The 288,358-nt window shown below is 40.8% G+C and overlaps 5 protein-coding genes and 2 long non-coding RNA genes across 18 annotated transcripts; 2 read left to right on the plus strand and 5 right to left on the minus strand.

Moving 5' to 3' along the window:
- Window positions 1-1,090: 1,090 nt before the first annotated feature.
- On the minus strand, window positions 1,091-39,637 carry CCDC138 (coiled-coil domain containing 138). Of its 2 annotated transcripts, XR_010071572.1 has the most exons (16): window positions 39,542-39,637; window positions 37,639-37,699; window positions 36,851-36,989; window positions 36,012-36,127; window positions 33,877-34,058; window positions 32,696-32,854; window positions 28,430-28,549; window positions 26,899-26,976; window positions 26,709-26,819; window positions 24,369-24,527; window positions 23,473-23,589; window positions 22,247-22,439; window positions 18,013-18,189; window positions 2,919-3,057; window positions 2,554-2,616; window positions 1,649-1,770 (listed from the first exon to the last, which is right to left on the minus strand). XR_010071572.1 is itself a non-coding variant. In XM_063338557.1 (15 exons), exons 1-15 carry the CDS (start codon window positions 39,629-39,631, stop codon window positions 1,599-1,601), a joined length of 2,013 nt encoding a protein of 670 aa, XP_063194627.1. In that variant the 5' UTR covers window positions 39,632-39,637; the 3' UTR covers window positions 1,091-1,598. The 2 variants fall into 2 exon arrangements, 1 of the variants encoding a protein (XP_063194627.1); XM_063338557.1 differs by lacking the exon at window positions 2,554-2,616 and having other exon boundaries at window positions 1,091-1,770.
- A 1,071-nt stretch (window positions 39,638-40,708) lies between these two features.
- Window positions 40,709-73,958, minus strand: RGPD4 (RANBP2 like and GRIP domain containing 4). Of its 3 annotated transcripts, none has more exons than XM_063338586.1 (30): window positions 73,678-73,958; window positions 71,125-71,192; window positions 70,537-70,648; window positions 70,212-70,364; window positions 69,265-69,495; window positions 68,688-68,833; window positions 67,011-67,203; window positions 66,213-66,303; window positions 65,243-65,452; window positions 64,573-64,751; window positions 64,306-64,481; window positions 63,882-64,005; window positions 63,358-63,519; window positions 62,868-63,005; window positions 62,640-62,786; window positions 61,990-62,172; window positions 61,821-61,904; window positions 61,168-61,306; window positions 60,897-60,994; window positions 55,759-60,349; window positions 54,693-54,770; window positions 49,684-49,851; window positions 48,193-48,285; window positions 47,097-47,290; window positions 46,348-46,576; window positions 45,680-45,778; window positions 45,367-45,509; window positions 43,523-43,796; window positions 43,020-43,354; window positions 40,709-41,202 (listed from the first exon to the last, which is right to left on the minus strand). In XM_063338586.1, the coding sequence occupies exons 1-30, from the start codon at window positions 73,750-73,752 to the stop codon at window positions 40,897-40,899; spliced, it is 9,219 nt and encodes a 3,072-aa protein (XP_063194656.1). In that variant the 5' UTR covers window positions 73,753-73,958; the 3' UTR covers window positions 40,709-40,896. The 3 variants fall into 3 exon arrangements, with proteins under 3 accessions (XP_063194656.1, XP_063194647.1, XP_063194665.1); XM_063338577.1 differs by having other exon boundaries at window positions 47,097-47,293; XM_063338595.1 differs by lacking the exon at window positions 54,693-54,770 and having other exon boundaries at window positions 47,097-47,293; window positions 73,678-73,957.
- Window positions 73,959-74,001: 43 nt separating this feature from the next.
- On the plus strand, window positions 74,002-89,781 carry LOC134517290 (uncharacterized). Its single transcript, XR_010071596.1, has 5 exons — window positions 74,002-74,181; window positions 77,341-77,465; window positions 84,255-84,439; window positions 85,678-86,588; window positions 87,761-89,781. It is a non-coding gene; the product is annotated as an uncharacterized LOC134517290 (long non-coding RNA).
- On the minus strand, window positions 76,277-153,281 carry LIMS1 (LIM zinc finger domain containing 1). Of its 7 annotated transcripts, none has more exons than XM_063338634.1 (11): window positions 153,100-153,281; window positions 93,260-93,419; window positions 87,297-87,363; window positions 85,155-85,275; window positions 84,267-84,416; window positions 82,909-83,059; window positions 82,006-82,098; window positions 80,557-80,605; window positions 78,627-78,702; window positions 78,179-78,370; window positions 76,277-77,790 (listed from the first exon to the last, which is right to left on the minus strand). In XM_063338634.1, exons 1-10 carry the CDS (start codon window positions 153,150-153,152, stop codon window positions 78,223-78,225), a joined length of 1,068 nt encoding a protein of 355 aa, XP_063194704.1. In that variant the 5' UTR covers window positions 153,153-153,281; the 3' UTR covers window positions 76,277-77,790; window positions 78,179-78,222. The 7 variants fall into 7 exon arrangements, with proteins under 7 accessions (XP_063194704.1, XP_063194723.1, XP_063194712.1 ...); XM_063338653.1 differs by lacking the exon at window positions 153,100-153,281 and adding an exon at window positions 150,265-150,382; XM_063338642.1 differs by lacking the exon at window positions 153,100-153,281 and adding an exon at window positions 119,800-119,908.
- Window positions 96,093-110,379, plus strand: LOC134517297 (uncharacterized). The gene is made up of 3 exons (XR_010071597.1): window positions 96,093-96,307; window positions 109,437-109,524; window positions 109,617-110,379. It is a non-coding gene; the product is annotated as an uncharacterized LOC134517297 (long non-coding RNA).
- Window positions 153,282-159,973: 6,692 nt separating the features above from the next.
- GCC2 (GRIP and coiled-coil domain containing 2) lies at window positions 159,974-191,600 on the minus strand. 2 transcript variants are annotated; one of them, XM_063338687.1, is made up of 23 exons: window positions 191,479-191,600; window positions 188,962-189,024; window positions 188,200-188,284; window positions 187,083-187,150; window positions 186,154-186,258; window positions 182,871-185,360; window positions 182,130-182,199; window positions 181,364-181,464; window positions 181,185-181,283; window positions 178,803-178,922; window positions 177,277-177,441; window positions 176,787-176,891; window positions 176,036-176,198; window positions 175,307-175,407; window positions 175,103-175,180; window positions 174,270-174,407; window positions 172,114-172,235; window positions 170,130-170,306; window positions 168,425-168,642; window positions 166,867-166,977; window positions 165,974-166,113; window positions 164,910-165,111; window positions 159,974-163,772 (listed from the first exon to the last, which is right to left on the minus strand). In XM_063338687.1, exons 1-23 carry the CDS (start codon window positions 191,587-191,589, stop codon window positions 163,702-163,704), a joined length of 5,103 nt encoding a protein of 1,700 aa, XP_063194757.1. In that variant the 5' UTR covers window positions 191,590-191,600; the 3' UTR covers window positions 159,974-163,701. The 2 variants fall into 2 exon arrangements, with proteins under 2 accessions (XP_063194757.1, XP_063194749.1); XM_063338679.1 differs by having other exon boundaries at window positions 166,867-167,061.
- Window positions 191,601-200,105: 8,505 nt separating this feature from the next.
- Window positions 200,106-209,984, minus strand: SULT1C4 (sulfotransferase family 1C member 4). Of its 2 annotated transcripts, none has more exons than XM_063338705.1 (8): window positions 209,890-209,984; window positions 208,726-208,903; window positions 206,953-207,090; window positions 205,560-205,657; window positions 202,153-202,279; window positions 200,810-200,904; window positions 200,413-200,593; window positions 200,106-200,253 (listed from the first exon to the last, which is right to left on the minus strand). In XM_063338705.1, exons 2-8 carry the CDS (start codon window positions 208,895-208,897, stop codon window positions 200,141-200,143), a joined length of 924 nt encoding a protein of 307 aa, XP_063194775.1. In that variant the 5' UTR covers window positions 208,898-208,903; window positions 209,890-209,984; the 3' UTR covers window positions 200,106-200,140. The 2 variants fall into 2 exon arrangements, with proteins under 2 accessions (XP_063194775.1, XP_063194768.1); XM_063338698.1 differs by lacking the exon at window positions 209,890-209,984 and adding an exon at window positions 209,388-209,456.
- Window positions 209,985-288,358: the final 78,374 nt, after the last annotated feature.

The following is a 288,358-nucleotide window of genomic DNA, read 5'->3' on the forward strand; positions in this document are numbered from 1 at the left end:
ATTATTAGAATTTTGTGTTAAATCACATTGTGTTAAATTGGTACCACAAGGAAGATTGTTAACCTACCAAACAAGAGGGGTGAAGGCCGAAAGCCAAGAGCACAATCAACTTTCCTGTGGAAAGTTTTTCCTAAAAACTTTCTGCAGCTTGTTTTGGTCATTAATTTTCTAGTATTTTTAATGACCAAGCAGAGGGAGCAGCACGTGAGGACTGTGAACACACTTCCTAAATAAGAGGATTTTGTCTCCAGCCAAAGGTATATGCAAGCTTTTGCACTGATGGTAAATATGACAGAAAAACGAAACTACGGATGAAGAAATACTTATTCCAAAACACAATCCATTGTCAGCAAAAGCTTTTAGCTATGATTAGTGTTATTTAAAAATTACCTAGAACTGGTTTCCTGCCCAAAGAGTACAGACTGCTTGCTCTCTCTTCCAGACATACTTGGTGCCAAAGTTGGTGTAGACTCCTTTCATATAGGAAAGCTTGTCAGAAATATAAGTCAAATTGCTAGAAAAATATTTGCAGTTAGAATTCGACTTCAAAGACTCAGTTCAAAGACTTCTGGTAAAAAATACAATGGAAAACTAAGAAAAAAAAGGGGAAGTAAACCTCTCCAAAGTTTTATACTGACTGCCAGTGTTAGTCAGAGACTAACAGCAGATCTTTAAATTTTAACTGCAGTTTCAATTTTACAATTAGAGAGTTTCAGTACTTAGAGTACAAACCAGAAACGGAAGTTTAAGTTGAATTTTTAAAAAGAATCCTATTTGCTATGTGTAAGAACTTCTGAACGCTGAACTGTGGGCAGACAAAAAAAGATATTCATCATACTCAGAAAAGAAACGTGGGTACTAAGAGACCAAATGAGGATTGTATTGCAAATTAATATAAAACACAGCAGAAACAATAAAATATAATAATTTTACATTAGGGATTACTATTGGCAGGGATTTTAAGAAATGTTTTTATTTACTTTTCTAGAGATGATACAACCCAAAGTTACACTAGAAGTTCATACAAAGCAGGATAAAATACAAAATGTTACATAAATACAGGAAAAGATCAAATAAACATTAAGACATTCTGAAATCAAAACAACAAAAAAAATTTCTCATTCAACACAGTTACGTTAAATCAAAATCTGGTTTTAATCATTAAAACTAATTATCTCAAAAGATAATTTGATAAGATACCTGTCTGTTACTTATCAACCATAAAATAAATAAATGAATTTATAAAACTCTCTGAAGAATGAAAGGTAACTAAGATCCATACCTATTAGGAAAAGCTGGCATTTCTGCTTACTCAAGGGATCCAATTCCTTAGATTGCATGAGTCATTTAGAACAGCAGCATTATTTCACTTCTTTTAAAAGTATTGAAGAAAGCCATTTAGCATATTACACAATTTTTCATTTTCCTGTTTATGAATGAAGATCAATGAGATTCCACATGATACAGAGTAACTTATACAGTACTGAGGTTCTGCTTAATTTATTTATAGAAAACAGTAAAAGAAAATATCCAAAATTCAAGTAACATAGGCAGCTGGTGTAAATTATACAGAACAATAATTAGATTGAAAGATAGTGCTAGTGACTTGTGCTTAGACTGGAAGTAACAGAGTTACTCCTTGACAATCCCAAATTCAACAGAATTGAATTGAGGTTTATACAGAGGAAAGCATGATCTGGATTTGTAGTCCTATGTAGTTCCTGGATCATTTGGTGAAGAGCAAACAATTCAAACATCTTCTTATTGCTTCTGCAAAAGATTTTACATAAAATAACTGTCAATTGAAAATTGAGAGTTTTCATCTAAACACTAAAGATTCCACAGAATTTTTTTTTTTAATGAAGAAAAACATGCATTATATTGGGAGTTTCATATAATTCTTCTTTGTTGCATCTAACATCTCTAAGCAGAAGGTTATCAATGCATGGTGAGAAAAATCTTGGCAAAAATCACCAAAAACTATCATTTGACTTGAGTAAGTGGTATTTACATGTAGTATAATGAAAGCTCAAGGAAAGGCTATAGCAGGGTTTCAGTAATGTGAAACAGGATTCCAGAACCAATAAATAAAAAATTTTAAATAATTAGGATTTCTGAGCAAATTTTACTTTTAGTATATTTCCAATGTAAGTTATGATTTGTATTAGATTATTTTACAGGAACACTTCTTTTTTTCCCCTAGAGTTCAATTTTATTCCTAATAAAGTCAAATGAAAACCTCGGTTTCATCAACAACTTTAATGTACAAAATGGTTCAGTTTAGATACCTGCTTATATAAATGAAACAATCCCATGAAGTAATGCACCAATGGAGCTCATCAGCACATTACCACTGATACGATGAAGACCTTTGTTACAATAAACTAACAGCCAATAAGCAAGAAGAACATATTTTATAAAGATTAACATTCACAAAAGGGCTTAAATGGCTCAAGACTTAAAATTTTGGTTTTGAAGGAAATGAAAACTAATGAAACTTGAATGCAAGTCACAGATGAGGCTCCGTTTTCAAAGGAGATTATTACCATGTACCTGAGTAAAAGTGAAGGTCGAGAGGAAAGAAAAGAAGGGTTCTCTTCTAAGGATTCTTGTCATCTGCATACATAAGGAATAATTGCTCTTTAGCCTAGGTTTTTTGGTGTGGGGTTTTTTTTTTTTTTTAGTTTGCATTCTGTAAATTGAACTACATTTATAAGCAAATTGAGAGTCTTGTCTCACGCATACGTGAGACAAACAGTTTAAATTTAATTGCTAACAGAGTCCAGCATTGTCTATGGTAGAGCAAATAAACAGCAACATAGAGATGAGTTTTTGAAAAAGGAGAAGGAAAAAGGAGAAGGATCTCCAAGTTTGCTGATCTAATAATAACTAACAGAGTAATGGTAGTAAAGGATTACTTTATTCTGGAGAGTTTTTGCAGTATAGCACAGAGCTTTTCCAAAATCTGAATATCTAGCTTAGAACTTCGAAGCAATACAGAGCAAGTACGGAAGAAGGATTCGTTACTGCAGGCTTCCAGGAAAGGCTGTAAGGAATCTGTAAAAGAAAATAATTAAAAAACTGTATCAGAGTGCTCTGTGCAGTGAAAAGTAAAATAGCTATTCATACCTTTAGAGGGCTTTAAGTGTCTCGTGTTGTGCAACTATTAGAAAAATGAAATAATTCAGTTCATGCTGGGCATATGATGCAAAACTTGGGTAAAACCAGGAACTGAAAAAATGCAAGTTCCTAAGAGTTCTGACATTACCAACCCATGTATTAAATCAAGGCCTATGCCCTTGAGAACAAAGGAAAACAGAAAACAGAACAATTTTAAACTCAAATAAAAATTCTTATCTTGAACCTGTTTATTCAATGCTCACTTATCATGGTTCCTTCCTTTTGATCATGTGAGGGGAAGAGTAAGCCATGTAAAAAGACTCACAAGGAAATCGCTGCAAATCACATGGACAGGGATAGTACACGTAGAAGCTAATGTGATGCCTGACAGCCTTTCATTATCAGAATATCATCACTGTACTCTGTTTCAAGCCAAGCAAAAGAATAATTGAGAGGTAACAGTAAGAGCTGAGTAAGAACGCTTTAATACCAACAAAACTCCCTTAGAAGAGTGGATGAATTTTTAAGTCACATTGTATAACATTTCCCTCTATCCCTTTCCCCAAAATCTAACCACTTCAGAATAAAGTTAAATCTATTCCCTTGTTATCTCTTTCTTTGTTCTTCTTTTTTTTTTTATTTTTAATAATTACAGATTAATTTATAGCAAAACCAAGGAAAATAAGTAACAATTGATTTTTTAAAAAAATGAATAGTCTTTCATATAGCATAGGGCATTTGCATTAGAAGAATACAGATGTGAGGAAAATATTCTAATGTTTACATAATGTTAAAAATATTTATTCTGCTTAACAAGAAACTACAATATGCAAATTACACCACAAACTAATAAGCACAGACATTAAAAAAATTCTTCACATACTATAATTTATAAACAGGATGTCAAGATGCTTTTATCGGTTCAAAGAGAACTAGATATATCTTCTGGTCAAAATTTTCCCTTTCCTTGTCCAAGGACACACAGTTTATTAAATATAACAAGTAGCCTTGGAGTGAATTCAAGGTTTTAATTTATTTCAGGAGGCTTACTGATACAAAGTCAGAAGAAATGCTATAGAAAACTGTTTGGAATAGGGCTTAAAAAAAAAAAAATCGACTAAAACCAGCTTGAGAGCCTAAGTAACTAATTTTCTCAGAGCTGGGCATTTATACTGAATATTCAACAAGGACCCCGTAATTCCTACACCTTACTGTTAGGACGATGATCTTTCAAAAACTGTATTTTTTGCAAAACAGTGGCATATCATTTGGCTACACCAACAAATGACCCAGTGTCGCCTGTCCTGTCCCCCCTCCCTCCCCGGTGCTGAGAACATCTTACCACGCATTATACTATACAGTGAAGTCAACAAGATTTGTGGGCCTTTACTGGTTTACACCGTCAGATGAAGAGATGGAGAAACAGCAAATGCCTTTAGCACAGATCAGAGAAGCTATGGCTACATGATATCTTTCCGCTCTTTTCAGTGGAGGTGCTTTCGGCAGAATTGAGTTGAAAGGCTGGATTCAACAGCCAGAATCCCCAAAATATGCAACAGAATGTGCGGATGGAAACTATACAGATGCAGGATGATGGACTTCAGTAGCAAGGGGACAGCCTTGCAGCAATAAAAAGCAAGATGACAACTGATATACTATGAAGTTTGGAAAGGGAGGCAAATGTTTTGTGGTTTGCACACAGCTGAAGCGTCCTCTGTTCTTTACCCAAAGCAACACAAAGCAATAATTATTCCAGGAGACATACATTATCCAGCAGTAAATGGTTATAAATTAACTTCTTTTTATGTGTACTTCTACTTCCATGTTTCTTGCATTCTGTCTACCATATTCAATCCACCTACAGTTTTATGCATATTCTCCTCTCACTTGTACTACTATTTCCAGTTACAATTTGCTGTCTCCAAACTGTAACAGCAATAAATATAAAACTAGAATGAAAGTAAAGTAGAAATGCAAGCAGTAATCAGTAAAAACTATAGTAAAAAATAAGTACATATATATTTTTATTGTCTGTCAGTAAAGATACTATTTCTCATTTTATTTTAGCTTATGGTCTTCAATTAAGGATAGAATACTATAATTGAAGCGATGTATTAAGTACCATTGACAGCTTCTAAGACAGGAAAAACGTCATGGATACTGGAAGAGTTAACTATGGCTGCATTTCTATAGACCAGCAGATACCACAACACATTAAAAGCAATTGAACTGAAGATTAGAAGCTACAAGACAATTCCTAAAAGGAACAAAGAAAAGGGCACAGCCTCCTTAAGATGAAAAATAAGGTTCACGCTGAAGAAATACATTTTGTATGCGTGCATAAATATATATTTATATAAAATAGATACATATAAAGAAACCATTTACCAGATATGCTTGATTGACCTGAAAGTGCTATTTTTGTCACATATCACAAGGGACCAGTAGAATGCTGATTTCACTAAAAGAAAAAATAAAAGAAAAAATAAAAGAAAAAGATGAGAAGAATACATTCTCTAAGGAAAATTAGAGATTATTCTAGTCTGGGATTATTCTAACGTACAACTCAACAGGTAACAGAACTGAACAAATTTGTCAGAATCCAACAAGAGAAGTCACTATTGACTGCATTCTGCCCTTGGCGTCTTTTAATATTCTTTTAATATTTCTCTACTTTTGTTGTAGAAGGTAATATTTTTCAGAAATTGTGACGTCAAAAACTCAGGGCTATCTGTCAATTATAGCAAGCAGAAATTCCTTAGATGTGTTCATAGTATGTACTAAATTTAGGGATACGTGACTGACAAACACTCAAGATTCATCACTCTCTATTGAGACGCTGTTCTCTACGACAGAACTTTGAAGTTATTAGATACACACAGCAGTGTATTAAACCCGGAAAAAATAATTAACTCAAAATTCACTTCCACTACGATGGTATCATGCTCTAATGAGTCTAACTTGTTAAAACCCATGAGAAGAGGTAACAAAACTACAAACAGAAACAGCAAATAAGCAAAGCCCAATGAATACAATCCTACCATCTTAAGAGCACTTTCTATCAAAAGATTTCTATCCATTGAGTGTTTGAAGCAAAAATTGCTATACAGATAGCAAAAAGAGATAGCCTTCTGTAAAGCAAGAAAAATCTAAGACTAAAAATTATGTTATCACTTATAAACTACAACTTCATAGAGATTCTTCTACAATTTGCTAGAGTTCCTACAAATGACTGCCTATTCCCAAGAAACAGAAACAGTCCTATCAATCTGCACAGCACCACTGATGAAGTCTGTTTTAACAACAAAAACTCGATCAGTATCTCTTACTTACCGAAGATGTTTATGAGAAAGGTAAGAAGAGAAAAGTGTAAATAAATGTGCGAGAACAGTGACAATCAAGAAGTAAATTGAGAAGAAGAGTTTTTCTTCTTTTCTATTGCCTGTTGAAACAACAAATAGCTTTAGAAACCTCTCATTTAACATGACTTCAGGCTCAGCTGAACTCTGATTCATAAGAGATCTGAAGGTAACAAGACTGATGAGATAAAGAGGGCGGTCCTACAATTTATTCCTATAAATATCCTTAAGTAGCCATAAAATGCTTTACATTCCTTTTCTGCAGGGGTAAACAAGTACCATATTCAACTGACCTGGACATTTCTTTGCTGCCTTGTTCTTACTGGTTCCTTTAAAATAGTTAATTAAAAAAAAACAACAACAAATGCACACACACATATATGTACTGTAAGAATGTTTTGACTGTGAAGTTTACAAACCAACATAAAAGATATGCATTACTTTTAAGACAGAAAGATTTTTATTATAAAACAGAAGCACCAAAGTGGAAAAAACTTCTAAAGTTTCGCAAAGTTCAACTTCGTGAAAGCAAACTGATAAAGGCACACATTTAAATAGACTTTTTGTACGCTGCTTCAGATAAGCTTTTGCAGAATATATTCTAAGTAATCAGAAAGTGTACAAAACAAGCATAAAATTTAAATGCATGTCTAGATGATGAACTAAAAAAATATAAGCTTCACATTTTAAAATATGTTGGTAGTTTAGATTTACACAGGTTTTGTTTTTATTAACTATTTTGGAAAAAACTAAATTGCAATCAATTCTGACAGGACTTTGGCACAATTTAAAATGATCTGCAGAAGCCTCCACTGGTATTCTTTAAAATTGCAGCATGTTGTAGTTGCATTAGCTTAACTTGATTGGTAGAGTGCAATGAACAATGAGCAATTTATCATTGTTGACAGAATTCATCTGAAATTTACCCTCAAAGTAATCAGTCACTCACAGCATAAAGTCTCACCAGCTATAGTTATCCAGAAAATTCTGTTTTACACCTAAAGCTATGCCATCTCAGAAAATGAAGACTGTCAGGAATGCCAACTTTAAGTTCATGTTTTAACAAATTAACTATTAGTTTTGCCTCATTTCTAATTGCATGAGGATCTGCCGGGAGAACAGAGAACAGGTGAAAGCAATGCAAGTGAGTGACACAGCACTGTCTACTAGTGTGGAAAAGCTGACGAACGCAAAAATTAACTAACTATGCACCAGAGCAGGAACACTTAAAATGAAACAGTAATATCACTTACATGTTACTAATAGCCAATTGTGTGTAATACAGTCACCTGTAAGACTTGAACCATTTGCTGAATTTAACTTTTTCTCCTGTAATCGACAGCCAGGGCTGTTAAGTGCCAGTGGTTAAAGCACAGTGGAGGCAGGGCAAGATTCCAGTCAACATAAGGCACCTCAAGCGTTGATGCCTACACAGGTGACCCTGAGCGAAGAGAGCCCAAGTGGCAAATTCAGCTGGTCACCCAATGTGACCCAAATTGCTCTTCAGTTTCCTAGGATGCACGAGACATTCAGACAGACATGAGACAAGACGTATGGGAGACCAATGTCATTCTCAAATGTCAAGTGAATGTTACACCCACCAAAAAAAATTTATAATAGAAAAGGTTAAAAAATTAGCAGGAATACTTATGTCACAAGAGATGCTTGGAAGAGATGCTACAAAGAAAAGAAAAAAGATTAGAAAAGAAAGCCTTGGCGGTCAGAAACTATTTTTATAATAGAAAGGATAGTATGAAAAGTCACGTTAAGTCAGATCTTGTTAAGAAAAAAAAGTTCTCCCAGCCATTTAAGTAAAAAATAGGACAAAAAAAGAGGTATTGAGGTCATCTGTGGTCAGCACAAGAAAGATGGGATAGAAGCTAATGGTATTTTAGTCTTTTGGGTGCACCCCTTGGTTAATATGCTGGTTTTCATGACAGAACTCTAACTTGATTAAAGGGACACAAAAAAAATCCCCCAAACTTGTAATTCCAAAAGACTCCTTTAGTCAGGGACACCAGAACAGACTTCAGGATTCTGAAAGAAATGTTGCCTCAATTTTACGATGGAAGAGTTAAACAATTGTTGAAAAATTAAATCAAGTGTACTATAGTTTTATCTGTAAGTATGTGTACAGGAACTGCAGGTATGTTGTGTCAGAGCAGTCAGATACTTTTGTTTGGTAAAGGAATGCCACAGCAGTTATAACTCAGCTAGACTTCAACAGCATTTAGTAAAACAATATGTGATACTATACTGGAGAAGATGGGGGTTAGTAGAAGGACTGGAAGGTATATAGTGTAAGGAACTGGTTAAAAGCAAAGCAAAACATTTTGCCTTGAAAAGTGAACTTTAGTTTTAAATACTGATTTTTGCAACCGTGCTTATTTAGTGTATTTATTAATGACTGTGGCATGAAAACAGGAGCAGTCTAATAAAATTCCATGCTGGAACTGCCCATTTAGAAGGCAACAGGTATAAAATACATGAAAAACAGAATTACCTTCCTTACTAGAATAGCAGAAGCGTAAAGACAATACGCTAACAAACAACAAAAATTTTTCCTGGAAAACCACTGATTAGAAACATCAGAGGATGAAAACTTTTGGTGTGCTAATTGAACTCAGTATGTCTATGAGCAACCAACATGGTTAACCATTAAAGACTGATTCTAATGAGGCCTGAGAGAGAGAAAAACACCATTTTACAAATAACCTAGACAGCACTGCAAATTGAAGCTATGTATTATTATGGGAAACGTTCTTCAAGAAACCAGAAAAAGCCAAATGAACTACCAGAATCATGAAGGAATCACAACTCTCTCTTACAGAGGACACCTAAAGGCACTTTGTTCCAACACTTTCTGTTGGAGCTTGCCTGCCTTGTTTCCCCTGCTCCCATATCTCCACTCCTGTAATAACCAGCTCAGAACTAAGCACAGTATTTCAAACACAATGTCAAACCCAAATAAGGAAGCCTTTAGATAAATGAACTAACCTGGCATGACCTGTAATTCTGTAACTTCAGATTGCATGTACGCAAGTAAATAATGTCTGAACTCTGACAATTCATACACGTTACTCAAACTGCAGAAATTGTATTATCTACTTCCAAAGAAAGCCCTTCTTTATGAAATTATTTTGATTATGGCATTGCTCTAAATTCACCTTGAAAGTTACAGAAAAAAGCCAGCTAATACATACAGTAGTTCTGCTAGTCAAATGCAAAATTTAAAAAATATGCATTAGAAGATATTTTTTCTACTTAAATCATACTTTAATTGCTTGAAATGAAATAGTTTTATGGAAAATTACAAAACTGTAAACTGTTGATAAAAAAATGCAAGTTTAGTAACTATGAGCAAACAAGATCCTACTTGAATAAACTTTAATGTTCTAAAGATTTGATAAATTAAATTGACTTGAAAAGGGATGTGTATATCCAAGTACTGATATAAACAACTGCTTTTTACATCAAATACTTTAAAAAAGTTAGCATTCACATGTACCTTCAAAGTGGTATGCTGCTTACAAAGTACAGTATTACCCTGAATTAACAAAGTGGCTACTTGGCTCTACTTGAGTTTATATTTAATAGTCCCTTTTATTTCTTACTTTAGAGCGGATGAGACAGGGCTCCAAAATTCAGAATGGCTAAGCATTACACAACTGTTACTAGAATAAGAAGAAAACAATGACAAGAACATTTTTTCTTATTAGAGAGAAGGCTAATGTTACTTCGTAGAAATCAAATGACATTATTCCATTTACTGCATTCATTTTTAAATCCTGTAAACATGTATTTCATCAAAATCAAAGTACTCAAACTAAGCTTGCAATTAATTATCAAAAAGTGTGCAAACTTTTGGTGTACTTGCTTGCTTTCAGCAAGTATACAGGTTGGTCCTAACATTATCATAGGCTGCATTTAACAGAGTTAGAGATACTTATCTGTGGTTAAAATATTAAACTAAAACATCTATTAATCCAGCATAATTATTCACTGTTTTCAGAAGAATGAATAAAAAAATTACAAAGGTAAGAAAGAATAATAGAGGAAGGATTTCCTTTTAAATGACTTGTATTTCAATGTTTATCCCACATAAGCTGTAAATCATTCCTTTCGCTATAGCTTCAAACACAGTTCCTCAGGATAATTTCATATCTGCCTTTCACACAGGTGAGTGGGAATCCTACCTTAGGATGGTATTTGCAGACTTGACATTTTTACCCTTTCAGTACTGCAGAATAAGCTCATTTGAAAACTTTCAATCCTGCGAACGGCTACCAGGTAAAGATAATATGCTGCTTGTAGTCTTTAAAGTCTCGAAATGCTAAGACTCAAGAGAAAAATAAAGGAGCGGGTTTGGGTTTCCTTGACAGATTCTAACAATCAACTTTTAGAAGTACCTGTAGAACAGTGTGAATTGTGGAATGCCCAGCATTGGCTATGGAAACATTCCAACTCCAAGGAAGAGACGGAGTGTGTGTATAGGCAGCCCAGATAAAAAGATTGTCTCCACAGTAAGAAGTTGTGATTATTTACTTGTAAACTGAATCTTTTTATCTTCACAGGCATGATTAACTTCCCATGTGAGATGAGTAAATCTGGACACAAAAAAAACCAAATCAGAAGTAAGGTTCAGTGAACCTGTAAACACAGCTCACTTTTGCAGTTACTAAAAATCTTAAGTGATGTTAATATGGTTAAGAAATCATACTTAGGCCTGACCAGAATGTGCCTTAACTTACAGTAAGCATAAGAGTCATTTAGAGCTTTTTTTTTTTTCAATATGCACTCATTTCAATTTGTGAACAGGCACACACTAATGCAAAATAGTCTCTCCGTAAAACAGAAATAAGCTTGAAGACAAAGTAAATGTAAGCTTTATTTAAAGCAAAGCCCAGTGCTTTGTAATGTCTAATGCGCAAGTAAGTTTTGATTTCCTTGAATGAACATAAGGTTGGGAAAGGGGAACCTACTAATCTATGTGACAGAAGTCAGCTATCACTGCGGGAGGAATTTAAGATGTATGCTGTCTTTGTGTAAAAGTGCAAAGGGTGAAACTGAGACAGGCAGCTCTCTGCTAATAGCAGATCTCAAATCAAGCATGAATCAAGACTACAGTTCAACAATAGTATTTTTGATAGGTGACTGTAAAATCACCACATCCTTTGGAACCCTTTTAACTGATTCACAGGTAAAAAAACACAGTAAGCTCCGTAAGAAGTGAGAAGACAGGAACAACGGTATTTAACAAGATTGTATATGACAAGTATTCAGCTACAGCGTGATTTAATACTAATGATGTGATGTCCTTCAACACCCACAGAACAAATTTTCTTGCTGAGGTCATGCTACTTATTACTAGATTGTTTCCAGAAAACATTTCATATCTGGCATCCAGGAATTCTCTTGAACGGTGTGTTGCAACTACTGTCCTAGAAACACGATCTGTTGTGAAAATAAATTTGTCATCATAGGGAAAGAACTTTGGGGTATGAAGATGCCCTGGAAGCCACTGGTGTTATTCTATAACAATCTGGATGATAAAAAGTAACTTTTACTTCAATTATTAAACATTCATTTTAATAGTAATTTAAATGGGAATTTGTAAGAGCTTTGTTAAGGAATAAATACATTATAAGCTATTCAACTAAACTGAAACATAACAGTATCTAGCAGTTAATACATTTTGGTCTCAAAATTTCAAAGATGGTCAGAGCATTGCATTTGTGGAAATTTCTCACTGAGCACATTCAGAGTTTATCGAGATATTAAATCTATTTTTTGTGATAATACTACCAGAGAAGGATTTGTTCTATCTTCAGACAGGTTCATAGTTTAGACATGGGACTAAAAACCAAACATCATGGCTCAGTAGCCTGCTTTCCTTAACTAAGGTAAGGAAACCTTGGTACTGAAATCTTTCTTCCCTGTCAAATCATCAGGAATATCTCTCTTCCCCTTTTACTCAAGGGGAAGCGAGAAAGATGACTTTATAGACCACTCACTAGTTTCAAAGACCAAAAGAAGGATCAAACTGAATTTTATGGCACCCATCTGAAGCCCCGGATTCAAGCAAAGCACCACCACCATTAAAAAAAGACTGCGGGACTTTCTCCCTTGATTCTGCTTTTATCAGTCAATCTCTGCAGCAAAGGAAAGATGGGCATCTTCCAGAAAACAAACATGGATTGAAAATCTGGTAATGGTTACGGAGAGCCAAATGAAAGACTGAAAAGCATACACCTGATCTGGCACTCATCCCATCTAGCCATGACAGAAAACCAGCATTGATGAGATAGCTATGTTGAAAGTATAGCTAAACCACTGCTTTGGTGCTGCGTTCACACATATCAGGTATTGGAAAGTACATTTAAAACAGAAGACTGAACAGGTTGAAATGTAGCAATTTATGCACCATTACAGACATCATTAGACAAAAATATTAGCAGAATGTAGTAAAAGAAAAGGGGCAAAATACTTTGTTGAGTTAATTTTCTACCGTCGGGTTCATAACAAGCTGTTAACTCTCCCAACTGTGGAATTTAGAAGCAAACAATTTAGAAGTAATAACTTCCAGTGAAGACAGCAGACTAAATCGACTAGACTTACCCTTACAAATACTTACACCTTAATTTCAGGTACTTATCAAGTTTCTAGCGTAGGTTAAATGAAGCGAGCATTTGCAAAGAGAAAGCAAATGGTTAGATAAGGATTTCACTTAGTTGCAAAGTTTCTTTCCTCAAATGTAGTAACAGTAAAAGTAGTGAAAAGAATCCACATAAGCACTGGAGGATGAGGGAAAAAAAAACTATTACAGCTTGAAAGTAAGCTGAAACTGAAGTTCTCTTGACACAAAGCAAACTCTCAGAAATTACTGCATAACATCTGTAGCAGCTCCTCTCACTCTTACGCCCTGAGGAGCTGGCCGAAACTAACCTCAACTTTTTTCACCCCTGACATTCAGAAGTCAGCATTTGTTCCAACTATGAATGTTTTTGTATATTACAAGAACAGTAATCAGTATAACATTTTACCCTCCTTCCTAGGCTTTAACATTTTTATAAAAGAGGTGAGGCAAACAAGATTGGCATGCATATATATATATTTATTTTTTTTTTCTGTATCTGTGACATACTGTTACAATTCCAAAAACATTTAATGATTGGGACAAAATGGTGAGATTATTTTTGGCTGGTACCATAATTCAGAATTATACAATGGCATGAAAACTCACTGATGTCTGGGAAATGCTGTGCAGCTGGAATAGTATCCAAGCTCTGATACCTAAAACATAATGTAGTCTGATGCCATGTATGCAATTTGAGATCCCAATTTGATAAACACACATAAACCTGAATCCTTCCAAGAAATAATGCGACTGTGTCGTGTACTATAATGTGGGCTCTGGAGCTTTGTATGCTATGATGATGTACCTAGGTTTCAAGAAACATACACAAATAAACTTACCAAGGGTACCGAAAGTCTTAATCATTTCTTCACAGAATTCCTGTGGTGTTAAGACCACTGTGCTTCTATGGCCTAGCTGGACAGGTACACTGGTGTTATCAACTCTTGTACAGAACACAGATCAACTCAGACAAACTTTTCATAAAGTTGTGGACTTCAGGCATAATTTTATTTATAGTTTATACTATATATATACTACTTGCAGCTAGTATATGAGATCTACTAGACCGGCATCATTCCTGTGGAGTATGGTAAGCTCTCCCTAACTTGGAATCAAAAAGATTAAAGAGTAAACCCTGATCCTATTAGTGACTGAAAATGTTCCAACCTGGAATCTGAAGTAATACTAAGAGATGAACCAGAAAGAACACTTCGAAGGTTGATAGCCCATCTTGTGGCTCTAATGAGAAAATGATGACAAATGGTTTTACCACTAAGAATGCAAACGTATAGACCTCTTGACACAAAGGGGGTCAAAATAAGCCTTTTGTCTTTGGAGTAGGAATGAAATGCCTAATCCCTGATTACTAAGGTTACATTTTCTGCTCTTCTGTCATCTAAGTGAACATCCAGATGTTGATTTTACAGTACCTTGTCATGATGGTATGGATGGAAAAGGTAATGTAAGAGCACAAGTTCAGTGAAACTATCTGTAATATCCACTGCTCACACCTTCTTGCTCTCATTAGACCTGGGGATTCTAAGTCAGGTTTCCTGAAAGAAAGTCTGTCACTAGAAGTTGGGTAGGGGTCATTTGGTCTAGTAACCTATGCTTCTTCCTTTGTACCTCACAAAACTGAGTTGTGCAGTGCAAAAAAACATCATCTGCTTCTTCCTTCAGACTGGAATGCATAAGCTCACTGAAAACAGAAGCTCCAACTTCTTAATGAGCGAAGAGTTTCATTAGCCTTTGAACTAATGTTTAAATTAAGTATTTTTAATGGCTTGAACTCCAACCCTGATAGTTATCTTCATCAGCCACAGTCTTAAGGGCATGGATGTGCCCAAACATCTAAAAACATGTGCAGGCACATTGCATACAAGGATTTTGGCTACCAGCCGCGTCTCACCATATAGATTTTACTTCTTCCCACCACTCTGTGGGAGTCTTTTTATAAATAGACAACCTGTTATAATAGACAACCTTAATAAAGTTAGTCTTGCCTTGCCAGAAACACATGGTGAGTGTCAACAGACATTTACAAAATGACAGCAGATCTCACCAAACAAATCCTGATTTACTGTCCTTTTTCATGCATTTTTTCAGGTTTTGAAATGCCCTGAAGCCATCCTCTGGACCACGTTATGATCTAGCAAGCTTTCTCAGACAACTAAATCACTCTAGAATTAATTATTCCTCCACCTCTGCCTGCTGATCCTTCTTTTCCTTGTGAAAAAAAGATCTAACAAGCAACAATCAGAACAGTAGAAGATACTGCGTACAAATGCATATCCTCAGCTGGCCAGGACTGACAAGCATATAATAATGACATCATAGGTGGACAAATAAAGAAAATACTGAAGAATGTTACCTTTCAGTCCCCCACCATTTCGCATTGAAATGGTGGTGTCAAGACTCTCCTATATTTTTGGTGTGAAACTCCTGAATAGAAATGGAGAGAGAGTGCTTGAAAGGCTGTGTGCCAGTAAGATGCACAGCAGTAAGACTATTAATTTTAATTTAGGTCTTGTACACAGATAGAAAACAGATGATACCAATGCCTCAACTGTTGTATTTGACATCATGTCTTCAATAACTGAATGCCGTATCAGTGCTGTCAACGTTGTATGAACTTGCCATGGCAACTTGGATCCTGGACCCATTGAACAAGGTATACTATGAAGCCAAAAGCAATGATACTGATCTAAAATATGAGAACATGCACACCAAAATCAGTCAAGGGGCTTAAGCCGTACTGCCGACTCTCTTGCTATAATTTCTATCAAAGCACAGAAATATCCATCTTAGAACAGCAGGTACTTTCTTCATATACAGCTTAATATATGAGGGAAATCTAGGTTTCATTTCTGGAACATGAGGATGATAATTTCTTCCCCAGAAGGGAACCTACATGAAGACCTCAGACAGATTTGGACCGTACAGAACCATTAGAATTTATTTCTTACTATAACAAAAGGTACATGCAGTGACAGGGAATAGTGCAACATAGTAGTTATTTCATATCTGATTCACATTTCTCAGTCCAGACAACTAAAATCTGAATCTGTAAAAATACTTCACCAAAAATTTAAAACTTAGAAAAATTAAATTTTTTCTAAGGTGCTTAGAATAAGAATATCTGCAAAAAAATAAAGCACTGGCTTTTTTTCCAACTTAATTTCTAATCACTTCATCTCTAAAGGTAATATTTTTAAACAAAAATATTCAAATACTCCTACAGAGCCAGAAAATTATTGCAGGTCGTTGAAAGAATACCTAGGATTGCATATCTTACAGGAAAAAAAAAAAGCCTACACTTTGCCTACTGTTGCTCAAATGCTGTCTTTTTGTGCAATGTAATTCCATATTTTACCATATGGCCTATGACTTCCTATTTAAGGCTGCACATCAATATAGCTTTAAAATCAAACATAAATTCCTGTTTTAATCTAACACAGAGAGACCTGAATATCCATTGCTGCCTTCCAGTTTATCTTTTAATGGCTTTTTAATAGGAAACTTACAAAGGAATGAAAATACCATTTACCATCAACAATACTACCTCTCATTGTTAATATTTTCTTGCAAAACACTAACTATATATTAGAAAAGAGCAGAACATGTTTATAACTTGTGTATTGGCAATTTATTCTACCAAAAAGAAAGGCTCTGCAAAAAGATTTATATCCAGTTGCCAAGAAAGAAATTCTCAATTAAATGTCAATTCAATTAAAGATAGCTTCTCCTTCCCTGATTTCACAAATACACATCTTCTCTGAGAAGCAACAAAGCAAAACGAGTCTCTCACAACATACCTCCATTATTCTTCAAACTGTGGGCATTTAGCGTATCAGAACGACTACTGCTAGATAACAGATGATGTACCGTTACTGGCACCACTCAAAGTAATACCAGAAACCATCCACCTTGCTTAGGTTACTTTTGTATGTACAACTATCTCTCTCATAATCACTTTACCAATCATAGTTATGACTATTAGGAAGAACGCTTTCCTGTAAGATTACACTAACTACATGGTCAGAAAAAGAGTCTGTAAGGAAGAATAAAACTTCAGTTAAATCTTTCTGACACCTCGCTACAAAATGGCTTTTAACTCAATGCTGTTCCATCCCGAGTCAAATATGCTTTCTATTTTTACTACTACAATGCATGGTAAGAAAATACTCCCCAAAAAACAATATAACTTTCAAAAATAGCAGCAGCCCCTTCCCCTTTTCTATTCTAAAGGGCAGTGAGTGATTCTTTTCTTTTACAAAAAACAGTCACAAGGTTTATTCAACATGGCACTGGAATGCCTTACTACTTTCATGTTCATCCAGTTGGTTATCAACTGATTCTTAGCCTGTATCACTCGGAAAAGTGCGGCGACAGATGAGATTATTAACCCTTTTACAGGGCCACAGCACAGTAAAAGTCAGCAAAATATGACCATCTCACCACAGTAAAATCCAGTAAAACCACCATCTCTTCTAGAAATGTCATTTCCAATTATTAGAAAGTGAAAAATGACTGGGGATGAGCTGTTCATTCAAACTAGAAAAAGAATTTTGATAAAGCCTGTTTTTTATCTCCACCTGCTGGCAGTTTTTTCATGATATGGCTTCCTAGGCACAGCCTGACTTCAAAGAAAAACATCAACAGAAAAATTCACGCCAATAAATAAGAAAGTAACAAGAAAAGATAACTCAAAGAGACAGACAATTCAGAAATACATTTTATGTCTCTAATGAACCTACATGACACAAACGAATGCTAATACTAGATTAGATTATTTATACAGAAGAATCATGTTATTTTTATGTTGTATTTGTGCATACCTCACCTGTTTTCAACATGATTTTATGTTTTTATTTTTTTTTAATTATATAAATTTACCAGATTCTGTGGTCATCTGAAGTAATCCATCAAGAGCACTGGGAAGCAGACCTCTACTGGATATTTTTAAGTGACTTAATACAACAGGTACGCTTTGGTATTCCACAAATAAGGCCTTCCCTTCATCTGTCTTCAAGTCTACGCGAAGGGAATCAAACGCTTGAGCCAGGTAATCCACTGAAAGATATCAGAATACAGGCAATAAAACTTCTACAATCATAGCTCCATTAACCAATATGTTAATAGCTATCCTGAGAGTTACTGTTGCAGATGTATACTTAAAAGTTAAATGGCTGAATATATTAAATTTTATTTTTATTTAAAGACAGCCTCTGCCTGTTTTTATTCCTTAACAAATTGTTGTGAGTGGAGAAAAGGTCTAACTACAACTCGTATGTTGAAGAAAAATACACTTACAGATATAAAGCCCTTTAACATTTTGCTTAAGAGGAAAGAAATTAAAAGCTTGTATAGTTTGAGACAGTGTTGGTTTCAACATCTGGGAAACCTCTATTAAAGGAGCTAAGGGCTGATTTGTCTGAATAAGAGAAATTACTTTCATGAGAGCAACTACTCCCATTCCTTTCTATAAAAAGCTGTACTTAAGTTTCAGTGCATACATTTTATGTACTCCTTCATTATGGGGCGCACTAAATTATACAAAGAATGTAGATTAAGTGGAACAACCTAATTTTCTTAATTTCCTGATGTCATATCTTTCTCAGTATCTTGGCATTGCATTGATCAGCTGGAGCACAGAAAAGAAGTGTAAGCAAACAATTTATCCTGTAGCATACATTTAACTACAGTGCCCTCTGCTGGATACTGGCAGTTTGAATGAAACAGGATATCTGTTCAAACCAAACGTGCTACCTTATCACTACATCATCGGTGCCATGTGGTCAGAGCGATCAAAATTCACACAAGGTGACATTTGAGATATGTTTAACAACAGGGTGTATGTTCCATGTTATAGAAGTCAGCAGTAAAAAACTACCATGAGAAGCTAACCTGATTCATTCTAATTAACAGCATACATGCAATAACTCTGCAATAACTGATTTTTGTATTGCAATTCTTTTGCCTCGTTTTCATCAAACATTTCTAGAAATGTGCGCCTCAATTTTAGAGGAATTATCACACCTCATCAAAATATCTTGACTGAAATAGTTTCCTCCAACAGCTAAAATACTATATATGTTCATTAATGATGTCAGGGTGGTCTTCCACCATGTTTAAATCCTGTGTTTACTGTAAATAGTTACAATATAAATACTGCACAGGTCAGTTAAGCATAAAGACATACTAATCTGCTTAACCATTTAATCCAGAAGGATGAATTCCATTAACAAGAACATTGTTCATTATGTATGGACTTAAAATCTTTGCCATCCCTGATTAGCATCAATCAGAATGCCGGAGACTGCAGGAATTTTGTGATGTGGATTTCTGCTTCCTAAGAAATGGCCCCAAATTCATAACGTATTTCATGCAAGAGACAGAAAAAAATCAGGTGCCATCTAATTCTGACACTCTGGCATGGTTTTTCAGGATTACCTTGAAAATTAACATCTCTGTAAACTGTCTCTATCTCTTTGTGTTACTAGCAGAGGAGATGTGTTACTGGTAAAGACATTTTAACACCAACCATTCTGAGAACAATAGATAGCAAAAATAGAATCATGGAATAATACAGGCTGCAACCTCCTGCACAAGGCAGGACCACTTCTGAAGTTAAATCAGATTGCTCGTAGTTGTAACCCCACTGAACAATTATTTGCTATCAAAATAATCTGTGCTTTTAAAATGTCTTTGAAAATGGAAAAACAATTGGTTAGTATCACAAAGAGTTGGAAAAGGGTTATGGATATATTTATTCTTATGATACCCTTGCAAAATTTATTCTTGCAGAAAATCCCAGTTACGTGGCACCACACTACTCCTAAGTTGCTGCAAGTAGGCAGTAATCACCTCTTATGCCTGCTCTTAGTGGTATATAATTAGTGTTTTCTGCCTGACTTCCATAAAAAGGATCTGCAACACCTCTTGTTCCCTATTTCCCTTGAAAAGAGAAAAGGCTTCATAACCAAAGGCAGCAGTTAACAAATCAGCCTACAGAATGGTTATTGTATTCTTTGAAATATATTTTCCACAGGTTTTTTTCTCATCCTGTCCAGACACAATCTGATTCTTGTTAACTTGTAGTGTCTACTTTGAAACCTTTATCTTCTCCCTCTCCCATGAGGCAGACCCAACTTCCCCTATTTCTTTGCCAACACAAAATCATATAAGTTTTAAGTAGAGGATTCTACTTTACACTACTATTATACATGATCTGCTAATGTGAAAGGTGGGAAGATCCTGTGAACAAAGTGGAAACGGGAAAAAAAAACTCAACAGTGAAAGCAAAGAGTCACTTATCCTACGATGTCCCCTTACACACACCCCAGATTCTTTTTGGTTAATAAAAGGCAAAAGCATGAGCTGAAAATGATACAGTAACCCCCTAACAGGCAGTGAAGGCTGTCTGGACTATATTGTTTAAGAGGATGTTTGAATTTTTCTTTTCCTAAGCTCAATTTTTTTCAAAGAAATAAATACATGAAAAATCACATCTTTATATAGTCAGTAGTTCAACTTGATAATACGTGACAATTATATTGCATTTAGGATTCAGAGAGGACCTATCAACTCTGCTGCTTTTATGCTGTTGGACTCCTTTTGCATAGGTGAACAAAATTGCTTCACAGCAATCATTGAAACCATTATTGAATTAAAACAATTAAGTCAAAAGAGAAAGCTAATAACAGAAGTCAAAATAAGACATTCTTTTGAATTACTCATCAAATCTGCAGATTTACGAATTAAGAACCTTCAAGCATAATTCAGATTAAATACTAATGTAGAAGTTTTCAAAAAACTCATATGTAAATTAGAATTTGTTTAAATAACCAAAGTTAATTTTAAAATAAAATATCTCTATAAATCAGATTGATTTAAGGTTTTTCTTCTCTGGGTTCTGACAGAAAAGTGTACACCAATCTCTATGTCGAAAGGATAAGGAAGGAAAAGTATTATAAATCTGGGTTTGCGCCTCTTCTCATAACGTGCTCAACACTCATGAGCTCACAAGAAACAGTCCATCTTTGTCATCACTTTAAAGAAAATGTTTCACTCTTCAGATCGTATCTGTATTCAAAGAAGGTCCCACTGAGAAAATTTGCCACAGCATCTTGAAAACTGCACAAGTGGAGTAACCTGTCATAACCTGAAGCAGAAGTCACTATTTTCAGAGCTGTGTTATCTCCTGATATGACCTTGTACGTTACTATACTACATCAACATAGGAATTTTGGAAGATTTTGGATAAAAAGGCCGCTTTTCATGCTAGAGAGGTGGCTTAGAAGTCTAAAACATTTTTACGTGAACAGAACCTGGTGCCTTTGTAAATGAGTCTATTTAACAGTGAAATCTGAATGGACAATCATATAAAGAACTGACAACTTCACAGAGTAGCGCTTTTCAGTGTTGCTAATACGGGTAGCCATTTGCAGACTTGGTAGGAGAAGGGGGGAGCAGCAGACATTAAGAGCTGAAGCATGAACTGTATACTAAACTTAGACCAAAGGACAGAGCAATTGCAGGACATATATCACAATTAACTCTAACAATAATAATCCACTACACAGCTGGCTTTCTCTATGTGACTATAGATACATCAGAAATACCTATGAACATCAGATTTATCTATAGAGATAAATGCAGCAAAGTTGTAACTATGTCAGAAAAGAAACACTTGACGCTGCAGCTGATTAGCCTTTCAGGGGATAGGTAAACAACCTACTAGCTCAAACAGGACAGTGAAATTCTAGAACTGTTCAAAATCTGCTACTTATTTCAGTTTATAAAAGAGTAACTAGCTGTGCCATTCCATGCAGTAAAGATCTTGGCAATCCAATCACTGCTATAGTGACAGTTAGACAGAATTACCATCTCTTTTCCCCTTCTTTAGAAATGTTGATTTCTGACAAGAAGTCATCATACCAAAAGAAACACATAAATTCCAATATGAAATGAATAATAGCGAGATTCATGCTTGTTTCCAATATATTTTTCTTCACAAGGTAGCAAAACCACTTTTCACTGATAAAGATGCTACAGTATCACTGAAATGTTTTTTGTCCAGCCACATGACTGAAATAAATAAATACATTTTTAAAAAATCAGAACTTACCTTGTGTCACTGTTTTAAGCACAATTAAAGTTGACAGAAACCTCAAAGGCATACAGGAACTCTTAAAGAAAGCTGCCGATTTTGATTTACTCTCTGTAGCCTGTTCAGAAGAACTGTGTGGGTTTCCCTTACTTACTATGCCTTTGAAAATATCTTCGCCAAGTCTCCTTATCGTTGATGTCATTGTTGCATGCTGTTTCAAACACCGCATACAGTTAGTGTAAAGATTACAATGCATTAAAATCCTGCATACTATACAGAGACATAAATGTTCCCCTAGTGATTAAATATTAAATAGCAAATGGTTTGACCATGTATTGGATCCTTATCTGTATAGGATCCTTTGTGTTCCAAAAGCAGTTGAACAACATTACCGTGCCTTGTCAACACCAGTCAACATCAGTCAACTCTATTTTGTAAGGTTGCCTGAAGTTATATCCTGTAAAAGCATTCATAGAATCAAGGTCTAAACATGAACCTTAAGAGCACTGTACAGGCAAGATCTATTAGATTTTTCATCATAAGCTATACAGAAAAATTACTTCAGAATCGAACTTCACAATAGGCTCATTTAAAATATGGTTCCTTATTAGCACTAAAACTGACAGCTTACTATTCTACTGAATTTAAACAAGATATTTACAAGTTTCCTCCTTTTTGCTTTAGCAAAAGCACTACTGACAGCGCTCTGCACTATACTGAGTCTTTACAATACAGCTACTGTCTTTTTTCTTAAATATACTGCTATATATTTTCTTATAGCATTCTAGTCCAAGAAAAGTAGAGAAATGTCTTGTGGTTAGACAACTGAGCAGAGAACAGAAAAATCAAAATTCCTTCACTGCTTTGCCACACATCTCCATCAATTTCAACAAGTCTCATGCATAAAGTGAACCTAAAAATATCGCCTTTTCTAGTGCATATGTAAAAACACAATTTCTGAGATGCTTTGACACCACAATAGAGATCACATAGTTATGAAAACTATGTTTAGATACACAATACAAAATTTAAAATTAACTTGAAAAAGAATTTATTTTTTTCATTTGCCATCAGTCTGTGGTAAACACTATGATTTTAGGTTTTGCAAAGACAGCAGAATTTCTTTTATACATTCTAGCTGAAAACACCCACTTTTCATATGCATTTAAAACACAAAATACACTGATGTATTCTGGGAATTTAGTTTTAAAAGAACCATACAGCAAGAGGACTGCTTGTTTTACCTGAATACCACTGTCTAGCTGTCTTATAGTCCAGTAAATAAACTTAATTACAGGCATGTGTAGTTTAGGATTCACAAATGGCATCCACTGGAGTTGTTCAGCAGCTATAGGCAAAAGCTGTAAAAATAAACAAAAGTACAAGTACATGCAGTATATGAAACTACTGTATAAGCTAAATGTAAGTGAAAACCAAACAAAACTCCCAGCTTTCTCTTGGCATTTAACAGATTACATATGCAAATACTCACTGGGCAGATCCAGTACAGGTTTTATATGCAGTACAGGAATTACATGCATAAACAGATTTAAATTTTATAGAGGCTTACATGCAAAAGTGGAGATACATCTCCACTCAATCTCAGTAAATCCAATCCCAATGGCTATAAATCTTTAATAATAATGAAGAAAAACAGTAAGAGAAGATTTTCTGAACACCTCACTGATTTCCAAACCTTGGTATCCCCAAGAAGAAAACAATAAAAGTGGAGTAGAAACTTTCATCAATCATAAATTGGAACTTTAATACCTAATATAGGCATCAAAATATTTTTAAATTAGACATGTTCATCTCCTTAAAAAAAAAGGAATTATACATAAAACATAAGACAAATTATGAACTGACAGAAGTGACTTGAAAAAAAACGCTGAAACTCTCAAGGTGAGACTGAACACCACACTTTACCTTAAAAATGATTTGTATGCTTTACAAATGACAAATTGTCTACTATATTTCACTGCTGGAATTAATACTGACTTACTAACAGTGGTTTTGTTTAAATTACTGTATCCAAAGCATGTATCAAACAGGCTGACCTGCAATATTCTCAAAATCATTTAAAAAAACCCCAAAATCCAGAAAACATATTAACACAAGCAAACAATCCAAACCCCTTTACCTTTGTACACTTTTCCTGCGTGTGGGTTTTTTTGGAGGTCTGGGTAAGTTTATGACTGTCCTCTCTTTCTTCTTGTATTTTTATTTTGCTGAGGTGCTGGTCTGAGATCCAATCCATAAGAAAAGTTAAGAGCTCATAAACTTGAGAATTCAATGGTAGCTGTAATACATCCACATCAGATATTTCAGCTTTCAAGTTAACCATTTTTCTAAGCCAAAACAGTAACAGACTGAAATATATGAGAGTACATTAGTTCTGAAATATTATGCATAATTTAAAGGATGATGAGTAATGCCTGATAAAATCTGGGAGGTAAGTTACTGTATTGGGAGCCTGTGAAAAATGTTGTATTTGATGAAACAGTGATCTTGAACAGGCCATGTCTACTCTGTTGGGTCTTGTACCCAGGGTTTGAGAAGCCTGTATGTTATTAATATAACATGTAACTTATAATATCTTTGGGAAAGGTAAACTGTATGTGGATCAAAGGGTGATATGTGGTGATCCTGACCCTGAGACCACTGTACACTGAGGAGTCAGAGATGCACATCACAGTTAACCTGGGTAGGCACAGCCTATGCTGTGCTGCGCAGATCCCTTGGCTGCAGGATAAAATCAGCCTGCAGACACCTCCCACTTGGTACCAGTAATCACACCTCCTGCCTGGCCATACCTTTGTCCAAAAGGGCAACAAGAAGTTCTCCCGTGAATGGCCTTCGTGAATAGAGTTTGTTTTCTTATAAGAGAACTATATAATAGCTTGAATGACCAAAAAGGAGGAGCTTGTCTCCACGGACAGGACCTGCTCAGCGTGCCCTGGGAAAAATCCTTCTGGGCTCCATCTGATGCTGCACAAACGCAAGGTTCCCAACATCTGAAGTGACATTAATATTTACTTGCTATCTACATTCCTCCTCTTATTCTGTCTTATTAATTCAGCTATTTCATTAAGCTATTTGTTGTCAGGCTTTCTTATAGAGATACAGAAAGAACCCTGCAATGTTTCTCTCTCTCACACCTCACTCCCCTCCCCACTGCAGAACAGGTACTATCTGTGATGGCTTCTGGGTATGAAAAAATACGCGTATAATTTATTTTGTACTCAGACAAATGGATATAAAAGGCCTGGAAAAAGATTTTCACACACAGAATCACTCCATTTTATAATTTTGGCCAAATGACTTACAGGAGAAAGCAAATCTTTAATGTCCTTTGCATGTGAAAATTCTCATTTCAGTGCACTAGACCTCTACACTAGACCATACAATCCACTGTTGTTAAAATTTAACTGCGTAACTAGCACCGTTAGAAAAATAACAAAGACTTCATGAAATGGTCATTCTATCATTCACTACATTGCAGTGAAATACTCTATGAAGGATATCCAGAGATACCTGAAGACAGGCTGCACGGACAGTTCTCTAAAGACTTCAAAAATTTTCTTGCACCTACCTTCAAATAACAGTTTTCCTCTTCACTTGGAGCTATAACTACTCATACTGTTTATATTTCACTTGCAACCAAATTACACTAAAACCTATGTAAACAGAGAAATACGTTGCCTATATATAGACAGCACAGTTTTAAGGCATCTGATATAGAATAATTAAACCAGGATGGTGTAAATATCTCTTTCCCATTTCACAGTTTGGCCTCTAGCTGGAGAAAATCATTACTAGTTGGGAGATGTTGGCAGAATACTACCAGAGGACTTGCTACTAAATGGAACAACATGGAGACAGAAAGAATTTCATTACGTGATGTAAGAAGATATTTTAAGGAAAACAAGGTGATTGGTTTGGAATTGCATATGAACACTGTCTTCATTCTCTTTCCCTCATTAAAGATGATTTCTCAAAAAAATAAAAGTAGTACCATCACCTCTGGCTTACAAAATTAAAATTCTTTATCTGATACCTCTGACTGACTACTGTTTAGCTGGTGTTATTCATAAAAAGTGCTGTACTGTAGCAGCAACCAGAATGAATTTAAGATTTGCTCCGACACAGCAAAAGAAACCAGTAACAGGTTACAATTTTATTTGACAGATGAAAGTTGATGTGACAGGAAGAGGAAAACATACCATATAAACAAAAATATATATGTACACTATACACATAGACAATATGAAATCCAACAGATGTTTTTAGCAACAAGCTTAATTCTTTGTTAACTGCCTGTTTTCCCCCAATAAAATCTGTATATTTTCTTACTGTAACTAATTCACTCATTAAATAAATAAAATTGGTAGTTACGTTTTCTAATTTCTAGCAGATATACAGAGAATATTCCACTGCCTAATGTCTTTAGAATGAATCTTTCATTTTGCCCAATTCTTACCTTAGCAATTTTCGATGTTACCATCATTTTTTCCTGCTTGACGGGTTTATTTTGTTGCACCACTTGATATATATCCTTAGACTTCTGTACCATTAAAAATTCATGCTTCCTCTACAACAAAATGTAACAATGAATTATAATTCACTTGTTACCTATAAAGGAAGCAAGTACATGTAAAAACAAACCTTACTTGTAGATTCTCTAAACGAGCTTGTACTTTTCTTGCTTGACCTTCCAACTTCTTGTTCAGCTCAGTTACATCACTTAACTGAAAGAATCAGAAAATATCAAAGTATCTGTAAATTCAAAAATCACTTCTCAATTATCACACTGAAATAATCTCATGTGGTTGCTGAGCCGTGATTATTTAAGTTCAAGTTTTTTCTTTTCAGTATGTAAAGTGATAGAAACAAAATCATCATCCACCTCCTCAACAAATCACAGAATCACAGAATGGTTGAGGCTGGCAGGCACCTCTGGAGGTCATCTGGTCCAACCTCCCAGCTCAAGCAGAGCCACCTAGAGCTGGCTGCCCAGGACCATGTCCAGACAGCTTTTGAATATCTTCAAGGTGGGACACTCCAACACCTCTCTAGACAACCTGTTCCAGGATAACTAAGACAGCAGCTCTTAGTTGACTTGCAGCCCAACCTTTCAGTTTGCAGGGGAAGAATAAGCAGTACAATGCTTCTCTAGATATACAGGCATGACACGTTTGATTACTTTTCACAAGAAGTGACATAAAAATGGAGCGCGCATTTCAAGAATGGTCCAATAGTCTTGTCAGTGGGGACGGTGAAAGTTTTCCTCTCTGCAGAATCAAACAGTTACTGACCATGCTACAAAAACAGTTTACTCTGTGAGAAAAGGTGAGGGAAACTGTAACCTCCATTGAAACATATGAAACATGCTCTAGGGGTACAACAATGAACACCATGATTATTGCAGAAGCCCTCGGTTTCCACAGACATGCAAAGATTTTCTAGTGATGCGAAATAAAGAGACAGATGGGTTGCACCAGAACCATCAATATTCTAGGAGTTAGGTCTGAACTTCTCTAAGGGAAAGAATAAGGCTCTGATGTAGATTTTTATTGTACTCAGACTATCAGAACTGTAATTAATTCAATGAATAAACAGTGGTCAAATAGTTTAGATAGCAATTTGTGCGTCAGCATTTTAGGTCAGACAACAGTCAAGTGAGATGAAAATTCTTACTCTCGGTATTACTATGAACCACTGTCTCAGTTTAAGAACTGAGAAAATACTGCCTTCATTAACGTTTGTAAAAATAACTGAAAATACTGACCGAACATGAAGTTAGAAATACACATTCTACTTTTTATTTAATAGAATCAACGCAGCGATTCAGCACAGGGTGAGATTGTTATAAATATTTTGTTATAAAACTATGTTATAAAATACTTTCTCTCCATCCACTCTCAATTTGCTTCAGAGGACACATGGATTTGTACTTCCTAACAATTAGCTGTTGCTAGTGGGTCAGAAAAATAAGTGCAACTTTTTTTATGCCATAAAAGATCAGAGAGGCTAAATTTCAAGTACTAGAAAAAGTTGAGGAAAGTACTTTCAGACATTCATACAATTCTTGTCTTACCAAAACAAAAAATTACCAATTTTGCAAACTTAAGCTGTTCAAGTATTTAAAATTGTTGACTGTAACTTGTAAAATTATTGATAACAAGAAATAACTAATTTTACCTGTTTTCTTAAAGAGTCATTCATTTCCTTCAGGGTGTCGAATGATGACTTCAGCCTCCTATTTTCTTTAGTTATTTCTCTCAAGGCTTCTGTCAGCTGTTTAACTTCTGCCTCATGTTGCTATAGGAATATCAAATTTAAAACCATGATTTACAAGAGACCATTTTAGAAACAATTCTAAGCTAAGTTACATTTCAGTGTTAGAATAATAAGACAAACTTCAAAGATCAAGTTGGTAATTCTGCATTGCCAAATTTGCACGTTCAACCAGTGGCAAGAAAAACAACCTCCACACCACATATTCATGTTCAGTATATTCATTAATGACTTGGATGATGGGACAGAGTGTATCCTCAGCAAGTTCGCTGATGATACCAAACCGGGAGGGGTGGTCGACACTCCAGAGGGCCGTGCTGCCATCCAGCGTGACCTGGACAGGCTGGAGAGCTGGGCAGAGAAGAACCTAATGAGGTTCAACAAAAGCAAGTGTAGGGTCCTCCACCTGGGAAGGAAGAATGCTAAGCACCAGTATAGGTTAGGGGTGGACATGCTGGGAAGTAGTTCTGAGGAGAAGGATCTGGGGGTCCTGGTAGACAGTAAATTATCCATGAGCCAACAATGTGCCCTTGTTGCCAAAAAGGCCAATGGAATCCTGGGCTGCATAGGGAAGACTGTGGCCAGTAGGTCAAGGGAGGTCATTCTCCCCCTCTACTCTGCACTGGTGAGGCCACAACTGGAATACTGCATCCAGTTTTGGGCTCCCCAGTTCAAGAGGGACAGGGAACTGCTGGAGCGGGTCCAGCGTAGGGCAACTAAGATGACTGAGGGACTGGAGCATCTCCCTTATGAGGAAAGGCTGAGAGAGCTGTGACTCTTTAGCCTGGAGAAGAGAAGGCTGAGGGGAGACCTTATTATGGCATACAAGTATCTAAAGGGTGGGTTGAAGGAGGATGGTGCCAGACTCTTTTCAATGGTTCCCAGTGACAGGACAAGGGGTAATGGGCACAAGTTAGAACATAGGAAGTTCCGTTCAAATACACGGACAAACTTCTTTACAGTGAGGGTGACAGAGCACTGGAACAGGCTGCCCAGGGAGGCTGTGGAGTCCCCTTCTCTGGAGACTTTCAAGACCCGCCTGGATGCAGCCCCGAGGGATGTGCTTTAGGCAATCCTGCTTTAGCAGGGGAGTTGGACTAGATGATCTCTAGAGGTCCCTTCCAACTCTGAAGTTTCTGTGATTCTGTGATATTAAGAAGAATCTATTAAGAACATGAGAGCAACATGCACCGCCAATTGCTCTTATCCTTTCCAGATTCTACCCAAACCAGATGATATCGATACATACACTTCTTAGACAAGTCACACGTGGGAAAGGTTTGTGAACTAAAATCATTGACAAAGCTTTTATTTATAGCTTATTCTTCCATATAATGACAAAAAACGGTGATTCTGTTTTGTAGCAACTTTTGAGGTTTCAACTAGTTTTTCTGGTGTTGCTCTCTGAATCATGCAGAGCAAGAAATTAATCCTATGCCTCCTAGACTAGCGCTCTGGTTTACAGCATGAGCATATGAATTGCTAACTACAACCTGCATATCCACTGCCATTGTTCTCATTCCAGTGAATCTTATTTTAGTTTTAATCTTCTCTGGACACCAGCGCATCTGGTATACCTCAGATTTGATAAAAAAAAGCAAAGTTTTATTTTACTGAAAATATTCCAGCTATATATACTTACTATCTTTCATTTCTCCCCCTTCCATGAATTCACTATTCTTCACACATTTACACACTCATTCTCTATTTTTCCATTTCCAGTCATATCCTCTCTTCCTACATGTGCAAATCACAAAAGCAAATCTCTGCAGAAGTTTAAAGGAGGCAGGCCCTGAAGAGATCCTTCTCTGTATTTCTGCTTAGAAGCACAGTAACTTCCATTCCAGCTATACAGGAAAACCATATACAACACCTTTTCTCTCAACTGATGCTCTTCTTGAGTCAATAGGATCAGACCAGCTGTGGGCAGGACATTCTTGTCTAAAGCACCTACCCACACTTGGCTAAGACAGCATGAAATGACAGATCCCCTTTTCATATCAATGAACATGCAGATGCTGCCAACATATAATGAGTGCACCCTATCACATCACATGGAATGTTTCACTTTCATTTTCTACATACACAGTTAATATGCTTATTTGAAGCTCAACAGCTGGCCTAGGAAGAATCAGTAAATAATTATTAACGTGAAAAGTAAGTAGCACCAGTGTGTTAAGCCATGGGGTTGTAGGTGATGCCAGGATCTCAAAGCCATCCACTTCCATAAGTAAGTAAGATGGTACCATTCGTAACATAACCAGCTATACTATTTCACTCCTTACAGATGTTTGCCTAGTCTGTTCTTAAGTACTGGAAACACTGCAGCCCTACCAATCTACCTGTCCCTATGCTTAACTATTTTTGCTTAGATCTAGTTTTTCCTACCATGTAACCTAATTTTTCCTTACTACTACTACTACTCCTCCTATCACAGACATGAAAAAAGTATTAGTTTCTGCCTCTTTGTTGCAGTCTTTTATGTAGCTGCAGCTTGTCACATTCACCCTCAATTCATCCTGTATGTTGAATGCATGCATCCGCTCATCATCCTCTATTTCTGCAGCTGATACTTCTATTCCAAAACAATACTGTACACTCACACCTTCTGAATAGTTTAATGGCTTTTTTCAGACCTACTATATCTTCAATTTGTCATGATCGATTTTAATCCTAATGTTTTTTCAGTGTGCTTGAAATTCCCCCTCACTTGCTATTTTCTTCAAATTTAATAAATGTGCTTTTTAGAATCTTCATGGTTGGAAAGGACCTTTGAGATCATCGAGTCCACGGTGAGTTTTCTCACCATCAAACTTCTTATTGGAAATACTGAATAACACTGGACTGAAAAGATATTCCAGAATCCACTATGTACATTCCTTCAACTTTACTGCGAACTACTGTTGCACTACAGCTTTACACAAACTGCATTATGTCTATGTTATACTTTCCTAATATGATTATGAAAATGCCACGGAAACCTGTATAACAATTTCTAATTAAATCGAGACATATATGTAATTACCACTTCTCTATTAGCAATGCCCATTACCTTACTGTAGTGGAAACGAGACAGATTTGACAATTTATGATTAACATATGCTAGTAGTTATTTATTGCATTGTTTTCTGCATTGTGCTTCCCATGGCTTGTTCATAGCTTGCTTCAGGATTTATTTATTTATTTATTTGGACAACTGGCATTAAGCTGATGGCTGTAGAACTCCTTCCCTTTTGAAAAGAAAGGCACCACATTTTTTTAGTCTTCTAATACTCCATTTGACCTCCACAAATTTTCACAGATAACCACTAATTTCTCCTGGGTTTTCATCAGGCAGTTCTCTAACTGGTGTAACATTCTTAAAGCACAGAAGATTTGAAACATTTAAATTAACATCTTAACCTATTCCTTCCTTCTTCAGAAGTTGAGGTCCTGCTGCTCTGACACTCTTCTCCCCTTTTTAACATGTCCTCCCTCAACAGCTTGTGGGAAAGGTTTATCCGCACACTTCAAAGAAATTTAATTTCTCAGCTTATGTTTTTGACAGTAAGTACATATATTTAAGGACTTCTCTAGGTGATCTTCTGGATAATACCCAAAAGTTTTCACAAGACCTACAATAAATACCAAACACCCACAAGAACAGTGTTGTTGAATACATTTTTCCATTGTTGAAATCATATCATTTCATTTCCTCCAACGCCCCCAGTTAGGTTGATTTTTTCTTTCTTCAAACTTTCTGAGTGTTTTTGTGCTAATACTCTCTGCAATAGTTGTTATGTCATAAGATCTCATTGTGTCTTAAAGCCTTCCCAAGGAAATCTACTTCAACTACAGCTAATGAAAAGATACTCATTTAGGTTACACACAACTACAGATAGACCACAATTGTTTCTCTAATAACGATCTTAGAAATATGTTACCTTTCTTTTCCAAACTGTAACAGTAAAATGTACCTACGTATCAGACAACTAAATGCATCATTCTGAAATAGAACCATATAAAAACCCTATCAATACTGTTTCTTATTTTTTATGTAAACCTTTCATTTGGGGATTTCAAACACTTTAAAGAAATAAGTATTATATCCAGCAAACATGTGATGACTTAAGATAACTACATACAAAATAGCATGTAGAGCAATAAACATCATTCAACACATTACTACACCTCTTTTATAATTCCAAATTTCGTGTGAACTTCTTCCTCAACACCTCTTATTTTAGCCAAAGCAGCTTCATGTCTAAAAATCAATGCTTCTCGCTCAGTGAGAAAATGCTCTCGTTTCTGGAGTTCCAGAGCATACTCCTGCTGTGCTGAACTTTCTCTCTGTATCAAGAAAGCAAAATGTTGAAACAGCTTTAAAATCCATTAAATTATCACAATTTATACTGAATTTGAATTTTGTCTCCCAGAGATACGCTTAGCTTTTTGTACAATTACAGTGTTACATAACAGCTTACTAATTAAAAGTATCCTGATGGACATCTATGTTTAGATTCCCCACGCATTAACCCACATGACTTTGATGTGTGTTGAGATGGCTCTGCCTCACGAAATACAAAATTCAACTCTACATGGTTGTTCAAGTATAAACCTAGACAATTAAACATAGACTTTTGCTTCCAAAAGTATTGGATAATGGTATTAACTGTAAGACAAAACAGAGTCTGATGCAACTATCTATCCTGAATGCTAGATTACTGTATTATTTCTTCACTAGTGGGAAGCATCCCTGAAAAGCGGTAAGAAAAAAAGAGATACAAAATTGGTTTTGAAAAACACAGACCTGGCAGGGAATCTAGCAGAAGCACGGGAGCTATTACAGAATAAAACCATAAAGGAGGTTCTTCTGTTAGTGGCCTAGCCCTGCCAGGGGATAAACTGTTGGGATTCCCCAGCAGCAGCAAAGTAAAGATAAGGCAGAATACAGAGTTTTCACAGGAGGCCATGAAGGCAAGCGCTCTTGAATGCCTAGAGCCAGGAGAATCGTTTCAGATGCTCTCAGGAGAAGCAATGGTTGCGGGTGCTTCCCTCCACGCCCACAGCATGTCACAAGACGCTCCTCTTGGATGTAGCAGCACTGTGTTCAAACTCCCTCAAGCTGTATTTTATCTGATCTACCCACTATGCAAGTCAAAGCACCACTACCAAATCAGTGAATTAATTTAGGGGAAGAGGTGGATGATGACACAGTTTTAGTATATAAGTGATTGCGATTAGTATAAGTAATAGTTTTAGTATGTTAGTAATTAAGTTCTAGTATATAAGTAATTTCTGGATTCTCTGTCAAAAGTAAGAATCTTCATAACATTGCTCAACAAAATTTTTAAGACAATTCCAGTTCTTACCTGGAGCTTCTGATGTATGACAAATAATTCATCGTAAATTTGCCTGATGTGAGGTGGTATTAAGCCTTGACTATAGCATGCTTGAGCATCAGTTCCACTCACAATTTTCCTTATCAAACCATTGATATTTTGGTCACTATTTTCTCGTGTATTTGCAGCCAAACAGGATGGTAAGGTGCTGCCTATGGAAACAAAAAACCCATTTTACATTAAAAAATTAGTCCTACATAAATAACAACATGATTGTTGTTCCAAAGCATTGAAAACTTATTTTAGGAATTTAGAGCGACAAGTATAGAGCAAGAGGTATCAAAATGAGAAAATAATCTCCTGAAGAACCAGGGAGAATTGTTCAAAGCTGTGTTCCATGACTTGTTTGAACAATCAGTGACCAATGAAGTTTTATAAGTAAAACTATATCCTCCTCTTCAATACAGAAATCCCATAGATGTTTGCATGAAATCCATGCACAGACTGAATCATAACATACCCAAAATTTCTTATTATTTTTGTACGGGCTTTAGGCAAGCGATTCGCTGCTGACTACACCTTAGCCTGACATCTAAGTTAACAGAACAAGACTGAAGACTAACTACCAGACATGACACGAGAAACTGCTAGACGTGACAGGTTACAGTGTAAGAAGCTGAAGAAAGTTGCAACTAGCACACTGAGGAAAGGCTGGATTTCACAAATAGGCCTGCCGACGGGAAGCAGGGAATTAATTCCTTATTTTGCTGTGCTTGCACATACAGATTTTCCTTTACCTATTAAAGTGTCCTTATCTCAGTCCAGGAGGTTTCTCACTTTTACCTTTCTGATTCTCTCCTATCCTACTGCACGGGGAGAGTGAGCAAGCAGCTGTCGGGGGCTGAGCTGCCTGTGGTGGTTAAACACAACAGGTACAGCTGTAGCAAAACTCAGGCTAATGAAGAAAAATTAATTAGGGATAAGTTGTTTATTTAGCAGGTAACCAGGGAAAAGAAAAGGAGGATAATGAGAAGAAGCATCAGGAAACAGGAAAAAGGTTACTAGGTAAGCAAATGATGTAATCAGGGCTAATTGGTGGTATGCATCAGGCAGCCTTGTGGTTGACCACCCATCACAGCTGGAGCAGCACAATAAACCAAACCTGTTGTTCTGCCACAGTGTGTCTGCTTCAGATGTGAGGAAGGACAGTATAACTAGTACAATGCCACATAAATCATAACAGAAAAAAAAGGAAAAAGAAATCAGAAAAAAGTAGTTATATCTGAAACAAGTGTGTGTGGTATTTATCAAACTTTTGTATTTATTTTGCCTTTGATCCCAAATACTGTAAACTATGTATTTTTCCTGGTGCAATTTAATTATTTTTTTTGCTTTTCAGAAAGAATGTGCTTTCAGGAAGCTGTTTGTATACTCTCCCCACCCATTTAATACAACTCTTGGTGACAGTCTATTACAGTTCCATTGATCTGTTCTGCCTGGCTTCTGAGATTCCCTCTAGCTTCTTCCCGGGGTTGGTTGGCTGGCTGTCTCCACATTTCCAGATACACTTTCAAAAGAATGCAGCAATGTTCTTCTCAAACTAAAAATCTCCGTAACAGACAGAGCTACACTGATTCACAAATTCCTCCAATTGTGGCAGCATTTTCAAACATTTGCAGTGAATTAATGCCATCTGGTCCCCGCTACAGTCTTACAGTTAGAATTTCCTGAGTTAACAACAGACAACACTCTCTTCCTATCCATTGCCAGTTTTCAATCCTTAAACTGACACAAGACAGCTGATTTAACAGAGTATTTGTTAATGCAGCTAGCTACTTAAAACAAAAGAAAACAAAACAAAACCACCAGAACCCACCGTTTCTTCATTTCTATTATAAAGTCACATGGCAACCAGTCTCATAAAAGGTTGATTTTTCTTTTTAAAATGTTGTTAGTATTGCATCGAGTATGTCTGGACTTCCTAAACTAGTTCTAAAGGAGTTACTTATACTTACATGAAAAGTTAAATCCCCAAATTAAAATACATTTTAGCTGATCATTGTATTTCTGAACTGAGCAGAAACACATTTCCTAGAAAGTTTTTTAAATTACATGTTATACTTCACATAGAGTTGTAAAAATATTTAAAATTCAATATTTATTACCTGTTTCCACATCTATAGCTGTATTTGGAACTGCATCAGTTTCAGAGCAACTAATGGTATTTTCTTCTATTTCTAGACCACTTGAATCACAAAAAGAATCTTGCTCACCATCAGCACTAAAAAAATGCAAAAGAGGAATAATTTGAAATTACTCAGTCCCTTTCTAACAGATCATTGAGAGAAGTTTGTATAAAAATGTAAACATTGCTAAATCTAAGATTTTTATATTTGACTGAAAACAACCAGCAGAATTAAATCATTTGGATGGAAGGTATTATTACTTACATGATTTTAACCACAACAATTAGTAATGTTGCTGACTTAAAAATGATAACAATAACTAGAATTTTCATGCTATAAGCACGTGTATGCAACAGGTAAAACCAACACTCTTCTCTCACCGCCAACCACCAAATTCCAGGAAAGCCAAAAATACAACCCCACTTTTTTTCCATTATTTCTTCATATTTGGTGTAGAGTAGCTCTGAAAAGCGATTTCTTGGCTTTTGAAATCAAATTATCTCTGAATAAACTTAAAGTTCTTGATCAGTTTGAGCTACTTGTTCTACTCCTATTTCAGTTTGTACTATCCCTGTACTCAGTTTATATCATCCTTGTATCCCAACAGCAATTCCAACATAGATTAGATTAGAAAGTGTGCGAGACAATACTCCTCATCAAAATCAGCATTCACATTATCTCATACATCATCCACAAACATTTCTTTACTTAACAAGATTCTTAAAACAACTTCTGGATCTGTGCAATCTGAACGTATTGTTTACTCATGGTTTATGAGAGATAATAAATGGGAAAGGAGAGCTGAAAACACCTCTTACCAATCCCAGTCTTTAACACTTTGTACGAAATCACTAGAAGATCTGATGCTGTTCTCTCTTCCACTTTCAGTAAATTCTGACTCTAAAGAACATTTGGATAAAGAAGTAGCTGTATTTTCCAGTGAGCTGTCCATGTCACCTGGAATATATAAAATAAGAATAAATTTATTTTGTATTTGAGAAGGTAACATTAAGAAATCAACAAGGGCTTATTAGAAACGTTTGCCATGTAATCACATAGGTTTAAGAACCAAAAAACCCCACTGACCCAGCCTGACAAATGAATGAAGAATTGTAATAGCTTAAACTATAGGAAGAATTATTTAGTTTTCAAAACAGATTTGTCTTTCTGAAGTTTTACAGCTAGCCTTCATATACTAATTTTTCTATAACCGAAGTCTGATAAATACATTTTTTTACCGTGCTGTCTGCATGCACCAGCAACATTTGTTTCTCAAGAAGCCCAAAGACATTCTAAATATTAAACATATACGCATCTTTAAATTAAAGCCAAATGTATGCATTATGAGGTGGGCTCCTACCAACTACTTCAAGCAGGACTTAAACACAAACAGGTTGGGACACATTGTTGTAAAGCATCCTTTGTGCTCTTTATGTGAATGTCAACATTCCCAGGATGGCTCCCAGGTATCACAAACCCCTGATCAAGAATGTCCACCTATTTAAAATGGGAAAATACAAAACTACTTAAAATAAATTCAGGAATGATACAGTTTTAGCATATATTTTCCCTGAAAAACACACCAAAGCACCATGTTTGGTATTACCTTTGTATATTGGGGAGCTTCTGCTGTTATATTCGGTATGTAATGCTCCTGAAAGGCAATCCTACAAGAAAGCGCAAAATCACTGTAATTTTCAGGGAAAGTGTATGTTACAGCTTACTTGTTTATAAATTACAATGGCTTGTGACAGAACTCTTACTACAAATTACTGACTTTGAAAAAAGTGTGCTTTTTCCAATACATAAATGTAAATGGCCCTCATATTAATATAAAGAGGCAAACATATTCCCCGCAGTCTAATAATGAAATATACATAGCGTTATATGTTAAAATATTTGAGAGACAAGACGACATTATGAAGACAGTGACATAAAATAAGGGCATAAAGGTAGGATTAGGTAATCACGGAAACAGCGCCATCTATCTTTACACCTAGGTTTTCTATGTCAATGTTTCCTGCTCTACTTTTTCCTACTAACTTGTAACTAACTACATGCTAAAAAACGAGTGACAGGAGTATTAGACTACAAGCAAAATCAATTAAGTGTACATTAGAAAATATCAGACTCAAAGCAGGTCTCATGATCTCAGTTGTGTTTCACTGCATCTCTCTGCTATGCTCTAAATGAAGTGATTAACTGCTGTATTTTCTTGTACTTAAATACTGCTTTTTAATGAAGTAACAAAAAGCACTAACAAATCTAACATTTCCTTCCTTGCAAGCATTACACTTTCAATTCTCGGTGATAGTTTTTTAAAGGTAACTTTGGAAAATTATTTTTCTTTACAGAACAGTTCAGAGCAGAATATTCCCTAAGAGGAACACAGCATCTAGAGCACCACAAAACGCTATCCAAGTGGCAAATCCCTCTGGAGGAACTAAAGGCAGATACATCCAGATTTTATCTGCTAAAGAACTCAAATCTTCACCTCAATTTTAGGACGGTTCCTAACCCCAAAATGGCAAGTCACACTTTGTTGGAAAAAAAGCCTGGTTTCTGTAGTCATTTGATGGTTCACAGGAACAACTTGATCTCCCAGTCCAACTATGTGTCTAGCCCAAATCCAGCTTTCAGTCTCTCTCAATCCTTGGCTGCTTACAGGAATTTTTACAACGTATTACTTCCCTTGCTGCATGAGTCTGAACACTTAAGATCTATTATGCCCTAGGCACACTATACAAGCATTTGACCCATAGAATACAGATGGAAGAAAATACATTCTCTAGTATAAAATAGCATTGCTTTACCTTAGCAAGGGAATCCCACCATACTTTACTGTCTAGTCACTGTAGCACTCTTATGAACTATGAGTTTGATTCTCCGCTGGTTGACTAGATATGGAACAATTTCCTGCTCCTTGAAAACAGAGCTAATCACTAGGCTTTGCAAAACACCACTAGCCCTCCTAACACATTCTAAATAAGGCTAGCAATTGCTGTAACAAAAGAAGATATAAAAGAAATGGGTTATCCTATTACAGATATTTTATATGTGCCTAGTATACTACTTCTAAGAGGATTCACATATTATCTTTCCCAGCTGGCAGGCACCAAAAGGTTTTTTGGGCAAAAACTAAGTGCCAAGCTGCTCTGGGAATGCATGAAATGTGGAATTGCAATTTCCAGGGAAATTTCAAGTTCAGACAAGGATGACACTTCAGCACCGCCACTGTAACGCATTCAGAGCAGGGGGGGCACGGGTAGGACTAGAAAAGAACACATTTTACACGTAAGCTCCTGAAACCTGTGTAAATCCCATTTTCGTCTCGCAGGCTGTACGGGTGTGTAATACTACGGTATTCACAAAGAACCCCAAGGGAGGGGACGGGGACACAGACACACCCCACCCACACCTCCGGGACCGGGCGAGGAGGAACGGCTTTCCCCCTTCTCACACACGGCCCACCTCCCTCGGACGCGCACCCCCCGGTCCTTCAGTCTCACCGCCGCCGCGCCTCGCCGCTGCAGACGCTGGGCGGAGCGGCTCAGGCCCAGGCCCAGGCCCAGGCCCGGGCGCCGTCCGCGCCCCGCCATGGCGCACGTCCGCGCCGCTCGCGCTCGAAGTAACCGCCACCAGCCGCCGGAGGGCGGGCGCAGGCGCGGCGGGCGGCGCGCGCGCACGCGCACGAGCCCCCAACCGGCCGTTGTGGCGTCCCTTTCCCCGGGCCGGCGGCGGGAAGCGGCGGCTGCTGACAGGGACAGCCCCCACGGGGCCAGCGGACGGGCGGAGGAGACTCCCCGCCCCAGCCGGCTTCGTGGGACAATCGCTGCTGCGGCCTCCCGCTGCTGCCTGAGGCGGCGGCCGAGGCCCCGGCCTCGCCCTGCCAGCCAAAGCGGTGGTGTTTTACAGGCTAACGCTTTGGGAGAAGTACTCCTACTAGCCTTTAAAATAAATTAAAAAAAAAAAATTCCCAAAGAACCTTTAAAGCTGTATATAAATTACGTATTTCCAATTTAGAGATCATCATACCCCATTGGTTACCTTGAAAAAAATCCTTGATAATGCCAGCTCCGAGCTGGAGAGGGGAATTTTAAATCCCACATTAGTTCATGGATATTCACTGCTGAGAGACAAAAGGATTTAAAAGAGAAAACGACGATGTCGTACATAAGCTGCAGTGAGGTCAGAGAAGTCTGCCATAGGAAACGAAGCAGTAGCAGTGGGCTATCCTACAGCATTTCAGCAGACATCCCAATGTCAAGTAGGTGGCTTTCACTGAACTAATTTAGACATATGTACCAAAAAAAAAAAGTTGGTACAGTTCTCTAGCAAAAAACTAAAATATTTAAGAACTATTCTTTAAGCTTTCAAATGCAGAAGTGCAGTTCCTAGACTTCAGACACCACAAACCAGCATCTACCTGGTAGCTGGCTCAGCTTGCTTTCTGCAAGAAGTTTGAAAGGCCTTCGGTTTACTGACCAGCGATTAGCACCTACAATTTGCACATTCAAAACAGAGTTATGAAAGCAAGGAAGCCAAATTATGCAAGTTTTTCTTTTTCAAACAAACCAGAGTGAAGACAAGACATTTATTTTAACAAGACTAAGATTTAATTTTTAAAATTTGACATTTAATACAAATATGTCAGGATAACACAAATACACCTGAAATATGCCAGTGTCTGAACTTTTATTTAACATGCAAAAATCAATTAGAACACATAAAAAATCCAACTATAAGCTGTAATTTTACATTTATACATCAGAAGTGTCCATTTTAAGAAGTCAAAATAATTAGTCAATAACATCTAAATACTGATTTATACTGCTAGAACATCTGTATACTCAAAGCAATAAGTCTATATTTGCCCACAGTCTGTAATGACAATTCTTCCATTTACTAGCCCTTTAGGAGAACCAAAGGATTCAATCTTTTTCACAACATCCATTCCATCTTTCACAAACCCAAATACCACATGCTTGAAGTCCAAGTGTTCTGCTTTTTTAAGTGTTATGAAGAACTGAGAATTATTCGTATCCCTGCCCTTATTTGCCATTGACAGCAATCCAGGACCAGTGTGCTTCACTTCAAAGTTCTCATCTTCAAATGCTGTTCCGTAAATTGACCGGCCGCCTGTTCCATCATGGTTAGTTATATCACCTCCCTTTAAAAAAAAAAAAAAAAGAAAAAAAAAAAAGAGGCATAGCATTAACTTACAAGTCCCCAAACATCAACCAACAGCAAAATTATATTCCCTTTCAACAGTGAAGACTCTGCTTTGGAAGAACTCATAATTTTCACAAGTAGTGTATTTGATTAGATATAAGGCATCCCAGCTTCAGCAGCTTTGTTTATGGCAATGGAAGCAGTAGCGGAAAGTATTTATTCCTCATTTATTCTGAGCACAGCATTTTATCTTCCTGCTCCACATGGCGGTCACTCCTCTGGGCCTGTCTTTCCCACTGCCTGCTTCCTGCATCACTTGGCCCTGACAGCAGAGACCTGCATTATCTCCTTGCAGGCCTGTCCTTGCTTAGTCTCTGCAGGCACAGACCTGATCATCTTAAAAAGGTTAAGGTACCAATGATCAGCAGTTTCTTGATTCTGTGTAGGCAGCAGTTTTTGCCATGTTACTGCTTGTTTAGGAGAGCAGCTACTGTTAGCAAGCAGCGTCTTTTGTCTTTCTGCAAGGCAGCGAGCTTCCGGCTCCTAACTATTTGGCTACACACATAAAAGTAACAGTATGGGTTATCATATCTTTGAAGGAAAGCCTTAATTCTCATTGCAAAGCTTCTCACTGAGTACCTGGAAAAAGTTCAGGCAAAGCAGAGCAAACTTAGAATACACTATTTTCATGTGATAAAAGCTCACTTTTTGTCAGGTTACGTACACATGGTGCGGTTAACTTGTTTTAAGAAAGTCTGCTCCTTATAGGACATGGAATACCCCGAAAAAAGTTTAAACAGTAAATAAGCAACACTGTGTTCCTTATCAGAAAGGCACAGTTTTAACAAAAGAGCCATAAAGGGTGTACTTCAGAGACAGGTGATACCTCATCAGGAGACTGGGTAATTTTTTATTCCAGTAGCAAGCCTGTTAGCTTGTTATAAGAAGTATTACTGTCTACTTCTGAGTTCGTAGAGCGCTGTGCCCTGTCTTCAGGGATGTTGTGACATGCAGGAACATTAGCATAGCGTGTAAGGAAGTTGGTTCATTCTGTCTGTTACAAGTCACTAAACCTCACTGAATTACTGATGAGAATTTTAGGAAAGGGAAGGTCTCTCTCAGCTATGATCAATCTCTTAAGCCTTTAGCATTTATGAAGAACTTGCTAGTGCTACCAAATGCACACAGAGGTTTAAAACCAACACTATCTACACAGGGGTTCAGATGCACTGCAGGCTGATATTCTTGGCGGACAATTTGAGTACTTTAAGGAACAGGCTTCTGCATGATAATGAGATCTAGAAGACTTCTTTTTAGATGGAAACTTGAGCATGTACAGTATTTGTAATGTCAGTTTTAAAGTGCACAATATCTGAAATACAAAGCGTACTTTAAAATGTAACAGAAGCCTGGAAAGTAAGTATTCTTAGGAGGTGAGGATACGTAAGTTCCTCCCTGTAGAGAGAGAATGAGAGAAGGCTGAATGGTAATTTTGGGAACCCCTACTTTCCTTGGTGTTCCTGTTCAGCATCAGGCTCCGTTTTTCCTTCCACACTAACATGGCAGCACTAGGTAACACTAGAGCATCAGGCAGCTGGCAGACACAGGTAAAAAGCATTTGGCTTCGGGCAGCACATGCTGCTTGCACCATTTCTCACCTTGTAGGGAGAAGACAGATGAGAGTATCTTGCACACTAGATTCATGCTGCCAGCAAGAATGTGCTATCCTGGTTAAGTGATTTTTTTTTTTTAAATGTCATTGTTAGCAAAGATGCATCTCATTCTCTTAATTAAGAGTCTTCCTGTTATGCTTACCTGACACACAAAGTCAGTCACTATTCGGTGAAACCTGGAGTTCTTGAATCCAAATCCTTTCTCTCCTGTGCACAGGGCCCTGAAATTTTCAGCAGTTCGAGGGACAATATTTGAGAACAGCTCCATGGTTATGTGTCCTAAAGGTTCATCATCAGCAGAAACTTCAAAATACACAACGGGGTTGGTGTCCTTTGACAGTCCTGCTGCCAGAGATAAGTGTCCCTTCTGTAGTTCTGACAAGCTTAGCTGGCATTCTTCAAACCTCCTCTTGAAAGAATTAGCCATTTCTTGGCTTTTAAATCTGACTGCAAGTTGTTCTACTTTTACTTCACCATCTGAAAATAAATCCGAGAACAGGTTTCTTTAGTTCCATTCAGTATAGTCAGAAACAAAATGTTTTTGCTTTTGTCTTATATAATCTCCACGAAAAACAAAGCCACAGAAACTACAGACCACCTAAAAAAAAAAAAAACCAAAACCCACCCAAAAACCCCCAAACTTACCAGCATAATCTGTGGCTGTCCAAATTAAAGCATTGTTTGACGTATCAGAGGGCACTAAGTTCATTTCTTTGGTGATGACGTGGTTTGCACAGACTTTAAGAACTTGGTCCCTTCTCATGAGGACTCTATAGTATTTCTTCTGTGTATGGAAGAGGATCTTTATCTCTCCAACACCACGCTCCTTCCACTGAGTAGCATCTCTGTCCCATCTGTAAAGTTTTGCCCTCTCTTTGAAGAGAATTTCTTCATCTTCTTCTCCAGATTTTACCTCCACCTAAAAAACAGCATAGTGATTTCCAAGATTTGATGCAATTTCCAAGAGCTGCGTCACCAATGATATTAATAGTATTTATGATGATTCTGACATATTAATGGAAAATTAGTCAATGTGTTCTCCTTTCTCAAACATCATATTCATCACACACCAAAATGATTAGAACATCTAGCATTTTTTGAATTTAACAGCCCAACAAATTGCAGTTTGAGATTAATTATAGCACTGCAATACTACTTTGCTGTGCTGCATTGGGTTTTGGTGGGTGTTTGTTGGTTTTTGCTTTGGGGGTGGTTTTTTTGTTTGTTGGAGGATTTTTTTTGTGGATTTTTCTTTCTTTAAGAAAACCACTACCAAGTGTTCTGGCAAGTTTCCCAGGAAAGTTTCAGGTTTGCTGAATGACGTGCACATTGAGAAGTGAAGACACAGTACTACTGTCATTCCAGGTATTACCTTTTGAACATTGTTAATGAACTTGATCTTCGCATTTGAACAGAATAAACACCAACCGAGCATAACAGACTGAAGCCTGACAGCCATATCTCCTCCTCACTTTATGTATGCATATTACTGGCCTCTAACCTCCTTTGGTTAAAAAAAAAAAAAAATCTTCCAAAGGTAAGGAACACTTGAGAGAACTGGAGAAATACATGACAAACAACTATTCGTGGAGGGCGAAATGCGACTGAAGAAGAGAAGCAGCAAGTAAGGGAAGAAAGAAAACCACAGAAGTCATAATATGACACAGATGAACAAAGGCCTGCAAATTTTGAAGAACGTGGTTGAAAGCGTGTTATGAACTACATCAGATTTGCTGTTCAAAAAAAGGACACTGCATACTGTTTATTTGTGCTCTATTTGTCTTGCTTAATAATTATACTAATCTATAATTGAATTTATGAGTATTATCTCTAGGCAAGCCAGATGATATAACATTGGAGAAGTTTGAAATGGTTACAAGGCACACTAAGGCTCAATACCAAATCAAGACATGAGCAACGTGTGAAGCCTCACTCAGTAAGTTATAAGGCTACCTTCAAAGTTGAAGGTTCTCCTGCTTCCTGAAAAACAATTTATTTTCCAACTAACATAGTTCCCTTTGCCTTCAGGTGAGGTTAATTGTACTACATCTTTATTGCTTAGTGATTCTAGAACTCTCTTTTACCCTAAGTTGGGATGGCTTTCACAGAACTGAATCTACAAGTCATGGATACAAAGCCACAGCTGAGTTGTATTAGCAGGTCACTCCACTTGGTTTTCAAGAGTGCTATAATGAATCAGTTTTAGCCTTTATGAATTATGCTTACAAATTTGCATACTGATTAACATTCAGACAAGGTATAACGAAGTAAACTTTGAAGATTTTAACTGATGCACCAGACACCTCCCCAGTGCTAAGCTGCACTAGGATTTAAAACAGCAGGTGTTTCTACATTGGCAGTGAGAGAAATACAGAACAAAGCACACAACACAGAAAGCAAAATTAGTTAAGCAAAGCATTTTTAAAAACTTGCTGTGTTAGCAGACATGCTTATCTTACTGTTGGTTTATATCCCAGAAGTCCCCTTACCTCTGGTAAGGACACGATTGGCTCAAAGTGGATATCATCACTATGTACCACCTCATCATCACTACCACCTTCATCTTCGTCTGCTTTACGGGCTGTCTGTCCAAACACAGCTGCTCCTGTATTTGCCCATTTGAAGTTTTTATCTATAATTAACAGAGTTACATTTTAAACTTTATGTAGTTTTTAGTTCCAGACAAAAACTTGCAAAAAACCAGTTGTTAACTGATTGATCAGTAGAAATTTGGTGCACAAAAGGTATATTGTATGAAGCAGAAGTCCACCTGAGTGTCTGTCTCAGACTAGTTTAACTCACCTTTTGAGCCAAAAGCAAAGTCTCCAGAGTTTTTAGAAGCCAAATCTGCAAATGACAAGCCTGCAGTATTGCCAAAACCAAATCCCATGATTCTGTTTTCTGTCAAATAAGAGGAGAAAATCCAAGGTTTTTCTCTGCCATTCTTAAAGAAAATGTGTTTAATGCTATGTAGTCACAAAAAAAAAAAGGGAAAGTCTCTACGGCATTTTTCCCTTCCAATAAATTTTAGAAGTTTGCATGCCACTTATCATAATGACAGTTATTTATTATGGTTTTAAAAAAGGGCTCAAGACTGTGTGTGATAGTTTCAGCATGTTGCTTTCCTGAAGATCCACAGAGCTCCAGTAAGTATATATGCAGTATTTAACAGTAAACTACTGAGACATTAGTTCAGTAGTTAGACATTAGTACGTTATAGAAATTATACAACAGACTAGCATTGCTCTGTAGTAGTGCCGTGCCATCTGAACACACCAGAATTTGATGCATATAATTATTTTAATCCCCAGGCACATTTTTACCAGACTGGTACTCATGCTTCTAATTTAGTATTGGTACCACTTCCCTGCAAGGCAGTAGCTATGTTAGATAAACTAATATAGAGAAAAGCACAGTTAAGTTCCTTCAAAAGAAAAAAAAAAAAAAAAAGGACATACCCCTGACCTTACCTTGTGTTGACTCCGAACAGTCCGAATCAGTTTTTTTAGTTGACAAGTCTACGGGTTTGTCATCAGCTCCTGATAAAGTCTGTGATACATGCACGGTTTCCGTAGTGGAATCTGGTTCTTCACTGCTGGTGGTTGACTGGACCGATACTGTCACCTCACTGGTTGTTGAAGTAGGTACTTCTTCCTTACTGGTACAGAGGAAGTCAGTTGAGCTTGTAACCTCATTGTCCTGAGATTAATAAAAAAGTAAGGTAATAAGCAAATAACCTAGAAGAGCCTACTATTCAAACTACCTCCTCAGGACACTAACAATAGTCATTTTATTAAAAAAAAAACACCAAGAAAAGTTGTTGTTATAAGATTTCTGAAGATTTCCATTACACTTAACACACATTGGACATTAACAGGACAAGAGACTGAAGTATCTTTGTAGTAGAATGCTTTTTAAAAAAATTACTATTACTTTCTGAAATCAATTCATCCTTATACACACGCATTAGGACCAATTTTACTAGCCAAAGCAGTTTATACTTTATGAAAACAGCGACACCTCCTTTCTGTTCCCAAGGAACTTAAGATCTAAGCTTCCATTTTAGCAAAGACTCCAGGCCCAGCAACAAGAGTCAAATAGTTTTTCACCACTAGATATTTTTGTTCTCACAAGGTGAAAACTATGTAACACCTCACATGTGTATGAAGTGATTGTACAAGTTTAATGACAAAAAGTTTAGTAAAGATTTAGTTCTTACTTTCGTTTCTTCAATTTTAACTTCTGTCTGAAAATCTTCTGGACTGTCATTCTCAGTATCACTGCTGACACCACAAACAGATGTGGAAGGAACCTGCAGAGTTTCTGCCTTAGTCTTCTCCTCAGGAGTTGGTTTCTTTTCCCAAGCAGTAACACATTCTCCTTCATTATTGAATTCACTTTTTCCTGTGGTACCTACTGCAAAGAATAAAAATTAGTGGAAAATAGCTGGGAAGGCAGCTAAATACTGCAGTATTTTTTGGCACCCACGTTATAAAATAACCTCAAGATAACCAGAGCAACTTGAAGTAGGACTTCATCAGTTTTTCTAATAGCATTACTGTTTAAAAAGTGGAAGCAAGAACTAACAACTGCACTTGGGGTAACTAGAACTGGAAATTCACCATACTTGGTTTTCTATTGGCATCAGAAATTTCCATGCAACGATGAAGAGTTCAATCTTGCAGCTGCCACTACTAGTAGCTTCCTTCAACATTTGCTCATATTTCAGATGGCTCAATATATATGACTCCTTTCTAGCACATATCTCAAAAAAATACCAAACTTTACTTCTACAAGTATCTACCCAGATTTTCATTTATGCAACACCAAAGTCTGAGGCACAGCCAAAGCAGACACAAACAGAAGCAGCAAATCCAATTTTCTATACCTGTATTTTTAGTATAAAGACTAAATATCTTTTTATTTAATTGAACAATATCAACTCATAAGCTTAATTTTACTATCTGCAGAAGTAGCAAGTATTCACAGATGTAGACAACTTTTGTCTTGTACAGTACTGTCCCAAGCTGAATTCTTCAGAAGAAGGAGCTCAAAGTAGGAAGACACTTTGATGTTCTTATTTAGAGGCCACATGAAATGTACATTTGTCATTCAGGTAACACTTTACTGCTAACTAACAGTTCAACATACTGAGCTTAAAGCTGTATTTTGAGATGCTCTTCTGCTTCCAGCAGCACCATTTCTGAAAACCATCTCAGGAAATATAAAAATAATCTCAATGCCCAAGTGTCCATCAGATTTAGAGCTTGTGTTTCAGTATATAAGAAATTTAAGTATTGTGTTTTAAGACATACCTTTTAGAGGATCTTGCAATTTCTTTTTCTCTTCTGAATCGCTGGGATACAGTCTTCCATTAAGTTTCTTAACAGCTGTTTCATAGTCTTCATCTTAAATACAGGAAACAAGCGTAAGTTCTCAGGCATCCTTTAAGCACAGAAAAGTCTGCTAAGCCCTTTTGACTCACAAGCCTACCAAGTATGCACAATATTTGCTTATGTTTTAAGAGTTCCACAGATCAACAAGTAAGCTTTTGCTTCCTATTTTGCATACATGTGCTTCCGTGTGCTATTGACACTTTTCTCAGCATAGATTGTTATGGATGTGTGGCACAAGTTTTGTTTTCAGAAAACACATTTCTTACTGAGTGATTTTATTAAAAATACTACTAAACAGAACTGGGAAGGAGGACTGAAAATCTTTTATATAAAAACTAGCAAGCTCAGATATTTGTGGGAGGGGGCTTGTCTTCTCCCAATGCTTCAGAACTTCCATTTAACATATCTGCTCCTTAATAAATTAGTAATTTAGTTGCATGTAATTAAGATTTGATATAAAACCTTTCCAGTCTTAGTGTTAGGAATTTGCTTTAGAAGAAAAATAAGCGTTAGTCTGGCACTTAGGGAATGTGAGCATGTTCCTTTTTGATAAAGGCTGCCTTGTATTTGTCTCTAAAATTAAGTTACAGAAGTAAGCCTCTTGCTCACATGAGACTAGGCTCAGACGTCTAATTATTTAGTCTTACCTAACCAACTACATTGGTAATACGAGTGTCAACACCCATAAGACACCAATACAAATTTCCTTTAGTCATTCCTGGGCCTCCATAGTACTATTCTGTTGTGAAGACCTAAGCGTACATCTTTGGCTGTAAGAAAGATGACAGGATTATTTCCCATCAGTCCAAACAAAAATATTTGAGCATCTAATGGTACTGATAGTTCACAGAATCACAGAATAGCTCAAGTTGGACCCATAACGGCCATCAAGTCCAACTCCCTGCTCCTCACAGGGCTACCTAAAACTAAACCATATGACGAAGTGTTGTCCAGACACTCCTTGAACTCTGATCAGCTTGGTGCCACAACCAGCCTGGGGAACGAGACCATCCTCTCCATGAAGAGCCTTTTCCCAGTGTCCAATCTGACCTCCCCCTGACAGCTTCATTCCATTTCCTCATGTCCTGTCGCTGGTCACCAGAGAGAGGAGCTCAGCACCTCCCCCTCTGCTGCCCCCCTTGAGGAAGTTGTAGACTGTGATAAGGTCACCCCTCAGCCTTCTCTTCGCCAAGCTCAAAAAACCTCAGCTGCTCCTCCTAACTCTAGCCCTTGAGGCTTTTCACCATCTCGGTCATCCTCCTCCGGACACACTCTAATAGTCTGATATCCCTCTTATATCAAGGCACCCAAAACTGTACACCATGCTTGAGGTGGGGCTGTACCAGTGTAGTGTATTACACCCTTTCCCCACAAAAAGGCAACACAAAGATCAACTTTGGCATTCCTTACCATCATCCTCGTCACTCACATATCCAGGCTTATTCTTGTAACAGAAGAATGTTGAAGGCAGCTTGAGAAAGCCAGCGAGAGCTCTCTGTTCAGGGGTAGGTGTTAACTCATAAACTATTATAACCTCATCAGATGGAAGATCATCTTCTGACGCTGTTGTCTTCTCAGCTTTTTACAGAAAAAACCCAAACCATTAGAACTTAATTATTTCAGAACAGGGAATAACATTAACCCCACATTGCTGTTATTACAGAACTGAGTTCTAAGGGAGTTAGAAATACATTTGGAGCCTACATATTTTCCTGTTGAGCAACAGGAAACAAAAATTAACGTTACAGAATGCTAGGACAGACCATCCTGTTAAAACTTAAGAAATTCTAACCTGCATACCCAACTACATCCTGTTCTGTTGCCTTTGGAATTTAACTATCAGAACAGAAACAAGCCTGCATCTTTATACTGTTACAAGGATTAAGTCCTCATGTCAAATAAAATATGACTACGAAGAAGAGGGATGTAGGTGTTATCTAGAGGTAGAGGGGCAAACTTCAGGCTGAAAAAAGTGAAGTTGTCTACAACATGTCCTACCACATTGCTTAAAAGTTCTTGTTGTGGTTTAACCTCAGCTGGCAACTAAGATCACATACCTGTTCACTCCCCGTCATGGGGCAGAGAAAAGAGGGAGAAAAAAGGAAAAAAAAAAACCCAAACCTCATGGGTTGAGATAAAGACAGTTTCATAGAACAGTAATGAAAGAGATAATAATAATAATAATAAATATAAAAAAGAAGTAACACAATGCAATTGCTCTCACTATTGCACGATAGCTGGTGGCCCAGCCCATCCCAAGCACAGATCATGGATCCCTGGCCAACCCCCATTTATACACTGAGCATGATGTCTATGATATGGAATATTCCTTTGGCCAGCTTGTCCTGTCTGTGCTTCCTCTCAGCTTCTACGGGAAGCTGAAAGAGTCCTTGACTTAATATAAGCATTACTTAGCAACAACTAAGCCAATCTGTGTTATCAGCATTATTCTCATACTAAATTCAGAACACAGCAGCTACTAGGAAGAAAATTAACTCTATCCCAACTGAAACCAGGACAGTGTTTTAGATTCTAGAAATTATTAAACAGCAACTGAATAGAACTTATTGCAGGTTACCTATATGAAATCTGAGCTTTTTATTAGCTAATCTCTTTTATCATAATAGCTGTTGCTGACACTTTTTTCCAAAAGTAAAGTAATTTTTAGTTCCACAAAAAATATTCTTTTAGCCTATTTAACTAGCATTTCCAGCAAGAATAAATACCACTATCAATCTCTCATTATATAGGTTTTTCTCCCGCCTCTTTCAAGTGGTCCATTCCACTTGTATTGAAAAAATAGTGCATAATCAAAGGTTAAAGCTGAAAGCACAGCCTACAGCAAACTGCAGAAAAAAAAAAAATAAGGCTATAAGAACAGCTTTGGAAACAAAGATTTGCATTTATTATGAGAAAATGGAAGGAAAGAGGGAGAATATACCAGCTTAAGCATCATGTATTGTTTGGTTGGGCTTTAGTTTGTTTGTGTTGGGGTTTAGTTTTGTTTTGAGAGGGGGAGGTTGGGGGTAAAGGTGAGAGAAACAAATTTATGAGCTATTTATAAAAGTTACTCCATAAGCACATCAATATCCATGCATCAGCTGTTTCTAAGATCAATTTCATTTCTTTCTAAAGTCAACCTATTTGCTAACATTCTTCAAGTTTGAGTTAAACTAGTCACCAGATTTTGAAGGATACTCTTAAAAGCTCAATGTTCTTTTCGTTAGAAAATATCTGTTAAGTTTGTGGCACAGAGTGGTCAGTGGCAACCTAAATCTTCATCTAGGAACCAGACTACTACTCAGTTCTTGAGGAACAGCGGTTTTCCTGCTCATGCAGTTTGATATCCGTCATTGCAAAAGGAGACAAGGACAGAAAAGAAGTGTGATGTTTATAGACATGCCCCTTGATCATCTGACACAACTGACACTAAAATAAATCTGCTTTTTAAAAGTAGTTTTCCCACTAGTCCCTTCCATTAGATTAAGAGCAATATAAAGAATAGTAGAATTAAGAGCAAAATCCAAAGCAATAGTTGACATTTAAGTCTTTTTTCAAAGTGTTCTCACCCTAACCCCTGCCCTAGTTGACCCTCCCTTCAATTACAAGTTAATAATTTCAGGCATTTAAATATCCAAGTATAGCTCAAACCCATTACCAGCACATAGTTATGTAAAGTAATCCTTTTTGCTCACTTTTTTTTTTTAGATCTCAATAGCTTTTCTGAGCCTGTAAAAAGTAAATGTAGGATAAAATTCTCAAACAGCAAATTTCATATCATGACAGCAGGCTATAGATGTTTTCATATATTTTCCCAGAACCATATGCAAAAAACTCACTAACCCTATCTAATTTAAGAATTAGGAGTACATCTTGTACCATGTTATGAAGATATGCAGGTATCCTGCACATTGGCATGTGTTTATTCACTCAGATTAGTTAAACAAGTGTCTCAGCTGGATTGAGTAAATTTGCACCAAGTTCACCACAGAGGTTTAAGCGTGGAATATTTCGTCTTACAACCATTAAAGGTTACAGCAAAAACCAGCTTTTCTTAGGATTAGAAAGTTTTCAAAAATATATCTTCAACAAAAAAATATTTCTTCCAAAGTCACTCAGGTACATAGTAAAAGCGTGAACTTCCTTTAATGAGAACAGTATAAAGCTAGCTAGAAGACGCTAGCAGCAGAGGATATAGTCCATCATATTTGACAGGCAGCATTCCTAAAGAATTATTATACAGCCTCCTTCAGTAGCCTTTATGCAAAGTAGCTGAATAAAAGCAATACATTAAAAAGCCACTTCAGATTAATCCATAGGTAAAAGTTCTCCATGAAGCTGATCTATCAAACACTGGACTAAGATTCTACTGTTCCAAACACCCACACAAAGCGACAAAAGGGTTCAACAACAAAGATTAAGGTTACAACATGTATTTGCCCTCAGAATATTAAGACTGAGCAAGATGTTCACTGGTTCAGTTAAGTCAATTTCATCTCACCCTCCCCACAAGAGAGTTAGTTTTTCGTATTCAAAAATGCTGCAGACAGCTTAAATATATCTTCACAGGCAGCCATGCATACATACAACATATTCTTAAAAGACTGTCGGTTTTGTAATAATAAAACTTTCTACTCAGAGGAAAAAATCCACACAAAACATTGTTAGTATATGGAAGGAAGAAAATAAAGAACAATACCATGCACAACAGTTCTTTCCACTGGTGTATTGTATTTTGCTTTTGTTTCAACTGACATAAAGACCAGGTAGGCCTAAATATCTAGCTAGTCACAATAGTGATATTTTTTTCTTGTGCATATACCAGTAAATGTCTTCTGAATATAAGAGAAAAGCACCAAAGTTTAAACCATAACACATGCAACTGATAGAGTAACATGCAATTGACACAACTTTGATTCAAACTTGTGAAGCCCTTATAAAAAGCTCACGACCTGACCTGAGAAAAACTTAAGTAACTTTTGCATGGAGCTGCAGAACTACTATGAGGTTAAATTTCTTTTGAATGTTTCACTAGCACAACTCAGAAGCCACCCCCCAAAAGATGTTCCCCATGAGAAAGCCTCAGATTATATTTGCATTGGGTAGGCTTGAAAGTCTAATTTAGAAAGGATTTCTCAAAGTAATTTGCTATCAAAGCTCAAAACAAAGCCACCAAAAAGCTACACTGAAGACAATTATCAACCATAAATAAATCACTAAGTATATAATCATATCCTAGGTACCAGAAAAGTAGACATGAAGAACAGTCTGAGGTACCAGAAAGGCATGTTTTGTTTGGTTTTGTTAAACTATACACACCCCTGCCCTCACACACCCCTAATATAAAAACAGGATCAATTTGAGGTAGCAAGAGTTCTTCATGTATGCATTGGCACAGAATGCCTAATCACTTGACATTATGGACATCAAATGATGAAAATAAAACAGAGTTGTTAATAAACTCCATGCACAGGGATGCCTAAAAACACAAAACAGTTGATCATACATACAGAACAAGAGTTCAGTGTTTAAACAAGAACAGCTTCTCTAGAAATACAATATTGTGAAAACGGTGTTTTGACATTTTAAACAATGTAAGACACTAACATTAGAAGACTAGTACAGACTAGAATAAAAATTTGCTTTTTTAATTTTAAAAAGCTGTTGAACTATGTAAGTTGAGTATGCTTACATCAAGCATACTTGCAAGAAGCACCATTCGTAGTATCTTATAATGACATATAATCAAACTATAAGCTGTAACAGTTTTGGTTCCTGGTTCTGAATGTAAACAAATTGGTTGCTCAATAAAAGTTTCCTGACCAGCAAAGGCTGACTTCATATTATACATGAAGTATATACGCCTAAGCAGTAGCTGAGGAGTTGGCTTCCTCATTTCTGTGTGCTCCTTGTTTTTAGAAGTGCAGTAGTTAACGTATTGATAATGGGGAAATTGAATTAAACGTTTCCAACAGAGAGGCTAAATACATTCAAGTGTTTTACTGGATAACCTGTCTTGACATCTTCAAGCATATTTCATTGAAGTGAAAGACCTCAGGCACTAAGAGATGTATTCTCTAAAAATAACAGGAGAATTCAATTTCTTTAGAGCTCCAGTGTGCATGTTCAGTAAAACTGTGATGGAGAAGCGCAAGGCAGATACCCTCAGAAAATAAGGCAAACGGAAGCCAAAAGCTTAAACAGGGTCATCCATTGTGCTAGCTCGTATGAACACACTAAGGGCTAGAGACATTCTCCAATATGACAAATACAGCAGTCAGACACATAATTTTAAGTACTCTTCTTCAGCATGCATGTTAATTATAAGCATTACTGAGCCAACTGCTTTGCCACAGTTGGGTTACTGTCCATGCCTGCTACAGTGTTTTTATCACACATTCAGTGCAGTATGTAAATACCTTTACTATCGGGTTGCATGGAAGATGTGCTTGTCCAAAAGGCCATTGGATTAGATTTAAAAAGGCTAAAATTAAATCCTAAAAAAATAAATTGTTCAGACATAAGTGTTTACCTGGAATTTTAAAAGGGTAAAACAGACTTATCTATGTTCTGGAAGCATTCCATAGTCATATTTCACAGTAGGAAATCTGTTAATTCTACACAAGCTTATCCAACCCATGTGAACGGACTACCACTATCATCTTCAGCCACGTCACTTTATTATACTTTAGTTAATAAACAGACAGTATGTCTTCATAATTCTGACACTAGTATGTAAATTAAAAACTATCATCTGATTAAACAGCTTTGCACTGATGGGAAGCAGCATATGAAGCCGTCAAAGAGAAGTGCTCTACCATTAAAATGCTTAAGAGACACCAGCACATTATAGTGGTCATGTGGCAGCGACAACTTCTGCAACCACATTTTTTTCAGACAGTGTCAGAAACTGTATGACTGAGGATGTAATCACACATCTCTCTTCAGTAAGGAAAGAGGCTAACATCTGGTGTTAATTAAGGTACACATCTGACATTGCAGAGGCAAATAATTAAACAAATGCATAGAGTAGTTTTAGAATAACCATCTGTTCAATCATGGGGATGATTCAAATTTGCTGTTCTCACACTCTACCACTCAGAGCAAATGCCCAGGTACATACGCTGCCAATCCAACTACCTATTTAAGTCTCAAAAAGTGAAACCGCAGCTCCTTCATTAAGCACTTAAGCCTGAGATTCAGGTATAGCACTTCAGAGTTATAGCTCCTACCTGAAATCCCCTTTCTCACTTATCTCACAAAACTCCATCCTGCATCACACACTCATTTTTTCTATAAAAATAATTATAACTTCAAATTCCTTCCTTTAGCTGAAACTCTTGAGAACTTGTGAAGACTGGGTACCCACATTAGAACTGAAAGCGATTACATATTAATGAGACAACAAAGAGTATTGAATAGCATAGAGACGACTGCTTAATAAGTTGCATAGTTGAATAAATTACTAGTTCAGTTGACACTCACCTTTTTCCAGAATTCTAAATGAGAAGTTAGAAGGTCCATCTTGTGTTGAAGCAGGCAAGTTGTCTACCTTGCTGTCTAGAGGCTTCTGAGGAACACTAGAGCTTTTTGGTGGTTCAGATGCTTCCAGTTCTTTCTCTGCCGTGTTCTGAGATGCTGGAATATGGTCTTCACTCTTTCTTGGAGGATTAAAGCTGAAGCCAAAGAGAGAACCAGTGGCTGAAGTATTTCCAAATGTGAATGTCTTTGACTTCTCATTACTGAAAATGCTCTTGACAGATTCAGATCCAAATACAAACTTTGGCGGAGAAACCACTGTTTTTGTTGGTGTTTCAGAAGTGTTTGACACTTCTGTGACCTCTACAGTTACATCAGAAGCATCCTCACCATGGCTGAGGTCAGTTCTTTCTCTGGTAGTTTCTTCTAGTACAGCAACAGCATTTTTACCACACGGAGACTCCTTTGGCGTATTGGCACGAGAAGAAAGAGGCGTTATCAGTGTGTCTCTCTCTTGGGCATGCTTAGCTTCATCAAAAATTTGCTTAAATGAGTCTGCAACGTCTTGCAGCTTGAATCGCACAGCTAGAAGTTCTACTTTCCTTTCCCCATCTGCAAAGTCACATGCAGTCCATACCCATGCTCTATCAGATCCTTTCATTTGTTGCATATTCATATCTGGTGTTATTCTGTGATTGGCACACAGTTTTAGTACCTGGTCTCTTCTCATTACTATACGCACTTGTTTGTTGTCATAGTTCTGTAATATCTTGATATCTCCAATACCTCTCTCTTTCCACTGATTAGCATCTTTGTCATATCTGTAGAGCTTAGCTCGGTGACTGAAGACAACTTGCTCATTTTCCTCACCACTGGTCACTTCCACAAGGTCAGGCAGAGGTACCACAGGTTCAAAGTACTGCCCATCTCTCTCTTCTTCCTGAGTAACATCAGAATCTTCATCTGTGCCTACTGATGTTCTGCTCTGGTTCTGTTTGGCAGGAGATTTGGATGGGCTCAAGGCAGATTTAAAGCTGAAACTAAAGCCTGTGGTAGACTCTCCAAATCTAAACAGATTTTTCCTTACAGGGCTACTTGCAAGAGGTGATGCATATACAGAACTACTTACACTATCATCCAGTGCTTCTTCACGCAAATCATAGTTATCCCATTCCAGAGTAGGCCCAGTACTTTCAGCATGTGGCTTTATAACCAGGTCAGAAGTACTGCTGACACCAACAGAGTTTACATTTTCCTCTTCTGACAATTTAGTTTTGTCATCTGTCAAAAATGTTTTTAGATCTTTCAAGCCACACTTCATTTCTTCTGCTTTCTGTATAAGTTGAGCTGTCCTACCTGTATCAACAAGTTTATGAGGTGTCTGCAGTGGTATATCTAGAAGTAGCCTCTGACATTCCTCAAACTTCTGTTTGAACTCCTCAGCCTGCTCTGGTGTCTTAAATTTTGCTGCCAGTTGTTCCAGCTTTGCATCACCATCAGAGAAGTCACTGGCCATCCACATCCATGCTTTGTCTGAGCCAGACAGCTGTTTCAAGTTCATTGTTGTTGTTATCCAGTGATTTGCACACACCTTCAATACCTGCTCACGCCGCATTAATATTCTTACTTTGCCATTAACTTCATTTTTAAGAATCTTCAGGTTGCCCACCCCACGTTCTTTCCACTGGCTTGTTTCTGGATCAAACCTGAACAGCTTTACTCTTTGGGAGTACAACACTTTTTCATCTTCCTCTCCTGTAAATGGTTCTACTTTTTCAGGCATCTGAACTATAGGTTCAAAATGGATATCATCACTGTCCTCTGTCTTATACACATCATCATCCTTCTCGCCAAGGTCAGCAGATGTGTTTGCTTTGTGATCCGTTTTAGAATCCTGCGAAGAGAACACCTTTTCACCCTCACGTGAAAAGCCTTTGAAGTTAGGGTCTTTTTTGCCAAACTGAAAGCCTTCCTTAGGAGCACTTTTTGCAAGCTCAGCAAAAGTGAAAGTGTTGCTATTTTGCCCAAAAACAAAGTCACCTTTCTCCTTGTTTGCTGTTTCTTTAAATTGGAATGTAGTTTCACTATCTGAAGACAGTTCCTTTTTGTCTTTTCCATCAGTGCTTTTTAAGAAGCCAGTTGTACACTCTTTGGATGGCTCATCTTTCTTAGTGGTATTTTTACTAGTCTCCTGTATCCCAAATTTAAATCCGTCTGCAGGCGCTGGCATTGAAAATCTAAATCCTTCCTTTGAAGGCTTAGCTTCAGTATCAGAAGGAATCTGAAATGTAAATGATGGTGTCTTGCCTTGCTCAGCATGACCAAACTTAAAGCCCTTTTCTAAGAAATCACACTTAAAGCCTGTTCCCAACTGTCCTCCATCAGATTCAGATAATTTACTTTTCAAGCCAAAAGTAGGAGTCGATGAAGCATCTCCAGCAGGCTTAGCAGACGGATTTGGTGTTTGGCAGGCTACGCAAGCTGGTGAAGAACCTTCATTCCTCACAAAGCAAGTACTACAATCCCACTGCCCTTCCTTTTTAGTAAAAAGCCCTTCAAATCCATTTTTCTGAGGCTTACTTGCATCAGCAATGGAATCAAACCTGGGAGCTAGGGATGCCTGAATAGTAGGTATAGGCACATTGGGTTGACTTTGTGGGTTAGGATTCTGACAAGAACGACAGTTCACATCTTTTGCTTCATTTTGTACTAGGCATACAGAGCAGTCCCACTGACCTTCTTTTTTAAGAGAAGCAGTTCCTGAGTCATTTTGAACTGCCTTTGGAGCAATTGCTTGGCCAAATTTAAAGGAAGTCTGTTGACCAGATACTGCTGTATTAGTATTGTTTGGATTTTGACAGGCAACACACTTGGAGGCAGTGGGTTCGTTTCTTACTAAGCAGACACTGCAGTCCCATTGACCTTCCTTTTTAGCAAAAGCAGATCCAAATTTGTCCTGGACAGTGTTAACACTGGCTTTGAAACTTGCAGCAGATTCAGTTAATGGGGCACAATGCGTTTCCCACACATCTGGATTTGGACTTTGACATGATACACAGTTCTTTGCAGTTGCTTCATTTGGAACTGAACATACTTTACACTCCCATTGATCCTTCTTCAACAGATGCTGTCCAAACCCCCCAGAAGAATAGGTCTGCGGGGCTTCCTTTCCAAATGAAAAAGTGGTAGGGTCAGATGCAGCTGATGTAGCTGTAAGGCTGCCTTTGTTATCAGATTCACTGCTCACTCCATCTTTCGGGAGCTGAAAGCCGAAGTTCAGGTTCCCAGAAATGGATCTGCTAGGCTCCTTGATGTCCTGATTTGTTGTTTCTCTTGGAGTCCCACTGCTCTGAGTCACAGATGTATCAACATTTGATCCCATGGTTTTTAAAATATTCTGTGACTCCTCAAATTTACTTTTGAAAAGCATTGCTTCCTCAGGTGTTTTAAATCTAATTGCAAGCTGTTCTGGTTTTGGCAACTCATCTGCATAATCTAAAGCATGCCACACAAATGACTTATCTGATCCAGCATTTGGAGTTAATTTCATATCAGTATTTATGTAGTGATTTGCACAGATTTTCAGCACTTGGTCCCGCCTCATTAAGAGACGAAATTTGCCAGATACTTTATGTTTCAGTATTTTCACATTTCCAACACCCCTTTCTTTCCATTCTTTAGATTCTGCATCAAAACGAAATAGCTTGGCTCTGTTGCAGAAGAATTCTTCTTCATCTTCCTCACCTGTCTTTACTTCAATCTTGTCAGGGAGTGGCACCACAGGATCAAAATGAGGACCATCATCATCCTCATCTCCACCATGGGTGCTTCCTCCCTCTGTTTCATGACTTCTATTGGCCAAATCCGAATTTGAAGTCATAAATACAGGCTTGCTTGGTTCTTGGACGCTAAGCATATCACTCTTCTCAAAAGCCAGGTTTTTGTGTGTATTCTGTCCTATGCTTTCTCTAAAAGAGATGCCTGGAACATGTTTATTGCTAAAATTGAAGACATTTCTTTGACTATTTATGTGATCGTTAACTGGTTTTTGTTCTGCATATCTATCATCCTGTAAAGGTTTATCAGATTTCAGAAGACACAAGAGGCTATCGCTGCTATTAAAAGCTGCATTAGGAGGCTGTGCTTGAAGAGAGGAAAAGGTAAAGTCTCCATCATTAGACTTGAAGTTAGTGTTGAATTTAAAAGTTGGCTGACTTGACTGTGGTGGTGTTGACAGAGATGTTTTTGATCTTTCTGCTGTTCCTGGCTGTCCAAATTTGACAGATTTTGTAAATTCTAGCCCTTTTGGTTCTGTAGGCTTTACAATCGGTGGTGCGACTGAAGGCTTTGTGAAATAGCCTGGTTCAGGCAATGGTGGATTTGTGCTTGCCTGTGGAACACTGTAATTGTAGTAATCATCACCTCCACGAGGAGAAATGAGTCCAGTACCAGGAGAATCGAAACGCAGAGGTGTGCCATAGATTTCTTGGGAAAACATACAAGCAGGAGGGTTTTGCAGAGGTGGTGTATGCATCGGTTGTTGATAAGCATATATATGTTGCTGAGGTGTAAGTCGGTTCATGCCATAGACAGGAGCCTAAAGAAAATGCAGAAAACAATTGCTTTGCTTATTACAGCAACATAGAGAACAAAGTCTTACTGTGGTGAAGCTCACATAATAGGTATAATACATACAAGTTTACATCTAAATTAATTTTAACTTAGTTTAAACTGATTCGTTTAAATATTGCAGGGCATCTGAAAATGAGCATTGAAAAAGGGGCACAAGATGAGTGCGGTTTTTTGTTTGTTTGTTTTTAAATCAAAAAAGCCTTGAAAACCCCATTCTCTTTTGCCATACTACTGGGAGGGGGGCGGGGAGCAGGGAGAACGAAGTACTATCACACATAACCTGTAGGGGACATGTACTAACACATTACAAACACATTTTGCTGGCTTTCCCTCCCAAATTCCCACATCCCCAAAATTAGGCAGAAAGATAAATTATCAGTTTAGCCCTAGCAGTCCAAGTTTACTAAATACTATTTAAGGAACTGTAATTACATCCAACAACGTGTAGAATCAAAAGCAATAACTTTCAGTAGATCATTGGAAGTATCTTAAATGGATAGATCTGTTCTCACCTTTGTTGGCGTTACATTGGTTGCAGCAGTTCTGAGAAGATACTGAGAGTTATAGGCAGGTGACTGGCTGTAGTATACAGATGGACCAGTGGTAGCAACTAAAAAGAAACATCAGAAAAACTGTTTATACTTGATTTTTCAGTTGTTTTTGTTTTGAATGGACTCTCCCAGCAATCAGTTTTCAATTGTGAAACACTAACACATTTCTGTAATATTTTCAAAAGTCTTACTTTGTTTAGCTAAGCATTTAGAAAAAAATTCAGCAACTTACCCGTTAATGGAGCTTCATGAAGATTTTGTGCTCTCTGATAACCCTCTGACATTGTATCTGTTCCATAGCTTTCAGCAGGCCACCGATGAGATGACGCATTTGAGTTAGAATTATTAAGTTTCATTTCTTGCATTTCATTCTGTCAAGATCGTGTGCCAATCAAGAGTGTAAGTATATATTACATAAGTATTTGTAGATGAAAACATAAGTAATGATCCTGACCCTTTTTCTATTAAAAAGCATGTCCAAGCCCAGGAAATAAATAAATAAATAAAATCAAGAGGTACCTGACCTGCCAGAATCATCCAAGATCTGCCCATGCAGTACAAAGTACTAAGACTGTGTTCTAAAGGCAGAAGTTAAAAAGAAAAACAGAGCCAAGCAGATGAGAACCAAGCTGGTAAAAGCAGAACTCTTTCTGCATAAGGTCATTATAAGGGTTGCATCTGCACCCCCTGCCCAAGTCCCAAATAAGAGTTTTTAAGCAAAATATTTACTCTTGCACTCAATTTAGGTAGATGTTTACAGAAGCTAAATCCACTGATTAAGTAATAGTCTAGGAACTGTAAGTTAGCCCATTCTAGCCCACTAAGTCTTTACCGTAACTAGAAGGTCAGCTGTTCTTCACTGAATATGCTGACAAAATTGTTTACCTTTAAAGCTTCCACTTGCTGACAGATCATTTGAAGTATAGATCTGTGATCTTCTGCCCACTGAGGAGGAGTTTTAGGAGAAAACTAGGGGGAAAAAAAAAGCTAATTGAGTCTTGTGAATTTTTATTCAAACATTGAAATTCCCTGAAATAATAGCTGGCTGATATACCTTGTAACTCTTAGCTGGTGAGAGAGAGAACTTAGTTGGGGATGGAGTGGAATATTTCATCTCTGAATCTACAGCTCGTGACAGACCATTTCGGAAGGCTGGACTCCCCTCTTCACCATTCTCGCCAAGTTCCTGGATCACTGTATCTAGCATTTCCCTCACAGTTTCAATAGACACCGGCAGCTAGAAAGTTATTTGAAATATGAGTCACAATTGCAATTCCCCCTCAGAGCAAGACAGATTACATTCAGAATTCCGGCTGAACAATTCACAAGGCTTTCATTAGACAAATAACTGATTTTCAGCAAAGCTCTAAATCTGCTAAGACCAATGTAAGAAAACAACATTAATTCTATTTTTTCCAAGTATCAACCTCTATAAAAAGATAGTGGCAAAAGCTATTTGTTTACATTAAAGCTTTCATCACAGAGTAGTCAGAATACTGCATGATCTGGAAAGTTACAGAAGCTACTTGGAGTTTATCAACCCACTGGTGTTAAGCAGGTTATTTGTCTTGAGCGAAGAAATAAGCTGAACTTGCCTTAATGCAAAGCCTGGTCTAAAAAAAGCTAACATCAATGCAAACAATTTCATTTTGTAATGGTAACCAAAGGCACTTGAAACAAGTTTTTAAAGCAAGAATTACTTACTTCCTCAGTTACTGACGTATCTGAGGAGCTTTCCTCAATGATCTTCATTAGATAATGCTTGCTTTTAAGAAGGTAAGTTTTGTGTTCTTCTTGTTCTTCTGGCAACGTGGTATCATTTTCAATCTCTTCTGCCTTTCTTTGGAAGATCTAAAGAACAGGATGCAGATTAATTAGGATGTCAACTGAATAAAGCAAAGCATTTCAGGGTAATGCAATTTATGAACTTACCATGGCAAGATTCCAGTATGAAACCACATTCTTAATAGCTTCAAATGCTAATAAAGCGTCATCAGTTTTGCCATCAACTGCATCCAACATTGCAAACGCTATACGTGCCTCCTCTTCATACGCTGCAACCTGAGAGACCTATGAAGAAAGCGAAAGACAAACCTCGTACCTTGCAATGGAATTACACACTCACTATTATTTTTCTTCCTATAATACAGGGAAAATACTTTTCAAAGAAAGTTGATACTAAGGGTGTTCAGTGCCTTCCAATCATCTACATAGTTTTAAAGGTAAGAATAAAGTGTTAAGGACAGATTTTGTGTCGTGTGTCCCCCTCCCCCCCTTATCAGACACTGATACTACCAAATCTCATCAATAACAGTTTTATACTAATAACATGAGTTGTACAATGCAGAGAAACATGCCACGACTATATACATTTCTGACACAGACCTTCTCTTACTTCAACTGCAGCTTAATCAATCTGTACCTGAATGTCTACGCTATGGAAGTGTCTGAAGAGAGGATCAGTAGGTTCAGGAATACTCCTCCTCTTTTTAATAATCTCCATCATAGGCAAAACTTTCTTCCAGTAGTAGACACTTCGTCCAATGTATTCTTTCTGGTCATAGAAGGAATTAAGGCTAATGCCCTGGTGAAGAAAAGGGAATGTTATTTCAACAAATTCAAGTCAAAATGCTATTCATATTCGTCCTTCTCCTGCTTTTATGAAAAGTTCCAAGAGTGCTTGTCTGACACTTGACATAAACCTCGAGGAGTTTCTCTCAAGAGCTATATAAAGTGACATACACGTAGCAAATAACACCACAGTTTAAGACAGAGTACTTTATAGAGTGACTAGAGCAACTAATTTGCCTGACAAAATAAACAACAGTTCTCAATAATACATTCGCCTCTGATTTCTCCCCCCCGCCCCCCCCAGTCTGCTTATAGTTTGGAAAATAAGAGAAAAACACCTCAGCTTCCACATATTTAAAAATAATCTCAGCTTACTGTTTTTTGCAGGCTTTTTGCCCAGTGGATAATTACGGCAGGTTGAAGGCCATGCTTCCCCAGTGTTCGCAGAGTACTTATTCCATGCTGTACAATAAGTCTCAGTTTTGCTGCTGTTCCTGGTCTGAATATCAGAAGAAACAGTCCTTGATTAGTATTCTATTTTTCACCTGTTCACATCTCATTTGCTTGATGAATATAGCCCGCAGTTACAGTCCTAACATGCCTCTAGTTTAGAAATGCATTGTTAGAAATTAAAATTCCATTTTTAGAAATCTTTCAAGTGTATCAAGTCCCTACTACAACAAAACTTTAATGTGTAAAATATGTCAAAAAAGACATTAAATTTTACAAGAATCTATTCTGCTGTAGCAGAAGCTGCCTAAAGGCATAGTTAAACATTTTGAAACTAAGAAAACCTTACGTTGTTTTTCTCTGAATAAGAGTACGAACAGCATCCCACCAGGATCTTTGCTTTTCAGTATAGAGCTGTTTGCACACTGGCAATGGTAAGAATTGTGGCTGATGCGCGCTGTAGTGAGAATTAAACTTCTCTTGCAATTGTAAGTTGCTAGTGAATACCACCCCAAGTAGAAATACCTGTTTTTGTAAAGATAAATAAATAAAAGGTATTAAATACCAAAAACCTTAAGTTGTATTGTACATTTAAGGACTTGGAAAGTTCACTTACTTCAAGGTCCAACAGGCAAATGGATTCAGGAGCATCTGTCTCAAGTCTTGATGTTTCCTGGGGCAAGTGAAAAAGCTGTTTTAACCATTTGCGCATTGGGGGTAAGATGGACATAGAGTTCCACTGCAAGCCGAGCCACACAAGGTGCTGGAGACTGCCATTGTACATTCGAACAGCACCTATACAAAAACAAAATTGGATGCAGATGTCAGCTTCCTACAAGGCAGCAAGACTTGTATCTGATCAAAGCTGGGTTTCACATTTCACTGTCAGAGCAGCCAAAGATACTTTGCAGACCAACGAGCATCAAGATTGCAACTTCCACTTACGAAAGATTACAAACTTCAAATTAGCCAAACGTATCAAGTAGACAGTTCATCTGAGTCCTCAAGCCATCAACCCCTTAAGCTTCTGAGGGGGTGACTGTCAGATTTCCTTTCACTTCCATCCTTACCATATTCAGGATACCTACTTAACTTCTCCAAAATCTTTAAGGAATTATTCAAGAAGCACTTCTTTACTTTGCAATAAAGTCCAAAGTCTTGCCTAGGACATTAGGGCAACTTTGTGCAGCTATTCCACGTATTTGTCTTTTGATGCAATATGAAGTATTTGTAGAAGAGCTTCTGGTACAGAAAGTTGTGTTGAGTTTCAGAAAGCAGCCTCTTACCAGTATCATATTTATTAAGTTCCACTTGCACTGGTGCTTGTGTACTGACATTTCCAATATCATCTGTGCCAATAAAAGATCTCTCTCTAGAAGCTCCACTCTCAAACAGGCTATCAAACAATGTAAATGAACCACTCTTGTTTGCAAAAGATTCCACAATCTCTTTAAAGAAGTCTTGCTTGCCATGGCTTAAGTTCAGCAGCATATGACCTAGAAAACAAAAATATCACTTCACATAAATAAAGCAGTGAACATAAGGAAAGTAATATTTGATACGCTGCACTGTTCTTGTTACCAAAGGCTGAGTGGGAATCAGGATTTCCCCTTATGAAACCTACAGATTGTTAAGCTATGTTCTCCCCGTAATTAGGTCAGTGTTTCAGCACATAGGCTTTCCAAGCTTTTAGTGACTACAATCCCAAGGCATTTGTAAATACAGTCCTTTGGGAAAACAAAGCCATCTTATTATTATTATTATTATAGTGGCATTGAACTTTCCTTAAAATAAGTAGCTGTAATATAAGTAGAAGTCTCTTTATCAAAATCCGTTCTGAAACAATTGAACCTGATATCTAGTGTGTTCGTTTGTTTTCATCTAGGCTCTGCAAGAGATTGTAGACTGGAAAACTGTCCATACGTAGCAGCAAAAAGAGCAAAGCTGATGAACAAGTAAGAGGATAGAAGGACAGGGAAACAGTCATATTTTCTTTTCTTCTTGGGGCTAACAACATTTGCAGAATAGTATCAGCAGGCAGAAGGCATTTCCAGTAGAAAAAACCACTTTAGGTGTCAGGATCAAACTACTGGTTTGTTTTACAGATGTGGTCAAAATATAGAAAGTTTTATTGCATATTGAAGTGTTAACATTACATTTCAAGATAATGCACGTGTTCTTTGACAAACCAATTAGCTTTTAAAGTAACTATCCATAGCACTACAATGGAACTATGCAGCTATTTTTATTAATTACCAGACTGGCTTTTTCGGTCACAGGCCAACATTTCTAGCACATCTTGTCCAGTTTGATCTCCCTTTATTAGTTTTGACTTTGGTTTAGGAACCTGGTGAAGTAAGGAGAGAATTGTTACAGCTTTTTCACAGTAAGAGCAGATCATTTAAATTAGTCTTAGGAAACAAGCTTCTTTTTAGTATTAGAAAACCATAGAAAAAAATTCACAATTAATCTTGAAGGTACACTAAGACATATATCACAGGGGTTTTGGGGGATGGGGTGGGGAACCCACCCAAAACCCTGAGGTGGACAATTATAGCTATTGTAAGTAACATTAAGGGCGCACAAGAGCAAGTAATACCCGAAATGCAAGCAGTGACATAAAAAGGACAATCAATTTTATTTCATAAGGCAAAGAATTAGGCTTGATTTTTTAGTTCTGCTGTCTACACAAGTATATGGGAACTATTCAGTTCATCCCCTTCCCTTCCTTTAGGAATAAGCCTAATACTTAACATTATGTGTTCAGCCGTATTACAGAAAAGGGAATATACTGTAGGGAATAAACTCACTAGCCTTTAAGAATCAGGCTAATCAGACAAGGGGAAAAGCTGAACATACACTTTTACCCTATTCATGTCATTTGAAGCTTTTTAAAGAATTGTGAAAGTGTAGGGTTTGGTGACTGAGGAGGAAGTCTTGCCTTACGCACACAAACACTAGTTCGTCTCAGGAATGCAGGAGTTCAACACAGGTACGGCAAGAACATTTCAAGAACTGCATCAACTAAAGGCATAAACTGAAAAAGTTACTTACCTGGAAACTTATCAGGTAACACAATGCTGCTAGTTCACACACAACTCGCCACTGTGCCTCATTGTGTTGGGCCATTTTCAGTAGCAAAGTTCCAGCATGCATGTATAGCTGTCCTTTCATTTCCACAAAGGTACGAGACAACTCATCAGCCCCATTCACATATGGTTTCACCAACTGAAGCACACGATCGAAACTGAAACGTAGAGAAGACTCATTCTAAACAGAGTCCTGGCAAAAGCTATAGCAGATGGTTTTGGCTGATGCTATTTAACTCTGAATCAAGTAACGTAACAAGTCAATGGTTAGTACTGTCTGTTGCTTAAGGCCTGAGTTGCACCAGAAAGTACAATAATGGTTTCAAACTCCCAAAGCTCTCAACTTAGTTTATTGAAATATAACCTATTAAATATTACCTAGATATTTACAGTCTTTTTCAGCACATCTTTGCACAGCTGCTTTCAAAACTATTCTCCCAAACCACATGGAAAAACCTGTTCACTGCTGCAGACTGAGAGACATACAGGAGGCACTAATCACTCTGCTCTTCCCTTTCCTTCATTTACCAGAAAGGTCCAAAATACAGCTAGACAGGCTCTTCAAAAATAAAAGATACTGTAGAAATCTGAGTAGCTGTAGGCTAGTACACAACCCCCACTCGGGGGGGGGCCTTCCAGAAAACAGTTAAAACACTCTTTCAATTACCTGACAAAACTATTATGGCTGTTAGCATTGCCATGATCTGGAAGTGCTTCATATATAATCACCTTGAAAGACTCTAGTAAAATGGCAGGAGAAAACCCAAGATGGTTTTGGTCAAGATTAGAGGAGAAAAAGAAAATAAAACATACTTGGGCACTAAGTATTCCTCATCCACTGTCTGTATTGCTTCAAATACTCACCCATGATTAACAGACTGAAGAATATTGTTTTACAAAAGACAATATAACAGCCATTGCAAAATTGAGAAATAAAGGTAAGTCAATAAAAGTCAGTAAGAAAGGGAAGATACTGGAAAGAAAGGAACACAGATCTTAATACATTGACTACAAACATTATTTTGTACTACTCTAGGTGTGCCACAGATGATACCCCTTGAAGTCAGCTGGCCCAGCTGACCCTGTAACACCATCAGTGTTCCCTGAAGGAGAGTGTTCTTACTGCAAGTGGCTTCCTCCATCCCAATTATACTTACACCTGAAGTTCCTAATTATTCAAGTATTTCCAGTAATTTAGAACAAAACAATCAGGACAAAGCTGATAAAAAAACCAAACCCACCCCTTGCATTGGGTTTTTTTGTTGGGTGGGGTTTTTTTAAGTTGTCTGGGAAATCTGGATTAGTCAATTGATGAAGTACAGAACATTCCCTTACTGAAGGGGAAGAAGGTGCAAAGTTAATTGACTCGGGATATCAATGATATCTCCATGGGTGTGTGCTGACTATTCAAACAAGGCTTGCACCTCAGTCAAAAGACAGCTTGGTGTTAAAACCCAGCAAGAACCATTCTTGGGGGCTAGTACAGAGAATCTCCTCACCCATTCACAAAGTTAAGCAGTGAAAGCTTGATAGGTGTTCTGTGGCCCAGAAAAAAAAAAAACCCACCACCTGAGAAAACCACCAAAACACAATTCTTAAAGAAAGCTGGGGTTTTTTTACTAAAGGAAAGTTAAAACAGTACCTTTCAAGTGTCTCTCTGCATTCCTGAACATCTCTAGAAGAAAGTGTCATTTTGACAAAGCTGGAATAGGCCAGCAGATGATCTTTCTTGATAGCTCTCCAGTTATTTTTATCAGACTCCAAGTCTTGCAAAGATTCCAGATATTCCTAAAGAAGAGATTTCATCACAAGATAAGGAACAGTCATTCTTCCATGAAGGCAAGGGCAGTACTTCTCCAAAACATATTAGTAGCATTTACTGCACAATCCAGTTTCACAGGTAAGACCTTAACATATTCTTCAGCAGCAAAGTTCCAGGGAACTATTTGTCTGAGCAATTTTATCCCCAATGGAACTGCTGTATCTAACTCAGCTTTTGAAGTTAGAAACTCAATGGCTCTATAAGGCTTAATTTTAGGGAGAAAATTCCAGTTAAAAAAAACCCAAGAAATATTTTGTAATTCCACTGGTTTCAGTAGACTTGCATTTGAAGGAGTTAAATCACTTGAGAAATAGCTGACAGAGTAATGACACTAAGAGAAACAGACCAGTTAAAAAGATACAGAAGACTATCACAGGATCAAAATATGACTAAACACCTCAAATGTCTCTACAACACAGGAACACCATTCCAGGCTTGACTGCAAAGGTATTTTCTTCTGTGCCTCCTGACAATGGAGCACAGCATCTCTTAATCTATTATTTGAACGGTAGAGCGCAACTAGTCTGATGTTTATGTAGACATCGTCTGGTCTTGCATAAAGTTCTGCTTGAATCAAGTCAAAAAGCTGATTCCATCCATCTTCACCTTTACAGTCCAATAACCGCTCCTGTTAAACATGAAGGCAACACATTAGTATCTCATTTCCCACGTGAGTCTTTTCAGCAACTACAGTACCAGACAGTTTTCTTTCCTCCACTGTGCAGACTACATTATTTAAACTACACTACTCTTAATAGCCTTCAGGTATTACATACAGTCCATAAAGCCATAGACGCCCTTGCTTAAAAAAACCAGGCATCTTAAGGCTTCAAGGTGGTTGCTGCCTAGTTACGCAAAATTAATGTACCTGTGCAAAAGGGAAATTGCATGACTGAAAGCATTTACACAGTATTTGGGAATTACAGCACTTCTCACATTCTGCACAGTTGATCATAATACAGATTTTAAAAAACAAAAAAGCATAAGAGAACAAGAAAGCCTGAGTTCACAGGCCTGCTACCTTCCTGTCAGTCACACAATAGAAAGATCAAGTAGTGCCTCTCTTAACTTCTCGGATGTGATAACTAACACCGTTTCTCATCATTTTTGAAGAGAATCAACCTTGAAACATTAAAAAGGCTATCAAAGCCTGTAGCTACAGCTTTCTTGAAAGCTAGCCAAAAACGTCAGACAGCAAGGAAGTAACGTCTGGCAAATTCAATACTAAAGATTCTAAAATAATTTAGACAGGAACAGTTTTGGGCGAGGCGACAGGCAAAAAGCACTCCAGTCAGATGCTGAAAGTTTCTTTAAGCCACAGAACAGAGGTAATTTGGAATTTACCTTCAACCTGTAAACAGTAGGACTCCCAGGGAAGAGCTTTGCAGCTCTCTCAACCCAGTATTTTGCTCTTCCATCAGTAATGTTGTTATTGCATAGTAACTCCGCAATCTTCAACACAAGATCTTTCTGTGTTGGGTTCAAATCCACAGAACGCTAGTTTTCCCCATGCACACACAGGAAGAAAAGTAAAAAAAAAAACAAAACAATAGTAACTTGATCTTATGATCCATATAGAACAGGAAAGTGTTATACCCCCACAAACAGACCCAGCTATTCAAACTAGTTAGGAATAAAGCAGGACATTAGGGGTCAGTGTAGTACTTACCTTATAACACCCAAAAGCTTTTTCTATGTTATCCTCAGCTTCGTAAATTTGTCCAAGAAATCTGTGTGCTTTGGGATCTCTCTCTTGTACGTTGAGGTATGTAGATATATACCTATGGAGGGGAAAAAAATTCAGTTACATGACAAGTATTTTTCAATAATACTTCTGCTCCCAGCTACGATGATAACTTTATCTGCCATACAGGAAGTACAGACATATTTTGTTCTAGATACCTTGTCTGGACCTTAAAGTAAGAAGCAACGCTGTTTTACATGTACAGATGCTACCTACTTGCCAGCAAGTATTTGTTAAAAAAAGCAGTAGTTCGCAGAAGTGGTAAGAACTACTTAATGCATTGGGAAAAAAATAGCCATCTCAACCATATAATGTTTTCAGTATCACATAACTCATCTTCTTTTACATTGTTGTTTTATAAACATTTAAATGGCACTCAATACTCACATTTATTGCTACCTTAAAACAGCATGATATTGGTCTTGGTTTCTCTGGTCTACTACATATTCATTTAACTTTTCTCTTACACTTTGGAGAACAGAAGAAGACCAAACATACATCAACACATGTTACCTTTTAGCAAGTTCATACTCTTTTATTTCAAAATACAGCTTAGCAAAGAGGAATCCTTTCATCGATTTCTGAAGGAGAAAAAAACATGACAGACATACTTTAGATGTACAGTACTTTTAAAATAATTCAATAGAGTGCCCCTTCTTTTCAGCAATGCATAATACTTTTAAATGACTGATCAGCTCAAATCCACTCCTCATATTTAAGGGATTATTTTTGAAAGATGCAGGATTAAAAATGAAAAGAGTAAGAGTTCTTGCTATAACTGCCAAAGGCTACTAGGCAAAATAGAGATTACCAGTGAAGCAAGCAGCAAGCCCTTGTATATCCAGCATTTCATAAACACTTCTGATTAAAGAGAGTATAAGAATGGGGTCAGCTACATATGATCTATTTTGCTGCAACATAGCAAAGAAAAAAAATTCCTAGAAACAAAGAGAGATCTGACATTTAGCCCTGCTGTAGTATACTGTCATCAGACACCATTGTTTGAATATACTTGGGGAAAAAGCAATTTCTACCTAAGTCATTCTCAGTTTGGTTAAGAAAAGTGCAACAGTTTATTTCTGATGTCATCAGCCTAAGATACCTTGAATACTCTAGGCAAAAGGTGAAACATCTCCAGGTAGAACAAGGAAGCAATAAAGGCAAAACAAAAAGGAACACAGAGAGAGCAGGCAGAAGGCAAGATGGCAGTAGCACAGAGAAGAGGAAAAGAGTGAAAGGAATGAGCTAAAGAACCAAGTCACAAGCGAAACCTCAAGGCAGAAGTAAACCAGACAGAAATTAAGGGTTGAGCACTGAGTATCACTTTGAAAGTAGATTTTGCTTATGAACCAAAAAATACTGGAACTAGTTACATCTGCGATTCCAAACAAGTGTGTACATTTTGAATACATCTGAATGACTAGTCTCCTTCCCTCTGACAACCCTGCTATTCATGCAAAATTTTAAGAAGTGGTTTAGAATGAAACCGGGCCTCCTAAGATAACTTCAAGTTTTCAGTCTTTATTTTTGAATTATGTTATAAAAAGGAAACACTGAAATATGTCAGAGTGGAATCACACTTGGCATCTCCTTTTTAAACATGGATGAAAAGAAACCTCAAAATAAATGCTCTGCAGCCTTATAAGTGCTCCCCCCCCAATTAACACAAGAAAACCAGCAACTATATCCACCATTGACTGTGCTGTACAATTAGTTGTAAGCATTACTTAATTAAAAAAAACCCAATAACGACAAACAAAACAAAACTAAATATGCACCAGCTGGCCTTAAGCACAACAGAAGGAGACTAATTTTTATTTTTTTTTTTAGTTCGACAGGACTATCAAAGCAATTAAAGGGCATCTCTGATTCTGGCAAGGATGTACTAGACATTGTCTGGTCTAAAGAGCACCCAAGTCAATTAAAGTCACAGGACAACTTTGTTGCTATTGGAAAAGGTACAAATAATGATGATGTACACAGGCCCTGCATAAAAATCCTACTGCGTAGTGGTGAACGTGGATGCATTCATGCTATACAACACACTGCTGAATATTCTACCTCTGCAATAAAATCAATTCAGAGCAGCAGAACAGGATCTTTCAGGATTAAATAGCTCCTATGAATTGCAACAGACTGCTTACTGTGACCTGTTTACCATTTTCCAGATATAATACAAAATAGTAACCAATCATGCAGAGATCCTCGTCCTTCTGTCCAGTTAATAAAACACAGCAGGAAAATTATTTTCTCCCAGTTCTCCTTCTCTTAATACTGTTATTTCGCAAAGCGGTCATACAGACAAGAATATTAATCATATGGCACATAAAAGAAAACTGAAAGCGTCTCGCATGTTCCCTACTTGGGTTCCCTGTATTTTCTAGAAAAGAGAAACTCTGGAAACTTCAGAACTATAGTCTCACAAAACTGAAGAATTGTGTACTTCTACGTTGAGAGTTGGTGGGGTCTTTAAAGCCCAAAACTGAACAATTGTATACTTGTACTTTGAGAGTCGGTGGGCTCTTCAAAAGCTACACTAGGGCTTACCAGGTGTAAAAGGTAGGTGCACAGGTCTGGTAAACCACTCCCCCTGGTCAGGCAAAGCACTTCCAGTAAACGAAACCCCACACCCTTCCTCACAGCAGCTCCCCCCACTTCACTCGACTTAAAGAAACACTGAGTAAATACGGACTCAGGAACACTCCTAGAGACGCTATAACCCCCTTTTCCTCGTCCCGCCGTGGACGAGGAAGGGCCGGGCAGGTTCAGCCCCGGCACGGCAGGGCCCGACAGGGCGCAGGGATCAGCAGCACCCCGCCCCGGCAGAGCAAGGAGCAGCCAGGCCTCCCCCTCCGAAAGCGAGGGAGGACACGCCGCTGCCGCCCCACACCAGCCGCCCCTCGCCAGCCGCCCCTCAGGCCTAGCGCCACGGGCCGCACCGGGCCAGGCGGCCGCCAGCGGCCATAACACCCCCCCCTCCCCCGGGACCGGCGCAGGAGGGTGGTGGAAGGCCGTGGAAGGCCCACCGGCAGCCCCTCGCCGGAGCCCGCCACCGGCAGCGCTCACCTCTCTGGGGGAAGGCGCGGCGGCCTGCACGGAGGCGACGTACCGCTCCACCTCGGGCTTCGTGCGCCTCATCATGGCGCCGCGGCGGGGGAAGGGGGGGGCCGCGCCCGGCCTCCCTCCAGGCAGAACGCCTTTCCCCGCCGGTCTTCGCCCGGCGCCTGCGGAGGGGGAGGAGGAAGGAAAGGAAGAAGGGAAGGAGGAAGCGACGGCGTGAGGCGGCGGCGGCCGCGCGTTACGCAAGTTCCCGCGCAACCGTACAAGGCCGCCACCAACGGCCGCGGGGGAGGGCGGGGCCGCGCTCCGCGCGTGCGCCGGGCCCGCGCATGCGCCCCCCCCGGGGCGGGGGAGCGGGAGCGCGCAGCCGCCGCGGAGTCAACCTGGGAGGCGGAGGCCGCTCTCCTCCCCTGGCTGAGGGGCCCGGACCGGGCCGGTGGGGTGGGGTTAAGTGCGCTCCTCGTCCCCCCGCCCCGTCCCTGTGAGGCCGTCGGCTGGAGGCAGCCCCAGGTGAGGCGGCTGGGGTTCGGGTACCGGGCTGCCCTCGCTTTGTGTCCCCCTGAATTTTGAGGGGCAGCTGATCATTGCTCCTTTTTTACTCGACCAGCTTCCCTTCGTGCGTGGGCCTTCACCGTGACAGTAAAGCTTCACGTGCGTGGAGCCATGCTTTAGTATTGTCTCACCTAAAACTGTATCTTCTGGCAAACCACAACCATAAATTCGAATTTAATCCACAACCACGGGCCTTATCACTGAGATCCAGGGCTCTAGAAAATGAGTTTCCAAATATTCCAGCAGTTGTGGTGAGGAAACTTTATTTTCCACGTACTCTGAATAGAGTAATTATGCTCTTTATTATGATCCTGAAGCATAACTGGTGACATGGATCAGAAGATAACGAGATCAGCAGCCCTCAAGACAAGAGAAATTTGCAAGTTGCAGCTGTCAGGGTTTGGTGGTGCTGGGCACCAGTGGTGGCCCCACCTGGGTGTAATTCCCAGCTGATAGCCTTGGATTCTCCCTGCTGGAATTGCCCATCTCATCTCTCCTCTGACAGTTCAGGCACTTTGGTCAAAATAAGGCCACTGGGCTCTCTCTCTCTGGAGAAGCGTCGCTAAAAATTTATCCCGTTCTCAGTCTGAAGCAACCCATTGACAGCCATACGATTCCTGCTACACCTGAAAAATACTGACGTCACCAAAGCTCTGCCTCTTTCAGTAAAGTATGTCCAGCTATGCAAAATATTTGTAATACTGACAGCCTAGGAAGTGAGCTTCAATACCAGATCTGTAATTGTCCAGGCTGCTTAATGGCTAGCTTGCTCCGTGGCTGTTTTGCAACTGCTTTTAATTAATCCTCTTCATAGCTATGTCCAGGGGTATTATTTCAATGACAGTTCACTCCAAACACAGCTCCCAAGAGAGCAGTGATTTGTGGAAACCACCGCTCGACACAGGACTCCAATAATAAATTCACCATGAGGGTGACTAAACACTGGAACATACTGTCCACAAGGGTCTGTGAAATCTCATTCTGTGGAGATACTCACAGCTTGGCTGAGCAAGACCTTCAGTACTGATCCAACTTTGAATTGAGACCTGCTTTGAGCGGATGGTTGGGCTAGCTGACCTCTAGCAGTCCCTTCCAACCAACATTTTTCCATGATTCATCAGGCTTTGAACCCTCAAGTACCCTCAGATGCTCTCAGAGCTGCATCGCGGGGTCTAAGATACGCTCATGTTCATGAAACAGAAACTGCTGCCTTGGTGAACTGTAGACAGCGTTCATCATCAGGAACTTTCCCGTTGTTAGGGCCACAGGGCTACCACAGAGTCGAGAGGGGACTGGTAGCTGCACAGCGCAACAGAGGCCACTCTGTTGTGGATGGATGTAACCCCAAGCATGTGGATGTGAGCCAAGTCTTGTCATTTGGCCTCAGGGTTAGGGACCCTTCGAGCAGCAAGTGCATACATAGACTGAAGGAAAGGATGTAGAGTCAGTAAAAAACCTAGAACAAGAAGTGTTACAAGAAGGTACAATTTCAAGGAAGCATTGGTGAGTTTGGTCTACGGAATCCATGGCACAGTCCAAAATCCCAACAGTGCTAACATGGTAGTTATGTAAACTTTTCTGTGGGACATTTTAAGCTTTTCTAGTCTTTAACACAGTCAGGACTGCATTCAGTTACTGAACTGTTATGGCATTCAATAACTACGTAGGATAAAATAGTAAAAAAAACCCCTACTTAGCACTAAACTGGAAGTTTAGGGTGGCAGTTTCATTACAGTGAAAGGAGGAGAGGAAAAACTGATAGGAAGGTGTACATTTTAAACTCAGACAAGATATTTTCTCTAGGAAAACCTAGCAACTGTGCCAATTCAGACAAAATCCAGAAGAATAAAGCTGTTCTTTATGAAACAACGGTGGTTTCTTTCACGAACCTAAGAACGACAGTGGGATATTTAGGAAAGGTGTATGTCTCCTTTAAATCAGGATAATAAGGAAGTATTTACATACAGTCACAGGTAAAAGCATAAGGAAAAAAAATAGCCCAGTTGCTTTCTTACCCTTCGCAGCACTCATTTAAGAGAGGTGATACAAGGTTTAATACCATAGCCTTTATTGATGACACTGTAAAGCAGACGTTTTAAAGCAACTAATTTTTCATAAACAGGAAAGAAAATTTTACTTCCTATGAGGTAATTACATAAAATCCATTTAAGTCACTAATTTAAAAAAAATTAAAAAATGTTTGCGTACTTCGTAATGTAGTACCATCAAGAAGCTCTAAGTAGCTGTATTTTCTATAAGAAAGGGACAAATAAAACAGATTTGCATGGTCAGAAGTCAACAGTATAAAACAATTAAATGGATGTTGTAAGGAATTCTGATGATTTGTGAGCTCAATTCTTGAGGATGGTTAAAGAAATAGATCCTAGCAGGATCAAACCTTGTATATTTACACTCATAGGTGTAAAAATAATATTGCCAGTTAATTGAAATACGCATTTTCAGTGTTCTGAAAATTAAGGAAGTCTAGAAGCTAAATTTTAAGCTCAGGTGTTCACATTTGAAATAAAATACTTCTCACATCCTGTATAATTAAGGCAAAGTTACGTTATATTTTGAAAATACCTTGTATATAGTTTCTGCATAAAAAATATGAAATAAAAAATAAAACTATATATATATATTTTTAATGGAACACTGTTATGTATGGTCCAGCAGAATAAGGCACAAAAAGTAAATAGAATGCAAAAGCATATAAAAGTTAATGTGTTATTTTGAGTGGAATATATAGCAAAATTCAAGTAGTTCTGAGTACGCTCATTTCTTGCAATAGGAATATACATTTTATATAGGTATGTCATGCTAGGCCTGATGTACAAAGATTCATCATGTAGGCATAATCTATCAGAAGCAGGTCATTTGCATGGTGACTGTATTTAGAAATCTGATATTTTTCAAACCATCTGAAATAAGGCTCCTTTAACGAGACAACTTGGCCTGAAATCCAAGGGTGAATTTTTCCATGAGGCAAAGTATGTTGGTTTCTTCCCCAAGTCACGTCACTTGGGCAAGTTTTGTGTGCATGCTTAATTTGAAGGTTAATAATTTCATTAATATAAATGACAATACATGCCCCTAAAGTTGGACACATTTGCACAGTTTGTTTTCACAGGTATTCGTTCACAAGCAAATTTTCTGTCTCCGTAAATTTCCGCAGAGATCACTGTGCCGAATGCACCACGTGCATCAATTCAACTGCGTTATCAGGGTCAGAAACCTTTCAAGTGAGCTAGTATTTAATTTACTTTGGAAGTACGGTCTGTTTATAAACAAATAAGCATACATGTACACGTATAGAGAGCAGAGAATCTTAAGATTTGATCCCCTTCTGGCATACTCATCATTTGTTGTCTAATCGCAGCCTCAGAACAGCCCCCCTCCCCAAGAAATATATGTAAGATTTTCACAAAGGAAGGGGAGAGCAGATGAAGTCTTTACTTCCTTCCCAAAGTTTCAGCTAGTTTCTTCAGTCTTTTCTTCAGCTCTAAAGGAAACTTCTCATAACACTTTTTGCAGACAGGCTTCATATCAAACTCAACGAATTTATTCCTAAAACGACAAAGCAAAAACCAGACAAAGTTTTAGCAGCAGCGAGAGTGAAAAACATTTTTAAAAGTATCATATTAAACATGCACAGGCAAAAAATTAGAACAGCAATTTATACATACATATGGAGTTACTTTCACAAGGTTATACGTTGTAGACGGTAATTACAATACCCTGTTGAGTGTTACACAGTTTTTACCCAAATGTCGATTTTTATTAACCTTGTCATTCCAAAAGCCTTTCAAACCTAATTGTAGAGCTAAACAGACTAAGCATAAGATAATGGAATAACAAGTTAATATTTCAAGTTGCAGTAGTGTGAAAAATATTTTGGCTTTGATTGCCATAAATTCATGCAAAAACTTAAAAAAAAAGCATCCTTAGCACTGACCAAAGAAGAACGGATCAGAGGTGGTGGTGAGAAGGAAAAAAAGTTTACAAACAGATTGGCTTTTTCTTTTTCTGCTTCTCTTTATCCTTTGCTTCACGTTCCCGTTTGGCAAGTCGTCGCTTAAATTCATCTGGCATTTTCTCATAACAGTGTTTGCAGACAGGTTTTAGATCAATTTCAACAAACTTATCCCTTTAGAGTTAAACACAGAAAAAATAAAGGACAGAAAAGGAGAAGAGTTAAGAAGACTAACTGAAGGAAGACCTGAACAGAGAGCTAAAAGAGATGTAAATTAGTAAGTGGAGCAAGACGAAGAAAGATGCATGTATTTTCTCAGTGCTCCTTGTATGTTTTTCATACTGTAACAGCTGCACGATAGCAATATCTACACTTTGAAGATAACCACTGGTATGTTTTGAAGGCATCACACACTTATTGATAAACTTACTTGAGTGTTAACTTAGTGTTGCAAGTTGAACAAGCGAAACAGTTCACACACCATGCCTTATTCAGAGCAGACACAACTAGGGCGACAGGAAAAAAGAACCAAACCATTAGCATTACAGAAAAGACAAAAAAAAAAAGATTATAAAAATTTTCAGCTCACACATTCCTGAGGCATGAAGAACAGTCATTTGATTTTTGTATCAAGTATTAAGGACGTAGCAAGAACGTGGCACAGCTAGGAAGGCACACGTGAGTGAAGCATTGCTAAAGCTGTCTCTGAGGGTACATACAACTCTGTGCTCACCAGCAAGACCAGTTTAGCTTATTTCTGCCTCCTGTTGCCTGCTTCCACCTCATCTTATAGCATGCTGACCTCAGGCAACTGTTTTATGAGGCTGGGTGTCCAATGTAATCAGGAGACTTTTTCAGCTGAAAAGCAATCCAGCAAGGAGGTGCTTATGTTTTTCATTCAGTTTCATTTCCCAGCACCCGTTCAGACCTCAGTGCCATCAACAGTAGCACCTGCCTGGCCAAAAAAAAAATAACCTGACGCCAACAGTCAGGACCCTGCTGCTAAATCAGCACTACCAAGGTAAAAAAAATTACGGACTTGTGGGATAAATTACTTGATCAAGACAAAGTTGGATATATTTTTATTTTTTGCTTTGGAGAGAAAGTAACTATTTTCTCTGTGTTCTGTATCTCAGTCCATTTTCTGTTGTTCCTCTCTTTCAATGTACCTTTACACTTTTCCCTGCCAAAATTTGCTTCTCAATCTAAGTTAGAAGACGCAGGACAATGGTTTTCTCGTAAAATACAGCATTTTCTCAACAACAAACAGAACCAGAGCATTGTCACGCAGAGCTTTTTTTCCTCCACGATGGGGCAAACACATCCACGGAAGCATAGTTATTCCACTGCTTGCCAAAATAATACTAGTCAGACTAAAGTCTTTGCTCCCAAGCAACCTCTGTCATAGTCATAGACACCTTCCTGAAAAACTGCTGCCACAGATGTTTGTTTCACCAGAGAGAGAACAATACCGGACACCCATCATTTGTGACAACAGTGGCAAATTTGTGTGCAGAAATGAAAGAGAAAATGTAAAATAATTGAAGATGTACTTTGAAAATAAAGAAATTACTGCATTACACCACATTCTCTTCAGTTCAGAGACCGAAACACACAATATGCGTGTCAGATTATGGGGTGTAACATTAGAAACATACAGAAATGTAGTTATCAGATATGGCTGAAGATCCGGTTCTGTTCATTCTAGAAGGACTTTAATGAAAAGGAGGACACCGTTTCCTCCAAGGCGTTCTGGATTGTTGTTCTGCAGGTATAGTCCAGTCCAGAAAATGTGGGGAAAGCACATCTCTGGAATGTATGTCCCACCCTATATTTACATGACTGTAAACTACCTTATGTCTCTTTTTACATGCTACAGGTTTCCTCCCACTTCGCTAATGGCTTTCGCTTACGTGAGGCTAACACTGGTATTATAGTATTTAGTTCAGGCAGGGGTAAAAAGGCACATAATAATGTTATTTCAGGTAGAATAATTTGCTTTTTGGCATTTTATCATAGCTGGTTGTCCAAAAAAAACCCTTCAAAATACCTTCCCCCCAAAAATTAAAATCCCAAACTTAAGACACTTGCATCTGGTTCTGCCTTTACGGGACACATCTTTCCAAACACCATCGTTTCTGTTTTTTGTAGTCACTGGGTGGTCTTCCACACCACCATGAAACACTATTTGGTCTCTGACCAATCAGCTCTAAACTAATTTCTGATCAAAAGAATGGCTGTTTTTGTTTTAATGAGAACAATCACGGATTCAACAGGGAGCTGCTTTCCCCTTACTTCCACTTTTAAAGAGAACTTCCATCAGAAAGGAACATTAAGGGAACAGCTAGAAAAGTGCTTACCATCTCCTTCAATCACACGGTTGCAATGGAAACAAACATCACCGAATAGCTGAAGAGGAAAGAGAAGTAATGAATTTTTAATGTAATGATTTTATCGAGGGTACCTTCTCAAACTAACAGAATAACTATATTTCAGCTGACGAGCACAATAGCAGTAAAATAAAGAGAATGCTGGCAAGTCTGGTTTGGTTTCCCAAGTACGTTTTGCATCACCGCAGCACAAAAAGTCTTTACAATATTAAAGATGAAAACATTTGTTTACATCTGTTTGCTCCTCTGTAAAGATGATTTGGTTTTGTTTTAACATTTCTCTAATCCTGAACATTTGAAGTACAGCAGTCAGTGTCACATACTCATCATTACTAATCAGCCAATTTAACATTTGGACTTACATGCACGGCTAGAACAACATACTGCTGTTTCTGGAAAAGACTGTAAATTAATTTTTATTTTAAAAACCCAGAAATTTAGGCCGAAAAATATTCATTCTATTTCTAGGCTTAACATTGGCCCACAATGTAACAATTAAGAAGTTCCCAAAATTTAATGTATTTTTTCTAACTGTAGCAGTTAACCTAGTAAAAGACATCCACTCTACATACAGCTCTTGTCTGGTATATGTACTTGCTCCATGACGGCTGCAACACTATTACTGCTAATGTCATGGCATTTACTGTCTACAAGTATGCCAGCAACATTTCAATCATCTGCCCTGCATCACCGACAAATTCAGAATCCACCTGTAATTAGCAGATGCCTTACAACTCCCAGAAGTAACCCATAGTCCACCCACCGAAGAGGTGGACATGACACAACGCAGATGGCTTCCAAATAAAAAGGTCTATACGTCGTGGTGCTGGACTACACAATCAAGGGAGTGTGGAGAGAAATGGTATCATGGTATATAACTCCTATAGAAATGCAAGTGGTCACTAGGTGGTGTCCTCTGACAAATGTAGTCTTCGCAGTCTTCAGCAACCTAATGAAGGAGCTGGGTGATGCAGTGTATGGTAACACACAGTCAGCTTAGAGAAGCCGCTGTAGGGAAAACCACACAACTCACTAGGGCCTTGTCTTAAACCGCAGCTACCGAGTGGCAGATCTTCTTTAGCTTCTTGGGGAAGACTGGGTGTCGTTAGCTGCTCTGATCTCACAGACATGTAAAAGCTCATAACAGCTCTCCTTAAGTACAACTAAGCTTGAAGAACAACTCCATACTGATTGTCTTGGCTAGCCTTTGTGAAATACCTGCAGTTTTCTTTCTCAATACCAGGGAGATGGACAGAGAAACCTGTATAAATTAACTGCAACAGAACATCTAGTGATTGGCATTACACCCACAGGTGCCCAGAAGAGAACAGAGAATGTCCATGGTTTTCCATGTCTATCTAATAAAACCAATTCACAAGTTTACCAATTAACACCATTTTTAAAAATATGCAACCTTACCTGATTGTAGTGGGTTTCACAATATGCCAAGCCTTTTCTCTCGTAATGACGATGACCCAGGAATGGCTTTTCACATTTTGCACACACAAAATGCTACAAAGAAAATGACATACATTTTGATTATTTGGAAGTAATGGTATTTTTTCTGGAAAGCAAACCAATCAAGACAAGTACTGAACATGACTGAAGTCTACTGAGATGACTGTGTCATCTTGAAAATGAAAATTAAAACTTTGTTCATTTTAGACCACAGAAATAATGCTCCTTTTAATGTATTCAACATTTCAACCCAAAAGTTACCAAAAAAAAAAAGTCAAGTAAAGGGATGTTATCAATGAACAAAATGAAGAGATTTTAAATAATTTGCACCAACATTACAGTCTCGTGAAGAATGTGTTTGTGGGAGGAGATTTTCAAAACAACAAAAGGAATAGACTGTTTATCTTCCTAATGTAAATGGAAGATGTGGAACTAAATCCTGTACATGGCCTTGAAATACAGACTCTCACATAAAGTGCTTTAGAGATGTTTACGTGACAGGTGACCGTGGAAGACATAAGGGTATTACGATGCACAGTAACATTATGGTTGCCACAGAATTTACCGCCTTTCCACATGTACTGCTTTGCACTCTGAAATTTTCTTTTGTAAGGACCTCACAGCGCTTCCTTTGATTACTGGTTTTAGTTTCACGGTCAAGGCTCTCTGTAAGGTAGGAAATAACGCCTATTTCACAGCGGAAGACCAGCCACAGGAAGGCTGAAGATGGGATTAGGAGAAGGCATTTACTAACCACTGCTGCGTACTTTGCTAATCCTTTCATTGAAATTGATCAGCAAAATCCCAGATAAGTATGTTAATGTTTACATTTGTAAAAGACAATATATATCATCTGATGTTTACCTCCACGTGCCATTGTTTGCCCATAGCATTCACCACACGGCCTTCAATTGGTCTCCTACATGCCCCACAGATGGGGACCCCCATTTTGTCGTGGCAGGGTAAGCAGTATAATTCTCCCTTCAACTCACGAGCATCAGCAGTAAGCTCCTTCCTGTTCAAAAGTTAATGAATTGAGAGCATGAATAAAGGCACTGAACGATGTCAACTCTTGAGAGTTTCTGAAAAGAAAAAAAATAATTTTTAGCATTTGTTTTAGAAATTGTATTTGTACTACAGTAATGCAGCAGCACATATGACATAGCTGAACATAGTTCAAGACTGATCAAGTCCACAGTAAACCAAGAACAGGCTGCTAAGCGAGATGCACTAAGTCTCTGAAAACAGCTGCTGAGCTATCGCCATTCTGCATTCTGGTTACGTAGCACAAATGCGTGCATGTGCAAGCTGTAGACTGTTTGGTTTATATTCTGGCACTCATCACCAGTTTATTTTAGATTTGCGTAACTGTAACTGAAAGTAAAACATAGTCCTCTACATCTAGCTACATTTTCCCTGTTGTATCAAACTTCAGAGAAAGAAAACTACAGAGCCACATAAGCTAGTTATGTTTATTCATTACCAATTGCAGAATCTCATACACTGTACTTTTTAGTAATTTGCATGGTTAGAATACTGAGAACAGCTAAACTTTAAACGTGACTGTACTCACTAATGCTCTCAACTGCTTGCCACTGACACACCTCCACGTTGTTATTCAAATCAGCCTTTGCTATGGCGCTGAAATGATAGCTTCCTTTGCACCAGAAATAAACAACAAATAATTTGTGCTATATCCTACAATACCCCCTGATCTCTGCATCAGTGCAGGATGTAGAAATGTGCAGCTTCATGCACTGCAGTTGCAGAAGCTGATAAAATGAGGTGGGAAGAAGCTTCTAAGAAAAAGAGGCCTTAGAAGGAGAGAACAAAGTTTGCATGCCACTCAGCTAAAAAGAAATAATATAGGCAAGATGGTAACGGAAGCAGCCAGAGGACCACTTTTCTTCCTCTCAGAGCAGAATAACATGCTCTCATTTCGCTGCTACAGAAACTGTTATCTGCGTCTGTATTTTGTATTTTGTAAGGTACTACCTTGTCCTGGAGAGTCCAACTTTCTTTACTCCCTGACAGGTCACCTGTTGTTTGAACTAAAGGCCCAACCCCACCATCCCAAAAGCAGTCACACACATTTGGCCGCAAGGCACCCAAACCCCACCCCTCTTGCTGGCTGTACAGGACAGGTTTTCACTTTAAGATGCAAACCGAGGAAGCAAATAAACACAGCATTTTCCTGTTTTCTTTTGCAGAACTCATGTTACCCGCAGTTTGCACAGTTGAAATGATCAGGGTGATAAGGATCATTTTTGAATATGAGAGGCTGTTCGTCAATAATGGCATGACACTTCTGGCAAATGTACTTTCCCAGGCCTCTGGCTTTCTCCCTGTTGTGGCAAGGACGGCAGAGATGTCTGAAACGGGACAAAAAAGAGAGGTAAGTCCTGGTACCACGTACAACAGTACAAAATATAAACAAAAAATCTATTAGAATCTCATTTCAATCAGCCCTTTTTGGAGGGAAAACAGTCTTTAAAACAATTTCCTTGTTAAGCAAACCAAGTTCAGGAGAGCAAGGGCTATCGTTTTATTTTCTTTCACCTCAGGGACAGATTTTCTTCAGCTCATTTGAGTTTAAGACGTGTTGAAACACATAAAACAATGTTTATGATAGATTCTCATACCTGAATGTTTTACTTTCAAAATCTTAAAAATCACAGCTGGTAAAAATATCCTACTCTGTGAAGTGTCCCACTGAACTTAAAGCAATTATTAATATTGGAATTGTTAATATTGGAAACCCAAGTTGGAAAAAGAAAGTAAAAACTGGTACTAAAAAAAATAAAGACAATGCTTCTTTATCTGAATGCTTTCTCTCTTATTATGTATCACAACGGCCCCAAAATGTTACCAGGTAGAGAACATGTTTGCGAGAAATCTGGTGTTGAAGTAGGTAGACTGTTAATATTTTAAGTGTATATTTTAAGATACCCGTTCTTAGTTTTGCGATGCACTACTAGACCTATTCCCCACAAAAGATGCTTCAGTTGCTCCACCTCAGCTGGAAAGCTTCAGGAACCAAAACCTCTCAGTCCCCCTCTCTTAGTTCATTTTATTTATGATCAGTAACAGAAGGAAGGGTGAAGACTTACCTGCCAGCGTTCTTGACAAATCCAATGTCAGCCAATACTTGTTGGCAGATATCACAGCAGAAGCACTCTGGATGCCAGCTATTGTTCATAGCTTTAATAACACGACCAATAATGAACTCACCTGTAAGAAACACAACACCAGGATGTAAAAAAACCATGCTAGACAAAGTTAAAAGCAACCCACAACCAAATTGTTACAATGCCATCATCCTCTTCCTCCCCCCCAAATCTGGTAGGATACACTGCTTTCAGTATCCCAGTTCTGGTTCTACACTCTGAAATTTGGGTTTGTTTGTTTTTTTCCTACAGGTCAGAAGAAAATGTCCTTGCTGACGGAGGACCTTCTGTTCTTTACATACAAGCCCTTCTACACACACACTCCACCTTCTCTTTGCAATCATCCTTTTTCGGTCCCTTGCCTGTTTTTACTTATCTGTTCTCAAGCTGTTAAGAAATATATGTAGTTCTTTATATAACATGGCTTTCTTGTGTCCTAATCATCTTTCTCCTTCTTTTATTTTAGAAGACAACAGTTTTAACTTGGCAAGCACATAGTACTGGTTTCTACTCCACTAGGACCAAGCCTTGAAGGGGCTCTATACTCAAAGCACAACAGAACTGATCTTGGGTGGCTGTGGACGTCCTGCAGAAAAAAACCCACAGAGTCAAAATGCAAAGCTGCAGTGAAGCTTCAGAACAGCCAATCCAACATATGCGAATTATGGCTTACCACAAGGAGTCCTGTCCTGTGAGACATTAAAAAAATAGTGTGAGAACTACTGTTTTGCATGTACTTCAGAGGCAGTGGAGCCATGTCCACCACACGTGTGATTTAGTTCTCTATGCGGACGTTGCAGGCAAGGCCCTTGAGATGTGCAAAAACTCTGCCTGAAATGTGTTGGGAGCTCAGCTTCCCAGTGCTGTGGGAAGCCGAGTCCTGATTTTGGAGAACGTACAACTCAAACAGCTGCCAAAGGCCAGCAATTGGGCAGGTAACCGATGCAGATGATGACATCCAGCATGCAACCCTCTGGTTGGTGCTCCCATGAAGTTGTAGCTTTTCAAGAACAAAACCCAATGGACTACAGAAATGTCAGGAATGCTGGAGGCCTCATCGCTAACAACAGCCCCGCCTATTTTGGCTGTGCTTACTAAATCCAAGCAGTTGCAAAGCCCAGCTCTGCACAGGACCTTGAGGAGGTTTTAAGGGAGCTGGTGCTGAGGAGCCAGGGCAGGAGCAGTGGGAGCCGTGCCAGCTGGGCAGGAGAAATCCTGGAGATAGGCAGCATAGCTCCCCAGAAATCACCACCGACCCTTTTCTTCCTCTTCCCCAGCTTGTTCACATCCGCAGCTTTAAATTCAAAGGTCCATAACATCTGCTTCCCCCTCCCTTGGTGTTCACCCTCTCCCTCCACTTGGGAAAGCCTCACTGAGGTAAGTGAAAGCCATAGCACCTTGCCAAGGCACCACAGAAACACAAGAGCTTCCAGACCAGTTTAAGCAATAGTCAAGTAATGACTTCCTAGCCCTGCCTGAGCACAATGTGTCACACACAGGAGGAAAAAAACCCGTGCAAATGATTACAGTGCAGCAGATATGCAAGCATTTACATCAACAGTGGCAAATAAAATGCAGCCCTCAGTGTTACATAGGGTTGATATTGTAGGGTTGACATCACACGTTGAAGCCTTAAAGGTATTTACTTCAAAAGTACAAAAGGGGACCAGCTGGCTCATAAGTTGATTATAACACTAGATGATAAAGACTGTCCCCGTTTCTGTGGAGTAGGACAGCATGGGTGGGTTACAATAGTCAAAGCAGATGACAAAGACTTTTTGCAGGGTTTCAGCTGCAGGAACACATGTATGTAGATGTATATAACCAGGAGTCATGGATCACTGGATCAACAGCTAAACTACTCACTCAAATAATGCAAACTATTTTTTTTTTAAATCCCATTGTTTATGAACTTTAGGGAGAGCAACTCCCCACATTCTCTGAAGTCTAGTTCATTCTGGAAATTCAGATACTCTGCCACACAGGGCCACCTCTCAGAGAAGGTACACAAGGGTTACACATCTTCCCTAGTGATGTTCCCTTTTGGGATCAGTGTGAAGTGTTTCACCTTGATGTAAAACTTACCACATTGATGGCAGCAAGGGGCAAAAAGCATTTGAAAATCATGTTCGCAGTACTTCCTCCCTTCAAACTGCAAATGGAAAAAAATTTGAGCGTTAGACGGATGAGGAGCATGCCCTTAACATAAATCCTGTAATATACCAGTTTGTTTCCAGATGCAATTAGGCAGCAAAACATGAGGGGCTGCACAAAAAACCACACCACGTGCTAGGCATTAAATCCTTAATTCAGCTACTAGTTAGCATGTAGCGTTAATAGCACACCATTCCTCTAATGCCACTGAGAGTGTAAGGCATTTTTTATCACCCATTTACATCACAAGAGACGCCTGAATTTTTACAGACTGCTGACACTCTGATGCAACCGAGCAAATTCTGGGCAGGAAATGAGCTTACAAAAACCTTTCCTGGGGGGAAGCATTTTCTCTGAACCCATTTGATCTCTTCCCCACTCTACATTTCCTGCAGGAATGGCCCAGCATGTTGGAGGAAGCAAGTACGGGGGAGGAAGAACACCCAGGGACAGAAATCTTTGCAATTTATGGAGCAATACAGCCAAAACATGAAGGGAAATAAGACTTTTCTTTCATTATGCTTATTTCATAGAATTATAAAATCATTTAGGTTGGAAAAGACCCTTAAGCTCATCGAGTCCAGATTTTAAGGATCAAAGTTCACTACACTGACCAGATGAAACAGGGAACCAATCTTATGGGATTTGGATCTGAATCTTCTCACAGCTTAAAGAAGTTCAGCTGCAGTTCAAGCTCACATAGAAAAAAACCCATATGGCAACAAAAAAGTACTACAGCACTGCATTAGCAACTTAGCTGGAGAATATGTAAAAACACGTAGGCAAGTACATCCTGAAATGAAGAGAAATGTTTAGATACCTTCAGGCACATCATTACTAGACACACATGCCAACTAGCATGTCAAAACCAGACAGACAATATTAGGTATGCTATGGGATGTTTGGATTTGAATGTCTCAGTTTAAAACACTGGAAAAAGGGGGATAGCAGGAAGCCCCACTCCTTTCTTTTTACTGGGTCTAACACAAAACAAAGCAGATAGCATAAAATAACTACCCACAAATAAAGTTTTGGTGCACAGACAGAAAATACAGCGATGTCCTTCAAGATAGCCTGCTTTATACTATGAAATTCCAAGGATCGAACACAATATAAACATAGTAATTAGTTGTGCAATATACAGAGCCACTGGCAGGGATGGGAATCTAATGAAACACTCTAGAAGTCACTGGATACTTGAGATCAGAAAATTTAATTCCTGTGCCCAACCTGAATTGCACCTACTAGGAACAGAAAGACCTGTGCTTGATATAGACTCTTCCAGAAGTCTCTGCTAGCAATTTATCAAGTGTTTTTCCAGTGTAATACTCTAAACCAGACAACTTTCTAAATTGGAGAATTATCTATTTAATTATTTATTTATTACAGAGGGCTATTACTTTCTCAAAGTGTAATGGAAATTACTGGTTCATTGAGAATTGTGCTTGCTTCCTGCTGGATAAAATCCTTTTTAAACTGAAAAAAATCCAAAAGCTTCCTGTTTTGTGTAAACAGGTGGTCCAATGGGAGATACTTGGGTTTGCTTGGGTTTCAGAGTGACCACATGTTGATTGGGGCAGACCAAACAGGTTTTCTTCCCCTCTGGTTTGCATCAGGCAGGTTGGTTGCCTTTCAGTCTCAGTCTTGTTTATATTGTCAGTGTTCTCGGCTCATTTGTGCTGCCTTTTGCGGATGACCCAGCAGCTCATCCGTCAAAAAAGCCTTGAGCTTCTATAACAAATCCCACAGCACATACTTTAAAAGCAAGGTCATTTGACTGTTGTATGCTGTAGGTCCATGAGTTAAATGCATAGAATATTTCACCACAACATAACCTGTAGACAATCTCCATGGTTTTAGCTAACCTACTGGAAAGACACGCTCAAAAACTGAGTCTTTAAAGACTCCTCCTCTAAGGCAGTTTCTGGTAAAGCTCATTTTAAGAAAACACTCCAGGTGCAACTGGAATAGAAACAAATCTGACAAGCGCATTGCAGCTGCACCTTCCTTTAATCTTCCTATAGGTTATTACAAGCATCTTAGAAAAAACCCAAAACTAAAAGAAACTCCATCTCATTCAGGAGACAAAAGTCACGTGCCATTCCGTTTATTTCATTTTATGATATATTGATAACAACAACAACAATAATAGCGATACGGATTCTCCAATTATAGCTCTTATGAGTACTCCATAAGGATTTTGCTGTATTTCTTCTATTGTGGGATGCACATCTCTAGGCTCTTCCATCTCCCTCACCCCAGCACAGCGCAGACAAGAGCAGGTTGGGCTTCTTCCAAATACACCCAGCAAGAGGCTCTTAACTAACAGCTGGATGAGGGGTAGGAGTCATCTCTCTTAACCTCCCCTGTCTGAAGGTGAGGTGCCTGCAGTCCGCAGTGGGAGAGAGAGGCAACCTCTAGTAGGGAGGAGCCACTCTTGGACCCAAGAGTGCCGTGGGTTGGAGGAAATGCCCGCTGCCTGATTACAGTGGGGCCAACCTGTCCCTCTGGGCCCGCTGCTGCTAAAGCTCTCCATTTAAGCCAGCTGTTCTGCTGCTATTAGTACAGGACTGTGTGCTGCTACCTGTTGTAAGACTGCAACAGCAGGTCTAGGGGATAGACGGCTTCCAGGTGATGGAGTAAAAGCAGACCAGAATTGCCATCACTTCACATCTGATAGCAAGGCATGGTGAGTTCAGAGACTCTGCTGGCATGTGCTTGTGCTAACTGCTATTTAGGCTGAGTGCATAAGAAAACGTGCTAAATTCACGATACCGGGCAAACTGGAACACAAATAAACCCTAGCAGGTCCCATGCAACATGAGGCACACAGCACTTGCTTACACCCTTATGCAACAAGGCCAACACTGGCTGGTTACGAATCTGTATTACCATTTCTAACACAGGCTTATGAGGACACCTCCAAAATTCCTGCTATGGTGTGCAAACCCCCAGCTGCGGAGGAGCGCTGCTCCAGTATGGCGCTGCTTGTGCCTGCAAGCAGCTTGGCTCCGATGCCAGACCACGGGGACCTGTGCTGATGGGGGTCCCTGCAAGCAGCCTGGAGACACATCCCGTGCTGCAGGAGACCTGCATTGGGATTTCTTCCTGAGTAGCCTGACCAGTTCAGCCCCTACCCATGGAACAGAGCGTGAAAGCTTATCACAGCAGTGTTTGACAGCAAATGTTGATAAGCAGCTTAATGACTAACTGGGGGAATTCGGCAAGGCTTGCGATAGGCGGAGGAAGAACATTTGACTCCCTGATTGCTAAGAGCTGGAAATCATTTCCAACAAGCGCTAGCTTAGCTAAACCAGACACAGAATAAACACAAAGTCATGCTGACCGACCAACAATGCCTGTGTTTACCCATGGGGAACCTGCTCAGAAAAACATTTTACCTGGCCACACCTCCAAACACGTCCATCTTCTCAAAGAGTGTGTTAAGCCAGTCAGAGGAAGATATCCTTTCTGACAGTCTTTTCCAGTCACTTTTTCTTGACAGTGATACAGACCATCTCAAGTCCTCAAGTCCTGAGCCCATCCTCTACCTGCTTAGGGCTGTCCCTCTCCCCTAAACGCTGACACCCAGTATATTCCCAACGCTCATGCCAAGGTGCCGAATGAAAGAAGAGCAAGCTGTGCCCTTGTCACCCTTTCTCCCTGAGCAGTACCACCAGGAAACATGCTGGGGTTTCCACTGCAATCATCTCACTGACCACTTCAGTGCTAAGCGAGAGCCATTCTGGCAGCATGGGATGTGCGTGGACACCCTAAAGGGCACAGAGGAGAATGCCCTGTTGCAGATTTCCTAGCTGAAAGCCCCAAAGGCATGAGGGCTGGGACAGCACGGATATCCACTGACCTCTCCAATCTCTAGAAGATGCCCGGGACAGGCCAGTATAGATGGGGGAGAAAGGCTGGGTAAGATTTATGAGCCATCACCTGAAGGCTGTCAGAGGGCTTAAATAGACCAAAAAGTACCTCTCCAACATCAGCAGACAGACTTGCTGGTGCAGAGAGAAACTGAAAGATCTTGTGGTGGACATTACAAAGCATAGAGGCAGAAGGGTGATATGAATTCAAGCCACACACAAGTCTTTACGTATTTATTTAATCCTCATCACATTATTTTACCTCTGTAACAGCTGTGGCAAAGTTGTCTATTCTTAACTGAAACTTTCCACTTTCTATGTAACATTTCTCAAGAACAAAGCACCTACCCAGCCTGAAAAAAAACCACCCTAGCAACATTAACCAAAACCATGTTTAGCACACGAGGCTATTTTCATTCCCAGGACAATCACTTCTGACTTACTGTCTTTAATAGGGAGCATCACTTTGCAGTAAGAGGGTGCTCAAAGACCATTATGAATGTGAATGTTAACAAGGTAGCAGTAGGAAACAAAATGCCTACGTCCAATATATCTACACACCACCAGTCCCCTGACAAGGACATTCAGATATGGCCATCATGAGCAACAGAGACATTGTAATATTCCTGGATTAGGTGCAAAAATAAGACTTTATTTCCATTGTGGTCCTCCTCCATCCTCTAGAAGATACAGGCTGCCTAGAGCAGGATTTCTCAAACTTTTATCTCAAACAAAGGATCATTCAACTTTCTGAAAGACGTACCTGGATTGTCCCACTGTTTTTTGAGTCAGAAGAAGGCTGAATAAAGTACTCATTATGTAGAGAAAATATATTTTATTGTTTTAAGACAATTTTATTAACACAGTTACAAATATTTTAGTTCTACAACATTTATATCACTTTATGTTTGCCTCGGGTCTTAACATGTCAGGACTCCTCACCATGCCTGCCAGCAGGCAGCAGCGCAGTATATACTAACAATTGTAACGTAATGTATAAGTATCTAGAGGGTGTTTTGTTTTGTTGTCTTTTTAATTGCTACTGCCTTGCAGCTCACCTTTTGATGTCTTATGGAACACTAGTGGCTCATTTACCACAATTTGTGCAACACTATCCCTACAGCATTGAAAAGCCTTTTGATCCTCAAACAAGGTGAGAGAAAGCAAACTTCAGGAATCCCCTTTGCCAGTCTCTTTTCCAATCCACACTCCTCGCTCAGCCTCTCCTCGTCAACGTGGTCCTTTAAAATTAGAAATACTACCGTGGAAGACAAACTGTTGTGCTCTTGCCACAAGGATGGCACGCTATATGTGAGAGCACAGCATTGTGCTTTTAACACACCGCTTACTTTCCTTTTCAGACCACAGTATGACATAAATCCTGTACGTACGTTGGAGTATGAGCTACTTGAGCAGGACCTTATCTCTCAGACAATAATTCCCTGTCTCACATCATCTACCCTTCCTTATACCAGTCACTTCATATTTTATGAGCTACTATAAAGTCTTCACTATAGTTACTTTGTGTTTGAGATAGCTGAGGGGTTTGGGCTGTCTGCACACCCCAAGCTCAGCATGCTGACTTACAGGTCATCTCTACGAGCAACTTTTCACATGCCATACTGGCCTTACTCAACACATCAATAAACCTCCTACGGACCGCAGGATGCTGGGGTTTCCTTCTATATGACTGTTCTTTAAGAAGTATGCTTTCTCTGTACTGCTGGTCGATTGTCTGCACAGATTTCAGAGCAAGAAGTCTGCATCGAGAGAGAAATCTCCAGCAGTTCTTTTCTCAGCTCTAATAACACGAGGCTATACATTTAAATAAGGTTATACACACTGATCTCCTCCAAATTGGCATAGAAACATTTCTTCTTTTTTCACCCTCTATTGGGTATATCGTTTCAGATACCCATTCTTACCACAGAACTTTCTAAGCTACCGATCTGCCTGTAGTTGCTTCTTCTAAGAGAAGGACAGCACAAGGCAAAGGCTCGGAGTGAGATGGGGGCTTACCTCGTAGAAGAGCCCTTCGGGGAACTGCTGAAAGCACTGGGCGCAGACAAAGCACTGCTCGTGGTACAGCTCACCATTGCTGTTGACAATTTTCTCAGCAGGGGCAAAGCCACCTCTGCAGCGCTCACAGATGGCATTTGCAAGTGCGTTTGCCATGTTGCTGTTGTAAAAAAAAAAAAGAAAGAAAATTAGCCCAAATAGACAACACTACTGCTTGTGGGTCTCTTTTTTTTTCCCAAAGCCGACTGCATCAGCCTAACAGTAGGCCGCCCAACACAAGTTTTTCAACGGACTTAATGACCTGTGGTATCCCCTCAGAAACAAAACCGCCATTTCCCCCTGCTTCCAAACTCTTTACAAACAAAAACCCCACAACACACTCTAATAACTATTAGTTCAAAAACCCAAACAGAAATGTCATTGCTACGGATACATTTACAGGCTTTTTATGATAAGAAAAGGCAGGCAATTCAAAGAAGTACTATAACAATGATGAAATACATTAGAATTACATAAAACAGGGGCAAATGTTAACAACAATTGAGGACTGGCATCACATGGGAAAACATAAATGGTAATTTCAAAATAATTCCTAATTCTAAAATACATATAACAGTATTGGTTCAAAAGCTCTAGATAAGCAATGTGGAAGAGTGTATGGTATCTAATCTGGCAGATAGTACTGAAAAGCAGAGCAGGTAAACAATTAACAATTATTCCTTATATAAGCTTCACATGGCTTGAAGTAATTTTACAAATGAGATTTTTGGTTGGTTTGTTAGGGTTCATCTCAGGGAGGTCAGCTCACAGCGTGCCAGTGTTGGTCCAGGGCCAAGGGGGAGGGTGGGAACGCTCTGGCTGCCCCACCGTGACCCACATGCAGGCCAAGACAAGCTGGCGACCCCATGCCAGGAATGCAAAAATTACTCAAATTGCAACCTTGGTTGCTTCTCAAAGGCTCGTGACCATAAAATGACAGTGCAGTAGCTGCAAAATATCAGAGGAGTTAGCTACTTCACTAGGATCATGTCTACATCTGCAACAGACAGTACAGCCATGTTTCAGTTAATGAAAGCTCCCGTGACAGAAAAGGGCTCACTTGATTTTTCCTTTGCAAGCATTTCCTTACTCATATCTAAACTCTCAAAGCTATGCCTTTCAGGATCACCTCTATGACCTGCTGCAGAGAGCAAATACGGGGCAATAGCCTAGTTTCATTACAATCTGACCACAGCTGACAAAACCACTGACTCAAATGTCTATCTGGAAGCTTATTAAACAACTGACATTATTTTAAACACATCTGCACACACGCACACATTTCGATACAGAAAAGAGCCATCATGCAGAGCCCTCAGTCCTCTGCAAGATGCCAAGCCCTTCCCACCAAGGGGTAAGGCCTCTTGGCTCCCACCAGGTTGAATAGGAACTGAATTCCTTCCTTGCACAGCATCCAAGGGAGCAAGCAAACACCTAGCATGTGGTTAAAAAGGAATGCACTTTATCTATTTCTTACACTGTCTCACAGAAGAGCCCTACGCAAGGTCACATTTGACCAGTTATTATTAGCTGGGTTTTTTTTCCCCTCTCTCTCTCTCGAGATCTCTGCAGAAGAGGAAAACAGTAACTGCTATCCTGTTATGTCTATCCCATACTATTCCAACAGACAAGCCTACAGACAAACTGCAGTGAATATATATATAAACTGTGATTAAGTATAAAGCTCGCTGATGGTCTCAATGCATTGTGTATGTTTTCTGTGGGGAGGAAAAAAACCCCTCAGACACTTCACCCATCCTCCTTATCAATCTAAGTGAAGAACAGTTACAACAAAATCTTGAATCTTTCATCATCACTTCAACAGTTCTCGAGCACTAAGGGTGTTAAAATTAAAATTAATGATGTTAAGTGCTGTCAGACACTAAGTGTCATCCAAGCAAAAAAACATGAAACAAAGTGCAAAAACAAATGAAATCATAAAGCTTTCCTCTTTAGTATGCAAAAGTACTTCACTTCGATCTGAAACACATCATATATGCAAAAACAGCAATGTACATAATGCTTCTGCATTAGTGAAGCAGTTTATCCATTTGCCCAAAACAACAAGCAAACAGCCTAAACTCGGAGAGACTTGATGAATTCCAACCCTGTTTCAACTGGTGATGAAAATTTCTGACGCAATTAATGATGAAGTTTAAAGCAACAGCTCAAATTTTAGCTGCCGATTACAACTGGCAAAGTATCAAGCCAAACAGTGGCAAAGGCTGCATTAGAGAATGGCTTGCACAGCCTGCCCAGTGCTCAGATAATAAAATAAACATGTACATTATGCCAATACTGCCACCGTAGTTACACCCCGAAGCCGAACAGAACGAACTTACAATTTTGCATAAAAGTCACAAAACTCTTTGTAGAGTTTTATGTCACTGTGCCTACGTTGCAATTTTGACACCGGTTTCTCGCCTTCATTTCCTGCGGAGTTGTGGGCATCAGGAACGACCTTGTGCGCAACCTCTTCATCCTCTGGGATGGGGTAAGGGTGAGCTCTGCGCTGGAAGTCCATCTCTCTCTAATTGCTTTCCCGGGTGGATATATTCTACACTTATACTGCAAAGAAACTGTAGGCAAAGGCTGCAAAACAATATGCTGGACTTCCCCTTGTTCCCAGCAAAGCGATTTACTTTCACAGCTCTGTGTCATGCAGCCGGAGCTACCCAGTGCCCTGCTAGAGCTTCAAGTTAAAAGTTCAGCGTCGGGGCGGTGAGCCCGTCACGCTGTGATTTACTGATGCTGGCTGCGAGCGGAGGAGCACATTCCCCTGCCAGGCCCTCATGCAAACTCGGATGCTAGAAAGGGGCTTCACTGACGGCTGCTGACAGAAGCCGCCCAGGAGAGCTGTGGTGTGAGGTACCTATGTGAGCAAACGAGTCCACCACCAAACTTGTCCACAGCTACTTTCTGCTGAGGGGGGACGGAGGTGGATTCCAACAATATTTTATTGTGGGAAACCAGCAGTGGAAAGGATGAAGAGAAGACTTCCATCATTAGGTAAATATTGCTTTAATGCTACAGTGTATTAATTACATTGTAAAAATGGCCTTTAATGTTCCACTTGTGCCTTATAAGTCAAATGTGCTGAATTTATCTATAGGCATCTTCTTGTCAGCACTTCAGAGAAGGGGTAGGTACAGACGGATAGTTTGGTTTCTGTTGTGCTTCACAGGCCATTAACTGAACTGCCAGGTACGCTATAATAGGCAATATACGAAGGAGGAAAAACAAAGCTTGATTTCCAGCAATGTGCTGAGTTTAGAACAATTATCTAATGTAAGAACACTTACTGAAGTAATTTACTGGGGATATTAGGGAACTGAGAGAGAAAGACCAGGAAGAAAGAATAAAATTAATCATTCTCTCACCACAAAATGCCTTCCTAATGTTGCAATTATTTCATGGTTATATTCTATTTAAAAAGCCTGTTGTGCACCACTTACTGGGGAAGGCAGGGTCGATTAGCTGCAGATCTGCAGCTAATAATTACACTCCTGCAAGCTCTCCCTGCTGGAAGTGCAGCACTTGCAGCAGACAAGGGCTACTCAGCTTCCAGCAACTCGTAACTGCAGACGAAGCAGGGTGTTGGGAAGCTGTCCCCAGCAACTATCTCTTGCGTTGAACTGAGTCAGCCTTGGTAGCAATTGACTGAACTGCAAAACCACATGAACTCTGCGCTCATGACATGCGGCGTCTTGGTATCTGAAGAATCTGCTAGTCTGTGAGGGAGCATGAGAAGGCAGAGGAGGACAGGAAGACGATGACTGGAGGGAACAAGCAGAGAAATTAGGACCAGAAAATGACAAAGGGTATGACAGAAAGACCAGTCAAGGCTACTTCTTAATATGCCTTCGCCTTCCTAGGACCTACTGCAGAGGGTCTGGTTTGTGCCAGTTTTGGGCCAAATCTCTCATCACAAGCTGAGATCGCTTGCTCGGTAGGCGTACAGCAGCACACACGTCACTCTCCGCACAGGCCTGGGCTCGCACGTCTTCCCACAGCCTGGCCAACACAGCACTGCATGTCTGCTGCTGCACAGCAAAACCAAACCGGCCAAATCTCTGGGATGGGTTTGGTCAGGTTTCCTTCACCTCCCCCTCAGCAGGAAGCAACCTCTGGGCAAGCTGTTCCCCTGCACCACAGGACATCATGGTAGGTGGGACCCAGGCAGCATGACCCTGTTAATTTACCTGTCCGTAGGTGTCATTATCCATCTTCCACCAGAGCTACCGGGAGTCACAAGCTGTAACAGGCTAAGGAGGCTGCACCCTCACCACTGACACGGCTTGGCTGGAGCTCAAGACCTATTTTTACCTGTCACAGAGCAAGCTCTACATCAAGCAATTCTCATGTTGTAGCCCTAGGCCATGATGGCTCTTGCCAGAGCACCATTGCAGGAAACAGCACTAGAAGAAAAGGTTTCTGCATCTGCTGGAGCACCAGTGATGAAACTAAGTGCTGTTTGCTAAAGGAGATGCAGGCATGGTGCTGCCGGCTCCTCCTTCTCCATCCTTCTTCTCAACATCTCCTGCACAGGTCAATGCTGGGCTTCTGCGGGTATGGAAAACTCCAGGGAGACTGACTGCAACAGACTAACCATACTGATTCATCCAGGACTAATACAGGTGCACCAAGCCACTGAGACAAGAAACAGCAAGCCAGTCTGCCTCTTCCCCTTAACACTGATGTCTCCTCAGTTGTTTTCTTGTATTTTGTCCCAGACCACAGGCAATTCTCCTGGGAGGCTGCTGCTGCAAATCAGAGCGCCCTTAAGTGTTTCTTTCTCCCAGTGGACTACTTCAGTCCTTGCAGTAACCCTGAAATCCAGAGGCTACCAAGGTGGCTGGAAACCATCTCTGCTGCCTTGTGTCTTCTGTGGTCAACAGAAAAATATCCACCCAGGTGCTTGTTTTACTGGCTTGCTACTGTGCAGTCTTTTGCATGGCTGTAACAAAGCAAGTAGTACAGCAAGTCAGTGGAATAAGATGTCCATCCAAAAGGCCTGTTTTAATCTTCTTAACTTTTTTGAAGAAGCAGTCCTACAAAGTAATAGGGCTCCATATGTGCAATAAGTAGAAGCTGCCTGGTTCACGAGGCCTATTGCCATTGCTGCTGGTGGCATTACTCCCAATTTGTTTTCCATTAAGCAAGAAAGGAGCTTGTCAGGGGTTTAAAAAGGGCCTTTCTGCTACTGAAGCAAAACATAGTGTCCACTGTGAAGGTTTGGTAGTCCACAAATCCAGAGCAGCTGGCTATCTTTCTCTTTTTTGTCATTTTGCTGGAGGCGTGCTGCCAAGATCTGAAATACGCTGTTAAAAATACATGGCATTTTCATTAGGGAATTCTAGGTTACTCCGAGGTGAAGCTGTCCACAAGGAGCAAGAAGCATGTAGGGAGCTGTTGATTTGCAGCAGCAGCTTCCCAAGGGCATTCCCTGGGACTGAGGACAAAAACCTACCAGCCTGCTGTTAAGGAAGCAGTGATAAGGAGAAGAGAAAAGGGAGAAGTTGAGTATTTAACTGGAAAAGGTATGTAGGAAGGAAGAAGACAGAGAGGCTCCTCCAGGCACACTGAGGGTCTTATCAGAAGTCAAAGGTGATGGCGGGGAAGGTGCTAAAGGAAGGGGCAGAAGAGGGAAGGAAAAGCGGCTCAGTGCAGCTATGGATAAGGGCTTTGGAAAACAACAGCAAAAATAGCTGTCATTCCTTTATCATCCCTGACGGACAGCTGCCTCCCTGCTCACATGTGGCTTTCTCTGGAGAGCTTTCAAACCCGGCTGCCCGCACCGGTGGCTGCCAGAGGCAGACGGGGACTCTTACAGAGAAGGCTCCGTGGCTGGCCAGCCCCACTGAGAGCTTCGCTCCATACCACAAATAGACGCGCCGAGCAGTCACGGCTCCAAACAAGGTGCTTGGCAAAAGCAGCTGCTGCTTGGCAAACTACTCATGCCACCGTGAAATATCACTGCGTCACCCGCGCTGCCAGGAGACCACGTGCCCCATCGGATTATGCGGGGACGGGGGGGAGGATAAGTAATCACAGTGCATCCTTCCCCTTCCCACATAGGTAAGGGTGATTTCATTTTAATTATATTTAACACAGATTCTATGCAAGGGCCCTCACACGCAAAATATAGAACAATTAGAACAGAAGTTTTGCTGCAAAATATGCGTGAACTTGCAGTGCCTTGCGCTGATTTCTGCACCAACCTTTTAAAGGCTAATTGACCTTTTGCATCTTTTTTTATTGAAATTAAAAACACTCTTGGGATCTGGTTGCTGCAGTTGTTTATCTCTTAAGCAATAAAATACTTTGTGCGTTAAGCTGGTCTCCTAAGGCAATCTGAAAGAAGGTATAAACCTTTTCCATAATAAAGATGCACATTACGGGTAGGATTTTCACATGTGCCCAGCACTGTTCTGTTTCTGTTAAAAAGGATGGAAAACCATCTTGAAACCACTGCAGTAAAGACCAGGTGAATTCTGAGCGCTCCTAAAAGTTTCGTCCTTTAGTCTTCGCCATAAAAAGCATGATTAAGCTTATGCAGTGGGAGTTTAAACAGGGCAAACAAAAAGGCAACTCTAGCTGTTTCATATACTTGAATATAAATTTATTCTAGTATAAACATGTCCAAAAAATGCTTTGGTCTCCGCAAACAGAGAAGGCTCACATTCCATCTCTCCATAAGGAAATGAATATAACTAGAATAAACAGGTAAGCAGCACTTCCCCACACAACATTTTATCAGCCATAGAAGCACAGTGAAAAATCAGCCTCTGAAAGAATTCATAGAAAGGGAGAGCAATATTTAACTACAGCACTTTCCTATTGTTAGTAATATTTCAAAAAACTATTGTATTTTCTTCCTGCTGGTTACAAACATTACCAAACAAAGCCATACTTTCTGTAAAACAAGAAATTACTTCTTCTGTGTACAGATATTTGATCCTCTTTACAACGGTCATCTCTTCCTCCCCCACTACTATTTTTTGAATCCTATACAGACAGAAAAAAAAACCCAAACAAAAAGATGCAGTATCACATATGAGAAACTCACAAGAGCTCCAGTAAATTTGTGTTACAAGGGATACAGCATACTATTGGTTATTTTTCACATGTGCACCCTGTGTAGTTGACTGCATATATACTTCACTATGGTAAATGCATCGTATCCAAACTCTTACAACTCAATACATTTTAAAGATGCATTTGCACTAATGTATGTCATATAACAGCATTTATATTCCCATTTCTAATTTAGGTATATTAAAAAAAAGGTCAGTTACTCAATACTAGGAGCTACACACATATTGTCTCTGAAAAGAACCATCTTGTCAAGACTGATGGGCCAATATCAGGCCACCAAGATCAAAAATCTCCTTCTATTTGGACATATGCACGGTGAACTTCACAACACCAAAGTCATTCAGTTCTAAAATATGAAAGTGTTGGGGCAGAATAATATTTATACTGGTGGAAATCAAACCACTGGACAGTCAAGGGATGCACAATAGAGTGCAATCAGGCAATTGCAAGCAAGTTACAACTAAGTCAACATGCGTTCCTCATCCATTGCTTAAGGAACAGATTTAAAGTTCAAATACGTAAAAAATGTATAAGGTTGATCTTTGTTTTTTCTGACATTTCAGGAAATTAGCAGCCTGGCCTGTATGAGCGATAGTGTGGCCATCAGGATTAGGGAAGAGATCGCACCCCTGTACTTGGCACTGGTGAAGCCCCACCTCGAGTACTGTGTTGATTTTTGGGCCCCTCACTGCAAGAAAGACATTGAGGTCCTGAAGCGTGTCCAGAGAAGGGCAATGAGACTGGTGAGGGGTCTAGAACACAAGCCCTATGAGGAGCGGCTGAGGGAGCTGGGGTTGTTTATCCTGGAGAAAAGGCAGCTGAGGGGAGACCTTATCGCTCCCTACAACTACATGAAAGGAGCTTGTAGCGAGGTGGGGGTCGGTCTCTTCTCCCAAGTAACAAGTGACAGGATGAGAGAAAATGGCCTCAAGTTGCACCAGGGGAGGTTTAGATTGGGTATTAGGAAAAATTTCTTCACTGAGAAGGTTGTTAAGCATTGGAACAGGCTGCCCAGGGAAGCGGTTGAATCAACATCCCTGAAGGTATTTAAAAGACGTGTAGATGTAGCATTTAGGGACACGGTTTGGTGGTGGACTTGGCAGTGATAGGTTTACGGTTGGACTTGATCATCATAAAGGTCTTTTCCAACCTAAATGATTCTGAATCTAAAATGCTACATTACCATATGTCTCTTCAGAGTAACAGTTTCCTAGCACCAATATTCAGTTCATGTCATCTGTCACCGAAATCCACCAAAAATCCCTCACAGAATCCTTGTCTAAAGGCAAACGCCAGCCTTTGCTTCTGCCTTAGCCATCTGCTCACACTAGCTGGAGACAAGGTTTTCACAAGCTGAACACCATGACCTGAGTGGCTCATCCAGCAGCTATAATTAACACCATGATTCAACATAACATCCCAACTACCAGGAGAGACTTACAGTATGTCCACGCAGTACCTTGTAGGGCAGAGGTAACTGCAACACCAGGCTTCCCAGCTCACAGACGCATCCTTATTACAGTAACATCTCCGCTGGAGATACCACACTGAGGACTGACCTTCAGCTTTACTAACCAGCATGTCACTTCCACTCCTGTCTCCTCTTGAATATTGCTACTAACCTACACCTCCAGCAACCTCTAGAACCATTTCTCACCTTCATTAAGTTTGGTTTTCTATTCTATATGAGAAAGTGCAAAGTCTTTCATTGCCTGAATTCGTTTGTTTTGTGCAGAAGTAGAATGTGGTAAAGAAAACACCTCCTCAGCTGTTGCACTTCTCTCACACACATATTAAATTGTACTTATTAGTCACTCTAGGTTTTGGTTTCACATTTTTCTCTTCCCACATTCACTGCAGCATCACCAAGCTTTAAAACCAGCAGAGGATAGCAGACGGCTCAGACATCTGCAGTTAACATTGCGGAATTAAATAATGGCCCTAATACCCAACAGCTGAAAGAGAATAACCAGAAGCAGTTTATGTTCCTAAGAGTCGAGCATGAGTAATCTATCGACAAATAAAGCTAATACAAAATAGCATTGCTTTCATATTTCATTATGATGTTCTTAACATTTTGGGTTACACAAACTGAAGGTCTGAAACTTGTATTTTACATTTATTAGCTATTCAATACTAGTAGCAGATCTGTCAAGTAAGCAAGAATTAATTTCAGTAGCATTTCATGCAAAGCAAGACTTACATGCATTTTCCAAACCAAAGGCTTTGGTAACTATTGCAAATTTTCTCTGAAGTAACCGTTTCCATCCCAACAACTGACTAATCCCGAACACGTGCAGCAGGAGTGGATGGCTATAATATATATTATAAGACTTGCGAGGGAAGATGTAGAAGCTAACCCCTTGCAACAGCGTACTGCTGGGATTAGGTGAAGGAGCGGTGCGGGGCAGAGAGTCTGGATTATTTGCTTGACAGAACAGAAGCAAAAGTGAAAGGGAAGATGATGGGGTTTTTTATGCTTTGGATCAGAGCATTGCCAAACCTCCTTCCCCTTTGTTATGTATCATGGAGAAGTGGGTATAATTTGAGAATTAGCTTTAGAAAGGAATGCAGTTTAAAACTAAGCAATTAATGGTACGCTTTGGGCAAAATTCAAGACCTTCAACCCGGTAACTCATGGAGCTATCCTATCCCGAAGCCGCACTGCTGCTATGCCCTTAAAAATATAAATATATATATATATAAGGAGCAACTTTTTTAATATATCAGAAATATATTGTATACTTCAGTTTCTGAAGTCAGCAAGGAGAAATGAACAAAACAGTAACTGAAAAGGCAGATATCAAGTGAGACAAACAGCTTTCAATGCAAACTTTCCAACCCGGAACAAGAAGGGGACTAGCCAGGGCAGTTTTGAGTCATGACTCTGAGTGGGTAACATTTTTCCAATAGCTGCATAGAAACAGAGTTCAAAAGGTAGACCTAACTTGGAATCAAGAACTTTATGGTCTATGAAGAGCGTGGCAGGCACAGATTTAACATGCTGGAAAAGACAAACACCATTTCACATCCGCTTCACCTTTGTCCATTCATTCCTTGATGAAACACCTTGAATCTTTCGAATCTTTCAAATCTTTAATTTAAAAAGGCACAGCTGAGAAATGCTGCCATGTATTGCTAGCTGTGTCTGACAATATGTTACTTCCTTTGAGGCTAATAGTTAATAGTTTTTAACTAATTTTCTTCTAGCTCCATCATGGCTGTTAGAGGAGATAGAAAAAGCAGAAAAGTTACAGGGAAATATGTCACAAAAGTCATAAACCAAACCTTTCTTCTTGGAAAAAGACTCCGTAAGATCACCAAGCTTCATCTTGATATATAAAGACACATCACAGGATAACTTAAAACCTGCTCAAAAGCTGAGCAGTATCATCCTAAACAACTGCTCACAGAGCATTGTATTTGAAACCATCCTTTCAGAATGCTACCGGGAAGGGAACTAGTTAAAATCAGAAGTTTCTACAAAGCTGTAAGATAGAAAGATGAAAACTGAACAGTGCCTAAAGCTCCCACGACAAATCAAGCAAAGAAAAAAATGACCACACAACCATGTGCACTATGGCATCAGGTAATACACATGAAAACTCAAAAGCATCACTCGTGTTTGGGAAATGCCCTGAGATTCCTGGGTACAAGGTGAGACTGAAGGAGTTAACTGAAGGGAAAAACACTGAATGTCACAAACTCTGTAGGAAGTCCCTGAGGCACAGCTGGTGGCAAGCTGGGATTACTACCAAGGGAAATCCCATAAAAGGCTCGCTCCTTCCTTACGCCTCCCTCCATAGGCATCAGCTTTTGGCCACTGTCAGAGGCAACATACTTGGCAAGCTGGACCTGTTCCCAAGTCTGGAGAGCATCATGTAAAAGGCTTATGGTCCTCTCAAGGACACCGTGTCTATTAGCTTTGCATTTCCTAGAACAGCTCAGAGACCACAGGAAAACAAAATAAACAGAAAGGGAACCCAAACTTAAAGCCTTTAAGCTTGTTCTCCCCAAGCCTGCAAGTTGGTAATTTTTATTAAGTGGTGACATCATTGACATAATTTTGTGGAGACCAGCGATGAGTGGTGCTTCTCAGGGGTCAGTATTGGGACTGGTGCTGCTTAACATCTTTATCAGTGACATGGACGGTGGAATCACATGCACCCTCAGCAAGTTTGCTGATGACACAAAGCTGTGTGGTGCGGTCCACACACTGGAGGGAAGGGATACCATCCAGAGGGACCTGCACAGGCTTGAGAGGTGTGCCCGTGTGAACCTCATGAAGTTCAACAAGGCCAAGTGCACGGTCCTGCACCTGGGTCATGGCAATCCCAGGCACAAATACAGGCTGGGCAATGAATGGATTGAGAGCAGCCCTGAGGAGAAGGACTTGGGGGTGTTGGTGGATGAGAAGCTCAACATGAGCTGGCAATGCATGCTTGCAGCCCAGAAAGCCAACTGCACCCTGGGCTGCATCAAAAGAAGCGTGGCCAGCAGGTAAAGGGAGGTGATTCTCCCCCTCTACTCTGCTCTCATGAGACCCCACCTGGAGTACTGCGTCCAGCTCTAGGACCCCCAACATAAGAAGGACATGGACCTGTTGGAGCAAGTCCAGTGGAGGGCCACGAAAATGATCAGAGTGCTGGAGAACCTCTTCTATGAGGACAGGCTGAGAGAGTTGGGGTTGTTCAGCTTGGAGAAGGCTCCAGGGAGACCTTATAGCAGTCTTTCAGTACTTAAAGGGGGTCTACAGAAAAGATGAGGAAGGACTCTTTATCAGGGGGTGTAGCGATAGGACGAGGGGTAACAGTTTCAAACTGAAAGAGGGCAGATTTAGATTAGACATTAGGAAGAAATTCTTTCCTGTGAGGGTGGTGAGAGACTGGAACAGGTTGCCCAGGGAAGCTGTGGATGCCCCATCCCTGGAAGTGTTCAAGGCCAGGCTGGATGGGGCTTTAAGCAGCCTGGTCTAGTGGGAGGTGTCCCTGCCCATGGCAGGGGGTTGGAACTAGATGATCTTTAAGGTCCTTTCCAACCCAAATCATTCTATGATTCTGTGATAATTTAGTCTTTCTCTCCTTTGCAGAATCCTTAATTGTCAGTGTGACAGACTGCATTGAAAGGAGAACTTAATTATAATGAGAAATCACAGTACATTTTCTGTAGAGAACACCTCTGATGAGGTGCTATCAAAACACATGAAAACAAAAGCAAAAAAAAAGAAACATACAACTTATCTTTAGCCAGCTAATCTTGTAAGAAAGAGCAATGAAAATGCTAAGTGCTACAATCATTGAAGCTTTGAAGGTTACCAATTTACTGAAATAGAATATTACAATGAGAAAAGTGTAAGAGGAACAGTAGTAATTGCTTGGGTTTCTGTTACGCAAGGAGCTACCTCCGGCCATTTGGAGTCACAGGAGGTAATAGTCAGGGTGAGTAAGTCAAACAAAATCACTTATGAGTTATGCAATGCAGAAGACAAGGGGTGAGAGAGAAGGCACGAAAAATAAAAGGGTGTGTTCCTCCTATTATTTTAACCCCTAGAGCAATGAAAAGTACAGCAGAAATGAAAAGTAAAGCTGACAGTCATTTGGATACCTCAAACTAAGCCTCAACACAAATTCTAAGTATTGCAATATTAAAATATAACTGCAAAGCCTATTTTTGCTTGCTGGAAGTTACTATAATTAATAATAATAATTCAGTGTTACATTTACATGGACAAATCCTCTTTTCAATTAGAGTACCTACCAGATGAGCCAAAGTGTTTTTAATCAAGAGTTCCCAAGCATCTGATTCAAGAGAGTATTTCTAGGTCCCAACTCACTACTATTCCAGCAGAGTTTCTAACCACAACAAATGAAGACGTGTAATTTTTTTGTGGCTTAACATTTATTTTCAAGCCCTTCCTGGTTTAATAAATTAGTCTCTTTTTTTACCAACGTATTGAATAATTACTGCTTTACCTGCTGACACTGGCACTGTGAGCAAGCAGCTATATAAACATTAGCATTTGTGATGCTATTAAGAAATGTTACCGGTGGAAACCAAATTTAAGAATCCTTCGAGGTGCAGACAGATCTTTTCTTTTTGCCTTCCCCTGCCCTCAGTACCCTAAGGTGTCTGAAAGCCCAGCAGGGTCCCTAGTTCCTCAGACAGTCCCTGATCAACGTCTTCTTCTCTCCCTCCCAGGAAGAGCAGGAGGTCTTCAGGGAGGACATGCGGATGGAAACAGCTGCACACCTTGGCTGGCTGCTACACATGGGTTTTTGATGGCAGGCTGAGGAGATATGTGACCTCACACAACTCCCAAATGCCGTATCTCATAAAGAAAGAGAGACACTCGTCCCTACCACATCGCCAGTGTTGTGGGGATTTTATTCATTTTGTTCTTTTTATACTCCCCTACCAGCTTTGCTGTGCAGAGCCTATCCCCCCAAGGCTCAGTGGGACGTAAGAATGTGCTTATGTCTCCTATTTCATCTGCGAGGAAGTCTTTGTGCATGAAATTTTGGGGCACATCCGCATGCCTTCCAGCCTGGAGTCAGTGTGTAGAGACAGGCGGGAGCCTGATCAGACCCAGCAGAAGACTGCCTGCACCTACTCACCCAGATGTACCCATCAGCTTTAGCAGCAGAGCGAAGCTTGACAATGATTATTTGTTGCAAACGCTGAAATTTACTGTTTGGTAAAAACTTGAGATGAAGCTCTTCAAAAACTGTTAATTTTTTTAATTGCATTTGAACCCATATGAACTTAAAAAGAGAGATATGGACAACGCTGATCAAATTCACTCTAAGTGTAATTGTCAAAAAAAAAAAAAAAAGATAATTGCCCCTGCCAGTACCTTGTATTGAGCTTTGAAAACTAATAGCATCAAATTTTTAGATGAATCATTCTATTTTTACAAAGGCCAAGGGATGAGAAGGAGAAAGCAAAAATAGCAAGCATACTACTACTGTTAAGTGACTCCTAATGATTAATCAGAAATGTATGCATACAATTTCCTTTGCATCCTGTTTGCTGAAAAAGCAAGAAAGAATAGCTAAGCATACAGTCAGAATTTTTTACATGCCATGTCTAAAGACAAAGCAAGACAAGATTTATCAGAGATGTAATTTTTTTTCCACCAAAGCAATATAGCCAGAAAAGAACAAGTCTTCCTCTCCATTCTGAAAAGCGGGTTTCTCAGGTTGCATTTAGTTCAATGACTGTTGCACCTATTGCAGACAGGGGAGATGAAGGCGCCAGACAGCCCCCTGCACTTTGAACTCTGCACCTGGGTAGCACCCTGCGTAGTTAAGGTCTATGCACTGGTGAGCCTAGGTTAAGCAGGGGAAGAGAGGACTGCATTCAGCATCCCAACCCCAGCAGAGGTCAAAATTCAGCACATTCTTGTACTGTGCAAGTTCAAGAAAAGGATGAGCTATCCAGACCATCTTTCATGTAGGGCGGGCAGGCTCCAGCTCCCTAGAATGTCAGTAAAGCAGCAGTAACATCTATAGCAGCAGACTAAAAAGCTCTCAGAGAGGGAGCTTTTTATGAGGTTTTTGAAGTGATACATGGAGAGGGAGAGGTAGAAAGAGAAGCTGAATTTCCCATCCTCATCAATGTGATGTGCTATCAGGACAAGGGCTGGGATTCTTTTCTCCTCACCACAGCTGATGGGATAACCTGGGCATGGGTTACCCCAGGAGAAGGTGGGGTGGAAGTGACGAGACAGGCTCCCTGGGAGGGCAACCCACTCATCCTAGGATAGGTTTCTAAAACAAGGGGATGGATCCTACCCTCCCATCCCCGTCCCCATGTCAATTGAGATTAGGACTTGCTATTTATGTTTGTGTAGGCTGTGGGTGGCTTCCCTTGAAATGCTCTCACTCTCCTCAACTGGAAGGACTCTGGCAGTCCCCCTCAGCCCTCTCAGGTCCTTATCGCTGCTGGTGGGACAGCTCAGCTGCTCTGCCACACCGTGCCACCTGCAACACCGAGGTGGCTGGGACAGATTTTGAGCTTGTGATGAGCACCAGGTTGTAAACTGATGCAGAGCAGTGGCTGCAATGCAAGGTGTTGAACGCAGTCTGCAGCAGGATTAGGACTCACAGAAACTGGATGGGCAAAATGAGCAAAATCATGCACTAAAGTAAGCTCTGCTGCGTGCACATTGGGCCCTGTTGATGGCCACAGCTGCGTGAGATGAGTTCCCCACAAGACAACCTGGCACCTAGTTGCTAGAGCAAGAGGTGTTCGGAGAGACTCTGTTAAATTTAAACATTTATATAGGAGCGTCTACTGTAAACGGAAATCTGACAAGCTGCAAAACTTAACGTAAAGAGCCAAACTATATTCCTACAGTCTTTCCTGCAAAAGACTGAGTAAAATGTGTAGTCAGTAGAGACTGACTCATCCTAAACTGAATAGCAGATGTGAAAGACAATGCTGGGGGTCAAACCTCTGGGTTAAGTGACATCAGTGGACACAGATGCAGAAGCTAAAGCTCACCTTCCTGTTGTGGAGCTCAGAGTCCCACAAGGTATCATGAAGTTATGACAACTTAGAAAAACACTTTTATACTGTAAAGCTAATTGTTTCAAGTAATTTTGGTTCCTGGAAATTAAAATGTATGCGATATATTATATGATAAACATATGGTCTCTACACGTTTAGGAGTTCCAGTACACTGCTTTATAGTGCCCTAATTATTAGTAATCTCAGGTATTTTAGGTACAAATGACACTGACTTTCCCAGGAAAGAGCAAAGGCAGAATTTTGGCCCCCTCTCCCAGCCCCGTGAGCTGCTTTGCAGCACTGGCTCTGCCAACACTTGTCTAGGTCTCCACCGCAGTTTGTGGGCACACAAGCCCCCGTTCTACCGAGCAGTGTCCAGCTCCTGCTGCGATGGCTGGACTCAGGAGCCACATTTACAGCGGTGCTTGCAGCAGCAGAGCGGAAGCAGCCCAGGACACCCTGCAGCCAAGGCGAAGGGGTGTGAAGGGCTGTCCGCTGTGTTACTCACTACTGTTTTGTGTCTTACCAGAGGAACACCTCAGCCTGGATCCCAGGAAACTGCTATCAAAGGAGACACAGACCTCATGAAGGGCAGGAGAGAGAAATGCCATACTGGAGTAAGATGCAAAAGGCTGTAAAATGAAATCTGACAGATATCATGTATGACTTTAACAAAGGGTGATTTTAATTTTTATTTTTTTAAATACAGGAATTCTCACAGGATACCCTGAGGACATTGGCATCTTGAGTATGTTTTGGCCCAGGATTAGAAAAATACAGTACTTGAACCAAGAAGGCAGCTTTTAGTGAACTGTTCCTCGAGGGCTCATATTATTTAACACATGTGGATTAATATGTATGTAAAACAAAATGCAAAGGCACTAGAACAAAGAACCAGAGAGAGAAACTGCGGGGCGGCATTGTAAAGCCACGGAGGATGGCAAGCTATATTTAGCAGACATGAAAGAAACCTCTTGTCTTTCTTGTGGACTCTAGATACTCTGAAAGTATTTGCTAAGGACAGGCATCTAAGTGTCACTGGGGAGAGCACATGAAAAAAGCTAGAGGTTTCCAGTCTTAGAAAACTAAAGAACTTTTTCCTTTGTTCCTGACTGCTCTTTGCCCTGTTGTTATGTCGTTATTTTGTATTTACAATGCCATAGCCTTTTGTCACACAGAATGCAGTAAAAATTACAAATAAGGCTGCCTGGCAACACACTGAAATATCACAAAATGGGTTAGGAAGGAGCAAGGTTTAGTTTGAATAAGAACCTGCTTAAGCTATTAGCAAATATAAGGGAAGCTCTGTCTCTAACTACGGGCTGTCCCCCTGCTCTAGGAGCATCATCTGACCATGCTCTATTCACCTTTTTTTTATCACCAATACCCTGAGCTGATTCCTGAGTCCCCTGATCTGCTATTTCCTCTACTCACATTTTATTTCTCAAGACCCATCCCTGTTCCACGTATTTCTCAACTTTAACAGGAAGAGGCTCAGGAAAGGATCAAAACACCTAGACTTACCCTGGTACAGACAACCCCTTCCCCCCACCCAGCCCACAAAGGGCCTCATTCCCATCTTGAATGTGCATATAAATAAGAGAAACAATGACACAATCCTAGAGAGCCAGCACTCTTTTTTACGCATATGCTTTGAAAACCATCTTTCTCTTCCCTAACAAGATCCATTCTTCCTCATTGCTAGTTTTGTATAAAAGCAGCTAAACACAAAAAAGTCAAGAATCTCCGCACATCTCTACTAAGTCTGATTATTCTTCCATCTATAGTCATATGAGTATAATAGATACTGCTAATGCTATTAGAAATCCATCTATGAAATCAATTAAGAATTAATACTATAAATATACCAAGCACACATAGCACACCTGCAAGTTAACACATTCCTAGAACTGATCTGATACTTCTGACATCTCATAGCAAATAATCTCACATTTTGCCACAATAATTTTTAATTAAGGTGCTTGGTTATAACAAAAGGATAAGTCCCCCAAAGCTGAATACCCGTCCTCCTGAAATTGCTAACTCTGGTCATGAAAGCGCAGCAACAAAAACCCTTTCAATTGCACAGCACTCCAGCCCGATGCACAACCACCACCAACAAAAAAGAATCTAAAAATACAACCAGAGAACAGGCGTTAGGAGATAGGAAGTACTTCCTCTCCACCGAGGCTTTTGTCAGCGTTTACACAAGGATCCTTTTCTGAGGAGCTTGAAGCGGGAACAGATTGCTTTCACGCCGAGCACACTTCGAAAAAAACCTTTGCTTTTTTTTTTTTTTGTGGTGTCTGAATTTACTCAGGTTACGAACAATTCTTTAATCTCCCTGCTCCAAACAGAGGCTTTTTGAAAATTCGCTGTTACTCTTTCAAAAGGCACGTAGCATCAAGAAGACAACCTGGGACATTAAATGGCTTTCCGATTTTTGGTCGACCTCCTGGGTAAGGTCAGGCTAAGTAGTCTTGCTGCATTCTTTTGTCTAAAGCCCTTTCCACAACAAAGAACCCCCCCTGAAGAAAGCCAGAGCCCAGGAGCCGCAAGGAAACCAACCCAGCAGAGGGGCTGCCCCAAGACCCCCTGAGAAGCAGCACAACCCACAGCGCCCGGGTGACCCAAAACTGACTTCAAACCAGACCAAGCAAAACTGTCAGGCTGGGGAGAGTTATTTACTGGCAAGTGCTGGCTATCAGAAGGGATCCAGAAGCAACCCACCAGCTAACATTTGCCCTTCCCAGAGCTGGGGAAGGGAGTCACACCATCACCAAAACCCACAAAGTCACCGTACGGTTCCTGTTATCCCTCTGTTGGGGTTCTTTCCATAGTGCTTTGGGACTGCTTCTCGATGCGTGCGTTGTGCAAAGACTTTCCAGAGCCCTGTTTGCAGTTTGTCTGCTGAAACCACCAAAGCAAGCAGGCTGCCGAGAAGGGCTCGGCACCCCAGTGATACCCGTCCATTCGCACTCACCTCAGCTTCTCTTCGTGCGACCCGGGCAGTCCCACGCTATCAGGGCGATCCCGTCTCCTCCTGTACAGACCTGAATGTGACAACTCTTTCAGCTGCAAGGCCGTCATATTTCTCTACCTGGAGGGTTGTTTTTTTTAAGGGGGAAAGGAAGAGGGGGGGGGTGTTTTGGCTTTGGGTTGGGTTTCTTTCTCCCCCTGCCTCTTCCAGATGTTGCTGCCAAGATGCCTGGAGAGAAGAGGCTGGGTGGTGTGTCGGCACACCTGCGCCCGCCCGGGCTACCAACCTCTGCAGGCAGGGCAGGCAGGCGGCTGCTGCTCGGCTTCCTGTTTCTCAAAGGTACACACCCTCCCGAAGGGCACCACATTTCCTTTATCACTCGGTCACACCTAAAGGGATGTCTGTGACAAGCTCACCGGCTTTCCCTCCGGCTTTCTGCAAACTCCCGCTGCCCCGACGGGAGCAACTCTGTGGCGTGAGCTGGGCTGCAACCAGCTAAAAATCTCCAGGGCTGCAAGGGGCTGTTAACTCTTTCCCACTATCATTTATGACAAAAAGAAAGTCATCAGCGCTCTGAAAATTCAGAGTTACTCAAGAATGTGAGCAAACCCCGATAGGGAGATGAATGCAGCAAGGTAACTTCAGTTAAAATACCCTTTTGGAAATGGTGCTTGTCAGAAATTGCTCTTTTCCACGCACCTTTAGAATCAGAAGAAAACACCAATGTTTTTTTCTTCCTACTCTCAGCTATCAAAACATAACCACCGTAACTATTTGTCACATTTTGCAGTGATGGAGTGTTCTGTGTAATTGTAAAACAGGAATGAAAGCGCTTAAGGTTTCCTGTAAGACAGGAAGGTGACTAGCAGGGATTTGCAAACTCTGCACCTCATCTCATTTAATAATTTTTTAGTAATAAACCTCTTAATTGCAACTCAAAAGGAGGCTTCAAAAAAGCTTACCACTTTTTGAAATCTTTTTACAACTTCTTTGACGTTATCCTTGGCACATATAAACAAAAACTTAATTCAGAATTTTTACTTCTATGTTGAGAGATTGGGGGGGAGGTTCTTTAAATGAACTTGCATTTAACAAAAGACAAGAAATCTAACAATCTGCAAGGACTGTTTTGACTAGCATAGGAAACAAGTTCTATGTGGTATGAATTTCATAGTTCATTATTAAAGTGTTTATTTTGTAGAGGAATACATACAAGGGAGCATTTGTGGATGCCTGTAGCAGAGAAAAGTGTAACGTGTAATACTGGTTGTGTCGCTTGACACCAATTTTGTCAGGATTACCAGACTGAAGACAAGCACGGTATTTTATATAAGACTCTCAATGTGCTTCAGCCTGGAATGTCATCAACACACAATATAAAACATCACATAATGGAAAAATAACAGAAATTATTTTGGAAAAGGAATCACATAACATGCCAAATAGATAATGGCTGGAGAAATTCGAAGTGATTTATGTGGTGTTAGAAGGTTGCACACACTGAAACATCAACAAGAGCTATACATCCGAGCTCCTGTCCTCAGAAAATAAAAGAGAGAACAGTCACGATATTTGCCTAAACACGCTGCATTCCAGTTTCAAACGAAGTATTTTAAATTGTTTCTCAATATGCAGTAGGATAAGCTTAAACATAATTAAATGCCAATTCCCTGCAGTCAGTCAATCAGCGATTCAATGAAAAGTTAATGCTGTTAGGAGCAGAGGTAAAGGACTGCAGACAGATGCCCATGGCACAGCAGCTTTTATACATTACCAACCGTGCTTTAAATATCAGTGTACCAATGATTTATCTTTGCCTAAACATTCCATTTTAGATAATAATAATAATAACCATCTAAAAAGTGAAGACAGAATAGATTTTTTGCTGTGAAAAAGCTCTTTGTAAACTAATGAATTTGAACTATTACCTACAAAATTGTTCATAAATTTTTACTCACTACAGCAGCAGTCTCTTTGTTGTACACTGAATACTTCTGTATTAATCATGACACAAGTTTATAAAAAATTAAAGGACAATGCTTCACCCACTTTGCTGCAAGTTGCATTAGTACAAAGTACACAGCATTAAGATTCATGTTTATCTTCATAAACAGCTGCTGTGCTTGGACAGCCTATGGGGCAACGGCTTTTACTAAAATGTACTTGGAAGCCACAGCTGCACCAAACCAGTGTAATTACAATTTACAATCAATGTCCCCAGACAGAACACGTAAATGTAAGGAATACAAGAAGGCCAGACACAAAAATGCATTGTTTGTTGTAGAGATCAAATCCACCTCAATATAAAGGAGCTAATTTTTTTTTAAATAGACCTGGGAGTGAGCTCCACAACATCAATTTTTCACTGGCTTCTTCAGCAAACTCCAACAGGGGTCTAAGCTGAGTTAGAAAATACTTTCTTGGAGGACTTGAGAACAAGCTAAAAGCTTTCTACACGAAGAAATCCAAACCGGACTCCTTTTCTGCCCTGTGGGATCCTCCACCAATCCTCGCGAGAGATGAGGTTTCAAATCTGAAATTCCTCAAACAGCTGAACCTTAAGTTCTGAGTATCAAATGCATGTTGCAGGGACATTTTCTGGAGAGATGCTGGAGAATACAAATGATATTTCCCCACTAACCCGCTTAAAGGTTGCCAGAAAGCACCTTGGATGGACCTCGCTCTGCAGGAAGAACTTCCCCAGCGAGTGCCTCCTGCTCCCCACACCCCCTTTTACCTTCCAGCCCCTATCTGCTGTTTATAATTCCTTTTTTAAGAGATTACATTCTTCTTGCGTGGGACGGGGCTGCTTGGACCTTTCACATTCCATCAGAATTTTTGAGGACCGGCCAAGTTACCACAGCTTTTCTTATTACTGGTAACACGCAGCCTTCTTTTATGTCCTGTACTTTGAAGGTTCGCTCTTCATTTTGTAGTGCGTGCCTCTTCATTCATGCAACCGACCTTCCTCCTGCCCCCAGATAAAGCTAACATTGCAACAGCAATACAATGGATAAGCATGGTATTATCAGTATTTCATTAGAGGAAAATATTCACCTATGTCTAAGCAGCAAAAGGTGGAACCTAGACAGAAACTATGCAGTCCTTCATTCATCCCAAGCAATAAATAACTTTTTACTATGTGGGACAAGGCTTATGCTTGAGTTTTCACTGCAGTCCTACAAATTGATTATCTTCATACACCAGGTCTGAAGTACTCTCTCTTAAATTTCCGTGAAAATACTGTGGTTCTGGTGACTGTAGGTATTCAGCAGAATTTTGCTATTTAAACATCTTTTAAGACAGACAGGTTATGTCTGCTTACTTTTCACTATGTTCAAAGGGATGTGAACAGTAATCCGTGATGCTGGAAACCATGTCAATGAATTTAGGAATAACAAAAACCACCAAGTACTCCCAATTTAGTAGATTTCTTCATGAGTCTGTATTTACACAGAATGCATGCTAACTACAGAATCCAGAAAAGACGAAACTTTAGCACTCTCATTCCACACAGAGAAGCCTTTATCAATTTCATTGATCTTTTTTCCACTCCAGTGGCACGTTCTTGTTTTGGTTTGTTTTTTTAAACTTTGAAGAACCCAGCAAATTTCAATTACATTTACTTGAAGATTTTCAAAGCAATAGAAAAAGTTATAGGGCATCATAAACAGTCAAAAAAGTAATCAGAAGAGCGTTATAAGAGTAGTATAAGAGTGCTCATAGCATGCACACAGTTAAAAAGTGTCTGCGGTGGGGGAGCACATTTCTCCATCCCTCATTGCTCACCCAGCTTATCACCGGGATGAGTCTCCAGAGGAACATACCCAAAAGCGTTGGTTTTCTACCATTTTTTGCAAGGTCTGGAAGAAAAACACTCTTTACAGCCAAGGAAAAGTCTTGTATATCAGCTGGAATGCATGGGACTCACTGGAGCAAGTGAAGGAAGGTGGAAATAACCTGACCAGCAGTTTTGCAAGAATCCCTGAAGCATCCAACTGATGTCCTGAAATGAAGCAAATGAAGCTTTACACCTCTCTGAATTAGAGGCTGCTGAGGTGAGTCCCCACAGATGGGTTTGGGTGTCAAGGAATAGCGAACTGCACCTTGGGTCCCTGCTAGAGCAGGTGGTGACAAAAGGAAACAAACAGAGAGAAATCAAGCCACAAATCTAAGCAAACCTTGAAAAAAAAAATCCAAAGCTTCACAGGGAGCTTTGTTGATTCAAGGAGTTAAATAATTAACTAATTAAATGCTTCCTTCCTTGTCTAATGTGACACCAACATCTGTTTTGATGTTTCTTGCCCTGTTCCACTTAGCGATCAATCAGTCCTGAAGCATGCATATTTTACCTGTGGATTAGGATAAGTACTAAGGCACTTGCACTATCCGCATGGATGCTGCAAAGCATCGCTATGGATTTATGTCCATGCTCCAGCTGACCAAGCACATTTGCTGCAATTTAATGGTAGTTGCTGGGTTTGTTTTAAACCTCTTCTATAGATGCATGTCCCTGCCATACAATGTAAAGTAAAAAAATCTACATGATGGTGTGCTTGACGCCGTTCAGAGTAGCACTGTACTCAACCCGCCAAAGTCCTTTGGATTTGAGGGGATAGAGGGAAGGCAAGGGGGCTTCTGCAGTGAGCATGGAGAGTCCCTCCTCGCCCTGGCAGCACCAAAGGCATCTCTACCTCCACCACAGGTGGCCTGTGAGGTTTTGGTGAGACAAGGCAGAGGTCCCTGCTCTCTTTACAATTGTTCTATTCCAATAATAATAAAAAAATATAAAAGCAAGCATGGGAAAATCTTCTGTCTACCGAAACATGGAGCAAGGTCTTTTGGCTGCCTCCTCCAAGCTCTCTGCACACACTGCCCCATGAATTCCTAAAATTCAGAAAAAAAAAAACCCAAAACGCAAAAGGCGCATTTTTCTCCAGCAAGTGGAATCCTACTTGGGCTGAGCTCTACAATACCTCCCTCTACTGGGAAAATGCTGCCTTCTTTCTCAGTGCCAGTATTTCTCTCTACAGCCAGAGGGAGGCATGGATTAACCCACACATGCTTTAATAATTCAGACCGGAGCCAAGGTGAATGACAGACCAGCATCTGAAGATGCAGTTTAGCATTATAGCTAGAAATTTATGCTGTTAATCGGTTCAGGATCAATGCATGAGTAGGTGTGCAAAGAAGAAACCAGGCAACACAGCATGAATCAGTTTTGTCCTGCTGTTTGTACATAAGCCCCTTTTAAAAAAGAGTGATAAGCAAGTTGGCAAGCAGCTGAAGCTTTAAGATGGGTACAGTTACTCGTATGGACCATGAACTCCATGGGATAAACACCTTAAAAAAAAGAAAAAAAAAACCACACCAAAAAGATGGGGAAAGGGAGGGTTTAAAGCCAGCAAACTCAGAGTTTAGATTAATCTTCATAGCCTAGAACATGTGGAAAAACACAAGTAATTACTGATCTGCATTTCTAGATATGGGACCTTCTCTTCAGAATAATTTTTACTGTCTTGGAATTAAAAGCCTCTTCTCAAAAGAGATTTTCAAACCCAGTCATAAATATACTTTTTACATTTAAGCACTTTGTGATGCATAAAGAACCTGAGTCTGAAAAAGACAACTGAAAAGTCTTATCTTTAAACAAGTACACTTCTACTTGCACCCTACTACTGTAGATATATCCAGAATATTTACTTTACTCTACTGTAATGGAATAAAATGCCTTTGGAATTGGGGGTAAAAAGCCCCTGGTGCCAGCTGGCATACTGGATGATTAAAAGTTCACCAGTAGATGCTACAAAACGCTGAGGAAGTCTCCAAGAAAAAAACAAAGACAGAAGCAGAACCTGAAAATGGGTGGCAAGTGAAGGAAACTGCCCAAAGGGCTGCTGCCCCAGATACTCTGGGGAATTACCTGCTCTGACGGTCGGGTTTGTGCCCCGAAAGCCAGTGAGCCCTTCCAGGGCTGCAGAAAGGCCTACCGAGCCATTCCAGATGGGCAACTGCTGAGACCTGGTTTTGCTGGAGAGCTAGTGGGAGATCTCAAAACAGGCCCCAGACTGACTTTGCCCTTTCACTGAAGGAATGGGAGTATTAGGAAGTCTACATTTTTCTCCAAAACAGCACTCATCAGGGTTAAATAAATGCAAACAAAACCACAGCACCCCATAAACTGCTTCCTCTGTTGACTGCCCAGCAATTATTCTCCTGGCCCCTTTGTCTTCCAGCTCACAAATACTTTTCAGATGACTAACGCTACATTGCAAGTAGAGAAAGAACAGCCTCTCATCAAGGTTTTGTGTTCTTTACACTGAAATGAAATTAATCTGCCAAGGACAGAAGACGGTACGCTCTCCTTGTGAAAAATTAAAGAGGTGCCAGTGACCCTGACAATATGCACATGCTTGAAAGCCCCACCATGTCATGGCACACAACCAAAAATGACCGCCAAAGCAGCAGGTGATGCTACTTTATGGGTGCAAGTCCTGGAGTTTTAGAAGGACGACCCACCCCTGGGGTCCCGAGAGGATACCGGAGCCTTTGAATGCTGCTGGTTGTAAGAAGAACAATGAGCTGAATGGTGAGGGGTGGTCAATTTAGCAGCCCAAAAGAAGCCTCGATCCTGGCTGTATGTCTGTGAACACACCATACAGCCACCTCATGCAGTCCCTACTGGCCAAAAAACAAGGCAGGAGAAACGCATTACAAAGGAAAGGCATGGCGGAAGTCGGGGCACCTCTTGAGAGAGCACAGGAGACCAGATATACGGAAAAGTGGTCCTGTACTCTGACCAGCATTTCCAAGAAAGGTAGAACACAGTGGCTGCCTAGAGTTGATCACCTGTAAAAGGTCAGAGACTAGCACTATGATGGTTTCTGGTGTTAAGAATGTACTCTCTAAATCAGTATATACAAAGGTAGCTCATGTGTCTGAATACATGCAAACGCTTAAGAAACACAGGCAAAGTACAACTTTCAGCCACTCAAAAAATATTAATTTTTAAGTATATACATTTTGGTTTCAAAGTTATTAAAACTGGTAATCCATATCCATGCAGAAAAATCCATACTTGGAAATAAATTCACAGTGTGGAAGAAATGAAAGTTCATCCTGAAAATTCAGAATAATGTAAAACAGAAACATCCCCAACCACCCCCATAACTTTGCAAAAATTACATTTGGATTCAGCACAAAAAATAAAAATTCTATCTCACATGGATTTTTCATAATATTTTAAAGCACATGAAAAACACACTTAAGATTCTTAAATTAGAGCAAAAGCCTTAAACCAAAAAAGCACAGCTGCCCTAACATAAAAGGTTTGCTTTGCTGGAAAAGTGACTGACTTCTCAACATAAAGACTCCCTCAAATTGAATCAGAAGCAATACAATCTCTGTAACAGGTGGGAAAAAACTATTCCTTCCACTGGAAATACACTTTAAGGTTCAGTTACTCCATCACAGTGTTCTGTGCCTCAGCCACTGACAATTATCATATTGCTCAAAAAAAACTGGCAGTGATGGGGTATCTTCAAACCGATCACGAATCCTCTGTTCTAGGTGGATAAAAACACTGCAGATGAGCAACAGATAAAAAACTACTGGGAATACCAGGATACCTCGCCACATTTCAAGAACGACGAAAGACTTAGCTCAAAGCTCTGTTACCCATGCCGCTTGCTTTTAGTAGTAAACTCCAGCAAGCAAATCTATTACCCAGCCTCTTCCTAACTCCATTTATCACCGTTCCCATGCATGGCTCCTGTTTGTAAGAATTTCCCCGCAAAGGACTAAAAGACCATACAATTCGTCACCAGGCTGTCAGCTGGGAAAGCTGGGTAACGTGCACCCAGGCAGACGCGACAGTCAGACCCTCAGCGCAAGTGACCGGGTGCATACTTACCGGCACCATGTAGCCTCGCTGGCAGCAGGTTCGCAATGAGCAGCCTTTCCCATATATAGCTTTACATTGAATACTCACTGTTTGCACGTTTTCCCTGTGGTTATTACTGGTAGTTGTGATAAAATTAAAAAAAAAAAAAAAAAAAAGTGACTTAGCAAACCACTTCCTTCTTTCACTCTGTAGAAATTTCATGCTGTAAAGAGGACAAATTCATCACAGTTTGGCTCCACAAATTGTCACGCCAATTCTCCATCCCAAAACCACCACGGAGACAGAAGGAAGCAAATTCTCCACCCCACAGGAAAAGGTATAGCTTTACATATACCATTGGTATTTTTAAAACGACAAAAGTACAGAAACTTGGAGAGGAAACAGCCAACAGCCGTAGATCCACTTCTCTGGATCATTCAGGGGTTTTCATCTTACAAATTTTCTGATAGTCCAGGGACTGAAGATAACTGTGACAACTTCATCATCAGTCCCTCCAGAGCTATACCTTAACTTGTGGCTTTTTACACTGTTATTCTGGGAACAAGTAGAGAAGGAACAGTCAACAACTCTGTGAACATAACCCCAGACATCTTGATGAGCATGACATGCCCGGGAAGAGCAACCCCTGGCTGGAGTCACCAGTGATCACTGACCAGCTGTGCAGGGCCATTCTATCCCACCACAAGGACCTCTGCCAATGCCAAGGGGAGAGGGAAGACCCTCTCTCCTCACCCTCCCACCTGCTGAGAAAGGAGGAATATCCTCTGATTTTCTCCTAGATGAAGGCAGCCAGTTTCACTCTCCATCTGCTGGAAGGCCACTGCTGTTTCTGGCAACCTCAATACAGGGCAAGGACTAACAGGGAACAGAAAACAACCATCACCTCCTAGAGCCGGTTACAGTGATCAACCTGCGTGACCAAACAAGAGTTGAGCTGCATCTCTCTTCTCTGGATAGAGGCCCAAACTGTCTTCCTAAAGCAATCTGAACCCCTTGCATGCCTCTTCGAAGGCCCCAGGCAATCCTTTGCAAGTTAAAGCAGCAATATCCTCAAGACCAACAATGCCGATTGTTGGACTGGATGATCTGAAAAGGTCCCTTCCAACCTAGGCAATTCTATGATTCTATGTTCCCCTGCCACTTGCTACACAATCAGAGATGTATCAAGCGGAGTCTAAAACCTTGCTCACTGCCAGTGATGGGGACAGAGAAATGGTGCAAATATGCCCAAAAGCATTTTCCATTGTACACTCTTAGTAACGTTCCTTTTGGCCTGCTACTGGTTACAGAGAAAAAAATTATGAAGATGCAACTTTCAGTTATTGTGCAGTCCATTTAGAGGTAACTTTCTTCCACTGAAGTAGTAGCTTGGACAGAGCCAAATGATTTTTAAAGGTTTAATATTTTCAAAACACAAATATCTAACCCTCCTAACACTATTTTACCACTCATTGACAAGAACGGTTACAAAGTATGCTTGTAGAGTTATAAAGGAATTCAAGAAAATGGGTGTTTTTTCGTTGGTCACTCAGAAGGGTATTTATTAATTTGTCTGTTTATGGACAGATATATCTTAAAAACAAATACATCATGTGAAAACATGATTACTTGCCCTCCAAGGTCCCAAGCTGTGAAACTGAGTAGGGCCAGCCCCAGATCCCCATCAGCATTTAATGCAGAAACTGATGTGCTGCTTTCAGACATGGCATTTGTGCTGGCATTTGACACTGACCCTAAAGGCAATGCAGAAATCTTCTCTATTCAGAAATTTAAAACTGTACTTAGTGCACTGTAGTGTTTTTATCTGCAATATTCAGTTGTTCTTGGTGAAGTCTGGTGCACAATACCTTGCTTTCTTACAAGATTTTTGTCAGACAATGCACATGCGTCTTGATAATCCTTCTTAGCTGCTTCCACCATACGCTATACTGTATGGTGAAATAATAACAAATAATGCTATACTGTACCAACAGAGCCTCATTTTGCTTTCCCTTCTCCACCACGTCTCTCTACATCCTGCTTCTTGCTCCTTCTATTTCTGTCTTCAGGACACTTAACATTATCACTAACACTCTTTTGTGGACAAATTAACAATGCAAGTTATCTTTCCAAGCTGCTGTTTCCCATGCTGCCACATAGTGCTTCCTCATTTGAACTTCATATCTCTTCCTGAGAAGGCCCTTCAAGTACAAAAACAGCAGCAAAGTTTTATTAAACTTATCACTGGACAGTTACTAACTTGGGGGAAAAAGTGCACTACAGCTTGGTCTCTCAAAATAATGTGGCAAATGTCAAGGTAAGAGCAGTTTGTTCTCGAGGATGAAGAAAATCACAATAAACCAGTTGCTGTACAGAATGAAAAGAGGCCTCGCTTGGGATTGCAATGTATGTTATTTCATATATTGCTCATATGCCAGCAGTTCCACTTTTATAGGAAGGAAGGACAGTTTGTTGATTCATGATGACTGTGAAAGCTGCAAGACTTCAAGGAGAATACCAATAAGCATCTGTTAAAAGGGAACTAAGAAAACAAGCATTAACTCTTCAATTAATACTTTTTAAAGCCTGTTTGAGTCATTCATTAAGCAGTTTGGCCTGGCTAAACTATTTTTCAGTTTTGTTCACTTCGCAGTAGTTGGACCTGTTGTCAACCCATTTTCCAAAAGAGCTGTGCTCGAAGAAAACATGTGAACAAAATTACAGCTGAGGAGAGCAGGACAAGGCCAATCGCACAGTGACCATGCTCATAAGCACTGCCAGATCACTGCAGTCTGCAGCTGCCTGGACCAGGTATTAGGGGAAGTGCACGGCCGAGCCACATAAACAGCTCTAGACAAAGTCATACAGTCCAACCAAGCCCATAAGTTTGGTCCTGGCACCAGGGTTTCCAGCACCAGCAGAAAATGGGATCAGCAGCCATGGCTCTGTGGTGATGATGAAGCTCCCGAGGTAGAGAAGGGGATGGACCTGGGTTAGGCATGAAATTAAACCAGTGATGTCAAGCAAAGGTTGACTACAGGAGGGAACCATTGCTCCAGACCCACATTTCCCATAGTATTTTTCTTTGCTCCTCTATCAGGCCACCAGAAACCAGAACAGCAGCACATGGGTGGAGACGGATCCTCAGGGCTGTTCCAGAATGCTCAGAGCCCTGCAGTTCCTGGCCAGGTCTGTGTCCTTCTCCCTGCTTCAGGCAGCTTGGGTCACCCTCCCCAAGGAGATCTTTGAGATGCCCGCATTGCCAGGAGCTGGCGGAGAAGCCAGACAGTCACACCCTGCAGCTGTCTGCCCCGCCACCCCCTGAGATCACCATTCCCGGAGCAAAATAAGCAGAAGGAAACACGTACTCATGCCTCAGCCATTCTAGTTTGCTGAGGGTGTACACACACCGGGTGACCGAGCTGACGGAGGAGCTCACCGCCACCGAAAGGGCAAAGTCTAGTTCCTTTTTTCTCCTTCCACTGCTCTTCCTTCCCCTACCACCACACTCCTTCCTCCTCTCACCTCCACCCCAGCTGCAAAGAGCTGCACCCTCCTTCAGGCCACCACTTGCTCTCACCAGAGCCCTCTCCCAGCCGGCACCGACTCCCCCACCCGCAGAAGACAGGTTTTTGGGGGAGTGGGTTAGGGAATTCAGCTGGTGCAGAGCAAGGGACCAGTGAGCGCCATACCCAGCCCAAGGGAGCAAGATGCAAGAAGCACCTCTTGATTTCAGCAAAAAGGGAGATGTTCCTTCAGCGTGGACATCCCGCGCTGGGACCAGGGGCACAGGGCCGGCAGGTGCATCCCATCCACCATGTTCGCAGCAGGAGGTGACACGGCAGGCTGGGGAACAGGAGCGGGCCATGGCCATGGGCGCACTGGAACGGAGGGGAACTTTGTGAAAGCTGCATTTATCACCTTTTCGGGACCCTGTGATCCCAGCCCTCTCAAGGCTGGCAACCATCTCTCCCAATTAATCGGAATCCATAAAGCACCTGCAATTAGGCTTTCATACATTTCAGAAGTCATCTACGTGCGAACCGCGTGCTTCCCCCTGCAGACACGGAGTTAATGAAAACCCTTGACTCAGGCTGTGGTGCAGAGTGACCGGCCACCGACCAGAGCCACCACTTCTCACCGCCCTCACTTCCCTTCTTCACAACAAACGCTCCCAAACAGCTTTTGCAGCCGCCGTCCCCAAAGTGATCCCCGCCCGACGGCCCGGCAGCACGCACCCGCCGGGGCAGGCCCCTGTCCGGCCGGGAAGCCGGCCTCGCCTCGGCCCGGCCGCGCCGCCCTCCCGCCGGCAGGTGGAGCCGGAGAGCCGCCATTTCCCCCCTCGCCGCCAGCGAGCGCCCCTTCACAACGCCCCTCCCCAAACGGAGGGGCGGCTGCTGCCTGCCCGGCAGAGGCCTGCCCGGCAGAGGCCTGCCCGCCGCTCTCCCCACAAATCCCCCCAGGCTGTGAAGGCGCTGCCTGTCCAGAAGAAGTAAAGGAGGGGTGGAAAAGTCCCTGGGGTTTTCCTTGCGGTCCTTCCTTTCAGTGTCATCAAAGCAGCTAACGCCAGGTCACCAAAGGCTAGCGGCAAATTCACAGACATCCACGCTGGAACTCCCAACCAGCCTGACCCAGGCTCAGCCAAGAAATCAAAATCCCAGCCGTTCAAGTAAGAAATTTTTTAGGATGAGGGTGGTTAGACACTGGCACTGGTTGCCCAGAGAGGTGGTAGATGCCCCATCCCTGGAAACATTCCAGGTCAGGTTGGACGGGGCTCTGAGCAACCTGATCTGATTGAAGACATCCCTGCTCATTGCAGGGGCTTGGACTAGCTGACCTTTAAAGGTCCTTCCAACCCAAACCTTCTGTGATTCTATGAAATGGCACCAATTAAAAAGATCTGCTCCCAACTGACAAGAGGGCCGTCATTGCTCTTCTCTTGAACTCACTGCAATATTTAAACACAACTTTTTAAACAGTGTTATTGCTACACCTGAAACAGGCGCAGGGGGATGCCCTGGGATAAACTGTGCTGCTTGACTGAGGGCCCTGCGCAAAGAAGTGATGGGAAACACCAGTTCCATGGCCAGACTGGCTCTCCTTGCCCAGCGTCCTCTCCTGGGCCCAGTGGCACCCGCAGGCTGAGCAGAGCAGGAGCAGGGACTCGGGGGCCAGGCGGGAGCAGATGGCACAGCTACTGTGATGTGGGACTGGAGTCACAGCAGCTGATCAGAGGAAGTATTTGATGTAGGAAGCGGTCAAAAGCTTCCTCTCTAACATGCTTAGGAATAACAGCAGAAAGGCTTGACCTTTCTGCCAACATACTCTTGGAAGAAGCGAAGGCGATGTTTCACAGTTAAACAATGGACCTCTGGGACCCCCAACATAAGAAGGACTTGGACCTGTTGGAGTGAGTCCAGAGGAGGGCCACGAAGATGATGAGAGGGCTGGAGCACCTCTCCTATGAGGACAGGCTGAGAGTTGGGTTTGTTCAGCCTGGAGAAGAGAAGGCTCCGGGGAGATCTTATAGCAGCCTGCCAGTACCTGAAGGGGGTCTACAAAAAAGATGGGGAGGGACTCTTTATCGGCGGTGTAGTGATAGGATGAGGGGAAACGGTTTTGAACTGAAAATCAGTTTTTTGTATCAGGAATAGTGTGGTGAGCCGGACTAGGGAAGTGATCATCCCCCTGTACTCGGCACTGGTGAGGCCCCACCTCGAGTACTGCGTTCAGTTTTGGGCCCCTCGCTACAGGAGGGACATTGAGGTGTTGGAGCGTGTCCAGAGAAGGGCTACAAAGCTGGTGAGGGGCCTGGAGGACAAACCTTATGAGGAACGACTGAGGGAACTGGGGTTGTTTAGCCTGGAGAAGAGGAGGCTGAGGGGAGACCTTATCACCCTCTACAACTACCTGAAAGGAGGTTGTAGAGAGATGGGGGCTGACCTCTTCTCCCTGGTGACAAGTGATAGGACGAGGGGAAACGGGTTCAAGTTACGTCAGGGGAGGTTTAGATTAGATATTAGGAGACATTTTTACACTGAAAGGGTTATTAAACATTGGAATAGGCTGCCCAGGGAGGTGGTGGATTCACCATCTCTGGAGGTGTTTAAAAAAAGGGTAGATGGGGCACTTAGGGACATGGTTTAGAAGTGGCTCTTGTCAGGGTAGGTTAAAGGTTGGACTCGATGATCTTAAAGGTCCCTTCCAACCTCAACAATTCTATGATTCTATGATTCTAATTCTATGAAAGAGGGGAGGTTTAGATTAGATATTAGGAAGAAATTCTTTCCTGTGAGGGTGGTGAGGCACTGGAACAGGTTGCCCAGGGAAGCTGTGGATGCCCCATCCCTGGAAGTGTTCAAGACCAGGCTGGATGGGGCTTTGAGTAACCTGGTCTAGTGGGAGGTGTCCCTGCCCATGGCAGGGGGGTTGGAACTAGATGATCTTTAAGGTCCCTTCCAACTCTAACCATTCTATGATTCTATGAATTTGCTCCCAAAACAGTAAATGCTACTCACCAGTTACTTTTTGAATCCCCAGGGCATTAATGTTCATCACGCTACCTACTTTGAATCTGCCTGTGGTCCTGGTTACTGTTATAATTTCATCTGCAGAGTCCAAAGCCGCATTGACCAGATCCTAGCCCCAGGATCCTCATGGCCAGAAAGGGAAGAAATCATCCCTGCCGTTCTCCCTGTCCTCCTCCTCTGCAGTTCCCATGAAGGGGGGAAGACAAACAGGAGGGCTACATATTGCCCAGCATGGCTGGATGGTTCCCTGCAGTCTGCATCCTGACACGTGGGGAGATGTGCATACCCCATCACATGCAGACAGCACAGCCGTGCGCGGGCAGTTCTCACCCCAAACTAAAGCACACTCATCGAGGATATGCCAGGGCAAGAGTCCCATTTTGGGACCTCTGACTTCACCCACCAACCCCGCTGGCAGAAAAGCATATGGAAAGAGGAAATGCTGTTTTGGAAAGAAAAGCGATCCTAATTCCCTAGCTATCATGTTCCTCCTCTTTCACTTACAGAGACTGCAGACACATTAACTCACAACCAAAATAGATTTGCCATCCACAGACACAACCCTGCTCCTAGATTTCAGTAAAGTAGCATGCATTAGTTTGCGGTCGCTGCACTCTTTCCAGTCTTCTTCTAGGCCTTCTAACAAGGCCTCTCTGTTATCTTCCTCGGGCAGGACAATGGCTCTCAGGCTTTTTCACTAATGACTACACAGGCTCTTCAAAAAAAATCTAGGTCGACCCTCCTTTATATTTTACATATAACGTTTCCATAACAAGAGCTGGTTTTCTGTGCAAGCACATGATAAGACATGCTATGTCTTTGCAATACATCCTCCAAGTAGCCCAGCCCATGGCCATTTGAATTCTCCTTCATGAGTACAACTCTTAGCACTTCACTTTTTGAAATTTCAGTTTCTTCACTGTGGACCCTCTCTCCAGCCTGCCAAGATAATTTTGAATGCATCTTCTGTGCCCACCAAGGTTTCTCCAAGTGAAGGAGGACCCCCACAAACTTCATAAGCCAACTTTCAGCTCCAGCATCCAGGTCACTGATCAAGTTCTTCTGGAGTCCCTACTACAAGAAAGATGTGGACGTGCTGGAACGTGTCCAGAGAAGGGCCACGAGGATGATCAGACGCCTGGAGCACCTCTCCTGTGAGGACAGACTGAGAGAGTTGGGGTTGTTCAGTCTGGAGAAAAGAAGGCTCCGAGGAGATCTCATAGTGGCCTACCAGTATCTTAAGGGGGCCTACAGAAAAGCTGGTGAGGGACTTTTTAGGATGTCGGGTCATGGATTAAAACTAGAGATGGGACGATTCAGACTGGACGTTAGGAAGTTGTTCTTCACCATGAGGGTGGTGAGACACTGGAACAGGTTGCCCAGAGAGCTGGTGGAAGCCCCATCCCTGGAAGTTTTTAAGGCCAGGCTGGATGGGGCTCTGAGCAACCTGATCTAGTGGGAGATGTCCCTGCCCATGGCAGGGGGGTTGGAACTAGGCGATCTTTAAGGTCCCTTCCAACCCTAACAATTCTATGATTCTAAGTTATTAAATGCAAGTGGGAAAGGAGAAAGTCCTGCAAGGGACTGTCAGGAAGGTCCTGGTAGGGGGAGGTCCTGCTGGTGGCTCAGTATCAAAAGAAGAATTCCTGCCCAAATGCTTCTTTCCAAGCAGCTGCACACCTCCCTTCTGGCAATTTCACCTAGACTGGTATTTCCAAACTGCCACGTGCTTCTCTACTAAACAAGGCCAATAGCAGTGAAACCTAGCACTGAGTCCAAACTAACACATCTTGCAAGGGGAAGATGAAGAAATGGGAGGAGGTAGCAGCAGCACTTCTGTGAGTGGTCTAGGACAGCCACAAACCAGTGGCAACAGCGGAGGGGTGGATACATAGAGGAAGAGAAGCCCTGTGCTCCAGCAAAGTTGATCACTGTGGCTCTAGCTCTAGAGCCTCTTTCTCTTGTTTGCTTATGAAATTTTGTATGAGACAACATCAGCAGACACACCTCGTTTATTCCCTCATTTATTCATGTAAGGCATGCTCATTTGTCAGAGTTGGAAAATTGGCTGCTTTGAAACGTTCTGTTCATAGAAATCCACATCGCTTTTTTAATGTTGTACTACTCAGTAAGTGCTTATATTGACTATTAGTTGCATTCATGCCTTGCAAGGGATCAAAGTTAGGCAGACTGAGCTTTAATTCTCCAGCAGCCTATTTTTGCCACAAATACATATAATATAAATACTGCGTTCACTCTTCTGCATGTCTTCTGGGGCCTCTTACATGAGCTCTGAAAAAGCATCCCTAATGAGCATTACAGCAGTCTCTAAACCATTCAGCGCTACTGCTGACACCATGTACATAGTATTAAGCCAAAATATTACAGAAATTGTATCACACTATGTGACATTAACGTTAAGAAGAGCATTCTTCCTCACCATTATTACTGCATATTATTATCTTAAAGGATTAAACAGGAACAGTGACAGCCAGAGCAAAATAAACAACATGCAAACTGAAAGGTTATGCCTGTGGAATGGTACAAAAGGACCAAAAGATAAATCTCCTGTGAGAAATTATTTACACATTTCAGCCTGCTTCTGGCTCCATTCACTGCCGGGGTTTCATTAATGGTCTCCTTCGTCCCTGGGGTTATGTGAAAGGGGAAATGAGATAACGCCCAACCCGTCATTCTTACAGCACGCCAGCCCTTTGAACAGCACCCAGCAGTCACACTCTGACTAACACCATCGGTAGCCGCTTTCCTCCCAAACTCACTGGCAGCGGACCAGGGATCTCCCTCCCAGGCATGCTGCTGCAGACCTGGGGCCAGCTAGCTGCCGCTGGCCACCATGCCTCTCTCCGAGCCCCTGCCTCCCTCTGAGCCCTGCTGCAAGTCGACGCTCACTCATCCGAGTCAAGAAACACTTCCACTTCTAATAGGACCCCTTTTGCTCCCCACTGTCTCACCCAGAAAGAGTCAGGGATATAAGTTATTCCTTTCCCTCTCTCCTCTCAGTGATACCAAATAACTTTGGATTGCTTGCCAGTGTCTCACCAGGGCACTGCAAGGGCTTGCCCTACTCCCCAGCCTTTGCAAGATGATGATGGAGGTTCGGCTTGTGAAGAAAGCCAGAGCACCCATGGCATCAGGGGGCATGTACTTTGTCTTTGAATCTCACAGCCACCTCAGGGTTCTCTGGCTCAAGGGTCAGCTGAGATAACGCCTGTCGGGACTTGCCCACCTGGTCAGGGCTGGACTATGGAGCATAAACGCCTGCCCCAACCTGAGTGAAAATTCAGACAAACCTACTCACTGCAAAGACTGGATTTGTTTCAAGAGCAATTTGCTCAGTGCCCAGATAAAGAAACTGCACAGAATTTTCTTATTTGTAGCAATCTTCCATGCAGCTATGAACTTCTGGGTTACTGATCGACTGTAGCATTAAAAAAAATAAAATCAGTAAAAAGGTTCACATTTAACAACACTAGAGGAATAAATTTAGGCAGCAGCAGAGGGAAAAACAAGTTATTACATATCAGACCAGTGAAGATGAGCTGAGTGAAACAGCTTAATTGTTTGGTGGGGAAAATACAGTGAGTCACCCTTTAAGATTTCGAGTGTTCTCAATATAATCTCTCACAAGACTGCAAAGTACTTTAAAGACTCAGAAAGATACTACAGGCTCTCTGATTCAAATATCCCACCTATGACTAAATGTTTTGATTATTTGACTTCAATCACACTATCGGCTGGGTCCCCAGTTTGAATAAATCTGTGTTACAACGTGAAACTGCCTTGAAGTTTTTTATTACATACTGGTTGGCATATTTGCATACTGCACAAGCAACAGAAATTATTACCACGTATGTGTAGCACTGATGACTTCTGTGCTCACCATTCACCCTCCCACCTCACCCACCATGCTGCTTTCCTCTCCTGCCCTTCTCCCACCCTATTTTAAGAGACAGAGAAAATGAAGAGTGCAAAGGCTTTTATCTTCTCCAAGCAGAGCGACTTTCTAAGCAGCTGGAAATACATGGAACATTGCTTTCTGTTCATAGCCTGAAGTACTTCTATTCACGGGACAGCCCTTTCTAGTCCACGTATCTGCCTTTGCATGTCAGCGCAGTAACCCTCAAGAACTCCTCCAGCCTTTTTTCAGGTCAACATCACTGGGATCATGCATCTGCAGAAACCATCCCAGCATTTCACCCAGTTCCCCTTCCGTCACCTAGGCAGATTGCCAGGCCCTGCCCACCCTCCCCTCCTTCCTCAGCATCTTCCTCCTCTCACCCACTGGCTTATCCAGGGACTTATTTTCCTTATCAGTGCTCTTGCAGTAGTGCAGTGGGAAAGAGCAGCAAGGGAGAGGGAGGAGTGTGTGTAGAATGTTTAAGCCGGTAAGAAGCAAAAGGATATCCTTCAGAAGATAAACCCCCAAAAAACTTATGTGTAATCACTCACCATTAAAGTCTTGTGTTTGACCTTACAAGCATAAAGCTCTGGCGTAATTGCTACCGGCAATCACTAAGAGTGCTAGTTTGTAGAAAGTCGGTACACATATTGCCCATATTTTAAAGCTCTTGCAATTTATACCGCTTTATGTGACAGCAGCTATGCGGTAACTTTCCAAGCTGGCGCTATCATTTGACTCATTTATTTTTTTCCCCGGAAAAATAGGGACACCTTACAGCAAAGCAGAGCAGTCATATCTGCTGGGTAACCTACTGCTACATTGTGCTGGCTGTAACAAAAGTCATCATTAAGGGGAAACAAAACCACTTTCATTATAAATCAAGTTCAGTCACCCTACTGCTTAGCACTGAATAATAAAATGAATGAATTTAGTAAATTTGTATCAACACTTTTTTTTTTTGCAATTCCACCTGTGGGATATTAAACACACTGTTAACGCCAGAATTGTATTCCTGTGACAGTATTACCTGATTTTGCTTATTTTAGGTAAGAAGAAGGGAATGTCAAGGCAGGGCTGTCAAGGCAGGGACCCATTCCCCAGATGACAAACCTCTTTACATACCACAGCTCTCCACTGGCTGCTTCCCTCTACTGTGTACTGACTCTAGTGTTTGAGCATCTCATGGTCCTTAAACTATTTTCCCTGGAGCACTCCTGCAAGACAGGGCGGTACCGTGAGGCTCGGCTGGCAGCCTGGGACCTGAGACACTTACCAAAGGCAAAGGAGCGGGAGAGGTGCAGTGCAGGGGACCAGATCCCACTCTGGGTTTGCATCCTCACCTCAGACCCCATGTAACCTCGGCATACGCTCTAGCAGAAAGGCTGTTCAGTTAAAAAGAAAGGGAGAAAAAAAACCCCACAAACCAAAACCCAGAATAGCTTAACTTGAGCAAAAGGGAAGGACTTTAGGGCTCTCAAGCTTGTGAGCAAAGCACTCATGAGCAGCGCAGTCCCACCTCAGCTGGATTTGCAGCCTGTCTGCCAGCCGGGCTGGGTTCTCTGGTATTTAAGAGCTGTCTCTGAAAGCTAGGGACACAGCTAGACAGGGGGTGTCCATCTATCCCACTCCTTTTCCCTACTCCTTTAGAATCATAGAATTGCCTAAGTTGGAAGGGGCCTTTCAGATCATCGAGCCCAATCATCAACCTAATACTGACAAAAACCATCACTAAACCATATTGCCAAGCACTATGTCTACCCATCTTTTAAAAACCTCCAGGCATGGTGCCTCAACCCCTTCCCTGGGCATCCTGTTCCAATGCTTAACAACCCCTTCAGCGTAAAAATTTTTCCTAATATCTAACCTAAGCCTCCCCTGGCGCAACTTGAGGCCGTTTCCTCTTGTCATATCACCTGTTACTTGGGAGAAGAGGCCGACCCCACCTCACTACAACCTCCTTTCAGGTAGTTGTAAAGAGCAATAAGGTCTCCCCTCAGCCTCCTTTTCTCCAGGCTAAACAACCCCAGCTCCCTCAGATGCTCCTCTGCCTGAGTGTTTATACCAGGCGGTGCAAAGAGAAGTGAATCACACCCAGGTGGGGATCATTAGCACAAACCCAGGTGAGCAGGATCCCCAGCAAAGGCCATCTTCCAAAGTGCCTTGGCGGGCTCCCACTTTTTTATTTTCGGAGAGGGCAGGCAAGCACTGCTCCAAGAGAAAAGGTGTGGTGGGACAGAAGGAATCTGGGCTGGAAGGCACAGTGGGCCAGATCAGTAGGGATGCCGCCCAAGTCACCTCGCCTCCGCGTTTGCTGCTTCCCAACAGCCCTGCAAGTTTTGGCACACACTTGCTCCCTAACCTCACTGCCTGGCTGTGCCCCTCCACCTTTCCTCCCCTTAACCGGCCTCAATAAATAGAGCATTGGATATCAGGCATTTCACTTTAGGAGAAGAAAACAGCTCTTTTGCCTGCAATGGGAAACCAACGAGTTCCCATTCAAATCAAAAGGAAAAGATCACATGGATGCATTTCAATTAATTGCATTGGAGAGGCAGCCTGCAAGCATGCTTCCCTTTCAGACAGACCCCTTCATTTACATCTTCTCTTGGAGAAGGGGTGGTTTTCAGCTGAGTTACCTGGGGGTTCATTTCATTACACAGCGTCTATAAGCTGGAAGGAGGCTGTATGTGCAGAGGGCTCAATTTAGCTGAGCCATAATCAGGGGGCAAATAAGGGGAAAGAAGAAAGAACTGTTTTTCCATCTGTTAGAGCAGTGGTCTCCAAACTATTTTCATCATGTACACCTACAAGTAAAAACTTCTGAGCATGCATCCTCAATATATGTATATTTATTTGTTTATAAATTATGTGTGTGTACTACTGAAGTCCCAATATTTTCTTCTCGCACCCCAATGCATCGTCCTGTGCACGCATCCCCTTTGGAGAGTGCTGTGCCAGATAACATGGTGACAGTGGCCACTTGGTGCCAGAAGCAGGACACAGATGGACAACCAGCAGACAACTGCTGAAACCCAAGTGTCAGCTGAAGAAATTCACAGACAAATGATGAAGCAGACAGGAAATGAGGTCTAGAGCAGGAGGTTGTACCTTCACATGCCCTCTGTTCCCTTTTTTGTTTCACCCAGTCTTCTCTGAAATGCTTGTCCAAGGAAAGTTGTCCCCACAGAGCCCCCTCCACAGCCTGCTCTCCTTGGCAGGGACTAAAATAAGGACCACATCAAGTTCTACCCTTCTGTAGTTCTGTCTCCTCAGGAAGCCATCACAAGAAAAACAGTGCTTGTGGGCTCTGCTGGGGGAAGGTTCATGGCAAAAATGAAGGGCACATGAACAGCCAGAGAGCAAGTACATTTGTTCACGCGTGAAGACTGCAGTGATTTAAGAGACGTTTCAAATTGACTTGGATAAACTGGGGTAACCATCCTTGTTTGGATTTAAAGGAGGTGATTTTTTAGGTTTAACTTTAAGGATGACCCCATGCACAGCTCACCAATGATTTAATAGGAACATGAACACATCAACTGCCATCTGCCCCCTGGTACCGACCCATCATGTGGGCCCTTATGCCAGTACCACCATCAAATACTCCAGGGCAACCTTCAGATAGCATGAAGCAAAAAAAAACTAACCAAAAGAAAAACAGCATAAGGCTTTTTTGGAGTAAGAGGGTGTGGTATTTCTCAGAAATTTTTTCCCTTAAAAGTAATTTTTAAAGCCTCTTGGGACACACACCCTTCATGAAAGAATGTGAAGAAGGAGCATTCACAGAGATCATAGAAGCAATCTAAATATGGGCCACACAGGAGGTGTGTTATGCATATAAATGATCATGTTCGGATAAAGAATTACTGTCACGGCATACCCTCAACAAGCAGTTAAAAACTGAGGTCTAAAATCAGTACTAATCTGCAGTGGGGTTTTGGCACATCATTTGTGCTTCCTCTGACAACAGGCATTTCCGTTTTCACTTCCATTTACTTCTAACTGCTATAAAATAGCAAGTCTTGAAGTTCAGTAGTACATCAATTATTCAGTATATAAATAAATATAAATATTAACTTAACATCAGATGTGAGGTAAGGTACAGGTCAATTTTATGTGTGGAAAATAGGGCAAATGTAGAAGAATAAGGGCAATACCAGAACTCATGTTAGAATCCTATACTTATTTTTTCCCTTAATTCCTTCCCCTATCATAAGTTATACGTTTGTAATAATGATAGGAATAGATGAAGAAAACATAAGCCCTAGAAGGAAATATGCTTTAACCTGGAACTTCCATAAACACTCAAAACTTATTAGGAACTTATTTAAAAATACTGCTGCCATACGGCTCCAAAAAAATCTGATGTACTTCTTTCAGAATAACCATCACCATCCTAATTTGAAGATAAGATTTAGCAGAAGAAACTGAAATCCCCAGATGTTGTGCCTAACAAAAAGTAAACACTAATTTTGTGTACTAGATATTCCAATAATAGAAAGAAGTTACTTCCAAAATTTACTTTCTTGCTTTCTAAGTAATACACAGCTGCAAGGATGCCAAGTTATTTTGAACACAGGCCATATGAGAATTCATTCAGGACAGCAAAAAAGTGCCTGCCCAAAGAATCATTATTTTACTACCATTTTTAGATCACGGCAATGCCAATAACATACAATTATCAGTCTTGATGTATGAAGAGAGTACCAAATTAATTTTTAAAAAGTTACTCTGCTTGTCTAGCAGACACCTTTTTTTGGTAGCTCTGATCTGCTACTGAAAAACAAGGCATCAGTCCAAAGTAAAGAGTAAGCCTAGGGGAAAACAAATAAAGGTCTTTGAATAATACTCAAAAAATTTTCCACTACTTCTTTTGACAGAAAAGCATTTTCATCTGAAACAACACATGGAAAACCAATTTGGGTTCCCTCAACTTAAAGGAAAAAAAATGCAAAGGAAGTTTTTATTTAAAAAAAAAACCAAACCAAAACCAAACCTTGCTCGGCAGCAGGGAGCTGAGCTCAGCTGTGGGAGTCCATCTCCCCACAGCATCTCCCACGCGGCCCACTCCCTGCCTCGCCCGGGCTACCACCCCATCACTGTGGGGGGGTTACAGCTCTGCTGTGCTACGACCTGTGAGCAGGGGCAATCAGAAGAAAAATGGAGGCTTTTTGTCGTCTTTAGTTCCGATGTGACTGTGAACGTTAAACCTGGGAAGAGACAGTCAGCCAGGCTGCAGCTAGCGAAACTCACTACTTAATGCTGGCATCTGCAACAACTAGAGATTTAAGAGACACGTTTTTCACTACTTCTTGTTTATGTAAGAACTTCAAAATATACTGGGTAGTTACAAAAATGGAAAAAGACACTTCTTATCCTAAGTGCTTAAAATGAAAAAAAAAAAGATGGGTGAAAATGAGAATTCAGTAAAAGATGTGATGGGCGTGTACTCTTGATTTATTTCAAATATTATGCTTCATGCTGGGCGCCTGGCTGCTCTTCTAGTACTTAAACTTCTCACAGTTACTGCAAATGAAACAGTTCAGATGGGATTTGGGAAAGCCTGTGCCAGGAGCCTTCTGCCCCTCATGCAGGAGCGACTGCGGGCACGTTTTCCAGCAGGGCCACCCTGGGAAGAGACACCGGCAGGAAGGGGGGACAAATGTATGAACAAGCAGGAACAGCTTGGGTAGAAAAAGCTGGTGCAGTAAGAGAGGACTTCAGACAACCGACAGTGGGAGGGAGGGAAAGGCAATTGCCAACCACAGCCTGTAACGGGAAACAATGAAGTTTCATCCTGGAAAGCCCAACATCCCACCAAGCCTCAATATGTTCCAGATTTATTAGTGGTTAGCAGTAAATGCTTGGAGAAAAAAAGCACAGAATTCCTGTAAATGGATTCAAGACAGTAATACAGCCAGAGAAGATGATATACACCAGTACTATATGAAATATATTATGTGAAATGGAAGCGAGACCAAGGGGAGCACCTTCAGAAATATAGTTGGGGAAATAAATCTGAACTTCTGCTGAAATGACTGAGAATGGCTTCAGATGCTCAGCCGTTCAAAAAAATGGGACTCGTAATCCAGAGCCTTCTCTTCCTGGTATCATTACAGAAAATCAGCTTTTAAATTATCCCGATTTAAATTAACTTGAACTATCCTGTACCTAAAACTTGAAATTAAATCTTATTTCCACAAAGAACACACTAAAAGTGGCCCAAAGTTCCTTTCAATTCTGGACTCCCCATGTCCTGACTTTCAGCCTATAGAGGCCACAAGATATTAAAAATAAAAAAGCGATCAGCCCTCAGCTTTAACCACCAGTGCCAGGAACCATGGAACAGCAATTAGATGCTGGAAGTAAGAGGCAAAAGGGAAGAAAGACAAATGAAGATAAAACTTTCCTTATGCTCAGATCAGCCACAGGATTTCCAGCTGATTCCTCTCAGCTATGGAGATCTTCATTAATAGGTTATTTGTACTTGGATAAAGTACAATAGAAATCAATTCTTTTAATAAAATCTTAAGGAGTTATATTGGCCAACCATGCCAAATAGCACATACCTACCCAAAGGGAGGGATGAATGTCACAATGTCACTGCTGGGACTGTGTTACACTGCCATCAACCTCCCAATGGGGAGCTGGAGGAGAACATCACACTTCTGGGTTCAGAGCAACATCCTCCACTCAGGGGGGAGAAGGTTGCTTTATGCAATATTGGTATATGCTCAAGACTGTTCAAAGGCACCTCCCAAATCCAGAATAATCAGTCCAATCAACCTATAACTAAGAGTGTAAAAACAAAGGGTTTGTAAAACAGCCACCAGAAGGAACAACAGAGACTGTTTTCCCTGCTAAGACAGGAGAGAGATGCCAGTTCAAGAGCACCTCATTGTCGATGTTCTTAAAGCAAGGCATTGGCAAAGCAAAGGCTTCCTTTGTTTGCTGCTTGTGTGTGTTTGCTTTTAAGCTCTTTTCCCCTGAACGAACAACAACGACAAATCTGTATACCATTCCTGGCCCTGCTGTCTGACCTTCAGCAAGCTGCATCTCCTTGAAGTCACAGTTCAGAGACACAGTTAATGCATAGCCCATTTCACAGCTCCTCAGGCAGGATCAAACATGCTGCAGCAGCATGGTGCTGAGTACCAGCCCACTATAAACTCTCCCACCCAGATCAGGTATTTTTAAAAAATATTGGCAGGTGACCTGTCCTGGTATAAAACCTACTAACATGAAGTTATCATCAGTCTTCCCACAGCTGGCATAAATTCTGTGTTGTGTGCTCTGCCCAATTAAACTGTGGGATAAACTGCCAACCCAAAACTCAGCTCTGCCCAATTATCATTAGTGCCTATGCCTGACCACGTTTGTCCCACAGAGCAGCATCATACACAGGTGTAAATCCAGCCCTAAGCTACACTTAACCTACACATAATGTGTGCCCCTGAACATCACCAGCAGTTTCTTGCTTTCAGAAACTGGGACAAGAATCGAAGTTGCTTATAGCATAAATGAAAATCTGCCAATACTTTTAACTCGAATAAAGCATATCTAAAAATGCTAGCCTGTACTCCTAGGGCAACATTTCAAATGTCAAGGCCATGCACGACATACTCTAGAAATTTAAAAGTCTGGATTCCTGCCTGGATGACCCATCGTAGAGCATCACCATTATAACTCTCCCTCAGAAAAAAGATTTAGAGGACAGATAACTTGCAACATGCATGAAGCTAGGCATTTTTTCCAATTACTGCACAAAAAATAAGTTTTTAAACCTCTCAAATAAACACCATTTTTTTGTGGTTAGTCATCTTTCACCCTTTGGAGTGCTTGGGGAGAGGCCAAGCAAGATCTGTCATCCCTCCAGGAGCACAGTGAGAATGCAGGTGAAACAACGACCAGCATACAGACTCAAAGCTGGTCAACTCACTTTTCAGAAGATCCTTTTGTCCTCTGCTCCCAGAGCTAAACCTTGTCACCACCACCACACCTGCGAGGCTGGGCCACAAGAGCAGCCTCACACGGAGGCAGCACGACCGAGCTGAGCGCGGAGACCAGGATGGACCGAGGCACTTCACCACCCTGCTCCTGCGGAAGACTGCATGGCCACAAAATAAGCCTGAGGGAAGGAGACCTTTCCAAAAACCTCCTTGCAGCAGAGATGTCCTTCTAATTTTGCTGGCTTTTAGCAATCATTGTAATCAAAGCACCCCCTCTCACATTCCCTTGCTTTTGGGGATGCTACGACAGGAATACTGATGAGGGGAAGCCAAAGCAGTCCAAGCATCTATTTAATATCACATTTGGTTGCCACTGTTACTGGCAGGGTAGCAAATCTTCCATTCCAACCTTGCCTTGCAACTGTCCCCTTCAGAAATTGTCTCTTCCACACATATTTATAAAGGATATAATAACCGGCAGCTCTGAGCAGCCCAACCTGGTGCTCAGCATTCAGCAGAAATCACCAGCCTTGCATACATTAATTAGGAACTGAAATGCAACACAACACCCACATAGATTACAGTTTCAGCAACTTAATGGATAAATCATAGTTTGTCCAGAATCAATTCTATTTCACAGGGCAGTGGGGGATGATACCAAATGAACAGAAATCCTGTTTCTAACATTAAATCCCAATGTGCTGTTCCTAATGTCATTGAAAACTACTGGTATAATGCCAAGTAACACAAGAAACATTGAGCAAGCAGTACAAATAAACCAGGCACCTTAGAAACCACAGTGACTTAGACATTATAAGTTTTATCTTTTCCTTCCTTCCTTCCTTCTTTACCCTCTTCAGTACCAAAGTGCCCCGCCACAGACATTTCAAAGCCCTGCTGCTTTGGCCAAGCTGATGTATAAATGGCCAAGCTTTGGCCAAGCTTGACCACTTGGCCAAGCTGATGTATAAATGCCAGCTTCCCTGCGGCTGGTACATTCATGTACATCATTCACCAAGCAGTGCTACAAGGTGCAGCACCCCTCCCCTGCTCTCCCTTTCTTGGAGTTCTGGCTTTGACAAAATTTAATTACTGCAAAACACCACCAGTCTGCGGCACAGGCGGCCACTCCTCAGACCGGACCCACGCGTGCCCAGGAGATCACCTGGACCTCCCCTCTGCCAGAGGCAGAGTGTGGCTCACAGGCAGGTCACCATGACCCCACAGTCCCACAGGCTCCCACCCCACCCCATTCCCACCCACTCACAGTAGCCGCTCCACTGCCAACCCAAAACGCGGCTCCCTTTCACAAACACAACACACTCTCCTGTGAACAGGCACCCCCCTCTTGCTTACCCATGCGTAACCATTTCATTTGCACCAAAGCTGAAAGAACAGCACGCATGTCATCAGCCAAGTGGCTACTAGGATAAAAATGTAAATTAAATGATACCAGTTAGCACTACACTGGGTTAATACACAACTTCTTAATACTGCGCTGCAGAAGACTGAAACCGAAGTGTCATTTGGGTGCCAACCTTCCAAGCAAGCAGACCTGCGCTGACTCGCTTTTTGTAGCCTGCAGGTCCGGACTTTCGTTTTATTTCTCACTTTTACATTTGCATGATGGTTTGCCAAACTATGCAAACCCAATTATGGCAACAAAAGGGCGTTGCCAAGATCTGCTGAAAAATGCTGTAAATAAAATTATAGGATCATATACTACAACAATTACTTTTTAATTAAATTCAGTTCTTTTGTATGGAAAACAAAAAAATCTGAAACAGCTTTGGTTACTAGTTATAAGCAAGACATAGATTATACAAAACATACTTTACCAGGTGTAAAATCCAAGCTATGACATCTTCAACTGAAGGCATTTATCTGTGGGCACGGGGATGTGACACTGGGCAGGCATGCTGTACCCATTTATCTAACAAGCAGCTGCTCTTCTTTAAATATGAGAAACAATACATTAGGAAAATATCCCCCTGAGCTTTAACTGTTACGAGACTGACCTTACTGTACCATCCAGACAAAACTAACTCGAAACAGCAATAGCTTCATCTCTTATCTGAGACGCAGGAGCAAGCTTTCAAAAACGACAGAAATACTTCCCAAGAATTAGGAGGTATTTTGCCTGATTTGACCACTAATGTTCCAGTTACAGACCCTTGAGTCTAAACCAAGCAAGTTTAGCCAAATTAAACAGAACAAAAGAATTTCTACTGGCTTCAAGGAGAATTGGGAAAGATTTGCTGTAATCCATCAGCACCGAATCAGTTAATCACACTAACCTCTAGCATTTGCATGTTACCAGAAACATTAAACAACAAGTGATTAAACATACGACTTGAGGTATTTCTGTGTTCCTAATGACATGCAGAAGATAATCAAATATTGCTTTAAACTGGAGCAGAATTCTCTATTTACATGCATGCAGTCTTGTGGAATTGTCACAAAGCTCCACTCACCTATTTTTATTGAAGTTAATAAAATATGTCCTGCGGATTTGAAAGGATCTTGATTCTGAGTAAGGGAAAAATCAGCTGTATTTCTGATGGGTAATCATTTCAACTTTTATTATAGAAGCTGGCAGGAAGATAAATCAGGACAATCATTTTATAATCAAAACTTTTTTTTTTTTTACTTTTTGGGAAGTTTATTTTCTCCATTAGAAATTCAGTTCCTGTCTAGGCTACGAAACTCTTATCTGACTGAAAAGCTATTAACATGACAACAGCAACAGCAAGTGGGATGTCACAGTAAAACCCTAGGGCTTGTTCACAGATGGTTTTGTAGCTGGACAAATTGATGTCCGTTCCCAACAAGCATGCCCCAAATCTTCCAGATGCAGGAGTCAGGAAAGATAAAACCGACAGTTTTAGAGTTAAAAATAAAAAAGAAATAAAAAGAGGCAGGGGGAAGAATATTCTTAAAACCTGGTCCTTGGGTATTTCCATATCACTGACAAGCAGCAGAAAAGGAAGTAAACCATCCCATTTTAAAATACCTCTGCAAAAGTTGCTCTACTTAAAAAAAAATATGCAAAAGGCAGCTGGTGGTCCATCTCATTTCCCTCTTGACATGGCCATGCACACAAACTCTTTCTGAATCCCACTCCTCCAATTTTGAGAGATGAACACATTTCTTCCCCTGTAGAAGACACTTCCGTATTCTTAAAAAACGCTCCTGTATTCCTGGGAAAAAATGTGGGGCAATTTAATCTTCATCCTCCCTGGGTTGCTGGCCTCACCTCCCACAAGATACAGCCAGAGAGGGGTGATGCAGACAGTGACTCTGCAGAGAGAGCTCAAGAGAAGCAAGCGGTAGCACGTTGGCCAGTTAGCTAGAAATGACCTCAGTTTGGCTCTTCATAACTAATAAATAAGCAAACAATTCCTGACTTGAGCTGCAGTTTCCTCTCTTCTCCCCTCCCTGTACACAAGTTATTAGTGCAATGGGTTCATAGCGTGGCCTCGTGCCTGTGTGCTGAAGAGGAAGAGAAAGCCACTGCTACGGTTCAGGTTGACAAAGCACTGAAGACGTCCTCTGTGAAAGCACGTATGTGTTAGCACAGAAAACGCATATTTACAGAAGCAAAGCAAAAGGATACACCAGAGCTGTTAAGAAATTAAACATCCTAGCATGCCACGATAAGGTGATGTAAGAGATAAGGTACATAAGAAAGAAAATAAATTCTTTTGGTGTTGAGAAAAGACAGAGGAGGTGGTATCACCATCTGGTGAGGTTGCCAGGAGGGTTCCCACACCCGCACCACTGTGTGGGCTGCCGACCGCTGCCCTGTGTTTGGACATCCCCAGATGCCGCCACTGTTTCTCTCAACTCCTTTGTTACTTATACAGAGCAAATTTTGCATGAAGACCATCAGGACAGACCTGGCAGGAGGGTCCAGAGATCCCGACTGTAACTTTTATCGCTCACCGAGTGGCCATTTCACATGCCTCCCACAGCTGCGTGGTGCCACGCCACTGCCTTCTCTTCAGGTACCGGCAGCATCATCCTGCCAAGGGGCAGCTGCGACTTGCAAGCATCCAGAGAGAAAAATGCCAGCAATGGCAAAGTGTGAAGGCAACAGGCAGAACCGAAGCACCCCTTGCCACAGTGCTTTTGTTGCTGTACCATCATCCACTGAGGTTTTAAAATGTTAGCAATTCTTGTTGATGCATTTCTTGCTTCGGAAGGAAGACTTCAGTAGAGGCATCCTGTGTTTGTTTATACACCTGACCAGGCAATTGCTAGTAATATTTTGGAGACAACATCCTATTGCAACACCTGCTTGTACACAATGAATAGAGTTATGGAATAATTTATGGCAGAATCACTTAAAAAAAAAATCTACATATTCTCCTGCCACTCTTTTACTTGTTTGGTTGGTTTAAATGCTTCACATGCGGTGACATAGGTATCTCTCAAGAAAGAGAATACAGTAGCAGAGATGCAGTTTAATAGTCGCATGAGCCATGGACAACAAGGGTGAACCCAGGCCCTGTTACTGGAGATGCATGACATGCCAGCTCCATGCACTTGAGCTCTTGACTCCAAGGAAATGAAAATTTAAACTTGTAACTTGACCCAAGTGAACTCAGGAATTTAACTCAAGTGCTCTGTGTGATTGGGACTATATTGTCTTCAGACTAAATAAATTAATACAATTATTCTTACTTAGATACATTTCACTGTTTATGAATTTCCGAAAAACAAGCATGTCCTTTCTATAAATGTTTAATGTTCACTTTAAGATAAGAATATTTGAGACAAGTATTGTGAGCTCTTTGTCCTCGCTGATTTCTGTTAATATCATACCGAAAAAAGCAAATGAAACAAAGTTTTCAGTAAATGCAGTTGTTAACATCCTTGCAACATTTCCACTCAAGCACTAATGAAAATTCACACTCCAATCTGAAATATTAGATGTTGATGTCACAGACACTTTTGGGGGGCTTTTTGAACTTTATATGAACATGAACTTCAGATGAACTTCAGACCTTTCGGTAGAATGCAGATCAATGTATCTTTAGGGTGATGAACTAAGAATTTCCTTCTATTTCAGGTAGACCCTGCCTCACTTTTGCATCCCCAAGACCAGCTACAAGAACATTATTATTTAAACCAAGAACACAGAGTGGATAACTTAGTTTTCCCAAGTTTGATGGAAAACCTTTCGATCTGGAACTAAGGCCCTGCTCATTGTGCACACACTTCCATGAAAATGAATTAACCATTGTTAGAAAATATGGATTCAGCAGTTTTTCATTACATTCTCCCCACAGTGTGGCAGGGAGAACTGGTAAATATCTGTAATGCAAACCAAACAGGAGAATTAGTCAACATAGGAGAGAAAAACCCTCTGCTTAACATTGGTATCACCAACATCCTCCATGCCTACATGGGTGGGACACCAGAAGACAGCTCTCGTTGGCGTGGTTCCTCCTCCGACAGTGTGGAGCCCTTCTCCCCACAGAGACCTCCTAACGCCATGTTGCCACCACCCAACTCGTCCAAGTGATGGCTGTGATGGCCGCGGTGGCTCTGCTGGGCACGCAGTGACTTATAACCCAGCATCTTCCCCATCACTTCCCTTCTGCAGACTCCAGCGCTTATTTTTGTACATGCATGGAAGTAACATTGCTGCACATTTTAAACTCTGTGCTTATAGACTTAACAGAAAATCCATTATGTAAATCAAGCCACTACACAGCTACACGTTATCAAAATCCATCAGGTAAAAAGGACTAAACAAATTTTACCTCAGATGACACAAAACACTCATGTTGTACTTCTGCCTACCTTGTGAATCTGTCCATGCTGAAACTGCTCTGAAAAGACATCAATACCATGCAATAGCATTAAAGTCCCCTTAATCCCTCTTTTAAATACAGGTTCACAAAGCTATTTATAAATGAATAAATAGCCCAAGGTGAGCAGAAAGCTTTCTCATGAAATCTGAGCAATAATGCAATATTATAGTGCCTGGATCCTCTGCCATTTTATCATGTTCTGGTAATTTTCCCAAGGGTAATGTCAAGGATCCTCTTAACTGTACTGTTTACCCATCTCAGCATGCTAAACATCAAAAATAATAATTTTCACATTTGTGACTCAGATTCAGTTCCACACAAGAAATCCAAATTATTTCCCCCTTGCAGTGTATCAGCTAAGGAATCGCAAGCACAAAGAGTTTCACCTGCATCAAAATGATGCAGGGTCGTTAATACATGACACTTAAAATAGCACTTAATTTTCTCTGTACTTCTCGAAACGAAGCCCTGGTTGAGCAATAGGTTTAATGCAGGCTGGGAAGGGATGGATTTGGAGAGCAGCATCTGCTGGGTGAGGTTTGCCTCGGACGTGAGCTGGCACCGAGGACCATCCTGCCTTCCCTTAAGAAGAATGCTGGGATCTGTAGTGACCCAGCCAGAGCCTGGCACATCGAACACCCCCCACAGCTGACAACCCGCGGACCCTCTCCAGGTCCCACTAGAGATGTCAGGGCGATCATTCCCATCCTGCATGCGACAATAAGGAAAATGCGGCTTTCAGTCTTAGACAAAGTTTGGAAACTCTGACCTTTGGGCTTATGCTGTACGTAGCCACCAGCAATTATTTTATCCCTCCTCCCTCGCTTCATCTGACTGCAAAGCTATGGCAAAACTCATCCCCCCACCTCCCTGTCCACACTCTGAAGCTAAACTCAGCTGGGCAACACCAGACGGCTTTATGCCACCGCCTGAAGACATCCAGCTCCCAGCACGGCATTGAGAGGGGTTGAACGATGCCATTTCATGGGGGACATCACATAAGTGGGATGCCTGGGGAGAAGGGCAGCCTTTTCTCTTGGAAAAAAGAGAAATTGTAACTGCTGGAGATTTCAACAGAGGGGGATTCATCCCAGGGCTGCAAGCCCATCAGATTCCCCCAAAGACTGTCTTGGCTCTACGGGTTTCTTTTATATATTTTTTTTTTTAAATTTGAACCTGAAAGAGCTCTTCAGTGTTTGAATAAGCAGGAAATCAGCCAAAAGAATAAGGCCCACCAGCCTTTAGATTATTTCAAACAATTAACAATAAGGTGCTATTCTTTGATATAATTATAGAAAACACACTTCTTTGATGTATAATGGAAAAACAAGCACACTGAAAGGGCAAAAGGAGGCAGAATTTCTTCCGGGAGATAAGTACTTTTCTAAACAACACTACCCTGAGTACCATATTTATACAACTATTTCAACAAGCAAGACTTTTGAAAGTCCACTATGATCCACTGATGAGAAAAGATCAAAGAAACTAACAGGAAGGCCAGGATGCAATCAAAATATTTGATCAGTGAGAGGTTTCTTATCTGAGCCATAAACTCAAGGGCATTTCTGTGGAAGCTGCAGGAGGAGAAGCTGCCGTGAACGCCCAGAGATGGGTGGAGCCTGTTGGGAATCTTCTCCTCATGCCCCTGCCACCATCCCACCATCTGTCTCTGCATGGGACACCACCGGCGCCTACTGTCCCTGGTCTCCCATCATTTTTGGTGTACTACCTTAAACAACCAAGGGTGGAAATTTAATTTGTTCTCCTAAATCCCACCACCTCCCCCGCTCAAGTTAAATATTTGGCCTTTAGTTAAACTAAATGGATTTTTTTTTTCCTTTTAAAACGGAATCTCACGATCCCCATGTGACCCGGGTGGGAGGACAGAGAGAGGCAGCGAGACCCCGCCGTGCACGCAGAGCACTGCCAGAGCCCACCGAGTGTCAGCTCACTGAACGGCAGAGAGGAGTATAATAAGCTTTTAATTACTTCCTTTTTTTTTTTTTTTCCCCAAAGACCAACAAAAGAGCTACTGGGATTTTCCAATTTTCCTCCTCACACTTTTTTTTTCCTTTTAAAATCTACTTGGCAAACATTGAAGAGCTACATATTTGGATGCAACTCACATGAAACAACTACTTTGATAGTTTAATTTTTGAAAGAAATAGCAAATTCTCACTTTCTTTGAAGGCTTTACTTTTACTTGTTTGTTTATTCCCTAGGTTATCAGATCATTTCCCTTGACTTTTCTGACAGCAATATACATATCCTTGTAATCAGAGAAGTATGGGAAACTGGAAACATCCCACTGTGTACAAACATTTAAAGCTCAGATACCCTAATACAAAACAAGTACCTCTCCGAAACAAACATCTCCAGATGTTATAACATATTTTTATATATAGACAGAGATATATATAAGATGTGACTCAGGCACGGAAAGCCAAAAGAATGTTCTCATTTCCTGAGGCTGACTAACAAAAAGGAAAAAAATGTGAATGAAGGAACAAAGATTTCGGAAGTCAGCTTTTTCTTAAGAGCACCAGCTTTAAAATGATCCGCTTTGATTCCTTTCTCATATTATCAGAATATTGCCTCTCTCTTGCAACTGCATATACTTTCAAAAGGAAAAAAACTTCGTTTTCTGGGATGTTTAAAAGTATTATAGAAACGTTGCACTTGAGAAGCTCCTGCCCTTTTCCTTTCAGCCCCCATGAAGCTCACCCACAGCTCCCATCAAGCCCCTTTTCCCACAGCAGCTTGCCTTGTCTCCCGGTACAGGGCTTGCGAAGAAAAAGCAAGCAGCCACGTGTGCCATGGATGCCCACAGTTGGGTCTCCATGTGGTGGGATTCAGCCCGTGAGACCTCACAGGCACAGCTCTTGCTCCATTTTTTTTCTCAACGGAACAAGCGGGCATGAAAAGCATCCAGTTCCTCTAGGACCTCAAAGCAGTGGCTGAAGCAAGCCCCTGGGAACCTTCAGATCACAAAGTCATGTCATGCCAACAAACGTTAGGTAGATTTAAACAGGCATTGATGTGTCACTGTTCCTTCTCCATGCCCTTTCCGACTATAACCTGCGTGTCACGGGGACAGCACATGGGGTCTCCTTCCTCCAAGCACTCTGAAAGCGAATTTTTGCAAACTAGTCCTATGACAACACCACTGCTGGGGTGGTGTCGCTTCAGGCAGGGCTGTAGGAGGAGACAACAAGCAGCAGAAAGAACATACTCAAGTGTGCTTGCAACAGCAGCAAGCAAAAATACGCAGGTGATCCTCCTTCAACAACCTGCAGCAAGCGATCCCTCTTCCAGTGCAACAGAGCATGGACATGCCCCTTCCCAACACTGCACCCGGGATGGCTGCAGGCTGTCCCCAGCCCCAATCCAGACCACAAACCAACACCGCTCCCTCCTTCTTTAGATCAAAACACCTCCTCACAGAATCCCACCTTTAATGCCGCTATACATCCTAGGCACAAATCTATATATCTACCAATCTCTCTTACCGTGGGTTTTCAGCTGGCTCAAGTCCCTGGTGCTGGCACGAGAGATGTTGGAGAACGGGTGCATGCGGGTCACCCCGGTCAGCTGCAGCGCAACCACATGCTTAATTAAAATGTCTCTGTAATTGCCACCTGTGGGAAGAGCAGCTGCCTTGGCATGGCCCAGAGACACCCTGTCCTGCTTTGTGACACTGGGCAGAGCTGTGTCTGGGAGAGGACTGCTGCCGAGTGAATCTCAGCCTACTTACCAGCAGACCCTGGCAAAAATAAATGACTTAATCCAGCACAAATGTTGATCTCTCTGCCACAAAACCCAAATCTGTCCTGCTGCCAACGCAGTTCAGAAGCGCACAGTGTTCAAACTGAAAAACGTGCCTATTTGCAAGCGTTTCCTCATGACGGAGGATCCACCAAAACCGGAGGGTTTTGCAAGCGGAGGCTGCTGTGCTGATTCAGCCCTGAATCTGCAAGGGCCGCCTTCCCCCAGCAGCGCCGGCTGGCAGCCCGTGCCGCCCTGCCTGCCAAGCTGTATTTTTCATCCCCAAATCAGAGGTGGGGAGCGCGCCAGGAGACACCGAGGGAGGACTCGGGGATGCTGTGGCTCCAGAAGGCAAGAGGCTGACAGCCGGTCCCTTGTCCCTGCCGGGCAGCACCCAGCCCCAGCAGGGACGGCCAAGCCCCCACAGAGTCCTTGCAAAGTTTTGAGGCTCTCTTTCCCACTCCCAGGGCGGATTTGAAACTATTTTCTCTGCATGGTTTTCTCTCCCCACATCAATCCCACAGCTGTTGCATGTCAGCGTGGGGTCTGGATGGGAGCCACGCTGCCATGTTGTTGCCTCCCAAATATTTGCTGGCGTTACTGCATGGCTTTGCTGTGGTCTTTCCCAGTGCCCCCAACTACACTAAAACAATATATTAATACAGAAAACCCTTATAATTCTCAGCGCAGCAGCTTCCCCATGCTGCTCAGAGGCCACCCAGGAAACATTCATAAAATCATTACATTGCCTTAGTTTCTCAGATTATCCACACTGACTCCCCATCCATGATGTGAGCAATAAACCCCAAGGTTTTAACTGTATTGTTCCCACCAGTTTAGGTTTAACTCAATTAAAAGCTCATCCACCAGTGTGTTCTCAGTTCTTCAAACTATTTAATGCAAGCAGTGATTGAAACAACCCTAAATGCACCAAGTGACGTAGGACTTGCCTTCTTATCAAATTCTGTAGAAGTGGAAGGTGGGGGTTTTTAATGAGTTAAAAAGCAATGGAAAAAAGGATGATTAAAGCTGGAATTCAAGGAGTTCTTATATAAAATATAAGGAAAAGCAATTAACATGAAAAATATAGAGCATAAAATCTCATCCTGGGTGCTGGCCTTGTGACACTATTTTTCATGCACCCTAGGACACTCCAGACCATGCCATTTTCACAGAGGAATGTGGTTTCATACTGCAGGCAAGAGGTCCACTTGGCCTGTAAAAAGTTTATCGCTGGGCACACCATCAGCTTCTGCCCTCTGGACCTCACCCGTGGTCTCCAGGTGCTGAGACAAAATCATCAAACTGTTTCACGTAAAGGGTCATCAAGGTACACAAAAACAGCCAAGGAAATTACAATATTTTTGTTCCCTCTATCTGCTTAAAAAACATAAGCAGACATTTTCAATAAAGACTTAGACACTTCAGGAAGGGGAACGCTGACGTAATTGCAAAGGAGTGTCCTAATATGAAGAAGAGTATTAACCCCAGGGCACAGTCCCCTGCTATGTTTTCTCTAATTGTCAAATTGAATTAGGACCTTCTCATCCCTTTTCCACCCTTTCTGCCTCAACACCAGCCTCTCTGCACAAGCGGTAACAGAGATATGCACTGTAACACATCTCTAAAAGAACAAGCACAGCAGAGCACATAGGCGGCTGCTGGATTCATGCTATGGACAGCTTATACAAGGGAAGGCTTTGGCTATAAAAACGTGACTGTCAGTTTAATTTTTCCTTGTCATCAGCACCTGATTGCCATCATGGAAAGACCTGACGTGAGTAACTTCCCCACAATCTATCAAGCAGCTTTTAGCACAGCTAATAGTTAAAGAGTCTCTATACTGAAAATTAATAAGAGACTGCATTATGCTATGGAATGAAAAACCTTTAAACCGGGCTTTGGAGGAGAACAAAACACAGATGAATCAGGATGTCTAACCTAACACACTTAGCATGAAGCCACAATTGCCAGCGCTGAAAAGCCTGCCTTAAGTGCTTCAATAATAAATATTTCATTGCAACTTGAAAAATAATTTGTTAACTACGCAAACCATCCTCCGTATATTGTGGGCCATTAACAGTTCCCCTGCAGTAACTGTATGGAGCCAGTGCTAAGAAAAAGACCCCTGCATAACAACTGAGATCAAACTGCAGCATCATTTACCCAAATTTTGGAGCTTCATAGTCTCCAGCGGAACAAGAGCTGTAATCCCAGCGAGTCTATGCTAGTTTTTCAAGTAGCTATGCTTTGAATAAAGAGGAAGAGGAGCTTGCTTTGTTCAATATTTTACTGCATGCTGGCCTGTATTTATTGTTACAAAGAACTACTTAGTTTGTGCTAGGAAACTACAAAAGCTTAAGATAATAATGGTTCTGAACTGCAAGCTAATGTTTTTCACAAGAAACTCATTCCAATGATAACACACCAAGATGAGTTCAGCACAACCATCTGGAAAAGCTGCCCACAATCCCCTCTACCCCCCCTTAAAAAAAGCCCCAACTCACGCAGTCTCAGCTCAAAAGTTGAATCCCAAATGGCTACCCATCATTGTCCCAGCTACAGGATGACCCACGCATCCCTCCACGCCCAAAGCCCTCTCCTCTGGGGCACAGTCTGATCTCTCAGCCTGATGCCGAGCACGATGGCCGTGCCTCGGGAAACAGGCGCTCAGGTTACCAGTGCCAGCCTGCAAGTCCCTTTCATTGCGAAACAAAAGCCGTGGCAGCAACTGGAGTGCAAAAAGCCTCCATAAAGTGGAGAAGGAAAAAAAGAACCAAACCACCGAAGTTAAAAAGAAGGGTATTTCAGAGGACAATAATGAACCCCGTGCGCATACCTGCTGACCAGATGTCTGCTCCTCTTCTGTGTACCAAATCTGGAGAGAGACCTCAAATGATTCTTTCCTTTTTTGTTTTCTTCCCCAAAACTTAGATTATTTTAACTCCCTAAATCAGAGCAAAAAGTTGAGATTCAAAGTCCCTTAGGAGTTTTAGCCTGCAGAAGCTTTGGAGGTCACCTTATATTTTGTTAAAAAGTGGGTTTGAATGAAACATTTGCATTTTTAGTGTGTTTTTTTTCCCCACAGAATCAGAACAAGAAAAATGCACCAATTTTTAACCTCCTCCCTTTGCATTTACCAAATCAAAATGTATCTTACACAAACCCTGCCCTTTTGTTTTATTTTGACCGCAACAGACTGGAATCATGTAAAGAAACGCCCTCTCGGCCAGAAGTCCTGCAACCGTCTCCCCCCAAGGAGGTGACCCCACAGCCTCTCCCCACCATGCCAGGTGGGAACAGCCCTGCCCATCCCAGCCAGCAGCTCCCTCCACTCCCTCGAGCCACGGCCCCTGCAAGAATCAACCCCACAGCACCTTCACCTCCTTAACCACAGCACAGCCCCTTGTCCCCCATACCACGATTCACCCAACCAAACGGAGAGCAGAGAGGGACAGTGGGGACCAAGGGGCCCCACGTCCAGCCCTTGCTGGGACAGCAGTCCATATTCAGAGCCCATCAGCAGCAGGCTGACTCTCAACCGTGGGAGGATTTGCTCAGTCAGGAGGCAGCAGGGCTCATCCCCGCTGCTGGGGAAGGATGCTCGAGTCACCAGGATGGGCGCTCTGCCGCTTCCCTGCATGTGCCAGCCACCCGTGGGATGCACCATGTGTGTTTTGCGATGAAGAGGGTCCCCCCAGTCAGCTCTGACTGAGGTGGGCTCCCACCAGAGCGCTCTGCTACTTCGTCTCGGCAAGTTTCCACAAGTGTAGGCTCTAGCCTGACTTTGTCCCAAAATTTCTCGCCGCACCAGGGGTGTAGCCTAGTTCGTACATATCCTGGGAAGCGTGTAGCAGCAGGGCAGCTGGCTTGCTCCCTGACAACTTCAGCAGAACAGATGCCAAATATGTAATTGCTCTATTTACCCAGCGAGGCAGGCTCCACTGTAACTGAAGCACCTGTGCGGGGCAGATCCTCGCAGTTGCAAGAGACTGACACTCGCAGCATGAATACTGACAACTAGGACACTTCGGGGAAGGCAGAAAGAAACCTGGCCTGGAAGCACCCATCACCTGCTAAAAAAGCAAGCGGCTTTGGGAGCAACTGAAGAAAAAACAGTTACCTTAATACACATGGACACCTGAATCGTGTTACCTTCTCTTTTTCAGTACATGCCTGCACAGCTAAAGCTGGTCAAGGATGGCCAGATCCTGCTGCTTCCCCTCCCTTGCCCATGGGGACATTGGGATGCTGACCCCGGGAGCAGCACTGGCTCCATAGCCCACCCCACTGCACGCCGGCACAGGGTGCCACCGCAGTAGCCCCGACTCGGCTCGACTTTGCTGCTACCACCACAGCTTTTCTCCAAAGGCGTGGTGTAGAGCTGCAGGAATTCACGGCAGAAACCGGGCACGAAAAAGATAAGGAGGTCTTTAGCAAGGCTAAAGTCTGTGGGCGCCCCGCAGTCCAAGCCACTCTTTTCCGTTCCCTCGGCCGGAGGTTTCAACATATTAATACAACACTTGCCAAGTGCTTTAATTTGGGGCATTTCTTCCCAAGAAACGACTACAATGGGTAAGGCTTTGAAAGGCTGGGTGATGAGAAGAACAGCCTTCGCTCTCCGTAACCCATCCCCATTAACCTTGCCCTAAGATACGACTACTCACTAATTGTGGGGTATGCATAAAACCAGGCACATCTCACCGCATAAATACCCCAGGGTTATTTAGCACCACGCTTTTAAAACCATTAACCTCCCTCGGGAAAGGGACGCCTTTTGATACAAAGGGCGTTAATCCGTCCTCGAGGGCCGTTCAAAACGCGTTAGACTGGAGTTTTTGGTGTGTTATTCCCAGTTTGCTGTAACGAGGACGCGCAGGCCACCCCACCGCTCCCCGTGGGACCGTCACCCCCAAGGCGGGGGGGAGCACAAGGCAGAAGGGATTTCTGCCCCCCGGGAAGGGGAAAGCTGCCCCCCGCCAAGCGAAAACTTCCCGACGCGAGACGGGGGGGGGGGGGGCACACACCTGCACGGCCGCGAACCCCCGGCCTCACCGAGGGAGGGGGAACCCCATCCCCTACACCGGCCCGCCCCAGGGATCGTCCAAGCCCGGGCGCGCCGCCGCCTCCCTCAGCCCCGCACGGCCCCGCCGTGGGGAGCAAGGTGAGGGTGTGTGTGTGGGGGGGCCGCCTTCCACGGGGGACCTGAGGGGGCCTTCACACAAGCGGGCAGCAGCCGTTGACAGCGGCCCGGCCACGCCGAGACAAAGCGCCGCCCTCAGCAGCCGCCCGCCGCGGGAGGCGGGACGGGACAGGGCAGGCGAACCCCGCGCCTCTCCTACCTGTTACAGCTCATCCCCGCCGCCGCGGCCGCCGCCGCCGTCACCCCCAGCATCCCGCCGCCGCCGCCGGCCCCCGCTGCCGCCGGGAGGAGCCAGGCCGGGCGACGGTAATGGCGCTGAGCTGCCGCTCCGCCCGCGCCCCCCTCCGCCGCCGCCGCTGGGGGGCGCCCTCCCCGCGCGCTGCTGCTGCTGCCGCCGCCGCCGCGAGCCGCAGGCAGGCCCCGCCCAGGGCAGTCGCCCCCCCCACTCCATACACCTCCCCGTTTCCCGCGCTTGGCCGGCCCTCTGTGAGCCCTCCTCGCCACCACCCCACCCCCGCGGTAAAAGGCGGCGAGTCCCCGCCGCTGCCCGCGGGGAAGCGAGGTCAGGGAGAATCCCTGGAATCGGGGTTTATCTGCGCCTTTTATGGGGAAACTCACACGGGCAGACCTGGGCGGGGGGGGCGCAGGGAAGAGACGCCGCGGAGTTACGTGGAGTAGGGGCTGGAGAGCATCGTTTGCTGGTTTTGGTTTGGTTTTTTTTTTTCCCCGAACAGAAAATTGCTGTCAAAACCATTGCAAGTATTTGTAGTATTTCTTACGTGGGGTTGTGTAATACAGTATCACTTCTATCAAGAGAGCCGTCGCCTCACCTTAAGGCGCCACACATGTTTAGGTGAGTATTTACCAGAGCAAGGTTCCGTTGTTAACCTACATATTTAAAAGTTTTAACAGAACTAATAAGGAACAGTGTCGGGAAGAGGCCAGCACCTCGCTCAGGTTCAGCTGCCTCTTTTTAGAAAATAAATACAAATAATTAACCTTCAGCCGGAGCCAGAGCTGTCAAACCTGAAGGCAGAGGCCCTGGTTTACTTGGAGAGGCGCAAGCTCGTTCGGAATCCTACAAGTTTCATTATGGGTGAATGAAAAGAGCATTATGGAAAATGCTGGATTATTAGGCAATCCGTACCGCCACCCATTGCCATTCTCAATATCAGAACAAGGAAGTGGCATGGTGAAATGAAAAATGCAAATATTTGACTGCCGGGATTAAGGAGGTCTCGATGTGGCTCCAAGAAGACAATACGTTCAGGGAATACATTAAACCAGTGAAAATCGGGTTAGGCAGGTACAAGTGAATACACATCAGAAAGTAATTCCAACTATGTGCACATGGAGTACATCTACTTCAGTATCCATTAAGACCAGGAAAAAGAATGTAAGCTTTCAGGAATATAATTCACAAAAGGTATTTGATCAATATGCCCCAAGCATGGTTCTGGACAGAACCACAACTGTAAAAACACAGGGACAGCAGACTGTTGGCTATTTCTTTATTTGTTTCCTGTTTAGCACTGTTTGGTTTTGCTTGCCAAGTCTAAGAATCCAAACGTAGCAAAATTTTAGCATCACAGGGAATACATTTCTGTACAAAGAGGGAAATAAAGGATATGGCTGGAAAAGGGAAGGGATAAGATGCCAGAAGAGGGGGAGATGATTCATCCTCTCTACCCAGCAACTGGTGAGGCCACACCTGGAGTGCTGGATCCAGTTCTGGGCTCCCCGGTACAAGAGAGACATGGACATACTGGAGAGAGCTCAACAAATGGCCACCAAGATGTCTACGGCATTGGAACGTCTCTGCTATAAGGAGAGTCTGAGAGAGTTGGGACTCTTCAGCCTGGAGAAGAGAAGGCTCGGGTGGATTTTATCAATTAATATAAATACCTGAAAAGGGAGGGTACAAAGAGGATGTAGTCAGGCTCTTTTCAGTGGTGCCCAGTGACCGGACCAGAGGCAATGAGCACAACCTGACACACAGGAGGTTCCCTCTGAACGTCAAGAAACACCGTTTTAACTGTGAGTGACCGAGCAATGGGTTGCCCAGAGAGGTTGTGGAGTCTCCAGCCTTGGAGATACTCAAAAGCCTCCTGGACATGGTCCTGGGGCAACTGGCTCAAGGTGGCCCTGCTTGAGCAGGGAGGTTGGACAAGGTGACCTCCAGAGGTGCCTGCCAACCTCAACCAGTCTGTGATTCTGTTAAAAAAATGAAATAAAATGAAACAGACACGCCTGCCACCCACCCCAACCCCCCAAAAAAAACCCCAAAACACCCACTCATGTTAATGACTCTGTCAGCAGAGCTTCCTTGTATCATCTGAGTTCTCGTTTTGTGACAGCTGAAGGTAATAGTACCCTTTTGTTTCTTTTTAATCAACTTTGGGCTGTCTGCCATTACTTGTAGGCAGCTTCATAAATGCCTTCAATTAACCTCAGTCCGTCTGCAAGGATTTCGGGGTCTCTTCCCCCGTTGCCCGTCCCTCCTGGGGAGCCGTACCGGGCATTTGCCCCTGGCTGCTGAGCCTGGCGGAGGAGCTGCACCTCTGACCGGCACAGCCTGGGGCAGGGGGAGGTGGCTGGGCAGACCTGCCACTACCAGGGCAGCAAACTCCAAAACAGTAAACTCTGGAAATAATTAACAGGCAGGGCCTGCCAGCAAGCGCAGCCGTTACGCTCCTTCCTTTAGAGGACTTGTTAATAGATTTAATGGCAAGCGAAGTGCACTGTGTGCAGTTCTCCAGCGCTTTTAAAGGCGACATCCCTAGAGCCTGGCGAGCAATATAATTTCAAAGTCGCAAAAGGCGTTCGGAGAGAGCGGCAAGAGCCTCCCCCAGACGTGTACGTATGCCAAATGCTAAGTACTAGCAGCTTTCGGAAAAGAAAAGCCCGGAATTGGGTTTCATGGGTTGCCTCCCCTAGGCTCTGTGCGCTTTACAGCAAGTTTGCGCCTTGGCTTTGGGGTCCGATTTAAGTTTTTGTTGCATCTAGCTGTACAACAGAAATAACAGTTCTTAATTGTTACTAATTCTCCATTACGTAGTATTAGGGCATGCTGGCAGTCTAATTAACTTGTAAAATCCAGTCCAGAATACTTAGGCAAACAATTTAGTAGGATTCACAAACACACACTGCAAACTCAAAAGGAGAAAAAAATGTCCCTCCTTACAGTCCAGGATAATAAAAGGTTATGACCATTTTCTTCCAATGCAGTTTTTAAAAAATATGGTAATCTGCCTACTTATTTCTGCTTGCAAACCCATCACAAAGTTAAACGTTCTACTGCTAATGTACTTGGCATCAGGAGGAAAAGTGCCATTATCTTCAGCAGACAAGTGAGGAAACGGAGACAGAGAAATTGAAATTAAATTCACAAAGGAGGCATGTGGCAAAGCAGGGACTTTGGACTCCATGTCTCCAGACCAGCATATTAATCACAAAATTAATGTCTCTTTTATTATTTCCCCCCCTCGCCTCTCTCCCTGCTAGGCTGGAGTAAAAAGCAGTTTTAAGTAGACACATGCTTTTGATGTTCTGTTTCCAGAGCACCTCCATCATTTTCTTCCATCATTGTTGAAATGCCAACGTATAGTATCAGGGCTGGCCGCGGTGGAAGTGACAGCACAGAACCTTTACCTGTTCAGAGCTACACGCGTTATCAGCTTTGCTGACACCAAACAAGACCATTATTGTAGGCTTGGGGAAGAAGTGAGAAAGGAGAGGTTATGGGGGAGGGAGACGAGAAAAAGGCTGCTTGGTGAAAAAATGCGACTGCTTGTCTCTGATCACCAATGCCAGCATCTTTACACCAAGTGCTTTTTCATTTCCAGAAAAAGTGTCTTACAGTTTTGCCATAGTGATATGAAGAGGCTCAAATAAGTAACTTCCACCTATTGTATTGTAGGTATTTGCTCTAGCTTCTGCTTTTTCCCAGAACTTCATGCAACCCAGATGGTATATCTTCGTCACGATGTTATTGACTCCAAGCGCCTGTTAACACGGCAGCCACATGGCTGTTTACCTTAATATGAGTGGATTTCAACTGTAAACTGTATCAGTGTTCTTCCTGTTATACCTCCAAAGTTATGAAGTTAAAGCAACAGTAAAGGCACCTTCAACCAGCAAAGCATTCCTAGCAAAACCTTTAATGAATTCACAAGTTGCAAATTATTTAGGTTTCACATTCTTGCTCAGCATTAATGAATTTTCAAAACTCAGATGTAGAAACAAGTACATTTTCATCACTATTTGACCTCCATAAAAATCCTTGCTGTTTTTTTAAAAAAAGTATATACTTTACTCAGAAAGGTAACAGACTAATAAAAGCAAAGACAAATTTCTGCTTCATGCACTTTAGACATGCCTAGTATATTTGGCTTTGCCTTTTCTTGGGAAATGGAAGGAGATAGTGCAAGAACAGGGATATGACTTTTATAGATCAATCTCAAAACCCTGCAAAACTGATCATTAAAATTCCATATTTAGCAGCATAGATTTCTGCTTCATGAGAAGGTCAGTAATTGGATGGGCACACTAACAGCTAAAGGGAAAGCTTACGGCAGCACCACAAAACATGTACTTTAAAAAGTAACTTAATGACTTCTGGCAATCATGGTATTATTCTCACATTTTTTCTTAAGCTTGTGTGCCACTTGCATATAACAGAGGAATACGGAGATTTGTCCACAGCAATGGTTATTGTTAGTGATACTTTAGAAAGAGTTCAGGGCATCTATTCCAAACAGAAAGCTCAGTCTACATAAATAGATAAAGGAATAAAAAGGGTTAATTTAATACACAGTCATCCTTATCACACTATTCTCATTATGCTCTACCTATCATGAAAAATAAACCTCTACCTGAGCCACCTCAAATTCCTAACTCACCCATCAGAAATAATTTTTCTAAGTGATCACTGTTGAGCTGCAGAAGGCAGGGAACAAATCTGATGGCAAATCTTGCAGACAAACCCCATCCCTCTTTACCACATATGGACCATATTTTAGCCCAAGCATCCCTAGGGTATCACCATTGGATTATTAAAAAAAAAAAAAGTCATTGCTTAATAACAATTTGATCCAACCAGTTAGAATTACCTGGTTATTATTTTGTATGGTTACTTGGAAGTTTTTGCTAATGCTGAGGTCCTCCAAAGAAAGGAAATGTCAAGCAGCACCGAAGTCAGTCAATACCTTGGGATAACTAGATGGGGAGAAACACGTTCCAACCTGAAGTAATTTAAGTCTCATTTTTCTACTTTAAGCTTTTTGTCACTGCAATTTCCCTCCCCCACAGAACGTTACGCAATCTATCTTTAGCTTTTCTGCATTTTCTGAAAATCCTCCTCCTGCAAGAAAAGTATGATATATCCACTATCCCCCACCGCTCCGCAAACAACTGGTTTAACCGGCTTCCGAGAGAAAGGCTGGTGGGGAACTGGGGCAGGGGGAGAGAGCCTCCGCGTCAGTAACAGGAGCTGTTTGAGTTCTTGTTGCCTCCAGCTGCTTCTCTCTCCGCTCTTCCTGGGGCTGTAGCAGAGTGACCACCCATCTACCCCTCTGCGAAGGTTGCCAGCTTCACCTTCAAAGCAGTAGCTTTTTGGATTGAATGCTGTGACTACTCGCGAGAGGAACACTCATTAGTCTGTAGAAATATTTGGATGCTAACAGCCAAAATAACAGGTTGTAGGTAGAAGCCTTTTTCTGGAGTTCTGTAGTGGCGTCCATGGTTTTTACTTTTGAAATGTTCTGCTTGCTGCAAAGGACAAGAGATCCAAGAACTAATACGTACCTCCACTCCGGAAACGGGCTGAGTGTTCTCAGAACAGGCTTCGATTTTCAAGCAGTAAAGCTTCCAGATGAAACAATAAAAAACTCCTTAAAGCCTGTACTCATATACAACTGCTATCCAATGTCTATCAATTTTAAACACTTTCAAAGGCCATTATAAGAGGACTGTGACTGTGCCTGTGCCCAAAATAGCACATTGGTTTTTACACTGATTACCTTTACCTTGGCTTCTTAAGAAGCCTGCAGGCATTCAACTGACAGCAAAAATAACAAACGATCGGCTAATACCAAAGTGGATTTAATTGTTGGAGCAGCAACTGATGCTCATTTTTCCACTTTGTTTTACTATCCTTAGTCTTCATTGTTCAGCCCAGCCTCAATCCTCAGGAGGGTCCCGAGGAACACAGGACAGGAAGGAAGCTCTTGAACCTGCGAAGCACCTTCTAGTCCTCGCGAGACAGTAAGATACATTTTAGATCAAATTCAGTTTGAAAAGTAGTCAGTTATTTCCCTTCCCCTAAGCATATATACATTTATGTGAAAGCTGTTAGAAGTTGACTTTTACTATCAGGCTTTCTGACTGTTTTACATCCATTTGTTATATCAACCAACTTCATTTTGCACTTCATGATCCCCTCCCTGACCGCGTATTTGTATAATAAGCATAAGCCTAGCAAAAAAAAATGGATGGCAAGAAGATAAACACACCAAGCTCTCACTTAAACCAACCAGCCACCTCTTCATCCATAGAGCATCTAATCTTTGCAGTAGGACAGCCATGCGGATACAGAAAAACTAATCACAGGGGGTCAGGAAAGAGGTCGTTATGGCCACTTTGAAGTTGAGTGCTATTCAGAAAGATGCTGGGTTACAAGGTGGCTAGTACATAAAACAAAAATACTAAATGCAACCTCTCTAAAAAGCACATGAATACCTTCTGCATCTCTCCTCCTTCATGTCAGATATCGTCAGATTGCAGGTGATGACTTGGTAACACATTTGAAGTAATGTAAAGGAGACTTTTTTTGAAAGCTTTCTTTTTTCCTTAACCCCCACCCCCAAGAGGCAAGATTCTTTCCCTCTTCAATTCATCCAGAAGTATCCCATCACTGTCACTGTGTTCTAAAGTAAAGACTGCAGCTACTAAACCAGATCCATAAAATCCTCGCTTTAATACTACAGTAAACGTTCCCCTTGTTTTTTACCTTGTACCCGAGTAGCGTTTTCTCAGGTGAGAACAGACATTCAGAGAAAAAGAAAGGCACGCTGTTGAATAAAGATGAATTTTATTGAAGTGATGGCCACAAGAAAAGGCCATCAAAGACATATTTCCAGCCAAAACATTTCTCTATTCAGACTAGCAATTCTGAAATGACTACAATAAATATATTTTTACTTCTTCATACACTTGGTTTCTTAGCTTGTGGGTGGTAACTGCTATTTGCAAGGCTTCTAAGGGAGATATTTTTACAGCACCAGTAAGAGTAGAACTATCAGGTAGTCGAGGAAGTATTGGTGCACCAGGTGAAGCCAAGACATAAGCATAAGTGGTTAAGCTGCCTTCAAAGCCACTTAGTACGAACTAAGGATAGTTTTTAAATATTTCTCCATAATTCCAGGATATATTGTTTGTTATTAAAGCAAAAGGATGGAGAACGATGGCCAAATGAAGATTTAAATTTAGAAAGTAATCTTAACAGTCTATTCTCTCAATCATGCTTTGGGGAAGGAGGGTCACAAAAGGAAGAAAAAAAAGAGGCAACTCTACTCTCCCATGCATCACTTCTAACATGGGTTCCCTTTGGCCATCCTGAACCCCAAATTCAACTGGCCACATCTGCACTACAGCCTGACAAGGTCTTCCTGTCTTTCAACTGGAGCACATTTCACTTGCACAGATGAGTCTCCCTTTGGGTGAAGGGAACATTAAAGGCATATAACCCGTTTTTAAGTCAGTGTAGGTAGCTAAAAATTCAGCGACAGTGCACACGCAGGCCTGGGAACTCTGAATCACTCCCATTTTTTGTTTTTACTTAATATATACTCTGCATAGTGACCGTAGAGTCACTTTTTTTTTTTTTTTTAATTTTACTTTTTTATTATGCCCTCCTTAGGCTTGGGCTGAAGGCAGGCGGATAGAAGAGTAAAATTTGGTCCTAAGCTTGTAAGCTCTTCAGGCAGGGGTTACATTTTCTGGGAAAACATCGTAACAAATGGCACTGTAAAGAAAACAAACAAACAAACGAACCAGAAAGCAAAGTCAGCACAGTGCTCTTCCAAAAAAGAGCACCACATTTTATCGAGAAGCAGCAATACTAGTTACACCTGAAATTGCTTTTTGAAAGCAAATCACAGCTACAATGCTGTACATTACAAATGCAAATATATGACATATAAAAAGTTTTCTATGCAAAGTAATCCTGCTTCTAGTCCACATTCTTCTATGCCATTTACTGCAAGTGTATATTAAACTTTGATATATTTGCTTACAGACACTTTATTGCCACAAAGGTAAGTTCTGGCAATCTTAGCAACAGAACACAGTTTAATAGCAGTTACTAAAATATTTTTACTTAATTAAGATCTTAATCTTCCATTGTAAAAAAAAAAATATATATAGCAATGCAAGTTGTCCACTACATTCATAAGTACAATGCTTGAGTTTTACTAAAAACAGTGAGCATGCAACTCAGACTTGAAAGAAGTCAATAAGCAACTGGTATTTAATAGAGTCAGTGATACATGTTACTTGCATACATTCATTCACAGTTTACGAAGTTAAATAATCTACAGTTCTGAAATAGGTGCATTTTAAAAGGAACTTGTCACAGCTCTTTAGCGATAGTTGAGCAGACATTGTGCAGAAGAGACTAAATCAGGTCAGCTGAAAACGGGTTTGAACCAAGTAAGACAAAGTCGTACCCTTCCACTCATGTGCTTCCATTGTTAAAATCACAGCAGGAGAATGACTCGCACTTATTTTTATGAGTATTTCAAATCTCTCCTGTTGCTCTGTTTTGGCATTCTTTTGAGTAATATTAACCAAATCCAGCTGTGTATAAGGAGTTAGAATTCAACATCCAAGATCTGGAGCAAATTGTGAATGTTAGAGATATGGCAATTGTTTCAAAAGGAAATGCAAGAAAGCCTAACTGTATCCTCATGTTTGCTATCTACATTTCCAAGCTACAGACCCCTAAGAGACTCATCACCATACTACCATTTATCAGTTCAGTGATCTGAAAGTTCAGAGAGAATGTTTTCACTGGTAGCACAAACCATAAAGATTCCAGTTAAAACACATATTGTAGAGGGGGAAGAAAAAGGGGGGAAAAAAACCCCCCAACAACCAACCAACAACAACAACAAAAAAAAGGTGCTTAAGGCTGTGGAAAGGAATTAAAGTAAAGCCTGTTGGCTTTGTTGGTTGTGTACTGAAATATACACAAGCAGCAAAAAATAAAACTGAAAGCACAGTTACTGAACAGTTTATTCTCAATATGTGCTGCCTTTCTGCTGTTCTTATGTCCATATTAATCTCAGCCCCAAATAAGGCAATATTAAAGGAATGAGCATCATTTCCTCACGGCCTCAACTAAGCTAGATAGGAAAGGAAGAATACTATTTAGTATTGGTATGTATATCAGGGAATGATCCTCTGCAAACCAGCACAAAGAGCATGAAAATATGAGTGAAAGAGATGTAAAGACTCTGTTTGAAAGGTAAGCAGGGTTTAAAAACATGTGTACGCATTTTAATAACTTACAAATAAATTAAGATGGTGAAAGTCAGCATGAACTAAAGGGGAAAATAAGACTGAAGCTAAAAAAAAGGTGCTGTGTTGATCAATAGTAGTAGTAATTCTATGTCAAAGTTTTATTTTTCTTGAAGAAAACCAAACGTTCTGTTGAATAACCTGGAACAGAGATTATCTCATCTGTGCAAAAGATTTGCGCAAATGACATGTGCAAACACAGAGAAGTGAGAGAAGGGTATAACATCTTCAATCATTAGAACATTTAAAAGATGCATCTATTGACAAAAGCTCTGTCCTTTTCTCTCAGAAGTTATTGTTATGAGTCTGACCTACGGACTCAGATTCTTCCTTTAGTGTCTTCAATATGACTAAGTCAGCATGAGTAGTCTTTTCATCTAAGCACAGACATCACTACAGTAATGAAACATTTCTTCCTGGTCTCAAACACAAACTTCCAACCTCAGGGTAAAAAGCCATAGCTGAAGCCTTTTCTCCCAAAGCTTACGCTCACTTGTGACCTCTAATTCTTGGACTACTATCCCAAGACTTCCATAGATGCCATTAATCTCTACTACAGTACCATGCCCTGGATATGCCAAGCATTCTATTTCATATAGTTTTAGGCACCCTCTACGTTTTATGGACCGTTGCCTTCATATTTTCCATCCAGCTTTTGCAAAAATAATAATAATAATAAAAAATATAACCAAGACTAAAAATTGAGTCAAGTCAAAGCAGAAAATGCCATTTTTGTTTCTTAATGATCTTACACTTTGTAAGCATCAACAGAGAGGAAGTAATCCATCTTAATTTCTTCAATGTGCAGGGAGTAACACTAACCATATAAATTAGCAAGCTGATAAAAATATGTGAAAGAAACTGTAAACGCTCCAGAAGTCTAAAGTCTAGTTATTCCAGTTACTATATTAGATCAAGTTTTTAAAATCCGTATCAAGAGAGCCATCATAGGTTTGTCAAATTCTGTGGCCAAGCAATTTACAAGTAATTTGTCACTTATTATCTTTCTGATCATCAGCTTTAACATTTACAAGACAAATAGTTCACTGCTGTCAGAGCATAATATAGGACAGTCTCTTTCGGAACCTAAAAAGCTGAAAATAACACACAGAAATAAAAACCTGTAGTTCAATACTACAACACCAACAGATTGTTCTTCTACATTAAGATTTCTCTTTTTGCAGCGGTGGAATGTGTTTAAAGATTCAGCGTTTCCACTGTCTCATCGAAGCCCTGACCAGCTGTGGAGGTATGAAGCCCACCCAGAAGGCCGTGAGGTACTCTCCTCCTCACCTGGAGGAGAAAGAAAAACATACTTTAAACAAAGTTTATTATGTTAGACATTGCATCATTTGGTTACATGACTGCTCCCCCCCAACTCTGTCCTTTTTCAAATACTGTGCTTGTAAACTTGCTGAGGAGGTAACATTCAATATTCACTCTTGGGCTGCCATAGATACGTTCATGGATTTTATCACCAAGTCCACTTTACTTTGGGTACTTAAGGATGTTTTAAAGAGGCCGTTTATCACCTTTCTCCAGAAAAATCCAATCAGTGTTCACCAGAGTGCCAGAATAACATCAAAATGCTATGGACTTAATTTACGTCTCATCTTTCCAAACACAAAGCCTATCGATGGATGCAGTACTTTGCCACTTTTCTCATTCATGTGATTTTGTTCACAGCTTTTACGCGCTTATATATACACATGGTACTTACTCTTTCTATTATTTTTAAAAATAAAGTATAGGTCAGTTGCTGATGAAGTACAAGCAGCTGTAGGTTGTTATTGATAAATGACAAACAATACCTTAAGAAGTGTTTCTACGGGGACAAACACTCAAACAGAGTATTTGAAGTGTAGCCAGAACACTATTATACAGTCAGCTCCTGGGTTAATTTCTTGCAAAGACTTAACTCTTTTACTTCTCTTCCCTAGTTCCTTTATTTCTTAAACAAAAAGCATATTTTCTTGAAGAGATGTTAAAAGTTTATGTACTGAAATTAATATTACATCTGCAGTACAGCCTTGAGAGGACCGCTTTATCTTTTTAGAAAATCTGCCAAGAAAGTAATTAATTTACAGTAACCTCTATCTTAAGGTCATTCTGACAGCAGTCTTTAACTCTACTCAAAACGTGAACACATTACGTTTTTATAACTTACTATTGTCTTCCTAAAATGCGTATGTTTCAGAAGAAATTACATTTTACCTTAATTTTATTTATATTTTTGAGTATTTGTTCTGTTTTCTGAAAACTGAATAGTAACTTCCCAACAGAGCAAAATGGTTTTAGTGCTAGCTCACTGGCATTATGCTGCTAAGCTTTGCTTTTCCTCAAAGGTCTACACAAAAGAAAGCACAGAACTTCAGTTGCCTTTACTTCCACTTTTCCTTTTTTTGCGACAATGTTTTGACCACCACCTACCTTGGGCAATTGCAACTAGCTTCCCCTTCTCTTCAGGGCTGAGCTGCAACATGGTGTCTATTACTGGGAGCAGCCTTTCTTTCTCGCTTCCTGATTTTAGAAATATGAACTGAAGTAGAACATTCTTTAAGTATTCTAGATTAGCCACAGACTTTTCTCTCTCTTGATTTCTTTCCAACCTTCTTATTTCATTCTTAAGAAGCTGCAGATGAGGGGAAAAAAATACGCAATATTGTTTGCTTCATACAATAAGCAACTGAACAAAGGTCTTTTGAAGAGCTAAAAATCGAATTATGCCGCTTGCTTCAATAAGAACAATGTGTGCATAGCAACATATTCTGGACAAAAATCCAGTGAAACTTGAACATTGATAATGTTGTCCAGAAATAGTACTTTATTGATCAAAAATAACTTTTTTGATAAAATCTGTGCAGTAGTTATAATGGTATACAGTACTAACTATTCAATTTCAGTGATAAAGAGTTGAACAGTTAAATAAGCAACGTGGATCAAAGATTTAACAATATTATCATTCATTAAGAATCATTTCATAAAAGAAAGCTTAGCATGTTTAGAGAATATGCTAACTTCAAAAACGTTTTCAGAAAACTCAGACAGTTACAATCAAATCAAACCAAACTCTTTTAGTACATGTATCTCTAAACATGTATCTTCTTTTAACTTAAGAGAGCTAAAAAGGGGTTACAGGAAGAGAAACCAGACAATGCTTCCCTTGGGATTTACTGCTTTTATTTAAGTGAAAACAGTAAAGGCACTTTACTAAACATTAAACTACCAAGATCCTGAGGTTTTCTTTTGTAGCAGCTTTTACTGTCTCCTCTACCCACAACTAGAAGCCACAAGGAAAAAACCCAAAAAACTGAAGTCAACTCTGGAAGCACTAATTAGGCCTGTGGAATACAGGCCCTTCCAAAATTAAATTTTGCATCACCAAACTTTTATAGACTGTGATTTTCTGAAACATATTTGGCGTTCAACATTTGGTCTAAGAAACAGACCACGGAAATCAGAGCTGTTCCCATATTTCCTGGATGTCTGCTAACCTTTATTTGTTCCATGAGAATTGCATTGGTTGCTTCTGATTCCCGTAGTAATTCATTCAAATGATCGGCACTCTTCGCTGTTGTGTTCAGTTTCTGCATCAGTTCATCCTTGGTCAGTTCTGTTTGCCACTGGGATGGTTCTGCAATTAATTGGAAAAGAAAACTGAGAAAGAAAAAGCACTTCCATCTACTTTATACTAATCTAACATTAGGACTCGATTAATGTAGTTTCTCAGAAACAAAATCCATGCAAAGTCAGACTGAAAAATTAACAGGCATCATTGCTGCTTCTGCATGCTTGTTTTATGATCTATTTTTGTGTATATATTAGAAGGGGATTGGCAAATCAGTTCTAAGTATGTCCAGATACGTGGTTTTAATGTACCCCTTGTTTCCTACCTGTAGAAGTGGATTTTGAACAGCTCTCCCCAAAGGGTTCAGTAGACTTTTAAAACATGATTAGATGTTACCATATATCTTAGGGACCCTTAGAACATTGTTCTTCATGTAAGCCACATTAAGATGAACATACATTTTATCCTTTCGTTAATAAGAGTTAAATCAGCACTTAATTGTTTCTAGTAGAGACTGGTCCAGAATACAAAAAAGTTCAGTAACTATTCACTGACTTGTTCATCCAGTCTTTTCCCTTTAGAAAGTCACAAATACGACATCTTTAAATCACTAAAATCTGTAGCAATGTTTTATTGTTAGTCCTTACTCAAGGACAAAACTCCTACAGAAATTCAGGATAGTGTAAACTCAGTGGCACTTAAGTAGACTCGTGTCTTGAATTAAAAGCATGGAAACACAATGTTCTCGGATATTTTGAGGGCACAAACTTCTGCAACTTATGTAGGCAAGTGCTTCAAAAAGCCGCACGTTCCACCTACCAAGTTTTGCTTCCGGGGAGTTCAGAAGTTGTTCTAGGGATGGTACGTAGGTGCTGGCTGAAGAGACAGACTCTGTGTCCGTTGTTTCCATGCCTTCTCCCTCTTCCCTAGCTATAGTGTGCACATCGAGAACAGGAAGGTCAGTGTTTCGTCGTTCTCTTAAGTTCTTCGTTGCTGGATTTGAAACAGCTGGACCTGAAAGATACTTACTGATGTTTGTCATCAGAATGAAACTGGTAGGGGCTATTTCATAGGTGTGACTGTCTCAGATTGGAGGGCGGTATATAAAATAGTCTTCAAAAAGCAGGGGGAGGAAAGGTGAAGAAAAGGGAGAAAGCCAGATACACACATAACGTTTATAATAGAAAATACAGCCTTTCACCTCCAAATGACCATTCCAATCACAGCGCATTTCTAATTCCAAACCTGATTGGCAGTTTTGGTTTTTTTTCTTTCAGTGACTACGAAACCTTCGTGCAGCTCTCCCCACAGATGTGTTGTAGCTATGACAAGAGTGTCAAATGTTTTTAATGCAAAACAGAATTAGCTTTTCTTTCAACCAGTCCTGTGGGAAGTGTAAATTGTTCTGTTTTAATACTGTGTGCACTATCCTGCTGCTTCAGTAACATATGGAAAAAGTAACTTCTTAAACTGTTACTGCTGCTTAGCAAATGTCCAACTACATCCTAATTAGTAACTTTACAGAGATAAAAATAGCACTCGAGCTTGAACGCAGTAACACCTTAAATTAGAAGGGGGATCAAATAGCAAGTATACCAATAACAAACATTGTTAATACAGCTTTCAGTACACTTTTCTTTAGCTTTACCCCTCATACTGGAGGCAGAGGTCCAGTATGATCCAAAATATGAGACAAACTGATAGAAAGAGCATTGAATATTTACACATTAATTTCCCTCCATCTGTCCTCCAATGCAGGTACCACAGAAGACATAACAGTGATGCAGATTCTAGAACATAACAGAATAGTTCCAGCTGGAAGGGACCTACAATGATCATCTAGTCCAAATGCCTGACCACTTCAGGGCTGAGCACAAAGTTAAAGCGTATCATTAAGAGCATTGTCCAAATGCTTCTTAAATAGTGACAGATTTGGGGTAACAACTGTCTCTCTAGGAAGCCCGTTCCAGTGTTTGACCACCCTCTCGGTAAAGAAATGCTTCCTAATGTCCAGTCTGAACCTCCCCTGGAAAAGCTTTGAACCATTCCAACATGTCCTATCACTGGGTACCGGGGAGAAGAGCTCAGCACCTCCCTCTCCAGCTGCTCCTCACAGGACATGCCTTCCAGCCCTTTCACCAGTTTTGTTGCCCTCTTCTGAACACATTCAAGTACCTTCAGATTCTGAAGGGACAGTAATAACAAAGACATGTTCCTTACTTGGTATCAGTGGACTGATATGGCATGCTGCAAATTCTCCAGAAAAAGCTTCTGTGTATTACAGAACCACACACTTATAAGCATGTTTTAGATTCAGACTCAGGCACGCAAATTTGTATCTAAGCCAAGAAAACCTGGTGTTATGACTGAAAATTACCTCTAGTGCTTGGTTCATTCCTGAGTTGGAAAAGCTGAGCTTCTACTCTGGACAGTTGCTGCTGAAGTGTCTCTACTGTCTTCCTGTGCTCTTCTTGCAGGTTCCTGACTTGATCTCTGAAATTGTTACGGAGAGCTTCGTTCTGGGCTGTCAGCTGACTTAAAGTCTGGGCATGCTCTGTTTTCATGACCATGTTCTCAGATTGTATTGTGCAAAGCCTGAAAACAGAATATACACAAAACACAAGAAAAACAGCAAAACAGCCATTTTTACATTTCAAGATTTTTAGACTTTAAAATACTTCTTCACGTGCATGATTATCTTAGATGACCATACAACATTTTTACACTTAAATGTCTCTTTTTACAGGGAAAATCTAAGACTGAGAAAGTTACACTAATTACCCATCATATGAATGCACTGTGCTATATAAACTCTTGATTTCTATTTCAGAACACAAAATTGAGACATTCTGGGGGAAAAAAATGAAAGTATTAGAGACACTGGGGTCTAACCATTCTTAAATACCAAAACTGCAACATCATTGCTCATAGTGTCATACAGGGTATGTCACCTTATACTCCAGTTCCTTTAACATTTATTTAACATTTATACAGGACTTCTGAAAACTTACGTTTCCTAGAAGCTAAGTTTAATTTTTTAAGCTTCAACTTTCAGTGCAAAGGAGGGTAGAAGAGTGTTGTTGTTAGCAAAAAAGATGTCAGTAACGCATCAGCTGTACTTGGTTTGGAGGTACTCCAGAAGCAAGACAAAATTGTCACAAGCAATTAAACAAGTGCATGCATGGAAAGGACTAAGCATAGGACTTGCCCTTATAAGCATACAAACTTAAATATAGCCAGAACAGCAAAGAGCTAGACCCTCTGGGTACAAAGGGAACCTACTGTGATACAGGTTGTTTCCAGAAAAATGCAGAATGACATAATTTAGTTAATTACAATGAATCATCACATGGCTATCAGGAACAGATAAAACAGTACAAAGAAAGAGACAAGAAGTCAACAGTTCCTAATATTAAGCCGTAATTTCTAATGAATATTTCATGTGAACTTCTTTGTACCCTAAATAGAAAAGACAAGGAAAGACCCTTTTTGAAGAGTTCAAGTATTAGGTACTTATGTGATTTTTCAAGAAGTGATACAGATTAAAAGACTGAATTTGAAAATATTGAAAATATATTGGAATATATTCAAAATACAGTTTGAAAAGAGTAGCAGATTAAGGTTGTGGCAACCATAGACTTCATAAACCAGTACCTTCTGTAAGAAAGGCACTTGGTGGGTGCAGGACTGGATATTTTGTCAGTGAAATTGTTTGCTCTGCATTTAAATACCTTATTTTTCTAATAGGAAACAGCCATAAAAATTTAGTTGAGTGGTCCAACACAAATGTCGTTGCTTAAAATAGTCAAATTGGTTAAAAAAAAAAATATGTTAAAATGTTTCTACCTAAGAAAGGTAGAAAGCTTGCAGAAATCTCAAAGTCCCTGATCAGTTACTCCTTCATTTTTATTGCTGAAACTTCTGAAGGCTGATGAAAAACAAGCAATCCTCCTGAAAATTCCTTTACTCTTCTCAACAGTTGTGCCCCTTCTTTGGGAAGTACAGTTATAGGCCACTACATGCCCAGCCCTTAAAGGTCACATAAAATAAAATATCTATATCTATTCATCAAGAGACCATACTTTTCACGGAGTTCTGCCTCTTTTGCAACAGTCTCTTGTAGCATCTTATTGTGTCTTTCCAGCAGGGTGTCGTGTTCAGACTGCAACGCCTGGAGTTCAGACGCATTCATCTGTGAATTATGCTGAGCATCTTGCAGCTTCACTTTAAGTTGATCTATCACCATTTCCAACTGTTCTCTACAAGGGGAAAAAAGAAATAAACAACACTTAAAAAGAATTATATTATTTCTGAACCTATAATATATCTACAATATTTTGGATAGCTGATCTAAACTGCTTATTTATTAATTAAATCAATACAGCACCATGACAAAAAAAAATATCTTAGAATATGACTGCAACAGAAACAATTAGGAAAGTTCTGTTAGTGGTTCAATACAGGTCCAAATGGGTTTATCACATCTCATCTGAACTGCTGGAAGCATAACTATAGGGGTAGGAAGTGCAACTGCTACCACCTTCTACTTCAAGCTAGTTTGGGGGAACAAGATGGAAGGAGAATAATACGTGTTATGCAGATGGGAGAAACAGTTTCTTTTAAAAAGTGGTGGAAGTTCGTTGTTTGTTTAGTAAAAGCACATCAGTTCAATGAGGCTGAATACAGAAGACAAAATGGCTGGAGGAGATTTTGAGCAAAGGACTAGAAAGCAACATCAATCCATAGAAACAGATAAAACTCTCTTGGTCAGAAATAAATCAAAGCCAGATATACCAGAAGGAAAAAGTCTCACATTCTCCTTTTATGCTTTCTGTATGCTTTCTATACGCAGACATCTCCATTATCGCATTAACTGTATATTTCATTAACCCTTAGAGTTGATACTTGTAAATAATTTCTTTGAAAGCTATGTCATCTGTTTATTTGCTTGATTACTTGTCGATTTTGTTTCCAAGGTGACCCTCTTCCACAAAAACCTAACAACACCAGAACTTCCTAAAATTCTGCAAAAAGGAGAGACAAAGAAATGCAGCTCTTGCAGTTTGCTTGCTTCAAAGGAAAGAAGGGGTAGCTGTATTTAAAAAACCCCAAACAAACCATAAAACCAAAGTCCTCCAACAAAGCACAAGTCTCCCTCTGGTGGACTTTCAGCGGCAATTGCACGTACTCTTTTAAGATGTGTGTCAGGAATGACTTATGACATCTCACACATAAATGTCTGGTCTGTCACCAAGGACAGGTATCAGTAACTTATAAAAATAACTTAGAGAAACTGATCTACTTTTGAAGTGTGTTCAGACATTTTCTGAAGTGAATCTGAATTTACCTGGCTTACAACTATGCTTAAATGATTTTCAGGGAACTTTTGTCAGTTGACCTCCTCCCCACCCCCGCCAAGTCTTTCCTCATATAACAGCTGATCAGACAACAGTATTTCATAAGTCTGCTGGAACTGGTGACTGCATTGGCAGCCAGAGCTTTATGTACGCTAAACCATTCCTTCCTGAAAAAGTTCAAAGTGAGCTCAGCTGATCAGTACCAATCTGCTCTTTTCTTCTTAGTTGGAAATGGTACTTTGCTGCAATACTTTATGCCAGAGAAAATGATGTGTCAAGTCTACACAGAAGATGCTAGGTAATTTATACTGATGAGAATCAGAAGAATCTTCCTAACACCTTACTTCTCCCTCTGACTGTAACAACAGGTAATCTACACAAAAATAAATTTTAAAAAAGACAAATCAAGGAATTAGAAACTAACATAGTACCACCATGGTACAAACTGATGATCTTTCTTCTGTTCAAATAGGCAGAGCCACAGATAGTTTACAGATCAGATAAGCTTTATAGAAATAAAGAGATATGGTTTGGATTTTTTTTAAAGCCAAAGTAACTGGGGAAGCAAACTGCCTCACTTCTGATATTTTCCTTATTGAAGCAAAGAGTTAAATATCAGAACTCCCTGTTGGTCAGCAATTAGCAAAGGCAAGCTCAAAAACTTGAGTATCAGTATTTTTCTGTATGCATATGAAAATTTTAGTTTTACCTTTCTTGTTTGGCTCCCTCAGATTCAGGCTGAGAAGCAGATTTATTCTTTTGCTGTTTTAGAACATTATGAACACGGACTTTGTAGCTCTCGAATTCAGAAGTAACAGATGCTTGTTCCGCCTATGACATAAAAAACATCCCATTAATAAGCTATGCTATTAACTATCAGTCCCTTATTTCTCTAGAGTGCAATGCATCTTACATTGAAAAAAAAATATTATGGACCACCTGTTGCATTTTCTTCTTTTAAATGGATAATTAAAATAGTGACTACCATAATAGATCACGTTTCTTTAGACTTTAAGTGAGTATCATAAAACGTGAAACTTAAGAGAGACACTGATCTTCAACATACCAGTATTAAAGAAAAGAAAGAATACTTGCAAATTCAAGAATTGCAGTCAACAGAGATTCACAAGCAAGAGGTTCTATCAAACTGCTTTAAATGAAGGAAAAGGTGAAGGATAAAAAAGGATAATTCTGTTTTCCTTTTATACTACCCATGTGACAGAAATCTAGTATGCTTTGAAGTTATGCATGATTTTGAGGATCTGAGTCAGTCTTGTAATAGTAACACATAGCACAAGATATAATACTCCGGTTGACTGTAAGGCTGTTTGGTCTCTCTTCTAAATTCAGCTGATGCATGAGTTTATGTGGACATACAGAAAATTACCTCACAACATAGTAGATTCATCCTTGACTGTACACTATACAGCAGGAATTATTCCCATCCTTCAAGTACTCAGGTTGTATATTCCTCTAAGAAAACACAGAGCAGGTTTTCATTCTTGGATCTTAGGAGAAGCTCATGGATTCATTAGTCATCCCTGAGATGACACAAATGCTCGCATCTCCAAGAGGAGGATTTTGGAAAGCTTCTCTTCATCTGAACTGGTAAGTGAAATTCCACAGTGCTGCCCCTGATTAGACACTGTTCCAGCTTTTCTGGAGTCTGTAGATTTGTGGACATTTTCTTTAAATTAATCCTTCTGTTTTCTTCCTGTCAAACTATGTGAGCTAGTCATAAGTCTTCAGGTACAAAACCTTAAATGTCAGCATGACTTTTGCCTTCTAACCCAGTATCTGCTTTGGAGTCAACCTTTCCTTCAGATAGTTCTCCTTTGTTAATAACCTTGTATTAATAACTATTTTCTAGATGTAGAGCACCTAAAGAGGAAGGCTAGTCTTCCAACAGCTTCATGCCATGCCATCATGGAAGATCTACACCCCTACTGGTTTCACAACATCAAGCAGCAAGACACCATCGATAGGTACTGTAAGTCCCTAGTTATGAAGAATGCATTTGTAAAACCATGATCCATATCTACCAGTACAACTCAGGCAAGCCTCCTGTAGCAGCAGCTACATACTCTGTCCTTTTCAGTTCATTTTTTTAAAATGTAGGTTTTTTTGAGAGGCTGCGTTCAACTGTTACTTATCTGCAGGATGCATACCTATCATACAAAAGGGGCCATAGCGTGGTGCAGTAATCTCCATAAAGATAGTTTGAACATAGCAGTTCTACTATATTGTGAATCTGTCTGCCTCCAATGCAAACATTAGATTCCAGAAAAATCTAACACACTGTCATATGGACAAAAAACCAACCCAGAAACAATAAAAACCTCAGCAGTAGTGAGTTTCACATGTAGCTCAGCTGCCAATTAAGAAGCTGCTCATATAGCAGCATATTAAAAGGTGCCTGCAAAAATATTTTTCACTTTATTTTTTTTAAAGTGGTATCTGTGCTAACTGTTTTTGTACAGAGCAAGTTATATTTCTTTTCTATTTGTTCTTCCCTCCCTTTCTTCAAAGACTCCTTTTCCCCCCGCTCAGTGGGGGGATACTTGCTGATCATCTGAAATGAACTCTGACTCCCCACTACCACCACAAGGTTTTCCCTACTGAAAATACAAGAGTGTCCAGTCACCTGCAGTCCAGACGTTTCATCACAAGTGATAAAAGACAACGAGGACAGAGTCTGGCTTGTCCTCTACACCACTCAAATACATTAAGCACTGGGATAATTTCCAATTCTTGACAGACAAAAAGACAAGAGTGAAAGACCCACAAAATATTTTTTGAGAAGCAGAGAGAGTGCAGTGAATATCCCTTCTAAAATCTCTGATGTTACTTCTTCCATTAGAGTACCTGTGCTGCTCTGCACTCTTCTTGCAAGGTTGCTATTTTTTGCTGGTAAGCACTCAATGTACGCTGGTGTTGTTCTGAAGAAGTTCGCAGGTGTTCCTGAACTTTATGCTTTTCTGATGTTAGTACAGCCACTTGAATCTGAAAAAGACAGTTGAAAACTTCACTATGACAAATTTTTTTCTTCCTTCTCCAAGGGGATGCACCACAGAGCACATAGCATTCTACTATAGTAATTCCTACACAGAACTGGTGAATATAAAATTAAAATCCAATAAAAAAACCCAAACAAGTCAGACATCGGTTACAAGGTACTTAAAAAAAGATGCTTTTTAAAAGAGAGAATTGAAGAGGAAATTACAGTGCTGAAGTGGCAGCATTTAAGAAAGCCAACCCCTCTCCTTTCCCCTCCCTACAACCTTTCATTACATTCAATTCCTATTTCGTCCAACCAACAAAATTTATACAGGCGGACAACACTTGAGATTTCTGATGGTCACGTTGCATTCTTTTGTTTTTAAACCGAGCAACTTCCATTTTTATAGAAATTGTTCTAACACATACCCCAGTTACAAGCTTCAAATTACGCAGTCCTCTCTTTTTGTGGAAAGGGAAAGCAAAAAGGAGCAGGAAAGGGTAAAACTGTTTAAACAGTATCACAAGGGAAATATTTGGGAAAGGAGCAAACAGTCAAAACTCATTCAAGAAAAAAGTACCCAAGTAATAAAAATAACACCTTTTCATTCTTCAGCCTATATTCCATCCACCCAGTATAAATCACATCCTTATTACTTAAAGAAGAAATCTTATACTAACAAAGAAGTGAAGTTTCTTGCCTTATAGGCTTCCACTTGTTGTTGACTGGCTTCCAGTTCCCCTTTTAATGATGCCTGCAGCATTAGATGGTCATTTTCCTGCACGATAAAATAATCCGGTTATTTAAGAACCCCAAATCTCAGCAACTTAATAGTTCAGCTATCAGCTGATCAGTTTAAGTTAGGTTAAAAATAGAACATACAGTCATTGACATCTGGACTTACAGCTTGTTTTGAATCAGCCAGTTCTTTTTTGGTTTTCACCAGGAGCTGTTTTATCTTGGCATTTCTTTCCTCATCCTGTTGCATAGTTGACTGAAGGGACTCTAATGCAGAAAACAGCAGTTATAAGCAAAGAAAACTTCCTTCCAACGTTTCCTTAAAAGTATTGGAAAATATTTAAGCAAATTCTGATAAGAATTCTTAAGAGCTGCAAACGAGTAGCTTACAGTAAGCTTAGCATCCAATTTCCAAGTGTCACAAAGATCTTCTAATAAATCATTTTAAAACTTATACTTAAGCCTAAGAAGAAATGAAATTTTTAACCACATGTTAACTAAAAAGTTTTATGAGTGCGGTATGTCAGACTGAAAACCCCTGTCAGTCACTGACTTTCAGAACTTATGATTAACTTAATCAGGTAAGAAACATAGTTTATCAGGCAGGCAATTTGGCTTATATTTGCTGAATATAAGATCAAATCGCTGATAACCCAATATAAGATCAAATCGCTGATAACCCAATATAAGATCAAATCGCTGATAACCCAATATAAGATCAAATCGCTGATAACCCAGTCAAGTTTCCTTTGTGGAAAAGTAATTTTGCCTATGTAACTGTTTAGTATTCCCTGCAAACCTTACTCTCACTCACCGTCTTGAGCTTTTTGTGAATTGTATTTTTTATCATTACTAACTATACCATAAAGAGTCTTGCTGTTTATAGTTTACTCACTTATTTCTTCCTGTAGGGTCTCTTGCTTCTGTTTCTGAATCCCCGTCTCTTGCTCGAGATCTTCTATTCTACTGTCTTTATCAGTAATCTTCTGATTAAGTTCTTTTACCAGCCTTTCATAATCAGCTATTTCCATATCCATCAGTGTACTCTTTTGAGCATCCTGCAAGTTACACACAATTGAGTTACAGCTTACAACCTGCCTTGGCTGCTAATAATTTTTTAAATTATATTAAAAAAAAAAATCTATATCGCCCATCTAACAAGAACTTTATTACTATCCATATCCACAAGCAACACCCATTCATCAGGTTTCCATATCCTCTGTAAATAATCTATTTTCAAACAAGAACCAGAAGCTTTGAAAAAACTTGTTGATAGTTTTAACAGTTTTACCAGTAGGTACTTTGCAGCTATTAGTTTCTATCATCTTCAGTCCTTACAAAAAGGGCAGCTTCCGAACAGTGCACTGTACAAGTACTCCAGACATCTGAATTCTACTCCTATTTCTACTCATGACAGGCCACATAACCCAAGCTAAACCAAACAAAAAATAAAAAAAAACCACCGAAACCCAGAAGTACACATCAGCTCTCCAAACACAAAACCAGAGGTAAAAACCCTCGTGTTTTCCCTTTAGCAAACCTTGGGCTTTAAAAACACTCATAACAGAAAGGGAGGCATTGAACACAGCAAGATGGGCCAAAATCTTTGGTAGTCCATTAAGCACTAACATGAACAGTAACTGTACCTTTCTGGCCAGCTCTAGTTCTTGCATAGTTTTCTGCAGCTGTTTCTTTTCCTTCTGAAGTTGCATCTGAAGCTCCTCCATTTCTCGGAGAGCACCACTATGTTCCTGAAATTTAAATACTTTTTTGTATTTTGTAGTCCAATTTCAAAATAGATGTCAGCATCTATTTACACTTACACACGCACACAGACACTTTGCTTGTACAAAGATAAGATTCTTTCTTTTTGAGGAAATAACTGGGAAACAAAGAAAACCTTATAAGATTATGAAGTGTTTTTCACATTCTGTAACAATTCCCAGTCTACTCTAAGTGACAGTCTCGCAAAGTTCCTTCAATTGAACAGACCAAGCCTTCAAAAAAGACAGTCAAGTAACAAAAAGAGACAGTATGGAACTTGTTCTATAAAAATAGAGTTTACAAAGGTCTAACAGGAGTCACATCCAGTGAAAGTAATGCTTTAGCCCATTCGCCATCTCTACAGACTACTACCTTTGTTTTCTGTTCTTTTAGAAGCTTTTCGGCTTCTAGTTCTTTGTCAGCCTTTGCCTTGGCTCTTTGTACCTCCAGTATCTGAGCTTCCAGCAGCTTAGCATTATGTTGCAGTGTTTCAACACGAGCCAGGAGGTCTTCATTAGCAGACTGTAACTGATCATGCTGAAATGATCATAGTGGAAAGATAAAAACATAAGCTGAATTTGTGTGCTATTTTGACACAGGTAAGATATTGTCTATATTTAAAAAACAAACACCAATTTCTACGCAACTCCCTTACAAGCAGCACTCCTACAGATAAGTCTTGTCCATCTTAATTGTTTTAAACCAGATTAAGAAATAGGCTAAATTAAAGTCACTAGCACAATGTGGTTATTTTGTTCAGAGTTCATTTGCCCAGCTCTCTGTAAGATGTCTAGAATTACAAGAAATCTGAAAAAAATACCCCAACATTTATGCCTTCCTCCCACAATAATAGGCAAGGTTCAAGTACTTATCACCCCACTTCAAATACAGATGCTGTATTTATAAACAAAGGATCACACCATTCCTAGAAAAGATTTAACTGCAGAACCACCAAGCCTTCAATGACACGGCATCAGTACATAGTAAGAACTCCTCCTGCATCTGGGCTATTTTTGCAATCATTGTAACAAATTCAATTTTGATATCTTCAATGTTTTATCTCAGTCTCTATTATGCAGATTAAGAATGAAGTGAAAGAATTACTTAAGTGAAAGAAGTGCCAATTACCTAGACAGTGGTTTTATTTACAAAATACTTCGTAACAAACTTAAATGTGTGCGTAATCAGCAGAATATATGCTACTATCTGCCTTTTCTTCCTATGCTTTTCACTAATAGCTTCCATTTGTAGGGAAATGGTGACCTAGGTGGATCTTCTACGTAATTATGTATGGAGCCTGGGAGTTTATATCCTAAATCTCAAACCCATTTCAGTTAGCTTTGCAGAAGTGTCTCACAGCTGTTTAATTACCATCTTAGACTCTTCTGAATGCCACTAGAGTACTCTACAAGGCATCCTAAAGTCTCATCTTTGTGAAAGATGCAAAAAACATAATTAATTTAGTATGTTTAAACACTGTTGATTAAATAACAAAAACACATTTTGTCTAAGAAACAGAAGAAAATAAATCTAACACTTAAAGGTTACTGTAGTTCATGAGAAGGGTAGATGAGGAATCAGAAACAGGGCAAGTTTGATACTTTATTTTTATGTCTGGTACTTGCAGCAGAGTTCTATGTCTGGCTGAAGCCAGAGCGCTGATCACCTGCTCTGTTCTGTGAGTTGACCTGGGGTAAATCAAACCCTTTCTATTGAAAAAGCCAGACATTCTAGATATATTTATGGCCTTTGTCATGGCCCAGATAAGTCACTATCCAAAACACACTTTGGTTATGAAACTATATATAGTAACAATCACATGAATAAAACTTACACTCGATAAGTAAAATAATTTTTACTGTAATTAGCAATTGATCAGACACACATACTGAACTGACCTGCTGGGATGACACCTGTAGCTGTCTTGTAAGGTCATCTATCTGATGTTCAAGATTACTTGCTCTGCTTTTTTCAGAATCCAGCTGTTCTCCTTGCTTATCGTATTCCATCAAAAGATTCTTAACACATACAAACACAAACCCATCATTTTTTACAAATATACATTGCATAAGCATCTTCTTAATTCTTCCTAGTATTTCAGCAAATGGGTTGTCTTACCGCAACATTGGAAATATCAGAATGAAATTAAAGCTATCATTCCATTACAGGCTCTGTGAGAAATGCTTTTCAGTTCATGAAACTCTACAATAATTCAGGTTGGAAGAGACTTCAGGAGGTCTACATTCAACCTCCTGCTTAAAGCAGGGTCAGCAGTGACATCAGACCAGGCTGCTCAGAGCTTTGGCCAGTCAGGTTTTTCCAAGCACCTGCCTCCAAGGACAGAGATAGCACTAAAGCTCTGGGCAGCCTGTTCCAAAGCTTGACCATCCTCATAGGTTAAAAATGTTTATCCATATATCCAGCCAGAATATCGCATTTCAGTTTGGGACTACTGGCTATCATCTTGCACCACCATTAATAACCCGACTTTATTTCCTTGGCAACATCTTTGTAGGTACTGTCAGGCTGCTATTAGGTCCCTTTGAAGCCTTCTCCAGGTTGAGTAATTTCTCAGCCTTTGTGTATCACATATTCCAGTCCCTTGACCATCCTGGTCACCCTCCACTGAAATCACTTCAGGTTACTAATGTCTTTCTTGTATTTGGAGGGAGGAGGAGGGACAAGACTGACTGCAATACTCCCAATGATGTCATAGAATTATAGAATCATTTAGGTTGGAAAAGACCCTTAAGACCATCAAGTTCAACTGTAAACCTAGCACTGCCAAGTCCACCACTAAACCGTGTCCCTAAGTGCCACATCTACACGTCTTTTAAATACCTCCAGGGATGGTGACTCAATCACTCCACTGGGCAGCCTGTTCCAATGCTTGAAACCCTCTCAGTGAAGAAATTTTTCCTAATATCCAGTCTAAACCTCCTCTGGTGCAACTTCAGGCTATTTCCTCTTGTCCTATTGCTTGTTACTTGGGAGAAGAGACCGACCCCCACCTTGCTACACCCTCCTTTCATGTAGTTGTAGAGAGCGATAAGGTCTCCCCTTGGCCTTCTTTTCTCCAGGCTAAACAACCCCAATTGCCTCAGCTGCTCTTCACAGGACCTGTTCTCTAGACCCTTCACCTTCATGGGAGTGCTGACCAAAGAGCGATAATGACTCCTCTTGACCTCCTAGCTGTACTCCTGTTTTGCAGTCCAGGATGCTATGGCCATCTTTGGAACCTGAACAGAGTTTCCTCATCCTCAGGGTACTGCCTACCAGAACCCTGAAGTTCTTTTCAGCAGCCACACAGTCCCAAGCTTGTATCGAGTTCCTCTCTCCCACATGAAAAAATTTGCATCTGTCGTTGTTGAACTTCAAAAGGTTTCTGTCAGTCCATTCCTCACACCTGTCTAGGTCTCTCTGAATCAAATCCCTGCCCTCATGTCTGTTGACTGTTCCCAGTTAGGAATAATCCAAGAACTTGATGAATGTGCACTCCATCACTTTCTCCAGGTCATTGTTAAACAGGACAGGTTGCAGCCCAGATCCCTTCGGTACCCCATTTGTTATGGGCATCTAGTACAAGCCATGAATTTCTACTCTCTTAGCCAAACCATATAAGTAATTTTTTTTATTGTTGGTTTTTTTTTTTTTTTTTTTTTTTAAGTACCCATTCAGTTGTTTACCCATTTAAATTGTAATGTCCCAGTGCAGATACCAGGGTACTGTGAGAGAGCATCAGAAGCTTTCCTAAAGTCAAGATAAGTGACATCCACTGTTCTCCTCTCGTACGCAACTCCAACTGTTTTATCATGCAATCAGATTAATCACAGTTTACTCTTCATGAATCGATGCTAACTGTCCCCAGTCACCTGCTTCTGCTTTATGTGCCCAGAGATGTGCTCCAAGATGACTTACTCCCAAGTAATTGCTAGCTTATGTCTTTATCACTTAAGGACTTCCTAACTGATCCCCAATTTAATGTACCTTGAAGTATTTATGTTTTGTCTCAACAAGACATTGATACATGTGCTAGATCTAAAAAGGTTTAAAAACACAATCCAGTAGAAAGGAATTGCCTTATTTTCTTCTGACAGCAGCCACACAGTTCCGCTACTAGAACTTTAAATTTCTTGATTTGGGTACTCAACTGCACTGACAATTTCATTTGCCAAACATACTTGTGCAAGTAAGCAGCAACATATATCCAGGGTAGGCTTCAAAAGGAAAGTATTTTCTGACAGTTAACTTGTCTTTTGTGAATGTACTATTATTCTTACCTTATAGCTTTCAGCTCCTTGAATGACATCTTTCATTGAAGCAGACAACTGATCTTTTTCTGATCGAACCAACTCCAATTCTTCCTTCAGTGCCTGCATCTTATTAAAAAGAAGTGTGTGTCATTAAAACAGAAACCCACATGCAGAATGTTCTTCATATTAAGAAACAGTCAGGGTACCTCTTTTCGACTGGCATCTAATTCTTTCTTTGCTTTTACAGCAACCACCTTAATTTTATTTAGCTTCTCTCCTTTGTCTGCAGCTTCTTTTTCCAGTCTTCCTAAAATAAATAAATAAGAAAGTTAAAAAATATGCCTCTCCTCTCCCCCAAGAAACGAAATTAAATTAGAACATAAATACCAACATAACTTTAAAACAAAACAAAATAAAAAGCATAGGGAGATGTACAGATCATTCATTCAGTTAAGCATTTAAATTTAATTTGAAGCTAAAACATCCAGCTGCACAGACGATCTTCCCCTGTTTCAGAGGCTTCCATCACAGTTAAGAGCCACATTCTTGTCTACTTTACATACAATTGTAACAACTCAGCACTATTTTCTTTCTAATGTGTTGGGATAACTATAACGAGGCAACAAACAGTGTTGGCAAAGTGTTGCTTCCCTCTTCTCTTGGCAGCCTTAGGGATTCTTATTGACACAATTATTTCCCATTTTTAAAAAATAAAGATGAAATCCACTACACTGTTTAAAGCCAAAGGTACACACAAAGAAAAAACCTTACGAAATATCAAATAACAACTGACTTATAGATTGCTAACAATATTTTAAATCCCTAATGGAAGGTATATTGTAGAAAGTTGCATTGGTATCTGCTTCCCCACCTTCCTTGGTTTGTAGGAAACAGGACAATTATGCAGAGAAAGAAAAACTAAATCCAAAACCCCCAAACTGTTTACATAAAAAAGAACAGTGAGAAAGATACCAATTTTTTCTTGAAGCTCTGCTACTGAAGACTGTTGATCAGTTTTCTCAGTCACTGTCTCCATTAAAGTCTGTATTATAAACAAAGATATAAGAAGCATTACAAAAAATTCTGTGATATCTGGTTTTCCCCTAACAAGCCACCAGAAGTTTCAGCTACAGCTGGAATGCATCTACGTTCTCACTACCAAGGAAGTCTTTATGTGCAATTTCGTACCAGCTTGGTAACTGAAAAGTGTACTTATGTTGAAAAGAAAATATTCCAACCTTTTAACAGCTGCTTTCCATCCTGTCCAAGGACAAAAAGTGGGAGACCATTAATCCTGCAGCTGTCAGCTTTACATACCCATCAATTCCCAGGACCTGAAGTCAGGAGTAGCTAATGCAGATCAAGCAGGAGTTTTGTTTGAGATAGAGCCATAGAAAGTTAGAGGTGAAAGATTACGAGGTCGGTTAGTCCATCTAGTTAAATGATCACTTTGAGGGTTATTGATAGGAAGAGAGGTTCAAGTACAGCAACTTTTGTCAAAATAGCATTGATTGGTTTTATTTTGTTGTTTTTTTCCTGGGGGGAGGGAAGGAATTTTGAGGTGCTAGGAAACTCAGAAACATGTGCTTTCTAGAAGGGAAACTCACTTTCAGGCCAAGGAAAAAAAAAAGAAGAGAATTGAAAGTATTTTTTGAACCTTAATTCTGAAGACTTTAGAGGTTTAGTCTGTATACTTCAATAACAAAATATAACCTTTAGAGAACTCAGTTCGTCTTTCACATTTCTAAGTTCAGCTTCCTTTTGTTCCAGAATGAAATTTAAGTCGTCTTGTTTTTCTGATCCTTTTTGCTGTTGTTGTATTTGACTTTCATAAAAAGCAAGTTTTTGAGTGATCTCTTCAATATTAGCTAAAGGATCTTGATTTTCAGTCCTTGATTTTTCACTGGCATTCTTCAGCTCCTGGATATCATGTTGAAGTGCTTCTTTTTCAGACAATGCTCCTTCCAATTCTTCTCTCAAGAGAGCCTTTTCTTTTTCAAAATCCTCAATCAGGGATCTATGTTCTGTATATTGAGCTGCATTTTCTTCCTCTAGTCTCTCAACTTCCTGCTGCAAATGATGAATTTTCTCCTCATTCTGTAAAGCAAGACATTGCTCTTCTTTCATTTTTGCCAAGCATTCATTCACAATGTGTAACAAGTTAACAGAATCATATTCCCCATCAGAATCTGAAACGCTGAACCCAACTTGCTCAAGTAAGTGGTACAGCTGAGCTCTTACAAGGGATCTGTGCACTTGTTCACTTTCAAGTAATGTTGATATTTGGTCTTTTTCTGCAGTCACCATCTGTAGTTTCTTTTCTAAGTTTTCAGACTGCTCTTTCAACACTAACCAACCACCTTTTTCAGATGTAATCTTTTCGAGCTCTTCACTTAATTCACCTTTTTCCTGAAGGATTTTCTTATTTTCCTCACGAAGAGTACATGCTTCAGATGAAAGGTTCTCTTTTTCACGCACTAGAGATCCAATCTGGTTTTCCAGTTGCTCTAGCATTTGAGCGTTTTCACTCTTCCTAGTTAAAGCTTCGTTCAGTCTCTCTGTTAAATCCTCCACTTTTTTCTTCAGGTCGCTATTGTACTGGTTAGCAACATCTACTTCTTGCTGAAGTTCCTGCACTTGTCTATGTTCTTGCTTGCATGTTTCCTGAAGGGTTTCTCTTTCTTCAACCAAGCATTTTACTTCATTTAAAATATCCTTGTTTTGATCAGTAAGAGCACTGATCTTCTCTTCCAGTTCTTTCACAGCAGTCTCTTTTTGGTCAATGGAACTTGTTATTGTGCTATTCTCCTCCTGGAGACTAACAATTTTACATTTAAGTTCTTCTATTTCTAGCTGATTAGATGACAATTTTTTCGTTTCTTCCTGGAGGCGATTCACAGTTTCAAGAAGAACATCCTTTTCATTAAAAGCAGCTCGGAGTTTCTGTTGCAGTTCACTGACATCAGAAGCTTGCTGTTGTCTCATTGATTCAAACTCCTGGCTGATCTTTCCAGCAGATTCCCCTAGCTCAGTTTGTAGAGTTTCCATTGTTTCTCTTAGGCTATTGTAATTGGACACCGCTTCTTCTTTTTCCTGAGTTACCTTTTCAAGTTGTTCTCTAAGTTCCTGCATTTCAAAAACTAATGTCATTTTTTCTTTTTCAGAACCACATAATAAAGTTTCATTTAGTTCAGAAATTTCTCTCTTGTGTTGCTCTTTCAGAGCTTGAGTCTCTAACTTATGCTCTTTTACAGCGGTTTCACAATGCTGTCTTGCTGCTTGAAGCTCCAATTTTAGTTTTTCGATTACACAACAGTAATCTTCTTTAGTAAGCTGCAATTCATTTATCTTAAAGTCCAAGTCTTCCCGCTCGTGGAAGTACTCATCCTTTATGCGATGGATTTCCTCTTCCAGTTTTAGCTTGACATTACTCATGTAAGTTAACTCATCTTTTAGTATGCTATGTTGGGACTGGAGCTCTGCTAAACTATACTCCAGGTGCCTAACCTTTTCTTCCATTTTTGCTTCTACACAAGGTTCTTCTTGTGTATCTACAACATCTATCTTGTTTTCTACACTCTTATTTAAGACTTCTCTCAGCTGCTCCAAGTCATCTTCATGCTGGTTAGCACATGCACACATTTCATCCTTCGCATTTTTCTCTTTTATTAAGCTCTCCTCTGCCAAATTGTGCTGCAACTGATTTATCTGATTTTGCTTTTCTTCATTTTCTTTAGATGATATTTCAATCTGATGCATCAACTCTGACACCTCTTCCTGATGGGCAATTTTTAATTTTTTAAGCTCTTCATTCAGATTTTTGATTTCATTATGGTAACATTGAGAGTTGCTTTTAATAGTTTCTTGCAGATTTGTCACTTCTTTGTTTTTGTCTTCATTCACAGTTTCCAACTGCTTGCTCAGACACAAAATTTGCTCCTCATAAGTAGATTTAATTCTTTGGACATCATCTTGTAATCTTTTAACTTCTTTTTGACTATCACTATGACATTCAATCTGTTCCACCAGCTCCATTTGTTTCTTCACTTGTTCCTCTAACTCCATTTTCAGCTTTGTTAAGTCCTCATTGTGTTTGCATTGTGCATTTGCCAATTCACTCTTCAGAGACTTTATTTCTTTCTGAGAGTCAATACTTGATTGCTCCAATTGCTTCTGCAGTTCTTCTGTCTTAGCCACGGCAGCCTGAACAAACAAGTTATTAAGTACCGTTAATTCAGCACACAAAATTTCCAAATAAACTGCTTATACAAAAATGAATTAGAAAATTTAGGGGTCCTTAGTTTTAGAAATTGATATAGTTTTTAAATATCTAACTATATTAGGACAACTCAATTCAGAAGACACTGCAAAGAGTACAAGAATGTTTGCAGAATGAGAAAGGAAAACTAAGTCTTAAATCACGTTTACGAGCATAACTTCACAAAATGGTCATGACATCTCAACTTTAGCAACTATTCTGATAATGCATTAAAGACCAAATTACTTTTAGCGCATCAAATTCAAGTACCCGGAATATAACAATGTTCATCAACTGCAAGCAATTCACGCCTCACTTTATTATTAATTGAGATTACTGACATAATATAGATGCCTTGGCTGACAGGCTCCTTCCTATGAATCTCTGAATGTAAACCTTGTATTTCCCATGGAAAGACTGAGCTCATTGACTGAAGCCATCACATATGTAGGCTACTAGTGCACAGACTGAATTCTTTTTGAACAGCTGTGGATCTAGAAGGTGCATATAAGAATTTGATATTTATTGTCAGTGCTATAAAAACTATAAATTAGAGGGTACAGAGAAAATACGCTTTAACATATGAAGCCTTTAGATTTTTTGTAAGGTAAAACAGAAGACAGCTAAGTGAAGAAAAAGATTCAAATGAAAGTGAAATACACAACAAGCAAAACTATACAATAAAGATAAACATAATTCTGAAATATTTTAGTAATGTTCTGTTGCTTATTTCAGTACCTCTGCTTCTTGCTTTCTTTGAATATTTTCTTTTTTCAGAGCTACACACTGCTGCTGACTCTCAGCTTTTTCCAGAAGCACAACATCCAGTCTTTCTGTGAGAGCCTAATTTAAAGGGAGAAATATCACTGAAATAAGGGTTTCTTAACAATGGAAGCCTAAATAATTTTTGCAAACTGTAGGACCTCACATATTGGTCATGACTTTTTTTTGTCAATTAAATAGATCAGTTTGATTTTAAAAGTCACTTTCAGCCCAAGTATGACAGATATGGAATATGTAGACTAAAACAATGATGTTGAGTAATAGGTTTTGTTCAAAATCATGTTTCTGATCAGCTAATTTTTTTTATCACCAGGTGGGGGGGGGGCAGGGAGCTTTACTTCCGTAGAAAAGAAATCTCCATCCAAATTATTAAAAACAATTTTCCAGTTGATGAATTCCTCCTCACTACCAATTTTCACTTTCACATGCTATGACCCTTACTTTGAGAAAGGCAGATGTTCTTGCCACTTAAAAAAATTCCAGTTACTTTCTTAAAAGTATTTCTTGTGACATGCAACTTTAATTATGCATTTCTGATCACATCAAATGACTGTCTCAGAAGTTTTCTAAATGGCTGAAGTCTTTCTGCAGTGGTCATTCTAAAAATAAACAAAAGCCTGTCTAACCAGCTACACAAGGAAAAAGTCTCGCTGAGGAAATTGCACTACTCTGTACTATTCCTCACAGAACTGACAGTGTTTTCTGAGAAGTGGAGTAAGGATGTGGGGGGAAGAGGAAAAAAAGGATTTTAGGAAGTGTCTTGAATTCCTGAAAATTTATTACATTCAATTTGAATAACAGTTTTAAAGATATTTACCAGATTATGACTGTAGATGTGTTTCAGCTATTATGTAACACATTAGAAACACACTACATATTCCTACCTGAATAATATCATCAGCTCCTCCAGCAGCTGCTTTAGATCTGAGTTCTTCAATCTCTTTCTCTAGTTCTTAAAAAAGTATAGAAATTTCACAGCATGAGTTGATGCTCCATCACAGTAGCAAATTACTAGTAAATCCAGTGCCTAACAACACTTCTATTCAAATCAGAGATATCTTTTACTTCATCAGTTTTTGTTACTGAATGATAGAAAGGCCTAATGGAAAGAGACAAACATTCAGTACTACCTCTCCAGTCCTGACATTTAGCATGGTTTCCTGAGGAAACAAAGCTTCCTTGTTTGAGTAGAGGGACAACAGACAGAAATTCTTTTGATGATTGTCACACCATCTATTTCATGATCAATTTAAGCCAGAGAGAAGATATTCAGTTCATACTGGTTGTCTAAAAATAGGCAGCAGATAGAAGAACATGATCTTATGAATAACCCCAGTGAGGAAAAGCCTAGTATAGCCCATTCCTATCCTTACTGTTTTGCTGGGCAGCTACCAGCAGTCAGTGTAACTGTAACTCTAAACAAAGGGAAGTGACACCAGTCCAAGTAGTGGGCCACTGGAGGAAAAGGGAGAGCACAAGAGAGCACAGATTTATACAGGATACTCCTAGGTGGTTAACACAGAAGTTTGATATATTTTACAATTTCTTGTTAAAGAAGTGAATGACCAAATATAAAGTAGCTAACTATTTTACAGAAGCCATTGTACTCTACAACAGTACTAATTATGCAAAAACCTATTGGAGTCAGTCCCCCTCCCATCTGCTTCCTAAGAAGCAACAAGTATCCCTGCAACTGACACGGGGAACAGACAATGACAAGTCCCACTTCAACTCCTGCACAAGCTACATTTTTCCATCATGCCATACTGTCAGATCAAAATTAGTTTAATATCTGACAAAAGCGATGCTTCTTTTTCTCCCCTTATTTGCTCTAAGGACTGAAGTCCTTATTCTCCCACAAAAAACAGTGAAATTGCAGAAAAAAATCTAGGCTATTTGCCTAGAATTTAAATCTATCTAGCAAAAATATGCTGTGATATTAGGAAAGGTCAGATAGAACCAAGCATTAAGGCAGAAATTGTTCTCATTCCAGTAAGGTACCTGTACATCTTGACTTTACTTTCTGCATAAGCATCACTTGCTTTTTTGCAAACTTGATGAGATCTTCTTTGGGCAATGTGTCCAGCTGTAAAAAAGTACATATTAGAGAAACCAGCTTCTTCTAACCCGGAGGTAAACAGAAAACAGGGCATTTTAGCATCAGACTTCCAAGAATTAAAATTTAGAAACTGTCTTACCACACATTTGCAAGAACAATAACAGTCCAAGTTACTGCTGTTCTGTTATCCAATTTCGTTATTTCAAGTGCAATTCAAGTGCAAACTACTCCTAATTCTGTACTTTTCCGAAATCATTCTAGAGCACATCATTTAGACAGGAAACTGGGCAGCATCAGTTAGACAGGAAACCTCAGTTAGGAAGGGTTACAATTCAGTAATATAACTTGAACAATGTTTTGAAAATAGCATGCTGACCTAGCATTGACATTGTTTAAATTTACTTCCAACATATGCAAAGAAATCTGTGCACATTAAGAAACAGAGTATTGCCAAAACTGGATGCTACTAATATTTTATCAAATGTTACAATATGAAGTGAACGTATCAATAACAGATTTTTCACCCCAAGTTTTCCAAAACACCTTAGCCTAGTGTTTATAAATCAATTTCTCAAGAAGTCTAGAAAACAGGAAACTGTTTAAAAATACCTTTATGTCTTCCTATTAGTCACAGCTTGATTGCTAAGCCGTAACTCTTTCAACTACTGCTATCCAAATAAATTAGATATGTGAGGCCTGATTACCTTTGATTTGCCTGATCCTGGTGTGACAGAAGACGCCACCATCTCTTGCCCAGCATCTTGAACCTACAACAAAATAAAGTACAATCTACAGTAACTGAACTTTTTAATGTAAGACTACCGATAGAACGAACTGAAAGTCTGCAAACACTGAGAATAATTGAATATAGTGAAAGCTCAAGAAAAAAATTTAAACTGTATTTGTAGGACTAGTCAGAAGGATAAGAGAAAAAAAATTCTGTAGAGATCTATTGTGATTAGTGCAATACAACAGCAAAACAGAAAACTCAGGAAAAAAAACCCTGACTTCCAAACCAGTATGATCTTACGATTCCATTACTGAATTGACATCTAGACTGATACACTACTGAAAAATCTTTTTTTTTTTTTTTTTTTTTTAAACAAAGCGTAACTCACTGTCTTGTTTTTAAAAGACTCATTAAAACAAGGCATGAACAAAGGAAAAAAAAACAAACCACTTGTAGAGGAGTAGCAGTTAAATCAAACTTTGGGAACTTCTGAACTATATATATCCCTCATCTTTCTTAAACACGCTGGTTATTGCTAGAATTGTTGGCCTAAAAAATTTATTTGAAAAGACTCTGCAAAGCGAGGGCTCTTTTGAACAAGATGTAACCCTCTCCCCACCATTTTTATTATTTTATTTTTTTTTAAACCTGCAGGCCTGACAAACTTATTTGAAAAGGCTCTGCAAATTCTGGGCTCCCTGCTCCCCTACTCGTAACATAAATGCATAATGCCTTGCATTGTAAACTTCCACAGAACTAGTCTGGGAGACTCTATGTTACTTTACGGTGGTTTACATGAGATACGCTTACTTATACTTGAGAACATAAGGAAACATACATAACCAAGATGGAGCAATGGAAAACAGAACAGACACTTCCAATATACTAAGGGTAGCATTTCCAAGCTTTGACCTTTACCCTGCTTTTTCCTTCATATTATCATATGTGTATAAAAATGAAAGGGCATATATAAAAACATTTGTATTTTTATATATCTAGGTGTTTGTGTGTATGTATAAGTACATACCTTCACTTTTATTTTGGTAGTCTATTCTGACAAAAATATCCCTTATAATAGAAAGTAAGGAAAAACCAAACTGGATCTAAACATTATTGGAATGGAGAATCACTAACAATTTAGAGAGAACAGCCAATAGATGTATAAGGAAGGTCATCATTAGAAATATGAGTTCAAGTACAGACCAAGGACAAAGGCAGTTAGTTCTCTCTCTCTCTGTATCACATGGGCTAGTTTTTTTTCAGATGGCAAAAGCAAACTTATCAGAAAATAATGTGCTTGTTAAACATAAATAAGGCAGTAAAAAAAAAAAGCTGTAAAGTTTAAGTTTCAGATTTTCTTGGTATGCAGAACTTTGTCAACATTTACATTCTTAATATTTCAGCACTGCAATTAGCAAGACAGTGTCGCTACAAGCAGTATGCTTACACAGTATAATTAAGCACAACAAATTGCATGTACTGTTTAGAAAATGGTAGCACATGTCTCTCCAGAGAACAGTAAGGTCAGATGAATCTACAATTACTTTTACTCTCCTTCTAGCTAACACGCACAGCGGCAGAACCACATATCATGTAAGACATACATCCAGTTTTGCTGGTCTGGTAACAGAAACCAAAAGCAGCTTGTGTAGAGGGCTTCACACATTTGAATTAGAACAATAAGGAAAATGAGTTACTAAAAAAAACACCTAAGCTCTTCACTGATTAGGTGTACCTGAGCTGCGAGCCAGCAGACAGTACGTAAACTGCGAAGCACAACACTGGCACAGGTTGCCCAGAGAAGCTGTGGCTGCCCCATCCCTGGAAGTGTTCAAGGCCAGGCTGGATGGGGCTTTCAGCAGCCTGGTCTAGTGGGAGGTGTCCCTGCCCATGGCAGGGGGGTTGGAACTGGATGATCTTTAAGGCCCCTTCCAACCCGAACCATTCTATGAACACTGAATCCTGCAAGGATTCACAGGTTTCTATTCTACCATTCTGAAAACAGGGTATGCTTCCATACTTTACCTATGCTTATTTATTTATTTTACTTAAAGCCTACCTTATCCACACTAAGGTGTCTCCAAGCCGCAGTTTAGCACGTTCTGCGTATTTTAATTCCTATCTACCCCTTACTTTTGCAGTAGCTTATACCCTTAGAAAGCCTAACTGATGCTGAAACGCAACGTATTAGACTCCGACGCTAACTGCGGCGGTAACGACCATCACCAACACCGCTTTTCCGAGCGGCGTGCAACTTCTAAGGCATCCCCAACCCTCATCGCACCGAGCCGCCGCATCCAAACACGTTCTGAGCTGCGATGGCTTCAGCGAAGAGAGGCACTGAACCTCCAGCAGAAGGGAGGCAGCTCAGGTACGGACAGCAGCCGGCGGCGGGGCCCTGAGGCGAGCGGCGGGGCCCGCCTCAGGGCTGGCGGTGACTCCGCGAAACCCCTCCTCCCCCCCGGCACCGACGGCTCCCCGTCCCCGTTACCTCCATGGCGGAGCCGGCCGGCCGCAGGGGCGGGGAGATGGCGGCAGCGTCGCCACCGCAGCCGCTGTCAGCCCCGCTACATCCTCCCCGACCCACTTCCGCCTCCGTCATCGCCGCACGCCGGCGACGCCAGCAGCCGTAAGCCGGCGGAAAGGGTGGGAAGGATGTCCATCATCTAAGGCCCGCCCACCGCGGCCCGCCCCCGCCCCCTGCCGCGCGGCGGCGGCCGTTGAACGGCTGGCTCGCGCGGAGGGCGGGCTGCGGTAACAAACCTGCCGAGCAAACAGCGCCTGACAGGATTTCTGCCGTGGCCGCGCTCCGCGTCTCATAGAGGCGGCGCAGGGCAGGGGGTACGGCCGCAACGCGGCTGCGGCCCGCCGTTTTCTGTTCCTGAAGGGCTTCTAGGGGTACGCACTGCTGCAGGGGCGCCTTACGGTGCGGGGGAGACTGTTATTAGACAGGTGTGTCTCTCGCTGTCACCGTAAAGAGTACGAGGTGAACAAGTATGTGCTCAGGCCGGTACTTAGGCATCTAAGACCCTGTTTTTGATATCTCGATGGAAGCACAGAGGGATTAAGTTGTTGATCGGACGTCGGCTATGACGGACTGTGCCAGAGCAAACAGCAGAAGCCGGTTATTAAGGCTTGTAGTTATCGTTGGGTTTTTTTTTGTTTTTTTTTTTTTTTTTTTGTTTTGTTTTTTTTTTTTTTTTTTTAATTAAGAGACATTTTTATGGCCATTTGGGTAGGTGTTTGAGCAGAGCAATACCTACTTTAACAGTGTGCGCATTTTTTTATTGTAATCGTGCATGCACTTTGATAATGCCTGAATTATTTTTGGCAATTTGTGATAAATTGTTTTTTAGTGAGAAGTTGCCTGGGAGAAACAATCTAGGCATATTATTCTATTTACCGTTCACTGGATAAATATTGAATATCACTGAATTAATTATGGTGTCATGAGAGAATATCTATTATTTTAATTTAAAAAAGAGGGTCATGTTAGTCAAAATGCTGCCCTTGGAAGAATAAATTGCATTTTTCGAAGTCATTCTTCTTTTAAAATTCAAATGACAAATAGTGACAAAAGGCAGAAAGGTTCTTCACATGTACCTCAGAAATTATTTCCCTGTCCTTTTTTTTTTCCCTCCAATGCATTCACTGTACATTATATATATTTATTGTATATTGTAATCTATGCAGGTACAGAACTGCAGCAGGAGCATATGGTTCCATGCTCTCACAGGGGTTGCTGGCAAGGAACAGATCTCCCTAACCAAACCGCAAGAAGCTCTTTTTTCATTACTTCTATTACTGTACTTTTTAGAAGCCCCACAGGGCACTAAACAGATAGATTCATTTTTTTCCTCATCCACTTTGTCAGATTCTGAATGGGGTACCTAGGCCTGCGCTGCCGTGGTCTAGCATGGGAGTTTCACACAACTTCAAGAAGAGCATTTCTAGATACGATCCTTCAAAAACCATCCTGTGGCAAAAGCTGTTGACCCAAAACTGCCATGCTGCACTGCTTTGTCCTTCTAGGTCAGTCTCCGATTGAAGTTGGATGCCTGGAGAGAACACTATAGGAAAGCCTACCTTCTTTTTTTCAAAAACCCCAGAGAAAACAATGTTTCATCGACATTTGTTCTTTCCTCCTATCCCCAGAAAACACGTGTTGTGATCCAGCTCTTGGGCCATTTCATGGCTTAGCCTATGAGGAAATTGATTTTGGAGGTGGTCCAAGGCAGACACACAAAGGGTTTTTCGATGTGTTTGTGTTGAAGACAATGAACTACCAGCTCACTCGTCACAGGCTTTCTGGAATTAACTGATTGTGGCTAGGAAGTACTCAGCCCCTGATAAAGCTCCCTGCTCCTGTGAGCTATGCATTTGACAGAGACGGGCCAACTCTCACCTCCTGCCTCCCACCGTTTTGTGCAACAGAATTTAGGTGTATTTTACAATTGAGATTGTCTTGGCAGTCTTTCATTCTGGTCTTGAATTGCAACAGCAATTGCAAAGCGTCCTGGTTAGAGAATGGTAGAAGAATTTAAAAAGTTTCTAGAATAGCTAGAAGAAAAAAGATTGAGGATTTTGTCTGTTGATTGCTTCAGTTTATTACAGTAAAGTACAAGCTGATCCATATTTCATGGGAAAAAATGTTGATTTGTACCTGCAAGAGTCTTACCTGATTTTCTTAAACGGTTTGTGAATTGTACGTCTTACCTATCCAGAAGGAGCCAGTAAGATGATATGTATTGCATGCAGCTAATCTGGGACAAGATAAGTGAGAAAAACAAGAATAATTTATATGCTCCATATATTCTATAATTTTATTATCTTTGTAAAAGATAATTAGTTCGTCTTTTTCAATAGCATTGTTTATGTAAAACAAGATTGCCAAGACGTTTGTCTTGGGATTTGTTGGGACAGAGCATAACAAGCTTTGCATCCTGCTTGCAACTCAGAGGCCAAGTCCCACAGGGCTGTGATTAACTCTTACACCAAGGCACAGCACAAATGATTGTTCACTGTCACTGGAGTTATTAGACCTGCTGGAATTTTCTGAAGAGCACAGAATGAGAAAATTACTGTAATTTTGCAAGTGAGGAATGTGTTTCCAGCATACAAGAGATGATGCTTTAAATACTTGCCTCTGTAGAATCTGCTTTTCCAACAGGTTCTGAAGATCACAAACTCTTTTGCTTGTGAACCATGTCGGGCCAGTCAGCATTCTTGCTTTGAGCTACTTTTATGACTTTTCTACATGCCAAATTAGTATAAAGGAAAGCAGGGTATGAATTTACAGTATGTTAACTATTCTCTGTTTGGAAGCTTAAAGTATCCCTGCCCCGTGCAAATGAACCGTAAATTCTTTGGCTGACTATGGCCATTTTATTGGGTTGGGTTCAAGTTCAGTAGGTTTCCACTGGAATGGAATGGTAGAGGGTACAGGTACAGTGAAAAAGTTAAGAAAGTCTAAAAGGGGAGGATAGTCTGAATGTTTATTTGAGTAAATAAGGTGCAAGGGCGGTACTGTTCTTTGTATTTATCTCAATACTACTTGGAGTGTGGAGAATTTGGTTAGGTATTAAAAAAAGAAATAATATACGTAGTCCTTAATTCTTGTCTTAAATTGTAATAGGAAACAGAGGTGAGGAGTTTGGTGTTCTATTACTTCTCTGCAAAGCCCACCAAGCCTGTTGAAAGATTAGCGTGCAACAAGGAAACTAACATTTTGTTTGAGCACTTAGGGTTGGGCCTGGCTATAAAAGACTGTTGCATTGTTAACAGAACATGAAAGCCCTTATAACTGCACACAGAGATAGTAGCAAATATAGATCAGTGAGGATTATTGATACAATAACAGGTTACTGTGAATCAAGAGGCCCAATTTTAACAATTAAATAAAGATATTAGTTAGTTACCTTCATTTTTAGGTGTCCTATACCTACACTGCCTGTACCAGAGAAGCACCCAGTGTGGCTTGCTTTTGACATAATCCCTCTGTCTCCGCGGTCATGGTAGATGGCTATAATTCAACTGTGAGCCTTCACACAGTCCTGAAGGCAGTGTGAGCTCACACTGCCGATGAACACCAACTGCCCTTGCAGCAGGCTGTGTCGAAGCCCTTCTGCAAAATAATCCATGAGTAATTTGATTCTTCAACATTAACCGTGGGACGCTGCAGCATGACAACATTCCTGGTCCACCTACACAGTGCCTAAGCCTGTGCTTGGTCTGGAGGGCAGGCAGAGCCTTGTTATCCAGCCTGAGCTTTAGGTCTGTCAGCGTAGTTGCATCCTATGAGTATGAAGGGCTTAACTTTCTCTCTCAGTGTGCCTCTAGGCTCACCTACAGCCTGCGCTGAGACAGGGCTTGCATCGCTCATCGAGGACATGAGGAAAATGGAAGCTTCAGTTCAGGCTTAAAATACAGGGGTAATGCACCTCTGGTAAAATCCTTGTTGTAAAGATAAGGCTCTTTGTGAACATGTTGACATATACATTATAAAACATATACAATGAATATATTATAGGGTAGGATATCCATATGCTATATGTATAGGACAAATGAAATACGTTTGTGGTGTGTTTCCTAACTGGAGAAAAAGTGAAGCAGATCATACACAGTAAAATTAGGGGAAAGGAAAGCAGTGTCCCTCTGTCTTTGAATGCTAGCTAAGAAGATAGAACAGCTCCCTTCTCCTGTCTCTTTCTTTAATTTTTTGAAGCTTGGTGCTTCTTCCATTCTGTTTCACAAATGGTTGCATTCCGTGTGAAAGGAAAATGACTCCCCTCATTGCTACAGTCAGTCAGGCTAAAGGATGATCGTGACTACCCTAGAATTAACACAGCAGTTCCTATTAAAAAGTCTATATCAAAGCAGGAAGTCATAGCCATTGGAGGATTTGTTTTGGTATCTTTAATGCAGAGCTACAAAACAGAACCATGTGACCGGTTAACGTGTATTAATCAACACTGATTTTCAAACATTTGTTAGAGATGAAGAACAAAGTTTCTCCACTATCAAAACTCTACAGGTACACTGTCTTATAAAAGAAGAGACTAAGCAGCATTGAAGAAGTTGCTGTGGGATTACATTAGGTAAACTGACACAAGTCCTTTTTAAACTGACATAGAAGAAGTTACACCTATGTAAGAAGGTTAGTAAAACCATGCATCTAGGTAACTGGATGAAAATAAGGCATAGGTGCTTATTCAGGGCATACATCTAATAGAGCTTTGTATGGAGCTCTATCACCATAGTAAACAGAGTCACTTGTCAATAGTTTAAATTGATTTGAAAAAAATTCACTGAAGACGTACAATCTCCTTTTGCAGGTGCTCAATGATTTACAGTATCTTATGTAAAAATAAATTAAACCTCTTATCAATTTATGTTGGTATTAGTAAACAATCTCTGTGTAACACATCATTTAAAGCTCTTCTGTACATAACAACTGACAAACCTAAAGATATGTAAGTTAAAGGTGCTCTAGATGTAGGCACCCTCCAGTCATCTACCCAGAAGCAGATGCACATCTCTACTGACACACCAAACCATGGTAGTCTCCAGGCCCACTGGGGGATGCACACAGCCTATTAACCCCTTTCCCGGACTGTCCTGGTAACTACAGATCCAATCATTTTCACTGGTAACAATGCACTGTTCCCTGTATTTTTTCACTGGTATAATTAATAACATTTTGCAAATTATGACTGAATCCACAGGTTGACCTCTTTCAACTATGGCAGCTTGAGAGAGCATAAAAAGCAGAAACATCCCACTTTTCTATCTTCCTGCCAGCTGTATTTTGTCGTAAGGGTTAACATTTCTGTCTTTGTGTATGTGTAAGGATAATAACAATGGCATAAGAAACCCAGGTTTTTATGTAACCACACATCCAGTGTTTGTTTTCCCCCTTTTTTTTCTAGGACCGCACTCTGACCTCTGACCCGTGTTACTTTTTATCTGCTTTTCAGAGCAGCTGAACTGCAGCTGGGTGAAGAGTTACCGAAGGAACTGAGAGCAAAGGTGACTTTCCAAACGGGATACAGGCCCTTTATTATATGGTGCCTCTATCCTTGCAGTGACTGTGCAGCTCCATTTTGCACCAGGCTTCGTCCACCGTCAGCATTTTGCACTTCTGATAGGTTCAGAGATTTCAAAGGAGGAACAAATAAGTCATCTGTGCGACCTTTTGTACAGCACCGCTCATAAAATGTCACCAAGCTACTGAGTTCAGCATGTTTTCTGTTTACTGATGGCTCTTATGACACTGAATGAGGATTAGGTTGGCAAACTCAGCTGACTCACGTGATTTCATGGAGCAACCCAAGAGAATGGAAATACATCAGAGAGTGGGCAACGCCTTTTCCTCATACTGCGGATACTAAGATATCAAATCAAGTTAATCATAAACAGAAAACAAACAAGTAGCAGAAAGCTCCTCAGGCTGATATTTAGCCTTGCTGCAATGAACAGCAGCGCCTCTGCCAGATGACTTTTTTCTCAGGTAGTCATTTTACTGAGACATCCTTTATTTGTGGGCAGGAATCTCTGTTGACCTAAAGCTCTTCAAATGCCTACATTCGCATGAGTGTAGCAAATGCGTATTTCTAGTTCCAGTGTTTCCTGCATTTTTGTGGGAAAATTGGTGGACCAGGAACTGACAATGTAACTTTACATTTAACAGGAAGCTTTTAGTTTGTTTACAAACTTGATGCAGGATTTTGCTGCTCTTCAGAGAACTGTGTTCATTTTAGATATTTGGATTAAATCAGTAGCCTGAAATGGACTGTGTGTGTTGTCAGCTGCTTTTATTACTAAATCCTTGGAACTCCCCACAGACCAAAGAAAAAATAGCCCCAGCAAACATTTTCTGTGTTAAACTGGACTAAACTAGGCTACATGAGACTAAGACAGTATTTTCCTCCAGCTGCTGTAGTCTGTGTTGTTTTCCCTCTGGTGTTCAGAGTGCAAGCTCAGTTAAGCAGGAACTCTTTGGGGCCTTTTTTGTGTGTCAAACTCAATGGTGGCACTTTAAAACTAAAATTGGTAATAGTTGTCTATAGGCTATGAATAACTTCAATTAATTTCCCACAGGCTCAAAGCGTGGCTATAGCACTGGTGCTAATGCTAGAGCAGATCTGGTCTTTATTTGATAATATCAACTGGGGCCTATTGCAACTAAGAGCCCTCGTTGGATTGTTTGTGTATTTGATTGACAAGGGAAGATCGAAGAAAAGGAGGAAGTAAAAATGTGGTGCGTGCAACACTTTTACAACAGTGGAGAAGAGGGAGATGGTATATGCATCTGTCTCTTGACCTGGTTCATACCAACTTTCATAATTCTCCAAATGTCAGCGGAAGAGTATTCTATCTGTTTCAAAAGGTAACAGTGATAAAAGCTTGTCTTGATTGAGTAAGTACTACTGCTTCCACAGATGGATTTTAAATAAATGTCTTTCTGTATCCTTTAGCAAGTTTTATCAAATGAAGTAATAGGTGTTTGGTGTTTTTGAAAATGTTGCTTTTATCTCAGTGGCATTTATGATGTCCAGCTTAAAACAAGAGAAGCATAGAATCATAGAGTGGTTAGAGTTGGAAGGGACCTTAAAGATCATCTAATTCCAACCCCCCTGCCACGGGCAGGGACACCTCCCACTAGACCGGGTTGCTCAAAACCCCATGGCCTTGAACTCTTCCAGGGATGGGGCATCCACAACTTCTCTGGGCAACCTGTTCCACTGCCTCACCACCCTCATTGTAAAGAACTTTTTCCTAGTATCCAATCTAAATCTACCCTCCTTCAGTTTGAAACCGTTACCCCTCATCCTATCATTACACTCCCTGATAAAGAGTCCCTCCCCATCCTTCCTGTAGGCCCCCTTTAGGTACTGGAAGGCTGCTATAAGGTCTCCCCCGAGCCTTCTCTTCTCCAGGCTGAACAGCCCCAACTCTCTCAGCTTGTCCTCATAGGAGAGGTGCTCCAGCCCTCTGATTATCTTCGTGGGTCTCCACTGGACCCATTCCAACAGGTCCATGTCCTTCTTGTGCTGTGGACTCCAGAACTGGACGCAGTGCTCCAGGTGGGGTCTCACGAGAGCAGAGTAGAGGGGCAGAATCACCTCCCTCGACCTGCTGGCCACACTTCTTTTGATGCAGCCCAGGATGCAGTTGGCTTTCTGGGCTGCAAGTGCGCATTGCCGGTTCATGTTGAGCTTCTCATCCACCAGCACCCCCAAGTCCTTCTCCTCAGGGCTGCTCTCAATCCATTCTCTGCCCAACCTGTATTTGTGCTTGGGATTGCCATGACCCACGTGCAGGACCTTGCACTTGGCCTTGTTGAACTTCATGAGGTTTGCACGGGCACACCTCTCAAGCCTGTCCAGGTCTCGCTGGATGGCATTCCTTCCCTCCAGATGGCATCCCTTCCCTCCAGTGTGTCGACTGTGCCACACAGCTTGTTGTTGTCAGCAAACTTGCTGAGGGTGCACTCAATCCCACTGTCCATGTCGCTGACAAAGATGTTAAACAGCACTGATCCCAGTACTGATCCCTGAGGAACGGCACTCGTCACTGGTTTCCACGTGGACATCAAGCCGTTGGCTGCAACCCTCTGAGTGCGGCCATCCAGCCAGTTCCTTATCCACCGAGTGGTCCATTCATCAAAATAAAATGATTCTACTTTGTGTACCTCTGTTGTTCTGTTTATACCTAACCACCTTTAAGTTTGTTTATTGTTATTTATTGATTAATGTTTGTACAACGTGAATAAAATAATGCCCACACCTGTTGCACTCTTTTAACACCTTTTTTCCTCTTTGTTCCTAATTTCTGTTGTAGGTTGATTTGGAAATCCCAGCAATATCAACTGTAGCTTTTCAAAGACAAAACCTCAAAGCATATGTGAAATATTTTTGTTAATGCTGAAAGTTACTATGGGAGGGATGAATGAGAAGTATCCAGTGGGATTATTTTCATCAGGGAGACCTAAACTTCGACATAATTTGGGCACTCTCGCAGTAATGAAAAATCAGTGGTGTGTGAAAGAGAGATATCGAAATCTTAGGGACAGAGGCATTTGTGAAGGAAAAACAAAATATATAAAATGGAAAAGGCTGAAGATCATAGAGAATAATTCCTGTTGCTGATAATCACAATTCCATGCGAAAAACAAGAGAGGTATCAGCCATTTTTTTCTTATAATCTTCATCAAATTTCTGATTTTGTGCCACAGTGAAGTAATTCTTCCAGTCACCGACAATCCCTACAAACAGCAAAGCAAAAAAAGAAAAAAAGATTAATTTGCCAGTATTTCCTGAACCCCATTAGCCACAACTCAGTAGATACTTGTACTTCAAGGCTTATTTCAAAGCAGAATGAAAGCCAGGAAGACAGAGTTGATGCCAGTAACAAACCTCGGTACCTTTTCTCATGAAGGGGGAGATGGAGTGATCCATTATTCCCTGAAACTCCTTAGTGTAGTTTGTCATGGGATTTTCTTTCATTATCTCAAAGGAGGTGTGATGGATTATCTTGTTTAGAACCTCCTGATTCACCTCCTTCTCCAGGAACTTCAGAATCTTCTGAATTTCTTGCTTTGGATTCTGCAGAGGGATAAGATACATGGGATAAGATACAGAACCAGGAAAAGCAAAGAAATCAAACATAGTGTTAAAGTTGCAATTGTCGGTGTGAGAAGATCAAGTTATTGGAAGATTTACTGATATAGCTGGTATTATAATAGAAAACTGTTGATTGTAGGTAGTGTCTACGGGACTTCGAGATATCAGAGCTCTATAAACATACATTCAGCCTTTTACCTCCTTCATATCTTCATAGAAGAGATAGAGAATACGGTGCTTATCTTTTGCCTTCCACCATCCTTTTACATGGTCATACCAGGAACCCCAGAGCACTGAAAAAAGAATAACATTATCAGCAGCTATAAATGCCCGAACTATCTGTGGCACTTATGTTTCCCCAATAACGAGTGTCTGGACATTTCCCATCTGGTTTTGAATGACTGTGACCATGACTGCTGTGCTCTGTGTTTATCACAGCGTTCGTGCTATTAATCCCACATGTGTATGGATGCTCAGAGCAGGATTCATGCGTAACTTCAGAGGGCAACAAATGTAGCCGCCTAGCCCTGAATGAAAAATCCAGGCTGCCTATATGGTCCATGGAGAGAAACAGACTTTTCCAGAGTGATTCATCTGATCAGCTGGACAAGACAGGTCTTAACTGTCCCTGCTTTGAGCAGGGAGTTGGACCAGATTGACACCAAAGGTCCCTTCCAACTTGCATTATTCTGTGATTCTAACTGGTTTAAATATTTGGTATACTGGCAGAAGTGCCTGTTTCTCTCCAGCAAGTATCAAGATGACTAGCTTGGACAGAGGTAGCTATGTCCTAGATGTCTGCACTGGGACAGATGGCTCCCAAGCCAAGCTGTTCAGACACAAGACACAAGGTCTCCTTTAGACATGAGAGTCTCATACCGGTCCAGACAGTGGCGTTTCTAGGCCTACATGGTGGCAAAAATATTAAAGACCTATGGAGGCTTTACTGACCAAAAGTGCAGACTGCCATCCACCTGAGCAGGTGTTCTTTCTTGGATATGAGCACCTCTTTTAGAAAGGGAATAATCAGCTTCTGGCGTTGCCTGTCTTTCGCTAGATAACTGCCTTCATTCAGATGCCTGATTTTTATACAGATTAATTTAGGTAAAAAGACTCTCTTAAGTCAAATTCACACCACACATTTCCACACAAAATTAAACCTTGGTCTCTTGTATATCAGGCTAGAGTAAAACCAATTAAACCACTGTTCCTTCCCAGCTGGCTTCCAAGCAGGTTTCTTTTAACCTCAGAGAGAAGAGATTAAGCCTGAAAATTGTCACGTATGTTTCTGAATGATAATAGAATAAAATGTAGCATTTTTTTTTTCAAAACAGGAATTTTGAAGATAGATAGAATTTTTCCTTTAGTTACTCATAAAAACCCATGAATAAAGACAGATTACTACTGAAACACCTTCAGTAGACATCCTTCTGTCAGTGTCAGCACTGGATTGCAAACCATAGCTGAAATAAATAGATCAATGACGTAATGCATTTTTTAAATGAACAAAATCTAATATACAATTGGTTGCAGTTCATCACCTTTTCCGGTCATGAATTTCTCCACAAACTCTTCCCAGGTTCCTGGGTCAGGCAGTCCTTTATTCATTCTGTGGAAATGGTAGTAGGACACCAGGTTGTCTTTTGCATTTCTCGCCACATAGATTATCTTTATTGATATGAAAAGAGAGAAAGAGAAAAATATTAACTTACACAGCTTATGTAGAGATTGTGCATGTCCTGGAGTTTTCTCTTGAAGCCTGACGATGGAGGCTTAAGAGATTTTGCTTTGAAGCTTTGAAGCCATTTTCTGAAATCGAAAGCATGTAACTTAGTCGTGACTTCTTTAGTTTCACCCAGGCTTTGCACATTAAAGGGAAAATATCTGGGGAGACCTTTAGGTTTCACAAAGATTCTGGAAATCATATTCAGTCCTGGTTTATCATAGAATCTTCATGGTTGGAAAGGACCTTTGAGATCATCGAGTCCAACCAAACAACCTACAATCTCTGCCACTAGAGCATGCCCTGAAGTGCCACATCTACACATTTCTTAAATACCTCTAGGGATGGTGACTCAACCACCTCCCTGGGCAGGCTGTTCCAGTGCCTGACCACTCTTTCAGTAAAGTAATTCTTCCTAATATCTAATCTAAACCTCCCCTGCCGCAACTTCAGACCATTTCCTCTGCCTGTCATTATTCACCTGGGAGAAGAGGCCAACACCCACCTCTCTCCAGCCTCCTTTCAGGTAGCTGTAGAGGGCAATGAGGTCTCCCCTCAGCCTCCTCTTCTCCAAGCTAAACATGCCCCGCTCCCTCAGCCTCTCCTCATATGACCTGGTCTCCAGACCCCTCACCAGCCTGGTCGCTCTCCTCTGGACGCACTCCAGCACTTCAATGTCCCTCTTGTACAGAGGGGCCCAGAACTGAACACAGTACTTGAGGTGAGGCCTCACCAGTGCCGAGTACAGAGGCACGATCACTCCCCTGCTCCTGCTGGCCACGCTATTCCTGATACAAACCAGAATGCTGTTGGCCTTCTTGGCCACCTGGGCACACTGCTGGCTCATGTTAAGCTGGCCGTCCACCAGCATCCCCAGGCCCTTTTCTGCTGGGCAGCTTTCCAGCCACTCTTCCCCAAGCCTGTAGCGCTGCTTGGGGTTGTTGTGACCAAAACGCAGGACCCGGCACTTGGCCTTATTAAACCTCATACAGTTGGCCTTGGCCCATCGATCCAGCCTGTTCAGGTCCCTCTGTAGAGCCTTCCTACCCTCAAGCAGATCAACACTCCCACCTAGTTTGGTGTCGTCTGCAAACTTACTGAGGGTGCACTCAATCCTCTCATCCAGATCATTGATAAAGATATTAAACAAAACCGGCCCCAAAACTGAGCCCTGAGGGACACCACTGGTGACTGGCCGCCAAGAGGATTTCACCCCATTAATCACAACTCTCTGGGCACGGCCATCCAGCCAGTTTTTAACCCAGCGAAGAGTACACTTGTCTATGCCATGATTCGCCAGCTTCTCCAGGAGAATGCTGTGGGAGACAGTGTCAAAGGCCTTACCAAAGTCCAGATAGACAACGTCCACAGCCTTCCCCGCATCCAGAAGGCGGGTCACATGGTCATAGAAAGAGATCAGGTTGGTTAAGCAGGACCTCCCTTTCCTAAACCCATGCTGGCTGGCCCTGATCCCTTGGCTGCCCTGCACTTGCCGTGAGAGCTCACTCAAGATGATGCTCTCCATGATCTTTCCTGGTACCGAGGTCAGGCTGACAGGCCTGTAGTTTCCCGGATCCTCCTTCCGACCCTTCTTGTAGATGGGTGTCACATTAGCCACCCTCCAGTCATCTGGTACCTCCCCTCTTGACCAGGATTGTTGATAAATGATGACGAGAGGCTTGGTGAGCTCTCCCGCCAGCTCCCTGAGTACTCTTGGGTGAATCCCATCCAGCCCCATAGACTTATGTACATCTAGGTGCAGAAGCAGATCATTGACTACTTCCTCCTGGGTTATGGGTGGGTTGTTCTGCTCTCCATCCTTATCTTCCAGCTCAGGAGGCTGAGCACCCTGGGGATAGCTGGTCTGACTATTGAAGATGGAGGCAAAGAAGGCATTAAGTATCTCAGCCTTCTCCTCGTCCTTGGTTGCAACTTTCGCCCCAGCATCCAGTAAGGGATGGAGATTCTCCCTGGCTCTCTTTTTGTTGATGTATTTGTAAAAATTTTTTTTGTTGTCCTTAATGTTAGTGGCCAAGTTGAGCTCCAGCTGGGCTTTTGCCTTTCTAATTTTCTCTCTGTATAACCTAACGAGATCTCTGTACTCCTCCTGAGTTGCCTGTCCCTTCTTCCAAAGGTGGTAAACCCTCCTTTTATTCCTAAGTCCCATCAGAAGTTCCTTATTCATCCAGACTGGCCATTTTCCCTGCCCTTTAGACTTGTGACACTTGGGGACAGCCTGCTCCTGGGCCTTTAAGATTTCCTTCTTGAAGGGCGTCCAGCCTTCCTGGACCCCTTTGCCCTTCAGGACTGTCTCCCAAGGGACTCTCTCAGCCAGTGTCCTGAACAAGCCAAAGTCCGCCCTCTGGAAGTCCAAGGTGGAGGTTTTGCTAACCCCCCTCCTTACATTGCTACAAATTGAAAACTTGACCATTTCATGATCACTAAACCCAAGACGCCCTCCGACCACCACATCTCCCACTAGTCCTTCTCTGTTTGTGAGCAGTAGGTCTAGCAAGGCACCTCCCCTGGTAGGCTCACCTACCAGTTGTGTCAGGAAGTTATCTTCCATGCACTCGAGGAACCTCCTAGCCTGCCTGCTCTCTGCTGTGTTATATTTCCAGTAGATACCTGGCAGGTTGAAGTCCCCAACCAGAACAAGGGCTGGCGGTTGCGAGACTTCAGCCAGCCGCTTATAGAATACTTCATCTGTCTCCTCATCCTGGTTGGGTGGTCTATAGCATACTCCCAGCACAACATCTCCCTTATTTCCCTTCCCCTTCAACCTTACCCATAAACACTTGACTTTATCATCACTGGAATCTAGCTCTATACAATCAAAACATTCCCTAATGTACAGAGCCACACCCCCACCTCTCCTTCCTTGCCTATCCCTTCTGAAGAGCTTATAGCCGTTCATCGCAGCATTCCAGTTGTGACAGTCATCCCACCACGTTTCCATGATGGCAACTACTTCATAGCTGTACTGCTGCACAATGGCTTCCAGCTCATCCTGTTTGTTGCCCATGCTACGTGCATCCATGTAGATGCACTTGAGCTGGGCTACCGATTTCACCCCCATCCTTGGCCCTTTATCCCTAGGCTCATTACTAGTGGGCCTGGTTTTATCCCCTTCCCCCTTCAATTCTAGTTTAAAACCCTGTCCATGAGCTTATGTCACTTTCTTTCCAAGTGAAGTAGAATTGAGTCCTACCTCTTCAGCCTTACCTTACAGTTTTGTTCCCAGAAGGAGGGAGGCACCAGCTGCACAGGGAGGTGAGTTTTTATTGTTCGTGGAGAAGGCATAGCTTCAGCTAACTCCAGGCCTGTGGGATGTTGCATTATGAGACGTGACTTGTTCTCTAAATTGTACTAGCACTTCTTTGCTGTTTTCCTATGGAGGATTTTGACTGTCTTTCCAGCAGTTCACCTTGCAATTATCATTCATCTCCAAAGCAATTATGTAGCAGTGTAATATATAGAACATTGCATAGGCACCTTCAGTGTATCTAGAGAAATTTTTACCTATGTATTCAGGGAGGAAAAGTGGAACACCGATTCATATCTTCTTCTTGCTTTCTTGGGACCATGTCTAACCCCTGCATTCCAAAGGATAATGATGAATAATAATTTATATTTACCCAAACAATGTTTTTCCTTCACAATATTTAGTGATCTCTTTTCACTTTGCAGGTAAGACATTTTTGTTTCTTTCTAGGATATGAGAATAATAGACTGGCTGACTAGACTTTCTGGATAACATGTAAAGAAAAATTGGAGAATGATGGACAGTAGATTTTGAGTAGTTTTGGATATATGGGAATATTTGGGAATATCTGGTGATATGTGGAGATGTGTTATCCCCTCCCCCCCTCCCTTTTAGGCATCTATCATGACCTCTGTCATTTTTTTTCCTATCATCCTCAATCATCCTCTGTCATCCTCTATCATTTTTTGTCTCTGTGTCAACACAGTCTAGGTTAGAAGACAAAAAGTAGCACTTGTGCTGCAGAGTTAGTCAAGCATTTTAGCTTAAAATGTGAAGAGATTCTGGCTTAAAGACTGGTGTGGAATGGGAGACCTTTCTGGGGGGATACTCTTGTAAGAAACCTTCTTTGCAGAACAGTCAGGCCTGCTGGTTGCCTGAATGCCCCATAGCTTGTTTAGATGACTAGACCCTAGAATTTAACAGCAGTTACTCAAAACAGTAGCAAACCCACTGAAAACATTATCCACCTTTTGGGAATACATCCACAATATAGGTTTCTCTTCCATACAGCCCCCCAATCAGAAAATGGGATTCAGTTGCCCCCACGTTCCTATTTTGCGCCTATCTGCTGCTGTTTTAAGTACTGTGGAGTACCACACACAGCCTTCAGATGCCACTCCAGAACAGCATGGTCTTCAATAGCTCCTGAGTCATGTCTGCCAGCCTAGCATTGGCTTGAGTAGCACTAGATGTTTATGTTAAAGCAGATGAACTGATCCCTAATACCCAACACGGTGCATAGTTTAGAGACAAAGCAAGTGGGACCTTTCACAGGAAACCTGTGGCATCAACATTGGGTGCTTGTTTTGTTTGATTTTGTCTAAAATACAAACCTATTTGTATAATATTCACCTGAGTAGCTCGCATCTGAAGAGTCTTGGAAAGACCACTCAAGGAAAGGATGTCGTTTGTAAGTAGTGTCACGTTTACACTTCTCAACATCTCCATTTTGTTGAATCATGTCCACTATCTCCTGTGTCCATGTGGTACCTGAAAATGTCAGTGTTTAGATGTTTCCCACAGGGATACCCAGGGAACTGAAAGCCAGAAGGATGGACTCCATATTGAAGGAGGAAGGAACAGCACAGAAGATGATGGACAAAGCGGAAAGAGAGGATAATGGAGGAAGAATGCATAATTCGAAATACAAAGGTAGTTCCCAAAGCACGGTTTCAGGGATTCCCTATTAGACAGGCTTCTTCCTGACAAGAGAAATAGCCTCCATCCCTACACTGCTAATGAAAGAAGCTCTGGGATAAACTCACTATTGTTCGGAGATGGTATTATTTGCAGAGAGGAATGAAATTCCCTCCTCCCAATTTTCAAACCTCCCAAAACCAGTTGTTGCAACATTTGTTTTCATCCTGATTTTGACTGAAAAAAATTAAATACCTGAACTTTGAGTGAGTAAAAATTTCATATAGTTTGAAAATATAAAAAAATTGCAGTTTTTTTCAACATTCCTGTCCGAAAGGTCTAATGAAGGTCAGTTCAACATCTCGTCTGCCTGAGGTACTGCATCATCCTGTAAGAGTTACAGTACTGTGTCTCTTTTCCCTTATAGCTGTGATTACTGGGTTAACCCCATCTCCTCCGAGGTACTGTGGCAAGTCAGCTAGAGAACAGGCTGAGGGACAGCTTGGAAATAAATGTGGGCAGGAAACTCAGCCCATCTTAAGATGCTTTAATGGTGCAGCTCTGACAAATACAACGTAACGTCAAATGCACTCCTAACTTTCTGTCCATTTCAAAGGCTGAGAGGTTTTCACTCAGGCTGGATAAAATAATGTGGTTTTGCTTTCAGTATACAGGAAATAAATTAAAAGCTTTCAGCTTTTATAAAAATAATGGGGTTTTCTTTGTAAAAATGTTTTGGGTTTTTTTCCCCTACTGAAAAAAATACTTAAAAATTCTTGCTAATTCATTATTTTTTATGATCATCAATTGTTCCCAAATCTGTTCCTGAATACCCTAAACTGTACATGGTTTTATTCATCCAGGATTAAAATTGATTCTTGTTATTCATTTTTACCTGTGTAATAAGTATAAAGGGTCTGATCAAGAGCAGCAATAGTAATGAGCTCAGTGGCCAATCACTGAATAAAATACCAGACAGCTAATATTAATGGTGGATATTTTATTTTATAGGCTGAAATTATTAAGTGAATTGGGTTATTTCATGAAAATAATTAACCCATATTCAGAAATCAGGACTGGTTTACGCACCAAGTCATTCCCCAAATACATAATACAATCCACAGTTGTTCAGTCAGTTTCTATTATTTCTTAGTAATGATGGCTTTTACTAGGGTCTGTTAAATCATTACCTATTGGTGGAAAACTTCTACTGTTGCCATTAATATATATGTATATACTCTAAATCAAAGGAAACATTTAAGTATAGGTAATTAGGCTTTGACCATTTGAACTTCAATAATAATAGATGGTTGTTACTTCTAACAAAGAAGTTAGAAGTTACTAGTCACAGCTGACAGAGCTCCACATCTTTGAAATACGTCTGGTTTGAGATTAAATAAAATCAGTCACAATAGAAAAACATAATTTTTAATTCCAACAATAAACACTATCACAAACTTTTCTCTTCTGTTTCCTACCCACACCAACCTGCTTTTGCATAGGTTGCGATGAGGAGATCATCAGGTCTGGCTTTGAACTTCCACACTTGGTCCCATGTGCTGCATATTGGTTTTGTGAGGGGAATACCTTCCACTTCATCCAGCTCAGCTCGGGACACTGCCTGTTTCAGACTCAAATCTTGCATTTTATCCAGTGCCATTGAGCACTGCATGAAGAAAGAAAGGTTTGGAATTAACGCGGTTGCTTTGAAAAAAATCTAAATTTACTCATCCGTTCTTGAGGTCTCTTTTATTGACTGAATTCCATGTCCTCTGATTTATTTGGCTATGATTTGACCTATCTGGGTCCACATATAGGCTCCTTTAAAGCTGGATCTCATTTTCAGAAATGCTGGGTATATTGCTGATGGTGGTTCTCAGTATTTCTAAAACCCTCTCTGTTTACTCAGATACAAAAAGAGAAAAAAATGTCACATAATTTCCATCTTTAAACATTTTACCAAACATATTTATGTAAAATTATGACTGTAAATATGGGGCCTTTGAAAGGCAAGAAAAAGTAATCGTCAGAGGTGTGATTCCAAAAAAGGCAGAGTATAACAGCTCCCACTGAAGTCAGCAACCCAACCCTTCCTCCTTAAAGAAAATCAACACAAACACCTGCTAATACCCTTTGGGCCTCATACTCACAACAACGTTTGCAGAGCTTTCTATGTTTCGTTCCTGGAGCTTTTCACTCTTAGAGCTCTTTGCTGTATATTGACATTTGTTGCAGATAAATAACCTGAACTAGATAGATCATTAACTTAAGGTTGTTAGACTTTAATCATTTAAATCAATCTAGTTAAGTCTATTGCCTATTGTACAATTTTACAGTAACTGGCTATTGATTTCTGGATTTCTCCCAAGGAGGCCTCTTCTTAGCCGTAAACCTTCAGAGCTCCAGAATTTCGTCAGAGGAAAGTTCTGCTTAAAGGGAGGCTGCAGAAATCATCTCAATTAAAAATATCAGCCAGAAAAAAGAAAAGACATGTCAATCCCAACAGCAAACATTGACAAAAACTTCCTTTCGTGTCCTTGTTTACTCAGACACGATTTCACACAGATTTAGTTGAGCAGAGCGAGAGGTTGGGTTTGTGGCTGGGCAGTGACCCAAGGAATTTAAAAAAAAAAGAAGAAAAAAGAAACTTGCCAGAGAATTTTTCCTGCTTGAATGTCTTCAGTCCTTGGCTGTGTTGATGACTATGCACCCACTTAGATCTTCAGGCAGAAGTAGAATGTTAAGCTTGGGTGGAGTTTTGATTCCTCCTATGAGTGTGAGGAGAGCAAAGGAGGAGGTACAGCAGCAGCCAACAGCTGAACAGATTTTCTGGCTTGGTTTATGAACTCCTTTTTAATCCTGTGAAGGAAAAATACGTTGAATACTCATCTAGTAGAAGGTGTCCTTGCCCATGGTAGGGGGGTTGGAACTAGACGATCTTTAAGGTCCTTTCCAATGCAAACCGTTCTATGATCTATCATGATCTATCATCCAAAGTATGATTCTTTACTGGCAACAATATTAAATGTTGGTCAGTAGCTCCAGCAAGATTATTTTAACTTGTGTCTGTCATTGTCAACAGTATTGGAATAATTGATTTTCTTACTAATATTTAATCTAAATTTAAAAATATTTTATTATTTGTTAATAACAAAGATCAATGGGACTGAAAGAATTAAAAGTGACTTGATTCCATTTTCACCGTGTACTACACCAGATCATTAGATAGATGTCTAAAGGTCTGTTTCATTGCTGGGGCTACCCATTAGTGTTTTAAAGCACTTTCTAGACAGGTTCTCTTCTTAACCAGCCTGACATTACAGGGTCAGGGATCACTGTGTGTGAGGTAATGTTTCATGATAAGATTTAAGTCCCTATCTATCTCTAAATCTATATGAGAAACTGTGAGAGATAATGTCGTGCTCCGGACTAGCCACAAACAGCAGAGTAACTCTGGCTGCGAGAAGTGTGCCAATGACACTTTTATATCTGGTTCCCAGCTGTTGCAGTCACGCTGAAATGTTTGGTTGCATCAGGAAAAGCTGTTCTTGGGCAAAAGGTAGGACACTCCAGCTGAACTCAAGCAAGTTTGAATGGATTGCGTTCACAAAGGAAAATTATTTTGAAGCAGCATTGCTATCAGGCATTGCTTCTGTCTTCTGCTGAAGGCATGCAGGCACTGTGAGTACTCAGGGTCCTTTTTGGTCATCCTTTGAATGGTCTGTCAATGTTTATATCTAAAATGGCTTTCTGTTATCTCGATTTTTAAAAGACATTTCATACATACTAATCGAATGAGGAAGCGGCCATCCTTGCGTTAATCCCGCCCTTGTATGGAGGGCTAGTCAGCATCGCCAGTGGAGTCTGGAGGGGGATTCGGCTGACTGAACATGAGCTGGCTTGCTCTGCAGAGTCCATGAACTCTATGGATTAGCTCTCTGTTGACTGTAGGAGGAGCGTAGATATCTGGGTTGCAAAGACTCACTTATATTTTAAGGCACAGGTGGGAAGTGAGGCTGTTCTGTCCTGGAGGTGGGGAGTGAGGTGAGAGTGACCTGGTGCAGAGCTCGTCTGGATATCAGTAAGAAAGGCCTGACCACAAATGACTTAATAACTGCTTTAATAAGACAGAATGAGAAGAGGAATATAGATAGCAAGTAAATCTTACATCCCTTCAGATGCTGGGAACCTTGCATTTGTGCAGCATCAGATGGAACCCAGAAGGATTTTTCCCAGGGCACGCTGAGCAGGTCCTGTCTGTGGAGACAAGCTCCTCCTTTTTGGTCGTTCAAGCTATTATATAGTTTTCTTATAAGAAAACAACTCTATTCATGAAGGCCATTCACGGGAGAACTTCTTGCTGCCCTTTTGGACAAAGGTATGGCCAGGCAGGAGGTGTGATTACTGGTACCAAGTGGGAGGTGTCTGCAGGCTGATTTTATCCTGCAGCCAAGGGATCTGCGCAGCACAGCATAGGCTGTGCCTACCCAGGTTAACTGTGATGTGCATCTCTGACTCCTCGGTGTACAGTGGTCTCAGGGTGAGGATTGCCACCTTCCACCCCTCGATGCACATACAGGCGATGATTTCCCTGACACAACTCACAGCGTAGAAGCAGTGGGTCTCCATCGAGGGGCTGTGGGAATCAGTGAATTGGTTAAGCCATTCCCTGTATGGTTTCAGGAAAGGTTTCCAAAGAATTGGGAAACAAACCAAGAAACTGAAAGGACTGCTTGATTGGTTTTAAGCCAACCACTTGACCTGTTTCTGGCTCTGACACCAGGTTTTTCTTCTGAAGGCTGGCAACACCAGAACTAACACAGAACAGGCAGAGAATATACAGTTAAGGTGTAATATTTCTTCTTCTGTTTGTGGTTGTTTTGGTTTTTTTTTAATGTGACCATTACTTTCAAGTTCTGTCATGGCAGGATTTGCCGTTTTCCTTTCTGTGTTAAGCCCGTGCTGATTCTGTTTGTCCTTCTCACACCCATACCTGGCAGTTCATTTGCTGGTTTGAAAAGGTGTTCACCCCCCGTTCAGTTACGCAACCACCCTGGTAATGCAGTAATCCCCAAAGCACATCAGCTGGTGTGTCTGAACAAAGAAAAACCCAAGAGCTGCTTATCGAGTGTTTTTTTTTTTTTATAGCAGCTGTGAATCTGAGTAGCCTGTGAACAGTACACTGTGACAGATAAGCTGGAATGAGGTCAAAACCCACTGCCTGCAGCTTTATAACTGCTTTTGAAGTAGGTAAGGGGTGATGGACTTCTCCTGTTGTGAAATAGGGAGGCAAGAGGTGAACTGGTAAGCCCAGGGACTGGGTTTCTGTGCTGGGATCACGGTTTACTGGGCCACTCTAAAAAAAGACCAGACACTCTCTGCAAAGAGCTTCCTCCAGGTTTCCATTGACCTTTTCCTGAATGCACACTGCGGGCAGGTGTTTCCTCACGTAAAACACACTGGGTTTATCTTATTTTATTTTACATTTTATTTTAATTTTTTATATTTTATTTTATTTTATTTTATTTTATTTTATTTCATTTCATTTTATTTCTTTTTTTTTTTTTTTTCATTTCAGTTCGTTTCATGTTCTGTTTTATTTTAGCTTGGCTGAGAACACTTATATCTTTACCTGGAATGGAAAGCTACAGGCCACTCAACAGAAATGATAATGGGAAAAGACTGCTGGGTGCTCACAGCACAGAGACAAGTGACTGTGAATCAGGAATATGTTTATCTGTCCTTGGAAGTATAGGATTGTACACAAGGACAGCCTTGCTGTATAGCATTGTGGGTTGGGGTAGTTAGCATTAGGTTTTACAGTCATGACCTTTGTGAAATCTGCATCTGATTAGCAAAGGAAGTACAAAGGGAGAGTAGAGCTACCTTTATCTTACTTTTGTCCTCCCCTCACATCCTTAAATCTACACATGGTAAGCCAACAAATTTTCATTTATCGCAGTCTATGAGTCTCTCATTTAGTTCCAGGTAAAATTCTTTTTTCAGCACACAGCAGTTTATATCAGCAACAGAGAGGTTCAGGAATATTATTGCCCAAGGTAACCAGGTTGCTGGGGCGGCTGCTCAGGGCATGGGCTGCTGGCCTGGCCTGGGCTGGGCTGGGCTGGGCTGGACTGGACTGCACTGGACTGCCTCCTCTTCTGGTCCCTGCCAGGATACAGCACCCCTTTGGCACAGGGCCACTGGAGCTGTTTCGGGGATAATGGCCTGTTTGCGCTATTTACTTACAAACTTTTCATTCAGTGGCATAGATTTATTGCTGTTTCTTCTAATTTTTCCTTGGCGCGGACTGAAAGACAGAAGTGCATGTGCTGGGGACCCTTGGGTACTTGGTGGATTCAGGACCCCATTAATACATGCTGTTGCGATGCTTCAGGGCTATCCATACCCGCACCATGCTGTTCTTGACATTAATATGAGCAGAGATATTCAAATGTTACTGACTAGAACACCTGAGGGGAGCTAAGCAAAAATAAACAGAGGAATCAAAACTAGAAGAAAGCACATGAATAAAGACATAGTTTTCCTCTGTTAGCCCTCCAGACTCTGGAGTTGGGTCTATGTTATTTTTTGCTGTTCTTCAAGTGAGATCTTGTTTTAAATCTCTTATTTCATTAAATAGATCGGTTTAAGGTTTTCTAGCTTGGAAAAAAAAGTGAGAAGAGATTATCTAAGAAATAAAATATGTTTCCAATTACTATCTGAAGCTTTTATTTTTTAAAAAGTCATTAGTAGAACATTTCTTATTGAAGATAATTCTGCAATGAGATCTCTGGCAAAAGGTTCTGGTTTATTAATTAATGGAAACCTCTAATATTTCTATATTAGCTTTTTTTACTCTCCTTGCAATGAGTTTTTCAGGGATCATCTGTATATAGAGCAAGAACATTTGAAAGAATGCGGGTTACCGAAAAACTCACTGAATGTGTTACATCCAATTTAAAAAATGTCTGACAGAAATATGTTTTGGACAAGAAATCTGTCTCAGGCTAGTGGACACAAATAACACTCAAACAATTTAAAGGCAGAGAAGGCTGCTTTTGTTCTAATTTTTGTGTTGGATTTGAATATTTTTGCATTTAAAATTTAATCAAGAATCACAGTAGGACTTTCAAATCATGTTAGAAAAAGTGTGTTTTCTTGTTATTTGTACAAGATCAGACTTGAAGTGGGAAGAAGGCTACAAATCCTACATCAGTATCTGAAGGCTGTGCCGCCATACAGAGAGACCTGGACAGGTTGGAGATCTGGGCAGAGAGAAACCTTATGAAGTTCAACAAGGGCAAGTGTAGGGTGCTGCACCTGGGGAGGAACAACCCCATGCACCAGTACAGGTTGGGGGCTGACCTGCTGGAGAGCAGCTCTGCGGAAAGAGACCTGGGAGTCCTGGTGGACAACAGGATGACCATGAGCCAGCAATGTGCCCTTGTGGCCAAGAAGGCCAATGGCATCCTGGGGTGCATCAAGAGGGGCGTGGCCAGCAGGTCAAGGGAGGTCATCCTCCCCCTCTACTCTGCTTTGGTGAGGCCGCACCTGGAGTACTGTGTCCAGTTCTGGGCTCCCCGGTTCAAGAGGGACAGGGAACTGCTGGAAAGGGTGCAGCGGAGGGCTACGAGGATGATTAGGGGACTGGAACACCTCTCTTATGAGGAAAGGCTGAGGGATTTGGGTCTCTTCAGTCTGGAAAAAAGACGGCTGAGGGGGGACCTTATCAACGCTTATAAATACTTAAAGGGTGGGTGTCAGGACGATGGGGCGAGGCTCTTTTCAGTGGTGCCCGGGGACAGGACAAGAGGCAATGGGCACAAACTGGAACATAGGAAGTTCCACCTAAACATGAGGAGGAACTTCTTTACCCTGAGGGTGGCAGAGCACTGGAACAGGCTGCCCAGAGAGGTGGTGGAGTCTCCATCTCTGGAGACATTCAAAACCCACCTGGACGTGTTCCTGTGTAACCTGCTCTAGGTGACCCTGCTCTGGCAGGGGGGTTGGACTAGATGATCTCCAGAGGTCCCTTCCAACCCTATGATTCTATGATTCTATGATTCTATGATCAAGCATTATAATATGGTTTTAAATCTTATTTTCATCAGTTTTCCCCTGTATTTAGCTGTCTATATGATCTAGGGTACTATTTCTTGGGAATTAAAATCTTCCTTGTTTTGCTTAGTGGTTGTATTACATTTCTCTAAAACTCTAGTCTCCCTCTGCTGGACAAAATACAGTCTTTATTCCAAAAGATGTTAAAATCTTTCAAATTTAACATTACATTTGAAAGCTATTGAAATCCTTTGATACTAACCTGTGTTCCTCATTCAGAAAAATGCATACTTTGGAGAAACGAAAGAGCACTCTGGACAGGCCAAGGATGCACTTTCAGGCTTCTTGAATTTTAAAGCTGGTTGTCTGCATTCGTCTCTTGGTGACTGGATTTAAGTGACCTGGCTATCAGTCAGCGAGCAACCTTAGGCGATGAAAGCTTTTGATATTGTGGGACACATCTAAAGTTAATCACAAATACGTCCTGTCATAGACTCCTGGCTGTCACAGCCCATATGTTGTCAAGATACCTGCAGGTATCTGTAAAATAGGAACAGTGCTACCAATATTGTGATGATTATTTAATGAATGTCTTGGTTGCAGCCAGATACGCTTGAGATAATCATCACAGATATATTTATGTAATAGCAAAATAAATACTAAGGGAAATGTTAAGTGCAAACATGGAATGAAAAGTCCTAAGGCTTTAATTTAGCAACACATTTAAGCCCAATACCCAAGTGCAGTCCCTGTCAGTGAAGCACTTATGTTCCATTACCATCACACTCCAGAAATTTCTTTGCTTTAAGTATCCTCTCTCCAGCAGAGTTTCCTGCCGGAGGAAGTGTTGGAGACCACAGTTTGTATAACTCTGACCAGCTCTGCATGTGTTGAGGTCACAGTCATATTAATATACAATCTTGTTATTGTGAGCATGCAGTCAGGTGATAAAGTTTAATTGGACTCCTACAGCTTTTTCCTAATACTTTTCCCAAGAAAATACGCGTATGAACTGCTGCGGTGTCACCCTGTCAGTGGCAATACATGTGTTTGGCATTGTTTCTGGAAATTACTTTGTAGAAATAAAAGGTCAGGTATTCACTGCATAGAATAACACCTTCCCACTTGTAAATGAGATTTGGTTTAGAGCCACAGGGGGAAAAAAGAAACTTGTAATAAAGAGTTACAGAGTTTGGTGCCCTTTATATATATATGAAATGATGGAATTTACATACAGACATAGCTTAACGTGTTAATACATGATTCCCAGTTGCCTGCAGACTCCACTTTGCTAGCTAGCTCAATGTGGACAATGTTCATGCAGGCAGTATTGCTCGATGTAGGTGAAATAGAAGCTGTTCGCGTAGCTTAGGCTTAAACATAAACATGGGTGTAGCAAAAGTCTACATTCGTGAACTTGGGAGCACTGCTTAGTTTTCGGTGCCTGACACACCTGTGTCCTTGTTTCTTCCCAAAGGAAGCCCCAGAATTTGTGCCAGATGCTATGGGGGACTGATACGCCAAGACGCCCGTTTGTGCTGTGATGAGAAAGCAGGGGTGAAGACACATGGGACCAAAGAGCAAATGCAACCAAAGAGCTTATGGACCGCAGGTGAAGAGTGTGTGTCCAAGCTTTCAGGCAGCAGACACGCATCCATCAATGAGCGGGTGCTAACTGAGCAGTTACGGTCCTTGTCCTCAGAGCTGTGCTGAGTGGAAAAGGAATTTACTTTCTCCAGCCTTTTTGCTTGACCTGCCCTGCAACTGCCAAATTATAGTAGGAAAGAAATGCTTTTTAGAATATGCACCCCAAAAAATAATGTAAATTGTCCACGGCTCTCTGTTGATTCCTTTGTACTGATAGAAGAATCTTATTCTTAAAGCCGGATCCAGGATTCCAGTTCTAAACAGAGTAAGTTGTCATGTATTGCATTTATGGATCCAAATACAAACTTCATGCCACCATAACAGCAGGAGTTCTTTTAGCAACTGTCTAGATGAACCGATGTGAAAATATTTCCATTTGAGCCAAACATCTGCTTTGTAGCACAGCTTCAGCCTGGAGAAGAGAACGCTGTAAGGGGGTACCTTATAGCAGCCTTTCAGTACCTGAAGGGGGCCTACAGGAGAGACGGGGAGGGACTCTTTATCAGGGGGTGTAGCAATAGGACCAAGGGTAACAGTTTTAAACTGAAAGAGGGGAGATTTAGGTTAGATATTAGGAGGAAATTCTTTCCTGTGAGGGTGGTGAGGCACTGGCACAGGTTGCCCAGGGAAGCTGTGGCTGCCCCATCCCTGGAAGTGTTCAAGGCCAGGCTGGATGGGGCTTTGAGCAGCCTGGTCTAGTGGGAGGTGTCCCTGCCCATGGCAGGGGGCTGGAACTAGATGATCTTTAAGGTCCCTTCCAACCTAAACCATTCGATGATTCTGTGATTCTAGTGAACATCTCTACTTGCATTAGGTGAAGTTATTCAACAGACTATTTGCATGATCACTTTATTAAGCCTTCTTTATGGATGTAAGCAAACCTTCTTTGAAAGGGACTTTGTGAACTAACATCATTTCACATCTGTCCTCTTTCAACTGGCATTTCTTTCTGAGGCCTCAATTTGACCATTTATTGAGTGTTTGTACCACAGCAGCAGGACAAAACAGCCTGCGAGCCAGGAAAAATGCATTTGCTCTTAAACCCCTGGATACACCTACGTATCTTATATACCCCTTGACGCACAGGATGTGATTGAGACAAAATGGCTTCACTGCTTTGGATTCAGTACTGTCATTTGGAACCGCTGCGGCTACTGGCAACTGCAGCCTCCCCCTGAGGCTGTGTCAAACTAAGGAGCTAGGTCAGAGCAAAACGCAGACTTGCACAATTATTTTTAGAATTATTTCCTGAGAAGAAACATGCACTTCTTCATTACAGCTGAAGACTGGAGACTGAAAATTTAATTCTTGGCTCTACTGGTGGTATAGCTGGATGCTCAAGTGCTACTTGAGGCACTAAAACATCTTGACCTTTCATCTGGAACAATTAAATGGAGTTTTGCTTAAGTGGCACATCTGCTGTTCAAGCTGGGACTTCATTGCATGAAGACTGCCATTCCCAGTTCAGAAGACATTTGCTTATCCAACCAAGTTATAACTCCAGTTTCCTTTTTACAAACATCTGTTTGGAGACAGGAAAATCTCTCTGGATGTGAAGTGTCAGAAAGAAGCTTCAGAAAATTTCATGCAGTGTTGAACCTGTGATCATTAGCCAAGTTCCTCTCTGAAATTCTGCAAACCCAACAATATCACTTCTTCAGCCTAGTGCCGCTTGGTTATGAGAAATCCTCATATGACTATTTCATAACTTAAAGAAAGGAGTCCAGATGCTACAAACAAGCAAAACATATATGCTATCATTTTTCCAGTACAATAGGTCTGTGTGTCACAATTCTTATTAGGCAGCAGAAATAACATTATATGTGAAATACCTGAGCAGTAAGAAACTCCAACTAACAAGGCTTATAAAAATTTCTCTCTTGGCAGTGGGTGTCTGTGTGCGTGGTTGTAAAAAGACCTTACTCAGTTAAACACCGTGCAGTGAGGGAAAGCTGTAAAAAATTTTAGTAGGTTTTCTTGTGAATATAAAAATTAAATTATTATCGCCAACATTTTATCGGGAACATTCATTAACAGCATAAAATCTGATACTCTTCAGAAATAAAGAAGTCTACGTGTTTCACTTGCCTCTGTGTTCTGATTCAGGAAGCCAGCTTTAATTTACAATGGTGGATCCTTAATGGTAGACATTTTTAGGGGATTTTATGTATCTGTTTTGAAAAGTCTGTTCACATTTTCAATCAAAAAGACATTTTGAGTGGTTGAAAATTCCCAGAGGTTCGTTTGAAACAGATTGAAATCTGCATCCCTTCCCAGCCCTGTAACAAAAGAGCACTTTAACAGCTGGACAGGTACCGGGGTGAGGTTAACTGGTGTTAGCAACAGCTGGAATCCGGGCGCCTTTCCGTCCTACTGAGCTTGCCTGTTGTGGTGTTAGCGGAACGGACGCAGGTGGGAATATTTAAGTGGGAAATTTGACCTCTCCCTTTTTAAATATTCTTGTAGATTTTTTTCATTTTATTGATAAAGATCTACTCAGAAATTAGTGGATGTGTTTCTCCTCTCATTTGGGCACTCTTTTGGAGACTATGCCCTATTCGTATCAACAGAATTGCACTGGGAGATAACTAGGAGGAGAGGAGTTGATCTAGGATTCATAAAGTCTGTTGATGTTGCCATGTATTTTTCTTCCCACAGGCTAACAAACCAGACAACCTGTTTCCTTCAGGCAGCTGGCATAAAACCAAATAGCAGTGTTCACATTTTCTGGAGAATTAACACCATTCTGAAATGGATGACCCATGTTTCAGTGTTATACGGCAGGCTGGGGACTATGCTACTCCTTGTGGCAGCTTTAAAGGGGAAGAAACTGTCATGCTTTAAGACAGAATTTTTGGGCTTAAAATGTCCCTTCAAGATACAACAGCAGCAAAACCAAATCCTGAGGTGTAAAAGGCTGTATTTATATGGTGGCGGCCAGAAGGGCCTCCATAGCGCATGCATCACCAGCCTGTGGATGCATTTCTTCTGTTCTTGTATAACCCTCTACTATGCCTACCAAAATGGGTTCAGAACTGTACATTTTAAGTAGTCTCACCCACAAGTCCATATATGAGGAACAGTGACCTATATATGAAGAAACATATGTATACGTACAAAGAAAATTCTTTAGTCTAGATCTTTGTTGTCCAACCAAATGTTGAATAGAAGGCTTGAGAAAACGCCTGCATAAATGGCCTCATTTCTAAAGTGCATGGCTAATCCTGCTTCCATAAAAATGTAGGGTAATATATCTATTACTTTAATGGGAGAAGAGCTAGGTTGTGATGGTGGAGTATTCAAAACTATTGTAATGTGGAAGGCTTTAAAAAAATCTTACAATCATCGGAAAATTCTGCACTAAACAGATACTTTTTCCACTCTGCTTAACTGCATATCTCGTGGAGGACAATCCTCTTGTCCAGAGATTGTAAAGGAGGCACATGAGGTTCTGGTTCTCTGTGTGCTTTGTGTCATACTTTCTGTTCCTGTAGCTCCAGCCTTGTTCCTTGGGATGGTGAGGTACACGACTGTATGTCACCTGCAAGAAGAAGGACAGGACCTTACTGTCAGTTCTTCCCGAGAAAAGTAGAGTTTAAAGTCAAAACAGATATGAAGTGGGAAAGCTGTAGGAATAAAAAATGACCAGTCAGGTGTTTTGTGCTTTGACCTAAACTGTATGAGTGACAAAAGTGTGACAGCATGGTTTATGAGTTATTAGAAATTTCTTACCTTTTAACAATGTGCATTCTTTACACTTCTAATTGTCTTGAAAAAAGACTCTTGGAAAGTCACTGCTGGCTATTAAATCTCAGTTAAAAATTTTTGTGTTTGTCTTCAGTACAAAATTGGGAAAATTATGGTCACTTATTCTTTTATCATTTTGAATATGTGTCTTTCCTTGGATTGTATATGCCTGATCTAAAACTATTCTGTTGAATTTGGTGGGAGTTCATAAACTTAAACTCTATACTGTTTACAGCTTTCCAAATGGTGAAAAGTTCAGCAAAATATTAATAATCCAAATTTATGTGATTTTTCTTTTTCAACAAGAATGATGTGACACATAAGGATTCCTAATGAAATTAAAGAACAGAAGATTGCAAATTAAGAGCAAATATCTTATAAAGCGACGTCCCTATAACAACTATGGCTGAATTTGAAGGATTGGGTAATTATGACCATTAATATAATATGTTTCATTTTACATGTTGAGAAAAATTCCTCCTGTCACACTAAATGACAGTCCTGATACAGGATGAACACACTTGATATTTGTATACTTAAAAGACAGCTATTTTTCAGTTATTATATGCTGTTCATCAGTGTCATTAAAGTATTAGCAGACTTTTGTACTGTATGTAAGGACAGCTTCTAATGTTACCCAATATAAGAAGAGTAGTTTATTTTGTTTGCTGTAATGAAGACATTTCTTCTATAGAGCATCCAGGAGAGAGAGAGACCTGCATAAGAGAGATGTGTGAATTATTTAAGGATAATATACCGTATTAGGGATTTCTAACGTCAAAGAAACATTCTGGATGCTTTGTCTGCATTCATCACACTCGCTTTTGCATGCATTGAATATGGAAGCTGTCAAAAGTGTTGAAAGTCTGACAGATTTTTTGAGCTAAGTATTTTATTTTTTGACAGAACAGTTTGGTTTCTGAGCCCTGCATCCTTGCTTCACTGAGCAAAGGATGCTGTTGTGTTTGGCTTAGTTCATTTTGAAGTCTCCAGTGGTCATAACCCATAAACCAGAGTGACACAGGGCCATCAATCAACACGCGATGACTCTTGTCTAAGCTTTGAATTCTTGAGGCTATCTTTGCACATGTTCAGAGTGCAACTTGTGGAATATCAATCATTTTTATAATGTGATAGTGGAGCTCTGAGATTGGAGTTCCTGCCCACATCTCCAGGTTCTGAGCATTTAACTGCTGGGTGACCTACCTGACAGCACTGTTTCTCCAGGCGTGGTGTTTTCACGCTTAAGAATGCCTCTAAACGTTTTTGAGTTGTACTTTAACGACGTGGAATTCAACCAATGAGCCATGAACGTACCTGGGTTTTTAGTGGCTAAATGGCTGCGCTCTGATGGTGATTTTCTTCAGGCTCAACATTAATTTTATTCTTTCTAATGTAATACTAGCTAGTAGTTACAAGGTGAGTACTGGCATATATGCCAAACTTAAAATTTGGCAAATAGTGATATATTCGGCTTGCTATTTGCATGTATCTACGCTCATTTCTAGGTTTTACATAAGACTGACCGTCTTTTGCACCATTCCCATACAGTTAGATACACAGATTTTCTGAGTTAATTGAAGGAAAACAGAATCTCTTAGCTCAAACCATTAGAAAACCCTAACCTAAATGATACAAGTGATGTTGTTCTACTCCAAAAACTGGACCTGGAGTTTGTGCTGAATTGTGATTTTATCATACCAGAAGGTTTGTGACTTCTACTGATCACTCAGTTTCGGGACTTCTGTGAATCCATATTTTACAAGATGGCTGGTTCCAGACATTTGTTCAGAAATACCAAAAGCAGGTAAAAACTCTCCCTCCCTGGCCTTCATATTTTATGGTGAAATATAATTGAAATAGGATTCAGCAGGGAAATTAAGTATGTGGCTGATTTAAAACCCTCTGAAATCCCATGATTTTTCTTTTCACTTATTTTTGGAAACTTCAGCATATGACTGAAGACAAGCATTTGTGTAAATGCTTTGGGGCAAAGGTTTGAGGATAAAACTCCTCATTTTTTTCTATGATGAAGCTATTAATTTTTTTCCTTTCATGCGTAGCCTGTGTATTTTCATTAATTTTTCGTTGTAAGTAGGCTGCTAAACATGACCAACAAGCACACCTTTCTATGAAAAAGTATTAATATTTTAAACGACAAAGACATATCTCTACTTAACTGCAGCTACTTCTTTACTTGTTCGTCATCTCTTGAATGATTTTTCAGCGTGCTTATTGTGCTCGCCTGGTCCTGGCTCTGCTGTAAACCTCATAACAAATGGGAAAAATCTGGGGCTAATTTACAGGGTTTTCCAGTTGGCTCACGACGGTTCAAAGACAGCAGCTTCTGCTGGCTCCAGGGAATTTTGTGGCTGCCGGTGAAGAAACATCCAGCTATTCTGATTCTATGACTCCATGATTCTATTTCTGGGGTGTAGGGATGGGCTAATCTGGGGCCAGCATAGCATAAGGGTTGTGTGGATTTAGTTGCCTAAGCATAGGAGTCTAATCACCATCTAAGCACCAGGACATCCCAATCTGGCCTCCAGCTGCCTCTCCAGAAGGGCAGAAATCTCCTGTAGGTCATAGCTGTCAGCCATGCGCAAACATCTTGGAAATACACTAAATTAGCATCACACTTGCTGGAAGGACTCTGTGTGTGTGACTCAGCCATCCCTTAGCGTGCAGACACAGTGGATACATCCCCACGCATGTAGGCAATAGCTCTGACAACTTAATGCAATTATGTGTGGTAGAGTTATAGATATAAAATATATTAAAACCCCTTCATCAGCTTCAAGAGCTTCAGGGAACTGATCTCAAGACTTAGCACCCGAAGCTGCTGTCCCAGAAGAGCGTATGCAGGAACTGATGACTGGTTTCACTTCTCATTTACCAGCTGGCAGCAAACACTTAGCAAATCTAATTCAGAAAGCACGGTCAGGAAACACTCTTATGAGGAGCCTTCTCACACTTGTCAGAAGTGTGTGCACTTTGTGAAACAAGGAGTGCAGAAGTGGGTCAGAAATTAAGCTTTTTTTTCTATGTTAACACCCCCTCAAAATTCAAAGCAAATGATCTCCTCTATTTAAGTGACTGGTGTTGGCAGGGCTTCCACCAGCATTTTCACAGGGATGAACGCTTGGAATTAGTTGCCGTACAGCAGGGTTGTGTACTATATACTACTACTTTCTTTTTTCAGCACGTTAAGGCAGCCAGCACTGCCTTATGAAGGTTGCCAGCATGCCTATAGCATCTACTACACGTCCGCAAGCAGGTAGCAGTGGGTTGGAGCACTCTCAGGAGGGCTGTCCCAAGAGGAACCATTCTGGCTACGTCACATCAAAGGGCTCCAGTTCTTGCCTGACACTGCCTTAATGACCTGGGCATCCGTCAGTTCCCTGGTATCTGCAAGAAGCAAACCCAGCTGTGGGCTGCTGAAAGGACCAGGACTCTGCAATGGATATGTGATGCTAAATACATAAGCCATGTTTTTTTGCTATGTTTATGTTGTGTTTTAACTGTAGGTCCACTTAAAATCCAGCGCAGAGTGAGTACAGGAGCCATATATTTATAAGTAAAAGAGAACCAGAGAGTGATTCCTAGCTCAGCAAATACAAGCCTGCTCTCAGGGTTATACTCAGGGACTACCATGGGAGGAAGCCGGGTCTGCAGTATCCCAGCTTCAAGGAACTAAAGGACTCGAGCATGTGCAGTTTGCTGTGGGAACAAGCAGCCGAAAGGTCCTCTGGGCAGTGCCCTGTGAACAGGCAATGCTCTTCCAGTTAGTGGGCCACTGTTCTCACTGCATATTCACTTATTCTCATGGGAAAACCCAATTTCGTATTACCTCTCACACCAGCCGTTCACTCATCCAGCTCTCTTAATGTCACACAACAGTGGTAGCAAACTACAGGAGCAAACACGTTCTCCAAGGCTGAAATGAGATTATTTTTTTTCCAATAAGAAAGACTGGCTGGTCTCCAAAGCTCATCTGTCTCTATCTAATTTCCTGCCAGAGTCTTCTCGTGGTTGCGCTCCTGCTCCGCTCTTAGAAGATCAGTACAGACACCTTCATAACCATGGAGCTGCTTTTCATGCTCTATTATTTCTTCATTAAATTCAGGCTTTTGTGTTTAAGCCCCCACTGCTTTCCTCCTTAACAAGCTCTTAAATCACTGACATAGGATGCTGGGAGAACTGATGTAGGAACTTGATTGTGAAATGAAAGCTTCCGATCCCAGAAACAGCAATGCTGCACCAGGACCTGCTGGATCTAGTACAGATAGCAAATGCCACCGGCTGGCTCTTGTTGTGTGGATGGAAATAGATGTTCGTGTGCCTGTTCGCAGCCAGGGCGGATATTAGATTCTCCTTATCTCTCTCACTTGGTACAGTTCCCCATGACAACTCTAGCCTCTCATCAGGTCTTGAATCAACCAACCTAGTTTTAGGAGGGTTTTTTTTTCATTTCCGAGGCAATAGTTTCCCTTTGAAGCACGAAGCTTCTCCTAGAAGTGTGCTCTGATGCTCTCTGTTGGACTACATGTTTGAGGGATCACCAGCATTTAAGGAAATCCCATCCTAGTAAGGTTTAGGCAAACATGCCGGTAAAAATTGTATACCAGGGATTTAAGCAACTTGCACTGCTCTGAAAGAGCCGGCTGGCTCTTCTGAGAGTCCCCAGCTGCCTACGGAGGTGATCACACTGCACATGGGTGCTCAAAACCTTTCTGTAGATGTGGCAGTAAGCCAGAAGACACAATGATCACAATCGGCCACTAATGATGTGTATCACATTGCCTGGTGATCAAAGACCGAGGGATAGCTTTGTGGTGGTGCTGAGCACACACAACTGATACAGGAGCTGATTGAAAACGTGCTTTGAATATACATAAGACTATAAAAAGGCAGTTCTGAAAAATGAGAATATAGCACTATAGCTCTTTGATGGAGTTATCATCCATTAATTTAGCTAGTCCTTTTGGAACATGTTTTTATACTTTTGATATCCCTAACAAAATGTAGCACTGAAGTCCACAATTTAATTACAACTCGTTCTAAAAATATATTTCTTTAAAAAATACTCAGCATGGTAATTTCACTAGAGGTCCCCTATTTTCCTTTTGAAAATTTTTCCCGCTTCAGCTTCTTTGTAGAGTCCATAAAGTGATAAGGCAAACATCTTTTATAACTGAGACAGACTCCATAGGTAGCTCGGGTTGGTCACCCAAGATTGATAAGCACAGCTTAAATTCTAGCTTTAGACACTCTCTGTGTCCGAGTTTCTCAACTGTAAAACTTGAGCTGGTATGAAGGTTGTAAAATTAGCATGATTATTGCCCTTGTGTGTCTATTGCTCTTAGACATACAAGTAGAGAAAGATGTTTAGTGTATTAAACAGTTCAGGAAGGGTTTGAGGCTATAAGCATCAGTTCTGGAAAGCCTATAAATAATTTAAATGGATAATATAAGAATTTTTGAACTGCTGAATATTAACTTGCTAATGACTTTAAATGATCCATTTTCTATTAGTTCTAATTCAAGAAGTGGAGCGATTTTACAATGTGTATTTTGTTCCCATAAGGTTACGTTTTTGCTTCACATACTCTTCTCATGGCTTTTTTTTTTTTATGTGTGATTCTGAATGTGGAATACCCCTGTGCGATTCTTGGGTAAAGAAGAGACAGGTACTTTGGTAAGCATGTTCTTTTTCTTTTTTACACTGATCTCACTTCTTGCTCTAAGGACTTTGAGCAAATGCAATTATTTCCGCCACCATCAGAGAAGCCACTTAGGTGATTAAAGGTGAGCATTTGCTTAAGTGCTTTACTGATTGAGCTTTTATTGCACTGGAGAGTATCAATTAAAAAAAAAAAAAACTCCCTTGTCTCCCTTGTGGTTCAAAAAAATCTAAAGAAACCAAGCACCGTACGGAGCAGTTTGACCTTTAGAAAACATTTTGTAAGGCATTTTAATGAAATGCAAAGGGTACTTCTAAAACCTTTAGCATTCATCAGCCGTGTCCTCGTCTATCAAAACAGCCAAGTTAATTACGAACAGGATGAAAAAAAAAAAAAAAAAGGGCAAAAAGACAAAAACCAGCTATCGGCCCCTCGGGAGAGGCTCCATCCCGCAGCTGGCCCCAGTAGATGGCAGTGTTTTGAATAATTTGAGGCAGGGCCGGCGGTGCCCGCGGGCTGCTCCCGCCCCGCGCCCCGCGCCCCGCGCCCCGCTGCCGCCCCGGAGCGCGGCGGGGGACGGGACCGTACCCGGCTTCAGCCGTCCTCCCCCCGGCGGCAGACGGCTTTTGCCTTCTCCCCAGTTAGAAACGGGTTAGCTTCGACGTTTTCGCTGTATTTTGTTGAGCAAGAGTTTGTTGCTCGCAAGGAAAAATCATCGGTACTCCGCTGCTGTAGCTGTGTTTTTCTGCCTGCTGCCGGTACCTGTTGCTTCACTTCACAGAATCGTAGAATCGTTTAGGTTGGAAAAGACCCTTAAGATCATCGAGTCCAACCATCAACCTAACACTGCCAAAACCACCACTAAACCATGTCCCTCAGCACCACATCTACGCTTTTAAATACCTCCAGGGATGGCGACTCAACCGTTCCCTGGGCAGCCTGTTCCAATGCTTGACAAGCCTCTCGGTGAAAAATTTTTTTCTGTCATAATAACTCCCCCTCCCGCTTCATTTCGTAATAGATCTTCCCCTCCCATTATGGTTTTCAGCAAATTCCGTGTTCATTTCCAAAGATTTTACAAAAATCTGCTGCGGGTGTCAGCAGTGAGAAATATCCCTTCCTGATACCTTGTGAGGTGCTTTGGAGAGACAGTGTCTCTGCTGAGGGGTGAATTTACCCCGTATGTGAACGAGTCTGCTGATTTTCTTCCACAGAGGGAAGCAGGGACCTAAATTCTCGATCTACAGGAACTCGGGGACTGGAAAACTTAACTTTCAGGTACCCTATAGCTTCATAAAATTCTCTGTTCTCATTTAGAAGCTCAGGCTTCCTTGAATGGGAGGAGTTTGGTCTCCAACTGGACTTGGTGTTCACAGTTGGGATAGACAAAGCTCCTTTGCAATTTTTACTTGCTGGTCATATTTGTGAATTCTCTTCTGAAGTTCGGTGCTCAAATCTCACCACTCTTTTCTGGTGAAATAAAAAGGATATTTTTTGAATCTGGGAGCACATTTTGGCTGCTGGCTTTGGGCATTGACCTGACCTTACTCTGATTCATGGGAGGGAAACGTGGGTGCCCTCCCTACCTCTGAGGTGTAGGGGAAGAAGACATGAGCATGGGAAACAGCTTTGATACGAAGTCCTGGAGGGAGTATATGGCTTCCTAGGATTCTGGCATTTGGGGGACCAGTCTTTTAGCTTATGCTTGTTATCAAGCAGATGGGAATTCTGAAAACAGTCCTTTCCCTCTTGTGCCACTGGGTATAGCAAACCACAAAGTTTCTGGATCCTTGTGCTGGAAGAACCTGCAACTTTTCTGCAAGTTGCCACAATCGTCTGGGATGAGCCCTCTCTGCAGGGTAGATCCTCCTTTCTAGTCTGAGAACAGCATGAGGAATTCATGGTTTTGATCCTTTCTTTTTGACCCAGTCCTCCTCATCAAGTGCTGTTTTAAAATGTGGGGGAGTTTCTTGTTTGTTTGTTTTCTGAAGTAATCATTGGCCTGTGGACTAGAAAGTGGAGCTGGGTGATTGGTGTAATCACTAGCCTATTGGCAGATTATTCTCTCCAACACTTGGACCAACATTTATTGAGATAGATTATATAAAGTGGCACAAGTAGGCTGGGAGGATCACAACCATACAGCCTTGGTGAAACTTCCATTGCATGGTTGGAGAGGCAGGAAGAAATCTCCCCAGACAACCGTGGATCTGGATTTGGTGCTCCTAGCAAGTGGAAAGAACGTTTGTTGGGAGGTGGAGGCAGCCCTCTCCCTCGCAGGCTATGGGCTGATGAGAGAACAAGACTGCTGGCAGCAGAGTAGACTTCAGCCCTACCTTTCTCCTGTGCGCCCCTCTAGTGCAGTTCAGGCAGGTCCCTGCTCAGCATGCAGAATTTCGTAGCTCCTACTTTTAGTCCTGTGTAAGAACCAGCCTTCTTTCCTTTTGCAGGTCCCAGCCTTCGTCATATCTTTTTTCCTCCAAGCACTGATTTTGCCACCTCTTTTTTTTTTTTTTTTTTCTTCTCTTCTCTCTACTATCCAGTTTTGTTTCTCCTCTTGGGTGGAAGACATAGAGAGATCATGTCTCTTCATAAATCCCAGTTTCCCCATTTTTTGCCTTTTTGTCCATTCCTGTCAGCAAACCCTGGGGGCAACTTGCGAGCTACGCAAGTGGGCAGACTCTGGAAGGGAACGATATTTCTTCTCCTGATCAGTTTGGGTGCTAAGGAAACCAAAGTCGAGTGAAATAATTCCTCTCTTCTAGAAAACCGTGGAAAAATACTCTTTGAAGGACTCATCCCCTGACTGTGAGGTCCTGGGGATTATATCCACAACAGAAGAAACCTGGTAACCATGTTTGTTATTTCTTTGATACAACCCTACTTAGTTATTTGTGAATTATGCTCCATCTTGGTGCTGCTGGCCAGACATGGAAGGGGGGAGGGCTGCCTTCACCAGCTGTGCTCAGGGCAACTATGTGGCCTAAATTGGGTAAAGCATGGGCTTTAGCAGAGGAAAAGGATAATTCAGGCACTTTTTTTTTTTTTTGAAGCTTTCTAAAAGCTCAAGAACAATAGCGTCCCTGAGCAGCCTTAGCTGCTGCAACATTTCTATTTTTAAAAATTTCAATGAGAATTTGAGTTGGTGTTTTCTGAATGCATACAACAGCTGTCCCGCTGTGCTGTGTATCACCCATCAAAAATCCCAAACCAAGGCAAACCAGTGACGAGGGAACACTGGATTCTCCCCCGCCTCTTTCCCCAGGCGAACGATTCCCTAAACACAAATTTTCAAACAAGTAAACCTGAATATTGTTCATTGCCATTTCCTACTGTGATAAGTAGTTTAAGGTCATCTTTTCGGTATTTACAATGTATGGCTTAAAATACAAACACCCTTTGTTTGTGCTTTGTTATTGCCTGCGCCACTGAACGCTTTCATGGACGTACGCTGCAATAAAGGATGGCTTAGAAATTCAATGTGAAAAGGCAGCCAGTGCCACTGGGGAATAGAGTACTCACGACTCATAGCCTCTCGTTGACCAGGTTCACAAAGTAATGCTTTTTCTAAAATGTATCTAATGCGGGGCTGAAATTTAAGCATCATAAAGGCACAAGACAAAATCCATCTTCCAGTCTTTTTTCAACCTTTGATAGAAACTTTATCAGCAATCTAATTAAGTATTTACTTGTATAAATTTGTAAGGTCTGCTGCAATTTTGCCTGAAAGTGAAAACAGAGACTGTTCTGGACATCCTGTTCTTACTTTTCTTTCTGTACAAGAACATCATGACATGTTAAAACCTACGGGCACTTTCTTTTCTTCCACTCCTTAATTGAACAGCATGATACATTTTGAACTGCTCTTTCACTGCGATTCCCACGTCTGAAACACGCCCAACACAGGTGTCTCACTTTTGCCATTCCTCTTCCTTCCCCTTTAAAAATTTGATCTCCAAGACAAACAGGTGAAGCTGGACAGGGTCCTTCTTCAAAGCAGATTTTAATTCCCGTGTCTGTGATTGCCAATTGCAAAACATAATAAATGTGATCGCCTCTGGGCTTGAGAATAAGCCTCAGATATCCATTCTGGAACAAGCGTTTTCAGAGCTACTAGGCTGCAATTATAGTTGTGTTAGCAGGTGTGAATTATTTAGTTAAGGTCGGGAACCAGTTTTCTTTAGAATATGCAGGTTTCAGATGCAGAATGACCCTTTAAAATGTGTTAATTGCTTGACAGAGTAGGTTATTGCATTATGGGTTGGGTTAAATTTTGTTGAAATCAGTAGATCCTCCATTTAATATAGTTTTATAAAGTACTGGGGCATATATTTGTGCCCCAAGCAGAGGCTTTGCAAGGCAGCTTGGAAATGTGAGTGATATGTGTTGATGAGCTGGGTCTGTGTATTATTTTGGCAAGACAGGGTAGAGGAATGAGAGAATAACACTAAATAATATAGGAATATATTATTGTATATTGTATAGCATCTATGTGTGGTCATGACAGAGTGTACAGCATTGAGGTACTGCATTGAAAGAGTGGGAAAATCCCCTTCAGTGTTCAGTCCACCTGACTTTCAGGAAAGTAGGATGTTGGACATTACTGTGAACATACAAAATTACAAAATTACCCCAAAGGTCCCTGATTCAATCACTGAGTTTTGCATGCAGTAGAACATCACATCTGTTCAACAGGATCCTGCTGGCCTTGGGCCTTTTTGTCCAGGGCTCAAATGCCTTTTCATCGCCTATACACCTTTTGTAGTTCATTTTCTCATGCGTGAAATGCCCGTGTTTGTGTTAATATCCCGTATGTCTCCAAACTGCCCCAGTGCCACAAAGAGCACGAAATGACTCAGTCTGGTTGGGACCAGCTGCAGGGATGGGACTGATGGAGTTCGAGCGTACAGAGCACCAGACATGAGATGAGCAGGCTGAAGCTTTGGGGCTGACTGAACTTATTTTTTGCAGCTCTCCCCTGCTTTAGAGAAACAGTCTCCCCACCCATGGTCATGTCCCTTTCATCTGCATGTTTGGTAAATATCTACCAGATGGGTTTGCTGAGAAGTCTACTGAAGGGGGAGTGAAAATAACCAGCAGTTATGAACACTGAACAGGTAAATGTTGGAATTTGAACCTAAAACCTCAGTAGAAGAAGTTGTCGTGGCAACAGCATCCTGAAGTGTGGGGGCAGAGAGGGATAGAGAGACCCCATCCTGGAGCTGAACCAGTGAGCTGCTGAAGCTTAGGGAGGTGCCTAATCAGGGATAATCAACATCGTGGAAGCTGCTTGATGATGGACTGCTCCTCCACAGCTGCTGATGAGCAGCCTGACTGTCATACATTATGCACTGCTAACCTGTTTGGTGAATAATTTTCGGCAGCCCAAGAGGGGCTCTAATCAGATGCAATGGAAGTCTTTTCCCTGACTTTGCCTCTCTGCAAGGATAAGGCCCTTGAGTCATGCACTGCTGTCAGGCCATTCTCAGAAGGAAAAAACTGAATTAATTACTATTTTCCTGGTTCTTGCAGCCAGCAGAGTGGAGATACTGTGTGGTATCTGCATTGGACCGGGAAATGGGAAAGTTAAAATAAGTGAGCTGGACAAGATGCAAGTAGCAACGTTATTTATAAGGGAAGAGTATTTAGAGTGTAGTATAGTCAGCTCCATGTTACTTATGTAAGGGACGAAAGATGAAACCAGAAGCTTTCTGTTTGGGCATTCGTGTAAATAAAAAGCTATGGTGATGGTGGCTAACTACTTCACTGACTTCTTACTGGAATCACTTAGAAAAACCCAGGTCTTACTTTGTCACTCAAGAGGCCAGAAGAGATAACATCATAAAGGGGGGGAAAAAAAGTTCAAATGCAAGAGCTGGAACATGAATGAAATGCTTCTGCAGTGGAGCTAACTTGGTATCTCCGTTCTGCCCTCTGTAACTTATCCAGACCCATGCCAGCTTTGTGCAGCGCTACAGCATGGTGTTTGCCTAACTGTGTTGCTCCAAAAACAAGTTCACCAGGCTCATAAGGTCTGCATGAACTCCAACCGTATCCAGCGCTGTGTATCCCACTGGATAATCCACCAGCAGCTGGTGGCCCCGTTATTTTTGTTTCTTTCAGTAATTTACCAGTTACTTGGCTGAGATTCTCTAAAAAGTGCTGGTAAGGGAGTTTGGTTTTCCTCAGTAGACCAAAGCACTTCGCAACTTTGTTAGAGCCTGCTGAGGCAGACTATTCATGGTGCCGATAGAAGAGCATCTCCAGAAAATAAACAAACCCCCTCAACATTAAAATCGCGAGAGCTACATACTCTCAGTTTCTTGGATATGTTGCAGGGTTTGTTGCAAAATTATATTGGAAAAATGAAGGAGCTAAGGAAAATCGTCGTTTAAAATTCAGTGCTAGTCAGCACTAATGACCAGAAATCGGGTACCAGCTGGTGGCTGTTCCAGTTTATTCCTTGTGAAAGCCACATTCATGACTGTGAGATGAAAGAGGGGAAATCTTTCCTATTGCCATTTCTAATAAAGCAGTAAACATCGTTGAATGCCAGAAGAAAGAGTACGAATTTGATTTTTCCTGCTGGAGCTTTCTGATGCAGAATCGAATCTGCCTGGTGGCTAAATTATTGATGACGGTTGCTGTTTTTAACCCTACTGTATTGCCTGTGATATGGTAAACATAACTTCTCCACAGGTTCTCATCCTGACTGCCGACCAAATTTTATTCTTGATTGTCCACCTGTGGCTGCTATTAACTTAGATAAGAGGCGCAGTCACGGTGCTGCAGGTAGTAATTAGGCATAATTTATTTTTGTCCATCCTGAGTGATGAATGTGAAAATTTGCATAGAATAATTTTTCGTCCTTAAGTATCCATTCTTCTCATGGTTTCTAATCAATAGATTGTGACTTGCACGCAGAAACAACAAAGGATCAAAGTAAGTCTTCCCCACTTCCTGCCTTCCCTGTCTCCTTACCCTTTGATGCAGTTATTTGTTGTACAGATGCATCAGAAGCACATCTTGTGTCTGTCTTCCTTAGTCTTTGCCTGTACAACTGAACAAGTATGGCAGGGCTGATTGCAAAGGTATGCTTTTATTGCACACATAGGACAGCAATAATCTAAATACAATTATGCCGTGAGCAAGCCTTTAGAGACAAGTAGGATGTAGCTGTGACTGCTTAAAACATCTTTCTTAGGTGCTCAGCTGCATCCTCAGATCAGAGATTCATCCTCGGCCATTCAGCCTGGTAGAGATGAGCTTTTTTTCTCTCACTGTTGCTTTTCTCCACGCTTTATTGCAAAATTGTACGAAGTCCATATTCATTATTTGACCTGCCACAATACATTTAGCAAAACAACTTGTGCTGATGATGCCAAAAGGGAGGGTTTTTTTTGCAAGGAAGCCTTTGCCACAGAAGCCTTTGGACACATTCATAAGAAGAGGAAACCCAAGTGTTTGCAGCCGTACAAGAGTGTGGGGTACAAGATGAAATGAATGTGGGTGTAAAGATCACTAACCATAAAAATCACAGCGTGTTTTCCAGAAAAGATTTCTATTTTGGAAAGAAAAGCTGCGTCCTCTGCAGCATAGAGTACTGACATTATTATCATACTTCTGCATACAGGTTTGCAGCACCTTTCTGCTACAGTGTCTGCATCAACTTCCACAAAGATGCTCTTGTTTTACTCCAGGCCAAAATCTGCCCCAGAGCTACAGTTTCTAGAGCAAATGACTGACATAAAGGCTCTTTTTGCTGTTTTAAACAGCAGGGAAGAATTTTTTTTAAAAGTCAGGCTTGTGGTTGATGAATAAAACATGGCTCAATGTGATGCCATTCAGCAAGGGAAGCTGTGGAATAATTTAAATTTTCTCACACGTGGGTTTTGTACATCAGTAAGGACTCGTGGTCGCATTGCTGTTAGTGTTGAAATCTATTATAAAATTGTGAGAATAACAGGGCACATAAGAAGTAAGTAAAACCAAGAATGAATTATTCCTGTTAGAGGAACACAAGCACACTTATTAGGTGTACCTCCTGCCTGTGGGAGATATTGCTTTCTCTTTTTCCCTTCCCCAAGCTCATCAGAGGACAAAAGCAGAAAAAGTGAGTGTAATGGGTTTATTCTTTCTTTGTGCAGTGTTTATCGAAGCTAACAGCACCAAAACCCCATTGTAGGTTAAAATAATAGTTCTTTAGAAAGTTTTTAGAGAGAGGTACATTGTCAGCATCAGAAAAAAATAGAAGGTTGCCTGTCATTTATAGACTGGTTGGGTTTCAGTGGGCTCCCAATGTATTTCTGAAACATGTGTTTAATTTGCCACATACCCTCAACTGGTAGGAAGATAGTCTTTATTGGAATAGCTGCTTCTTCAGGAAATGCCTTAGAGATTCCTCAGAGCCACATTTTTCACTTTTGTTTTTAATTTTACAGAAGGCGTGGATAGTATCTCCTCGTTCTGGAAGACAGTCTTTGTTGTATCACTACTTCGATGAGCTGTTAACTCAACCACAGCTAGCAAAAGGTACCCTGCAAAGATTTTTTTTTTCCAGAATCAAGCCAATTTTAGCAATGAATTGAACTGATTGGGTGATGATGTCAGCACATGCTTAAAACTAGCGATGGCCTCAGGTGGTTAGTCCTGCGTGCTCATTCAGGCATAGTCAAAATAATTGAGGTAAATAATGTTATCGTCTTCTCTTTCTTCTTTTTCTTTTTTTTTTTTTTTATGAGTACCTCTGCTTAAAACTTGCTCATTCTGCCTTTTAAATATAGCCTTTGGTGTTCTGTCTCTGCATGCTACTAGCAACTCAGGTACTGGGGACATTCAGTATGCTCATTGTTTAGTTGAGGTGGTTTGTGATCTTTTCTGGACACTAGTATATACCGGCAAAGTACTTATAAATGTACCTAGACTCCACCTATGCAATGAAAGGTCAACTATGCAAAGTTCCTCACAACTTTTCAAAAATATGCTAATAAAAAATTAAGTGTATCGTTAACTGCAAGATCAAATAATCAATAAACAATAAAGAATAAAGAAGCGGCAAAATTCAATATTGTCATTTTTGAAGGGCTGCATGTCTTTATCACAGTTGCGTGGAAGAAAAAGATGCAGCCAGACAGAGTGTTCATTCCTGTGTGAGCAGCGCGTGAAGCTGAGGACAGTGAGATTGTTTTTAACTAGTATAATTTATGCTGGTTATAGTGACTGCAAGATGGGAACCGAGGGATCATTTTCTGTAAGTGAAAGAAGACCCTTCCTAGGTAAGGCCAAGTTGTGTCTGGTCTTTCTAAAGCAGTAGCATATATTGTGACACCAGAGTTCTGACAATTGCCTCTGGCTCTAACAGAGCTTTTTTTGCCTATTTGATCTCTGAATCCTTGTTTGGTTTCAGAACACTCATCACACTGAAATTTAATATTTACCATCTAATTTTAATGGTCAGAAGCATTAAGTAGATTTATATTATCTTCAAGTTTTAGTCCAGAGCAGTTTGCCCCAGGTTCAGTATTATTTTTCCCCTAAATAGTGTCGGAGGCGATACACAACAAATATAGTTGAATCTAGCACTAGCCCTGCTTTTGTAAGTATTTTTTAAATAAAAAAATATAGCTCTAGTTACTGTGAGCAAAAATACTTGTTATTTCTTTAACAGCAAAATAACTTTTGAAGTTATAGATGACTTGTGCTGGAGACCCAGATGTTAAATATTTGTTAGTTTCTTGTTGGATTCAAAATATGGAGATGTGCAAATCTCTTTTGTTGCCAACAACTGGTGATGGCCACCACAGATTAAGAAAAGTGGTATCAATCCCACCAGTCACCTGAAAGGGACTTGAAGGGCAAGTTACTTCACAAACATTGCCAACACATACTCCTGAAACGCAGGGGTTTTTATCTGCAGGAGCTTGCAAGCTACTTACTTCATTCCCTTCTAGATGAACGCTCATCGGACCTCGAAGTTTGAGGCTTTTAAAACCCGCCTCTCCCTGCAGCCCACATGTATATATGTATATAAATATTTGCAAAGCATGCACACTCACAGAGATACGGACATATTTATATGCTGGACATTTTCCTCCCAGTGACGTTAAAACTTGATTTTAGCTAATATTTCTTAATCTCAGATAGGAAGAGGTAGATATATAAATAGGAACGTGATTATCATGGTAAAGAGCAAGTGGAGTCATTGACTGCAAAACTTTCCGAGATGATAGAAACAATTAATGGAGGAAAAATTTTTTTTCAGTTTGATGTCTTTGTTGAAGTCACATCTCTTTTGCTCTCCCCAAGAGGTTACCTATGACCAGTTAGTGAAAGTTATGCTAACTTTACCCTGATTTCAACTTGCAATACATCAATAAAAGAGTAAACAAAATTGGAGGTATCTGGCGAAAGCAAAACAAGGAGAAACTGCAACAGGTCTACAATGATACATCCCACCCTGTCTTCCCAGCAGGTTGGTAGGATCATTTGTTTTGTCGTAGCTGTAGCCCGTGATAAGATTGTTGCATGTGATGTTACGGTTTATCTTTAATAAAGGTACCTTCCTGGCTGTCCTCAGTAATTCTTATTCCTCACTCTTTTCTGGAGAGAAGCTTGTAACACTCTCTAATTACTCCCATTTTTTTCCTCCCTCGTCTCAGTAAACACACTGTTTCAAAGTGCGGCCTCCAGTTCTTCTTCTGTCCCATCCTCGATCCCTTCCAATTCACTTTCTATCTCTCACGCACTGCTGAAACAGTTTGCTCCTGGCAAAAATCTCTCATGAATAAATCTCTTTATCCAAAGCCCAGAACTGCAACTTCTCTAATTGACTCCCAAGTATCGCACAGTCCCTGCATCAGCTCAGCGCTGGGAGGGAGCATGAATAGTTTACAATTACCTGCAGCCCCTCCTCCTCTTCGAGAGTCTGCATGAAGCCTCAACCCAAGGTAATTGTAGGTTGCCAACTGAAACTGTAGGTCTACACGGCTCTGTTCATTCATTGCTGCTTTGGTGTGTGGAAGTTTAAGGGAGAGTGGCTTTATGGGGAGCTGAGAAAGATCTTGTCGCTTCCTGAGAAAGGCACGGACTTTGTCAAACCCTTGGTCTTCATCAAGCTGTGGGATTGTTTATTTTTATTTCACAGAGGGAAAGTTACATGCGAGTTTGGCCAGATTTAGTGCCTGCATATTGTTTTGGTTTAGAAAGCTGGGGAAATAAAACAAGATAGGTGAGAAAATCAGGATATCTAGGTGTTTGGAGAAGAGAGATTCGGGAGCAGTAATGTACTTCTGCATTGACATACACATTCTGTATGTGAGAGGGCTCTCAAGGAAAGACAAACAGTGAACTGCCTACCACTGTGTGTTTTGTATTTAAATGGTTTCATTTTGGCATACAGCAATGAGAACATGGCTGGGCAAAAAGAAAGAGAACTGACTGTGACTAAGAAAGAAAATCAGACTGAAGATTGAAAAATGCTAAACCAGTGAGAACATGATTGTAAAAGACCAACCCCCCACGAGAGGCAACTAATTCATGGCTGTAGCCTTCCGCAAGATGCTATTCTTTGCACAGAGTTTAATTTGCAAATCATCTTTCTTCCTCTGCTGATGTCCTGCAGTGTAACCCCCAGCCCCATCAATAAAAGATGCAGTAATGAGTCACACATTCATTGCAGTCATCACATTCGCAATAAAACATCAGTCCTCCGACAGTTTACAAGATACAAATCATATCAGCATGCAGTTAAGGTTGAGACTACATAGGAGTAATTTAGAAAAAAAAAAAAGATATTAGATGGTGTAATTGTCTCTAAACCAAGTATTAGACGGTGATAAAATTCAGACTTCATTTTGTAAGTAAAAGATATCTGGGCATGCTAAGATCGGGAATGTTGTCTCTGCCCTGCCTCAGCAACAAGCTGCGGATGCATTGAGTGCGAACGGAGGAGTTAATAACGCTGTGTTCGGGTACCGTTCCTTTAGGCTTGAAATGAAACAGCTGGGCCTTCATTCAACAGATTTCCAAGCAGCAGGTTGCTGTTCAGATCCGAAGCAAACTAATAATGACTTTTAATAAACCTTTCCTGTGTCCTACTCTTTACCTTTGACATGCAAAGATTAAACTCTCATTTGTAAACTGATAGGCAAACAGAGCTCCGAAAGCACTTTCCCCACGGACATCTTAAAGATGATTTATGCCATTTTTGTCTGTGTGTCACGCAGTAGAGAGAGACTACTTTGCCATTTATTTTATTTATGACTTTTTTTTCTGAGAAGAGGACAAAATACATTCATCAGAATTTCTTATGCAAGCTCCCTACAGGCCTCAAAGTATTCTGAAAGGAATTGGTACGCAAGATGAGGTAATTATTTCAGTTTTGTATACTAAAAGCCTTTGTATTTTTTCTGCCTATAAAAATGCTGTTAGACTGATCAAACTTTTTTAAAATGCTAAGTATTGAAAAATAAAAGGGTGTATTTATCAGGAGATTGAATAGCCTACGTAGACATTGTGGATACCTGTTAATATATCTTCTGGGGGGAAAAAAAAAGTGTTGAAATGATGTATCCGTAGAAAAGCCTGTCATTATTTTAGGTTCCTTGAATTAAGACTGTTGTTTCTTCTGCCCAAAGTGAGTGTTGCTTTAACCGCTGAAACAGTGACAGAGATGTGTCATACCACATGCACAGATGTCAGTACCTGTGGACACAGTTTTGCTTTTCATTTCTCGTGTCTCATGTACACACAGACGAAGGAACGGCAGGAGCGTACCTCCAGTGCAGGGGTACCACGGGTAACTCTTAATCAGTCTTTATCAGCTCTGGACTAAAACACCTCCATTTAGGTATAGACACGCAGTTTTTTACACGTGAACCAAGTTTCCCAAGCGCAGGTGAGATGCCCTAGTTATCCTGCTGGCCTCCGTCGGCTGCCCCGAGGGGAGGGGGTCTCTGGCAGGTCCCGTGCCTGCTGTATTTGCCAGCCCCCCAGGGACATCTCAATAGCAAGGCTTTGCAAAAGGGATGTGCTTGGACAGCTGACGCAAGCTCCAGGTCTCCGCCGACTCAAATGGCCGCTTCAAATCCTTGCTCATACGAATAGGTTTACGTGCAAATGCCTGGATTTTAGTGCCTTCGTCTTAAACTGAACTGCGTCTGCAGTCTGGCTCTAGGTGAGCTAACTTGACCAAGGTGTTTGGGTAGCCAGTCATAGCAATTGCTGTTTCTCGCTACGCTCAGTGATACACAAACATGCTTGGAAACATCTGTCTTCGTTTTGTTCAGGATCACATTTGACTTTCTTACTATTATTAAGCCTTTGTATTTGCTCTGCAAATACTCCCCCTGAAATCAGTAAGATTTCTTGTAGGCTGAGGTACCCCTCCAGGTTCAGAAAAGTTTCTTACCTGCTTCATGGGAAATACCGTCTCTGCAAGGGAATTAGGCTAGTTTGGAAAGAGCAGCAGTCCGTACAGAAAGGTAAATATTTACCAAGCGTTTCCACATATTCATGTTCTACCCGCCTTCATTGATGAATTAGGAGCCATGGTGAACCCAGGCAGCCTGTGTCACTTGTTCCCAGCCAACGGAGGGACCCTTCTGGTTTTGAGCTTATGCATGGGTTCAAGCAAATTTGACAAGCAGGTTCAGGATGACCTTTTCAAGTAAAGCCCTCATCCCTGTTTTGAGGGAATCTATGCTGACCTGAAGTTTGAGAACAGAGTGACATAAAATTAGTAGGTTTATTGGTTCGCTGAAAACCTATGATTTGATTCAAAGGTAACCTTAGTTTGAAAGGCATTGGATTCCAACTTCATAAAACACAGTTGTGATATTTTGTATACCCTATTTGGTTACTGAGTGGTGATAATAAACTGGCTTGAAATAATCTGAGACTATTAAGCATTCCTTTTCCTTCATGAGATTGCAGCCATTTTATTTCTGTTGTTTGCTATGTTAATAATTTCCTTAAAAATAGAAGAAAGCCTAACCTACCAGGTAGTACTGGTGCTTTCTGGTTTTACTTTCTACTGAACCAGGCTGTGTTTTAGGCTGTATGGAAGTTAGCTTGACGTGGGAGAGCCTGGTGTTTGCTTCCAGACATGTAGCAGTAAGGAGTTTATCCACTTCTGAAAGGAGGTAGGCAGCGAGTTGCCTATATACTCTGCTCTTCAGTTAGAATCACCAACGTAGAAGAGCTGGATTAGTAATTCCTTGTAGAACGGAAATAGCTATCTGTCTTTTGGAAAGTAAATATCTGTCTCAGAGAGGAAAATAAGGGGGTTATTGTATTTCCATGACTTATGAATTAGAGCATCCCTGGAGGTTTCTTTCAGCCTGGAGTAGTCTGTGCAGTGTCTCTTGCACACAGCTGCACGTGATGCCAAACCCTGGCTCATCTGGGGCAATGAAACCGAGCCTGTCACCTTCTCATGGAATACAGTGCAGGCAAATTTCTAATTCTTAAACACTAACATGATTCAGACCTAACTGCGTTTCTGTTATGGTTGTGAAATATTAGCTAAAAAAAATATAAACTGCTTCCTGCTGTCACCAAATGATGACCACATTTATTTATAAACTGGGCTTTGTAATCCATTCTCACTGCACTCACCTACTCAGTTTTTTAATCATAATATTTGTACTCCAGTTAACTGACAGTCTTATTTTGATGCCTTATTATTGTATTATTTCTTTACGGGGAAACCTTATAAAAGCAATGCAGATTTTGCTACTGACTTCAGTGGAGCCAGGTCTTTACTCTTTATTTACAGGCTGATATGAGACTTCAGCTTTCATGGCTACTGTGAAAAACAAAGGTTAATATGAATGACTATGAATCAGTTGTGGGAACTGATAGTACAGTGGTAGAAGAACATGCTTCCTGCTCTGTAGGACAATCTTATTTTACCTCAGACATCTATGCATGAACCGACTTTTATTCAATCATTGTAAGAATGCAAAATTGTCATATCAGCTATGAATATTTTCCACTATCCTAATTATCTGCTGCAGCTCTTCACAATTTCCGGACAGAGCACGGACAGAGCACAGACAGAGGCTTAACAAGTACCTCCGCAACCTGGAGGGAGTAATGCATAGATCCCAAACTAAGTATATGCTTTTGCTATTTAGTTTCTCGTTATTCAGTTTTTGGATTACATTTACTTCAAATCAATCTAGAGAAGGCCGACCTGCTTGTATATGGAGTTGTATATCCCACACCATGCTTGGTTTGAAGGATAATTATACGAAGGTTTCAAATTCTCTTTTCAAGTCTGTCTAAAGTGTCAAATTTCTGGTAACTCACAAGTCTGAGGAATACTTTTTTGTTACTAATGAGTGAACCTAAGGAATTTTTGTTTCACAGGAGCCTTGGAAACTTCAAATACTCATCACATAATGTCTGGTGACCACTCATCTTTTCTTACCCATTGCTTTCAGTATGGGGGAAGCACATACTGAACTTCCCCCATCCACATCAAAACCATGCATCAAACCCCTCATAGCATCCCCGTGTCAGAGTAGAAATGCTGTCTCTGTACAGCATTTCCAAATTAACTGGCCATCAGCACATTTTTGTTGTGCCATTTTAAAGTTTTCCTCAGCTGATTGTATGGAAAAATTAATAAAATAAGAGAGCTATCCTGTTTCTACAGATGTACTTCAGTACCAACTCCTACTGACATTCACACTGCGTTTCCTATGAAAGCCAGTGGTGAGATTTGGCAACTGTAGTTGACAGATAAACACTGGCATTTACTGATAAATATGCATTTGTGAGAAGGTCTCTGTGTCATCCCATGTAGGCGCATTAAAAGCCGAAGGTAAGTATCTCACCGCATGCAGGGTTTTTTTTCAGGCTTGAATAACCTCATCTAATATATTGAAATTAGTTTTCTTGAAGCATATTTATTACCCTCATTTTTTTCAGATATTTTTGCCTGGCAAATATCAAAATCCTTTCATGTGCATACATCGTGAAGCCAAATTTTCCGTATTTTCATATTCATGTGATTTTGTTGTGTTAGCTCAAATTCATTAGTGCTTTTTGGTAGCAGACTATGTAGGAAGTACAGTTCAAATTCCTAGACAGCACTAAACATGCTAAAAAAGCTAAAAAATTGCCCGTTTTGATTCGTGATCGTTTATCTTTTTACCTAGGGCAAAGCAAGAAGGTGGATTGTCCCAATCAGTACATTACTGTGCTGAAGGAGGGATTTTCTGTTAGCTCTTGCTATCAGGAGGTCACAGCTTGCACTGGGGACCATGTCCTGGGAGAGTGCTAGGTGCTGAGCTCCTAAAATAGTCACCAACAGTTGGTTTGAACGGTGACGACATCCGTGCGGAGGACGAGGATCCTGAACAACCCCAGACAGAGGAGACTGGCAAACAGCCTGCTGAGCCAGACTGTCCTCTGCCACAAAAAAGTGCCCTTCTCCTCTGGGGACTCCTGGAACAAAACTCCTGAAAGTAACCACCCGTGCTCATTTTTATTCGAAGTAGAGCAAGGGGTCATGGTTGTATAATGCCACCAGAGGAAGCGTCTTTCCTCCTCCTCAGTGGTAATCTCAGTATTCAGTGCAGTGATCTGTGACGTGATGGACAGAAGTTCAAGCCCCTCTCCTCACTGATGGGAATTCAAGGCCATATCTTCTGTCTTTAAGGAAAGCACCCACATAGGCCACTGGCTGTACCAGTCCCTGCTGCAAAAACATATTATACCTCCTGTATACAGACTGTTCATTATAATATCAAATTGTGCCTAAACAAGCCTCAGAGTAGGGCAAGTGCTCTGTTTAACTCTAGCGTGAGGCTTGCTTCATTTCTCTGTGCTGGTGTTTCCGAAGGAGGAGCAGGTAAAGTTGTCTGTCTTCTGGAATGGCTTCTACATTACTGGTGAGCAAGGAGTGAAGAGTGAAAGTTGGAACCTGTTTACATAATTCAATAAATTATTTTTTTTCCATATCCTAGGTGAATGCTTTGGTTACTGGAGTTAAATTGGAGGGAATTTGTGTAGCATCTGCACTGAGCACCATGAAGTAGACTTTTTTGGTGCATTTCTGCTAGCTCAAATCCATTGGAGACAGAGACAGAAGAACCCAGAGAACATAGAAAACGTCCTGCTGGGTTTGACGGGGGTCATGGGGCCCAGGGCTTGGGCTGGGAGCCTGGTGTCCCACGGCCCCTCTCCTCAGGCTCCTGGCATCCAGAGTGTCTGTGTCAGGGATGTTAGAGAGTACCTTTGCTTTCAGGGTCCACTTCTGGGTCTGATTTCTTTTGAACATGCCGATGCTGTTTGCCCCGACCAGCCCCTGTGGCAGCACCTTGCAGAAGTCCTCTACCAACTGCGTTACATGGGTTCCTTGAATGCAGGCTGTGGCTACGTGCTGCTTCCATGGAGCCCTGCCCCACTGTGACAGGTCGCTGTGCCTGTGAGCCCGTGTGGACATGGAGGTGTAGGGCTTCTGGGGGCTTTGGTTTCAGCAGGTAAAGCACAGCCAGAGAGTCACCGTCTGCAAAGCAAGGTGACAGCCGCGGGATGGCAGCTGGGATTGTGGTTTTGCTTGCGGGAATCTGATTTCCACCTCAGGACTTGATCTCTCTTGGAACTTCTCCTCACCCCCTTTACTCTCTTGAAGGGCGATGCCGTATTTCCAACTCTTCTTCCAGCAGGGAGACAATTAAGGACTCCAAACACAGCCAATGAAGAAAGCCTTGGGTTTTTCTAGTATGGACCGTCATGTGAGGGAGAGAGGAGAAGTAGCAGCTGTAATCAATACATTGCTAATTAGGCCTTGCTCCCTGTTCAGCCTCATGCGACCGTCTCATACTGACCTGTGTGCTTACGGGAGCGGGAAGCAGGAGGGAGAATTTAACTTAAACATTTGATTAACTCACTATTCCTTTCTTTCTGACTGAAACGGAATCAGCATGCAAATGCTGTTTCGTATTTTATTTTTTTGCACCGACAGCGTAGCTACACAAAAAATATTATGACCTGCTGCTGCCAAACGCAACTGAATGAATTATTCTGAAGCGCTCCTGAGCCTGTCTTTGTCACAGTCTCCTATTTCAGTCCCTGTCATGGACTGTGCCTGTCATTCATTATAGTTGATGGGTTGAGGGCAGAAAGGTGTCTCTCGTCTTGTTCTCTGGAGGATTTCATCTTGGCGCTCTCACCTTCAATCACTGCTAATAGCTCTGCTGGCACAAATTCAGAAAGGGGCTGAGAGGAGACAATGAAAATATTTCACAGGGTGTTTTATATTTTAATAGCTGGTTTTAAAAAATGAATTTGCTGGAGCAGACCAAAATGAAGATTGCTTAGAGAGAATTTCTCTTACAAGCCTTTTAATTCAATTTTTTCTTGTTATTAATCTTTAAGCCCTTTGCATTCTTGTTACTTTTTTCCCTATGAACTGCCATAAGGATTGGGTCATACTTTGATTAACTAATGACCATTTATCTGATGAATTCATTAGGATGATTTACTGTTCAGCGACTACTGTGTTGGAGGAAAGAACGAAATAGCACTGGTGCTTTAGTATTGTATTTCTGTAGGATGCTTACCCAAGTTTCCAACTGCTGATGCTACTGGGATTTTTAACTACGTTGTGGCTGAGTTTGTGGCGGGTATTCTGTCACTGCCCTGATGTCCTGCAAAGGTCACAGTAGAAGAGCGCAACAGAGCTCACCGTCTTGGCAGGAGCACAGTGGATAACCCAAATGTGGGTAGAATTGGCGTAGTGTTCTTAAGGTTTTTAGATTTTATTTACTATTGTTTTCTTATGTAAAAGGGGATTCCTCATCTGGCTTTCTAACCTCTCTGTGCCACTATCTGAAAAGACAGAACTGACAATCTAGTCCAGCTATTTGAGAAATACAATAGTGTGGCAATATTCTGAAGTATTTCAGTGAATATTTTTTCAAACAACTGTGATTAAGTATATGTGGTAAGAGATGCATTTAGGCATCCATAGGCAAATGTATTATTTTGTTTATTTTCATCCTTGTTAGGTTACAGTCAACTATACAAATAAATATCCAGTGATCAAGTGTCAATAAATAGAGAGAGCTCTTTACATCAGTAGTTTGAATTACTATTTGCATTTATGTTACTCTCATTTCTATAAGCATGCAGGGAATGTGCTTTTGGATAACAAGTGAAGAGGAGGTTATAACACAGTGCTGGAACAAAGGCAGACAGCTCTGTTGTTTTCAGTATAACCTGTGATTTGGTTTGATTTTTGCAGATACGTGTTGTTGTTTTTCCAGAAATTTTTCAGAAATTCAGAATTTTTTCAGTAAATTGAAATTGTGCAAAAACTGGACTAGAAGGATGCTATTGAAATACTAGAGTGAGACTGAGAGAAGGAGGCTCCGTACCTGGCTCTATTGCAGGCACTCTTTGGCAAGGTGGGCAAATACTCTTGCAAGACTCTTACAAGATATATCTTTTAGGTGCATGGGACAGCAAACAGGTTGAAGACTGCCATTCCTCCTGCCCCTGTCTCTTCACAGTCTCAACTCTGGATGCCTGTGGCTCGGTGTGATTGTTTTCTCAATATCAGAAAGCACAATAAAAATAAATAAAATATGGATCTGTGCATACTTTCCAGAGTGGTATGTAAAACTTAAATCTGGTTTGAAGAAGTTTTGGTAAATAGTTAGTTGCTAAAAATGATTTTTAAGATGACATCAACGACTCGACATAACAATCTCAATTTCATTATTTGCTGTGTTTTCTTACAATTTAATTGCTTTGAAACAAATTAGACACTGTATGTTGAAGCCTTTTCAAATTCACTGATCAAAGTGTTACCTTTTCACACTTCATTTTTTTCCCTGGATTACAAGATTAGGACTTGTTTGGGAAGAAAATGGGGCATTTTTATGCTAGACTTGATGAAATCATTGTCTGCAACTGTCAAGACCGAGATGACTTGAAGACAGATCATCTTGTTATAGGAGGCTTGCTTCAGCAGTCTGGAACTTACAACCAATTTAGTTATGTCAAAGCATTAAACCTCCTTTTCAGTCAAGACAAGGTCTGAAGTAGTAAATTAAATATGTTTTATCCAATTTTAATGATGACTATTTTTTAATCGGTTGAAGAAACAAGCGGTACAGAAATTATGTTAAACGTTATAGTTGAGAGATTAAAATATTCACTTCATGACTAATGGAAGTGCTAACTGAACCTTTGTCCCTCACGTTGTTACTTTCCAAGGGAACTACTAATGCTGTCGCTATTTTGCTGGCACGTCACCAAAAGCTGTTCTCCAGGAGCTCACCCAGTGAGCTCTGGTGGCTCATGGGCTTTTGGGTCCTGGAGCTGCATCAGCCCAAATCAAACCCTTGAGACACACAAGGTGCGGGCAGGGGCTCCTCAGCACCCTCTCTACAGCCCTGGTGCTGTGATGTGCCGCTTGCTGATGCAGACGGAGCAGAGCTCCCGCTGTATGTGCCGGGTGGTCTGACTTGCTGGTCCGTATGCAATCCCAGCAAAGAGATGGGTTACTGAGGTTTTACCCACATGTGGCGTAATGTTGTGTTGGTGGCATTTGTTATGGTTTCCTAGGGGTACTTGCGAATGGAAACGAAAGGCAAGGGGTACAGAATCAAATTTGCCTGTCCTATATGAAACTCAGGAACCCCACAATACAGATATGATGATTAAAAAATATGCAGGTTAACTATCCTCCCGTTTTAGCCATAGTAGAAAAGCTAGCAAAAGTCTTTGGAAAGGTATTTTTATTTTGACTTCAAAAAATACCAATCCCTGAATACCTATTTAAACAAAGCCTTCAAGAAACCATGAAAGTATGAGACAGCTCGTCTAAATAATTGCATTTTAACAGGGCACAGAACACAATTCTTTCCTTGCACATATTGTGTGAGTAAAACCCCATTTCTGTTACACCCATCTGACACAAAACAAACCCACTCTTTGATCAGTACAGGAAAATGCAGTTTCTGCCTGTATGAATAATGGAAGTGGTGCCTGAGTCTACGTTTATCTTAGCAGTCATTAAATTTTTTTATCTTGTGGTGTGAACTTATCTAAGAGAATTTCACTCAGAACGAAATAGGCTTAGGTTACAATCTCTGGAAAGTGCCAGACCGTTGCTTCTAGCATCTTCCACACCCCTCACCCCAGGTTTCTAATCTCACTAATGGTATCGTGACCGTTCCAGTGCTTACACAGCTCGTAACTGGAAGGCTGCACAGAGACGAATTCATACGACCAGGCACGGGCAATGCTACTTCTATTCTGGTTCCATTGGAAGGGGCTCAAAATGAGTTATTCTTGTCCTCTTCCATTAAGCATTCCTCTGCTCAGTAGCATAAATGTAATTAAGATTGTGGACCCCATGACTCTTTTTAACGGAATTAGATCTCATGACTCACTTGGGCATTATCTGAAGAAAGTCTCCCTATACAAAATGACTCAATCACTAAGATTGCTATCTGGCAGCATGCCGAGATATTAGGACTCAAAGAGCTAGCACTTAATCTGATTCAGGGACATCTTTAATATTTTCTGAACACACACACATACACAAGCCTATTCCAAACCTCCTTCCCTCCAAAAAAAGATGTTAAGAATTTATTTTAGGCACACTCTGCACTCTGAGATGTCTTACAGAATTATCGATCCTTTTAAAGTAATTGCATTTAATTCTGAAACATTTTGCAAAAATTCAGATGAAAAAATAATGCATACAAATCACGACAAAGTTCAGGGCAGCGAGAAGGTCACTGAGCATTGGAGGCTGAGACCACCGGCAGATTCATTGTTTAGTCATTTCTCCTTTTTTTCCTGTCTTGATTTCAAGACTGAGTAAAAGAATTGGGTCGGTCTAAATATCCATTATTCAATCTCCACTATCACATTCAGTTGCTAATGCTTAGGAAAATATGATAGGAAAAAGCAAGCTTTCTTGTAGTATACTCTTCCAGATTCTGACCACAGGTAGTAGTGGGACTTCTTGGCCTGAAGGTTGTTTGTATTTAAAATCTCCCAGTGGATTAATTTTCCTCGAACTGATTCAAGTATTTTTGATCCCACTTTAAGCTTCTATGGCATCCAAAATACAATTATGTACTGTGCAAAAAGGTAACCTCTTGGTTTGGACACCTCCTCTCTAAACATTTAATGAGTACTTCATAGTTCTTTTCACAGAATCACAGAATGGTTCAGGTTGGAAGGAACCCTAAAGACCATCTAGTTCCAGCCCCCCTGCCCTGGGCAGGGACACCTCCCATTAGACCAGGCTGCTTTTGTCGCAAGCAATAGGAAATAATTGTTTGGTATGAATTTTTTCATGTTTTTCACAACTTTTTTGTCCATCTGACCCCTCCTCCCAGACATCCAAGTTCCAGTTGGAAGAATTGTAGCATATCTAGCCCATGTCCTGAGGGTGAACAACCAATATGTCATCCAAGACTCCAAAGACCTGCAGCCTATAGCTGCTGCAGAAACCTTGGATTGTCCAGACAGGACCTTGTCTTCCAGTAAGCAAAGAAAAACCTGATAATGCTTGCTCTGACTATATTCCTAAAATTGGTCATTTGTATCCGTCCTGAGATGATACTTGCATACAAAAAGCCTAATTTCAAGCATGCTGATTTGTTACCAAAAGCCAGCAGAGTAAAGAGGAACTGCAGGTTCTTCTCATACCTCTGCAGAGGTGTCTGGTAACAACTTTGTCTGTCCAGTTGTAGATATCTGGGCGTAGAAATGCTGGCTAAAATTTCAAGGGTGTTCTTCCTGTTAAAATTACTGCCACGATTTATTATTTTTCTGCTGATTGCCAAAAAGCTGATATTTCCTCCCTGAAAAAGGAAGAAGGAATAATTAATAATTGAATTAGCACAATGAATCATTATCAAAATAGTTTCTATCAAGTATAAAATTTCTCATGGCGATAAATGCTGAGCAGTGTCATTCTTTATATTTGTTTTAGCCTGATACAGGCAAACTCATCTTCATTTACTATAAGTCACTAAACGCCATACATGGTTAAAATCAGAATGTTGTCTAAAATAAAGTTGTGTGATATGACACAGAACTTTATGGAACCTCAGCGGATATAAAAAAATATAATAATACCAGTCGTGATTGTGTGAGATCCTTTTAATTGCTGAAAGAGTTTTGCCATGCACTGAAACTACATCGTAGTTTAGAAAGATATTAAATTTGGAAAAGCCTTCTAGGAAAGCTGTTTTGTTAGGGGTTAATGTAAGCAACAACTGAATGTGTGCAACTTTAATACATCAGCTCAAGAAAACACTGGCTGCTGCCCATTATAGCTACTCCAGAATGTATGTGTGATGGATGTGCTGCACCGACAGACACTCACCTACAGCTTGTGAACAGACCCACCTGAAATAAAAGACTCCACCAGCAAACGGAGATGTTAGACCTGCGCTTATCCACTGCTGAAATAGGGCCCACATGGCAAGTCTTTTTGTGCTTAGAGTAAATATCAAGGAAGTTTTAAATAGTAATAATTGTTAAATTCTGGCTTAACAGAGGGGCCTGGTCAGTTGTTCAAGTCAATGAGTGAAAAATCTGCTCTCTCTGAAATAAACGGGCATTTTGCCATTGACTTCAATGGGGCCAGAGTAGAATATGTTGGCCTGTAGAATTACTTGCCTGTAGATAAGGCCCATAATACTCAAAATGTTACAGAAAAATTGTGGCATTATTATTTCTGATTTATGAAGAAGAGAACTAGAGGCACCAAGGTAAAAGACCAATGATTTCCAGACTCAGAGCCATGAGTTTTCCTGGCTCCCTGGATGGAGAGGCACAGGCATGGTTGTTCAGCAAAGTGTGTAAAGCAAGACACAATTATAAAATATTTGGAAACTTCACCACCTGTCACTGAAAATACAAGGAGTCAGTTGTCTATCACAGTATCACTTGGTTTTGCCCTTCATGAATCTACAAAATACTTTAGATAATTGTGAACAAGCAAACTAATCAGTGAAAACTTTTTATTTTTTAAAATGCAGCAGTCATCTGAAGACACTGAAAGGATTGCACCGAATTAGTGGTTTAAATGATTACTAATGCATTTACAATGCCTTTGCCCACAAGCTATGGTTAGTTTTGTTTCCAAAAACTTTGGAATGTGGTTAATGTGGACTTCTTTTAGAGCAAATGTGTTGTTTTCTGAACCAATGGGACTATCATAATGAATCCAGAGTCTTGATTAACCAGGAAGCAGCTGTGCATGTGAGGAGGCATCTTTCCATAGACCTTTGGCAAAATTTTCTGCATTGCTCTTTGCCAAAGGGGTGGAAGGTGGGAAAGGTAAAAATCCTACTGTTGGAATGCTGGGCCTTCAAGGTATGACTCTGTCCTTGGGCCAATCTTGGTGTAGCAAAGCTTCCCATGAATTCAGCTGCACTGAGTGTGCAGCTGCTCCATCTATCCTCCTTTCTGCTCTGCTGCCAGTAAAGCAATACAAAGAAAATACTGTGCGCTTCCAGGTAAGTGGAAGAGATAAATTAAAAAAAAAAAAAAAAAAAGGAAATATACCTTTCAATTGCCAGGATCGATTCCTTTTTAAAGGAATGGAATACAAAATAAACTTCCTTCACAGTAGCGCCCTCTCACATCTCTTCTCTAATTTTGACTTCCTGAAACATTTATGAATTTTACTTTCTTTTTTTTTTCTGTGCAACGTGGTCTTTTCTGGAGAAATTAGTCCAGTGCCTCTTCAAAAGCTGAACTTCCCTTATCTGGACAGTGTCCATTCGATCTGACAGATACACTGCTTTATTAGATTACTTAAAGACACTGACAAAGTCCATAACTATGAATCTTAATCTTAGGGAGCTCAGTTCTAATTTGTACAATGGCTTCCACTAGATTAGCACAGAGAAAAGATAAAGCTGCCCCTGTGTGCCAGCTAGACAGTGCACAACAAAGCCCAAAATCAATAAAAGCAGCAGAAAGTCCGCTGCTCCCCTTTAGGCATTTACTCATGGAGTGAAGGCATTTTTACCATCAAGTTAACTGAGTTCCAGAGCAGGCTTTATTTTATATGGGATTTTCCCTTTCAAGGAAGAGCAATTTCATTGTGGAAGTAATAGCTTTCTTCTTAGCAGAAAAAAGGCATAAAACATCTATAAATATAATAATAAATTCTTGTGACTTATTTTGGATCCTTCATAAGAGCAATTCTACTACCAGAGAAAAGGAATATATTGTTTTCAGCTATTGGTCAGCCAGAACACACCCCTACCTGTGTGGGAATTTCAAGACATATTTGTCATCAGGGCGTTTATACATTGTATTCTGTGGAGACTGAAAGCTAGAAATGTCATTGTAGTTGGCTGGGGTCTCATACAAATGAGGACGTTTGGATATTTTTTGAAATGTGATGTAAGGTGTGTGTGACTGTAGAGTCATAGAGTCATTCACAACAAAGGCACTTTTATAGTTCCTGCATCTGCTAGGTCGGTTAATGTGCACAGTACACCTTCAGGCTCATCAGCTGGGGTCCTTCCTACTCATTTTAGATGCATCACTTTTTCTTTATTTCTTCACTACCTGAGGAAGCTCCGCCTACTATAAGTGGAAGGAAACAAACATCTTGAGAGAAGACTCCTTTTCATACAAGGCAAGCAACTGAAGTATGTGTGATAAGCCATCATTTCCTGGTGCCTCTTTCTCATTACTTAAAGCATAAGGAGCTGAAGATGACTCACACAGATTTACACATAGGTAAGGTTTAGGTGAGATAAATCATGTCTCTTAGATATCAGAAGATTACAGCAGATGTTTACCTTATGCAGTTCTAGTCCAAATCTGCAGGCTCAGTTATTGCAGCTCCTACACAGGAAAAAGATCAGTCACTTCCAAAGAAAGTCCTGTATGAGATGCCTAGCAAAATGCCAGCATGGGCATCTAACTGATGGTCTTCTTTTTCCCCTGGCTTCCTATTAAATGTCCAGTCTAGAAAAGTGTTGTCACGATATTTAATGACTTCTGTAGAACTAGGTGGGTTTGTGTGGGATGTCCCACAATAGATGGAGCAATTCAACTCTTGACAGCTGTGAGAGATACAATGCCTTATGATATATTGCCTTCTACTGTCAGGAAAATAAAAAGGTTTTATCTCATTTTCTTATCAGGAAATCACGTAATTCATTAGTGCAGGCTGTGAAGCTGCAGTAGCTCACTATGCATTTTTGGAGCAAAATGCTCAGTGATGAGAAATAGGCACTTTTGTTTTAGATGAAATCATAGAAAAAATTGAGTTGGAAGGGACTTCTGGAAGTCAGCCACCACCAACTTCTTGCTGGGTGCTGCTCACCCCTGAGAAAAGTCTCAGGAGATGTCTCTGAGATCAGTCCTGAGCTTCTGTTACTCTCCACTGACTGTGGAAGGAGAGGACCTTAGATGTAGATATTGGTGCTCCACACATGCATTGGTGGTACTGAGGAGCAGGGTAGAAAGCCAGAGCAGTTTCTTAGACCCCTGCTATAAAAAGCATTTCATTTTTATCACATCAGGGTCTTGTGCAAGTGGATCACAATGTCCATAATGCTTTCTTCAGCTAATGAAAGCTCACTTTGACTTGTTTAGACTGGGTGTGAAGCAAAAGTAATGTGTTCAACTGCTGTAAGTGTAGTCGTGAATAGCATACAGCATATCGGCAGGTGGTAGGAAAGTACATCTAAACAGCTTAGCATGAATCTAAAAACTGTGCGCTGAATGGGGACAGTTATCTGTGCTATGGAAATTCCTATGATTGCACCATGAGAAATAAGGAATTTTAGGAGGTTGAAGTTACTTAGTACTGAATTGCCTCTTTGTAAAAAAATTCTCAGCCACCTGTGTATTTTCTGCCCCAATACACCTACGTATGTATTAATATTGTCTATTAAAAGGCTCCCGTAGATAGTCATTAGGCATTTTGTGCCATTTTTTATTTAATTTACAAGTCAGTATGAATTTCCTTTTTCCCTTTTTAACATCAAGACAGTAGCTCAAAGTCACGTGCAGGCTCAGAAGGTTCTCTGTGTACTTGGGTACTCTTCTAGCACAGGAGCTGTTATGGAACTTGGCTTCTGGTAAATTACATTAGAGAATAAGCTTAATTTATTTGATTATATTTGCCATTGTGGGGCAAGCATGAGCAATTTAGAGGATTAAACTAGAGCTACACAGAAATACGAGAAGTCCATTTAGGACTCTCGAAGTTTCATTCTGTTGATAAGAGAGTGTCTTGTGCCAAATGAACATTGGAGTGGCCTTCTGATTACTTTTCAGCTGTACACTATAATTTCATTACGGTCACCTTGAACGCAGAGTTGTATCAGTTCCTTATACGCTGACTCATCGCCGCCGCTCTCCATTACTCCATAAAGGGTCAAATCTTGCACATCTTGCTTATTCCTCCCCTACACAAACTTCCCATGGACATCTAAAACGCACATGTATTTGATTCACAACAGATTTTGGGCAATATGTCTGAGTATTCAAGTGAGTGACCAACATGGACAAATTAAAGGATGCAATGGCCTGAAATTCCTGCATTTTGGATTGACCTCTGCATACAACAGCCCAGAGGGCAATGCTGTTTTGGAAGACTCCCCTTCCGTTACCCAGAGTGAGAAGAGAGTACAGCTGCTGTTTCAGACACTCTACAGCATTCCTGTTTGGCTGCAAACTATATGACATTGCTGGTGCACTGAGCACCATGACTATAGCAGGTTTCTGAGCACAAGAGAAGGCATTTAATCATTTCTCTTATGTCTATGAGCCATGACTCTATCGTGAGTCATATCTTGAGGTTTTATATTATCAGCAAGATGCCATTGTCTGTGCCATTTATAAATGAATCTGCAGTTTGCTGTAAGCACATAATTATGCAGTAATATGCTATACAGTTTGAACAACAGTAACTTTTTTCCTTCTCTTTTTCTTTTTTTTTTAATTAAATTGAAAAAGTACTGTATTAAATGCTTAACCATTAAATAGAAATAGAAGGGGGAGAGCGGCTACAGAGTTGTAATCCATCGCCTGTATATAAGTCAATCTGTAACAGTTATATAGAACATCTCAGACACTGAGGATGTAGCAGGCAGAGGACCACCTATCATCTATATGCCATAAGGGAAGGATCACAGTTTAAAAAGCACTTGTCTCTGGGAAGGTTTGATAAGTCAGTCACAGTAGTGACCCCTTTGTTATCTGCTTGACTAAGCCAAAACCTGGGTCATCACCCTCTTTTCCACCTAAATGTGGGTTTGACTGAGGCTGATCACTTCCTGCATCTTGTTATTAGTGTAATGAAATTTATCGAATCAAAGGATGTCACACTGCGAACTCGTGAGACAACGTGGTGTCCAGAGCTCTCTCAGTGCCCCTAGAGCAATCAGTGATTTCTTCACGGGTTTCCACCTTTCAGTAAGAGTTGAGTGATGGTCTGTGCTTAAACGCTCAAATCAGTGCCATCATCTCTCTTTCCTCCCCTGCAGTCTGCACCTGCACGTACCCAGTTCCTTAGAAAGAACCACTGTTACCTCCCTAGCATGGAAGCCAGAGGGTTGACATTTTCTCGCAAAGAGCTGCCTTAGTGGTGTGTTATGAGGCAGCACGCCTGTGCTGCGGAGGTTATGTTCCTCACAGTTGCTGCTTTTTTCGATGATTCTTTTGGCTTGGATGCTACAAATTGCACTGGGGAGTGGCTATCAGTTTGCACTAGGGAAAAGTGAACAGTTTACTGGACTTTTCTAATCACCCTAGAGAACTGGGTTTTTTTGAGACTATGCTCTTTCTAGTATGCCACCCCTCAGTTATTTTTCTACTCTCAGAGAGCACACTTCAAGGAGAGAATCTCATCCATCTTGTCCTGAATCTGCCAGAATGCTGTGGACAGCTGTGCTACCTGGTGTTCATAGGGCCAGATCGAACCATTGATTTTTCACATGGAACTCCCCATTGCCCTGGACAAACTGTACAAGGAAAAGCTAATGGCACAGCTATGGCCCTTATAGATGAACAGGACCTGGCATTTTGTTTTGTTTTACAGTCTCTGATGAAAAAAATTCTCTGTTAGCATGCATTTCTTTCTTTACCTTTTTTTCAAGTTGTAGTAAAGTAGTTGAGAGAAGAATGTCCCAACTTTATAGCATGCAGAGAATGGGTTACTGCTGTTCTCATCTATGACAGATTAGTAAGTGGAAAAAAATATTTAATTAAATTTTTTCCTCTTTTAGCTCAAACCTTTGACACTTGCAATTACTACTGCACCTTTGAGAAAGAAACTCATGCTGGAACCTGAGTCGTTTCAGAGGGAGATCATAAACGGCTAGTCCCCTACCTCTGTGCAAAAATGATGCAGTGTACTCTTAACCACTGGTGATTTCTCGAAGTTAAGCAAGGAAGATGAGGTTGGCTGGCTGAATCCTATGCTTCATGTACAAAAGGGGTTCCCAGAATTCCCACTCTGGTTTGTAAAAAAATTGTGAAAAAAATGACCTGTAGAAGAAATGGAGGGATGTGTGCCAAGGGAGAAGCTGTATGCTTTACCTTTAGAACAGCTACTGGTCCTAGCAAGTGGACTGTATGCCAGGTGATAAATTTTATCTCCTGCTGTGTAGGGTGACGGGTAGATTTAACCCTCTTTCCACACACAGCATGGCAATTTTCTAGCACTATCTGGATGGAGGTGTGATAACAACATAAGACTACTGTAGGCCGGAGCTATCGTATATCAGAGAGACAAGACTGTAAAATGACAAAATAATCACAAAAACATACAAACCTCCTTTTCACTCCAAATACAAATCTATACTAAATGCCAGGAGGGCAGAAATACAAGACAAAGAAAATATATACATTAATGATTTACTTTAAATATAGGATTTCAAAACAGAGAGCTGTCAACCATGAACGAACTATTCTTTCTCTTGGAAAAGAGAAAGCTTGCAATGTGTTTTCTGCTTTCCCAGCAGCTTATTACAAGAACATGTACTCTGCCCCTATAAGGTTTTGCTGCAGAGATTCCAAATTTTGTACCCACAAAATGATAGATGCCTATAATTATGGTCAGGGAATGTTTTCTTAGCAATCTATAAATGGTTTTCTTACTATGTGTGCTACTGGGAGTCCTTTACTCTGTTTAATCATTATGACTTCCTTCTATTTGCCAGTATTCTAATAATTTCTACATTTCATCTTCATTCTAACCTCCCTGCCACTCACTGCAAGGATTCATTTCACTATTTTATTTACTTAAAATATTTTTATAACTTTTCACATTTTTCCTCAGGCCATTAGGGAATATTTATGCAAAACTTGGGCAGAGGGGAAAGAAAATGTTTTGAATATTTCAGATGAGGGAAGGGGAATAAAATGCAGAACCATGCTGGTTTTTGATGGGCTAGCTGATTTCATTCCATGGTTAATAGTAGTGTACTGTGATTCTGCTGTATAGTACAGAGTATATTCTTCTAGCAGAAAAAAAGGGTCTCATGATTCATCCTTTATTGGCACTGAACGTCTGCTAAGGTTTCTTTTGCTCCCCCCCTAATTCTCTTTTTGCAAGCCCATGAGAGAAGCAGCTTGCTTGCTTTACAAGCTTGGAGCCTGTTTTCTCCCTTCAGGAGAAAACCGTATATATATCCACATCAGCTTGCCTGAATCGTTGCCATGTTTGTCGTAGATGCTCCTGTTTAAATTCTGGGATAATCCAAGAGAGGGTGGCTTTCCCCACCAAATGTGCAGGGCGGTAGACTGAAAAAGGAGCTTTTCAAAGGCTGATCGCTTTTGGGCTGATCACTTTTGGGCTGTCCTTCAATGGGAAGCACAGTTAGCTGTGCAAGTCTGGGAGTGAAAGGTGGCAATCACTTGTTGCTTCTAGAGCTGAACTAGTTGATTTACTCAACTGGTTTTCAAGCTCCCTGAATACAACAGTAAAATAGCAAAGACAGATTAGCTGACTTTGAATTTGCCTGTGTACATTTCCTGCTTCAGACTTATGGAAGTCTCATCAGGACCTCTGCCTGGGACCAGAGACATTAAAATTGTCCTGCTTGAGCAATCAACTTTGAAATTAAGTACACACTTTATAAACACACCTTTGGAAAAATACAATAAAGAATAGGGGATCTCAGGAGTCTCATCCTGTATCCAATGCACTATCTAGAAGGGTTGTTTTTAAAGAAGATGGAATTGAGCCGCTTCTTCGAAACTGGCATTTTCTCCTTTTAACAAAGTGGAAGAAGATTATAGGCTGTGAAGATAAAAAGCTATCTCTGAATAAGGGATTGCCATAGAGTAATGATGCACGAGGGGTGGAGGGACTGGGAATTTAAAGGGTTGTGTTGTCAGAAATGGCTGAATGGGACGGTCTGTGCAGAGTAAAAGCAAAAGGGTGTGTTTTCTCCTGTATTGGTCCTCTCTCTTGTGCACTGAACATCATGACACTGGTTTGGATTATAGGTACATTTTAGTCTCTCTTCCTGCAAATAATCACTGTAAATGCGCTTTGTCTTATCAAATGAAAACTCAGCAGTGACAGAAAAGTGCCCTGACTCGCCTGCAAGGTGAACAACATTGTTAATCCATCTTATTTCAGATGTTGTTCCCAAACTACCACATTTTGCAGATTAGTTCTATTGCAATTTAGGCTCAAGATAACAGGTCTGGCAAGAATAACTGGAAAAGACATTCTTAATGAGGAAAGCGAAAACACCAATAGAGTTATTTCTATGTTTCTCCTTTGACTAAGATCCAGCACCTTTATATACATTGTGAGTAAATTAAAGCCATTCTTACTCAATAACTATATCAATCAATGGGGAGAAAGTTAGAAAATCATTGCTTGCAAAATTTGCAGGTGACCTCAAGCTACTGGATAAGTAAATAAAGGCAGGGGCAGGCTAGCCTTACAGAGTGAGCTGGATCAAGTGGGTTGATCTGAGCTCTGGGCTTTTGAAGGCGACAGAATTCAAGACTGTGGATTCTGAAAAAAGAATGTGAATCCCGCTTTTGAGATAGGATACTGTAATGTTGTGACATCAAAAAGATCTTAAGAGAAAGGTATACAACTAGTAGGGTAGTCACTTCCATCGAGATAGTTAGCCAAAGATCTTACGTGACCTGTGGGGGTATAAGCAAAGGCACAGGTAGGAGGAGAGGCAGGGCTGTCTGTGTTACAACTGGCAAGGCCATCACTGGAACACTTCAGCTCTGGGGTGCCCATTTTGAGAATTCTCCTGAAAAATTGAAAAGGTTTTAAAAGAGTCTAAGCTGTAGTCTGCAAAACAGGTAGAAACCTTAACACACTTATCTTAAATTATTCAAGTTGCAGATGTGATTTCCTCATTGCCTCCAGATACCTACATGTAGGAAAAGTTTCAGAAAATCAACAGCTCTTTAATGCAAAATCAGGAAACATAACTGGGATCTTTGCTAGGCAAATCAAGATTTTAAACAAGGTGCAGATATTTTAAATGGTGAATATGGCCTATGTCCCGGAGCAATTCAAAGTCGATGTGGTGAGTTCCCATTGTTAGAAGTTTAAGAAACCTGTCTGGATGTGTTTCTGAAATACTTGATTCAGATTCAGACAAAGTTCAGAGCTAATATGGAAAACAATAGGTGAAGCTCTAGTTCCAGGGGACAAAAAGATTAATGGTTCCTTCTGGCTCAAAGATTGATGACCCTTTAAGAAATTCCTGTGTTAGTGGAGAGGGATACTGTTGGCATCATTGTCTGTGCTGAAAGTGGTATCATCACAACACTGGTCAGTATTTCAGTATTATTAGACCTTTTAGCCAAGGAATCTGTACAGTTTCAGATGTGTGACTGGGGCTAGGAACCCCTCCCCTTTTTCAGACCCTCTATCTGATTTGGATGGTGAGATGGGATATAGGAACTTCCTGACAGGAACTTCACACTTTGGTGGACCAGGATGACAGCAGGACTCTGTCCGTCTCCATCAGTGGCCTGACGCACAGGACTTGCTGCGCCACCCACCCCTACGTTCCCCATACAACCCTGCTTATTCACCAGCTCTGGTCCGATGGCTTGCTGCAGAGAAGGAAGATTGCTGCCGCTTGAGGCCAGGACGGGGTAAAGGAGCAAACTGCAGTGAAAAGACTGCGCAGAGAGCTTAGCCCAGCTCTGGTGAGAGGGAACAGGGAGGAGGCACAGGTGGAAGCACAAGGGGACCAGGCAGCCAAGGGCTGGGGTTGTCTGTGCAGCACTCCTGAAGCTAGTATGCAAACCAGCTTGTTTAGCACCTTATAACTTCGTTATTATTCATTAATTGTGATGGGGTGACAAGATCCAAAAAAAAAGGAGTTGGAACATTCCTAAAAACTAACAATATGCAGAGGTATTAAAAAGTCTTCCTGGAAGGAGGAAGACCTTTAATTCAGGTTTGAATAAGTTGTGGTGCTTTCAGGGAGAGCCTTCCTGGATGTAGCATTCAAAGCTTCCCTGCTGGGCCAGTGAACAGCCTGCTAACCTGGCTCAAGGTCTTAGCTCTGAGCGTGGCCCAGCTGAGAAGATCTGAACAGGGCCAGGGGCCTGGGATCACAGCTATGGGAACAGCTTCACCAGAACTATTGCGGAAGGATTGTAAGGAGACTGACAGTAGTCCCAAGGTCATTTGTGCTTAGAAAATAATCTCCCATTCTGATTGTGACTACTAGCAGAATGACAGGAACTTCTTGTGCCTGGCACTGGATTTAATCTCAGATCAAAAGCCAGCGTCCGTTGCCCGTAAGTGGGGAGGGTTGGCTCTATACTGTGCATTACCTTGCAAGGGCTCTTTCCTGAGTTTTATACAGTCCAGTAAACACATGGACAAGCTTTTCTGATCTTAGTCAAAGATCTGTAAACATCAAAACTTACTCAAGGTTGTAAATATTTCTCAATATAGCGTCTGGATGCCTTAATTCAAAGAGCTTCCCAGTAAAGCAGAACATAGCAATTACATCCATATCCAGAGACAAATTATGTTCACCTTGTAATTTGATTTTGATGTTATGTTTTGCAGTTATCTCCTTTGGCTGTGAGTCATTATTTGTAGTGGAAGTACCGACACATGTAATGGCTCACAACAGCACACAGAAAGCAGTACACAACTTTCCACTCCTCCCTTTGCCTGTGGTCACAAGGACTCATTCGCTCATCTTTTAGCAGCAGAAAAACATTAGACTGCCTATAACCATAGCATATTTTTGTGCACCTGGGAAATGTTGAAAAAGCTTCTTCTCATATAAGCGATGGTGCTTTTTAGCCAAGTTGAACCTCATACATGTGGAGTATCTGAAAGGATGAAAGACTTCTGAACACTGAGGCTTACCAGGGGTGTTTTTCTGATATCCTTAGAGGTTTTGTGCAACTTATTCCACCCTCTCTGTGAATTTCTCCTCTAACTTCTACGTGATTAATTCAGATTGGTTCCAGAGATGACTCTAGGGATCTCATTGGAGCTGTATATATATTTTTTTTCTCTGCAATCTGAAAACCAGGAAGAATGGAAAACTTTTCCTAGTACTTTCTTGCAAAGCAGGTGATGGGAAAAGAAATGGATTCCATTGAAAAGCCCAAGAAAGGCCTTTAAAAAAGGTCCTGTTACAAATTAAGCCAAAGCCATTCTACTTCCTCTGCAGGCAGCACTAACTTAGAAAACCAACAAGACTGCAACAAATGGCAACTAAGCACTGCTGTGTTCCAAATTTGGAGAAGCTGCCTTCCTTCACTTCCAAGTTGTAGATACACAGTTGAAAGAATGACTTCTTTCATTTTTTATTGACAGATTTCAAGGTAAAGTTGAGCCCAGTTATCTATGTTAAAAATATAAAACTATATATTGTCAGTAATATAATAAATTCCCATTATTGAATTATAGTAATCTATACTAGTTTTGTATTTCAATATTCTCACTTGCTCAAAAAGATGCTCATTTTTCGACAGCTGATTTTAATCTGTGCATTGCTCTTCAGCATCAAGCATAATTAGACTACAGTAGAGGATGATACCGTTTATCAGCAACCTACTGAGAAACAGAAAATAAAACCCTGCTCTAAGCTTACATAATCTTCAAAAAGCAATGATGTTTTCCAAGATTTTGTTGCTGTGACTGCATGTGGAATGTAGTCCTTTGTGTTGAGATTTATGTAGGTAGAGTTCTGTAAAACTAAGGAAAATACCGACTCCTGAAAACATCCTAATTATAAGTATTAACATTTGAAATTCTATTTATGCCCCTGACAGCTAGGAGCAATACTTGGAGCTATATCCATATCCAAGGAAGACTGTTGCGGTGCAGCATACTCTTTTGCTGAGCTGAGACTGAGAAGGCATTTAGATCCTGAAAATCCTGCTCCACTACCTGGCATGGGGAAGTAGCGAGCTTCCATGGCTGCTGTGCTGCCTGGCAATTCTCCTTCTGCACATCTGCATGACTGCCTGGGCTCAGCAGGAGAGAGACTTCACAGGAGACCCGCTGGGAGCTGGGAAAGAGCCACTCTTCTGTCTGTATTCCTCCAAAGGGCTTGACTGGGTAAGTCTTTTTATTAAACTCATAGCATGTTCCCACAGGCTTTCTGTAAAATGCAGACACGACTAGGAGAGGCTACAATTATAAGATTAAACTAGGTCATGGCATCATCAACTCTTCACCTGTTGGAAACAGGCCACTTTGCTGAAAACCCTCTGCAAGATCCACTGGGTGAACAGAAAGGGGCTCTGTGGCTGGTGTCTAGGACAACCACCAGACTTGATAGATACTTAGTTCCCAGGCTTGAGTAAAATAGGAAAGAGCAAGGACCTGAATTTGGGGGGTATCTGAGCTAGCAGATATATTGCTTGCCTATATTTTTGTTTGATTCAGCAGGAACCCAAACTTTTCCTACTTTGTTTGCTTGATAATTTTTTACATATTAATAGATTCAATTCATAACATTTGTACTGTGCAGTACAGGAGGAACTGTCTCAATAGTTGGAGGAGAGAGTAAATCTTTAGGACTTTACAAGTATCTTTGCAAAAGAGGGCAAAAGGCCCAAAGGAGAAAATGGTAGACCTTTGAGTCTGCATACCACTAATCCCTGCAGCCAACAACTGTGCAAAGGCATAGGAGTTTACAGAAGTTCTCCTTTTAATGGGTGATGAGAAAAATAATTATGAAAAGGCATAGATATTTGGTCCACTAATGATTTGAGGTGTGCAGGGGAGAGTTCAGGCTTCCAGCTTCAAAGTACTTGGCTATCTCTGTGCTAGTAAATGCGATGTGCCTGCTGCTGTTCTCTGCACTGAGGCCAACTGGCAAAGCTATACTTGAATTACATTGTTAAGTTCTCTCGTTCTCTAAAACAAGATGCATGAGTGAAGGCTGGGTGATATCAACCTCAAAGATCTTTGAAAGACTGCTGTCACGGAATCATGGAATTTTTCAGAGTTGGGAGGGACCTCTAGAGATCATCTAGTCCAACTCCCCTGCTAAAGCAGGATTGCCTAAAGCACATCACTCAGGACTGCATCCAGGCGAGTCTTGAAAATCTCCAGAGAAGGGGACTCCACAACCTCCCTGGGCAGCCTGTTCCAGTGCTCTGTCACCCTCACTGTAAAGAAGTTTTTTCTCATATTTGATCAGAACTTCCTATGTTCCAACTTGTGCCCATTACCCCTCGTCCTGTTACTGGGAACCATTGAAAAGAGCCTGGCTCCATCCTCCTTAAACCCACCCTTTAGATACTTGTAAACATTAATAACATCTCCCCTCAGCCTTCTCTTCTCCAGGCTAAAGAGTCCCAGCTCTCTCAGCCTTTCCTCATAAGGGAGATGCTCCAGTCCCTCAGTCATCTTTGTTGCCCTACGCTGGACTCTCTCCAGTAGTTCCCTGTCCCTCTTGAGCTAGGAAGTCCAGAACGGGACACAATACTCCATTTGTGGCCTCACCAGTGCAGAGTAGAGGGGGAGAATGACCTCCCTTGGCCTGCTGTCATTATTATATCGTGACAAAAAAAGGGGAAGCTTGCGGAGGACTGTACAGATGCTGAACCGGGGGACAGTCGAGATCAGTGGAAAAGCTGTTCCAGTAATCAGTGACGTGACAGTCTCCATAGAAATTTTAGCAGTGAGGGTACACAGAAAAAACTATTGTGTTTAAATGTTCATCTGCAGTTCAGTCTGTGTCTGATGCCGAAGTTATTGAGCAAAATGTTGGAGAGGGAGAATGTCGTTTTAGTCGGGACGGACAAACGACAAGACTCTCCTTGAAGAGTTAAGCTCTCTCTTTATTACAAACTTGGCTTTCTTATATATATATCTAATCTTTTGTTCACGCTCCGTTCACGCGTTCTTTCTACGCTTTCAATTCGTTAGGTTACATAGCACACGCGCTCGTAGCTACAATATGATTGGTTATTGAAATCCTGTTCACATTGCTCAAAATCTGGCTTTCTCACAGCCTAACTCTCCTTGTTCTCTGAAGCGATCTTCTTCTTTCTCCTTTTTGTTATATTATCCTTATATGACGCAACTCGCGGCCTTCTTATGGGTACACTGCAATCTCTATCTCTTCTGTCAAAGGCTCTACGGGCCCGCCGTATCCCGCAACAGGAGAAAAAGTGGCCAAAGGTTATGGGATCCTCAGATGAAGAGGGTAGAGGAACATCTTCTAAAGAACATGCTGAAAGATGATTGCACGGGAAGGAAGAGAGGAAAGAGAGAGAAAGAGCATAGCACATGCTACTGGGAAGCACTTGACAGACCATACTGCAGGCATCTGAAGGGATGAAGGAGGATGGAGATAGATCTTAAACCAGGGGCAGAACTGTCAGAGACACTGGTCATAGTCAGCTCAGTGGAAAGCCACTGTGGGGAGACAGTCTGGAGAGAGGAGAGGAGCACCAAGATGGTTATGACAGACTGTGCCCCTATTCAATTTAGCGATCAAAGGGAAAAAGGGAAAGAGAATGAGAAAGGGACAAGCTGATAGCGTAATGGAGGGGTGGGACTGAGATATGTTTAGACTGTAAGTAGAAGAAACCAGAGATAACTGAGAAATCAGAGAGAATAGTAAGGGGTGAGACAGGGATGAGTTCAAGGGAGGTCAGATGGGAGAAATTTGGGACTTTGTCTGTATAGACTCTGTCTATACAGAGAGGGGAGTGTCAGGAAGAGGATGAAAGGACCTGAGGATCAGTCCAAAGGTAGAAAACTGTACAACTAGAAGTGTTGGTCGAGCTTCAACAAAACTGTTGGGATAGATTCATTTAGCTATAAAGATGGCAGAACTGAATTAGCAGCGGGGGACTGGGATTTCTACAAGAAGGTGTAATGCACAAGCAGGTGCTATGGACACATTTGTTAGGTTTGATGGGTAAGGCCTAACAGGGAAGGAATGGGACAAAAAGTTTGAGAATGGAGGCTAATGAAGCATGAAGAGCATCAAACACAACATTAATATAAAGAAGGGAAAAAGGGCAGGGGAAAAAGGGAGCCAGCTCTGCCAGTGGATGGGAAATTACAAGGGCGCAAATGGCTGATACTGAGGGATGATCAATAGAAGTTTAGCCACAGTGAATTTAGAGAAACAGCAGCATTGCACGCAGGCCAACTCCAGTGAATAGCTTTCAGCTGGAGCACTGAATCTTGATGAAGTAAAAATCTGGGGAAACATACAGCGGAGGAGAATTAGGTGGGGGACTTCGGAAATGCTGATGATTAATATGAGAAACTGGAAAGACAGAAAGAGGGAGGGGGCAGCTGATGCCTAACAGATAGGCTGATGGTGCAGACTTCCTTTTGGAAAGGCTTCTTTAATTGTCAAGGCTGTAGCAAACATCTTTTTTTATCCTCTAGGAACTTTACCCTAGAAGTCTTACTTAACACCGTAATTATATCATTTTGTGCTCAGTTAGCTTTATAAGCCTCAGAGGAGGATCATGAGCATCACTTCCACACAGCCCTGCATTTCTCTTGCTGTTAATTTAATGCTTATGAAGAGCCCATAAATTTGTATTGATCTTGATCTTTTTTTATTTTCCTCCTTGCAGGCTTCAACCACATTAGTATATGGAACAGATGGGAGTCTTTAACTCATTAGAGGGAGCCAGTTTAATACTGACCCCATCAATCTGTTCTATTTTTACCTTGGAGACAGACGTTTTTCTGTAAAGGGTGTAGTTATATGCATCTGCTGTTGTGTGTGTACCTAGATGACGAGTTCTGAGGTTACTGAGGCAGAACGAAAGGAAACAGGAATGTTGCAGGGTGGATGAAGAGGAGACCTTTTGGCATGCCACCAAGCAGAAAGCATAACTAGAGTGAATTTATAACTCTGCTGCAGTTACTTAAGGAAAAACAAGGATGTACAAGCACAGCTTGGTATGCTTCAGAGTTTAACCGGTTTGTGTTTTTTTTAAAAAAATAACTCACTCAACTGCTGTGTACACAACCTCTTCTAAATTTAGTCACTCTGGGACAATTAGAGTAATTTTCTGTTTTCTACTTTAGCGCTCCTCTGAAACTATAGCATCTGGATGGCTTTAAGGACCGATTTGGCTCAGTAAAACAGAAAAGAAAAATGTGTACTTCTGTGCTTAACAGCTTCCTTTCAGCCGGATTGCTTTCTCTTTCTTCTTTTGGTTTTCATTGCCGAGTGTGGCTTTCTGAAAGGTGAGTGTATTAACTAAGAGGGAAAGCTGCACTGGAAAGATTACCACACATAACACACAAATACATACAAAAAAGTGAGACATGGGAAACGCTATGGCATTCATTTATTAAACAAATTAGGATTATGCAATGACAGTGGCTTTATTTCTAGTAATTAGTACAGTGTGCAATACAGCAGTATTTGGTTTTGCTTAATTTGGGAAATTTGCTTGGACAGATGGCTGAAATGTGGGGCAACTGTATCTACTGAGCAAAGTAATTATTGGATTTTAGAACTTTATTTCAAATCAAGACCATGGACTTCAAAACACCAAAACCACATCCTATGACTGCTCATTTGAGCAGCAAGTAAAACCTGAATTGTGTTAATGTTACTGGAAGTGCGTAGGAAAGCGTAATGAAAACAAAACCATGACTGCAGAATAAATTTGCGTTTGTTTTAAGAGTCTATATTGTCTCATAAAAACAGTAATAAGAAAAGGTAGATAACATCCAAGATAGAAACAATTATACTTACAAACTGGACAACAGACATATTGTGTGGTTTTCTTCCTGTATTTCCAGTTGGTAGAAACAGAACCACAAAACTAGATCTTCACTCTCTGAGAGATTTTGCCATCGCCTATTACTTATCGTGTAACGTGACACCAACATAATGTCTGTGGCAGCCAATTGTCATATCCCAGCCAGATGTTCCATCCAGAGAATTGGCTTTTTAGTGACAAGCCATTAATTCCATTCCAGTAACTAATTGCAGTGCCTTAAGCTGCATCTCTAAAATAGATTCTTTTTACTTTTGCCCTCACAAAGAACTGTCGTACCATTTCCTGAAAGTTCAGTTTGTTTCCTTTTAAGTAAATTTCCAAAGAAGATAAATGAATGTAATTCCAGATTATAGCCTGAAGTAAAGAATAAACCACAAGACCAGATAAATTCCTTTTCCAGTTTTCATAAAATAAATAAATTATGTAAGAAATTGCTGCAAACATTTTCTAAATACATGGTTGATTAAAAAAAATTTCTAAATCAGTGGCTTCAGACTTTCTAATTGCTTAGCACAAAGGCCTTGCAGAACATAAATAAACATTTTACACATATTAGTTACAGCTTCTTTCCAATTTGAATTTATTAGTAACACATTTGTTATTTATATTATTTTCTTTAAATAAAATAAAGCAATAGGTGAAACATGAAAGTAGTAATGATTTTAACATTGGGTTTTGTAACTGGCCATTCCAAATCATATGTTTATGTCCCCACAGGGGGAAAGAAAACCCCAAAACTTAGTCAAGGATTGAAGTGACTTACAGACAGCCTAATTTTTCTTTTTGCATCTGTCAGTAAACAAATAATGAAAAAACCAAAATATTGTCAATGAGTATTGATTACAGCATTAAGTTTTCCTGCTCTGATGTTTTCAAAGGGAAAGTGTTATTAACAGTGACACTTGAAAATAATTACAGATTTCTTAGAACCTAGCATAATCAATCCAGACATTGCCATGTACACTGTGCAGCTCAGAACATGAGCCTGAACTTCAGCTACTTGCACCCCAACACATAAGTGACATTTGCCATGACAGTCCTTGGTTTATGGTGAAATAGCAGAAATGTTCTGGGACTTGTTGCAACTGTAAGATGTGGGCCAGGATAAAAGCCCCTGCCTACAAACACAGCTGAGCCTCGTTGCAAGTGAAAACTGCTTCCCAGAAGTTCCGTGTCCACAGCTAGGAGGTTCTTCTGTGGCCTTTCAGTACTTTAAGAGGGCCTACAGCAAAGATGGGGACAAATTTTTTAGCAGTGCCTTTTGTGATAGGACAAGGCGTAATGGCTTTAAACTAAAAGAGGGGAGATTTAGACTAGATATAAGGAAGAAATTTTTTACAATGAGGGTGGTATGACACACTGGCACAGGTTACCCAGAGAGGTGGTAGATGCCCCGTCTCTGGAAACTTTTAAGGTCAGGTTGGACGGGGCTCTGAGCAACCTGATCAAGTTGAAGATGACCCTTCTCATTGCAGGGGAGGTTGGACTAGATGACCTTTAAAGGTGCCTTCTAACCCAAACTATTCTATGATTCTGGGTGGACCCACTGTACTTCAGTAATCAGCTGAGGGCAGAACGAAGTTAGGAGGAACAAATTACTCCGTAGTATGGAGACTAGTGTGACAGGGTGGTGAGAAAAGCTGGAGTTCAGTCCTTATTCCAGACGTTGTTTGTATGTTTTAGCAGATGGCTATATAATGTAAAATCCTGATGCAGGTGTCGAGCTGTGGCTGGTACTCAGGATTTCCCCCTTTCTAAACAAGAGTCCTAGGGTTAGTGCAGAGTCAGAGTCTGGCTGTAGCACAGAGGCACAGCTTCAACGCAACACACTTGTTGATAGTTGAGGTGATGTTGAACCACTTCAGGTGAATAAAGAGCTAGAACACAGGTCCCACAAGCCTTAGACTTCAGTGAGTAAGCTGTGTTAAAACAAATTCATAACAATCAAAAAGGTAAAATTTGTAGGTTTGGGAGAAACCGGGACCATTCTTGAAGAAAAAGTGGCCTCAGCTCCATCGACCTCCAGAAACATTTGAACCTTACAGCATGTGTTAGGCATGTTTTGAACTGGTGGGCTGACAGGAGGAAGGTGTGGGAATGCTTCAGAGCTCGGCCTTGGTAGGACCTAGGTCTGAGGTCTGAATCAGTCCGCTAAAATGGAGTTAAGCCTGAATAGGACTTCTGGCTGGAAGGTTGAATTCTCTTTGAGGTGATTTCAAGCTTGTTTGTAGAGACAGATTGCTTATGTAAAATACAAAGTAGTATTATAAGATTGATAAACTAACAAATGTAATTTTAAATGTTCATAATGTATATAATTTTTTAATTGTCTTCCTAAAAATATCTTACAAATGAGAAATCCCAGACTTTCCCCCAGGTAGTCTTTGAGGCCTGATATCAAAGGGTGAGTGAGTGCGTATGTGACCATATACATTATTCCGTCATGGGTTGCCTTACAGCAATGAGTCTTTCATGATTTTATATGCATACAGCCCTGCTTAAAGTCTACAAAATACAATGAGCCATGCCAATTATAATATCTTAACTAATAAGATTTTTTTTTTAAATTCTTCCTGAAGGTAGCTTTGGAAATTTACTTGATTTAGAAATTAAACTAAGTCCCAGATTCTGATATATTAAGATCCAAGAACCTGATGAATTGCTGCTGTCAGCTACATGCAAATTATGTCTGGAAGCAGAGCTTTTGCCTTCACTTCCCAGACAGCATGAAGCTAATGAGCCAAACATGAGGTCCTCTTATACAACCAAAATAAAAGGGAAAATAAAACCTTGAACTGGCTGTTGTTCAGAAATCTTGAGACTGCTTGTAAGTATGACCCAAAATGAACAAAAGACAGAGGCTATTAACAAATGAGAATTTGTTATCAGTGGGAGGACTTTATGATGGTAGCAGGTTAAGGGTGGCATTTATGAAAGGTGTTGGGGTTTTGATTTAATTTGCCATCTATCAGTTGATGTGACAAAAGTTTCCTGTAGCAGCTCAAGCTACTTTGAAGGAGGCACAACAAAAACTGAGAAGTTGCTGCAATTGGTTTAATTCTTTTAAAAATTGGGATGTTTCTGTATGTATCTTCTCTGTGACTGTGTCCTTTCAGAGGCCCAGGAGCCCTACCTTGATTTCTTTGCAGAATGAGGCCGGCATGTCTTTCTTTCTCACTTATTTTGGCATATCAGAGAGACACTGTGGGCAGGTGGTGAGGTGGAGCAGCAACTTACTTTTCTTTCTCAGGTGCTGTTTTATAGAACAGAATATCTCTTTACAGATCTACTGTCACTCGTTTTCCTTGTACAGAGCGTCCCAGCTACTAGCTGTCCACAGCCAGGACTTCTTACAAAAGATATGTGAAAAGGTTTATGTGGAACTGTTAAATAGCAAGTAAAACTCCAGAAGAAGAAATAAGAAGAAACCCCAAGACACTGGTTTCATGAAAAATATCAAAACGGAGGGCGTAGGAAGGACAAAAGGTTGCAAGGTCTACTGCAAAGGCAGCTCTAAGTGAAGAGGACCTCGAAGATGGGACAGCTGCGGGATCTACAAAAAGAAAACAACTTTGTCACGGAAGAAGAAGACTGTATGTGTCTCTGCTTATGATACATAAATTGTGTTGGTGTTTGTCCCTCCCAATTTTGAATTTCCCAAATGGTCAGTTCAAATATTTATTGGAGAGCTTTAAGGAAAGAAGATTAAGATAACTAAAGTCCAGATTTGTAATTCAGTGGCAACGGAGAATGTGTGAGGAACTTATTATTTTGTTTTAGTAAGCTTGATCATCAGTTGATGACTATCCAGTTAGCAAGGAAGGACCGTGGAACCCGAGTCACGTTCTCTGTTTTGAAATGTGATCCTTTCACATCAGGGTTGTGGACAGCTCTGTGTGAAGTGGGAAATGGTGTCTTGCTGGTGGTGTTTTCCATCGTGTCCATGGTCCAGGGATAAATAAATCTGTTGTCAAGGCTGTCAGTTTGTTACCTGTCACACACAATAGATTACACTTGCTTGTTTGTTAATTCTATGTAAGTCTAGCTTCTGGGGTCACCCTCCTAAAAGATACACAGTTTTCCTTCAGGCTATGTTGTCCTTATAAATGATACAGCTACAGCCTTAATGGTTTTTGCAGCCTTCTTCTGTAACTTCTACACATCACGTCTTGTTTCCCTTGCTGAGTTTGGCAGTCCTAGCTATTGAATTAAAACTTTATATAACTATACCACCACCCCCTCAAAAAAAAAAAATTGTAAAAACCAAACCCCTTTCTTTGTTAATGTCTCTCAAGATAAGGGCCAATTTAAATCAGCCCGGAGCCCTTCTGTTTCAACATTAATCATGAACTCAAGCAAGCCATGTGTATTAGCACCTCTTGCCATTTGAGGGCTTATGTTTTGGTGGTGGTAAAACTCACTGTTTCAGTAATTTCTTATCCTGGAACTAAGCCTCAAGCACTAAAAATAATTGTGTGCCCTTTGCAATTTGTTGTTCTTTACTAAAAAGTCTAGAATCTAGTGTACAAATGCACATTTTCTAATCTGTAGCCATTGTAGATCAAACTTGTGCTGCTCAAGATTCCTGTGTGTTGTTATGGTGTGGGGAAGGCAGAGACAATTTCATCAGGGCAAGGAGATGGCATCTAGCTTTCCTCCCAGAATGATGTGAAGTCACTCTGTCAAATATGAAAATAAACATCCTGTATGCCTGATCTTGACTAAGGGAAAAAAAATGGAGAAAGAGCACAGTGAGAATTGCATGTAAGCATCCCTCTACACTGATTTTGGTGGAACTCCTCCAGGACATAGCAAGGACAGAAAGGTCTTGTGTTCATATGGAAAAAACGACTTTTAGTGCGTTTGGAAATGAATGCTTGGCGCTTTGGGTGGGATGCACTCTGCCTAACTTCAGGCATAGACAGCTTAGAAATTTGCATCCTAGAGTAGGATGTCATTTGACATCCAAAGATCAGCTGAGTCCCAGTTAGAAAGTCTAAACCACAACTGCAAAGCAGCTGAGGTCAGTCTGCCTAGCGGTGACCTTTGCAAAATAGCCCTTTTTAACTCAACAGGTAGCTCTAAGGGAACTTGGCCCACGCTCTGGTTTAGCATCCCCTTCTAAAAGCAAAACCACAAGGGGCTGGCCCAGGTCCACAGATGCCCCACTAACATCTGAGTTCCAGCGCACTCTGCTTGTTTATTCCTGTTTCATTTCCCTTTCTGATGAAAAAAGGTCAAAAAAAATAGGGAAAGAGCCTGGACCTTTTAAGTTTTCCAGTCCCTGAAATGACTTCATGATTACTTTTGTTTTGGTTACAACAGGCGCCTGTTAGATGACCTTGTCATCAAAATACTTCCCTGCCAGCAAAATACTTACTTCAAAGGAGGTAGCTTGTTGTCTGGGTCTATTACTTTCAAGTAGTGCAGGATTTCAGCCAGGAGCCTACTAGGAGACAACTTATACTAAGGTGTGTGGGAAGATGCACCAGAGAAGGCCATGATTTCAGTGAAAGTAATGAAAGTTGGGCATCCAAAATGCAGTTGACAGCTGCAGGAAAGTCCAAACAAAGAGTTTCTAATTCTGATATTTTTTATAAATCAGAGACAGAATCCCCAACAGTCTGCACTTTGATGTATGTAAAGCCTTTGTTTTCCTTGTGATTTTAGTCTCTTGAGGGAGGAACAGAGAGTATATCTGCCATGTGGTGTTTTTATGTGGTGTTCTTCAAGCAGAAGAGAGTGAGCTCTGCCCATATCCTGACACAGACAGACACGGCACATTCATGTTAGCTCAGCATTGAGGCTAAGTTTATTTGCCGTTTCTCTTAGTAGGGCTATGACTGCTTGCTTACACTACATATCTTAGAATCATAGAATCATAGAATGGTTAGTGTTGGAAGGGACCTTAAAGATCACCTAGTTCCAACCCCCTGCCATGGGCAGGGACACCTCCCACTAGACCAGGCTGCTCAAAGCCCCATCCAGCCTGGCCTTGAACACTTCCAGGGATGGGGCATCCACAACTTCCCTGGGCAACCTGTTCCAGTGTCTCACCACCCTCACAGTAAAAAATTTCTTCCTAATATCTAATCTAAATCTACGCTCTTTCAGCTTAAAACCGTTATCCCTTTTCCTATCACTACACTCCCTGATAAAGAGTCCCTCGCCATCTTTTTTGTAGACCCCCTTCAGGTACTGGAAGGCTGCTATAAAGTATCTTCTCGCTCACTGAATATTCCAGGACCTTGCATGGCTCAAATGCTGAGCTCAAATGGTTGTGGAAGGAGAGAATCATGGGAAGGAAAGAACGGGAACAGCAAATTTTATTTTTAAACAAGAACTCTGGGAAATAAATAATTTAAAATAAGACTGTAATCATCTTATTGGTATACTAGTGCTACTAATCAATACATTATTCTGCCATAGCCACGTTCTAGAAAGCGACTTGTTGGAGGATGTGTTATTTACACATCTAAATGTGTGAATAACCTGTACCTTTACTGGGTAAGGTAAGGTAAACCCCCTCCACCTTTACCGGGACTTTCTAAGCTATGGAAGATATTATGACAATGCCCTGTACACACTGAATTGATACTATCTTTTTGAGCAAAATTCCAGCTCTTTGAAGAGTTAGTCAATAGCACCCCCTGTGAAAATGCCCTCAGGGACAAGGGAGCAGAACGGAGCTGGCAGATCTTTAAGGACGCTTTCCTTTGAGCTCAAGAGCTCTTGATCCCCACGTGTAAGAAATCAGGAAAGGAAGGCAAGAGACTGGCATGGCTGAATTGAGACCTGCTGGTCAAACTAAAGGGCAAGAAAGAGATGCACAGGCAGTGGAAGCAGGGACAGGTGTCCTGGGAAGAGTATAGGGACACTGCCTGGTTGTTTAGGGATGGGGTCAGGAAGGCCAAGGCACAGCTGTAGCTGAACTTGGCAAGGGACACAAAGAGTGATAAGAAGAGCTTCTGCAGGTATGTCAGACAGAAAAGGAAGGTCAAAGAAAGTGTACCACGCTGATATGCATGACTGGCAAACCGGTAACAATGGATGAGGAGAAGGCTGAGGTTCTCAACAACTTTTTTGTCTCAGTCTTCACTGGCAGCCTCTCTTCCCACACCTCTCAAATGGATGGACTCGAGAGAATTCCAGAGACAGAACAGGTTTGTGACCACCTGAGGAACCTGAATATACACAAGTCTATAGGGCTTGACGAGATGCCTGAAGGAACTGGCTGAGGTAGTTGCCAAGCCACTCTCCATGATATTTGAAAAGTCATGGCAGTCAGGTGAAGTCCCTGGTGACTGGAAAAAGGGAAACATTGCATCCATTTTCAAAAAGGGTAGAAAGGAGGACCCTGGGAACTCCTGCCCCATCAGCCTCACCTCTGTGCCTGGGAGGATCATGGAAGAGATCCTCTAGAAGCTGTGAGAAGGCACATGGAAGACGGGGAGGTGATTCCAGCCAGCATGGCTTCACCAGGGGCAAGTCCTGCCTGACCAACCCGGTGGCCTTGTATGGTGGAGTGACTACATCAGTGGATAAGGGAAGAGCTACAGATGTTGTCTATCTGGACTTCTGTAAGGCCTTTGACATGGTCTCCCCCCCAGCATCCTTCTCTCTATATTAAAGAGATACGGATTTGATGGGTGGACTGTTGGGTGGACTGTTTGGTGGACTATTCTATGATTCGAAGACCATCTTTCTAATAAAGCCTTCTTTTGAGTCCCAAACTAATTGCAGCCCTTCTTAATTGACATGAGGCTCAAATCATAACCATGCCATTGATATGCATTAAGGATGCCACTAATGATAGGAATAAGACATCAGTCAAGCAGCTAAAATACTGGAAACATCTCAAAACATGTACCACTGATTAAAACAGCCAAGTCAGATCTTGCATAGAATAATGATTATCTATTGTTTGTTACCAGAAATTCAGATGGTAAATTGCCAGTTAAAGTTACAGGACTGTATTTCTCGTCTGGATAAAAGCAGGTGTATCCAGAATATGGAGCAGCTAAAAACAAAGATATCTGTCAAGGATATTCACATTGAAACTTAATTGAAGAATAAATCAAAATGTTTATCTGCAGGTACACTGAAACCTTTCACTGGCATAAATCAGCATAAATCTGTTTACTTTGGGGGTGATTTACACGTATGGAATTCTGACCTGGTATTTTAAAAAAATCGTTCCCTGAGTAGTCTCACACGTGTGACATTTTTACTAGTCTGTTTAAAGGTAAACTTTGGGCACTACCTAATCTCAGTTTCTCTTATGTGCTCATAGTTGACTAGTCATTGAGGGGATTAGGATTTTCTTCAATGGCTGAGATTAACTCCCATTTGCCCTAGACGTTTGCCTGTATGGGACAACTGAGTAATGCTGCCCAGAGTGCCCTGTGTCTGGCTCAAAAGGGAGTAAGCTGCTGTGGGTGTGAAGGTCCTGGGTTAGATTCCTGTCACGGCCCACTGTGAAATAGATTCTTTCAAAAGCTGTTTCAAAAGCAAAATGCACTTCATGGGTTCCCTAGGAATATAACTCCCTGACTCCGGACCTGCTTACTGCTTCATTCCTGGCTCCCCGACTCCCCACTGTGTTGGCCGTTGGAGAGATGAGGGGAGGGCAAATGGGCCAGCAACAAACCAGTTTTCCCTGGGAATCGTCCTTGAGTCTGTTGGACGTTTTGTCAACATATTCCCCAGAATATTTCAGTTCTGATATGTCTGGCATTTTCTGTCAGAAAAATGCCAAGTCTAGAAAAACTTCTGCCGTGTCAGCTGTATTTTCAACTATATGCCTATTTGTGTTAAAGCTTTTTCTTTTGACACGCTGTTGCTTTTCAGTTGGAATTAATTGAGGTAATTGAAGAAGCCGCTTAGAACAAGCAACGCTGAAAGGCACACATGTTTATGTTAACCTTAAGAGAAAGACTTCGGGTAGTGATGGGGCAAGGCTGTCATGAAACTGGTACTAGGTGATGTCCAGGAGCACTGATAGCCCTGGTAGCCAGGCACCACTTTGCAAGCCAGCAGTCTTACAGGAAAAGAGGGGATCAGGAGGACCCAGCACCTTGGGAGGTCCTTACTGAAGCCACCAAGGTCTGAGGCATGTGAGGATGCCTACGCCAGGACCCCCACACCGGGCAGGGGTCTGAACTGGTGAATTGTGCTGCTGCAGCGGTCGTACAAAGAGCAAAGTGATACTGTAGGCACGATGCGTGGGCTGTACAATAGCTGACATATATGGATCATTTAAATTGGTTTACTGCTTTGTAAAATGCTGTGTACGGTGACTGATGTGAAAACAGAAGAGGCAGCTTAGGTATGAGCTATGTTACTTGGGTTTCTCCAGAGAAAATTGGTTTATCTTCCACTGGTCCATAAATTCAATTTGCCTCCTTGACTTCCTGTATTGATACAAATGGAGTAAATCAGAAGATGGCTTAAGTAGACATGTTGAGGTAAGCGTTTTTCATTCCCTTTTCTCAATTAAATGAGCTGCAATTGCATTACGGGCGACTCTGCTCCTGCAACTCATAAATATTCTTAATGCATTCTGTCTAGCGAAGCCTATGGTGACGCAAACAACTGCCCCCGTGACCCATCCTCTCCATTCTTTGACATATGTTTGGAGAACTACATTTTGAACTGGAGCTATTGCTAGCTGGGATATAGAAATATTGAGAGTTCTTTGTATATCCATTTTCTTTCATATGTGAGTACAGACTGTCTAATTGTCAGATGGCCATTAGACATCAACAAATTGTAGCTGGAAGCAGGATTTTATAGTACAGGCTTGCTTTTAAGAGCCATTCTGGTACTGGTTCAAAATTAACTTTCAAAACGTTTTATAGGTCATTTTCTTGCCTTAGAGAAGAGTGCAGTTGGAATGAAGAGCACATTTAAGGAATGCAGAGGCTTTTGCAAGGGCAGACCGAAAAAGGTAAAAAAGTCTCCACATGATACAGCTTTACGTGTGGCTAATATACAGATCAAAAATCAACGGTGGTTTCAGAGAAAAGAAAAGTTACCAGCACCAGTATTTTTGTGGCTTTTAATTCATATAAACTTAGTTTTTCTGAAAAATGCGGCTTTACTAGCTTCTGCAAGGGCATTTAAAATACGTTCTGCAGCCTACCCATGAACCAGTTATTCACTGCCCTTGCAAACAAAGGGAATATCAGCTCTTTCAGTAGTGTTGCGCTTTGTTTTTTTTAAAGTGCTTTGGCTGAAAGTTTATAAAGTGATGATTTTTTTAAGCAGAACAATGCTGCTTACTAAAAAAACGCAACAGACATATGCAAGGACTGACTAATTTAACCCAGAGTTTTGGAGCTGTTGGAAAAATCAGTTACTGCTTTCTAATTTTAGAATTTCTTTCTGGCAGTATAATAAACTGATCCTGTCCAAATATCCATCTCTCTTCTCACATCCAGTAAGGATGAGAGTAGTATAGATATTTTATTTTTCTGTCATAATTCAACCAAGTGTTTCAGTTTGTAAAGGCTATTGCAAGACTGCTTTGGAAAGGAGATGCAGAGGTAGTATTTTTATGCTGCTTTAGCAACCCACCAGAGTATTTTTACTGTAATGATCAAGTTTTCTTTTCCACAGTGAGACATCATGGAAACTGAAGGTATTTTCAGAGCATAAGATGTGGTTTAGAGCGGCAGACAACTTTCCTACCAGTGATGTGAAGATCCACAGAACATTTATTTTTAATTTACTCTGCCCTACATGACGACTGTAGTCCAGACACTCTGAGATTACTTGGCAAGATGACTGGAACTTGTTCACCCTGTAAACCAGAGCTGGGGCCTTCCATCCTCCAGGATAATGTCATAATCAGTAGGTTACAAAGTAATTTACATTTCTCTTCTCAACCTTGAAGGCTCTTATCTTCTTGTCTGCTGAGCTGCAGAGGCTTCATGGATGTTTCTCTCAGAGCATTGCATAGACATGGTGAGGACCTGCTCCTCAGAAACATATATTTTTGACACAGTTCAGGACCTAAGGCTACCTCTTCCTGAAAGCATCTCAAGGTACTTTCCTCTAGGAGAGGGCACCTCACTCAATATAGCAAATTGACCATGTGTAAACTCTAGTGAGGAGGCAGAACTTTTAATTAGCTATAATTTTTTGGCTTTCTCTGCAGTGCATGGCATATTTTTGGATTGCTCTTTGGAACTGTTCCTAATTCTATCCATTAATTATGTAGGATGCCAGGATGTCTAACCTTGTTCTTCTGAGTTGCACTGCAGAAGTTAGAAATGCTCAAACTTGTATTGTGGATCTTCTCTCCAACCTGTAACACAGGGTCTGTTAAAAAAGTAGAAAACTAACCTTTTAAAGTAAACATCAGTGATGCTAAGTTCAAGGAAAGCCCCACAGTACAGCTTGTGTGCTAAGTCCTTGCTTCAAGAAGTTCTTTTTCAGATTCACATCATGTTGACCACATGCAGAGTAGCTGAAGAGTACGGGAAATGAAATGCTGACATCGGAGACAGTGAAGTCAAGCCTGGAGACACACAGTAATCCACCTCCCCAAAGAGGAGGCACTCCTGGAAACTTCGTGTTGCGTGGTGCTACCGGGACAAGACCTTTGCTGCCTCTCGCATTTCTGTAACATTAACCCCTGCTGAGAGGAGGTTGGCACATTGAACTTCCCTGAGACCACTCATCTCTGCTGGGAGACTTCAGTGGGCTGTAGGAGCAGAAAGTGGCCGACGTGACAATGTGGCTTGCTGGAGTTGGACCTAGCAGGGGCCTGGATGACAAAGGCTTTGTATCTGAGCTGAAGGGGTTGGTTGGAAAAGAAATGCAGTGCACTCAAAAATATTTGCAACAGTCCTGGCCAGTGTTTCTGTCACTTAGCAATGTTTTACTAAGGGGTTCTCGTGCATTAATAGAAAGACAGTGGATGGCTTGGTGGCATCATTCCTATTTAAAGATCACTAAAGAGTTCATATTTACCAGTCTATGCATTTGCAGTATGCGGCTGTTTAATTGCAAATGGAAGATGTAGTCTGACAATATGCATAGTGTGCTGTGGGAAGACTGAGTAGACAGGAGTTGTCATCAGGTTTCACTAAGAAGCTATGGCCCAGACTGTGAAGGAGAACATATGTTCTGACACGGTAAAGTTCTAGAATTCATCTGCTGAGCTGGATTAACAAACCACTGCTTTCTTCCAAAGTCTGCATAGGGTGATCCTTGGAATATTTTTTCTTAATATATAGTTATTCTAATAATTATTAGAATACTTTTACTCTGTGCTGTGTTGTTTCAAAAATTTGAAATAACTGCATAGATGCTATTCAATGCTTTTAGTGTGGGTCATGACTGCAATAATAAACACTGTCTTGTTTTCTAAGTAAAATTATATATGAATGCATTACATCCATTTCAGCTGACTATATTCAAAGAAAAGTACGAACTATATGAGGTCTGACAGGTAAGTAAGAGTGAATAGAAAGTTCCCAGAAAGCAATACCTAAATCATACCTGAAATTCCAGTTAGTCTCAGATTATTCACATCCCCACTTAAAACCAGCCTAGAGGTTAGTGCAATTTGCTCCTAATGGATCTAACTGGGGGTAGAGAGGGCTTATGTTCCTCATTTTTATCAGAAGAGTGACAGGGATCCAGCGCCTCTCAAAGTAAATATTTCTTGTTTTGTCCTGAAGATTTTCCTATTCTTCTGTCTCTGTGGCAAAAATAATAACGCACCTAAACTGATGATATGAGCTGCTTACGACCACAGGGTGAGTTACGGTGCTGTGAGAAGAAGCACTGACCGGCATGCCATCTCCTCAGACTCTCTCCCCGCACAGGGCGCAAGAAAATCTTACTGGTTTCAAGTACCCAAGGTAAACAGTTGCCTTTTTATCAATGGGATGGGGCTGCGTGTTCTCCTTGCGAGGGGCAGGAGCGGTGCTGGCAGCCTCCGCTCTGGAAAGCCGCGTCCTTCTCAGATGTCAGCAGAGAGCAAATGCTCTTTGCTGTTTAAAGCAAAGTTGACAGTTCCACCAAGAGACAGGGAGATTTCAGGCACCCTTTAGAATGTTTCTGAAAATTGTCACGGTAGAGTTTTTTTATATAGCTTTAATATGGACACTGTCATTCACTGTCTTTGGCAGCCATCATGCACCGATGACAGGAAGCTCGGTCCTTTACGGCCTTAACTAGCCAAGAGAAGGTGGCTGGTTTTTTCTCAAAACAAAAGAAAAGAAAGCGGTAGCTTTGGGCTGATTCTGGAGTCTTTAGCCCGGTCTTTATCCTGGGTTACAATGGTTGTTACACAACTTTAGTTGTGAGCTTGAATACTTTGTCCTGCCCAGGTCTGTGGCTTTTGTAGGCTGAACTATATTCCAGAGTAACTTCCAATTTTTCTAATTTTATGCCTGTGTTGTACAAGCTTTTGTTCACATGCATCTGATGGCTGGCAGAGCCAGGCTGCTACCACTATGCTTTACTGTCTGAAGAGGCCTCTGAAGAGGTCTCTGTAAAAACAATTATATAATGCTGCAGGTTTCTTTGTACTCCTACGTGGTTTTAAAGGACTGGAGCTACTACATTAGAAGTACATCTTTAACAAATCACTGCACAATTTAAAGCCATACAGCACAAACCTCTCGAAGATGAAACAGAGTAACAGGCTCAGTGTATATTCTCATACCATTTTTAGCTTCCAGTAGTCACCAGCTGTATTAAGACAGAGGATCCAAGAAATGTGAGCTTCTTTTGAGGCTTTCTACCTCTTGGAGGCTATTGCCACCCACAGGGGACTAAATAACTCCAGTTCATAATGGTGTTGTTTAGCTTGCTTTCATCCATGTTTGTCAGTGGACATGTAGCAAAATGTAATTACCTGTACATTAAACCCAGATAGCTATGAAGAGGTCCTGTCTTCCATCACAGTCAGAGCATGGTTTTGAACTTGACCAGCACTTAATTCAAGGTTCATTGGTGGTGTATTCTGGGAAGCGCCACTTCTCCTGTACGGTTCTCTCTTCATCTTTCTGGACAGTTACGGAACCAGGTGGTGTGACAAGTGAACTATTTTTAGTGCTATAGTAAGAAGGAACTTGCCTAGGAAGAATCCTGAAGTCCCTCCTTGGTTTCTATTTTAATTCCATCAGCATGATCAGCAAGGCAATCAGGGTTGTGTCCTTCAAATTCTGAGCACTTTTATTATTTTGTTTATGTGACTATCCGTTTGCAATATTTTAATTGTCTGTGGCATCAAACCATGCTCTTATTTGTTTTCAAGTTTTTTTTGTGGTCAGGGGCATTATGTCTTTTAGCATAGATGTGTAAAACATTTAGAACATAGATGTAGCCCTTTACATTAAAAACATGGGTATATGTAATCCGTTGGTAGCCAGACACTACATTCTGCAGATAGAACATCCATCATGCACTTAGACAAAAGTTTAGTACTATATTATTGTAGAAAACATTATTTCTTGTGGTATCTGTCTGTAAAAAACAGTCATCTGATCACTGCAACTTTTACTTCATCAAATACATGGGGATCAATTAATTCCCTCTATAACATAGAGTAGCTGGATATTGCTGCAAATATGATGATGAGCTTTACTAAGGACCACACAGCATTCAACCAAAGACAACAAAAATTTACTTTAGACTTAAGGTGACATGTAGCAGATGTCTTGATTTATATCCCACTCTCTGCTGGCTTATTTACAAGATTAATTATTCATCCTGGGTACAGCCAATGGCTTTACCCATAGTATTTCTGCATACTTAACTACAAAAGGCATCAATAAACCTACTTAATAAATCAGGTTCATTAAGGAATCACGCATGTCATACGTTCTGTGGATTTGCTAATTAGCAGCGCTGCACATTCCAGATAGGAACCTCCAGAACCTGTTACAAGCAGCCTGGTGTTCAGGAAGATTAATCGCCAGGCTGCATAGCTCGGATGCTGTATGAGAATGTTCAGTGGAGAAATTAAATGCCTCCAGGCAAACCGTAACTTGCATAGCCTGTTTCCACAGTCGTCACTCACCTATTTGTTTATTTAAGACAGCCAATTACCACTCATGCCTCATCATAAGTGGCTTACTCAGAGACGAAAGAGCCCCATCTGGCTCTACCCCAGGCAAAGCAGGGGCGTGTGGGCACTGAGCTTGGGTCCTAACAAAATGTGTTCATGAGAGAGCATTTATTTGCCTTTTTTTTTTTTTTTTCCCACTGTGAAGGGAATAAAAACAGTATGTGACATAAAGCACCTGCTATGTTTGTGAATATTGTAAGAATCCTATGCTTCCTGTGGCAATTTTTCTCTCCTTTCTCTGGTGCTTACCATGAATGTGTGGAGGAAAAAGGTATGCAGTATACAGTCATGTACATTTAGATAAAATAGCATGAAAGCAGCTTTGCAGAAAAGGACCTGGGAATCCTAGAGGGCAATGAAGTTGACGATGAGTCAGTCATGCGCCTTTGTGCAAAGAAAGCCAATGGCATCCTGGGCTGCCTTAGAAAGAGCATGGCCAGCGGGTGGAGGGAGGTGATCGTTCCCCTCTACTCAGCACTGGTCACATCCAGAGCGCTGAGTCCTTCATGAAAGAGACATGAACATACTGGACTAAGCCCAAAAAAGAGTCGCAAAGATGATTAAGGGACAGAAGGCTCATGTCTATGAGGAGAGGATAAGAGAACTAGAACTGTTTAGCCTGGAGAAGACAAGGCTCAGAGGACCTTATCCATGTGCATAAATACCTGATTTGGTGGTGGGATGGGTGAAGTAGACAGAGCCAGGCTCGTCTCTGTGCTGTCCATTGACAGGTGATGGACACAAACTGATACGCAGCAAATCCCACTTAAACTTAATAAAATATTTTCTTTTACAGAGAGGGCGGTCAAACACTGGCACAGGTTGCCCAGAGACGTTTTGGGGTCTCCATCTTTGGAAACATCCAAAGGTCAACTGGACATGGTCCTGGGCAACTTGCCCCAGCTGTCCCTGCTTGAGCTATGGCTCAGACGACAGACAATCTCCAGAGGTGCCTTCCAGCCTCAGCATCTCTGTGATCCTGAGCTTCACACAATGCTGCAGCTGGTGCCTCCTGGCTAGCATGACAGTCCCTTTAATGTACACCTCCTTGCAGATTGTTTTTATGTGCTATTTGAGAGGCAGAGGAGAGGAAAAGGACCACATCAGAGGAAGCAGACTTTTCTGGTCTGATGACAAAAGTTACAGATTCAGGGCGCAAGAAAGCATCTCCTGTTGTGACTGTCAGCTCGTGTTATGCAGAAGAATATAGGTATATTTTGTAATTTTGCTGGGCAATTGTGTATTTGTTCTTTTGCCCTTTCCAGAAAGAAATACATCAGTGACTAATGACTTAGGTCACCTTGTATGGCAAAATTAAACACACAATAGTATTAATAGGAGCCATTTTTCTTCTCTTCTTGTAATGCTTATGACAAATGCTTCTGTGTATAACTGTAAATAATTAATGACGAATGCACTGAATTAATGGTAGTAATTTAAGATGGATTATAGCAACATCAATCAAGCAACAGATATGCTTGTAAAACAATTACAATGCGTTCATTCCTCCTCTATATTTTAAGGTTTTACGTAGGATCATATCTCCTGTAATCTCCCTAGGATTTCCTTTAACAGCCTCACATCCTTAAGCTCCTATATAAGCAAGAGTTATTGTGGAAAAAGGCAGGTCATCTGGACTCTGTCTGGCATAATGCAATTTTCTTTTTCTTCTAAGGTCAGCTGAGTTCATTGCAGAAAACCAGCCCAGCTATTAGCCATTGGGAAAATTATTCTGTGACTCCCGTTCTTTCAGGAAAGCATGAAACCAGATGTCAGTTTCTGGAAAGGTAGTGGGTTAAAATTTAGTAACAGCCTTTTCTCCTTCTCACTTTCCATAAAATAATAGAGCTTATAAGCAAAGAAAATACCTATGTTCTCAGAGAGGGCAGCAGCAGAGTCACATTTATCATGTCAGTTTTCTCTGAGATGTGCGGCTTCCAATAAATTTCATGTGCTGTCAGTGTGGAGGATAATGTGTCCCTGAAAGAACAAGTATTGTAGAGCTGAAGAGCTTCTCCTCCAAGAAGCATAAAAACCACGCTGAGTTCAAAATAATGTAAAATTCTGTTTTCAAATGTACAAGTTCTCTTGAAGGAATTATCAGGCAGAAAAGGAAAAAATGCCTTCGTTATTATTTTTTAAGTTACAAAATTTGTTGAAATATAGAATTCCCTAGGCACAGAAGGTTACTCCTGGTGGCTTTGGCAAACTCAGCTTTAGAAGTAACTCTGGACAGACATTAAAGAGAGAGCTGGCAAAGATGACTATGTCCGATTTCCCTTTAAGACCTCAGATACATTTTTTAACACTGAATAGTATTACCTGGAAGAGGAAGACATGTACTACCTTTACCTCAAAAGAAAGTATGTAAAAAAATCTGAATTTTCATGTTCTTTTTAGGGTGAAAACAAAGCAAACACTTCCCAAACCAACAGAAAGGATCCCTTTTTGCAGAGGTGGGACTAGATTCAACCTTATAATGTGGGAGTGGACAAGTAAAGACACTGTACGTTTGATCAGGAACCTCCCCAGCTCATGTTAAAAAGTGGGGAGAACTGACAAGACTTAGTCACCTACTAATTCCTGCCTGCCCCTAATTAAGATGTTTACTCATGCTCCTGCCTATAAACATGCCTTACCTTGCAACCATGTCTTACTTCTTTTCCGTTGTCCTGATGGTATGTCAGACGTCTGTGCCTGTTCTTATATCACAAATAATTTGAACTAGTGACTAATTCTTTATTCACATCTTTGAAGGCCACAGGTTAGCGTTTATTAAACTGTGTGAGACATTGTCAGTTCGTGTGCAACATGACTGAAGCATGACAAAAGCTTTACACGTTTGCATACATGGAAACATACGTACAACTAAGCTAGCAAATGTAGGCAACATATGAAATTTCAAAATTAAAACTAATTTCCCTTTGGTTGTAAATAAGAGCTGCAGAGACAGCACGTAATCTGGCCTGTGCAGTTTTAATGAAGATCAGTTGTCCTTCTAATTAAAAGAGAATGAGAAGCACTGTGCTAGGTGACGCTTTGGCAATCAGAATGAGTCAAAGAGTTCTCTTAGTGAAATTGATATTCTCAGTTAATGTGATTGCCCGTGAACTGCCTATAGCGTGCTTTTAAGACAAGTTGTTTGCACAGGCTCTTGCTGTAAAAAAGATGCCCAGCCATTAAAGCCGGGAGTGGAAGCTGAAGCAGTGGGAACACGCCAAGTTGCAGGATGAGAAGACTAGAGCCTTGAGACACTCGGGGATTCTAGCTTAAGAGGAGGATTTGCTGTGTTTTGATTATTATGCACATTTTATTAAAATGGGAAATGAAGCGGTACCCTCCTGTACTGCAAGTGAACAGTGCCTATGGAGAGGTCTGAGGACCCTGTGTTTTCAGCATGCAGTGGTTGGGTCCAGGTACTTTTGTGTTTGATACAAATGAGCTTGCCCTGAAGCATCAGTTCCCAGGCCAACAGGCCATTACAAACCGTCCAAAACACTTGTGGCTCACTGATGGAGAACTGACAAGTTGCTAGATTATACCTTATTCGTAGTTCTTGGACTACCAGTTGTGCTCTAACCACAGTTTAGCCACCACTACTCATCACTTTCAGTTGGAGACTTGAGAAAATTTTAGGTTAAATGGATGTTTTGGATATTTCCACACACCCAAGGGCTAAAGGAGATGTGATATCAACAGGAGTAGATATTTGCTCTGTAATTTATAAACTTAGAGTATATAGACTGTGTTTATGGGCTTGTAACTACCTGATGGTAGTAATGAAACTGGTTGAGTTACTGAGGTGCTCAGGGCATTCAGACAGGGTGGGAACATGCCCTTCCTTTTATGTTTTAATTTTAAGAAAAAAGTTATTTATTTCACTGAGATTAATTCAGAAGGTTTTGATTCTTAGTAAAAAGCACAAGAATTAAGAAGTTAATAAAAGAGTTTCTTATGGTAAGTTTAGCAATCAAAAAATAACATTCCAGATACAGAACACTTGTTCACATCATCAATCACGTAATTCCCTTCCAAAAATCTGACCTTGAGTGGATATAAATAATGGGTTGCTGGAGATAGCTTGATGAACCATCAATAGCAATTTTTTACAGGAAGCAAAATCTTAAGAGCACAAAAAAATCACCACATTCAATTCTGCTGTTGTTACTGTTGTTATCATCACAAGCCCTGCTTCAGCTGAAGAAGTGGAAAGAAAAATGAAGAATAAACAGAAAATAGGAAAATTAAGAACACTCCAGAAAACATCCCAAAGGAATGAGAAAGGAGAAATGAAGGAAAATGCACAGTTCTGTTACTATTAAGGATAATAGGTTCTGGGAAATTCCACTTTAACTATGAACCAGAACTGGACGAGGACTAAGCATTGCAGTTCTCAGGGATGTAAGAAGTGCAGAAAGAAGATTAAATCAAGTCTCCAAGTCAGGCATATATATGTGTCATATGATTTATGTATATGCGGACCAAAGATGTCTGTGAAAACTGGCTCCGATGCACATGAAGCAAAATCAGGGGAAAAACTGCTCATGTACACAAACAGTGTAACACGTGTGTACACGTGCATGTGTATGTGTGCACATACTCATGTAAACGCAAAGAGTTACTTGCTTAGTCTGGACACATGTTTTCCCATATTAGGTATGAAACAATGTATGAGAAAAAACCATGCAGCTCCACGTGAAAATCAGCCCAATACACGCTTACTAAGATACTCCTGGAAACAGGCAATGACCAATCCAAAAAATGCAAAGACCAAAAACTGTGAGAAACATCTCGCTGCTAGTGCAAATGTGTCGGCATTGTGAAAATGATCGGCTGATTTGCAAGCTCTAAATAGGTGTAGTGTGCAAAACATGCTCCCTAGTATTACAAAAATGAGGACAGTATTAAGATAGGGCAGTATTACTAAGATAGAAGAAGAAGGTATTATGGGTGGCTCGGATAAGACTTGAAAAGATTGCTTAGCTGCGGCCTCTCTCCCTCTGTTATTGCTTGTTAAACAGTAAAATAGTACCTCTTTTGTTTTCCTTGCCTATTTAGCTTATCCTTAGCTTTTTGTTACTGTGGATTTGTACAACAGGGGCTGCTGCTAGCTGTGCTGGCATCCGGTGCTCGGTGCCTGGTGACAGCAGAGACACTGCCCTGTGGCACTGTCCCGCTCTCCCCTCCCTGGCACTGCACCTTGCTCAGCTCTCTGCTGTGGTCTCTAATTAATCCTGAACTTCATCTATCCTGCCATTCCTTACCATGTCGCTTCCTAACTTCAGCTGTCACAGACAGCAGACCACTCCCCGTGCTGAAGTTTTTAAAGTCCAGTGAAAGCCTGAAATGTCAAAAGCAGAAAACACCCAACTAAAGGCAAAAATGCGTCTGCTTTTTGCTGTTCAGGGCTCAGCCCATCTGCTGGCAGAGACTGGCTGCCTCGTCTCACAGGACAGTGCCTTCACCATCCGAGAGCCCTGGATTTTGTTCCTCTTGTTCACTGGAGTCACACCGTAATACAAAACTCTGCAATGTGTGTATGTATTATACGAGGAAGGGACAACAGCTATAATCACAGACACGAATCCAGAATTTAAGTACAGAACAAGGCCTCATAGAAGCATGGGGCTTCCGTTCAAGACCATTAACTCTAATGAGAATGCACATTTTTCATTAGGCTCTAATAGCCTGCTGCAAAGTAGGGCAACTGCTGCGCAGTGTTTGTAGAAACAAATTGCTAATCAGTCAATGAGGACCTTTACTGTGCACTCGGCTACAGCCAGCTTTTAAGCATTTTCAGCTACGTTGAATTATTTTAAGTTGTTGAATTGTTACTTAGTGAAAAAGAAAATATGTTTTATTTATAGAGTATTCAACGTGGCAAGGCAGACTGAATTTTGCATGGAGTCCGTTTTGTTAACATTTATACGGGAGATTTATTATCACTCGGATTTGCCTCGTGACTTTGTTTTTTTCCTAGGGTTTGGAAAGTTTTTATTCTAGACTGAAAGCTGGTAATGAATTGAATCGATCATTCTTTTAGAAATAGATTTTATAATTCCATTACAAGTGCCCCGCGCACCCTACATCTTAATGGAAGGAGCTGCTGTTACCGGAGCACAAAAGCCTGCTGATCAGTGTTGAGTGTATTATTCACACACAAGAAAATTGCAGGACTAGGGTCATACATATATATGTGTGTGTATACATGTATGTGTGTGTATAGATACATAATTATATATGAAAACACATAGACTTTTTTTTTTTTTACTGTTTAATTGTTTACTTTCTACATCTGATCAGACTCACTCATATTAATGGTACTACACACAGAAAAACAGAACTGAATTGTACTTTTCCAATCTAGAATATGGAATAGTTGCCATATTTCTTTTAGCAAGAAAATAGAACGGCTATAGGAGGCCTTGATGAGTATGAATTGGTGAAGCCCCACAGTTTTATAACAAGAAAATAGGATATATAAACCTATGTTTTTCTTATGAACAGAATATGAAGAAATTCCTTATTTTTATAAAGAGTGATAATATTATCATCAGCAGTGCCATTTTGGATTGAAATGCAGAGAGTAATATTTTAAAGGAAATGAAGTTTCTAGCTGGGGACAAGAAGTACTGAATTTGAGGGAAAGCCAGAGAGTTAAATATCGGTA

This window comes from Chroicocephalus ridibundus, chromosome 1 (genome assembly GCF_963924245.1).
Source record: "Chroicocephalus ridibundus chromosome 1, bChrRid1.1, whole genome shotgun sequence".
Classification (NCBI taxonomy): Eukaryota; Metazoa; Chordata; class Aves; order Charadriiformes; family Laridae; genus Chroicocephalus; species Chroicocephalus ridibundus.

What these genes read in the sequence shown, in the direction of transcription:
- CCDC138 (XM_063338557.1), bottom strand. Translation starts at nt 39,631, where the DNA reads ATGGCGGGGCGCGGACGGCGCCCGGGCCTGGGCCTGGGCCTGGGCCTG. An exon ending in AGTGTTAAAGACTGGGATTG is followed by an intron (nt 36,128 to 36,850) that starts GTAAGAGGTGTT and finishes GCATTTTTTTAG; the next exon opens with TGCTGATGGTGAGCAAGATT. An exon ending in CGCAGGAAAAGTGTACAAAG is followed by an intron (nt 23,590 to 24,368) that starts GTAAAGGGGTTT and finishes TTATTTTTACAG; the next exon opens with CTTTTGCCTATAGCTGCTGA.
- RGPD4 (XM_063338577.1), bottom strand. Translation starts at nt 73,752, where the DNA reads ATGATGAGGCGCACGAAGCCCGAGGTGGAGCGGTACGTCGCCTCCGTG. An exon ending in CACCAGCTAAGAGTTACAAG is followed by an intron (nt 61,905 to 61,989) that starts GTATATCAGCCA and finishes TTTTCCCCCTAG; the next exon opens with TTTTCTCCTAAAACTCCTCC. An exon ending in CTGTTCGGAGTCAACACAAG is followed by an intron (nt 45,779 to 46,347) that starts GTAAGGTCAGGG and finishes CTTATTTGACAG; the next exon opens with AAAACAGAATCATGGGATTT.
- LIMS1 (XM_063338607.1), bottom strand. Translation starts at nt 95,822, where the DNA reads ATGGACTTCCAGCGCAGAGCTCACCCTTACCCCATCCCAGAGGATGAA. An exon ending in CCGAAGGGCTCTTCTACGAG is followed by an intron (nt 87,364 to 93,259) that starts GTAAGCCCCCAT and finishes TTCCATTTGCAG; the next exon opens with TTTGAAGGGAGGAAGTACTG. An exon ending in AACACTAAGTTAACACTCAA is followed by an intron (nt 78,371 to 78,626) that starts GTAAGTTTATCA and finishes TTAACTCTAAAG; the next exon opens with GGATAAGTTTGTTGAAATTG.
- GCC2 (XM_063338679.1), bottom strand. Translation starts at nt 191,589, where the DNA reads ATGACGGAGGCGGAAGTGGGTCGGGGAGGATGTAGCGGGGCTGACAGC. An exon ending in GAGCTGATGATATTATTCAG is followed by an intron (nt 186,259 to 187,082) that starts GTAGGAATATGT and finishes CCTTTAAATTAG; the next exon opens with GCTCTCACAGAAAGACTGGA. An exon ending in AACTAGAGCTGGCCAGAAAG is followed by an intron (nt 176,199 to 176,786) that starts GTACAGTTACTG and finishes TGTAACTTGCAG; the next exon opens with GATGCTCAAAAGAGTACACT.
- SULT1C4 (XM_063338705.1), bottom strand. Translation starts at nt 208,897, where the DNA reads ATGGCACTGGATAAAATGCAAGATTTGAGTCTGAAACAGGCAGTGTCC. An exon ending in TCTATGAAGATATGAAGGAG is followed by an intron (nt 200,594 to 200,809) that starts GTAAAAGGCTGA and finishes ATCCCTCTGCAG; the next exon opens with AATCCAAAGCAAGAAATTCA. An exon ending in CTCCCCCTTCATGAGAAAAG is followed by an intron (nt 200,254 to 200,412) that starts GTACCGAGGTTT and finishes TGCTGTTTGTAG; the next exon opens with GGATTGTCGGTGACTGGAAG.